General features: G+C 52.8%; 12 protein-coding genes, 1 long non-coding RNA gene and 17 other non-coding genes across 40 annotated transcripts in view; 24 read left to right on the top strand and 6 right to left on the bottom strand.

The window, feature by feature from the left end:
• Positions 1-9,101, top strand: part of PLXDC1 (plexin domain containing 1) — a gene marked incomplete at its 5' end in the record, with an annotated part of 17,365 nt that extends 8,264 nt beyond the window's left edge. Inside the window, 4 exon segments of the mRNA XM_076357072.1 lie at positions 860-992; positions 2,629-2,664; positions 3,824-3,984; positions 5,151-9,101. Coding sequence (XP_076213187.1) covers positions 860-992; positions 2,629-2,664; positions 3,824-3,984; positions 5,151-5,270 — 450 coding nt within the window. The 3' untranslated portion in view covers positions 5,271-9,101.
• A 13,021-nt stretch (positions 9,102-22,122) lies between these two features.
• On the top strand, positions 22,123-31,683 carry FBXO47 (F-box protein 47). The gene is made up of 10 exons (XM_076356858.1): positions 22,123-22,303; positions 22,727-22,897; positions 25,800-25,876; positions 26,435-26,512; positions 27,637-27,745; positions 28,657-28,833; positions 29,410-29,556; positions 30,175-30,317; positions 30,721-30,880; positions 31,565-31,683. The coding sequence occupies exons 1-10, from the start codon at positions 22,123-22,125 to the stop codon at positions 31,681-31,683; spliced, it is 1,362 nt and encodes a 453-aa protein (XP_076212973.1).
• Positions 31,684-35,566: 3,883 nt separating this feature from the next.
• On the bottom strand, positions 35,567-36,976 carry LOC143169401 (uncharacterized). The gene is made up of 2 exons (XR_012996890.1): positions 36,538-36,976; positions 35,567-35,965 (listed from the first exon to the last, which is right to left on the bottom strand). It is a non-coding gene; the product is annotated as an uncharacterized LOC143169401 (long non-coding RNA).
• Positions 36,977-38,948: 1,972 nt separating this feature from the next.
• On the bottom strand, positions 38,949-72,831 carry LASP1 (LIM and SH3 protein 1). The gene is made up of 7 exons (XM_076356736.1): positions 72,741-72,831; positions 67,547-67,641; positions 52,500-52,584; positions 45,163-45,270; positions 41,595-41,751; positions 41,355-41,449; positions 38,949-41,007 (listed from the first exon to the last, which is right to left on the bottom strand). Exons 1-7 carry the CDS (start codon positions 72,807-72,809, stop codon positions 40,834-40,836), a joined length of 783 nt encoding a protein of 260 aa, XP_076212851.1. The 5' UTR covers positions 72,810-72,831; the 3' UTR covers positions 38,949-40,833.
• Positions 72,832-73,246: 415 nt separating this feature from the next.
• On the top strand, positions 73,247-73,318 carry TRNAC-GCA (transfer RNA cysteine (anticodon GCA)). Its single transcript has one exon. It is a non-coding gene; the product is annotated as a tRNA-Cys (tRNA).
• A 2,233-nt stretch (positions 73,319-75,551) lies between these two features.
• TRNAC-GCA (transfer RNA cysteine (anticodon GCA)) lies at positions 75,552-75,623 on the top strand. Its single transcript has one exon. It is a non-coding gene; the product is annotated as a tRNA-Cys (tRNA).
• A 396-nt stretch (positions 75,624-76,019) lies between these two features.
• Positions 76,020-78,055, top strand: RPL23 (ribosomal protein L23). The gene is made up of 5 exons (XM_076356705.1): positions 76,020-76,082; positions 76,363-76,446; positions 76,765-76,893; positions 77,582-77,695; positions 77,924-78,055. Exons 1-5 carry the CDS (start codon positions 76,070-76,072, stop codon positions 78,004-78,006), a joined length of 423 nt encoding a protein of 140 aa, XP_076212820.1. The 5' UTR covers positions 76,020-76,069; the 3' UTR covers positions 78,007-78,055.
• On the top strand, positions 77,077-77,209 carry LOC143169600 (small nucleolar RNA SNORA21). The gene has a single exon (XR_012996905.1). It is a non-coding gene; the product is annotated as a small nucleolar RNA SNORA21 (small nucleolar RNA).
• A 2,266-nt stretch (positions 78,056-80,321) lies between the features above and the next one.
• Positions 80,322-80,393, top strand: TRNAC-GCA (transfer RNA cysteine (anticodon GCA)). The gene has a single exon. It is a non-coding gene; the product is annotated as a tRNA-Cys (tRNA).
• Positions 80,394-80,678: 285 nt separating this feature from the next.
• On the top strand, positions 80,679-80,750 carry TRNAC-GCA (transfer RNA cysteine (anticodon GCA)). The gene has a single exon. It is a non-coding gene; the product is annotated as a tRNA-Cys (tRNA).
• Positions 80,751-81,187: 437 nt separating this feature from the next.
• On the top strand, positions 81,188-81,259 carry TRNAC-GCA (transfer RNA cysteine (anticodon GCA)). Its single transcript has one exon. It is a non-coding gene; the product is annotated as a tRNA-Cys (tRNA).
• Positions 81,260-81,653: 394 nt separating this feature from the next.
• On the top strand, positions 81,654-81,725 carry TRNAC-GCA (transfer RNA cysteine (anticodon GCA)). Its single transcript has one exon. It is a non-coding gene; the product is annotated as a tRNA-Cys (tRNA).
• A 393-nt stretch (positions 81,726-82,118) lies between these two features.
• On the top strand, positions 82,119-82,190 carry TRNAC-GCA (transfer RNA cysteine (anticodon GCA)). The gene has a single exon. It is a non-coding gene; the product is annotated as a tRNA-Cys (tRNA).
• A 416-nt stretch (positions 82,191-82,606) lies between these two features.
• On the top strand, positions 82,607-82,678 carry TRNAC-GCA (transfer RNA cysteine (anticodon GCA)). Its single transcript has one exon. It is a non-coding gene; the product is annotated as a tRNA-Cys (tRNA).
• A 364-nt stretch (positions 82,679-83,042) lies between these two features.
• On the top strand, positions 83,043-83,114 carry TRNAC-GCA (transfer RNA cysteine (anticodon GCA)). Its single transcript has one exon. It is a non-coding gene; the product is annotated as a tRNA-Cys (tRNA).
• Positions 83,115-84,030: 916 nt separating this feature from the next.
• LOC143169369 (pre-mRNA-splicing factor CWC25 homolog) lies at positions 84,031-86,047 on the top strand. Of its 4 annotated transcripts, none has more exons than XR_012996883.1 (4): positions 84,031-84,107; positions 84,467-84,597; positions 84,838-85,517; positions 85,783-86,047. XR_012996883.1 is itself a non-coding variant. In XM_076356702.1 (3 exons), exons 1-3 carry the CDS (start codon positions 84,090-84,092, stop codon positions 85,922-85,924), a joined length of 291 nt encoding a protein of 96 aa, XP_076212817.1. In that variant the 5' UTR covers positions 84,031-84,089; the 3' UTR covers positions 85,925-86,047. The 4 variants fall into 4 exon arrangements, 1 of the variants encoding a protein (XP_076212817.1); XR_012996884.1 differs by having other exon boundaries at positions 85,421-85,517; XR_012996882.1 differs by having other exon boundaries at positions 84,467-85,517.
• A 604-nt stretch (positions 86,048-86,651) lies between these two features.
• Positions 86,652-86,723, top strand: TRNAC-GCA (transfer RNA cysteine (anticodon GCA)). Its single transcript has one exon. It is a non-coding gene; the product is annotated as a tRNA-Cys (tRNA).
• A 285-nt stretch (positions 86,724-87,008) lies between these two features.
• Positions 87,009-87,080, top strand: TRNAC-GCA (transfer RNA cysteine (anticodon GCA)). The gene has a single exon. It is a non-coding gene; the product is annotated as a tRNA-Cys (tRNA).
• A 437-nt stretch (positions 87,081-87,517) lies between these two features.
• On the top strand, positions 87,518-87,589 carry TRNAC-GCA (transfer RNA cysteine (anticodon GCA)). Its single transcript has one exon. It is a non-coding gene; the product is annotated as a tRNA-Cys (tRNA).
• A 393-nt stretch (positions 87,590-87,982) lies between these two features.
• Positions 87,983-88,054, top strand: TRNAC-GCA (transfer RNA cysteine (anticodon GCA)). The gene has a single exon. It is a non-coding gene; the product is annotated as a tRNA-Cys (tRNA).
• A 416-nt stretch (positions 88,055-88,470) lies between these two features.
• TRNAC-GCA (transfer RNA cysteine (anticodon GCA)) lies at positions 88,471-88,542 on the top strand. Its single transcript has one exon. It is a non-coding gene; the product is annotated as a tRNA-Cys (tRNA).
• A 364-nt stretch (positions 88,543-88,906) lies between these two features.
• On the top strand, positions 88,907-88,978 carry TRNAC-GCA (transfer RNA cysteine (anticodon GCA)). Its single transcript has one exon. It is a non-coding gene; the product is annotated as a tRNA-Cys (tRNA).
• A 916-nt stretch (positions 88,979-89,894) lies between these two features.
• CWC25 (CWC25 spliceosome associated protein) lies at positions 89,895-96,926 on the top strand. Of its 2 annotated transcripts, XM_076356700.1 has the most exons (10): positions 89,895-89,971; positions 90,331-90,503; positions 90,725-90,961; positions 91,682-91,751; positions 92,283-92,410; positions 92,654-92,723; positions 93,212-93,399; positions 93,964-94,050; positions 94,646-94,807; positions 96,081-96,926. In XM_076356700.1, the coding sequence occupies exons 1-10, from the start codon at positions 89,954-89,956 to the stop codon at positions 96,193-96,195; spliced, it is 1,248 nt and encodes a 415-aa protein (XP_076212815.1). In that variant the 5' UTR covers positions 89,895-89,953; the 3' UTR covers positions 96,196-96,926. The 2 variants fall into 2 exon arrangements, with proteins under 2 accessions (XP_076212815.1, XP_076212816.1); XM_076356701.1 differs by lacking the exons at positions 93,964-94,050; positions 94,646-94,807; positions 96,081-96,926 and adding an exon at positions 93,500-93,727.
• A 953-nt stretch (positions 96,927-97,879) lies between these two features.
• PIP4K2B (phosphatidylinositol-5-phosphate 4-kinase type 2 beta) lies at positions 97,880-122,934 on the top strand. Of its 2 annotated transcripts, XM_076356836.1 has the most exons (10): positions 97,880-98,071; positions 107,507-107,604; positions 109,253-109,349; positions 113,339-113,491; positions 114,269-114,415; positions 114,779-114,817; positions 116,193-116,306; positions 116,607-116,865; positions 117,260-117,363; positions 118,065-122,934. In XM_076356836.1, exons 1-10 carry the CDS (start codon positions 97,895-97,897, stop codon positions 118,143-118,145), a joined length of 1,269 nt encoding a protein of 422 aa, XP_076212951.1. In that variant the 5' UTR covers positions 97,880-97,894; the 3' UTR covers positions 118,146-122,934. The 2 variants fall into 2 exon arrangements, with proteins under 2 accessions (XP_076212951.1, XP_076212952.1); XM_076356837.1 differs by lacking the exon at positions 117,260-117,363.
• Positions 122,935-123,344: 410 nt separating this feature from the next.
• On the bottom strand, positions 123,345-126,228 carry PSMB3 (proteasome 20S subunit beta 3). The gene is made up of 6 exons (XM_076356838.1): positions 126,156-126,228; positions 125,531-125,715; positions 125,024-125,131; positions 124,466-124,643; positions 124,119-124,213; positions 123,345-123,470 (listed from the first exon to the last, which is right to left on the bottom strand). Exons 1-6 carry the CDS (start codon positions 126,156-126,158, stop codon positions 123,422-123,424), a joined length of 618 nt encoding a protein of 205 aa, XP_076212953.1. The 5' UTR covers positions 126,159-126,228; the 3' UTR covers positions 123,345-123,421.
• A 3,767-nt stretch (positions 126,229-129,995) lies between these two features.
• TRNAN-GUU (transfer RNA asparagine (anticodon GUU)) lies at positions 129,996-130,069 on the bottom strand. The gene has a single exon. It is a non-coding gene; the product is annotated as a tRNA-Asn (tRNA).
• A 1,515-nt stretch (positions 130,070-131,584) lies between these two features.
• Positions 131,585-141,893, top strand: PCGF2 (polycomb group ring finger 2). Of its 3 annotated transcripts, none has more exons than XM_076356878.1 (10): positions 131,585-131,638; positions 134,962-135,101; positions 135,403-135,499; positions 137,772-137,827; positions 138,419-138,469; positions 138,555-138,663; positions 139,264-139,312; positions 139,497-139,595; positions 139,982-140,062; positions 140,569-141,893. In XM_076356878.1, the coding sequence occupies exons 2-10, from the start codon at positions 134,990-134,992 to the stop codon at positions 140,905-140,907; spliced, it is 993 nt and encodes a 330-aa protein (XP_076212993.1). In that variant the 5' UTR covers positions 131,585-131,638; positions 134,962-134,989; the 3' UTR covers positions 140,908-141,893. The 3 variants fall into 3 exon arrangements, with proteins under 3 accessions (XP_076212993.1, XP_076212994.1, XP_076212995.1); XM_076356879.1 differs by having other exon boundaries at positions 139,500-139,595; XM_076356880.1 differs by lacking the exons at positions 131,585-131,638; positions 134,962-135,101; positions 135,403-135,499 and having other exon boundaries at positions 137,800-138,221.
• A 944-nt stretch (positions 141,894-142,837) lies between these two features.
• On the bottom strand, positions 142,838-144,108 carry CISD3 (CDGSH iron sulfur domain 3). The gene is made up of 2 exons (XM_076356839.1): positions 143,851-144,108; positions 142,838-143,529 (listed from the first exon to the last, which is right to left on the bottom strand). Exons 1-2 carry the CDS (start codon positions 144,106-144,108, stop codon positions 143,350-143,352), a joined length of 438 nt encoding a protein of 145 aa, XP_076212954.1. The 3' UTR covers positions 142,838-143,349.
• An 8,539-nt stretch (positions 144,109-152,647) lies between these two features.
• MLLT6 (MLLT6, PHD finger containing) lies at positions 152,648-197,730 on the bottom strand. Of its 4 annotated transcripts, none has more exons than XM_076356852.1 (20): positions 197,661-197,730; positions 193,348-193,427; positions 188,253-188,307; positions 186,559-186,668; positions 185,970-186,073; positions 185,163-185,256; positions 183,806-183,913; positions 174,503-174,601; positions 166,551-166,725; positions 165,150-165,740; positions 163,490-163,671; positions 162,620-162,737; positions 158,759-158,825; positions 158,232-158,374; positions 157,762-157,950; positions 157,473-157,561; positions 156,700-157,055; positions 156,459-156,567; positions 154,570-154,947; positions 152,648-153,735 (listed from the first exon to the last, which is right to left on the bottom strand). In XM_076356852.1, the coding sequence occupies exons 1-20, from the start codon at positions 197,725-197,727 to the stop codon at positions 153,691-153,693; spliced, it is 3,159 nt and encodes a 1,052-aa protein (XP_076212967.1). In that variant the 5' UTR covers positions 197,728-197,730; the 3' UTR covers positions 152,648-153,690. The 4 variants fall into 4 exon arrangements, with proteins under 4 accessions (XP_076212967.1, XP_076212966.1, XP_076212965.1 ...); XM_076356851.1 differs by lacking the exon at positions 197,661-197,730 and adding an exon at positions 196,942-197,050 and having other exon boundaries at positions 183,806-183,910; XM_076356850.1 differs by lacking the exon at positions 197,661-197,730 and adding an exon at positions 196,942-197,050.
• A 21,195-nt stretch (positions 197,731-218,925) lies between these two features.
• EPOP (elongin BC and polycomb repressive complex 2 associated protein) lies at positions 218,926-221,148 on the top strand. The gene has a single exon (XM_076356854.1). The coding sequence runs from the start codon at positions 218,926-218,928 to the stop codon at positions 221,146-221,148; it is 2,223 nt and encodes a 740-aa protein (XP_076212969.1).
• The last annotated feature ends 34,050 nt before the right edge of the window (positions 221,149-255,198 follow it).

The following is a 255,198-nucleotide window of genomic DNA, read 5'->3' on the forward strand; positions in this document are numbered from 1 at the left end:
AAAAACAATGGCCATATCCCAGCTCAAAATATTCACTCTCAGCTCCACTTGGCCCATGCTGTTCTGGAACAGACTGAATATCCCTTTAGATATCCCTTTTCCATTACGGCAGGACCGCTGATCCACTTAATAGAGGGTGTCTCTATTGGAATAGTTAAAAGATGGTCCATCTAATCCAGCGTTACCTGTCTTTGCCTTGCTGGTGTCTTGTTTCTGTGCTGGTCGGTGCTGGATGTTCAGTAAAGATGCGGAGACCTCCATAAATTACCAAGTGGTGCCATTTGAGTACACTGGGATATTTTTTTTCTTGACTTTCTGAAGCATGACACTCACTCTCGAGCATGAAGAAATTAGCCCTTGTGATTTTTTTTGTCCTTGTTAGCACAATTATCTCCACATTGGATGAACTAGTTTCTTTGTCTCAGAAAGATCAGCTCTAATGAAACATCTGTTTCTGCTTTGGGTTTTTTTGTTGGGTTTTTTTTTCCCCCCGCTGAAAACTCAGCTTTGTTCCCTGTTAACCAAGAGGGTTGAGCGAGGGAAAAGGAGGTCACAGGACCTATGTAAGGTCATTCAGTGATGCAAGGAGGTCAGACTGTAGGACCTTGCCAGATCATTGTCATTTGTCCTGCATAAGTGGTTCCCAAACTTTTCCTCCTCTTCTCCAACCTCCATGTCACCCCCCCCCCCCATACTTCTCCTGGCACTTCTGGACCATGTCCCCTGCTTCCACTCCAGTGTTTGAACCCCAAGGGCTCGGCAGCCCGAAGCCTGGGAAGCACAGTCCTCACCACTGGCTCCTTGGCACTCTTGCTGGAAGAGAGCTAGGAAAAGTAGCTGTTCTTCATTTTCTTTCCAGTCAGATGAGAAGACCTGCGAGGATTTGGAAGGCGACCACTATTCAGCACCTCCTGACAGCTCTTTCTCACCGCTGAATGAGGATGCCACCACCTCCGCGTCCTCGCTCTTCATTGACGGTCTCACTACAGAAGGTAGGGGCAGGTGGGGTGAGCAGCTGTGGCAGGGACACTCCGTCCTCGATGCTTATCCCTGGAGAGGTCTTTCACTCCGATGCCTCATAAAGCCCATTCATATCCAAGTAAATAAAATATCAAACCCATCTTTGAGGCACAAGGGCAGGGGTGAGTACAGGAGGCAGTGGAAAGGAGAAGGAGGGGCAGCCTAAGGGGTGAGACTCGGAGTGGTGTGGTAAGGGGAGAGATGAAACCCTCCGGTGGGAAGAGTTTTACAGTTGCATCGCAGCCTTTTTACGTGTTTGTGAAGGTCAACAAGCAACTAGTCCCTGGTGGACAGACTCCCCAGCTTCATAACAGCGGTTAATACTGTGTATAGGGGCTCATGCTTTTAATGTGCTTGGTCCTAGCTGGTGGCTCAGGGCTGCCAGTGCTCTCAGACTGGCAATAATACAGCGTAGGCTTGTGATTGGCCTCTGCTCGGGAATGGGGTTCGTTCCAGCATAGGAAAGCTCCACATAAGGACCTGAGTTTCCCTCGAGACAGCCATGTTCTAAAGCTTGATAATCCTATTAACACAGGGCTGGCTCCTCAGATCCTAGCGGCAGGTATCACTTCAATTTTGCTGCTTAATAGTCCCTAACGCAAACTGCTAATTAGAATAAATAGAAAGGAACATTAGTAATTGTCCTTCAGCAACGGGAAGGAGTTGGGGGGAGGAACGGAGCGCCTGGCTGACAGAGTTGACTTTGAAAGGAGCAATTAAAGGAAGGGGGAGTGTAGCACCACCACTGAGATTATTTTCCAACTCATCGCCAGTTCTTGGGAAAAGAACAAGAGGCTTTCTGTGACATAGTCAAGCATGAAGTTAATTTGTAATCTTGGAAGGAAACAAACAGCCAGCTGCATCAAGCAGCGAACTTTATCTGGAGAAGCACAGCAAAGGAACAAGCAAAAGAAAGGAGTGGACCCACCCCTCCGCATCCTCCCCAGCCAGCCCAGCTCGCTGGCTCTGCTCCTGGAGATGTTTGTGAACGTGTCTGATTCTCTGGTCGCATGTCAGCATTGCAGCTAGCAAACGTGTAAGCCAAGGATCAGGATTTCAGCTGGACTCGCGAGGGTGGTGATGTGGAGACCATCAAGACGTAAAGCCTGGTACAATATAGCCTGGTTCTTCCAGAATGAGGTGAAGAATGGAATTGGATTTGGGGCCCCCATGGAAGATATCTACAGCGTAACATCCCATTGATTTATTTGGGATGTATTAGCAGCGTATTGCTGCACGTGCCGTAGTCCGAACACAGACACCCACAGGGGCTGGGGCCCCATCCAGCATTCACTTATTGTTCTGCTTTGCACACTGAGCATATTTAAAGACTGGTTTCCTCAGATGTTTGTGCTCCAGGTGCCACCTTTGTGAAGGAAGACGACAAACCATAACCCACATGCTTTCACTACTGTTGTTTCCCGGGTGCCTTCCTCTTCCACCAAACTCAGAGGTTTAAAACTGTCACTGGCCACAGAAATGCTGTGCAAGGGGTGTGTTCTGTCAGCGGCCCCGTCACAGAGGGATGAAAGCGGGTGGGAAGCATGCAGAATACCGTAGAAGGCTCCTAACTTTGGGGTTTTTTTTGCCTTTGTTTTCTTCTTCTAGATGATACGAAGCTCAATCAGTACGGAGGAAGTGAAGGTAAGCCCTTCATCTTCTCTCTGCCTGCTCACGGTCGTTCCAAGTGAAAACATGTTACGCTGAAATCAAATGCACCGGGGAGCTGCGATCAGTCAGCAGGTTGGACAGGTGAAACTGAGATTGGAGGGGTGTAATCAAGATAAGACTCCTATTGTCCTTACCCTGACTAATACCATTTCAGGTAGTGAAAAGTGAGAGTCGGGACCAAACTGTTTTACCCTGATGCTGTTTGTCTACTTTTCCCACTTAGTCCTGCTGTGCAAACTAAGACGATGAGTTTTCTCTTCCCATGTAATTCCCTTTCTTTGCAGTTTTTGCATAGATATAAAGTCCTTCTTTCTCTTGAATTTCCCCAGCTGTGCCAAACAGCAGTGGGAAATCCAAATTTGAAAAGTGTCTTTAGCTCAGCTCTGCCTTTTTCATCTCTGTTCCCGTGAAGCCTTTCTCAGTCTGAGTTTGTTCGGCAGCCCCAAGGGCAGGGAACCGAACTGTGGCTGCTCTTACTAACTTCAGAGTATGGGAAGGATCCGAGCCCTCTTCACCTGATGTCAGGTTTGCTAGAACTGCGGTCTTATGCAAACTACAAGCCCATCCCTCTTGCCTGAAAGCAGCTCAGGGAAGTTAAGCTGGCTAAACTGGGTGCAGGACCAGTTCCTTTGCAGGCATGGGGCCTTTGAAATGCATGATCTTCCCAGTTTCAGCCAAATCGCTCCCCAAATGGCTGGTAATGTCACTGTTAATATGTGCCACATACACCCTCCGTAGTTCCGTGCAATTGCATATTCATAGCCGAGGACGGAGGGCAAGCTGCAGGGCTGCGAGTAAGACACACTGAGGACCCCACTCAGCATATGGCTAATGGCTTTCTATCAGAGTGAGCAGCCAATATATAAAGAATATGGATTGGAGGGGGGGTTTACTTGCGTGGTGGTGGTTTAATCTTCTTTCAAAGCAGCTACTGCTATCATCCAAAAGGAATGCTGGAGCTCAGACAACTCTCTGGTGCATCTTTCCCTCTTGTTGAGCCTGACAGTAGCAGGCTAAGTTGCTCAGTCGTACGTGCAGAGCTCTGGAAGGTCCTGCCTTCCTTTGCTTTTCTGTCCTTTCTTTTACCGAGGTCTCAGCACAGTTCAAGACTCAACTGAATCCTTTTTTGCAGGTGTGGGAAGCAGCCTTCCTTCCAAGAAAGCAGGCGCCCCGATTCACACAGGTACTATCGTGGGGATCGTTCTGGCTGTGTTGCTCATTGCAGCTATTATCCTTGCTGGAATTTACATCAACAGCCACCCCACCTCCAACGCTGCCCTCTTCTTCATTGAGGTGAGTGGAGAACCTTATCCCTGGCCGGTTTTCTCTTCCTCTGCTATCAACACAAATCCTAACCTTCTAGAGGAGAGCAGGGAGCAAAGAGAAGAGGAGAGAGGAACTTTGATAGAGTTCCTATCTGAGTTTCTTTTCATGGCCCTACAGTCACAGCTGATCTCCCAACCTCCAGTTGACGATGTTTTAAACTTAGGCTCTCTCCCTCCCACACTGTTTTATTTTGCTCCCTTTCACACATTGCCTTTTTTTCCCCATGCAACGTTAGGCTCTTCCACCTGCTTGCATGAGCAGTCGACACGCAGCCTGGTTGGAGGGCTCAGTAGGAGCTATGACATAATTGAGATCGCTGCCTTTTGAAGTGCCCAGCTGGATTTTGTTGACTAAAAATTGTCAGACTTTACTGATAGATGTCATGCCATCAGCTACTGTGTAAGCGGTGGTGTGAATGCTCTAAAAGGAAGATTTTAATTCTTGGAAAGATAGGGGGTCCAACAATCTCCATCTGCTGTTAAAAGCCAGAAGACCGCTTGGTGTAGGATCCCGAGGCAGTCAGAAGTGGGCTGAATCCTGGCATAGGAGCTGCTGCGGAGGGAGTGAGCAACATTTAGCCCTCAGCCTTTCCTTATCACTCGCTGGCTTTTTCCTAGCACGCTCTTCTTTCCTCCATCTGTCCTGTTTGCAGAGACAAGCTTCAGAGAATTGATCTACATGGCCTCTACCAGTTTAGTACCTGAGCACTTGGCAATGTTTGACCCATTTAGCTACACCCGGCTGAGAAGGGGCAATGCGGTTGTCCCTGTTTTGCAGATAGAGAGGAGACACAGGGCTGACGTGCATGTGGTCGCACGGGAAGCCCGTGGCCATCCTCGGCTGCACAGGCCCCCCTTGTTCTAAGGCTGATGTGAGATTTCACTTAAAATTTCCATTTCCTCCCCGCTCCCCATTTTAACCTTGTTAGTGGGTCAGCTCAGTGAGATCGATGCATTGTAATGAATTCTTTTAAGCATGAAGCGATTTTTTTAAATTTATTTTTATTAATAAAAAGTCAAACTTTCACAAAGACAGCATTGTTTTTGTTTCAGGACCGAGTTTCCGTTTTCCCTGCAGGCTTGGCGTGAAAGGCTCTGTCATAGCTTCTGATGGGTCTTTGTTTCTGTCCACAGCGAAGGCCACATCACTGGCCTGCCATGAAATTCCGAAATCACACCAACCATGCAACGTACTCGGAGGTGGAGCCGGCCAGCCAGGAGAAGGAGGGCTTTGTCGAAGCAGAACAGTGCTGAGCGCTTCCTCCCCCTGCATCTCGAACCTCCCATGTCTCAAGTGTTGGAGTCTTCTGTTATTCTATTGCAAAGTCTTTCCCCTCTTGGAAAAGAAACAGCAAGTAGAGGAAAAAGACCCAATGGAGCATTTGAAAAGAATGAGTCAGGGCGATGTGAGGCTGGGACTTGCCTGGATTTCCTCACGGGACAGCAGGGCCTGCAGCGTCAGCAGTCAGTTGCGACATTGGACTCCGCCTGCAGCCCGGCACCGAAGCCCTGGATGTGGCGGTAGAAAAAAAGTGCAGTCAAAGTTTTCGCTTGGCGTGGGTTTTTTGTTTCGTGGTTGGGTTTTTCCCCCCCTGCGTGTGGCTGACCTCTTCCCTCCTCCACCAGGAGGCTTAACAGGGGCAGCAAAGGGGGGGCAAATCTTGGTACAGGCGAAATACGTAGTTGCCTCAAGCAGCAGGCTCTTGGGGCCAGCAAAACAGTTGATTTTTGCTGCACGCTGGCTCTGCCTGCTCTCAGGAAAGTCGGGCTGGTTGCCTCTTCCCCTCTCCAGGGAGAGGCTGGGTGGTTGGGGGTAGGTGCTGTTGGTGGCCCAGGAGAGGTAAGGTTGGCTCTCCAGGGCTCACCTCCCCTCTTCCCCAGCTCTGTCCCTTTCTCCACTCTCCCCTTCGCCTTCTTTTGGGGCGGGCAACATTTAATTTTGCCTTCGTGGCCGAGAAGCCTTGTCCCCTTGTCTCTTCATCCTGCAGTTGGTCTTCCACCACCATGGCTTCAACTCCCTGCCCTCCCCTCCCTTCAAAGCAACAGCTTCCACCCCCTGCTCCAGAGAAAGGGAAACCTGATCTATTTTAAGGGCAGAACCCTGCGGAGGATTCACCTTCAGGATGTTTGTGAGCCAATGGCTCTGATGCACTTTTTGGCATCTAATTAGTTTGCTAAATTACTAACTATGACCCTTACCCCAAAGGAGACGGAGTGTGAAAAAAAAATCTTAGGTTCCTTCAGAATACATCCTTGTGGCGCGGCCACTAATCCAGCGGGAACAGAGTAGGTTCTGATGGAAGAGGATGGGGACAGAGCACTAGCAACAGCAGCGTCCTCCCACGGGCTGAATCCTGACATAAATCCAAGCTCACTCATGGGCATTTCACATAAATAAGGAGTGAAGGCGTACATGCCTTGATACCATTGAAAATCTAAAAATCACCTTGTTAACAGCATAGTTTTTAGAGCCTACTCAAGTCAGTGGAATTTTTTTCTGTTTTTTTATTTTATTATGTCTGTGATAGGCCCCTGGTCTGGATTTGTGCATCTATCGTGATTCCAGAATCTGACCCCAGCTAAGGGCTTCGACACTAGACCTCTCAGGGTTTTCTACTCCTTCTGTGCAATCAGAATTCAAGACTAATCTGCAGAAATACTCTACCTTACTTCCACAGACACCAGCTGCAGGATTGGGCCCTAAACTGAGGAAAGCTTGTATAAAAAAAGAGAGAGTCCAAAGTCCAGTGCAAGGTAAAGTTTCTTTCCCCCACCAAAAAATGTGGTGGTTGTGTGGGGCTTTTTTTCATTCTTTTTTTTTTTTTTTTTCCATTTTCTCTTGATCCTCAGTTATTTATTCTGATAATCATGTTTGGTGCATATTTTATCCACTGGCTGGTTCAGCTGTCACTGGTGGTGATTACTGCCAAAGGCAGGGTCTGTCTAATTAATGTTTTCCTTCTCATCTGCTGAATTTATATAGTCATTAAAGATAAATATGGATGCTTTGTGGCATTTAGACCCCAGATTATACTTTCTCATACATAGCCACTAGGGAGACTTTTGCTGCATCTTATTATGGCATAAAGGCACCAAAATGCTCAAACAGGGTAAGTCAGACTGAGTCGTGCCAAGTTGTTACGGCTCAGACAGTCTCTCTTTAGACATATTTTGAAGATAAACTTTATGCCCAAATAAAGCTTTCAACTGGAAGGTTGTTTTTTCCCCTGTTTCCCTGAAGTAGAAAGAATTCAAAGGGATGCTGTCATCTAGTTTTTGCCCAGGATCTGATCTCCTTTGAAATGGTTATGAGCTGGTAAGGAATTTTCTCTGGATTTAACTCTTTTCAAATAATGGCCTTGTTTTTACTGTTTTTCTTAATAACAGCAAGATTTGGGGTACTCCTCTTCCCCTACAACCCCTAGAAATGCTAGGTAACATCCAAGACTTCTAAAATGCTGCAAATTTAAAAGAAAACAGACTTCAAATAGAGTGCAATTGAGCTGTATAAATCACTGGTGCATTACTGCAGCCAGGATCTTAGAAGGATTCAGAAGAGGATCAGATACTCGGGTGGAGAATAACAACATCCAAGTGCCATAGCACAGAAACAGTTGGGATATGTAAAACACCTATACTTCAGGGCAGATGCCAAGTTCTGAGTGTCTGGAGTCAAAAAGGCTTTGGGGTTTGGGTTTTTTTTTCCCCTTTAAGGAAAGAGGAAAAACAGACCAGGCTATTCTGTATTCTGTAGCTGTGCAACACATGTTTGGTCTACCTTCTACTGAGGAATAGGGTTTGGGGTATCGTCAGGTAGAGCGTTAACAGCTCCAATTCATCATCTCTAAGACCTTGTGGTAGAGTAGATGGAGAAGTTACTGCCCATAGTCATGTGTGTGCTCTGAGCTGAAGGTTTGGATTCAACCAGCATCTCCCACTGCCTTGCCTGGAGAAGCAAGGCACTTACATGCTGTGTCTCAAGGAGGAGAAAAAAAATACTCTGTCCTACCTTTTGACATGAGGTCTAGCTCTGGGCACTTGAAGCTCACATCTGGGAAGCTCGCGAGTCAGCAGGGAGCAATCTTTTCTGAATATTTTTTGCACGTGGCTTTGTAGTGGAAGAGGTTGTCTATTGAATTCTGAAAAACCCAACGGTAATGTTGCTGATGCCTAGGAGAAAGAGAAAAATGCCTTTACCACCACCAAGTACCGCTCTAATGTTGAAGAGAATAGGAGAGTCTGGTGCAAGTATAATGCTGGCTGCACCAAACGCATCAGGATCAATACTCCTTTCCTACCTGTGTAACTCTGACTTCAAGATGCCGGTTAATCTTGCTAGTCTTGAGTGCCAAAGCAAGAACACGACGATGGCAACTATGACATCAAAAGGTTTTGATTTTGCTTTTAATCACGTGGCTTTTCTAGCCACATCATGAGTTTTCCTCTGGATTCTGATGAACCCAGCGTTTGGGCTTGCTTCAAAGCAGACTGCATAATGTACATGTGTATATTGACCTGTATATTTTATAGCTATAAAACGGGCTGGGGCTGTTAGCTGTGCTCAGTCCATCGCTCAGCTGGTTAAAAGAGGGTGCAAAAACACAAAGAACTGCTGCTGCTCCTCATCTGTCTTTCCAAGCACCGTGCCCTGGCAGTTTGTGGCAACTGCTGAGTGTGTCGTTCGGGAGTAAGGCAGCTGCCTGTCATCAGGCAGAAAATCACATCACGTATCTGCTCCTTGGCCACTCATCTGCGTTCAGCAGTTGGGAAAACACAGCACAGGGTTTCTCAGAGACCAGCGCGAGGTTGGTTCTGCTCCTATGAAAGTTGGGGGCTAACCCCCCCATTTTTGACATCAAGAACCCAGATCAAAAAATATTCTCTTAATAACTAAAGGCCTACTTTCCACATACTTGAATTTACAGCACAGTTGGACTATTTTGAGGGACTAAAGGCACTTTAACTGTCTTTTAATGCAATGTATTTACTATGGATTATCTGCATGGAATACAGTCTTAATATTAAAAAAAAACCCCCATCTTCCTTTTGGACTGCTTTGTTTTCAAAATAAAACATGCAAAGGATTATTGGTCATGTTATGTGAACTTCTAAGCAGGATGGGAATTATTTTCATCTTGTATTCTTTCAATTTACGCTATAAGAATACAAGGATTTTTTTAAGATGTCCTTTTCTGTCTTAGTAATAACACGTCATTATCAGGAGGCGTTCCCAGGACACGCCTAGGATAAAAACTAATGTAATTGAGGTTTGAATCAAGACTATAATTTTCTTCTAATTTTATTCTGCTCAGCTTATTTAGATTTTTTTTTTTTGCAGGCTTCTCAGCTTGACCAATGAGGTTTGCTTGGCCCATTTGACTTTTTGACAGTAGTCAGGTTCAGTGTTTTGATCTCTGCACTAGCACCACATTACTTCAAAAACGTAAATCACATTAAAGGTCATTATCTGAGACCTCAGGGAAGCACCTCCACGTTTAGGCTTCCTTCGCTATTGTACGTTAAAAGTATGAACAGATCGGCAGGATGCAGTAACTGAAAGGAGATGATGAACTGTAGGAAAAGGCCCACCTTGCAATTAACTATGGATATCAATAGATTAATTCCCGTGGGAGCTTTGATAGCACTGCTTCCATGTGTGTTACACCTCGGGTAGCCGGTAAGGGCATAGCCAGAACAAGGACTTGCCCGTAACCCTTTCCACGCACTTACCTTGCAAACTGCTGTGCCACGTAGAAACATCCAAGCCAGCACAGGCATTGGAGCAATTCAGTCCTGCTTCACATCGCCTACGAGAGGTTAAGCATGAGCCTCGTTAGAGACATACCGAGGTAGAAGGGCGTTTGCAGAGGCCGGACGGAGCTGTAGTTAAGGCACTGGGTTGTGGTTCAGGAGATGCAAGTCTACGACAGTAAAAGCAGCTCCTGGTATCTCAGCCGCTCGTCTGTAATATGTGAACAATAACACCGTGTTTTGCCTGTGGCTATTTAAATTGTAAACTCCCCAGCCTGGGGCTGTTTCATAGCATGTATGTGTACTGTTCTTGGCCTTGATCCTGCTCGAGGAGCTAAATGCGTAATTTTCTAAGCAAAACTTTGTCCCTGCTGCCCTTCTGAAGTGAATGTCACCATTTTTTGTACCTCCTGTCAGTGGCTCTGACCATGTTGCAATATTGGAAAAAGAAGTAATGTATCAGCTTCTTCTCATTTTCCCTTTCACCTTCTCAAGCCCCTCACACCCTGTTCATCCCCGTCTTCCCCAGGAGTCTCTTCCAGGTTGGGAGAAACTGTGCTAACACAATACAAGCAGCTATAAATTAATTTAGACATGATAAAAGAATTCTACTCTCCCAATGCCTTGTTCTATTTTTCTGAGCAGAGATGTAGCAGATATATAATTAGAATATATATATATTCTCTCTATTTTTATATACACACACACACAAGCAAATACTTTACAATGTGCAAATATGCAAAGTGTCAGCTCTCCTGAACAAATAGTTTTCATACTAAACAACATCCCAGAAACAGGGGGAAAAATACTTTAGCCATTGTGCAAATAAACAAGGGTTTATACCCTGGAAATGCAACTGCAACCTCAGGTACAACAGCATGCTGAACCATAATTAATAGCACTGAAAGCAAGCAGGGAGCAGATTGCTACAAAAGGGCCTGTGGGTGGTGGAATAAAATCTCAAATAGATGCACAGCTCTGAATCCGCATTTTACAAGTGCTGTGGAATTAAGCTTTGGTTACGACTGGGAGCAGGGAATTAGGGCTCCTCAAGTCCTCGCCTGGTTGTATATTAAATGTCTTTATGCCTTGGTTTGCCTCACCTAGAAAGGAAGGACGGGAATAATTTCCTTTCTCACAAACAAATTGTAAATTTGCTACCATTTGTAAGATACTTACGGATGCTCAGGGGAAAGGTCTTCTCAAGGCGGGGTGGAATTACTTGCTAAGGTGACTGCAAGCGTCATACACATACCCATCTCAGAAGCTGGTTTTTTATCTCTTAGGCTCACTAAAAGAATTTAGAAATCTTCTTGAGTCAGCTTTAGAGATGAGGAACGGGTGCTGCTGTAGTCAACCTGTCTGACCAGAATACGTAAAGCTCACGCTCGCCACGGCTGGGGAGTGGGGCAGCAGCGCTCGCCCAAAGTGGGGCTCATAGAAATCCTGGAACAGGTTTGGGGGAAGCCGTGAAGCTGATTAACACGCTGGGTTTTTTATTATCTTCGTGAGGCAATTTTATTAGTTTGCATAAAATACATTTCTGGCCCCTGGATGTGAAAAACAGATTTTTTTTTTGTTGTTGCGTTCAGCAAAGGGAAATGTATTTTCACACACACAAACACACCGTTCCCTAGCTGTGACATACCAGCTATTTGCCTTAGCGGCCGCTCATCCACCTCTCCCGGGAGGCTGCATCTGCCTCCCTGTCACCAGGGCTCCACGAAGAGCTAACCGCTGCCTTAAACATCTGCACAATCTGCGGACGAACCTGCTGGGGTGCTTGCCAGGACAAAATTCCGCTGGCGCCTGCAGCAAGGGCTATTGGCAATTCAGGCAGGTAGTTCCACAGAAAACTTACAGCGCAACTCTTTTCTCTTCATCCCTTAATCAGACCGAACTACAAAATTGGCTAATCCAAAGGCTGTGCTAAAGTTGCAGCGACGATGCCACCGCCGCCACCCCCCCCGTAGGCAGCTGCCTGCCTCCCCAACCCCTGCAGAGGTACTTTCCACCCTGCACGCTGGCACGCTTCTGCCAGCCGGGTTCCAAACGGCTCGAGCGGCGTTTCTGCCACCACAAATTGCTATCTTAAGCTCCGCGCTACTCTCCCAAATGGCAGATAGGGGAAGATTAGAGGGTGGCATCCCGTAGCGTGATAATTATCAGCACAGCTCCCAAAAGGGCTCAACTAACAGGCTGGATCTAAGGAAGCAGAAAACACCTGCACATTTCCATTCAGCTACCACGAGAGGATCTCTGCAATAACCTTCATCTCCTCCCACAATTTTCTCATTACAAAAGGATGAGGAAGAACCTGTGAGCCCAAATCACATACCGAAAATTTTCCTTAGGCTGGTGTTTATTTTTCTTTTCCTTTTTACACAACAAATCCTGATTGTTTAGCAAGTAGGTCAGAGCAGGCAGCAGTTTTCCTTTTTCGCAATTTGGCTGGTCCCCTCCGCAATTTGAACTAAAGTTATAAAAATTGACAGGTGGTTGTGTTACTTTTTTTAAAACCTGACAAAATCTTCAGCATGTGCTGGCAGAATGCATGTAAAGCCCTTTTCCTCGGCACAAAATACATAACTAATAAAATTTCAGGATTGCTGTGATAAAGAAAAAGAAAGGCCTTTTATATTTGGTTTGTTTTTTTTTTTTTAAAAGTACTGAAAAGAGCAGGTTTGCCATTCTTTTAAGAATAATAGTGGGCTTCATGCTCTGTGACAAGCCGCGTGCAAGTACCTACTGCCTTCCTGGTGCCTGCTCTTGCGGGTCATTTCGATGAGTCCGCTTTGCTGCAGAAGGATTTTTAACTCTGCCAGCCTACAGACCTACAGAATAATAAGAAAACCCACGGTGAGACTCTCCTAACCCCTTAACTCCTTCACCCCTTCCCCCATCGCTAGCTGACGGAGGTGGGGATAACTCGATGCACCCGACTGTCCACAAAGAAAGGAAGATCTATGATAGCTCCTGCTGTTGGCAAAGCAAGTAAGCGATGCCTGGAGGTGTCCGACAGCAATAGAGATGCACGAGTTTGTACGCGAATCTCCAAGAAACAGCCTGTGCCATGAGCTTTGGCACTGGGAACACGGGGCTGCTCAACACGCAGCAGTGAAGAGTAAGACAGAAGCTTGAAGCAATCACCAGGTTAATTTCTTTAACATTTATGCTATCCCTCGTTACTGCGCTTCCTTGAGATTTCCATGCCTCTATTGCAGGCCAGATGCTTTTCCCTCCCCAGACAGGACAGCCGCCTTGGCTTCTGCGGAGTTGCTCTGCAACTTTGAAGAGAATTTGCATCCCTACGGAAACAAGGTTTTTCTTGGTGTTTCTTCAAAGGAATAATAGGGCCTACCAATATTCTCTCAGCCTGAGAAAGCTGATAAGATCATAAAGCAGAGTGGTATTGGCTGCAATAACTTCCTATCTGTTATGAAGCTTCCCATGGCTCAAACGGGTAATTATCTCCATGTTGTGCTGACAGGTTCCCATCTGTTTAGGGCTGAACGTTGCATCTTAAAAAGAAGCAGAAAGGAATAGCACCAGTTACACTCTGACAGGTTCGCTCAGCTCTTCAGAAAACCAGAGGAACTTGATTTGAGATGCTAATGAATTCTTAGTAATCCACTTCTTTTTTCGTGCTGGTCTCTATTTCTCTGCAAAGCTGGAAGATGGAGAAAATCTGAAGACAGGAAAAATATAAGGAACGTTTATAAGGAAGGAGCAGATTGGAAAACCTAGAGGCCAGATCCTCAGCTAGGATTTGGCAACCGCAGAGGAACGACTCTGATGCGAGGTAAACCTTTAATATCTGATGAAGGATGAACAACATACACAGGGCACAAACCTGTACCAACTTTGCATCCACCTCTGCGTTCACCTCATCCACCCGCTTCCTTGCCTTGCCTCTTTCAGTCTTCCATTTTCTCCATCCAAACGTTTAGTACCATCACCTGAGGCAGGAAGCAAGAGCTAGGACTCTGGATTCCGCCTCCGGTATCTTCCAAACAACCTTGAAGAAGTCCCTCGGCTGCCCCTGCTTCAGCGTGTTTAGATAAGGCTTGCCCCCTCCACAGGGCACGTTACGCAGCTCTGTGATTTTATGCACGCAAAGCGTTTATAAATTCTTGGTTGAAAGGCACGGTAGAAGGACAGATTTGTCTCGGCCATGATCACTGTCCAAAATGAGAATGGAGGAGGCAAGGAGAAAATGGCAAATCCTGGCATTAAATCCGCTTCTGCCCCACATGCCTCAAACCAAGACACTTACGATCCTAAGATGAAGGAGGACGTCTGGAAATTCTGTGTATTAGTGAAGATCCTGCCATGGTTTTCTGCAGTCCTGAGTTTCAACAGGATGCCACTTCGGTTTGATGTTGCAGTGAGGACATGGATGATGCAGCATCACAGAACTGCAGTGAGGATCAGAGCAGCCAGGCCACGTATTAACCTCAGTCCTTCGGTGCATGGAATGTATTAAATAATTACCTCTTAATTTTTTCCCTGTTTACCTATTTTTTGTTAAATTTTCCATTATCTTTTTTTTTTTCCTTTTAATTCCTCCAGCTGCATCTCATCCATATCGCTGCACAGTTCCGCAAGCAAAATAACAATAAAACTGGACCTTGCGTTATCAAAATTCTGATCAGCTTCTCAGCAGATCAAACCGTTTCCGAGGTGTGGGCCAGGACGTCGGATGTATACATTCCTGCCCCTTCTTCGCCCTGTGCCATTCATCAGCCCTTCCACGCTCTGCCAGCAGTCCTTAAATAGAAACGCCAGCCAAGGAGGGCATGGTGATTTTATCCTGCAAATTCATTAAGAAGGATACAAAACAGTGCCTTAATTCGCTCCATATCCTCGCAGAAGGCATGGCGGAGCCTGCGCTGGATGAGTCAACAATCCCCCACTAATTGTATACTTTTATCATTTCGTAACAAGCCCTAAAGTGCTTTCTTCAAGTGTAAATGAAAGGCTGCATCTAAGCTCCTTAATAACATTTCAGAGTTTCAATGAAACCTCAGGAGAGAATAAACATTTGGCAAATGAGGAAAAATTTGATGTAAACAGAGTAAGTACTGAAGAAATTTTACTGCCTAAGACTGCATATGAAGCAACACAAAACTTGGAAGCGTTACGTCTTTCTTCTGCGGTTTATTATTATCATTACTATTATTTCCATTTTGTAATGTTTATAGCGCACTGGATGATGTTCTCATTGGTGCTGGTCCTAGTGGTGCAATTTTTCCAGCATTCTCTTTTGCCTCCCACCACATTTGGTGTTTTAACGCCCCAGCTCAATTCAAGAAACCGCAAGAGAATGCCAGCTCTCTGCCTGTTGCTCAATAGCTTTCTAGTTATTTACGTCTGGCCCTCGTGGTGGTAGGGAGTATCTGAAGACGTGAAGAATGCAGACTCTAAAATAAAGGTAAAAAGAACACCTTAAATAAGTAATATATAAGGCCAGTTCCCGGAGGCTGAACGTACTGGCTTGGCACACACCTCCTGCCCCCCGAGCTGAAAATGCAAAAGGCTCGCTTGAGCAGGACGGAGGGGGGCGAGACACAATCCCTCCCTTGCAAAAACAGATGCAATTTGTCCAGGCGTGACGGACCGCGGAGCCCCGTCCCTGACCCTGGAATCATTTGGGCTGGAAGGGGCCTCCAGGGGCTTCTCCAGCTCCCCACCCTGATGTACAAAAGCTTCCTCGCTTTTCTGTTAAGGTGTCCCTATCTAACCGCTCTTATTTCCGATTTGCGCCTAGCTCTACATTAAATACAGGTGCTGCTCCTATCACAGGGCTCTCCCATGTTTTTCCTGAAAATCATGCATGTGATTAATGAAATAATGACTGAAAACTCTGCTGTTTTAATAGCACGAAAGATTTAGATCTTGCCTACACGGCTGTTGCAGAGGAATTTAACGACATGCTTAAACACGGCTTCAGCGCGTTTACGGCTACCTCCTAGCTTCCTATGGCTTTTACATGCCGAACGTGCTTGGGCTCTTCGGAAAAATCTCGCTAGCAACTGCCTGCCGTCTAAACCCCAGATATTTGAAAAGCTGACTCCATCGCAGTCCCGCTCTTGTCATTGAAACGTTGCCACCGTTTCCGCCACCGACAGTAGCAGAGCACCAGCCGCACCGCTGATATTTTTACCAGTTACATGATGTTGCTCACACGTTCGGTGTAGGCAGGGCAAAGATAAATTAGGTACACAAGACAAGGCCACTCATGCATAGAATAAGCAGTTAGCACTCTAGCAGAACCATCACCATAGCTTATAAACAACTCAATTGTACTTTTTTTCTTATTAGCTTTCATCCTGTCATCTCAAAACAGTTAACAAACATTGACTAGATTACAGAGCCTCAAATGAAAAAAAAACCAAAAACCAGCCAACCAACAAAACCCTGTGACTCATTCAACCAATTTAAAACAAACACAGGATAATACTTTTACCCTCCAATGCAATTAAATTGCAGAACTCTGTGTCACTGTCGCTATCGTTAATTATGCCAATCACTATGTAGTTAGATGTATTTATGTAGGTCCACCACTGCATATTAAACACGGGAGCCTGGATGTAGCTTCAGACTCGGGGAACCCTTAAACCACTGTCAGGCTCCAGAAAGCTGTACCAGAAGAAGGATACTCCACACACACCCCATTTTATTATATTCTTCCCCCAAGCAACGGTAACTACCAGAAACATTGATATCAGCGTAAATGAACAAGTACAGCAGTCTGAAATTCCTTATTCTGGCACTCCCGAGATGCTTGTGGTGGAACACAGAGGTGCAAACCAGCAAAACGGCGATGGGGATGAGGAGAACGATACCTTACTGCGCGCAACAGAATTGCTGAAGGATTTACAGCGGCAGAATGCAATTGCATGAAGAGACATTCAGCCAGGCGCTGCTAGCTATCTCCCAGATGGAAAAAGAAACAGGGACAACGTCAAGTCTTTAGGCTCTACCTAGCTGGTGCTGTTCAACTGTATAGTCAGACTACGCAGAAATGCCTTGGAAGCACGTTATTTTTGCATACTAATTTACCTTTTCAGCAAAAATACTGCAATCGTGGTTACATCGTCATGGCATTCCCACTCTCACTGCCATTAATTTAAGCAGCAGTTATCAGACGATGCTATGTCGTTGCATTTGGGGTTGATTTTTGTTTCGTTTCTATTTCAGTTTCGCTAAGGAAAGTTCTTCCTTCAATGAAGTTCCAGGAAAAAACAAACAAACAAACAAACAAACAGTCTTTGGGGAAAAAAAAACCTACTGGGGAAAATCCTTTAAACCAGCTGCAGCCCTCTGCTGCCATCGTATGGGAACTGCCTTCGGAGCAGCAAGAAAACCTCTCCCGAGAGGTTCAGCCACTATCCCCAAGAGAACTAGTTATTTATAGCCAGCTACTTCGGAAGCAGAATTTGTGAAGAGAAATAGTTATTTTAAAAACCAGTTTGTTAGTGAATACGAACTGTTTACTGCTCTAACAAAGAATGGCAGCTTGCCGTGGTTTCCCCGAGATCGCAGCACCATGGAACAATACTGTTTTACAGTATAATGCGATAGCGTATAACGGCTGCACAGCAATTTGTAACTTGTTGCAGCACAGCCTCCGCTAACAATGTTTGCAGCTGGTGTTGTGCCACATTTTTTTACAACGCTACAGCTTTGCTCCAAGACATATGTTATGGCACGCCGACTTAGCGTTGCGACATCTTTCCACTGCAGCATAATTAATTTGTATGCGGGCTTCATGGTCCTGCGCAAGCTTGTCCCGCAGCATCGTGTTGCAAGAGCCGTGCAGAACTGCGCAGCGAGCTTCTGCTCTGACGTTAGCAAACGCGGGGGCCTGGCACCGTCGCTTGGGGTCATGTTTTTCCCCAGCAGATTGAAGACGGGGTTCGGTGGGCCCGGTCTCAGACAGGAACAACTTTGCAGGACGTGGGGGTTGCGCTACAACGCAGGCCGGTGGTGCACCGAGATTTGGTCATGGCAACAACCTACAGAGGAGACCTGCAGCTCCATGGGTGTCCTGATGCTCACAACCCGCAGCGATGCTCCTTGCTGCACCCCACACCAGGATGCGCGCACACAGGCCCCCGAGACCTGCAGCTCCATGGGTGTCCTGACGCTCGCAACCCGCAGCGATGCTCCTTGCTGCACCCCACACCAGGATGCGCGCACACAGGCCCCGCCGCGCCTCATGCTCCCACACCAGCCACCCGCCCCACGGCGGGGCACGGCCACCCTGGCCCCAGGACACCAAACCGCCCCTGGGAGCCCCGATATCCCACCTCGCCCAGCCAGGAGGCGGCGGGAGGCGGGTGCCGGCCCCCCCCCACCCCCGCACCGCCCGCCCCGGCGCCAGGGCCGCGCTGCCGCCTCCCGACGGAGCCACACGCTGAAATGGAGGCCCGACCGCCGGCGGCGTTAATTATTCATGAGGGGGCGGGACCACCCCGGGCTCGTGGCAGGACGGGACGCGCTTTCCGCACGGGCGGACGTTACGGGGAGGGGCGGGGAGCTGATTAAATATTCAACAGGAGGGCGGGGACAAGAGGGCGGGAAAGCCGTGCGCGAGGCCGGCCCGCCCTCCCTTCCCGCCCGCCCTCCCTTCCCGCCCGCCCCCCCCCCCCCCGCGCTGAAAGGGACAGCGGGCGAAAAGGCGGGAAAGTAATTACTACAAACAAATTAGCACAAAAAACACGGAAAAGGGCGGAATTATTAACAACACTAATGAAACACTACTGGAATAAAACACTTCTGTTGCCTGTAGTAGTTTCTTCCCTCCAACACGTATGTGGCCGCCATTGGCCCCCATGACAACCACCACCCTGAAACTGAACTGTTTTTTTCCGTGTTTGCAAACATTTCTGCTCCCGAGTAAAATACACACACACAGGTGTGCCTGCCTGTGTGCACCTGTCTGCGTTACTATGCCCAGACCCTGCTTTTAACCCCAGTAAGTAGTGACGTTTGACTGAAACCACGCTTTAAAAAAATTCATTTTAAATAATAATAATAAAAAAAAAAAATATTTTTTTTTTTCCCCTCAGGGACATGGGGTATGGTGCTCACCAGAGGCAGCAGGGCCTGCTCGCCCCACACACCCCCGTTCCTCTGCTGCTCCCCTCAGAGGCAGCCTGGCGGGCGCCCTGGCCGGGGGGTGTTTGTAGGGAGGGAACTTCCCTGAGGTAAAACACAGCTCATAAAGCATTGTCTGTAAGTAGGCATTGACTGCGAGACCTTCTCTATTAACTGCGCGTAGGTTTGGGGGCGCAGGCCCCCATTTTCAGCCCCTTAGCCCGAATTTTGGCGGGCTGCAGGGGAGAAGGGCCGTGGAGGGCGGAGGAGAAGGCAGCCTAGCCCATCGTTTGGCCTAAAGGTCTGTCGTAGCCCGGATAAATCTGACCCAAAAGCGCAGCTAAAAGGCCAAATTTAACCCATTCCCTCAAATACTGCAGCCTGAGGAGCAAACCCAGCCTGGGCTGAGGAAAAAAAGCAGGTGCTGGCGTTTCCCCTCCGACCGGACCCCGAAGGGACGAGCCCGAACCAGCCCTTCCTCACCACAAAAAAATCCCAGTCGCCATCAGCAGCAGGGTCCGGATTCCCTGAGCTGTGCTTTCTACTCACTGTTATTCACCAATTCAGATGCTTACGGGACTGGTTTGCACTACCAATCTGATGTAAAGCCTCTAGCATAAATAAAAATATGTTTTTTGTGAACTGTCGGTGTAGGCCAGGGGGTAACAAGTACTAACGTAACTCCATGGCTGCTGGGTTTGTCATCCCTCACTTGAACTCGTACGTTTCTATTTGCACTGACAAGGAAAAAGAGAAAATTGAAAAAAAAGAAACCAAACCACCCTATCGAGTTAATATTTGAAGCAATTCGTTTTATGCTCTTTGTGACGAGGCAGGGAAATGGAAATGTTCCAAACCAATCTCCAAAGTAAACAACCTTTTGCAATAAATGTTTGCCAAATGCTAACACTGGGCTCGGAGAAATACCAGGACAAAAGTGCATCCATTAGCAGGAGTTTAGCGACTGCTTAAGGACAAGAAACATTCTAGAGTGGGTTGAAAGTTGATGCTTTCTGCTTTGTAAACAAATTAGCTTATAGCAACAAATAAGATGACCCTTCTTGGCTAATATTATGAGTTTAGCTTGTTAAATATTTAACATTTACCTTTCAATTTTCCAGCCCGGATTAAGCAGTTCTCTAAACAAGTGGTATCCCAGCAGCAGATGGAGATGCACAGACCATTGCCCCGCTCTGGCTGAACTCCCTAAGAAATAAAAAACACGTTAAGTCAAAGAGGAAGCAAATGGGAGCTTTCAGTAAAGTCTCTAAGCTTTGGCTTTGAAACTCACTGCTTGTACTCATTTTTATTTACGTTAATTTTATCTAGCTCTGCTCTAAATTAAGATAGCGGTAGTCAATTCAACTTCAGTCAAGTTGAATAGAAACAGACTGGAATTGGCTGAGTACTTCTGAAAACCTCCCTTGTGGCAAAGTATTTTTTTCTTCCATATAACACAATTGCAGACCCAAGGTAAGATTTTCAAAAAAACACTTAAAGATGCCATAAATCCTTACAGTACAGTCCTGTTAAATACAGTAAAGGGAGTGGGGGAGGAAAAGAAAGTATCATAGGATTGCAACTTTATTTCTAAAGTACGAATCAGAAATACATATCAGATTTAGCCTGTCTTGAACAAAGTTTAGTGGTGCCCTGTTTATAAACAGGAGTGGAGCTGCTTTGTATATTGTACACAAGGAATTTAAGTTGTCTTGAATCCACAGTAGTGTGTATAAAATTTCCACTGACTTCAGACTTCGCTTTCTTTGCTTTTAGAAGATAAACATTTTTTCACATAACCGTATGTTTATCTATAAGTGGTTTCTCGGTTGTTCTTAAAGGTGTTACATCAATTTTCTGTCTCTTGCCTGAGCAGCGTAAAAGCCTAATGAAACACTAATTTTAGGAGCAGTTACATTTGCTCATGAGCCTTGTGAAAGTTTAAACTATAAGCTTCTTTAGCTGGCTAGAATTATACCATACCTAAATTAAAAATGCTTCCAGTGAAGTATAACTTCCTTAAATGTACAATGCAAACTCTATCCAGCACACAAGCACGAGTCAGCCAAACCCATTTGTAACACTTTTAATGAAATGCCCCATATTCTTTCAGTTGTCAGTACAAACAGTGCTTCCATTGTGGATGTGGTAATTTTGCTCGGTGGCATATTAGAGAGGTCTGGCTTGCGTGCTTTCGTAATAAATATGAAGGATGTTTGGAACTTGTTTTCTGTAATTTTTGTAAATTTTTAATCTTTGAAACAATGAGGTCTATTCTCTGAGTGTATTTCCCACTGATGGTAACTGGGATGTTGCACTGCAGCTTGGACGGGTTCCAGTTATGTTACTACCAGTGCTGCCAGCTCTTGTAATTATACTGCAGCACTCATTCTCTTTGGCAATTTCCCTGAAGCCTCAGCTGCTGGAATCAAGAAATAGTGTGAAAAATCTCAGTTAAAAAAAAATAACTTTAAGAGGTAGCGAGCCACTAACTCTCACTGTTGCCTGACAATGTGAAGTGTACCTATTCTAGAGACTCAGAAACCAGAAGGCAAATAAAACCCCCCATATTTATTGATCGTTTAAAGCTCATTACTTTTCAGACCCTCATGATTTTGGGAAAGCCCGGGTCACTGAATTTTTTCCACGTAGCAATTATTTATTGGTATATCACACATACAGTCATTATATGAAATTAAGCCATGTATCAACTTAAATGCTGCAGGAAAAAATGGTTTGAAGCATCACTTTGTTACTTTTAATCTTTCTTTTGGTCATACGCAAGCATGCGTATAAGTAGTTATCACTCTAAAGGAATCAAGTAACATGACAGTCATTTCAATAACATCCCTATAACTTTTTCATATTCTGTTGAATAATTAGTGTAACAAGGTAAAAGAATGTTAATTACTGTAGCTTGTACCGTACTTCCTCAAGAGTTTCCTTTTAGAACTATTTTCCTAACTTTCTGATGTCCCCCAGTGCTTTTCTCTTTTCCTCTTCTAAGATCAGCTGAATACTTCATTCTCTGAGACATGGAATTAGAAAATTATTTAGTACGTTGCATGTCATTGTACTAAATTCAAACAAAAATTTATCCTACGCATATGACAAGATTTTCACACTCCATCACTGTGCCTACAATGGAGTGATTTCCTCTTAGCCTAGTTTTGGGTATAGTATTTTCCTCTTCTGAAAATAGGACTTTCATGTTTTCTCTCCAGGTTAAATTTATGGGACTAACAGAACAATGACATCCACTGCAGGGACCAGCTACACCTTGATTCCTAACCAGAAATACAGACGCAGTAACCGTCGCTCCAGACAGCGCTGCAACACCTTGGACACAGATTCCCAATCTCTGTCAACACTTGGACATTTTAAAACACTTCCATTAGAGATCTTTCAAATGGTATTGAATTATCTTTCAGGTGAGAATCTGGTAAGAAAGGTGTTACTTCCAATATCTGAAAATTACCACAAAAGTTTTCCGTTTAGAAAAAGCCACTATTATTTAAAATGTTTTACCTTTTAGCAAGTTGAAGTAATTTTATGTGACTTATTCTCTGAATTTTCAACTTTTGTGTATGAAGAACCAAATGACCAAAATTTAAATGATAATTACAAACTATTTGAAGTGGTTTTTGCCTATTAAGTGTGAAAAGTATTCCTTAGATCTATCCATTTCTAATTATTACAGTTTGTTGGCAAAGGAGATAAACAGTAATTAAATTCTGTTTTATTTGTAAATCTTATTTCTTGGCCTATTTTTGAAGTAAGATAAAGTTATTGACTATGATCAGCATTTTTCTTGCAGTAAAGATTTACAAGTATACCGGCTTTTGCTTTTTCAGTGAAGGATATCAGCATGCTGAGCATGGTGTCGAAAACCATCAGCAACCGCCTTATTAATTACATCTCAACCCCATCAGGAAACCGAAGGCTCTTACTGCAAGACTTTCATAACCTTGAGCTACCTGGCAAGAGAGAAGTATCCTATATTTTAGAGCACTACAAATCTCTAGGTGATCCTTTAATGCAAATGGTAACAATTAGGGGAGAACCAAACTCATTTAAAAGGTTTCTTCTGTTATACGCATTGATCGGTAAAATGCTGAGGATATGGCCCAAATCATTTGCGCAGCTCCCTCTGAAAGTGAAGTTCCTCCCCATGCCAAATAGCCCACTCAAATACCATTAACTGGTGGGGGGAGGTGGGAGGAATTACCTGAAGTTATTCCAAAACCTCTTAGTTACGGAAAAAGTAATGTATGCTCTGCCTCCTCTATGTTTATTTTTTCATATTAAATGGCAAGCAGGGCTTGGGCAGAGGATCAGTTCTCAGTAGTAGGTGTTTCCAACTTTAGTTTGTTTGGACACCACCACTGGAAACTGCGGCAGAAACGGAGACTCCCAGGCCCCACGCTAGCCGAGGGAATTTGGCTGTTCAGACTGCCCTCATGTATCACTGTGGAGTAGCTCGCATTCCTCAGTCTGGGAAATGCAGCCGCAGTACTTAAACCCAGCCTAATTCTAAAGTGACCAACAACAGTTGCCATCAGAAAGCCTGCTTGATAGTCTACTTGCGATGTATTGCAGATCACGTTCCACTTCTTAGAAAAGAAGTATGCTCATCACAAAACTGTTATCACAGTTGTCAGTGACTAGCATTCTCCTTGGCAGCTTTGTATCAGAGTTCAAAGACTGAAATGGGCACGGAGAACACATTCTCCTCTCGCTCTCAGCTTAAGGGCAATGTGAAAATGTCTGCGCTTTTGCTGTCACGGTATACTGTGTGCTAACCAAATCCCTTCTGGGTGAAAAGATCCACTTGGTCTTTCTTTCAGCTGCTCAAACCTCTTTTGGCATAGCGTAATAGAAATCTAGATCAAAATGACATGGGTTCAACAGTAATCAGGAGTGCTGTACAGCCTCAAATTCAAAATTGTTTGCTTTTTAACTTTTCTGCTAATTTTTAAAACACATTGATTCTAATTCATTCAGCCTATCACTCAGAAATGAAGCATTCCTTCTCATGCGTCTTGAACACTGAAAATTTTCTTCACCCACCATCAGTGTTCTTCTATCAGAGAAGCAAATTAAATTAAATCCTAATTTGATCCATATCAATTTACTGTTACCTAGCAGATAAAAAGAATTGTTTATTTGACAGAAAAATAAAATGATGCCATGGTTAGATTCAGAATTATAAGTATGGTTTGAACTTAAGACATTAAATAAAGGCATACACAAGGTAAAGGAACACTGTTAAAGTCATTTAGACCAAAGACCTCCTATTGTAAGCAATCCATGTAGGTTTTGAGGTATCTTAAAATAATCTTAGTGTTTTATTTTTAAAATGAAGCCTGAAACCCTACAATTCTCAAAAAAAAAAAAAAAAAATCAAAATTAGTTTGGGCTTTGTAGTAACCACATACAAAATGGCAACTTGTTATTTAAATGTAGGGGCGAACTCATCGCCACAGTAGGCCTAGTAGTAAAAACGTGACATATTCAAAATATAAAGCTCATTGGCAATATCTGTGTCATCAGTGGAAAGCTCAAGAGAATGTTTTTGCTAAGAGGTCAGTTGCAAAATCAATATTTACTTTACAGCAGGAAAGACTGGACTCAATGGGAAAAATTCATTCCTGTTCAGAGAGCCTGAACAGGGTCTACGTATTACATAAATCTCATTTAAACTCAGAGCGGTCTGGTTCCGCTCAAGTCCATGGTAAAATCTTCCAGTACTTGTAACGGGGTCAGCGTTTCAGTCATTGCTTAAAATGGACTTGAGTTATAAATGATCGCGGCACTGTCCTTCCGCGCAGGGGGGGTTGCTGTACAAAACCGGGAGCAGCACCTTTTGCTCAACCCTTTTTACTCAGCGTAATTTTTCCCCGCACTGATGGCTGTATTCTGATTTGCAGCTACACTGTCGTAACAGTTTCAACTATTCTTCAGGGAGCTCTCTCCAAAGTCTGATCTAGTCAACAGAAAATTGACTTGACTGAGCTTTGGACCATGTCCTAGGCTGATGAATAAATTATGTCTGTCACGTAGGAATGCTAACACGCTTCTAAATAAGGAAGGAGTCCATTTAGAACCACAGTAAATGCATAAAGTGCTTTTTGACATTGGAGAAGTTATGTATTTTTTGGGAGACTGACAATTCAGGAAAAAAAAAGTTTACTTTTTTTAAAGTTAAATTAATCAAGATTTCTTGGTTAATTAACAAACAAGATATATATATTTTATTCTGGTAAAAGTTTTTGAAGAGCAAGCTGTTAATCCATTTTCTATCAGTAGTGTAGGAAAAAACCGCTGCTTAACAAACAGCTGTTCCACACTATAATGAACTCCAGACTTTGACATCCTAAACACATACCATTTCAGTCCTGTATAGGAAAATAATTTTACCTCTTAGTTATGTTTTACATTAACACAGTTTAGAATATTTTCTTTTTAGAGCATGTGGCTATCTTGAAAAAATTTTGGAAGCTCGGCTTTCTATGATGTAAGGGGAAAACCAGCGTTCCCCAGGGTACTGTTAAAAGAGGTGCAACAAGTAACATTTATTTCCAATATTTTTAACAGCTGCAATTCTAAAACCAATCTAGTAATTTTAATAGGGCTCCAACTGTGACTAACAGGGACTTTAAAACAACACAATAAACAAGTTATGGCATAGGAAGCCTACGTACTCCCTGACAACATTTCTTTAGTAAAAGATGTCCCCGCTACAAAAAGCATACACCCCTTCTCCAAAGCACAGATTCCTGTTTTGTGCTGCTCTTTTCGCCTTGCAGTGGCAGCTTTTTCTCACTAGTGCGTGCAGGCGCGTGACGTGAATGCTTAAGCTAATTCAGTAATGTATGTGCCATCTATGTACGCTGATGGTCCTGTATGTATTTGTTTTGTTCACAGGACTGTTACTTAAAAGATGCACGCTTCTATTGCCTACAAAAGACCGGCTAAAGTATACACACAAGATTCTCTCAGAAGTAAGTCCACATTTCTTTCACTAGTGTTTGGAGTTGTCCCTTGCACTTACAATACCATTTCTATAAGGCAATTGGTAGTTGAATTATGCCTTTTACTCTCCCTTTGCTGGAGTTTATTACTACTGTGTAATGAATTTATTGATTTGAAATCAGCCTCCTTTTAATAAAAACAGAAAAGCCTAAGCCAGCATATTGAACGCAAGGCTGTTCTACTGAGATTTCATATGCCAAGATCAGTGGTTTTCAACTTTTCTTCAGTTTGTGGACTACTAGAAATTTTGCAGTGGAAGAGCACGGCTCTTCATAGAAATTTCACTCTCCTGGAAACAGGGTTGCTCTTCTCAGCTTACTTTTGCACACCCATTTGACCACAGTTTTGAACGTAATGCTAAGCCATAACATAGGTACTATAACTTGTTTCCTTATACAATAAGGGAAGGGAGTCCTTCTGAATCTCTCTAATCAGTATTGATGTACACAAGTAGTACAGAGAATTTTCAATCACAGGAATTAGCTTATGGTCAGATAAGATAAATTACTAGTGTTTTCTACTTGCAGGTTTCCTGTTTTAAACTTAATGGTTGTCCAAGTCCTTTGCATTGTTTAGGATTACAGTGCTATGGGGTATTTTTACAGGTACAGTATCTTTATGGAGAGAAGGCAAGTATCCCAAATATAAAAGAAAATTAAGGCAGTTTTCTAAATTAATCTGTGTTTTTTCAAGGTATTGAGAAGTATAAGATGGTTTTGAGCCTTGGGGGGCAGGGAGGGAAGGCATTTATTCACACAGTTCTCTGAATTTCCTTTCTGGTTGTTAAAGCTGCTGATTTGACTCTTGAGAATTCCTTGGTCTGGATTTCCCTACCAACCAGTCTGGATTTTGATTAGCGATTTATTGTCTAAGAAGACATGGGAGAAGGGGAGCATTTTATTACACAGCTTCAAATTCACAAATCAAGAGCAGAGATGGTTTAGTTTAAAAGTAAATGGCTATACACATCATATACCAGAATATTTTTGTTAGCTTGTGGTAGCTTAAAATTAATAAAAAAAAAAAAAAATCAGTGTCAAATGAATTAGTTCAGCAATCCACAGCTTATTTACTGTAATGACTGCTGTGATTGCAAATATGCAGTAAAACGCTAAGGGTAGGACCTTTTTAACACTACTTGAGATGTTTGATTGCGAAGTGTTAGAACTGCCATAACGGAGGCTTTACTGGAGAGTAACTGTTTAAAAAAATACAGAAACAAATTCCCTCTGTGCATTTTGAGCACATTTTAAATGCATTTAAGTCTTAGAAACTTGGGCACACAGGTGCTGCATACGTATGCAGCATTAAAGTATTTGATAATACAAAAAAAAAAAAAGTTATTATCTGTCCGTGGTTGAGAGTTTCTTTGTGCTGGGACATTTGTCCTTGTAGCAAATACCTTTGTGTACTTTTCCACATAAGGTTCAAAAATAAGATCTTGGCCCTGAGTGTGGAACACCATTAGCAGCTTTTGATTCTGGGCTGCATTAAGCTTAAGTGCAACCTCTGCCATAACGTACAGCACCTCTGTAGCAGGTAATGGTTTCCCTACACTCATCAGGGAGATGCTGTGCAGGCACCACGCTCCAGGTATGACACCTCCCCTCTCTGTTCTTCTGATAAATTGCAGGACAGATTGCATTTATCTAACATGAGAAATGGCATTGTGATGTAAATCTGTGGCTCAATCTATTAATTTTTACCCCCTTTCTCTTGTAATCTTCAGATCCTAACAGCAGGCTGGGATGAACTAGAGTGTCACCGGGTTTTTAACTTCCTCTGTGAGCTGAGCAATTTACCCCGTAAAGTACAGACAGTTGTCAGCAGCAAACCAGGTAATCATCGAAGCAGACAGAAGTCCTATGAAATCAAAAAGCGCTATCATGGAGAAGTCAGAAAATGGATCTTGATTACTGCAAACAAAATGTGTCTAGAATTGGGAATGTTTTAGCTCAGCTAAGCCTTGTAGTACCAATCCTTTCCTGACTCTCATGTACACTCTCTTAGCTCCAGTATTACGCAGAAAGTGGGCATTCTAAAGCAAATACTTGGCCTTCATATAGATGAATACAGCTGTTTTTTCTTCACCAAAAGCAAAGATAAGTGCTTTTGTCTTTGACATATATCCTGTAGCGAAGAGAGTTGTCTTGAGAGGTGTTTAGGTTTTTTTAAATCATTCCATTATCAAACCAATGCATGAGTTATGTATATACGTAAACAGTAACATGGACTTGAATCTTTCCTGCTGTACACCAATGCCAGGGAAATCAATGGGAAAGGAACCAACATAGAAATAAAGTGATGCAGTAAAAAGTTAGGTTTAATATTTCTGAAACACAACACTGACGTCGTACATGCCTCTCAAGAAATTCTCGTGTTACCCCGCACAGAACTGGGTATTTTGTGGAACACTTTATACACAGCCATATACACACTTCCTCCTATTTCCACTTACTGATGCCAAAAAACAGAAACCAAAAAACATAGCTGAGAGCCGTTGAAGACATGCATGAGTTGCTGCAGAAAGGCACCAGAGGGTGCATCGATAGATTCTATGGCCTGAATTAGCGCAACGTATCCAAAAGAGCCAGGCTCAGGAAGTAACAGCTGAGAATTTAATTAAATCCCCCTAGATGTTCTTGGGCAGCTTTAAGAAAATCCTTCTTCCTCTTCCTATTAAAAAAACAAGTGATCATCTGTATTGTGCGAGGCTTAATGGATTTATATCTACATTCTTTTATCCCAGGAAGTGCCCGAAAGCTAGAGCTGCGGATAAGGTTATACTGTCGTAGCGTCTTGTTGAACCACTGGATTCATCGAAGTGATTCTGCATTTTGGTTGACTCGTATTTTAAAGCCGTGGCCCATGGTCAATCAAGCTCGCCTACTGTATATCATCTTTGGGCCAGTGTCCTCTCTCGATGGCGAGTAGTCTGGGGGCTTAATTTTCAAAGTTTGTTCCCTGAGAATGAGATTTCCTTGCAGGATGCAGCATTTCTGAAAACCAAGCTTTATGTAAATAAAATGTAATCGTATTGTGTAGAAAAAAATTATTCTGCTTAACCAGAACAATTTATGTATGTCACTAACATACATAAAATACATAATTGATATATATGTGTGTTTAAATATATATATATATATGGATGTGTATATATGTATAAAGTTACAATTCAAGTGAAGAAATTGCACCTCTGTTCCTCTATTCTCCCCTGCTTAGGGTAGAGTTAGCTCGAACACACCTCAAAGCAGCATCTGTTTCCCTGAAGAAAAGCATGCTTTCTCACTTAGTTATCAGACCCGGGTTTCTTTAAATCGCCCTTTGATTCATGCTGCAACTACCACTGTCCCTACTAAAATGACAGATGGAAAAAAATCTCACCGTCACAAAGACTGAGTTGTGTTACCTGAATTCCCCTCCTCTGACTCTGCTGTAAGGCCCCGTTTAGCACCTTCCTTGTTTAAAAAAAAATTACTTTGTCACTTAATATATTGCTCAGGACATGTGGTTTGGCAGAAAATGATAGAAGGACCAACAGATGAGACCAGTCTGAAAGGTCTAGCAGATGCAATTAAACTGCTGTATGATACAGAAGCTAGAGAATGGACAGCAGATGATGTTATCAGTCTTGTGGATGAGCTGTCAGGTGTGTTTTTGCCTTTATCATTAATCCATAGGATTATATACTCACGTCCTCCAAATCTGGCAATAAGCGTGTTTCAGACACAGAAGTGCCTTGGGAAACCGACTGCAATATTCCTTACAGTAGCTGTGGCGTAACTGGAAGAGTCATTACGCTTGGAAGCCAGGCAGTAGCTGGGTAGAGAGAGAGAAACCCAGCACTGCTTACAAATTCAGGCTGTCTTTCCCCATTGTGAAATATTTTAAGAATCCATGTAGACCTTTAAAATTCAAGTCTTGTCTAGCCATTATTAAGGAAACGTTGTCCACGCTGTGTAACCTGAAAACGTAATGTTTGCTCAAGCCAAAATTCTGCTGAACAATGTTAACGGCTACATTGAAAGTTAGTTTTGGGTGAGATTATATCACAGAAGCTATCGTGAAGAGCTCTAACTGTGTTGCTGGTAGGAATTGCTTATATGACTTCCTTACTGCAATTGTATTCCAGAGGGTATCCCCTCACAAATTCGGGTTAGCTGTCAAAGCCAACAACTCAAAAATCCACGTCTTCCAGAATAGTTTTTGCAGCACTCCTTTCTTTTTGTTCAAAGATCACTAAAATTCTCTCTATTTTATTACAAAGTTGTTCCCCGGGAGTGGCTCATGGAGAACAATGCTCGGCTTCTTATTCTGAGTGGAAACAACATTTGCTTCACTTTCATGGCCAGTAAAGCTGTGAATGGAAGAGCCGTCGAGTTAGCCAGACTCATGGTCTTCCTGGCTTTGGTGAGTACTACTGAACAGAGCAGGTTCGGGCCTTTTGTCTCTTTACCCCCGGATTTGCTTTCCCAGGCTTGAAAGCTGTTTCCCCATCTACTCCTACAAACCAGGAGTAAGTCCAGCAAGAGGCTTGGTAGTCTTCCACCCTCTGGTCCCTGTCCAGCACATCTCTGCAAGGCGGCAAGCCTATCCTTGAGGAGAAGTACCCCTAACAACGTTGAGAAATTCCTCTGTTAGCATGCCAACAATGAGAACAACCTCTGTGTCCTCCTAACAAACCCTAACTTTCCAGGCCACGGCTGCAACCGATCCATTAGAATCAATAGTTAATTCTAAGATTTAATCTTGCCTTTTACAGCGTCATACTCGTCATAAAAGGCGTATTTCTAATATTTCCTGTGTATGTCAGGTCTGTGAGAAGGACCTGTACTGCATGGACTGGGCAGTAAAAATGATGCAGAAGGTCTGCAAAGTTTTCAGCACTCCAGGGGAGAGAAACAACTTCCTGCAGTGTGTGGAGAACGCCTTTGCTCACATGATCATGGACATGCTACAGGCGGTACTGTCGGGTAAGCCTGCGGGTCTGCGAGCCGGGACGAGCTCTTTAATCAGGAGCTAGCACCGAGTGAGACAACACAGCCAGCGTGGCATCACAGCCTGTCCCTCTGCCCTCCCTCACCGGGCAGAACAATACTGGAGTGCCTGGAATTTTTTGATAACATAAAATAACGAATCAAGTGTCATAATTGGGAGACACATTTATTTTAACCGATCTCTCTTGTCTAAGACATTCCTAGGGCCATGGATGGTGAAACCAACAGTCTTTTAAAATACGTCCCACCAGAGCATTAGGCCTGAGGTCCTCGTGGGCTGCGTCTGAACGCAGGCTCTGAGCAGCTGCCAGCCAGCCCGTTCAACTCAACAAGCTGCAGTTGCTCCCTGTCCACAGCTTGTCAGCCTTGATAAAACCTCAAGACTGATTATGATGGCAAGCTCAGTTAGGACAGATTTTTGTCTTAACGCACAATTGTTCTTGTCCATCTTTGGACAAGCTGGTGAAGGAATTTTGGAGAGAGGCTCCTGTGTTATTTCACAGCTGTCCTACCATCAGGTGCAGTAGCTAATGCCTCATAAATCTAAGCAGAGGCTGCTGATCAAGCCTCTGCTGAAAACACTGAATGAGTAAGATTTATCTTCAAAGAAGTCATTTTGTTCCACTAATCATTTTAAAATGTTTCTCTTTGCCCTGGTAGGGGATCGCGATGAAGAGGACAGCAGCTTTTTGAACTTGTTTCACCTTGTAAACGCACAAGCAAACTTCCATAAAGAAATCCTGTACCTGACCATGAGAAGCAACAGCAATACCGTTTGATGCTCTGAATTTTACAGACTCTTGCCATACTCCTGCTGGATTTTTTTGTTTTTATTTTTAAACGTTTGCAAGGCAGTGTCCAATTATTTCTTAAATTTCCATTCCAGTAAGAGCTGGAGTAGCTGCGGGAGAAGCTAGTGACATACATGTCAGACCAGCTGAATGAGCTCATGGAACATATTCGGGGACCTCTAAGTGTTCGCAGCAGAGTTCTGCGTGTTTTGCTCCTCTGAGGCTGCGCTAAGACACACTGAGGAAGCAGGCTGGGGGCCTCTGGTTTGGGAACATAAACTGCATTCTTTTCCCACTGTGTATGTTTGCATACACAATAAAAATGACATGGTTTTCATATTTGATGTGCATACACAAATTGAAGAATGTTATCTTAGTTCAGAACCGAAAACATTTTCATCATTTAATTTTGTTTTCTCTTGGGAATCGGAGAAGAAAGAGACAGACATAATTAGAGAAGCACAGCTACATTTTTCCAGTTTGCCAGGGTCTCTCCGGCTCTTACATTCTGCGACAGAAGTGCTCCATAGGTTGTACGTTCAGTTCTAGCAGAAAGAGGCGATTCCTGAAAGCAGTTTAACCGCTTTGATCAAGCAAGGCAATTTCCCCCCCCCCAGACTACAGGTGCCTTGTAACCATCAAGCACAAGAAACTTCACATCCCTCTCCCTGCCTAGTGTAATAACTGAACTGTTAAAGTGTAGTTGCCTTTATAGGACTTAGCGAAGTTGAAGACACACGTTCAATGCACATAGGCTAAGATCGCTGTTTCGTTAAAGCGTATAGATGTTTGCTACTTAGAAAAGGTTTTGATTTTCTGCTATATTGCCTTCAAAACAAAAATATGTAACGCATAATAAAAAGCACTTACTTTACTGTGCGTTGCTTACAACATGGCTGTTTACTTCGTATTATTAAATAGCCGCCTTCTCCACCTGAATCACTTTCCAAAGGTTTCAGTGTTCCTTCAGGACCAGATTTTAGCTGCAGGGACCCATGTTTAGCTTTGAAAGCCACTCTTCAGCTGCTGGAAACTGCTAAATGGTACCAATTTATCTCAGCTGCCCCCAGTTGATTTCATCAGTAATGAGCTGACAGCAGCTCTGTAATGATTTGCTTGGAAGTTGCATGTTAAAAATTCTTGCGACATTTGTTGAATATACAATTACAGACAGGGTTTGACTACATTAAGGAGCGGAGACGGGATATAAATTTGCGGCGTGCCGGTAGATGGCAGAGGTGAAACCTTCCCTGAGAGGAGTGTCTGCTGGCGATTGCTTCTGACATCCCTTTTTTCTCGCCGTTTGAAGGTTATATTTAAGAGCACGTGGCAATACTACAATTGTGCTGCAACAACGTATTATTTCTGAAGTAAGCAAAATGCGAGACTCTTTGTCTGAAACCCAGTCAGTGGACTGAATGCCTCCAGACTGATCGCTAATGAACTCAAAATATGAGGGGAAAACAGACTTGCGGTGCGTACAGCGACAGGGAGACGCAGACAAGAAGCCACTGAGGCGGAATGCTACAGCCCAGATCGTTAGCCCTCCCGCCCTTTATAAGCGGGAGTCGCTACCGACAGATGATCTCCGCAGATGGAATTCAGAATAATGGAGTGGAGTCTTGAACCACCGCATCCTCTCGGTCCATTGTATTTCTTGTGCGTAAGGCTGCTTTGCCGTGCTGCGACACAAAGCACCACAGGGCTGGCGCAGGTTCTCTGCCAGAGCCTGTCTCGTCTCCCGGGACCGAGGACACAGCGGCAATAAATTAGAGCCCATCACAAGGGATGCCATTATGCGAGCGCAGCGATACAGGAAAAGTAAGTTCTTTGATTCACTGGCAGCAGTCGACAAAGATGAAATGTCAGCTCTGCCGGCACTAGCTTGCTCTCGCAGCAGATCCTCCAGGAATGCAGGTTTTATGCGGCTGCCAATTGTGAAATATTGATGGCATTATTAATTATTATTAACTGCTCTTTTTCTTACATACGCAATAGCTCAGCAAGTGTTTGGCCTTACTTTTCGCAGCGTTCATACGTACGCCAGCGTTTCCACCAGACGAGGATTTTCCTCCCCGAAGGATCAAAGCTCAAACCCACCGAAGCGGTACTTCCCAAACCAGTATTGTTCGCGCTGGAGAACGACACCAGCCTTGCAGCCTCGTTTGTCCAGTATCACCGTCTGATCGGCTCTCGCAATTAAACACCGCTGGGCTAATGGCGCCCAGGTGGGGAGCCCGCAGGCGGCACCGTGGGCCGGAGGAGCTGTGACCGTGATACTTGAGAAAATGGTGCTTTTTCTTCTGCTGCCAAATTTTTAACTGCTGCCCTGGGGAGTCGATAAAACCCTCCCAGGATGAGAAGCAAAATTCCCCCTGTGCCAGTGTAGCTCTTTTCAGAGCAGGGCTGCACCCTGACTGCAATCTGAGCTGCGGAGCACCGCATCCCACCTGCTAAAGAGCTATCCCTGTCCGCTGCGGCCGTTTGTCTGTCTGCAAACACCTCTCCCGCCTGGCGGTTTCAATCCCTTTGCAGTCCTCAGCTGCTGGGCTGGGTCGCTTCACCTTCCAGCGTGGAGCTGGCTGATTTGGGGCATGGAGGAAGGGATTGTTACGCATAGCTGGCGGGTTTGTAAGGCCCTCTGAGGGGAGAGGAGCGTTCGGAGTGGGAGAAAATTATTGTTCCTGGTTTCACACTCAGCTGAGTTTCCATTCCACGCATTCCTCGTTACTCACTCTCTCTTAATCACTGCAGATGTTGACATCAGATACAGACTCACGAAGCGGAGGTTATTGAGAACATGACTTATGCTTGAAGAAATTCCTCCCAGAATATTTCAAGTTTCTGACTTTCGACTATATTTGGTGGTGGAGCGAGGAGAAGCTTTTCCGCATCTCCAGGGCTCGGCGATGAGGGACCGCCCTGGGTAGCTCGGGCTGAGGCTGGTGCGCTGGGAACACACTTGGGAGCAAAGTCACCAACTTTGTGTTTCTCTCAGGAGTTTTACTAACAGGAAATTGCAGTGTCAAGTGTTCAGCTGGCAACACTAACCGCATCCAGCATTCCCAGACTCTGAAATCCCTCTTCTTTCTGTAAACACGGTCTTCTGAAACTCTTATCAACCAATTCCGGCGTACCCTGGCAGTGCCTGCACAGCCCCTACGCTCGCTGGAGCCTGTTCTCTCGCACCCACTCATGTGATGGTGCCATGGTTAACTAATGGGGCATGAGCTGGTTTTCCCATTACAGATATTCCAGGTGTTTATTGCTTACTGGAAAAAAAAAAATATTCCTGAAAGAGACCAAGCATATGAAAATTTTGTCTTCTAGGAGGATGAAACTTTCAGTTTGAAAACAGCATTGCATGTGACTGACAGTGTGAGGGCAGGGGTTGATGCAGGGCTTCATAAAAGGACAGGAAAAATTCTCCTGATGCCCCAAATACCTTCCCAGACCTCTCCAAGCTGGGAGAAATTAAGCTCTGAAATGTTCTTTCCATCCCACAGAAATTTCCATCATATTAAAAATGTTCCTTTTTCTATGCTGAGATGAATTGAGACCTCCCGGAGCTTCCCTGGACGCCGGAGAGGGGACCTGAGTGAGGGTGAGCCACAGCTCAGCTGCTCAGGCACCCTCCAAGCTGGGGAGAGCCTGGTTCGGACCCCACAGTGCCTGGAGCAGCAGCAGCCCCTCATGCCAGGGCACACAGGGGTGTCTCAGCATGGTTTGCCAATATCTCGTCCTTCTCGGGGCTCGCAGGGTGCCCTGCATCTCTCCCGCGGAAACAGGGTTTGCTCCCGGAGCCGTGTGTACCCCAGCCCTGCAGTCAATGTACAGGGATGCGTTTCGGCAGTCAACACCAGCAGACGTGTTCACTCTCCCGTGTCATTCCTCTTTATTTCATTTCCTTGAACATTTTTCATTAAAAATATAAGCGCTTTTCTAAAATTAAACCCAAATGACCGACCACGGAAGCGCTCATCCCAAGGGACTAAGCCACACAGGGGGGGGCAGGACCCTTCGCATCCCCCCGGCACGCCGCGTGCGTCACCGGGAACAACCCCCGTCTCGGCAGCGGGACGTCACCTCGCAGCCCTCTCCCCTGCCACCCCATTTCCCTCCTTCGCCCCGCTCGGCCGTGCCCGCTCAGCCCCCTCTGCAGCGCCGGCGCCGATTCCGCGTGGGTCCTTGCTCCGCCTTGGGCAGCTCTTTGCTCGCAGAGGGTTAACGCTTTTCCAGAAGGCTCCGAGGGAGACGGACCAGGCAGCGGCTGCGGAAGAGAAAGGAGATGCTTGTCTGAGCTGGGCCCGAGAGCTGCGGGAGACCCAGAGATGGTGACGGGTGGGAATGGCAGCGTGTGCGAGCACAGGCAGCGGCAGCAGCACCCCTTCGCCCTGCCTGGGGGGCAGAGGCGCTGGGACTCCCCCCTTTGCCTCCTTTAAAATGATGCAACCGGGATCACTTCTTGCTTCTCCCCTGAGCTGTTTTATTTCTCTCCCTCACGGGAACAAAAGCCACAAGTTTGTGCTGCAGAGAGCAGCTTTTCCAAAGGGGAAGGGGCTGATAAACCCGGCAGGGAGAAACCAGCAGCTGCACAATAGCCGGTGCACGTTTCAGCGGGCGAGATGGCCTGATTTATAAAATAAACCCCGGTGCCCTCCTTCCAGCCCTGAGCAGGAAACAGCTGCGCTGGTGCTGTCAGCTCGGCTGCCTCGGCCGGGCAGAGGGAGCAGCAGCCAAAGACAACAGCGTTGAAAACAAAACTATCCCCTCTCCCCCCCTCCACAGACACGTATCTTCCCAGAAATTAAAGCCTGGTGGGACGAGGAGCCGCCGGCTCACCTGGATGATGCTTTGATTGCAAGGCTGATGCTGAGCCGCATCTTCCCCAGCATCGCTCTAGAGCATGTAAATGATGTAGGAGAGGATCACCAGGCCGATGATGGCAAAAAACATCAGGATGAAAATATCCAGCATGGTGAGCGAGGAGCCGGTGGGGCAGGAGCTGCCGGGCTCCCCGTGGCGTGGAAAGGGGACGCTCGGCAGAGAGCCGCCGCTTGGCTCGCCAGCCCCCACCGGAGCACGGCTCGCTCTGCTCAGGATGGAGAGATGATGCCGGAGCTGACGGAGCTGCCTTCCAGCAAGCAGGCAGAAAATAAAGGGATAAACACCGGCGGTCAGATGGGGCTTCAGCCTCGCATGGGCGGAGGAGCGCTCGCTCAGCCCAGACCTGCGAGCGGGGCTCCCGGGAGGCACCATCTGCCTGCGGGAGCGTTGCTTTGCCCCTGCTTTTTCCTACCCAAACTGCTGCCCAGTTTATGGGGGTGCTTAACGTGATGCAACCCCCCGTTTGCAGCTGGGAAAGGGCCCATCCTACAGGGAAAACAGCAAAAATGAGCTTTGGACATTGCAAAGCCGTGTTGATCAGCCGGGACCGCTCTGAACTCTCACCTTTCGGAGTCTGGTACTCCTGGGGTACTGCAGCATCCTTTGCTTTCAGTGTCACGCCACCTGCTTCAGTACAGTTTAAAGCAATACAGTCTTAAGTGAGCAGCAGCAGCCATGGAGCCTTTCTGTTTTAGTATTTTTGGCTAGTGCTGTTGATGCAAATAACGTCCTTCTCCACACACCTTCAAGATTTTCTTTTCCCACTGCTAAGCACTGTAGTTGTTGAAAATCCCACCTTAGGAGGCTGTAGTGGCCAAGCTAAGCCGTCACCAGCTGCTCTCTGAGCATGAGGGCTGGCTGGGGGCTGGAGGACCCGGCTGTCGCAGGGCCGCGTTCCCAGAGAGGTCGGGCAAAGCCGGGACCTGGTGCCCGTGCTGCGCTGCCCACAGCAAAGGCTGACCATTTCCCTGGGTGGGTCTGGTCTCCGGAGCAGCCACCAGCACACCTGAACCCCAGCAGATCCCAGACCCACGCTGTAACCGGCGTTTGGCCTCTGACAGCAAGACCCCGAAGCAGGTCAGCAAGCGGGGAGGCATCGCCTTGCGCCCCGCTCTCTGCGAGGGTTTCTCCAACCTGGCTCATGGCTGAATTTCGAGGCTGATTTCCTGGGGATCCGTGGTACCCGGCAGCCGCAGCACATCGGCCGGACACGCTGCAGCAGGGCTCCGAACGCCTCAAGCGCGCCCCTTGGCTTCAAGCCATGCCAAAAGCAAGGGACGAGCCACAAAGCTGCATCCCAGGTCGGCTCCCAGGGATGCCGGCGTTTCCCACTCCCAGGGGAGCCAGGCAGAGATGAGGACCCCGGCTCCGGCAGCCTCCCCCAGCCCTGAAGATCCCCACCGTGTCCCAAGGGAGCAGGAAAATGGCCAGAAAAGCAACCGCAATCAAAGCCAGCACAATCGGCAGGTAAAAATTATATTTTTATTTTTAATTTGAGTAAACCGGGAAGAGAATCGGTCGGTTTGTTCCATTCGATGGTTCGGTTAAAAAGGCCAAATAGTTTTTTATTGGTGGGTGCTCAACCCGATGGGAAGGAGTATACAAGGACAAACCCCAATCAAGCGACGGATCCAGAAGAAAACACGTTCTAAGCTCAGCACTGAGACGCAACCGGGGAAGCTGGGATGGACGAGGTCTATTTTACACGTGATGAGAAGCAATTTAGGTTTTAATTTTTTTTTTTTTTACTATTTTATTTATTTATTTATTTTAAATACAGGTTTAGGTGCTTTTTCAGCTATGAAAAAAGGCAAAAAAGTGCATAAGTCAAGAGAAAAGGCAGAAATCAAGCAGTAAGAGATTTGTTTCCCATGGCAGGGGAGAAGGGGCAGGGCGTGGGAGGGGAGAATTAGGACAATGGTTTCAAGGTAGCATTAAAAAAAGGTTTGTATACGAAAACGTAATTGCCTGTGTTATTTGGTCCATTAAAAAACAGTTTATTCACATTGATACTCCCCCCCATTCCCAGACAAGAACGTGATTAAGAAGAGGATTAGCAAGGAGATGTGGACTCCCCCCCTGCCCAGCTGCCCCCTCTCCCCTGCTCTTGTGCTCGCTTGTTTTAGCACCAACTGGGATTCTCATCCCGTAAAGCCCATCCCGGCTGCTTCTGGGGTCCCGGTTTCACCCCGAGGGGATGACGGTGCCACGAGTCCCGGTCCCTCTCCCTGCTCCCATTGCAGCCGGCTGGGGAACGAGCCAGGAGCAAAACGCTCCCCTCTCCCCAGCTCACGTCCTCCCGGTGGGTCTCTGCCCTGCCACGACCCCGCTCCCCGCCAGAACAGCATTTGCTCCAGCAGCCCCAACCCCGGCACCGTCCACGAACCAGCCCTGCAGCCCCCGCGTGCTTTGAGAAAGGGGACTGCAAGCACGAGGCGGTGGGATCCTCTCCCCCCTCTGCGAGACTGTCCCCAAGGACGTGTCCCCAAGGACGTGTCCCCCAAGAGAGCCACAGAATGTCTCAACTCAGCCGCTTTGGTCCCTAGATTCCCTCTTTTCCTTTGGGAATAGCAAAGGTGGCAGCTTCCTCTTGGAAGCATCCTGGCCCCGCGGCGCAGCGCATCCCAAGCCCTGAGCAGCCCGGCAAGGGGACGGTCTCCTCTGGCTGCCCGGTCTCCATGGCCCGGGCTGAGCCGGGGCTGTGAGTGGGCACGGGGCAGCGGGAGCGCCGGAGGCAGTGCACGGGCATCACCACTGCCCCGATGCTCGGCTTCTCTGACCCGGGAGAAAAGCATCCTGCTCCTGCCCTCCCCGCACAGGCTTCCAGTTATACCTGCCCCTGTCCAGCTCCAGGACCTTCGGAGCCCAAAAGAGAAGGGGACAGGGACGTGCTTTGAGATTTTGGTCCGTGACGTGATCCCAAGTCAGCGGTGGCCCCAGAAGTTACCACCGCTGGGGACCCACGAGAGGTGCAGGGTGGCTCGGGGTGCCAAACCCCGGTCTCTGCCACTCAAGACCGAGCTACTGGAGGGGACAGTCACCCAGGACAGGCCCCAGCGTGGTGGCAGAGGGGGAGGATCTTTCACACGCGGCTCAGAAGAGGCACAGGGATGGGGGCTGATCCTGCCGGCTCCCCAGACCATCTACACAGCGGGTGAAGGGCTCAGGAGGGTCCCAAAAGCCCTGCAAGCAGCAAGAGAAAAGCAGGAAGATTCTGGGTGAATCCAGGGAGCGACCACTGCTAAGAGAGGAAGGGCTGCCCCGGCACACGGGGCCCAGGGGACCCCCAGACCCTGGCCCAAAAAGAGAAAGCCAGAGCTGCAGGGGGGGACGTGAGGGCTCGGTGTCACAGTGCTCCCCTCCAGCGCAGAGGAGCGGGGAGCCTGGCCCATCTCCAGCCCTCGAGTGGGAGCAGCAGCCTCCAGGCGAAGCAAGGCTGCGGCTACTCCTTTACCTGTGCCAGCACAGCCCCGGCTCGGCCCCAGAGGGATCAGGGAGGCAGAACAAAACAGCCAGAGCCCAAGGCAGAAGCAGCAAGAGCCGCTTCCAGGGCTGTCCAGAGCAGCCGCTCTGAAACCCAAGGAGAAAGAAAGATTTTGTTTAAGGATTTTAACTGCAAATATTTTTCTGTTCTGAGGACTGAAGGGAGCAAAGACTGAATGGAAACACTGCACGGAGGAGCTGGGAGAAACAACAGCACAAGCCCAGAGCAGTGCAGGGCGGAGGCTGCCAGCCCATCCCTCCCGTCAGCCCAGGGCAGCCCTGGGGACGAGCATCCCTCATCTCCTCCACGCAGACATTGCTGCTCCTCTGCCCGTCCCCACCAGAGGGGGGTGGAATATGGTCCTAACAGATGGTCTCCTCCTCCCTTTACCGGGTCCCAGCAACTCCGGCTGTTTCCTCCAGCCAGGGAATGCCGGAGCGCCTGGGAGGGCTAGAGAGGAGGGAGACCGAAGGAGAAGGAAAGCTGCGGCCATTTGCTCTCTAGAGCCCCCAACGTCCCTTGCAGACAGTCCCTCAGTCCCGACAGAGCTAGAAGAAAGCTAAGTTGGCAAGAGAAACCAGAGGCGGCTGCAGAAACACAGAGTAACCGAGACGTCAGGACACGGCTCCGGCAGGCGACGGCAGAGCACACGGGATAAGGGATGCTGGGGCAGAGAGAGAGACGTACACACACACACACACACACACGGGGGCCGGCGTGGGCTGGGGGCTCGGCTGTCAGCCACGCACCCCGTCCCCTCCCGTGGCTCAGATGGCCTCCACATAGTTGGCGGGGAGCATGCCCGTGTCGCCCGTGCGCTCCACCGTGCCGTACATCCATCCGTCATCGATCTGCTGCACGTTGATGATGGTGTCGCCGTCCTGGAAGGAGACCTCATCTTCGTCAGCCGCGTTGTAATCGTAGACGGCACGGAAACGCTTCTGTGGGGAGAGAGAGGTCAGCAGGCATGGACCCTGCCCGTGCCCTGCCCCAGATGGGCAGAGCTGCCACCCACAGGGGGGTCCCGGGGCAAGGAGCCCCGCCGAGCCCCACACAAGAGCCAGATCCAGGAGGTTTTCACCTGACACAGGGATGCTGGTGCCAGCGATAGCTGTGGCAAGCAGAAACCAGGCACCCAGCATTACACCCACCAGCCCCTTCAAAACTGCTCTTCCCTTACATGGTCTGCAGGAGTGGGGAGCAAGTGGAGCAAACCCTAACCCCCGGGGGGTGGAAACCGGGGGGCTGGTGTTGGGGTGGGCGCTGTGAGCCCTTGGGCTGTACTCACCCCCCCTCCAGAAGGAGCGTTGCGCTGTGTAGAGGCTGGTGCTGCGGGCTCCTTGTAGCCGTAGGACTGAGACGACGGCTGCTGCTGCTGGTAGACTGGGGGGGAAAGATGGGCCCGTTAGCCGGAGCTGGGACACGGGGGACACGCAAAGCCCCTCATAAAGAAGAGCCGGCTGCTGCCCCAGCAAGCGCAGGGCCATGCAACGGGGCAGGCTGCAATGCCCGCAGCCCCCCGGCTTACCTGGGTTGCTGGGTTGGACGTGATGAGACGGCTGATGCTGCTGCTCTGCGGGTCTCCGGTAATTGGTGCTCTCCTGGGAGTTCCTGCGCTCCAGCTCAGCACCCTCGCTGGGACTCGGGCCCATCCTGCTCCTCTCAAACTCTTCGTGGTATTTTATCTACAGCGACAGGAGAGGAAGGAGAGGTCAGAGCACAGCTGGGACAGCTCTGCAGCGCCAGCCACGAGGCTGAGCCCAGACCCCAGCAATGGCAGCAGCTCCTGCAGCCCTTCAGTGCCAGCAACGTCCTTCACCTCGTCCCAGCTCATTTCTTTTTGCCACCAAGAACGCAGCACTAGCCATCTCACAGCCTCCCCAGCAGTCCCAGGGGGCTTCTTCCCCACCCATCTCCCCAGGGACATTTGCTCAGACCCATTTGTGGCACAGAAAGGAGGAGGTTTAAGTGTCCTGTGGGTGGGATACGCAATTTTTTCAGGCATGGGTGAGATTCAAGACCAGGCTCCCAAGCCCACAGGCTGCAGGAGCACGGAGCAAAAGCACCTTTAGGAAGTCTCCCCTACACGTGCCAAGTTTGGTGTGCAACTCCCCAGCCCACGGCCAGGTACAGCGGGCGCCGTGGAGGTACCGCTCCAACATCTACCCCCAGATTTCTCTTTAACTGAAGCGTGAGAGGGCTTCGGGGTTTTTCATTGAAGGAGGCTCAAAGCAGATACCACCAAACACACCAGCTGCATCGGACCGAGCCTTCCCCTGCAGCCAGCACAGAGAGGGCCCCCGCCTCCAGCAGGCAGGAGGGAAGGGTTAACCCAACTGCCGGTGCGTGGGTGTAAAAATTAATAGCCACTTGTGTTAATGAATGCATTGCCATCGGAAAGCACCTGGAGCCCATTTGTCTGCTGGTTAAACAGTTATTTACTGAAGGGCACTACAGCAGGCTCCCTGCACAGGCAGGAGACAGGGCCTGGAGCAGAGCCGCCCCCCTGGGAAGGAGAACACCCCGAGGGGAGCACCCTGCTCCCCCGGCCACTGCAGGGAGCCCAAGCAGGGACGACCTCAGGACAGCATTTCCCGACGGTCAGAGGCTCAGGCTTTGCGCTCCATTGTGCATGTCCATGTGCAGGACCGTACCGGCATCCTCCACCGAGGGTGGTTTGGGGCACCTCTGTGCCGCGGAGGTGTTCACGCCCCAGCGAGCGCTGCCGTGCTGGGCAGTCCCCTTTGCTGCCCATGTGCCTGCCCAGCACACCCCTGGGAGTGAAACGCTGCCTGCTGAGCCAGGCTTTCTGCAGGGAATGGGTCTGTTTCTGCATCTTTATTAAGTGGGTCACTGCAACCACAGGCTGGCAGCCAGATTGCCCACGGGGAAGCTGCTGAAAACTGCTCCCGTGGCAGAGAGAGGGTGAAGGGGGCAGAGCAGAGGGACACAGGCTGGTCTCATCTCTCTGCTGTGTTATTTAATACCCCCAAACCTCCACAAATTCTCTCAAAAAAAAAAAGAGTGGTGCTTTCCGTAACAAAGACCGCAGCCCCACTCCATGGCAGGGAAGCTGTGCCCATCTCCTGCCAGCTCAGACCCCACTGAGAAGCTGCCCCCAGGGAAAATCTTCCAGCCAGGTCCGTTTCCCAAGCGGGAAGCCTTCCCCAGCCTTTGCTGTCCCGGGGTTTGGTGTGCAGATAACATCCCGCAGCTCCCCGAGGAGAGATCAGTACTTGCCAGAGAACTGCACAATGGGATCAGAAGAAGAGGGAATAAACAACCTCCTCCCGCCCTGCTGGGCATTCTCCTGTTTGTGTATGCGTGGGAGCTCCTGCGTGTGTGTGAGCTCCCACTGCGGGTGCAGGCACGGTCCTCCCTCTCCCTGCATTCCTGTAAGCCCAGACCCTCTTTCCCTGGACACCCCAGGGAAGCAGACAGCAGCTCCCAAGCCAGGGGCTTTGTCCCCGAGGTAGGGATGCTTAAGGGTGGAAAAGCTCTGGGACAGGCTTTTACCACGTCTCGCATCACCTCGGCTGTAGGGGCTCGGGCTCACACCCCTGCAGCACCCCAGAGCATCGGGTTTTTCTCCCCCCGGCACTGCCCAGGGCTCAGCCGGCGAGAGCAGCTCAGGGCACTGCAGAGCTCAGAGCTGGGAGAAGCTCACAGAAGCCGCCTGCCGAGTGGACGCCCAAGAGTTTTCTCATGCAAAGCTGCGCTCCAGGGGCGGGTTTACTGGTCAGGGAGAAATCAGCCTTCCCAGCCCTGCCGGGGTTTTCCAACAGCTCCTGGGCTGTTAGATAAGGAGCACTCATGACTTTCACTAGCGGCTAAAGGTTAATTAACTCCCTGCGTTCTGCTGAGGGCAGAGGCTACTGCGGGCTCCTGTGCCACGACGCCTGGGGGCGCAGGGTCGAGTTTGGGCAGGGGACAGATAGACCCCACGTCTGCCGCACCCAGTGCTGCAGCTATACGTGCAAGTGTGCATCCTCCTCCTTCACCATGGCAACACACAGACGTCCACGTCTGCCACGTACCGCACCACCAGCACCTGGACATGGACGGAGGCCGCTGGGTGAAGCACAAGCTGCCAGGCCAGCTGCCACTGAACTTGGACATGGTTTTAATGTAATTTTTGGAAATGGAAGAGCTGGGTCTCTTGCAGACACAGGACAGAGCTCCCCTTCCAGAAGGTCAAGGGAGGACAGAGATGCTGCTGTGCCCAGCCCCTAGGAACCCCTTCATCTCAGCATCGAGGCAGGAGGGAAGCTGTGCATGGCCAAGGGACCTTGAGGATCTCCCTGGAAGGCTGCTCTGGTGCAGCGGCCACCGCAAGATGTGGGCTGTAGATAAGGAAAGGGGATGACACTGCCTGTCCTACCCTCGGGGCTGGTGACAGCAGGTGGTGGGACCCTGGGGACTGCGCACAGCCTCGGCACAAACCAACAGCAGCAGCTGCAGCAAACACTCCCGACAGCCGGATGGCTGGAAAGGGCTTTGCAGGAGTCAGAGGAGGGGTCAAGGCAAGCGGAGCCTGGCAGAGGACAGTCACAGCTGCAAAGGGACAGGAGGAAGAGGTGTGCCTTTGGCCGGGGTTTCCACACACAAACACAAGCCAGAGAGCACAAGAGGGACTGGAGTCCCGCAGGGGGAGCAGCGTGGGGCTGGCGCCAGCAAGCCCGGACCCCACAGCACCACCCACGCTGTGGGTTATGGTGACAACCAGGGGCGGATGGGACTGCCCCGGTCCACATCTGCCCCCACCGAATGCCACTCTCTGCTGCTCCCCTCCTTGCTTCTCACAATCAACATGGACTTGAGCACCTCGGGAGAAGCAAAGGACTCCGATACCCCTCTGGATCCGGCTGCAGCATCTGCCAGCACGGAGGAGCCGGGAAAGGTGCAAGAGGGTCACAGGATGCCCAGGCAAACGGGTTGGAGAATTAACGCTGCCAGGCTTTCAAGATGCTGCAGCCTCACATGCCCGTTAGCAGCCGTCAGAGCACGGGTCCGCGCGGGCAGAGCCCCCCCCCCAGCCTCCTCCGGCGGGAGGAAGGTCACGACAATATCACACGCAGAGATTAGAAGCTACTCACGTTGCTGATCTGATCCTGAGTCTTTTTGATTCTCTGCAGCTCCGGGGTGTCAGCCACCACGCTGAAGCCTTTCCCCTTGTTCTTCTCAAACTCCTCCTTGTAGCGAATCTGGGTACAAGCAACAAAAACCAGATTTAGACTCATGTGCTTCATGAGATGCAGCAGCTTTCTAACAGGGCCTCTGCCTTGCTCGGGAGACCCCCCCCAGTGTATCCAGTAATAGCAAAATGGGGTATTGCCAAGAGCTGAAACACACAAACAGCTTCCTTTGCATCTGCTGATCTTGTTTCTCTTTCAGCAGGAGCTGGGTAACTCGGATTTACTTTGAATTTCCTGTGGGCTACCAGTGCGCCCAAGTCACGTAACACGGAGCAGCTGACCCATGGCAAGCTGCCTGCTTGAGAGCCCCGAGGATTTTATGAGCTACACCCGTACAAGAGCATTTCCACGTCAGGGGACATTTCGCCGCCTCTGGGAAGGAATATACCCAGGAAGACCATAACGAAACCAGAGGGTGGAGGGAGGAGGCTGGCAAAACTCAAGCATCCTCGTTTCTGTTTGCCAGACACTGATGCCCCATTTTCATGGGGGGGGGGAGAAGATGTGCAGAGAGACACCCTGACCTCCTCCATCCTCTCCGCGAGGATCTGGCCCTGCACCGATGGCTGTCAGGAGCTGCCTTTGCCCATTTGGGGAGGAAAGAGCCTTAAGGGGCTCTGTCTTGTTGCAGCCTACAAACGTGCAGGCAAAGCTGCCCTTCCCAGGGATTCACCTCCCCGGAGCTCGCCTTGTGCACTGCGGACAGTTGTATGTTGTCACTAAAATGAAAAGGTCACCACTGACTCTCACGCAAGGAGATTAAACCTCTGGGCCCCTGTGCAACCGGCACGGACAGACACAGCAGCCTGGCTCTGTGTGTGCAACGTGGGGCCGATGCTCACCCCCTCCGGCTGGTGGGAGGCTGCGGGCAGGGGACAGAGGTGCCGGCGGTGGGAGAAGCAGAGCAGGAGCCGCTTTTGATGGAGCGGGATGGGAGTGCAGCCGATGCATCGCTCCCTCCCGCTGCAGGAGCGGGGAAATGCTCACCCAAGCACAGGGGCCAGACACCGGCGTGTCTGGCCAGCACAGGCAGCTTCCCGTAACCCTTCCCGTCCCGCGGCCTGCCAGACAGATGGTCGGGAAGCCGGGCTGGCCCCGCAAAGAGCTTGCAGGATGAGGGTTGTGCTTGCAGATCGGCACCACACTCACGTGCCGTGCCAAGATAAAGCTCGGAGGCAGAGAACTGGCAGCACGGCAGGGGAGGTGGGATAAAGCTGATTTCTCCCCCAGCACACACTCCTACGGAGACGCTCCTTCAGACCTCACATATTTGCCTCCCATCCAGACAGCGCATCCAGCTGGGCCTGGAAACACCTTTCAGAAAAAGCTGCCAAACATTTTATAACATCTTCTGGAGAAGCCAAGACACACCTCTGCTGCCATCTGGGCTCTCCCATGGCCTTGCCTGGCTCCAGCGCGGGACCTGGCACAGCAGGCAGGGGCAGGCAGAATCTGATGTGCCCAGGTCAGACCCCTCCAGTGCTGGAGCCAGCCAGGGCTGCGGGCATGCAGCACATCACGGAGCAGGTCCTGCCCCCTCTCTGGTCCAGAACGACACAGGAAACAAGAGATTTCCAGGGGAAAATGAGACACGGCGGTTTCCATTTTGCACGGGATGCAGGCTCAGGCCAGCTCTGTGCATCCCACCCCCCAGCTGGCCCTGCCAGGAGGCTGTGCTGGCTCAGGGGCCACAGTGCCCGCGGCTGGAGCCGGAGGGGATGCCAGACACCAGCTCTGCAATGGGCACCGCCAGGCACACAGGAGCGCACCGCTGGCTGCGTGGGCTAGTGGCGCAGATACCCCAGAGCTCGGTGCTCTGCTTGCAAACACAACATTTCCTCTTCCTATCCTGCAAACCAGGAGAAATGCAAGCTTTGAAAGCATGTCAGAGCCCCTACCTCTTTTTCAGCCATGGGGCAGATAGTGATATCACAGAAACCCTTAGATGGTACGATCTCTGAGTCACGTTAGATTTCTAACCCTAATGCGGTATTAGAAAGCAAAGGCTTAATGAACCAGGCTGCAGAGTCCACCCTGGGAGGATATTAATACAACCAAGATGCCAAAGCACATCAGAGGAACACGAGAGACCCATTTCAAGGCAGAAGTCTCCTTTTGTTTGAAGCAATAAGAGAAAAAACTTTTGCTAGCTGGGTTAAAGAATATATCTTGAACATCACCGATTAGGAAGGAGCAGGCTCGATGTGTTAACCGTCGGGCATGAGGAACCAAAGGTTAACAGAGCTGTGACATAAAACCTATGACACACACCCGGACAGGGGATCAGGAGGGGGTGAGTCAGCCCCACGAGCTGCTCTGAAAAGCACCAGCCCCAGTTTGCTCAGCCGCAGCGACAGGCGGGCAGAGGGGTTGTGTTTGTCCTTTATCTGCTCCGTTTTCAATAAAGGCTGTTTTCCTTCAGAGCTCTGCAGCCTGGGCATGGGATGCTGGCCCCGCCATTGTGCTTGGAGATGCTGCTCGGAAGAAGAGGGTTTATCCCGCAGCCTCCTGCTCAGCCGGCCCCGAGGAGGGGGGCACCGGGTGCCAGCGCCGGCTGCAAATGCACAAGTTGACGAGCTTTAAAGAAATGCAGGCTAGAAAGTCACCAAGCAAGAAGCTAATCACAAGGCTAAGCAGTTCCTTTGACAAGTTCTGTATTTTTACCCTCCTAAATCCCGCCCCCCTCCATCTTCCTTGATTTTTTACCCCCTAACTTTCAGGGTACAGGAACCCGGCCCTAAAAAACTGCCGTACAGGGGTGCCTGACTGCAGGGGGGACCCCATCCAGGAGTTGTGGGGGAAGATGCTCGTGCCTGGGGGCAGATCTAACTCAAAACACATGTCCAAGGCTGGTGCTCCCAGCTAGCTGGGGTTCCCGCACCCCAGCATGCCTGGCCATGGAAATTGGAGCATGGCACGAGCGTCAGGGCGACGCTGGGAGGAAGCAGGGGAGGCCACCAGGCAGGCACTGTCCCCGTGCTCAGCACGGGGGAATTGCAACTTAACAGGATCCACGGCCCTTCCTGGCTTTGGCACAGGAGCGGCCGGGTCCTGCCGGGCTGCAGCCATCGCCAGGGCTGAGCGAGAAGGCCGGAAAGGAGGGAGGAAGCGTTCAGACAAGGCGCCTTTCAGCTTCTCCCTGCCCTTATATAGGCACCGGGTTGTGCAGGCAGGAGTCTGGCCGCAGCGCTGGGTGGGGAGAGGTGACCTGCGACCCCCCGCCACGGAGGAATCCCACTTGCAGCACAGGCTGCCCTCAGAGAGGCAGGAATCCTTGCTCCAGCCACGCTCCTGGGGTCCTGCTCCCTTTGCTCCCTCGGAAACTCGAGTGCAGGTGACCCTGGGTGATAAGGAGGGACAGAAACGCACGGTTCGGTACGTCCCGTCATGCTTTCACAGGGCACGTGAGCACCGCTGGGAACCAGCTCAGCGCTGTGCAAGGAGCTGCAGAGAGCCATCACTCCTGCCCCTCCCGCCATGCCTGCCAACCCACAGACCCGCTCCTGTTGCTCTGGCTTGTAGCTGCCTTTCATCCACACGCTGTATTAAAGAGCAGAGTCATGCAGACAGTGCCGTATTCACACCTCATCCTATAATAATAATAATAATAATAATAATAAAATGGGATCCACAATTAATTTCCCCAGAGGAATTGTTGCCTCCATGATAGGAAGGAGAGCGACAACGCGTGCATCTGTGCATTATCCGAAGGGAGCCGGAGAACGGCCCTTCACATATTATAAACCTTTGCAGGTCTCAGCTCAAGCACATTAAACCCTCCTTGTGCCCACGTCCTCGATGTCACCGACAGCAGCTCCCCGAGGTGACAGACGCAGGGCTGCAGGAGGGACAGGAGACAGGTACCTGCCTCCCACGCCACGGGAGCCTCCACCCTCCGGCAGGAAGGGCTGCACCCAAAAACACCCATTTTAAGAGTTTGAAAAAGGAGCCACAGGACGGGAACCTGCAATTTTCTTGCCGCACGTGGGCTGTAAGAGAAGGCTGCAGGCGTAAAAGCTGTCACTTTGGAGACTCATTTAGCCACACAAGACACCATTATCCAGCATCTACCAGTGACCGGAACAGAAGACGCCTTCTCAGCAGACACAAATAGTGGAGGCATCAGGATTGACATGAAACCGCTCCAGCCCCGCACGCAGCTGCCCCATCCCCACCTCCCCGCGCATGGCACGGCCGCCAGCAGCAGCTCCGGCGAACCACCGGCTTTTCCAGTCACACCGGGGTGGACAGGGAGTGTATTTTTGGTGGGAGAAAATATAGGATCAGCCTCCTCAGGGTCGCCTACAAGGACAGCAGCTCTCCAGCCCCACAGGAGCCCAGTTCCAGAGGAACGGGCAAAACTGCTGGGGAGCATGGCTCCCATTGCCCAGGAATGAACCTCCATCAGTTAGAAATCCCTTGCAGAGGACACGGACTCAGCGATCTCCCTTCTCCTATTGCAGCTTCCAGCTGCTCCCAGCCACAGCTTCTCCTGAGGGACACGCACTCGGGGAAGCCTCGCACCGAGGACCAAAGGTTCGGCCACAGCTGAGTTTGGCTGGCAAAGGCAAGCTTGAAGGCAAGATGCAACTGTTCACATAACCCTGATCTTACTCCACAAGGAATTTTACTACTAGACCCATGACACTGTCCCAGCAGCGTCAGCCAGGATGCACTTTTTAGGTGGCACCTGAACTGGCAAACTGTAGTGCAGAAGCCCTTTCTGCCAGGCTGTCATCACAGCACAGCGGAGCCAGCGAGCCCTTCGCCACAAGCCTTTCCCCGTCTCAGCTAACAGCTCCAGTTCATCCAGTTAATTTGCAAGACTGTGAACCCTGCTGCCTGCTCTGGAAGGGCTGAAGTGACCTATTCCCGTCCCCAGGGGTTTGCTCAGCTCCTGCAATTAGTAAGAAGGGACTGTCAATAAACCAGAGGGCTGCTAGTGTTTTAGCTAGAGTGCTTCAAGAAAAATCCAAATGTTTGGCGCTTGGAAAATAGGAGACTCCCTTTGTAGGCAGAACAAAGGCAGAGAGGAATTAAGATCTTATCTGAAGTGTGTTTAGTATCTATCCTCCCCAGGGCTCCTGGCGCTTCAGCCTGGCAGTATCCACCTGGTTCAGCTATGCCACCTCCCTCCCACTGCTCCTGCATCCCTCCCCGGCCCCTCTCCGCAGGGGCTCTGCCAGCACCCAAACAGCCAGCACCTCCCCAGCAGCCTCTTCTCCCTCCCGCTCAGAGAAGTCCTACTTTGCAGCTCATCCTGGTGTGAAACCAGCACTGAAAAGGTGGGGTGCTGGTGCCTGGCAGACTGGAAGACCCTGCCCCAGCCCCTCTTCTGCCCCAGCCCCTCTTCTGACGTGTTCACGTGCAACCAAGAGCGCAGAAAGCTCTTACAGCTCTGTGCTATCCCAGCTCCAGCCCCCAAAGTCCAGGAGACCACCAGGAGCTGGGCATGGCTGCTTCTCTCCCAGGGACAGAGGTCCTGCTGGCGTTTGAGTTGTAGTGACCAGCTTCTGGAGGTGCAGGCTCGATTGTATGAAGACACCCCCTTCCCCTGGAAGGCAGCTGGCTCTGCCTTCAGCCACCTCCCGCACACCACAAGGAGCTGAAAGTCCCAACCAGCTACAGAAAAGCCCAGGCAGCGGAGCACGCTCCCTCCCCAGGGTCTCCTTTAATAAGCAACAACTAATGAAGAGCCTGAATTCATTTTAAGAACAGCGCTGGAGACTCCAGACCGCTCGGTACAGCATTATCTCGATTGTTACCATGGAAAAGCAACTGTGTCCCCTTAACCATTCTATGAAACACAAAGCCAGCCCCAGGCTGAGCTCTAGCTCTAAGCTTGAGCCAAGCTGCGCTTGTGCAAGCCAGGGAGCTGTTGGGCAACTTGCTCTGAGGAAGAGACCTTACAAAAGGCGAGGTTTCAAAACTCGATGCTGCCTGCACAGGCACCACCAGCCCTGTCTGCTAACAGGTGAGGTCCTAAGGTTCCCCCTCCTCCGGCGGGATGCATTCCCAGGCAATCTGCTTTCCAGCTCCCGGCACTCTCAGGCTAATGGGAAGAGAAGGAGGGAAGGTCACAGTATCCTTCACAGCACAGCAGGGAGAGGAGCGCACTGATCCCGAAAAATGACTGCTCACCCTGAATACACCACTACGGCAAATCCTGTGCTGTCCTCCCTCTGCTCAGGACCAACACTGCTACAACGCTGAGCTGAGCCAACGTGCCTTGCTGACAACACTCCGGGCAGTCTTTTTGCCCCTTTTCAAAGGGAAAAAGAAATTAAATAGATTCCCAGAACAGTTGCCACATCCTGTGTTCTCCTGCGAGACGCTGACTCAAGCCAAAATTGCCTCTGGATGCATTTTCTTCCAGTGCAGAATACTCTGAGCACACGTCTGCAGTTCTGTGACATCGAAGCTCACGACAACGGTTCTCGGCATCGTCTCAGGACGCTTCAACACAGCCTCTCAGCAGAGCAAAGCCCCACAAAGAAGGGTCACCCACCAAAGCTGCCCGTTTCTGTGCTGTTTCTCCGCAAAATTGATGCTCACATTTCTGTTCTCAGTGTTTTAGAGTAAGAGAAGGAAACTAGGGATTGCTCCTTGGCCCACCCAAGGGACCAAGAGCCAAGCAGTTCCCACTGCATCATCAGGAGATACTGGTGCGAGAACCCAGCCCACAGCCGTGCGTCAAGGCTGGGGACTTTTGCTGATCCAGGGACGCCTTCAGGGAATAAAACAGGACACGTCTGGACAACACCCTTCTCAAACAGGCTCTTCTCTTCCCACTAGAGAAAGAAATCCTTATCTGTGCCAGTCGTTATCCCTTCTATCTGTTTATTTCTGCTTGCCAGAGCTTTCAAGCCCTACAAGGTTTGGGTTTACCTGAAATACTCGCCTAGAGAGTCAACGCCTGTCCAGATGAGACCGTTTGCCATTTCACCCGATTACGTTGCTGGATGGGAGCAGGGAAAAGATAAGCTGGTGCAAGGCATGGACTGGGAGCGGCGGACTGCCTGCTGGACCCCTCCCGCCTCCGGGAGGTCACAGCAGCCAGGGATGAAGGGAAGAGCAAACAGCTGAGACGGGCGAAAACCTCAGAGGAGGGACCCACGCCCCAAACCCGCCTCTCCCTCCTTTGTGCGAGGGCGTAGGAAAGCACCAGAGCACGGGAGAACGTAGGGCGATGGGGCAAAGTACGGCGGCCCCGGGGGAGGAGAGACCCGCGCGCTCACCTGGCTCTGAAGCTCGCTCTGCTGCTTTAGACGCAGGTTCTCAGGAGTGTCTGCCACCATAGTGAAGGACTGCTTCGGGTAGTGTCTGGGGAGAGAAGGGAGATCGTTAGTCACGGTGTTCCTACGGGCCACGACCACGCTTGCTGCCCTCTCCCACCCAACCCACGACCAGCAGCCCCCTGCAAGTACCAGGAGATCCAAGCGCTGCGGCCCCGCTCCAGAGCATCACGGCGAGCAGCAGCAGCACAACCAGGGCTGCAGACACGTCAAGGCGCAGGTTTAGCAGCAGCCATTTGGGATGACGGCATTTCTCACCGCGCACGCTCACCTGCGCCTGACACCTTCCCCAGCAGACACACATTTCTCACTGGGTTCTCTCCCAATCTCAATATATTAACTTCAGCTAAACTCCAGTTTTATCGAAAAAGAGGAATGGCAGGTTTTTTCCCCAGGGGACAAAGCCATTCAAGGTTTATGCCTGATTTCTGGAGAGACCTTAACGCATCTTCAATTTTTCATTAAACAGTCCTCAGGGTAACATTAGTCCAAGTAAATGCTGCCAACGCTCGGGTTTACGACTGTGCCCGTTTCACTGTTCCAGCTGTAGAGGGTCAGATGGGAGCAGGGTGGTTTTACTTGCTTATTTTACTGAAGTTTCAGCCACACAAGCCTCATGCTACGGTTTTCTGGTACTGCAGGGTATCACGACCCTGGCACAGACCACGTCAACGTAACCGTGCCCGTCTTGGGGCAGAGGCTGCACTACTTATCTGCACCAGTTCAACAAGTTTAGTGAATCCTCGGGACATGCCTGGAATGGGAGTGTGAAGCAGGAGACCTCTGTCATGGTCTGGCTACAAGCCAGCAGCTATTGTTCTGAAGTGCCATATAGCAGTTTCTGAAAGCGCATGCAGTCTTTGCTACGGACAACATAAACTAACAGCTAGAAGAACTCAGGTAGCGGCAGAAAGTAAATATCTAATCCTAAAGCTGGAGGCTGCTACAAGCCCCGTCCAAGCAGACGGGTGAACTTCACGTGGCCATTCCCACCTCCAGGAGACACGGAAAACGGCAAGAGGCAAACCGCTGCCCTAACAGGGGAGGTTCAGTGTGCCAGCACCTCCAGCTGGGCTTGACCAGACCCCGATGGCAGTTACCACTAGTCTCTCACGCTGCCAAGAAGCGGCGGGGTCAGTCCCAACGGCATGATGCTTTACCACTCAGGACCCAGTGCTGAGCCTTTACTTGGGGTCAGCTATGCCCTGCATCACAGAGGATGCTCTCGCCCATGGCCAGATCCAGTCCTGGCAGCCAGCCTCGCTGTATCTGGAGGGCTACAAGTGGTGCAGAGGAAACTGTTTGCAAGAGGAACGTTTCCAGACTGCTCAGCACTGGCCGCCGTGGAGGCAAAGCCCTCCGTGCAGGCAAAGCCCTCCGTGCACAACGCTCCCCAGGAAATGCCCAGAGAGGAAATCTGACACTGAACAGATGGTAACTGCTCCCATGGGATGGCAAAGAAACCGAAGACATTCCACGGCAGCACTTTGGGTTTATAATGCAGAGAGCAGAGAGCAAAAAGGGGAAAACTGCCTTTTGAAAGTGTCGGAGGTTTCTCTTTCACAAGAGTTAAAGCAGGACTCCCAAATTCAGTGGCAGAAAGATTGCAGGATTTTAGGAAAGTTTCTGCCTAGCACAGGAGAGCGGTTGGGCAGCAGAGACGGCACCATTACCACCCCTGGTTCACGCTGAACACGTGTGGCATCAGGGCAGCACGGCAGCGTGTCATGCTGCAGCACAGTTTCACTTTCAAATACACACAAGAACTTGGATAATTCTCTTGCAAAGCCAGGCAATCCGACTGTCCTCTCACTGTAGCAGCTCTCCAAAAAGGTGACCAGGGCTAAGCAGTCCCCTGAAAACCGCCTGCAGCTCCTCGCAGGGGACGACTGGGAGGTCTCACTCACTCTCGGGGATCCGAAGGCTTTGAGCACAATGCTGATCCCCGTTTCAGGGCTATAACTCAGACTGTGCAGCCTCCAGTTCCCCCATCTCCATCCATGTAGCCCAACCGGTGGCTGAACCAAGCTCTCACCTGAGGGCTACGCAGCAAACTATGGGATAGCTGCAGCTCCTGTCCCTTCGCAGACCACATGAAATGGGTCTTTGTGGGTCTTAAGAAGCCCCCGGGCTGTGCTTTGCGAGCTTGTTTGGTCCAGCATTAGCAATTATCTATTTACAGAATCAGTATTAGCACCTCTGCCGAAGGCTAATCAAAGTGTAGTCAAAGGAGGGTAAACGAGCAGAAAGCCAGCTGCATGTGGAGCAATCTGGTTGAAAGCTGCTGCCTTAGAGCAGTGCTACTGGAGCAGGACAGCAACAGATAGGCAACCACAGACCTGCAAGAACAGCACATACCTCAGTAAAGCAGCAACGCAGGAAACTAGAGAATAAAAATAGCTGCCTCAGCCTCACTGAAAAAATAAAGAGAACCCCCCCCACACACACAGAAACCAAACAATGCAGATGTGGTTTGCAAAAAGGGGAAAATACAACTCAGCAAGCAGCAGCTCGCTGCCTGCTCCCCTCCCCAGCCCTGCAGTGCACAGCATGGCAGGGGAACCTACCCTCCAGCCAGCTTCTCCCCTCCCCCCCCCCAAAACCCACCAAAACACCCCCAACACCACCACCTCCCTGCTCCCCGTCTTGTCCTGCTGGACATCACCTGCTGCCACAGCCCATCACCACCATCCCAGCTGCTTTAGGGGAGGTGGGAGTCAACACCAGGGTCCCGAGGGATGGGAAATACTCTGCCCATCTGAGGACAGCCGTCCCATGAGCATCTGATGAGCATCGGCCATGAGACCCCAGCCAGCCCTCATCCTTCCCCAGCACGCTGGGGAGCAGAGAGGACACAGCCATACCCACACCAAATAAGCCTTAATTAACCCTCCACAGCCCTCCCAAACATCCAGCAATAAGATCGAGAAAGACAAGAATCAGTTTTAGACAAACAACAGATCACCAACTGCTTGAAGGATATAGTTTAATCTCTGTTTAGATTCATCTGATTAGAGGGGATATAATACTGTGTGTTCAGGCTCCCTTCCCCACTACCTTCAGGCACTGGTACGTCAAGGCTTCACACTGGGATACAATATCAAGGCAGATATTTCACCAAGCTACCGCCTGCGGCTTGCTGCAGAGAAATTCCTGCATTGAGACTCCAATAATGATAAACTCTGATTCTCCAGGAGAGTCCTGAGCTCACCAGGAGCAACAGACACCGGGTAGACACCACACTGCAGAACGGGGCACGGGTTTGCCATTTATTTAAGCGTTCCGGACATTTTGGCCACAGTTCCTGATCTCCTGGCGGCCAGTGCCACTGGAGTCTGGATGTCTGGGTGGGTGCTATCCTGACCCACCTCTCTGCCGGACACTTCAGCAGCGGCAGCAGCCGAGCATTTGCCACAGAGCTGCACCGGCAAGTGACACTTTAGAAGCAGAAAAGCAGCATAAGAGACCTTGGGACCAAATCCACACCAGCTGCTGTCTGCTGCCAGCAGAGACGAACAGCCTGGGGGGCTGGCGAGGGAGGGGCTCGGTCTAAATTACATTGGCCCGGCTTGGCCTCTGGTTAGCAAAGATTGCTCCTGTAAAAGCTGCTGCAATCACACTAGTTGCTGGGTTAATGCATTCATACCTTGAAGAGACAACATGGAGAAAGCAGGCCCTTTTGTCATCGCAGAGGTGACAAAAACCCTTCTTAGTAGCCCATAAGCTTCGGTGGCCAAAGGAGGCTGCATTTAACAGCCCTCGCTCAAGGGGTGCTGCACCTCAGCCGCTCCCGGGGACGACTCCTTTCCCCTTCGGAAGGGGCAGCACGCGTTACAGCTACGGGGAGGTTGGTATCTGCCGGGCAGAGTCAGGAGCCAACACCATCAGCAGGAGATGGGCTTTTTCTTTTTTTTGTCCAACCCCAGGTGCCATTAGGCAGCTGCTAGGGGAGCTGGGGCTTAATTAACAGTAGTGCTAATCCAATAAGTGCACTACCTCAGCTTACAGGGGCACGAGAGGACAGTCCTGAGACTCGTCTCTTCTTGTACCCGAGTTACCGCTCACATCCTGGAGCCCCTTCCTGAGTTTCTTGGAAGTCACCGCCTGACTCATACCAAGGTCAGAGAAAACAAAGCCACCTTTTAAGTACAAACAGCTCAAAACCCAAATGCCCTCCCAGATCGCTAATTCTCCATTTGCGGATCAGGTCTGGAAGGCAACAGGCTATGCAGACCAGCCCCAGACCCGCCGTGAGGATGGGAACGGAGCTCTGTCCCAGTCCTACGAGGAATGCCAAGTGCCATCACCACTGCCCAGGGTCTTCGCAAATCCAGTCCCTGCTGCTCAGCAGCAGCTTTTACAGAGATCCCCAATTTTAACAGCCCCATCCCCTGAAGGGCACAGGGATGGAGGGCTGCAGGCAGCCCCCAGGCTGGCGGGAAAGCCGCACAGTGAGACATATGGCTCCCGTGAAGGGCAAATGCAATTTTTAAGTTGTATGCACCGCCAGCCAGAGCCGCATTTACGGCTCAGCCACGGCCCAGAAGCTCCCGTACTATCTGCTGGTGCTGCCAGCTGAAATCATCCCATTGCCATGGCAACTGCATCCCATGCCCTGGGCATGCTAATAACGCTTGGGAGAAGACGAGTCCCCAGCAGCAGCCTCCGGATGCAGGGAGGAGGGAAGCCCAGTCACTACGAGGGCTGGAAACAGAGAAATTCATCCCCGTGGAGCTCGGAAACTGAAAAGCCACGGTTGTAGGGGAGAAAAAAATATTCTGAAAGACAGCTAAGAGCCCTGCTTCTTGCATTTACAGGAACACCGTACCCACAGCGGGCTGTGCCCTGCTACAGCCAGTCTGGCGAGGGAGAGGAAGAGATAGCCATAGACCGCACAGACAGAGCTAGAATTAGGTTTCCACTCCTGTCAGATTTTGAGGAAACCTCCCAAGGATCTGGGGCAGCTTTTTACTCAGCCTGAAGCCCCTACAGACTGTTGTTAGCAGGCAGGAGCAATCAGTCCGTCTGCGCTAGGCGTAGGAAGAAAAGCACAAGTTGAGAGTCTTCCCCTAAGATTAGGCATCGCTTTTCTCCCCAGCCCGTGAGATCTGCCTGATAAAGAAAAGGCATTTCAGTCCTTGGGGAATTTAAGGCCGGGGGATCCTGATGCAGGAGTGACGACAGCCCCCCACTGCCAAAGCCAGCGCTTCCCCCTGCCCAGCCAGTACAGACACAGACGCCCGGATCCCCGCCACACACCAGAGAGAGAAAAACCATCTCCTATGCATGAGAATCAGCCACAGTAATAGTCAGCAATAAATTAAATCTTAATGAGAAAGCAGCGAGTGAATTGCCTCGGGTTGGGAGCATGGGAGGCAGCGTGTGCGTGGGAACAGGGCGTCTGCGGGATTTGCAGCGACGATGGGCTCGTCCCTCCTCGCGTGGGGTGGTCTCGTGGTGGAACAGACCCGGTTCTCCCCTTTCTCACAGTCAAAGCCGAGGAAGGAGCGGAGCTGTGGGTCCTCGCTGCCCTCCCCCAGCCGTCACCATAAATAGGTCTTGGCTGGGGAAGCCAGGAAGGGGGAAGGTGTTTATTGCTCAACCTGCCTCGCTCTTTCAGAAGAAGCGTGAGCAACACACGCCAAATCCACCCGTGCAATTACCGAACAGCCACCCTCACCAACAGGGATCAGAGCCGAAGTCTTCCAAAACTGGAACCAGCAGGGATTTCGGTGCCCACCACAGCAGCCTGCTGAGCCCAAAGTCTGCGTGGAGGAAGAGGCTTTCTGCCGGCAGCTGCAGAAGGGATCACACTGCAAGAGCTCCTCTGGCCACGGCCAGCAGGTCCCCTGCCAGTGTCACACTCGTGTACGCTCCCGTAACATGTGCACACCTGCCCTGACGCCCTTCACTCCCTCCCGCTGCTGCAGAAACACTTGTTTCCTAAGTTAGCGCAACAGGTGGAGAACCATGCCGGGAACAAAAGTCACATTAAGGGAAGATGAAGCCCTGAAGGGCCATTAGAAAAAACCCTCCAGGCTCCACAGGCTTCAGGCACAAGCGGCGGCGAAGACAAACGGGGGGAAGCCGCTTCAAACCATCCCTCTTCTGACAAACTGCAAGGAAATAATTAATCCCACGCACCCTTCAATGTGACATTTGTGTAAAGTCTGCTGCTAAGTAATAGCTATTCAGGCAAAACCAGTAACCTTTCAAGAACAGATGGGAACCAGGGAAAAAAAACACCCATGTGAGCTACCTGTAGGGAGGTGCCCCTGGTTCCTGCTTCTGGCTGATGCTACAACAGGATCCAAACACTTTGTTCCTGTTTCGGTAGGAGCATCATGGTGTTTTCCCTGCCTGAGGGTACAGGGATGCGGGAGGGTAAAGCAGGAAGGGAGCCAAGTTTCGGTGGGTCTTGGGGACCGCCTGGTGCCCCGTGGCTTTGGCGATGCTGTGGCAGTCGAGCCGGTGGCTGCGAAGCAGGAGGGGTGCAGAGCCCAGCAGGGTGAGCGCATGTCAAGCCCTCGGCATCCCCACAGCTGCTCCGTCAGCCAGGCAGACACGGATTATTTTAACGACTGATGGAGAGGAGCCTGCCGGTCTCAGGGGCAGAGCCGCCAGACGGATGGTGGATTGGCCTCACACTTCGGGGTCTCTCCTCGCAGACACTGCTGGCATCCATCCTCTGCCTGATTATAGTTTAACGAATGGGACACACGGGATCCCTCCCCCAGCTCGATCCCCCGCCGCGGGGGGCCGCTGTCAGATTAAGCGAAGCGGCACGCGAGTATGTGGGGCAGAGGGACACGTGACGGAGCGAAGGCTCGGTGCTTGGGGCGGTGCACGCCAGCATCGCATCCTTGCTCAGCGCTGGCAGAAAAATACCCCCTTTAATCCGCAGCTCCACAGGACCTCGGGTGATTACACCCATCAGGAGAGATGCTAAGAAAAGCCACCCCAGATTTCACACGCTGCAAAAGTAATTGAACAGCCAGCTAAGGAGGGGAGGAGCACAGTGATGGCAGCCAGCCCCACTTTCCAGAGGTCACCTGCCCTGTGCAGGCAGCCAGCCCCCAGCTTGGCATGGGGCATCTGCCCCCACAGAGACACAGTCCCAAACCATTTGCTTTCTGCATCACAGCAACACCTCCAGCCGGGCAGGTGCCATCCACAGAGGAGGCGGCTGCTCACCCCCCTCGAAAACCCACAAAAACCCAGTGCACACAGTTCCTCCTCCAAAAAGAGGAGCTTTATGGCCTGCAGCAAGACCCTGTGTATGAGCCCTTGGCAAGATACCCCAGCGAAGCTGTGCCGGTACAGCCACAGCCACCAGAGATGAGGCATTTTTTGTTGCATTGCTAAATCAGGTCAATCGAGTCTCCTCTGGCCAGATAGAGCCCGTCTGGCTCCCACATTGGGAGTTGTTTGAGTACGGCAACTCCGAGGCAGATGAAAGTTTACCCCGCTGTTAACAGCGAGTCACAGGGTTCCTGTGGGATAACGGTCCGTCTGCTCTGTGCATCTCACAGCCCTTCCCCGAGCAGCTCTGCCTTTTCCCCCCAGCATCACTACGGACACCCTCGCACAGCCACGGCAGAAAGAGCTCACCTGCTTCACTTGAGGAGCCACCATAGAGTAATAGCTGCGCAGCCAAAGGCAAGTCTAAGCTAGGAAGCTCCTTTGGCAGGGACATTGGAAAGCAAACACAGACCCCCTCCTCCCCGTACACCGACCAGAAACAGCCCCATACCAGCACCTTGGTCCCAGTTTCCTTGTGACCCGTAAGTCGATGACACCTGGGCAGTATTTTCACCTTCCCAGACCCAGAGCAGCAGCGTAAAGGGTTTGCCAGTGATCTCACCTCCAGATCAATGTGACTCTCCAAGCACTTGCACCCCATCACATCCCAGTCCTGCCCTAAAAGCAGCGTTTGCCCCCAAGAGCTGTCTTCCCAGGAAGCCAAGTTAAGCGGCAGCACTTGAACTTCTGCCTTTGGAGCTTCACGCAAGCTGGAAACAGAGTTAAACTTCTCCAGTAAAGAGACTGGTGGGACACATCTGTAAAAACCTCCTTTAAGTGCATCATGGCACCATCCAGCTGTTCCACAAAGAGCCAACTGATGCAGGTCTGTTAGCTACAGGACCCAGACTCGGCATCTTCAGCATGACTCAAACCCGTACCTGTTCCTCCAGGAAGGCTAGTTTACACCATAGATCATGTGCGAGATGACCCAGTGTTTAGAAGAGCCTCTCTAGCTCCAAGTATTGCTTGTATTCAATACAGGCTGCTTTACGCAAGTGCTTTTGGCGGACTTGTCCAGCACGCAGCAGCACATTTATTTATGGTGTATTTAGCACTGGATGCAAATACACCATCCCTTCCTCACCCACAAACCTGCACCTCCGAGAGGTGACAGTCACCTTTGTGCAGCTGTATCAGGGTTTCGGAAAAGAAGAGTTAAACAAAGGAAGTAATAGGCTCTGCTCTGCCAAAAGGCTCCCAAGCTCACATCCTGCCTTTCAAAGAGCTGCTGATTCTTGGGGACAAGCTTAAGAAAATAAACTGTTCTTTTTTTAATAATAAAAGCAGCACCACACCGCTTTGCGGAGGGCTTGCAAACATCCTACTATAAAAGAGCAGGCTGCAGAGAAAGACTTCAGTTCCTCCCAGCGTTTCTGGGGAGCGGCTGCCAAAATGGCTGGTCCAGCCCTCCACGTGTGCAGCTGCTGCCTTCTCCCAGCATCTGCTCTCAGCCCGCCCCAAAAACGGCTTTGCATAATGTAACTCAGAGCACAACTTTGCAGGATGCTGTTTCTCAAAGACCCTCCCGTTGCCCACCCAGTGTGCTGGTGCCAGGCTAGCACAGGGCTGGAGGAGGCAGGAGAAGCAAAACCCACCGCCACCAGCTCTTGCACGGCTGTCTCGCCATGGGACAGCAGCAGGGAGAGCAGGGTTTTGCTCAGCCAGCTCTGCTCTCCACGAGCGCAGGCAGCATCCATCTCACCCCCGTCCCCAAAGGCTCTGCCAGCGCTTACCAAGGGTGTTGCAGAGCAGCACGCTGCCTAAGTGAAAAACAGCCTGTTTTCACAAACCTGCTTTAATCCATAATGGAAAGATTTCAAGTGAATGCAGGAGAACAGGGGTTGCCAAGCTGTGAAGTCAGAAGTCACTTCTGGAAAGGGCTCTGCTTGTCACGCTGCTCCCCCCTCCCATCGCCGAGCCCCCAAAACAGAGCAGTGCCTGTCCCGTCCTCCCCCCACCGCTGTTTATGGGAACAGAGCAGGCATCACAACAGAGCTGGGTTTTTCCACAAGGTTTTTTTGGCCCCAGGCACGGATAAGCAAGTTTAGGAAAGTCAACATTCATCTGCAGCCTCCCCCCCCCCAGCAAGGTCAGCGCTGGGCAGCCCTTGCTGCAGACTCAGCCCAAACCCTGCGCTCCTGGCTCCAGGGACGCTGCGTGGCTGCTGCCCCCTCCCCTGGGCAGGGCTGCAGGCAGCTGCCAAGCCCTGGAGCTCTGCCTGAACCCACAAACCCACCCGTGCAGGGTGAGCTGCGCTGCTGCCCGCCAGCCCAGGGCGGGAGGAGCGGGGAAGCCGGCTCAGTTTTGCTGCACTCCATGCACAGCAGGACAGTGACAGCGGGAGGACCCTCACCCACCGATGCAGCACACCCTGACTACAGGGGACAGTGTTTCTTGGAGAACAAGCTCACTTACCATCTGCTTTGCTAGGATGAGATGGTTTAGAATTTAACAACAAGCAGGCACCAAACACCTGAAGCAGGAGCACACATTCTCTTCCTCCTAACTCCAGGAGCAGTTGGGAAACATCTACCAGGTGGGTGGAGAACACCTGGGGCTACTGGAAGGAGCAACATGGCAATGCAGGGTGAGCCCGGGAGGGAGAGGAGTAACCTGCAAACAGTCATGGTGAGATTTCCCCTCGCCCCCTCTCCCGAGGCTTCACCCACAAATGCTTTGGCTTCTGCACACCGGGGCATCACTGGTTTAAACTGATCTCCAGACACGGAGAGGAGGTAACAGCTGTGGATGGGCTGGAGGGAGGGTAGCAGAGCCCTAGAGAAGGATTTTGGATTTCCAGGAGGAATAGTGTCAGCTGTGAGAGGTCTGTGGTACACGGACAGCACTTGGAGTAAGTCATTCCCAAACACCTCAGAAGCCAGAGCCTCCACCCCAAAGAGGATTCGCTAACATTTGCAGCCTTCCAACCATTAATCATGGCATTACTCAGGAGAGCTTTCCCATATCCCCTCTCCCCCACAGAAGATGCATCAGTCAGCCCTTCCTCAGACACAGCAGAGGTGAAGCAGAAGTATGCTGTATCCCCCAGCTCCTCCAAGCCATGTGTTGGGGGTCCTCCCCTCCCACCCCCCAGCAGCATACGGGGAGGCCAGCTTTCACTTACGCCGAGACAAAAAGCAGAGTCTGTTCAGAGCTCCACGGCATGCAAAGTGTGCACACCGAGACAGAAAGGCAGTTCTTCTCATCCAGAAACTCAGCACAAATAAAGCATGGGATAAACACCCGGACTCTGTCCCAGCAACACAGTTGTTCCTCTTTCCCTTCCTGCCCCCCTCCGCCCCCAAAAACTTGGAAGATCACTTTATTAACATAGTAGGCTGCTACCAGATGGAGCAGAGAGGAATGCCAAGAACAGATCACTGGCTCCTTGTGAAGCCCAGAGCCGCTCGCTAACTTTTTCCAAGCAAGGAGTTAGCCCAGAGGTATCGGGCTCCTTGCTCTGCACGGAAAGGCAAGGATCTTAACAGTGAGAAATCTGCCAGGGAGGTTCTTCGGGTCATCACCAGGAATCAAAGGTTTTACAGCTCCCATTCAGAGTTGCTGTGGCCCGGTAACACCAGGTGCTAGGTCTAGGTAAGCCGGGCAGGGCAGCTGCCGGGCAGGGAGCCGCTTGCCCTGACTCAGCGAAGAGGAATGTCAGCCCCGAGATCCCGATCCCCCGGGGACACATCCAGCACACATGCCACGCCACTGCCACGCCGGGTGTGGTTTCTCTGCAAGGAAAGTCAACTCCTTGAAGGAAAGCTGAAGTCACACAAGTACGGCAGATGGAGGGAGCGGGGACCCTGCCGACACACCTACGTAAGATATTTTTGGCAGTCTCGCTTAGCCTTTAGCCCCTTTTTGAGGAGGAAAAAAATGCAGTTTAGCAAGGGGGATGTGGAGACGCAGCAGCACGGCGATTTCTTTGTGCTCTGCACCGGCCTGAGCCAGGACTACAGCGAAGGTGAGCAGAGGGGCTCGGCCGGCAGCACCACCTCCCTGCGCGCTGTTCAAACAAAGGATGCTGCACGTCAGGCCAGGCTGCCTCTCCTTGGAGGGGGAGGAGGGACCGCTGAGCAAGTAGGCCATTAACTTCCTGCCAGCCAGTCTGCAGCAGTAAGGAAATTAAAAAAAAAAAATCCAGCACTGTGGGGTGTGCAGGCAGCAGAGACAGCCCCTCTGATCAGCCATGTTCCAGCGGCAGGATGCCAGCGCAGGGGATGCACATGCAGCCAGAGCAGGGCTTTCCGAGCAGAGGTACATCCAACAGGGCAATTGCTTGTACGTCAGCAAGAATTCAAGCAAACCCACCGCACCGAGGTAAAGCCTAGCCTCGGATCTCGTCTAGGTGTCCTCAAGGGAGATGAGCAGAACAGCCAGGAGCCTCTTGCCCAGGATACCGCTCCTTCCCCCCACCTCCACACAGCTCCACACCCAGGCACACGCGAGCTCCTCTCTGCATTTCAAGCAGCAGCACTGCCCAGTGATGTCTCTGAAGATGCCGACTCCCCAGACCGAATACACAGCTTTGAACTCTCAGACAGGATTTTCAAGGCACAGATTTGTGCTGCACGCTGAGCCACCGCCGAGGCAAAGCGGAGCTGCCAGTCACCGGGGCTGTCTGGAAGGAGGGGACCAGAGCCCTGCTGCTGCAGGTACCGCCTCCATTTGGGACTCACAGCTAAGGGACACTGCCCCAATCCCCCCGCCTCAGCCCTGCCAGCTGCAGCACAGAGCTTTATTATCCCTTCAGCTCAACAAGTAAGAAATTAAAGCCTATATATAACAGATATTTGGGAGCAGCTGGTCCCCTTGAACTCACATGCAGTCTTGCCTGCCCTTTGCAGCCTGGCTCTCCCCCACCCTTCATTTGCAGAAGCCTCAAACTTCACCTGGATATTGCCCTTCCTCCACTTCTACCTCTTTTAGTTCAAAGTGCTCATGTAAAGAGATGAGCCCAGCCTTGAATGCTGCTTCCAGTGAACAACCAGTCAACCCAGTACCCAGCTGAAGTCAAAAGAGGAACGGTGAGGAGGGTGGAGACGGTCACGTCTGCCACCAAGCAAGTTCCCAACACTGAGGAGCATGGGAGGGCAGAGGGCAGAGTTAACCAGCCACCTTCTTGAAAGGCTTCACACAGATTTATTGCTGGGGTAATGTCAGATAGGGAGGAAGCCCAGCCCTCTTCCTCCTGCTCTCTTGAAGAAAGAAACTCAGGAATTTGGCAGAAGGCCACGGCTCAAACAGAGGAGACCCTGTGCTAAGGCATGTTCAGAAAAGCAGCCTCTTCCCTGCCAGGATAAACGTTGCTTTTCCACCCCCTTCTCCGGGGATAGAAGATGTTGCCCCTCAACTCCAACATCAGCAAAAGCTGTTTGGAAAGGGTGGGCTCCTTCTGGGCTGCCCTTGTGCCAGACACGCTCACCTTGCCTGGACATTTCTTCCTCCGCAGGATACTCCGGGGGCACCACACGCTCCAGCTACAGCAGCTGAGAAGGAACCAGACCCACGTCCTCTGGCTGGAGCTTCCCTTCACCCCACGTCTGGGCATTGCAATTGCAGCCGTCCAGCCGCCACCCCAGCGAACAAGGGGCTGGCAGCTGCCAGAGGCAAAGCCTCATGTGCCAGCAGCTTTCAGCTGCTCTCACTTCCCTTCGCTTTAAGGCATGGCCAGGCAAGGTAGGAAGAACAAAGCATTTAATGCAGGTTTCTGCGCACAACTCTGAACATCCAAGGCTACCCTGGGGTAGAGGCGAGACAGACGGCTGCCTCTTCTTCAGGGAGGCTGTTAAAGGGTTAAGACAGCAAGCCAGCATCAAAGGGAGCTCTCAGCAGAGGGGGTTGAGAAACTGAGATGGGTCGAGGTTGCGCAGACTCCTTGGAATCTCAGGAATTTCCCATTATTATCCCACTTCCCTTCCAGCAGCCTGGAGGGAGAGAGCGCAAGAACAGGACCCCAGGCCCATCCCTACGGCCAGAGGCAGAAGCACTAGGGACAGGCATGCCCCAGCACTGCACGCCAGGCAAGGCGCTCTGCCAGAGCCGGTATCAGGGCACCCACCATCCAGAGAAGAAAGCTTTGGTTCAAGACACTAAGAAGAGCTCAGGGGCCTCATCTCCTGCAGCTCTCTGCAGATGAAGGTCTCAAGCTCACAGATCCCAGGCTGGCTGGACCACCATCACAGTAAGTTGAGATACCTGTACAGTCCAATAACAAGCATCCCTCTAATCAACAGTTCACCCTGCCTCGGACCAGAGGTTCCTCCCTCATACTACTCCAGTAGTCCAGAAAGTTCCCAGTTCCACCTCAGAAGCTGGAGCTCTAATAGTGCTGGTGGCCCCCATACAACTAGATAACCAAGAGTTATTTGCTGCTATTCACACGATTGCCACCCTGCATTTCAGGTGAGGTCCCAAGACACAACCATTACCAGCCAAGACTTGAATGCTGCAAGTCTCATCCCACTTCAACAGAAGCCTTGATTGCGACTTGTCCAAGGTCATCATCAACACCTGGTATCAGCAATAACCAACCTACGGAAGAGCTACAGAAGTGGGAAGTTTTTGCTAATGCACCACATGGCTGATGGTCTTACCGCTTCTCCTTTCTACTCGTCTTAGACATTAACAGGGTAATATCCATCTTACAAGGATGTTGTCAGGATTAACATTTTTAAATTACTCTGTGAATGGACCATGCTATACAAGTGCTAAGTAGTATTATGTTATCTAATTTTCCTTCTAAGAACTGTTAATGTATAAGCAGCAGCTACAGAAATCTTATTGCAAAGCTGCTTTATAGACATCAAGAAACACATCAGGTACGTAGAGTTCAGTGCTTCCCTGTGGGCTGAGTAGGGACTAGAGCTCATTATGCAACAGCAGATCCCAGAAAGCTGTGCACGATTAAGGGTCCTTCTTGATAAGCAAAAAAAAAAGAGGGGGCCAGTGAACACCCACCACTCAGAAGCAGCTTGAAAGGTCCAGGAAAGCGAATTGAGGTGTGGTACAGGCAGCTGCTCCTGTTGTACCCTGCTCTGCCTCCATCTCCCCCACACTGCTCAGGAGAAGGATCTTGCATTCAAGCTGTATTTACCTTCAGATGCATTTACCTTCACAACATCCAGGGCAAATGCCAGTAGATTAGGGTGAATGCCCTTGGCCATGAGCCCATCAGCCCAGCAGAGCACAGGCTGCAGTGACACCCATGTCCCACGCTGTTTCACACACCCCATTTCCCCTGCACAGAAGGGCATTTCTCCTCTCCCCAGACACCTGTATTCAGTTGGGCTGGTATAAACACCTTTTTATTTTCCCTTTAAGGGGATACAGATTAAGATCAGCTCCATGTAAATGCCTGCCTGTATTTGAGTTTTATTCACCTTTTGTCTGCCCAAGCTGGAACTGGAGAGCAGCCATCAGCTGGCATTTAAGCCTGGAAAACACTGTTTTAATTACCAGCATTAATTGGCCTGTGTGACCCCTTCAGCCACGGCTTGACACGCGCTCCCAGAAAATGCTGCAGGGAAAGACAGTTTCTGCAGAGGTCAGGCTTCCCCACAACTCTCATTTCATGGTGTGAGGACCGGTGCTTAAGAGGGAGCAGGGTCCAGCAAATGCTACAGCATCTCCCAGGCCCAACGCTTTCTCGATGGCAACAAGAGCAGGTAGCAGAGACTTACGCGTTGCAATATGGCTTCTTTTCGTAGCCCTTGTAGTTTTTCATGTTTAGGGTCATCTTGCAGGTCTCGCAGTGGAAACATGCTTTGTGCCAGAACTGGAAACAGAGACAAGAGAATCATTAACACAAGTGACTTGCAAAACAGGGCCACTTCCCACTAGAATTGCACAACTCAAACTCAGCAGCTCCTCCAGCCTAGAGATGTCAGTGATAACACCCACGACCCCTGCAAAACCTAGAGGACAGACAATATTCTTACTAGTTTAGGACACAAGTAAATCCCCCCTGACCCTCCCAATGCACCTTATCTCAAGAAAGCAGCAATATTTGCTACTTGCAAATGTTATAGTAGCATCTTGCTTCCTTATCTCCAGACCAGGAATTCATTTGGCTTGGCCAAATACAGGATAGGAGAAGCCTCCTACTACGAAAGAGGCACAACAAGCCCCTGTGAGCAGGGAGACTGTCAGCAGAGTTAACAGCTGTGGTTTGCAGGCTTCAAAGTTGCTGCTTTAGGTTTTTTTGCTGATGTTAGCCAAGAGATAGCCAGAAGAGCAGGTCAGGTGAGGCTGCACACAGACAACGAGCCAAGGAAAAGAAGACAGAGAAGAAAAGGTTCTCGTGAGAAGCAGACAGTCCAATACAGACAGCTCAAAGGTCCTCACCACCCTTCTGCCTGCAATTTAGGTGCCTAATCCCCAACCCCACAAACTCTACGGCCCCAGAGGATGCAGGATCACCCCAAGCCCCCCTCAGCCCCCCTCTCCCCACAGTGGGGCTGTCAAGAGCTATGACTGCTCTTGCCGGTGCTGCATCCTAACACAGGGCAGGGCTGGGGACAGCAACAAGGAAGAGGAGCTGCTAGCCTGACATTTTGGTGAAGGCAGTTTTTGCATCCTCTCCCCAACAGCTCTTGCACCAGTAGCCTCAGGCTGACCTCACACCCCACCTGAGGTCTGCCACCTGAACGCAGCTGTACAGCAGCGCAGCTCTCCTTTCAACCAGCGAGGCACGCTCAGAGCCAGGGCTAAAGACATACTCCCTGAAATTCAGATCATGACCCTACGTTATGGGTTTCAACACCTAATGAACTCTGAAGAAGTGTTTTAAGCTTTTAGGGCTACTCTTGAAGGAATTATTTCCACTTGGCATTTAACTGGCCCGAGTGGCTTTCTAGGCTGGAAGGAGCCCGAGGAGAACAGCTCAGAGCTGCTACCAAGCAATTCTGCAATTCTACCCCATGACGCCCTGCCAGTCACCAACTGACCAGACTTTGTGCTTCCTCTGACAGCCATCAGGACTTGAGGGGTCTGGTGTGACTTCCCAGGGAAGAAAGGAAAGCGCACAGGCAGGAGCCGAGCCGGAGCAGCGCAACAAGGAAAGCACAGCCCAAAGCAATGTCTTTACTCACTGGAGGTAAGGCAGCCCTGCCCTAGGGTTGCCCTCCCTCCTCGGCTAACCCCCCTCCTTCAGCAAGGCCCCCCTGCACAGCACACAAACCGCCCAGCATCACCCTGCAAAATCCGGGAAAGAACAAGCGGAAAGCCACATTAGCAGCTCATCCTACCAAGCAGATTACAGTCAACAAGCCTGCAGTGTGACACCCAGGACTTGGAGCCAGGCACACATTTACTATGCAGTGAGCAAACCCAGGGAGAACAGCTGGCGGTTGTTGCTATGATTTCCACCCTTAAGCTTTTAAAAAGTCATTTCCACCACTGCAACTGCTGGCTCGGTCTGTGTTCTTCCAAGGAGACGGCAAGAGCCAAGCCTAAGCCCTTGTGCCACCTACCCGCAGGTGCCACACCCCAGTGCGCAAACACCTCCGCGGCTCTACGAGCCTGTGACTCATCCCAGAAGGACAATTTGCCTCCTTTCAGTTGCTCACAGCAACATATTTGTTCTTTTCCTCTAGTTACACGAGTTCCTCCAGAGCTTGCCGCTAACAGTGAGAGGGGGCTTCTTGCTGCACCACGCGCTGCTCTGTACCAACACCCTCGTTCACATCCAGCCTGCACAGGATTATTTTCCCTCCCTCCCAGCTCTCGGGCTCTTTAAGGACAGACAGATCAACAGCCGAGTCCTGAGTTCTTCAGGCATCTTGAAAGTTACACAGCCTTTTGGTTGAGCTACTGCCACATTAGAGGTAATTAACAGACCTCTCCAGCTTGTCAGCCATTCATAGTGCTGTAATAGCTGTGCATAAATACCAGAGATGCCACTATAAATATGCAGAGATGAACTGACAGCCAACATGACTTCAGAGCCTCTTCCTCCGAGGAATACCCAGGCTCCCAAGAGCCAAGGAGTATCTGGCAAGGCCAGCTGTCCCCCCGCCCGCGGCAGCCTCCACAATAAGCACAGCAGAAGCAATGCACTCAGGCGGCCTTTACCCCCAGCCAGAGAGCAATTAATGCATATTCTTGCCTCAGTTTGCATTAGGCATTGTTCAGCAGAGGTGTTTCTGTCCTGTGGCTCTTACAAAGGAGACTCTGCAGCCTGAGCAGGCAGCCGAGCCACCCAGAGAGCGCTACCCCTATCTCTAAGTCTTGCTGCCCCCAAACTTTGTCTTACCACTGACAGTATTAATGCTGGATCCACAAATCTAAGCCAGCACTAAAAGGAGGGCTGCAACACAGAACTGACACAGGGGAACAGCAATTATGTAGGCTTCCAGTAACGCTACCGCTCACCCTCCAGCACGGCTGCAGAGAAAGAGGACAAGTTTCAAATAGGTTTTTAGAGAAGCATTAACGCCTGTGCTTTCCAATTCCAAGTTTGAAGTGCTCCGAACATCTGGAGGCGATCCCAGGTACAACTGCCCGGCGCAGCTCGCCCCACGTCCCAGCAGGCCGTGCTCTACGAGAAGCACGCTGGCTGCGGTCCAGGCAGGCTGCTCTTGGAGGGACAGAGCCCTTTAAGCAACTTTGCCACTCGCAGCAGACTAGATCTGGGGACAGAGCTCACAGCCACAGTACGTGTTGGTGTATCCATTTATAGCTCATGCTGCAGCCGCACAACATCCCTCCACCAAGCAAAGCCATTGCTCCACACCTGGGAACAAGCATCACTTGAGACTCAAGGGTTAGAGGACAACATATAAAGAGAGTCTCCTCGGGCCGAAGGCAAACCCTTGATCTGGTTTAGTGCACTGTAACAGCTAACTCTAACTTCTACTCATTTTAGAAAAAGTCATCCGACATCAGCTTTACACAGGTTCAGCAGTTGCAGCTGCAACCACCAAACCCTGCAACGCCCGCTCCAGCGATGGGCGGCACAGGAGATGTCACTTCCACAGCGGAAGCCAGCCACATCACCCAGCACCTTATCCGGAGAGCTGGCGGGGAGGCGTGGGGGAAGGGAACAACACCCACTTCCCCAAGCCAGAGCAGGGCATTTGCCTTTCACAAGGTGACGATGTGAAAAGTCAAGAGGCAGAACTCGCAGGCGGAGTTTCACCCAAGTCGGAGCTGTCAGCAGGCAGTCTCACTTCTCTAGCTGCTGCGCTGCATTTGTAAAGCCTGATGAAGCAGCAAGTTTTCCTCATTTGCCGCAAATTCTCAGACGGGAAACAGATTTCACTACCAGGAGAAAACCAAGCACATCTGCTTGTCAACACACCAGCACAGGCACCGAAAGCTTAAAGGCAGCGACACGCACGCTTCTCCCAGAAGCCCTTCGTTATCGCTGCCTGCGGTTCAACTTCAGCCCTAGCAGCGCTTATGCAAACACCACCAGAGCTGCCCTTTCAACTTTGCCCGGGGTAGAGCGAGAACAGGGGGACAGCCACTCTAGCACCGCGCTCATCCTGTGCTTTTACGGGAAGTGGGTCGGCTCTTCCAGCCACCGCCTCACCAGCCAGAAACCCCAGGAAAAATTAACACGGGGAGTTAGCGGGGGGGGGGGAAGCCATTTGGTTCGGGGTGTGCTGTATTGCAAGGCTGACCATGCAATGATTTGTAGCGAGAGAAAGCTAATGAGACCCCTAGAAGTACAAGACGACGGCTGCAGCCTCCTGCCTGCTCCCAAACAGCTAGAATCCGCGGTCTCAGGATGCACATCAGTCGTGCCCTCACAGCCACACACAATTGCCAGCTCAGAAGCAGCACAAACCCCAGACGCTGGCTGCGCAGGAGGAAGCAAGGGGTCGTCGTCCCCCCCTTCCCTTCCAATTATCCACAATTTGGATACCCCGCAGCTACTGGAGGCCAGCGCAGGCTCCAGAAGACAGAGCCACTTCACTGCTCCGGACAGCCAGGAGGGTCCCTGGGACACAGGGCTGATAGTTCAGCTTCAAGCCATTCCCAGCTTAAGGAAGAAACATCATCTGTTAAAAATGCAAGCAACAGGGTCTGCTGAAGCTCAGGAATGCCGCTGCCGAGATCCACGCATTCTTCGAGTTACTTTTTTTAGTCCCTAAACTGGTCGTCCCAGAAGCCCAGAAGAGGAGGGGGAGGAAGGGGGCGCAGCTCTCCGGGAGGGGTTAGTTCAGAGGCAAATCCCACGGGAGCCGTGCAGCACCGGGGAGGGGGACACCACCATCGCCGCCTTCACCAGACCTCGCCTCCAGCGCCGGCGGGGACAGGAGCTTTATTTTCGATGGGAAAACACTCAAAAAGAGACACTCAAAGCCCTTGCGCACCACGTTAAGGCGGGCAGCCGAAACTATAAAGACTGAATTCTGGAACAGAGAAGTATCAATTGGGATGGAAGATGGGGGAAAACAAAAAAAAAAAAAACCTCGGCTAATGCAAACCAGATGAGGTTCCCGGCTTCGGGGGAAGCGTTAACTGTTGCTTTCCATCGGCCTCCGCAGGCGCCCGGCTGCAGCTCCCCGCGGCGCTGGGGCCGCCGCCGCCGCCTTTTAATTATATATAAGGAAAAAGCCCCGGTCGCTGCCGGCGACCGCCCGGGCAAAGAGCGTCCCGTCCACGTCCCCCGGCGCGGTACGAGGAAGTGCCACCTCCGGTAGCCCGAGGCTGAAGGGAGCGCGGGTCCCGACCCCGCGGGACAGCCGGCTCCCGCGGCGGGGGCGACCACCCCCCCCCCCCGGACCCTGAGATAGGGGCGGGCAGCGTGGAGATACCCCACGGCGCCGGGGGGGGGGGGGTAAGAACCATCCCACCCAGGGGCAGCCCCCCCACGGGAGACCCTCCCAGACCCCCACCGCCCCCTCCCACGGGCGCGGCGCTCACCTTATCCAGGCAGTTCACTTTCTCCGTGGGGTAGACGATCTTGCCGCAGCGGGCGCAGTTGGGGTTCATAGCTGGGGTTCGGGGTGGGAGGGTGGTGGTGGTGGGGGGGGATCTCGTCCGCTCCCGCCCGGCTCCGCCGCCGCTTCTGGGCCGCCGCCCGCTCCGCCGCGACCCTAAATAGGCGGGGGGGGGGGGGGGGGGGGGAAGGGGAGGGGCGCCGGGGGCACGCGCGCGGGGGCGTGGCGCCCGCCCACGCGCGCGTGCACGCACACGTACGCCCGCCGCGCAAACCGCGGCGTGGGCGGGCGCGCTCGTACCCGTTTACTTCCCCGCGCTTGGCGCGCGCGGCCGGTGTGTCCGTCCGTGTCCCCCCCCCCCCCCCCGTTCCACGCGCGGACGCCGCGTCCGCGGCGTCCGCGCGTGGAACGGGGGGGGGGGGGGGGAAGAACCGGCCGCGCGCGCGTGGGGCCGCAGTAAGCGAGCGCCCGGCGAGCGGCGCGGTAGCTGGGGGTATAGCTCAGTGGTAGAGCATTTGACTGCAGATCAAGAGGTCCCTGGTTCAAATCCGGGTGCCCCCTTGGGGTTGAGTTTTTCGTTCGTGGGTTTGGGTTGGTTTGGGTTGGTTTTTTTTTTTTTTTTTGGTCCCCCCGGTCCGTCCGTCCCCCCACACGCGTGATTCTACCTCGAGCCGGAAAACGCCGTGACAGTCGCGTTCCCCCCCCCCCCCGCGCTGGAGAGCGGTGCCGGCGTCGGCGAGCACTCTCCCTGCGGGCTCCAGCGCCGGGTCGCCTCGAGGTGCAAAGCAGGGCTGCGAGAAATAACGACTCGTTTTTTAAAGATCCACGAGGGCAGGTCAGAGACCCGCGTGGGCGAGAGGGAGCACCCTCATCTCCGGGTCTGCGCCTGGCACGCGGTTACCGAATCCAATTCCCGACCGGATTTGAATTTTTGGCGTAATTTTACTGAAACGCATCGACACGAACGCGAGCAGAAGCGTCTCGACCTCTGCAAGGCCGGCCCCAGCCCCGCGGGGTAACGCCGGCCCCGGTTCGTGCGGGTTCTTCCTGCGTGTGTTCCACAGGGACGTGCGGCAAGTCAGGTGGGCAGCATCCACTCCGGTCGATTCGGGTTATTACATTACAAAAGCCTCAGTAAGAACATTAATTCAATTTCTGTCAGGAGATAACGACACCTTAATTCCCCTTCCCGGAGCCTGTTAGAAAAGAACAAGCCTCGGCAATCGCTATTTGCAGGCAGGCTTTAATAAAGCACACCCACATCAAACGAGGCCGCGCTCGGCTCTCTTCCCCCTTATTCTTTTCAGGATGCGGCTTAAAACTGGCTTCCTTCGTTTTAAAAGCAGCTTATCTGATCCTCTCACAAAGGCGCCCACTCCTTCCCTTTCTGATCACCTCGCCCAACACTTCCCAGCCCCCCGAAACCAGCCTCCCACCCTTTCCTGGCCCATCGTAGCTTAAAATAAGACGCGCTTTTCTGCTTATCCAGCTCTTTGGGATGCTGTGGGTGGTTTTTCCTCTCTTGGCTCAGGAGATGCTGCTGGGCGAGGGAGGCTCTCCGCCACCCAGACGTTTTGGGTGCACACCACCGGTCCAGCCTCACGCCTGCACCCAGCGAAGCTGCTGCTGCTTCCCGGGGGGCGGCCGAGGGCATCGCTCCGCCGAGGCCCCTCTCCAGCCGCAGTTTTTCTTTCTCTTTTTTTCTTTTCACCAGCTGCATCACGTCTGGTGTCTGAAGCATCCAGCCCCTCGACGGGGTTGACGCTGCAGCACGGCCTGTGCTTTCCTCCTGGGGACTTCGCACGGGCGACGGGTGCGAGCCGATATCCTGGGACCCCGCTGGAAGAGATGTGCCGGGTAGCGCTGCGTTGTGATGCATTTACATTGTTAAGCCAGACAATGCTTCAGTACTTGTCTCCCGTTAGCTACGAACCGCACGTTTACCGTTAGCGGTTGATTTTAGAGCTGTGAAATGACAGGATACTTCTTTGCTTTCTGAAATTATTCTCTTAAACATAGATTTCCCGTTATTTGCTTTCAAGCTGTCAGGATGACTTTCTTAGCCTGACACAGAGCGCCCAGAGGACCAGGTAGATGAAATATTACAAGCGGCATCGCTTGCGCTTTCCTCCTGAAATTAGATTTAGGCAATCCCCGAGTAAATAAAAAATCATTTATTGCCACTAGGCAGAAGTCTCTTTCACTTTGTGGTTAAATTACCCTGGAATTTGCCGAGTCACTAGAGCTGAAAAATTCACATAGAGGCAAAACCCAGACAAGGGCAATTCCTTCTGATAATACACAGAAAAATTCATTCCTTGACTTGCTGTCAGGAGCACGGCGAGAGAGGCGGCACGCTGCGGCCACCCTCCTGCTACAGCTGCTCCCAGCGGGAGCCGGGAGCCGGGGGCATAAATCGGCTGCCTGCAAGTGTTTGTCACCAGCTTGGAAGACAACTAATGGCAGCTCTTGCTCCTGCCTTTCTGCTAACGCTCTTGGTCCCCAAACCTCCGCGTGTGGCTCCTCGCCAGCCTGGGCTTTGCCGGTCCCCAAAGCGCCCATCGAGGAGGGGGTCACCGAACCCTCCTGCTCGGCGGCTCCGGGCGAACGTCCCCCGCCGCCGCCGTGGTGCGAGGGGCACCGGGGAGGGGTGGATGTGTGTGGGGGTGGGGGGGTCGTGCCCACCGCTCTCTCCCCGGGCGCTCTCAGCAGGACGGGCCGGGGGGGTCCCGCTGCCGCAGCGGCCCGGCGGCGGCGCGGGGAAGGCGGCGGCGGAGCGGAGCAGCGGCCGGGCGGGGGTATAGCTCAGTGGCAGAGCATTTGACTGCAGATCAAGAGGTCCCCGGTTCAAATCCGGGTGCCCCCTGGTTTTTTTTTTTAATTTTTTCCCCTCTCCCTTCTCCTCTCTCTCCTTCCCCGAAACCAAAAATCTAAAAAGAAGGATTTTCGCCCCAAATTCTTTCCGGCGGGGAGGGGTCCGAAGGCCTTCCCCGTTGCCCGTGACCCCGGCGCACCCCAGGGTCCGGTCCGAGCCAGCCCGTAGCCCACGTGGGGAGCGGGGAGCGCAGCCCCGCGGGGGCCGCCGGGCCGCGCCTGCGCCCGTCCCCTCCCGGTGCTCCCGGTACCGGGGGGGGTGCCGCTCCCCGCCGCCTCTAGGGGGCGCCGCGGGCCCCGCCGCCAGCGCCGCGTGACTTCCCCCGCCGCCACGTGAGGCGGGCCGGCCGCGCCACGTGACGTCCGGCGGAGCGGGAGGGGCCGGGCGGCCCCATATCCCGGCGTGCCCCGCGCGCCCCCGCCTCTTCCGGCGCCAAGATGTCGAAGCGAGGTGAGGCGGGGGGCGGCGGCACCGGCACCATCCGGTTCCATCCGTCGTCCCGCGGGGTCTCCGGGGCGGGCGGGGGGCGCCCGGGTCGCTGCTCGGGCGGGGTTTGGCGGAGCTGGGGCCCGGGAAGCGGCGTCCGGCCCCGGCCGGGAGCGGAGGCCGCGGCCGGTGTCGCTAACCCCCCACCCGGGGAGGTGCGGGCCGGGCAGGGCCGGCTCCCCCCTTGCCCGGAGCCCGTTTGCGCTCCGTTCGCCGAGGCCTTAATCTTCTTCTCGACCCGCAGGACGCGGCGGTTCCTCCGGTGCGAAGTTCCGCATCTCCCTCGGTCTCCCGGTGGGAGCCGTGATCAACTGCGCGGATAACACAGGTGAGGGCGGCCGCCGCGGCGGCTCTGCCTCCGCCCGCGTCCGGGGGCTTGAGCCGGGGGAGTCCGGCGGGGAAGGAGGGGCCCGTGGTAACGCAGAGGGCAACCAGCTGGTGGACGAGTTGGTAAAAAACCAGTTTTCCTTCCGAAAAGCTCTCGCTGGGGCTGCGCTTGCGGCTCAGCGGGATGTCGTGGACGGAGACGGCAGAAGCATCGCTTGTGGGTGAAGCGGCAGCCCGTGCCGTTCGCTTCAGTCGGTGATTTGACGAGCGGAACCGTCTTCCCGGACGGCCCCGTTAATGCCGGCGCTTCTCTCCGCAGGTGCCAAGAACCTGTACATCATCTCCGTGAAGGGGATCAAGGGGCGCCTGAACAGGCTGCCGGCGGCCGGCGTGGGCGACATGGTGATGGCTACTGTCAAGAAGGGCAAGCCGGAGCTGAGGAAGAAGGGTGAGCGCGGAGAGGAGCGGCGAGTCCCGCTGCGCCGAGGGGCAGCCCCTGCCGAGAGCCTGCCTGCGCCGTAGCGTCCCTCCTTCGAGGGGTGCGGAGGCAGGCCGCTCGTCGGAGGGGAGGACAGTTCCTCCCTCCAACCGACGCAGGAGGCTGGCCCCAAATGTCTGGAGCGTCGCCTCCGCCCTTCTGAAAAGCACTTGCTGGGTCTGTGCGCAGTGGCTCAGCGAGTTGTCGTGGAAGGGCAGAGCAAAAGCATCGCTTTTGGGTGAAGTGGCAGCCTGTGCTGTTTATTTCAATCGGTGGTGTGACATCCTGCCTTGGAAAAGAAGGTTTGCTGCTGCCCTGGAGGGGAAGGGAGGCGTTCTTGCTGAATATTGTCTGTGAATTGGTGGCGTATTTAGAAATAAAGGTGGGGAAGCGGAAAAACACTGAGTTGTCCAAGCGTAGACGCAGCCGTGAGAGTTACACGGCCGGTTTTCACTGTACTATTGACTATAAACTGCAGCTTCTCTTAGTGAAGCGCCGCAAACATGAGATGCAAAAAAAAAAAAACCCCCACCAAACCACCCCAAACCCGCGCATTGAGTTAGATGCTGCAGCGGAACAGTTCCGCTGGGGCCTCCGACGCTGGGCTGTGCGCTTACCGCGATGGTTGCGATACCGAGCTGCTCGTTTCTCTTTGCAGTCCACCCAGCAGTGGTCATTCGGCAGCGGAAATCGTACAGGAGAAAAGACGGGGTGTTCCTCTATTTTGAAGACAACGCGGGAGTGATAGTAAATAATAAAGGTGAAATGAAAGGTAGGGACGAGAATCCTGTTGCGCTGGGCGAAAGGGGAACGCGGAGCGGGGCGGTGGGTCGGCTCTGCCGGTTGGAGGGCCGTGCCCTCCTGGGCAAGGGGACCCGGGTTCTCCTCAGAGCGAGGAGAGCGCGGTCGGGCTGAGCTGGTGTCTGTGTAAAGCGGTGCCCTGCACCGTCTGCGCCTACTCGGTCCTCTTAACGCGCCGCCGTCTTTTTCTCTTTTCCAGGCTCTGCGATCACAGGCCCTGTGGCTAAGGAGTGTGCAGATCTGTGGCCCAGGATAGCCTCCAACGCGGGAAGCATTGCGTGAACGCGTTCGTCTTCGCAGAGATAAAAATAAAAGCCCTTGTACCAAATAAGTAGTGTCTTTTCTTGCCAAAGCGCTCTCCTCTGCCGGGCGGGACAATGTTATAATGAGGGGGTTAGTTCTGGGAAACCTTTTTACGCAACTCCTTGTGTTGGACGTCTGCTTCGGCAGGAAAACGGGATTTGGAGTTTGGATATCCAATGACAAGTCTCTTTTTCAGGCAGGTTCCTGTCTTACTGGAAAACACCTGGAAGGGGGTTGCACTGGAATGACTTAAATTTTGGCAATACTGGCTGAACTGATCCGATTTAGGTATGCACGGATAGAAACTGGGACGTGTCTGGAAGCCCTTCTACAAGGAACCTTCGTACAGGGGCGCTCAGAATTGTAGGTCTGGCATTTTCTTCCAGAACGGGCAATTTAACTGCTTAGAGATACTGGTCTGATTCGGGGGGGGGGGAATACTGCCCGAAACCGATGTGTACTGCGAGCTGCAGAGTTCATTCCGGACAGCGAGCTCTGAAGAATGTTTTTTAGACCTTGCTGAAGACGTGCGAGGATGCGTGAAGCCCGCTGCTGCTGGCTGAGGTCGTGGCTGAAGCACGTGCCTCTAAACCCTCCCCCAGTGGTGAAGCGGGCCCCGAGATCACAGACTGTTAATTGCAGATAGAAGGGGTGATCTGAACTTTGAAGACCAGCTGAAAGGCTTCCAAGACCAGAGTCGGAAGGTATGTCTGTGCAAAAGCTCCTTACGCTATGTGAAGTCGCTTGTGATTTTCCTGGTGTTCCTCTGCCCGAAGCAGAGGAATGCATTCGGATGTGAACTGCAGGTCAGCTTGTTTTCTGGCCCTCCCGAGCAAGGGCCACTGGAGGGGCAGGGAGGCTGCCTTGTACCTGGGCTCGCAAGTGAAAATAGGGGTGACTCTGTCCTGGAGATCGTGGCCCTGGTGCCCGGTAACCCAGACTGACCGGAGCATGCGCGCTGCTGCGGGCCACAGGGCAGGTGATAGGGTGCTGCTCCCCGCCCTGAGCTGCGGCTCGTACCTCAGGCAGCCCCTGGTGTGGTTGGGCTTGCCTCCATCTGCCCTGGCGCTTACCTCTTCTCACAGCACGCTTCACTTCTCCCGCAGAGACCTCCGAGATACTGTTGTGCTACTCCTAATGTTTTCAGGGGAGGAAGGAGGGGGGTGAAGGGAGAAAAGCCTCAGATTTTTGTAGCGCAAACAGGTAATGATGGACAAGAGCACCAGGGTCTTGCAGTGGTTTGTAAAGTGGTGGCGTTTTTAAGCAGCTCTTTGGCCCAACCAACGTGAATCTGCAAAATGTCCTGGCCTAAAAATTTCTGTTTCTCAGCCGTTCCTGCCGGATGATCGGGAGCTGCGCGCTGGCAGCAGCTGGGGAGGGGAAACTTGGGAAAGGACTTGCACGGACTGAGGGCAGCTCTCTCCTCTACAGGCCCTTCCGCGGAGCAGGCGAGCGGTCGTGGCTTCTTCCCAGCAGACCTGGAACCCCCGGAAGGGTACAACGGGCGCTCTGGCCGTCAGCGCAGCGCTCCAAGCCGGCGGCTGAAGTCGATCCCTTTCTTCCCGAGCGGTGACCACCTTTCCGGTCCACCGGTGACGAAGGAGCTGTTCCTCGGACCTGGGGAGAGATGCAGAGACCTGCTTACGAGTAAGAAACCACCGCTGAAATAAAGGTGTTCTCCCTCGATCTATTTTAACAGCTCGTGCTGGCTTTTTGACTTGTGAAGCCTTTTTCTGAGGCGGGGCACGGCACGACAGCTGGACAAAACGCTCTGGGTGTTTGTCTTCCCTTGTCCCCTGCCCCTGGGCAGCCAGTTGGGGAAGACAGAGAGGCTGCGGGCAGCGTGGTGGGGTGTTGTGGCAGGTAATTCCTCTGCGAGGCTGGCGTGCTCTCCGATGGCAGGGCGCGCCCCGAGACCAAAGAGAGGTGCAGCCGAGCGCCTTCGTCGGTGTTTGGAAGTCAGCGTTTCGAAGGGTTCTTTTTTTCTTCTGGACGATGGGACGTTTTTGAGAGAGAGAACTGGGAATTCATTAGCTCGGCCCCCAGGAGCCTGTGTGGGGCTCTCGCAAGTGTGGCGAGAGTCCTGGGGAGGGGTTAAGGTAAACTGAGGGGCGATGGGAGGGGTTAAGGTAAACTGAGGGGCGATGGGAGGGGTTAAGGTAAACTGAGGGGCGATGGGAGGTCTGTTGTGTGTGGGAGGCAGCGCTGCAGGTGCAGTGAGTGCAGGCAGTGGAATGCAGCAGAGCCGCCTCCTCGCTCCCACAAGGAGCCGTCCCTGGCACCCATGCACAGGCGGGGGTATAGCTCAGGGGCAGAGCATTTGACTGCAGATCAAGAGGTCCCCGGTTCAAATCCGGGTGCCCCCTCCCTTTTCCTCCTTTTTATCCAGAAAACCTTGGTTTGGGGCTCTTTATTTCAACGCCTTTCCCACAAACTGCCTGCAGGCTGCGTCCCCGGGTTGATCAGGTGCTGGGCAGAGGCGGAGGAGCAGATTCCCACGAGAGAAGAGGACTGTCAGCGGGGTGTTTGTGCGGAGAGAGACGAGCGTTTCAGGAGAAGCTGCTTTTTGTCCCGGGATTCATTTGCGGAGCTTTGCTGTGCTGGAGATGAACAGGGAGATTCCCGCTGGGCAGGGGCAGGGCAGGTGCCGTGGGGGTATAGCTCAGTGGCAGAGCATTTGACTGCAGATCAAGAGGTCCCCGGTTCAAATCCGGGTGCCCCCTCCCAGCCCACCTTTTCTTGGGATTTCGGGGGCGTTTGTTTGCTGGAGGGCTAACTGGTAGGATCAGCTCGGCTTCCCCTCCCAAGAATTCTTTTTCACGTTACGGTCGGAGCTAGAAAGCGTGGGGAGAATGCCCAAGACTCTCGGGCAGTTGCCGTGTCAAGTTCCAGTCTCCTCGGAGAACAGACTGCAGCTAGGAGAGGAAAGAGAGGGAGCGATGGAGAGCAGCTGGGCCAAGGTCGCCTGGTAAATGACGAGCGGAGACGGCCTCCGTCTCCCGTGTTGGAGCGCGGCGACTCACTGTCCTTGCTGCTGTCGCACTTTGGTCTTGCAACTTCTGCAGCAGGATTTCATTCCCATGGAGCAGAGGGGTCAAAGATTGGGCAAGAACACACTTTAAAATGTCGTTTTGTTGGTGAGTTGCCAGGTGTGCGCGCAGGGGGTATAGCTCAGTGGCAGAGCATTTGACTGCAGATCAAGAGGTCCCTGGTTCAACTCCAGGTGCCCCCTCCTTTCTTCTCCCTCAACCTTCCTTTTGCCAAAATTTGGCACAGAAAGAGGATGGAGAGGTCTCCTTGGGTCTTGTGAGCTTGTGCTGTGCAGTGAGGGCTGCTTTCTGAGCTCCGTTATTCGAGGTACCGAGGCCCCGAGTATCGGGGGAACTGCAGGGGTTGTGCACCGTGTGAGTAACTGCTCCCTGTCTGGGTGTACTTGTCTCTGCTCTTGATTCTCTGCAGTAATCGTATCTATCATAATTCATTCTACTTAACTCCCGGTACAGCCCTCGGCAGGCACGTTAAGGTGCACGGGGGGCTGTCAAGTAAAGGAATCTAACCGGCAGACATGGAAGCTTGGCTCTCTGTAGGAACGCTTTTAAAACCTCCTTGTGAGGGTGCTGTGCCTGGGGGGTATAGCTCAGTGGCAGAGCATTTGACTGCAGATCAAGAGGTCCCTGGTTCAACTCCAGGTGCCCCCTCCTTTCTTCTCCCTCAACCTTCCTTTTGCCAAATTTGGCACAGAAAGAGGATGGAGAGGTCTCCTTGGGTCTTGTGAGCTTGTGCTGTGCAGTGAGGGCTGCTTTCTGAGCTCTGTTATTCGAGGTACCGAGGCCCCGAGTATCGGGGGAACTGCAGGGGTTGTGCACCGTGTGAGTAACTGCTCCCTGTCTGGGTGTATTTCTCCGAGTTCTTAACTCTCTGCAGTAATTGTATTTATCATAATACATTCTATTTAACTCCCGGTACAGCCCTCGGCAGGCACGTTAAGGTGCACGGGGGGCTGTCAAGTAAAGGAATCTAACCGGCGGACATGGAAGCTTGTCTCTCTGTAGGAACGCTTTTAAAACCTCCTTGTGAGGGTGCTGTGCCCGGGGGGTATAGCTCAGTGGCAGAGCATTTGACTGCAGATCAAGAGGTCCCTGGTTCAACTCCAGGTGCCCCCTTTGGGTTGCGCTTTTTCCAGGGAAGAGGAGGAGCATTCCTCACTTTTAGGTCCGCTGTGCTTGTGCTGTGCACAGAAGGCAGGTCTCTGAACTTGAGTATTCAAGATACTAAACGCTTCTGTGAAAATCAATACCCGTGTCGGTGACGAAGCAGAGGCATAATGGTCGTTGCCTGGCCATGGCAGTAGTTGTTCTGACCCGTGAGGAAGCTGCTGGGGATCCAGTTGGCGTGCGTAATTAGACCCTGTCTGGGTGTCTTTGTCTCCAGATTGTCTGCAGGAACTTTCTGTGCGCAATTTTCCTTGTACATGAGCACGCAACAGAGGGTGCTGTCATAGAGCACGATCTAGCCAGCGCACGTAAAAACTGAGCTACGTATCAAGATTTTTATTGCTCCTTGTACGAGTGCAAACCCAGGGGGTATAGCTCAGTGGCAGAGCATTTGACTGCAGATCAAGAGGTCCCTGGTTCAACTCCAGGTGCCCCCTCCTTTCTTCTCCCTCAACCTTCCTTTTGCCAAAATTTGGCACAGAAAGAGGATGGAGAGGTCTCCTTGGGTCTTGTGAGCTTGTGCTGTGCAGTGAGGGCTGCTTTCTGAGCTCCGTTATTCGAGGTACCGAGGCCCCGAGTATCGGGGGAACTGCAGGGGTTGTGCACCGTGTGAGTAACTGCTCCCTGCCTGCGTGTACTTGTCTCTGCTCTTGATTCTCTGCAGTAGTTCTCTGACAGCCTCCGGCAGGCACGTTAAGGTGCGCAGGGGGCTGTCAAGTAAGAGAGTCTGACCAGCGGGCATAGGAACTTGGCTCTCTGTAGAAACGTTTTTAAAATCTCCTTGTGACAGGGGTGAACCCAGGGGGTATAGCTCAGTGGCAGAGCATTTGACTGCAGATCAAGAGGTCCCTGGTTCAACTCCAGGTGCCCCCTCCTTAGCTGCTTTTTCACCCTTTCTTCTTCCAGAATCTCCACGCAGACAGACTACGGAGGGACTCTCTTACCCCTCCGAGGTCTTGGAAATCACGTGGAGATCTTTTGCCAAGCACGAAACCGGGCTTTGACATTTCCTGCAGTACACACAAACGAGCCGGCTCACCGGAGCTGCTACTGGTCTAGTTTTTCCTGTTTGAGTAATTGCCATTAATTTAAGGTGTATGACGTCGCTCGGGAAGAGGGGATCGCTGCCGGCGTGTTTTCTGAAGGGGGCCGGGGCTGTGACGTTCAAAGCAGCCTGCGGTCGGGGTGCTGAGGTGACGGGTATCGCTGCCCGGGGCTCGAACTCTGCGCCCCCGCACCCGCAGTCGGACGCCCTACCCCTGAGCTGCGCCCGCGGGGCGGGGCGGCCGTTTGGCGGGAAGCGATGGCTCGGGGGCAACGCGCCGGCTTGCGGACCGCCGGGTCACCGGTTCTAACCCCCGCCCCGGGCCGCCGCCGGAGCCAGCCGAGCCCGGCAGAGCTGCCGCTCGGCGACACCCGAGCTGCAGTTACACCCCCCGGGGGCACCGGCCGCTCACGTGCGAAACGAACGAAACCAACGCCCGGGCCCGGGCCCCGCCGCACCGGGCCCTCTCCTGACGGGACCGGCGGCGCTGCCCGCGCCGCCCCCGCAGGGACAGGGCAGCCCCGCGCCGCTCACGCTGCTCCTCCGCCTGCGCCGCTCACGCGGGCGCTTTCGGTCTTTCCCTCTTCCCTACCGAGCGGCAGCCGGAGGCGCCGCGGGGCCGCCCGCGCCCTGCCCTCCTCCGCCGCCCGCCATCTTGCCGGCTCTCCTCAGCGCCCGCGGCGGAAGTGACGGCTCTGAGCCGCGCCGCGCGGCACCGGCGGCGACGCGGCGCGTCTTGATGAGGCGCGCCCAGGCCCGGTAGCTGCGGGGGGAAGCGCGCGCTCGCTCGCCCGACCGCCGCCATGGGGGGCGGCGACCTGGTGAGGAGGGGACCGGGGCCGGGGCCGGGGCCGGGGCCGGGGGGATCCGAGAGGGGCCGAGAGTCTCCGCCGGGGCTGCGGGTGCCGGCCTGGGCTCGGGCTCGCTGGCAGGCGGGCAACGGGCGCGGGGGTTCGCCGGGGCCCGCGGCCTTTCGCCGCCCCCGGCAGCGGGGCCGCCGGTCCGAGCGGGTCTCGTTGGGGTGGGAAGGAGCGCGTCCCGTTCTCCGGGCCGCGGGCTAGCGCGGCTCTGAGCGGGCCCTTCCCCGTGGCCGCCGGCGAGGGCAGGCCGGTGGGGACCCGCGGGCGGGGCTCGGCGGCCCTTTGTTAACGGTGCCGGTCCGGTCTCCGCCCTCCCGCAGAACCTGAAGAGGAGCTGGCACCCCCAGGCCCTGCGCAATGCGGAGAAGGTGCGGAAAGCCGAGCGCAAGAAGATGGAGGAGCGAGCGCGTGAGGAGACGCGGCGATGCGCTGAGGACACGGGCGCCCTCCGGTGAGGGGGTGCGGGGGCTCCCGGCGCCCCCGAGGCGGGCGGTTATCTTCCCGACGGTGTTGCTTTATTCTGTCCGGAGGAGGCTGTGCGTAGGGAAGCTTTCTTTAAACTTGCTTGGGGCTTTGTTTGTAACTGTCGCGGCTCTAATAACGGACCGTGGACTGTCATTAGCCGGGCAGTCGCACGATCCCGCTGATGCAGAAGAGGCTTCTAATTGAATTCTTCCTCTCTCTCATTAAGGTAAAGATCGGCTGCGTTCTTCTGTAGCTGTGACGCGTAACCTCATGTTTAAAAACCAAACCAACCAGTTCTCTTGCCAGGCAGGGGTTGAGCTGAACGTCTCTGATGCTGAAATGTTTCCATTTATGTGGAAATGCGTCTTTGATGTCTCTCACCTTCATCGGCTGGTGCCTCCGACTCCGTAACACGTTAGAAGTCTGTGACAGAAAATAAAACGCTCTTGTTTGCGATAGGAAAAGAGAAGCTGGAGCGGATGCACCAGGGATTATAAAGTGTCGCTGTCCTGCAAGATGTAACGATTCCTGTCTCCACATCTTCTTCGCTGCCTCCTTTCCTGCTGCTGGAGATGCCTGTAGGGAAGCAGGATCTGGGCACTCGAGTAATGGAGAACCAGCTTTCAGGCTTGTTTCTCTGTACAGCCCCGTTTCTAATCGCTTGAGAATGCAAGAGTTTGCAACGGGCACAGAAATGTGCCTCTCCTCCGAAACACGCCCTAGTCCTCCAGCTCCCGCACGGTTTCTCCTGGCCCCGTCGCTGAAGCCTGTTTCAGTCCTGGATTTTTTTTGTTCTTCCTCTCTTGCAGCAGTGCGGTCGCACACGCAGGGAGGGCTGGATAGTGGATTCACTCCACAGCCGTGAGGCGGGACAGAGGTACCTGAACAGGGCTTTGGGAGGTGCAGGTACGTGTCCTTCTCACAGCTCGTCAGATGGGGCTGTCTGGAGTCAAATGCTTTGCTTGAGAAACGGTCGCATAAAAATGAACCCGGATGGTTTTAAGCAGCTCTTTGGCCCAACCAACGTGAATCTGCCAAATGTCCTGGCCTAAAAATTTCTGTTTCTCAGCCGTTCCTGCCGGATGATCGGGAGCTGCGCGCTGGCAGCAGCTGGGGAGGGGAAACTTGGGAAAGGACTTGCACGGACTGAGGGCAGCTCTCTCCTCTACAGGCCCTTCCGCGGAGCAGGCGAGCGGTCGTGGCTTCTTCCCAGCAGACCTGGAACCCCCGGAAGGGTACAACGGGCGCTCTGGCCGTCAGCGCAGCGCTCCAAGCCGGCGGCTGAAGTCGATCCCTTTCTTCCTGAGCGGTGACCACCTTTCCGGTCCACCGGTGACGAAGGAGCTGTTCCTTGGACCTGGGGAGAGATGCAGAGACCTGCTTACGAGTAAGAAACCACCGCTGAAATAAAGGTGTTCTCCCTCGATCTATTTTAACAGCTCGTGCTGGCTTTTTGACTTGTGAAGCCTTTTTCTGAGGCGGGGCACGGCACGACAGCTGGACGAAACGCTCTGGGTGTTTGTCTTCCCTTGTCCCCTGCCCCTGGGCAGCCAGTTGGGGAAGACAGAGAGGCTGCGGGCAGCGTGGTGGGGTGTTGTGGCAGGTAATTCCTCTGCGAGGCTGGCGTGCTCTCCGATGGCAGGGCGCGCCCCGAGACCAAAGAGAGGTGCAGCCGAGCGCCTTCGTCGGTGTTTGGAAGTCAGCGTTTCGAAGGGTTCTTTTTTTCTTCTGGACGATGGGACGTTTTTGAGAGAGAGAACTGGGAATTCATTAGCTCGGCCCCCAGGAGCCTGTGTGGGGCTCTCGCAAGTGTGGCGAGAGTCCTGGGGAGGGGTTAAGGTAAACTGAGGGGTTAAGGTAAACTGAGGGGTTAAGGTAAACTGAGGGGCGATGGGAGGGGTTAAGGTAAACTGAGGGGTGATGGGAGGTCTGTTGTGTGTGGGAGGCAGTGCTGCAGGTGCAGTGAGTGCAGGCAGTGGAATGCAGCAGAGCCGCCTCCTCACTCCCACAAGGAGCCGTCCCTGGCACCCGTGCACAGGCGGGGGTATAGCTCAGGGGCAGAGCATTTGACTGCAGATCAAGAGGTCCCCGGTTCAAATCCGGGTGCCCCCTCCCTTTTCCTCCTTTTTATCCAGAAAACCTTGGTTTAGGGCTCTTTATTTCAACGCCTTTCCCACAAACTGCCTGCAGGCTGCGTCCCCGGGTTGATCGGGTGCTGGGCAGAGGTGGAGGAGCAGATTCCCACGAGAGAAGAGGACTGTCAGCGGGGTGTTTGTGCGGAGAGAGACGAGCGTTTCAGGAGAAGCTGCTTTTTGTCCCGGGATTCGTTTGCGGAGCTTTGCTGTGCTGGAGATGAACAGGGAGATTCCCGCTGGGCAGGGGCAGGGCAGGTGCCGTGGGGGTATAGCTCAGTGGCAGAGCATTTGACTGCAGATCAAGAGGTCCCCGGTTCAAATCCGGGTGCCCCCTCCCAGCCCACCTTTTCTTGGGATTTCGGGGGCGTTTGTTTGCTGGAGGGCTAACTGGTAGGATCAGCTCGGCTTCCCCTCCCAAGAATTCTTTTTCACGTTACGGTCGGAGCTAGAAAGCGTGGGGAGAATGCCCAAGACTCTCGGGCAGTTGCCGTGTCAAGTTCCAGTCTCCTCGGAGAACAGACTGCAGCTAGGAGAGGAAAGAGAGGGAGCGATGGAGAGCAGCTGGGCCAAGGTCGCCTGGTAAATGACGAGCGGAGACGGCCTCCGTCTCCCGTGTTGGAGCGCGGCGACTCACTGTCCTTGCTACTGTCGCACTTTGGTCTTGCAACTTCTGCAGCAGGATTTGATTCCCATGGAGCAGAGGGGTCGAAGATTGGGCAAGAACACACTTTAAAATGTCGTTTTGTTGGTGAGTTGCCAGGTGTGCGCGCAGGGGGTATAGCTCAGTGGCAGAGCATTTGACTGCAGATCAAGAGGTCCCTGGTTCAACTCCAGGTGCCCCCTCCTTTCTTCTCCCTCAACCTTCCTTTTGCCAAAATTTGGCACAGAAAGAGGATGGAGAGGTCTCCTTGGGTCTTGTGAGCTTGTGCTGTGCAGTGAGGGCTGCTTTCTGAGCTCCGTTATTCGAGGTACCGAGGCCCCGAGTATCGGGGAACTGCAGGGGTTGTGCACCGTGTGAGTAACTGCTCCCTGTCTGGGTGTACTTGTCTCTGCTCTTGATTCTCTGCAGTAATCGTATCTATCATAATTCATTCTACTTAACTCCCGGTACAGCCCTCGGCAGGCACGTTAAGGTGCACGGGGGGCTGTCAAGTAAAGGAATCTAACCGGCAGACATGGAAGCTTGGCTCTCTGTAGGAACGCTTTTAAAACCTCCTTGTGAGGGTGCTGTGCCCGGGGGGTATAGCTCAGTGGCAGAGCATTTGACTGCAGATCAAGAGGTCCCTGGTTCAACTCCAGGTGCCCCCTTTGGGTTGCGCTTTTTCCAGGGAAGAGGAGGAGCATTCCTCACTTTTAGGTCCGCTGTGCTTGTGCTGTGCACAGAAGGCAGGTCTCTGAACTTGAGTATTCAAGATACTAAACGCTTCTGTGAAAATCAATACCCGTGTCGGTGACGAAGCAGAGGCATAATGGTCGTTGCCTGGCCATGGCAGTAGTTGTTCTGACCCGTGAGGAAGCTGCTGGGGATCCAGTTGGCGTGCGTAATTAGACCCTGTCTGGGTGTCTTTGTCTCCAGATTGTCTGCAGGAACTTTCTGTGCGCAATTTTCCTTGTACATGAGCACGCAACAGAGGGTGCTGTCATAGAGCACGATCTAGCCAGCGCACGTAAAAACTGAGCTACGTATCAAGATTTTTATTGCTCCTTGTACGAGTGCAAACCCAGGGGGTATAGCTCAGTGGCAGAGCATTTGACTGCAGATCAAGAGGTCCCTGGTTCAACTCCAGGTGCCCCCTCCTTTCTTCTCCCTCAACCTTCCTTTTGCCAAAATTTGGCACAGAAAGAGGATGGAGAGGTCTCCTTGGGTCTTGTGAGCTTGTGCTGTGCAGTGAGGGCTGCTTTCTGAGCTCTGTTATTCGAGGTACCGAGGCCCCGAGTATCGGGGGAACTGCAGGGGTTGTGCACCGTGTGAGTAACTGCTCCCTGCCTGCGTGTACTTGTCTCTGCTCTTGATTCTCTGCAGTAGTTCTCTGACAGCCTCCGGCAGGCACGTTAAGGTGCGCAGGGGGCTGTCAGGTAAGAGAGTCTGACCAGCGGGCATAGGAACTTGGCTCTCTGTAGAAACGTTTTTAAAATCTCCTTGTGACAGGGGTGAACCCGGGGGGTATAGCTCAGTGGCAGAGCATTTGACTGCAGATCAAGAGGTCCCTGGTTCAACTCCAGGTGCCCCCTCCTTAGCTGCTTTTTCACCCTTTCTTCTTCCAGAATCTCCACGCAGACAGACTACGGAGGGACTCTCTTACCCCTCCGAGGTCTTGGAAATCACGTGGAGATCTTTTGCCAAGCACGAAACCGGGCTTTGACATTTCCTGCAGTACACGCAAACGAGCCGGCTCACCGGAGCTGCTACTGGTCTAGTTTTTCCTGTTTGAGTAATTGCCATTAATTTAAGGTGTATGACGTCGCTCGGGAAGAGGGGATCGCTGCCGGCGTGTTTTCTGAAGGGGGCCGGGGCTGTGACATACAAAGCAGCCTGCGGTCGGGGTGCTGAGGTGACGGGTATCGCTGCCCGGGGCTCGAACTCTGCGCCCCTGCACCCGCAGTCGGACGCCCTACCCCTGAGCTGCGCCCGCGGGGCGGGGCGGCCGTTTGGCGGGAAGCGATGGCTCGGGGGCAACGCGCCGGCTTGCGGACCGCCGGGTCACCGGTTCTAACCCCCGCCCCGGGCCGCCGCCGGAGCCAGCCGAGCCCGGCAGAGCTGCCGCTCGGCGACACCCGAGCTGCAGTTACACCCCCCGGGGGCACCGGCCGCTCACGTGCGAAACGAACGAAACCAACGCCCGGGCCCGGGCCCCGCCGCACCGGGCCCTCTCCTGACGGGACCGGCGGCGCTGCCCGCGCCGCCCCCGCAGGGACAGGGCAGCTCCGCGCCGCTCACGCTGCTCCTCCGCCTGCGCCGCTCACGCGGGCGCTTTCGGTCTTTCCCTCTTCCCTACCGAGCGGCAGCCGGAGGCGCCGCGGGGCCGCCCGCGCCCTGCCCTCCTCCGCCGCCCGCCATCTTGCCGGCTCCCCTCAGCGCCCGCGGCGGAAGTGACGGCTCTGAGCCGCGCCGCGCGGCACCGGCGGCGACGCGGCGCGTCTTGATGAGGCGCGCCCAGGCCCGGTAGCTGCGGGGGGAAGCGCGCGCTCGCTCGCCCGACCGCCGCCATGGGGGGCGGCGACCTGGTGAGGAGGGGACCGGGGCCGGGGCCGGGGCCGGGGCCGGGGGGATCCGAGAGGGGCCGAGAGTCTCCGCCGGGGCTGCGGGTGCCGGCCTGGGCTCGGGCTCGCTGGCAGGCGGGCAACGGGCGCGGGGGTTGGCCGGGGCCCGCGGCCTTTCGCCGCCCCCGGCAGCGGGGCCGCCGGTCCGAGCGGGTCTCGTTGGGGTGGGAAGGAGCGCGTCCCGTTCTCCGGGCCGCGGGCTAGCGCGGCTCTGAGCGGGCCCTTCCCCGTGGCCGCCGGCGAGGGCAGGCCGGTGGGGACCCGCGGGCGGGGCTCGGCGGCCCTTTGTTAACGGTGCCGGTCCGGTCTCCGCCCTCCCGCAGAACCTGAAGAAGAGCTGGCACCCCCAGACCCTGCGCAATGTGGAGAAGGTGTGGAAAGCCGAACAGAAGCATGAGGCCGAGCGGAAGAAGATCGAGGAGCTGCAGCGGGAGCTGCAGGAGGAGCGAGCGCGTGAGGAGATGCAGCGATACGCTGAGGACATGGGTACCGTCAGGTGAGGTGGTGCCCTCCAGACCGGTGGTTACCAGCCCTTGCAATCCTCTGGAGGCGAGCGCTGTCTGGTGCGGTGGTACGGGTGCTCTCGGTGCCCCTGAGAGAGCCATGGGTTTAATGGTTCGGGTGATAAATGTTTAGATTCACCTTCGTAAGCCTGTGCCTTAAAATGTAACTTTAGAACTGTGAGGAGGATAAATAAGATGGTCTTGTTTGCAATAGGAAAAGAGAAGAGAAATTGGAGTGGATGTACCAGGGTCCTGGAGGCATGGTGAACAGAGAGGAATATCTTATGGGTCGCCCTGTGGACAAATACGTCTTTGAGAAGACAGAAGACAAGGATGCAGGCTGTTCCAATGAGACAGGACTTCTCCCAGGCTCCATTTTCGCCAAGACGGGTGCCAATTCTGTCCTAGATATGGCAAACAAAATCCGGGAGGATCCACTTTTCATGATAAGGTACCAGAGGTGGAGCTAAAAGCAGTAGCAGATGAGGCAAAGCATCAGTATTAGCAACTCCCTAAGAGCTGTCTTATTTGTCTTTGTAAAGACTGCTGTTGTGTCTGTTCCTCAAAGCTACGTCCTGCCTGTTTGTGAGCTCTAGGCTGTAGGTGGCAGTCCTGGCCGCGGAGAGGTCACCGGCCACTTACTTACATGACTAGTAGGGTTTTGGTTGTGTAGACAGACCAACATAATGTCAAATAACGTATTTGGGTCATTTTGCTGCCTTTGGATGATTTTGCTGACTTGATTTAGAATCTAAGATTTTTGTGATCTGAACGAGCTGATGATCGTCACGTAGATCATCTAGCTGTACGTTGGTAAATACATGTAAATGCAAAGATTCTTATTCCACATTGATCGTCTCTACCGGCTTAGCTCACCCTTTTACGTGTGTGTGGATGTATCTGGTCTGCTCTGAGAGTTCAGGCGTTTATTAGCGTTGTAGGCAGATCGATGGCAACACAGCAAATTTTTGTTTACCCTGCTAGTTGCACTCTTAAGTGGAGAAGAAAAGGGCAGACTCCTCCTTTGTTGGATCTATTTTGCTGAATGTACAAAACTTGCCTGTTTTCCTGCTTTATATGTTTTTAGAGCTTGCGCTTGATTGGTGTCTTTCATGAAAATGTCATGTTTTCAGTTGTTTGAAAATACAAACTTTTTTTTTTCCTGCTTTAGAAAGAGGGAGGAGGAAAAGAAGAGAGAAGTTCTGAATAATCCTGTTAAAATGAAGAAAATCAAAGAGTTGGTAGGTGTATCTCAGTACTCCTTTACAGACTCAAAGCACAGAATACACTGAACCAGGGAGAGGATCATAGGTCAGAATCAGCATCGTTTAGGATCAGGACCTGAGTTCCATTTCCTTACTCTTCACAGAAAACCAGAATAAATTCAGCTTTCTATAATCCTGATATAATAGGATAAGGTTCTGTATCAGTCTCTCAGCAGGAATTAATTTCTCTTCCTTTCAAGTTCAGTGTTACTTTACTCTTCTTGATCTTCTGGTGTGCTTTTTTTTTTTTTTTTTTAAATAAGTGATTAATTGTTGATTTAGTACTACAGAGTGATTGCAGACAGGATTTAACATGTGCTAATACCAAACTGACACTAGGGAAGACTCCATTAAGCTCTTTAGTTTTGAGAGAGGACCTTGTTAAATGGTTTAGGTTTTGTTCCAGGAGCCTTTCCACAGAGAACTCTGTTACTTTGCCTTGTGATACTGACTGCCCAAGCGTAGAGGCAGCGATTGTTACTAATGAAATGGTGTCTTGCTTTATAGCTGCAAAACAGTTTAGATAAAAAAGAGAAAAAGAAGAAGAAAGAGAAGAAGAAGAAGCACAAGAAACATCGACATCGCAGTTCTAGCAGTGAAAGTGACAGCAGTGATGAGGAGCGAGGCAAAAATAAGTATGTTTTGAGGTTTTGTAGTAAAAATACCGTGTTTCCTGGTTAATTTGTTTTTCATGTCTTTTTCTAATCCTCTCTGAGTTTTATCTTTCTAATTGATGCTCTTAATTTGCCTAAATGTTTCTTTATGTTACTTCATTGTTTTTACATCGTTAAATTATTTTAATGACATTTTAATGTTAAAAAAGTATTGTGTTCTTGAATTTCACCTGCTTCAAAAGTACTATTCTGTTTTCTTTTTAGGCCTCAGAAGAGGATGAACAGTTCCTCCTGGAAACCTGCTCCTTCCAAAGTCCCAGGATATGGCTTACAAGTAAGTTTGTGTGTTTCGCACAGCTCTTTCAGTAGCAAGTGCCCTGAGTTAGGGAAGAGCAAGAGTTTTGGCAGTGTGTTGCAAGACTGCTTCACCGGCTAGGAGAGGATTATGAGGGGGACATGATATAATAAAGTTCATGTTCAATTCGGAGCCATCTAAGCCTTGAAAGTAAAGTTGTTCAGATCCTGGTAGGACTTTTGTCTGCTCTGAATTCAAGTTAAGTTTTATTCAGTTTCTCTTCAGAGTCACACATCTGTTTAAATACTCTGCTTGAATGCCTCGGCAGTGTAGTTTGCTGAACATGATACAGAAATAATCTTTTTAGACGCAGGTGTTAATAAGAACCTAGGAAGTGGGATAAGTAAACGCAAACCACAGTGTACGCTCCTTCCTGCACTTAGCCTAGCCTGAGGTCTCCTCTGTGGCCTTCCATTGTTGTTGTGCTCTTACAAGAGGCTCTCCTGAAAGACGCTTTTGAATTCCAGGTTAGAGACTCTGACCAGAGCCACAGGTCTCGGAGCTCTCCAGCTGCCAGCCAGGAGAGGGCCCACAAGCACCGGGATCGCTCCAGGTCCAGGAGCCCATCCCGCTCTCCTCAGAGACGCTCTAGCAAGAAGAATTCAGAACAATCTGGATGCAGGGGGTCAAGATCTCCTTCTAGACACAGTAAACAGTGAGTGTGGCTAACCTGGATAACGTAAACCTAGGGGTGCTGGTGGGGGAGCTCTCTGGAATCAAAATCCCTCTTATGCAGTCTCCTTCTACCACTTTAGTGTTCTGGCCACATTATTGCTCGGTTCTGGGTGTAGAGGCAGGAGCTGTGCAAGAGTGCAGAAGCACTCAGGTGAGCTCCTGGAGGGGACATGCTGTCTGCAATTGCACTCTCCGTTTGGGACACCCTCTTTCTAGGTACGCTCTCTAGGTATCGCTTGTGACTGTACCTTTAATAGGTATTTATAACTGTTGAATTATCTTTGCTAAAGGTAAATAAAATCTGATAAAATCAGGTACCGGGTGTTTATTGTTTGCTGATGAAATAATTGAAACTGAGTAAAAATAGATGGAAATTTACAGTATATTAAGAGTCATTAGAATTTGTTTTCAAAGTGGACAGGTGACAGCCCTGCAGTTATGGGAGGCGTCTTGGTTTCAGAATGTGTACAAAAAATCCGGGGAAAGTTTAGAGGTGTGATAATGTATGCTCATCTGTCCTAATAAGGGTGTTTCTGGGTTACAGACATAGCAATCGGGAGGAGAAAGGGAGAGCTAGAAGCCCTTCCCCTAAAAAGAGCTATCGACGACAGCATACTGCGGGTTACACAAGGTAAGCAAGGTCTCGTCCCTGTGCTTTTGGATGGAAGTTGCCCTGGTGATTGTGAAGCAGCTGGGTGTAATCTGTGAACCAAATTTTATTTTGTTAACTAAAGTAGATTGGATCGAATGTCCGGAAAGTTGGACAGAGAGTCCTGAAGTGCTCGGTTTGGTGCTCTTGAGCTTGGCTGTTAGTTAAGACGTCGGACAGCTTCCCAAACCAATCCACATGGCTGCTGGTTCTCCATGTGTCTCGCATCACTGTGCAAGGCAGTAATGTGAAGTCAGTCTTTGTCCCATGGACTGTTAATTCGAAGCATTCTGTTTCACTGTCATCAGGAAAATATGACCTTGGCAGCATCATCTTACCAGTCAATTAAAAACAAGAAGGCTGAAAAGAGGGAGAAAACAGACTCTTGCTAGGGGCGTGGTAAAGCAGAATATTTAGACGTGTCCTTACAAGCTTTGCTGATTGGCTGCCAAAGAAAAAAAACATGTTGAACACCCCTAATTTGGGGGATTGTAAATCATCTTAAAGAATGGAAAGCAAGAGGGGGGTGGGGCCCAGCATGCCGTTGATGCTATTGTGGTGTTCTCTACACAAATAGGAAGATCTCTCCAGAGGAACTAGAGCGTAAACGCCAGGAGATGATGGAAAATGCCAAGTGGCGGGAAGAGGAGAGAGCAAACAACCTCAGGAAACACCGAAAGGAGGAGGAGCTGGAGCGAGAACTGGAGAAACTCGACTCCCGAGATGGGAAGTTCTTCAAGTGAGTGTCTTTCGTTATCTGCTTTTTCATTCAAGGGAAATATAGGCCACAGCTTCTGAGGAGCGCGTGATGGCCTCATCCTTTGAGGTGTTTCAGATTATGGTATAGGATCCATCTCTACTGTGTTTTACAGTAGAACTGGTGACATCTACTGTTCCCAAATTCTCTTCTTAACCCAAAAGGTAGCTATTTCTATGATGGCCTTGGTAGTCAGTCTCGGAAACCGGTAACCGGTTATTTTTTGCCATCCTGTGGAAATGCCTAGTAGTGTTTTACATGCAGATATTAAAAAGTTCTCTGGTTTTAGGAGCTTGCAACAGTTTTAGGCCTGCAAGTCCACTGGGAGCCTGTGTGCCAAGAGCTTGTGGGACTGAAACCTGTGCTCAACAAGAAATAAGACCGTCTCTAAACACAGGCGGTAACTCGCAGTCCCTTGCGCACGTGGCAGGCAAAGGAAACTGGAGTGGCACAAGGCCTTCCAGAAAGTGCAGTGGTGTGTAAGAAAGATCCTATGGCAGCGTGATGTATTTTGGAGTTGCTGCAGCATAGTATTCTCCAGGCTCTACAAATTAATCGGAGGAGAACGTATACTTAATTCCAGAAGCTGCCCAGAGCTGGGATCACATAAGGGTGGCTTAAAATTGCAATAGATTTTCTCCATGAGCAAAATCTCTTGTGGAGAGAGATTTTTGTGTGTTTCCCTGTGCAGAAGCAACTGGCTGAGCTAACAAACTTTGTGTTTATTGGCATGTTGTTTGAAGAGGGAGGTGGGCACGAGGAGATCATTCAGAAAAGCACAGCGGTGTGATCTGAAGTAGTAAAAGAGAGCGAGTGGTCACAAGGATCCCTTCTCTCTCCCGTAGCTAACGCAGTCATTTACAGCATGAGCTCTGGCATTCAGGCTCCCGGAGGACCGCTGCCCTCAGTTCAGGAACGCATTGCTTTTCCCTCGTTTGCTTCGCAGAAAGCAACCGAGTCCCCTGTGACGGATGCATTTGTAATTAACGGTTAGTTATATTTGGAAGACGGAGGAGATTTGAGAGCTACTGAAAATATATTTCTGAGCACTGACATTAAATAAGGCATTGAATCTGTTACAAGCCAAACTAAAAGCTGTTCAGTTCTTTCCGTGCAGATTTTAATAGGAAATAATCTGCTGTTTTCTATGTTAGATTACTTTAGGTAGATGACTTGGGGATGGTGAATCCTGCTAGAAATGGTGTAATGTTTGGAAAGAGATTCTAATATCTTTCTCTGGTTCAACTTCCTGCAGTCGCTTAAAACTAGAGAGCGCCTCTACTTCCACCCTGGAAGATCGGGTGAAACGCAATATCCACTCCCTTCAGAGGACTCCCGCTGCCTTGGAAAAAAACTTTATGCAGAGATGAAACTTGTTCTTCCTCTGCTCCTGTGCAGAAGTTAAACGGACACTCATTCCCGAAGGTGAGAGACCTCCAGCACAGACTCACTGCTCTCTACAGGAACAGTTACCATCTCCCAAAGAGGCGCTGGGTTGCCGTGCTGCAGCCCGCGGCGTCTTCTGGACTGCTGGCGTCGTGAAGACATTTGTAATGAGTATGACCTTGCAAGCCAACCTTTGCTGGAGAACTCGTGAGCCTTTGTATTCTGTTTTTAACGTATTGCCAGATCTTTTTCCTTCTCTCCCCACCTTGACTGGTATCATTTTTGTATATCGTTATTACCAGATTATGCCAGGTGGTAACTGCTTTCTACATTGGGCAGATTGTCCGAGCTCTTTATATGACACAGCAAAAGCCCTATTTTTGTTAGTCCTTAAAAATCAGAGCGGAGCAAATTCGCAAGTTGAGGTAATGTCATGGAATTTGAGAAAGCCGCATGAGTAACGGACAAAATCCTGTTCAATACCTGTCGCCGCTTCAGGTGTGGGTTTGGAGCGCGATGGTAGGCGAGTCTGCAAAATATCCGTAGCCGCTGTTTAATTGCTCACAGATTTGAATGGTGTTTGACCCAAAGGGAGCTGCTTCGAAGGGAAAGGAGGTGAGCAGAGCATAGCTGATACAGCAGACATTTCTCTGGGATTTTGTAATGTAAGTAATGTGTATATGTACAGCAGCGTAGATCTCTTTTTTTTTTTTTTAAAAAAAAAAAAAAATGAAGGAACTTGACTGTCATTTTTAACTGTTCTTTGTGGCTTTTGGGGGTGGGAGGGGCAGGGGTAAACCTCGCTGTCAAAGGGAAGGTTCGGTGAGGGCCCGGGAGGCGGTGACTGGCTGTAGCAGCCCCTTTTCGGGTTTGTCCGAGCGCCGGACTCGCTCCAGCCCGCAGGGCCCGGCCCCGGGGCCGCCGGTCCCCGGGCCGCCTCCGGGAGGGGTCCCCGCGCGGCCCCGGCCCCTCTCCTCGCCCTTTAAACGGCGGCCCGTGTGACGTGTGTAGCCGCCCATTCATAATTCCAGGCGCCTTGCTGCTTATTGGCCCGTTCAGAACGGGGCGTGGCCGGGGCGGGTACGTCACGCCAACTGGGCGAGACCATCTCCTGGAAGAGGAGGGGGGGAAGGACGCTTTCTTTCCCCTCTCCCTTTTCCTCCGGCAGCCCTTTCCGTTGTTCCTTCTCTCAGCCCCAGCCGTGCTGCGGTTCGTCCCCTTCCTGCCGCAGGTTGAGTCCGGGAGAGCCAGCGGCCGGCGCCGCGCTCCCCCTCCTCGGCAACCGAGGCTCCCCCTCCTCGGCGACGATATGGTACCTCCCGCTCCCCACCTCCTCAGCCCTCCGCCATCTTGGCGCCTCCTCAGAGCGGGGCCGGAGCGGGTTCGGCCGGCCGCGGCGGCTCCTCCTCAGCGGTGGAGCGAACCACCGCGGGGGCGGGGTGGGGGGGGGGCAGGGGGAGGCGGGGACGGAACCACTGCGGCAGCGACGGGGGGGACGGCGAGGGGGAAGCTAACGGGCCGGGCCGGACCAACGGGCAGGGGCTGACGGGGGCGGGCGGTACCACTGGGGGAGGGGGGGGCGTGTGCCGGGCCGGGCGGAACCATGCGGAGGCGCTGGTAGTGGGGAGCCCGGGGGAGGGGGTTCGGTCCGGCTCCCGGTGCCGCTGCCGGTCCGGGTCCGCCATGGCCTCGAACTGCGCGGGGGGCTCGTCGGCGGGGGGCGTCGGGGTGGCGCTGGGTTCGGCCCTCAGCGCCAGCAAGACCAAGACCAAGAAGAAACACTTCGTGTGCCAGAAGGTGAAGCTGTTCCGGGCCTCGGAGCCGCTGCTCAGCGTCCTCATGTGGGGGGCCAACCACACGGTGAGCGCGGCCCGCAGCGGGCCCTCCCCGCCCCCTCAGCCGCGGCCCTCCTCCCCCGGGTCGGGGCCCTCCCCAGCCCCTCGGGACCGGGCCCTCATCCCCCTCATACCGGGCCTTTCCCCTCAGCGAGGGCCCTCGCCCCCCCCCCCCCCCCCCCCGGATCGAGCCCTTCCCCCCTCTCCCTCAGGCAGGGCCTTTTCCCGCCCCCCTCAGGCCAGGGCCCTCGCTCCCCGGATCGGGCTCTGTCCCCTACACCCACTTACCCCCTAAATCGCAGCCTTCCTTCCCCCTGGCATCCGTTCCCTAATCCGGGTCCTTCCCTGGATTCCCACTCCCAGGGCACCCCGGTGTCAGGACCGCTCGTCCTCCTGGCGTGGTGGATGCCCGCCCTGTGAGGAAGGGTCTTTGTGGGGTCTGCTCCTTCCCGCCTGCATCCCTGTCCCTTTTGGTGCCTTTCTCCTGGGGTTGGGGCTGCTTCCCCAGAGCATCCCTGTCTCCGGGCAGTTTGGGGTCCCCCCCCCCCGGATCAGGGTGTCCCTCCCAGACATCGCCTTCCTCATGCCTGGGGTGGCTTTAGACTTCCCTGCTGCTAGACGCTTCTCTTTGCCAGAGCGTGGCTGCCCCCTCACACCCACCCGTCTGCCTGTGTCCTCTTCCCCAACACCCTCCCCTCTCTTTCCGAGGACTGGGGAGGGGGAGCGATGCCATTTTGGTTTGCGTCCCTTTGTGTAGGGTGCTGTTGGCCTGGCACACCTCTTTGGGACCGGAGGCCCTGAGGACGCTCATTCGACACCCACAGCGCTGTCCCCTGTCACCAACCCCTGGCTTTCTCACTCAGGGAAATCCCTGTGGCCCCGTAATGGTGAGGGGACTCCCACGTGTCACGACCCAGAGGCCCCACGCACACAGTGACAATCCTGTTCCTCAGTTGGCTGTTTGAGGAGAATTACACGTATCTCTCTTCTCCATCCCAAAATATAAAATGGTCTTTTGGGCCCCATCTGTCCAACCTTGTCTCCCTCTGACTTTAGGCTTCAGCTACCAGAACTCAGGCCATGTATGTTCCCCGGCCTCCCTGGGTTGGCACGAGTCTTAGGAAGGAGCTGGGAGAGGGTCCCTTGGAAACGTCAGTGAAAGCTCAGCTCTTTCATCCACCTCCTTTGGAGGTTCCTAAGACCATCTTTGTATTTTTCTCTGGAAACTTCTCCCTCATCTGTGATGGCAGGCACAAATCTCGTACTGGAATTGATTTGCCACTGCTCTCTGGATGCTGTTCTGGGAGAATATTCAGGTGGTCAAAGAATTCAGAAACGTCATCCCTTCCTAAATTAATATGCTTTCAGGGCTCAGACACCTATTTCTCCCGTGGATTAATGGATGTTTTCTAGAGAGTGAAAGGGATTTAGGTTTAATTTTTGCAGAAACGAAATAACGCACACAAAAAATTAGAATTGTATTTCTAGCTTGTCTGATGATAGAGTGAAAGCTTCTAAATGTAGTTCAACACAGCACTGTCTTTCTGAGTCAAAGGACGTTCCGAGTGCTTGCTGCTCAGAGCCTTGCCCAGGAAGCAGGATAATGAATTTAATCAGGCTTTGATCAGTGGTACTATTAGGAGCCCTGAAGAAATGGAAATTGGTGGTATTCTTCTGAGTTTCATTTGTGGCCTCTTGGGGACAGTTGTTGCTTGGTGGCAATTAGCCTTTTTTTTGTAGCTGTCTGGGTACTAGGAATCTGGCAACTTTTGTAGGCACTGGATCAGGACAATGTAACTTTTGGAGCACTTGGCTGTGAAATATTTAGGCAAAGGGAGGAAGGCAAGCTGACAGTTCTGTATGAACACTAAGCTAGTAATGAGATTATATTGGATGCACATTATGAAGAAATTGCTGCCAGAAAGGAGGACGGTGTCCTGAGGGGCTGGGAAGGGGTTTAGAAAATTTCAGCTGTGACCTCCTCACCCTTGGACAGGCATCCAGGATTTCCCACAAATTCTTGCTAGTTCATTTTCCTCCACCTGTACGCCACCGATCTCAGTCTGCGTTTGGGTGAGCCTTGTGAGTGCCTAAGAGGGTTGGTGGCTGGTGTGGCCGTGCTGCGGAGCAGGCTGCGAGCTGAGGTGGCTTTGTTTACTCAACACATGAGCAGCTGCTCGTCCTGGTCTGCGTTTGGGAGATGATGTTGGTGCCCTGGTTATGTGGGAAGTAGAATTGCTTATGTGCTTCCAGCAGATGGGTCTGGACAGTTTAGAAATATTTTCAGGAGTATCTCTGGACCTTGTTAGAAATCTTTTGGGGAGTTGTTTAATGTTTGGCTTCTGAACCACGGTTTTACAAGGAGGGATGAATCCCGTGTCTGTGGAGCCCTGCCTTGGGATCCCTGCAGTAGGAGGGGGAAAAAAACTGCTATCAGCACAAACCACGAGGCTGTGCCAGGAAGATTCTGTCAAAAATACTTGCATTAGAGATGAACTTTTTCGTGGACAAATCAAACAACCAACCATTTTATGCAATCCACCATTTCTGTTGACTGAAGAAATTCCCTTGGGTCCATTAACCGAGTCTGGCAACAGTTCGGCCCTGCCTTGTGTTTAAACAAGCTTGTTAGCAGCTGGTGTGAATACAGGCAGTGATGGGCCTGGAGAGGATCAGGAGCAATGATGTTAGCACACCAAGAACAGGAACTGGTTTCTGGAACACCAGTTCTAAGCATTTCTGTTTAAATAGCAAGCTGGGTCTTGGCTGTCCTGGTGGTCCCCAGCCAGCATTTAAACCGAGTGAATCGGGATCGGGGTGGGGCTGTGGCTGGTGTAAGCAGGGCCAAACGTGGGTGGTATTAGCCCGACAGCTAAATTTTGAACTAGAAAACCATGGAGGGGAGAACTCGTGCAGATAGGAGAAGAAAGTGGAATCACAGAGGCTCACCCTTGATTTCTGAGTTTTCTGTAAGGCAATGTGAAATTCAGCAAACGTGGAGATGGTTCCTGGGAAAGCTTTGCTTGCGACTGCTGTTGTCATGGCATTGGAAGAGGGGACGCAGCTCCTCGGTGTTGGTTATGTGCGTGTTGCTCCATGCACGTTCTCCGTGCCCTGGCTGGAGTTTTCCGTGCATGGGAGCTCGCCAGCAGCGGAGGGAAAGTTGTGATGGTTCTGGAAGGGAGAAGCCATCTCGCACTGAACAGCAAGATGAACATGCCAGTGTTGTGTGATGCTCTGGAAACCATAGAAACGGTTGTAAGGTGCTGATTATACAAGGCACTGGGATCCCAGTGAGTTCGGGGGTTGTTGGAGAGGTGACTCTTGTTTCTGTTTGTTAAATGAACAGTCAAGTTCATACGGGCCGTGATGATGCTTCTCTAGGTGGCAGTTCGTCAACTGGAAACGATCCCTGGAGCTCTGTGGATGTTGGCAGGGGCAGGGGGTAGGCATAAACAAATCCCATTTTTGTTGAAATGGGTAGATCTCTTCTGTTAGCTGTGTGGATCTTGCCCGAGGCAGCCTCCTGCGCTCCAGAGGCTCCGATACTGGCTGAAGCACCAGCCGATCTCCTAGGACCTTTAGGAGTGGTGCCAGCCGGTACAAAACACAGCTATTTAGTATTCAAGTGAAATAACAAAATTGGGATTTGCAGCACGCTTCTCCCTTCTCTGCAGTGTTGTTTTTGGTGTTGCCATGTTAATTCTAGCCAGAGCAGCATCTGCCACATATCAAATGTTGAAGTCCTATAAATTGGTACTGGCACAGGGTAAACAGCATGTATTTGTCCTTTCCAACACTTGCTGTCTGCTGTGGCTCTAATTGACCTCTGGAGAGTGCAGCATATGGCGATGGCCATGGTAGCCCATGTTAATGATTGAGGCTGGTGGCTCTGAACCTTCTTATCCCGGGACCTCTTGTTAAAATAGAGATTCCAGGAGCCCTTTTCCTTCCTGGGGTATGGAGAGAAAAGAAGATTTTCCTGGGTGGTTCAGGGAGGAAAATGGGGCTCAGTTGCCTGCTCTGCCACTGACTCCTGTGGCCGTGGGTAGGTTGTTTAACCTTTCCATTCCTCAGCTCTTATTTGAACCAAGGGAAGCGATAGCTCTGCCTACCTGCAAGTGGACTGGGAGGACGGATGCTTTCCGGTGGTCCTGAGGCCATGCTGACGCGATGGGTGACAGGCTGCCCTGCGTTGGCGGGGCAGCAGGGTAGTGGTGACTGATTCCTCTGCCTGTGACGCAGCGTTGTGCTGCAGCTCCATCAGGACGCGGGAGTGCTTTCCAGCAGGCTCCAAAGTACTTTGTTCAGGAAGAGGTGGGTTCGCTGTCACTAGGGGATGCTTTTTTTTTTCCTCTTAAAGCATGCTGGTGTCCCTAGAGCGCCAATAGAAATTATTGACTACAAGATTCATGCTTCCATAGCATTGCATGGGGGTTTTGTGAGCTTGGATACTGATCAATCATGCTCTAATTCATGGAAAACTATTTTTTTCTTAAACCGTTGCCCAGTTGCTGTACTGTGTTAAGCAGTGGCGAAGTTTTGCTGCAGATGTGGGCTTGCCTCCATGCTAGTTAAAGTGATTTTGCTATGTGTCTTTTACCTACTTCCCTGGAGTATTATAAAGTTTAACTAATGCTCACAAAGTACTTTGCGATGCCTGATCGAAAGGCTTTGAGAGGAACAAAGTATTTTTATTTTCCTGAGCAAATTCCTGTTGTAAAGAATCCTGGAGAGTAGACTCACACACTCCATCATCTGGATCTTGTTAGTAAACAAATTGCATTTTCCCATCAATTTACTAATGGTAATTGCCACTTTGAGGCTACAGTCAGGTTTTGAAACAAAATTGTGCCTGGCCCATTCGTTCTAACAGCTGTCCCTGAATGACACAGAATATTGATGTGTCTTTTATTGAAAAAGGAATTGGCTTTGGTGGGGAAGACAAATTATCAACTACAGATAAACCCAGAATCGTACTGACTGGTGTTGCTCAGAAATTCAAGTGACCAGGAAATACAAGCTGAACAGACAGAGGCGAGGTGGTATTTTTCCAGCCCTGTAAGGCCAGGGGTGGCTGTAGACTTCTCAGCGGTGTAGGCAAAAATGAATTCTGCTGACTGAGGATGAAGGGCCTGGCCACTCCTGCGGGGGGAAGGGGAGAGCTGCTGGCTGGGAAGATGGAGAAACAGCGGAGCTGAGCTTGCTGTTCCTCTGGCTGCTGGGCAAATAGAGGAGGAGGGTGGCAGTTGCAGCTTTGGAGAGATGAAGGTGGTCTCTCCACCACCTACTGCTGTTGCCCCAAGCCCTGGTCCCTCCTTCAGTGGCATCAGGCTGCCCTTCCCTCCAGGGCTCTGGCTGGGATCGTGGCTGTTTTGACACACCGGGCAATCTGCTGCCTTACCTCGCTCCTTGCTGGGGTGACCTCCAGACACACCGGGCTGTTTGCCTTGCTTGGGAAATTGCTCCTTTGTTCTCAGAATATGGTGAAACCAGCAGAGAAATGTGAAGCATCTCATTCTTAGTGCCCCTGCTGTTGCCTAGTGAAGATGTCAATTGGTTTGTCTAAAATGTGCCTTGGTTTTAAATCCTCTGAGCTCCACTGAGATCCTCCGAGCCTGGTGCGTGTCTGAGTCTTTTGTGAGGCTGACGGGCATGTGCCATTCACACTGTCACTGGCCTGGGGAGGGGCAGGACCAGTGTCTTATGTCTTCCTGCAAAATGCAGGTGGCAGTGGCATAATGCACTTCTTAATGGTGCTTTCAGACTGGGCTGGTCCCTGTCAGGTTGTCTGTGTTTTCTACCCAGTGCAGGAATAGAAAACTCCTGGGATAAGAGGACTGTGCAAAAATCTGGGCTTATTTTCAAGAGGATTCAAAGGCAGATTAGGTCTAAAAAGCTGGATGACTTACAGAAAAACAGCACCATGCTGGGTCTGGAGACGGATCCCTGCTCTGAAGAGCTTGTGCTCTAAATTAGCCATTCTTAACTTTTTCCACTTTGGGGACCTCTAAAGCCTTTGACATGGAGATGTGGAAATACCCCAGGCACAGACTGCTGTGCAGCACAGGACCTGCTCTTTGCAGTTGCCGTGCTTCTCAAAATAGCCCGTGACCCCTGCGGTGAGGGACCAAGGTGTGTGACTGCGGTGCTGTCTGCTGCTGCACCTCTGCTCTCTGCAGCTGCCTCTTCCAAAACAAAGAACCAAGCCCAAGATCTCGCTGTCCATCTTGTGGCCAGCACCAGCCCCAGAGATCTCCAAAGCTCCAGGCACAGGCAAACTTTCTACAGCTGGGTGACATCTTTTTGTGGGAGACAGGCAGGTCAGACCCGTGGGAACAGGCTCCCCAGGAGCCAGGCACCTCATTGCTATGCACCTTGCTGTGACCTTGCCTTCTGTAGCATAAATACACAGAGACACACACTCTGCTATATATAATCTCCTGCTACACGCCTCTCCCTGGGGAGAAGGCGAGAGAGCAAACATGTGCCAGGCGTTAGTCACGTTGCTCTCGGAGGCTGTTCAGATTCCACCATGATAAGCACAGGAGAGGATCCCTATAGAGCAGTGCTGTCCGTTGCTTTCGTTTGGGCAAGGTCTTCTAGTGTTTCACTTGGCACCCGTGCTGCAGGACCTGGCCCGATTAGCCTTAGGAAGGGGCACTGGACGCCGAGGATTGTAGCACGAGAAGAGAGAGTTTGGGATATCCCTTTTCCGAGGCAGTGTGGGGGCTTTTCATTCCTCTCCCTTTGGGATCCTGAGGAAAGTGTCAAGCATGGGAGTTGCTGTGGGAGCAGACAGTGCATGTCCCTCTTGCTTAAAAAACAAACAAAACAACAGCAGCAACAAAACAAACAAACAAAAAACCCCTAACCAAACCCCTGTTAGCTTTCCGACTGGTGTCAGGAACAAAGGCCCGGTAGCCATCTGACCAAGAGCTGCCTTGTGCGGTGGAGGGCAGGCTGTCAGTGCTGGGACTAGAAATGGCCAGTTCAGTTCTTTGGCAGCGATTCTAGTCCCCAGCACAAATCCCTTCCTTCTCCCCATCTTCTCCAGAGCCGGAATCCCGAAGCATCCAGAAAGCTCTGCTGTACGCAGCTGGAAGGGGGGAAAGGCTTCTGCAGCGGGGATTTTTTTGGCTGTTGTCAGGCTGCTCTATCTTGGGAGGAGCGGGGGCATCTTTTAAATGAGACGAGGTACCCTGGCGCACCATTTCTGCCAGTCAGGAGACTTGCAACAGGTACAACGTTTGCTTTGAGGTTTCTGCTTTGGCAGAAATGAGGACATCCAGAGACGTCTTGACATCTCACTTTGCTAACATTTGTGTCTGAATTTCCGGCAGGGAGGAGACAATCTCCAAATCACTGTTCCCTCTCAGTCGTCAGCACCCTTCCTCCGCTCTGGAACAAGCTGATAATAGCTTGTTTGTGCCTTACCCACCGCCGGGAAGAGGGCTGAGAACAGGCGTGTCTAAGGAGCTGTGCTGTCGGGCTTCCCCTCCTGTTAGATAGCAATAATTAGTGGCTGGAGGCAGCGCCTCCTTCTTGATACAGAATTAGCTGTTTTCTCTCCCCCCTCTCTTCACCCTGAGGGGAAATCACTGCATGGGGCTCCCTGATACAGCTCCCTGCAGTAGCTGGGAGCTGGACACCAGTATCTGGGAGATCCCTTCCTCACCTGCGGTCCTCTTGCCTTTCCTCTCTTCTAGCTGTGGCTCGAGGAGTGGCTCAGTGCAGGATTGAGCCTTTAGCTTAAGCCGGGGGATATTGACCTCCCTACTCCATTGTGATTACAAATGATGGGAGGCATATGACATTATTTATTCATTCATCTGTGCAGCATTCTCCATACATCCCAAAGCGCTTTATGGGAGTGCTTAATGCTCCTCGGTGCTGCTATAAAGTAAATTCTGGGCAGGGCTTTGAAGAGCACCATCTCTGCTCTTAACGGAGCCAGTTTACTTTCCGCTTATCTGTTGTGTGGGATGATTGCTCTCTGAAAATAGTCGTCTTTTCTCTTTGCAGTCTGACGTTTGTTAAATCCGGTCTGTTTTTTCATTGGTAATGATGGAGAAAGGATGTGAAAAATACGTACCTCATCAAAGGCTTGCTCATATAATTAGACAGCTCACTGCACATCTCCAGAGCTGGAACCTACTTGGTCCTTGCAGAGTTGAACTGTGCCGCAGATCCCGCTGCAGAATCCCTCACGCCTCCTTTTATCTCTGCCTCCTTGGAGGAGATGTGGCAGCAGCTATTCGGACGGTGTTGTGTGTCCTGTTGCACACAAGGAGCGGGGAATCCCAGAACTGGAGTCCATTTCCTTAGGCTGACGGCTTGGACCCTGTTCCCAGTCAGCAGGGGAATGCTGCGTGCTTTCCAAGTGTGCTGGAAGTCGCTTGACCTGCCTAAGGTTTTGGCGTTGGGAACAGACCCCAGGCCTGACTCCTAGCCAAACCCTGCTGTTGCCAGTGTTGTCTGCTTCTCTCCAGCATTACCTGCTTGGCACAGTAATTATGAGAATGGAGTTGTAATAAAACTGCTTCCTAAATCCAGCATGTTAATAGCAGCTCAATTAGATGGGACTCCTGTGATTCCTGTGAAGTCCATGTGAATGAATGACACTGGGGCCGTCCTCAGAAAAGGCAGCTCAGAAACTTGCTGCCTCTTGACCTGCTCTTGAACGCTGGCACATCCTTGTCAGTGCATGGGCTTGTCTGGAGCAGGGTAGCCAGATATAGTCCAGAGGTGGATTTTTTTTTTTTTTTTTTACTATTGATGTTTTCGCTGCTGGGTGCTGTAGCATGAGCCTGTCTGTACAGTAGTAGCTGAACGTTCAGTCTTCTGCATCCCTGTATTCCTGTGGCTGCCGCACATGACTAAGGAGCAAAAACAATCTAGTGGAGTGACTCATCCCTTTAGAGAAGGTGGGATAAGAGCAACAAGAGACAGCGAGCGTAGAAACAGCATCCACAGGGGAGCTGTGCTGTGCTGCACCAAAGCTACCCAGAGTCTGTTCTCTGGCCACGTGGAAGACTTTGGTCATCCGCGATTTGTAACAGTGAGAACTAGTTAAGAAATTGGCTGATGCAACATTTCCTAAATAAAGGCAAATGTGATTTATCTAAAACATAAAATCTGCTATTTCTTGGTCTGTAGGTTTGTCTCAATTCTAAGCTGTATCTTGGATGATCAGTGGCAGGTGAACAGATGAAAGAGCCGAGGCTGGCTGGGGAACTACTCACCACATGATTGAATGAGATGCTTCTCATTCTCACTGTGGCTTGTAACCACGGTGTTCTCCAGGTTGCTTCAGCACAGCAAGTTGCTCTGAAAGTCTAAGGGGTTATATTGCTTCAAAACCAGCTTCTGGGGTATTTGGCATCCCCGTAAGTCCATTGACAGTAACTGCAGGGCAGTGGAACTTGGGTTTTGAGTCTCTGTTTCCTTTCTCTTTTAGATCAACGAACTCAGCAATGTTCCCGTCCCCGTCATGTTAATGCCCGATGACTTTAAAGCCTACAGTAAGATTAAGGTGGACAATCATCTATTCAACAAGTAAGTAGGTGCTTCCCAACTTGTTTGCCTCTGTAATTAGAGCTCTTTGCTGTGGGGGAAACTGGCATGTTGAAGGTCTTTTAGTTTGTTCCCTGTTGTAATGCCAAGAGGGTCTGGCATGGCTGGACACATGCCACAAGTCTGTGCCCTGCCCAGACCACTCAACAGGATGTGGTGGTGGGGCAGTCTGTCACTGAGATGCTGTCTTGTGGTTTGGTTTATATCCTTTGAGTGATGAGAAGTCTGGTAAGGCCAGGCTCAGAAGTGACACTACTTAAAAACAAAGCTAGTTACACATAGATACTCACTGGACAGGGTAGAAGACAATTAATACTTCAGAGTTCACAAAGAATAACTTGTCCAAAGTCCTAGGACTGGAGTTTGCTGCACATCTTGGTTATGCACAAAACCGATGCAGGACTGTCTCTTGACCCCTGTTGTGCCCTGTCTGGGTGTCCTGTCCTGACCAGCAGAACCCAAATCCCAAGACCATGGAGGAGAGGGCAGGAGTTTGCTCTCCGTGACCTGCTGGCTTCCCTGTCTCTTTGGAACTGTTCACAGGAGACAGCCATGAAGCTGCATTATACCCCTGGCCCATGGGGTTTATATAGAGTTACCCCCTTCCCCTTTTCCCAAAAGATCAATTTTTGGAAGCCCTTTTAAAGCCATGGTCGTGACTGGTGCTCAGAGCTGTGTTCTCCACTCGGGCTCTGTGTGTGCGCAGGTCTGCAGCGCTCCCTGATTAATGCTTCATTTTCACTAAGTTTCACAGGGATCAGCTTTTGAGAGTGGGAGTGTGATTCAAAAGTTTGTCTTCTCTGGCACCTACAATTTGCAGTATCTGCTTTTCCCTCTTCTCCTACATAGATTTTAGTTTCCCACGTATTGGTGCAAAGGATTCTCATTGAGAATGAGCTGACAAAATCTCCCACTGTGCCCAAGCAGGACCATCCTCTCTGCCTCTTCCCACTGGGCAGAATAAGAGCTCTGGTAGGGAGTAGATGCGGCATCCCTCAGCAACAGGGGATGTTGTCTGTTGTCTGCTGTACTGTGTTCTGGGGAGGCCCCGTTCCCGGCTGGCGAGGCCTGGCAGCAAAGCTCAGTCTGTAATGGTTGGGATTGGTCTGGAACATGCCAGACTGGAGCTGATTCACCCCCTCTCCTTTGCGTTCTGGGTGAGATGGTTTGTCTTGTGTTGACCTTTCTTTTGACGCACGAGTGATCTGATCTGATCTGAAATCAGAGCCCCCCCCCTTTCCTCCAGCTTTTCATCTTAAACAGTAACAGTGTGTTGCAGGGCAGCTGTGTTACTGAACGGAACAAAGCAACAAAGGAGGAGGAAAGAGAGAAATTATTCTGTCAAATCTGTGCTTGTGACAGGGGAGATTGTTCTGTAAGACAGACATCCTCATCCAAAGAGCCTGTTAGCCAAAAGCTGGATCCTGCAAGCATTTCTATGAACGGATGACTTTTGTAGGCATCCAAAGAAACAAGCTACCCTAATGAGGGTAAATACTTGCAGAGTAGGGCCCTTGTAGGTAGGAGGGGGCTTGGATATCCTGGGGGTTAGCAGTGAAGTGGGAGAAGAATTGAGTTTGATTTCACAAGCTGATCATTGCACAAGAATATCTTTTCTGCTTTGCCCTAGGGAAAACTTGCCAAGTCGCTTTAAATTTAAGGAGTATTGTCCACTGGTGTTCCGAAACCTCCGAGAAAGATTTGGGATTGACGATCAAGACTACCAGGTACCGTGTCTTTTCTCCCCGCCCTCCTAACGTCTTTCCCTAGGACAGAATAACCAAGCTGGCAGAGAAACTATGATATCAGCATTCTTGTGTGGTCAGTTTTTATGGGCTTATAATCATGGTTTGAATGGTTTTACCATCACCCTAAGGGCCCCCAGCAGTAGATCTTGCTGTGCCAGGCCCTGGGCAATTGCAGAACGAAAAGATGGTCCCTGCTCCAGAGCACTTGCAGTCTAGGTATAAAATAAAAGGCAGCAGATGGTTGCAGACAGGCGGGAGCTTGAGGATAACAATGATCTAGTGCAGAACATCTGCAAGGAAAATGAGTCTGTCGTGTTTTTACAGATTCGGGTGCCACTTTAACCAAGTACGTGTGCCAAGCATTGGTGCTGTTGAATTGGGTTTATCAAGGTGGCTGCTGCTTTGGGACGTGTCCCCTAAGGCCAGAGGCTCAGACTTGCCTTGGAGGGGGAGACACATTTTCTTGTATTAATACCGCTGGGCTTAAATCCAGTGAAAGAGAGATGTCGCAACTCTCGCTGCTTACAGCAGGGCCAGCCTTCCACACACAGCTCTTAGTCTTACGCACACGGGAGATGTGTAGTAGCAGGCTGCTTGGAGACCTCTTAAATGAGGGAAAAGCCAGCGCAGAAAAAGAGGGTGGCTTTGATAGCTGCGTGGCCTTTAGCAGGCTGAGTGTTAGGTAATTAAACCCAGTATCTCTGGCACTCCACTGCAGTTGATAAAGGCTGGCAATGCGCCAGCACTGACTGGTCGAGGGCTTCAACTAAAATACTCGCTGGAATCCGCCAGCCCACAGCGGCACGTTAGCGCTGGCGCGGTGGGTGAGCGGTGCAAGCTTCTTGCTCTCTCCCTTCTTTGCTTCACGTACAAGTCCAGCCATGCTCCCTGCTGCCTGTGTTGTGGGGAGAGGAGATGGGAGCAGAGCTGTTCCTGCTAATCCTACCAAACTGCTTCCTTCTGGTAGTGTGTGTGTGCCCCTGTCCGCATACATCTGCGTATACGCCCTTCCCAAGCTTGTCAAAACTCTCTGTGATTATATCTAGATTATTGCCTGATCTCCCCCTGTTTCAAGGTTAATATAATGAAGAAATCTGTTTTCTTACTCCAGCTGCGTGGCTTATTGCACTGGTGAGACACTACATCTACTTGATCCTGTTTCTGGTCTCATGTGGTACGGGGCAAGGAGCAGATGTGTAGCACCTGCATCCCATCCTCTGCCCCTTGTTCCCAGACCGAGGGGGGAGCATGCTGGTCCCCCTGTGAGAAGGGGTGACCTCTGAGGATACCGGGAACAGTGTTTGAGGCTTTGTGTAACTGTGTCTCAGTTGCCTCTCTCCTGGCTGTCAGGGCCCATCCTACTCTGCTGCCTGTTCTCAGGCACGCTGGGCACTCCGAGGGTGTTTGCTCAAAGTGAGACACGTTTTTCGAGCAGAACTGACAGTCATCTTTGCTTTTCTTCTGCAAGGGGCCGGCCATCCCCAGGAGGAATAGTAAATGCTGGCTGCTGCCTTGTCGCAGCTCTGGTCTGGATGACTGCCCATCTGCTGACGGAGATAGAGCTGAGCCCAGCGTTAGGAGGCAGGTGCCGTTCTTTGTGCCTGTGTGTGCTCAGTGCCTTGTAATTACCTGAGAGCCATGAGTTGCGCACACAGATCTCTTCTGCTTGTGATGGAAGATCTCTTTTATCTTCAGGACACGGCTGCTCAGTCAATGCTTTTCTTGAGCACATGCCTGTTAGATTATTAATTCTATTTCTTCCCTCCTACCGTCAGGCCTGTTCTCTAGGCAGTGATGGCGTTTTGCCAGGAGAAGCAGTACCATTGCCTCCTGGTCTGTTGACAGTAGTTCATGCCAGGCTGTGTATGGCTCTTGAGGAGGCTGCTTGGCCAGCAACACCCTGCCCCTGAGGCTGGCTGTACCAGGGAATTACTTTGTGTGCTGGCTTCCTCCGTACCCTTCAACGTACTTGCATGCAGTGAAGTCATTAGCTCCTAATTATTTTTTCTCCCGGTCCATCCGCTATAGTATATTTTAGAAATTTTTTTCTCAGTTTCTTTTAAGAAATGATCAGCACCATGTGAAGTAACTTACATAGAAGCGCCCGCAATCTTGTTGGTTCTTAATACCTGGTTTATCATTTATGTTTTACCTGCTGCTCTGAAGGATTACTTCTGCCATCTCTGGGGTAGAGCAGTTTGGCTCTTTAAAAGTGTCCAGCTAGAACAGAAAGCAGAAGACATTCACTGAGCTAAATTCAGGTGGGTAAAATGTGATGGCTTGAGTGGGAATCGAGCCAGGATGATAAATATAACACCCGAACTGTGGAAGAGGTGGGAGTGACAGGAAGGGAACAAAGTAAACCTTGGCTATGAATTTGGTAATGTCTATATGTGGTCATGATTTCTGCTTCCCATCTTCTGTAGAAGAAAAGCTCTGTGGTTTTGAGGTGAGGGGTGATTAAACTGTGTAGCACACTCATTTGCAAATGTCAGCAAGAAGCAAGGGGGTTTTTTTGTTTGCCTTTATTTTCCTGACAGCTTCTAAAGCCGTTGGCAGGAGTAGAGTTTTTCCCCTGCTTCATTAAAGTTTTAAAAGCTTTAAATGCTTCATTCTGAAAGGAAACCTCTCGGCTCACTTGCAGCGTGACAATGGTAAATCCCTCTTTCGCAGCAGGCTCTGCTTGCCTGCGTGTCCGCGTCTGCAGAAGAGCAGGCTCCCTCTGCTGTCTGCTCTTCAGGGAGCTGAGGGAAGGAGAGAACAGTGTAACTAGCAGCTAAAAAAGTACATCATGAAATGCATTGTCCAGCCCTGAGATCCTGAAAGCCACATCTACCTTGAGCTAAAGACCACTACCCAGGTGTCAGTACCACTGTGTTTCAGAGCACAACTGTCCCCATATGCTTGCGCCAGTGGCAAGGAAACGCTAGTGGGTGCCTATGCTGTTGGTTGACAAAATGGCTTCTGAACAGACACTGGTGACTGGGGTGGTGGAGTTGGAAGGCAATTGCTGAGAAGTCATGGAGGAAACAAGCAGGAGGCTGGTGACCTGCTTGGGTTAGTCTGGAAGGTGTGAAGAGAAGTGGCTCTTAGTGCGATGGGGCTCACAGTAAGTCCCCCTACCTGGGGAGAAGGATCAGAACAAAGAGCTCATGTTGTGGCTCCAGGAACGTGGTAGATACTTGCTCTGCAGTTTGCTTGGGATTTTCCAATTGTGCTGCAAGTATGAAAAGAAGCTGCAATGTTTCGTTGCTAAGGGTGGAGACAGGGATGTAAAGACAGATGCTGCTGGTTGTCGGAAGAACAACCAAGCTATTTATACTCACAATCTTTTTTGTCCAGTTGTAAGAATAGCAGAGGCTGAGGGTGGCTTTTGGTTTCAGGGTGACCTGTAAAGAATTCCCAAACAATGAGACTTCTGCCAGTTTAGACTGCCTTTTGGTGGAAAAGAAGGCAGGCCATTTCATTCATTTTGTTCTGTTTTTCCTTAAATATTGGAAATATCCTGACAGTTCTTAGATTTCCAGGAGGAAATGCTAAGAAGTCTTAGCCTTAATATGCCTCCTTAATAACTCATTAGTAAAAGACATTTTCAAAAACGCATGCCAGGTGTTGGAGTAAAACAGGTAAACAAATAGAAGGCCCAGATGAAAGCTCTAAACTCCGTGTCCAGACTTCTAAACAATTGGGTTAACCTCGGTAGTGCTGAACGCTCAAGGATGCTTGCTTATTAATGGTCACGACTGGGAGTGTGTTTGCAGGTGTGCTCTGAAGCTTGGCGAGGACACTGTCACAGTTACGAAGGTGGAGCACAAAGTCTCTGGGATGTCTGTTGTTCCAAAGCCAGGTTGTGGAGCTGGCCCCGGTCACCCATGTCTCATCTGCTTTCCAAGACTGCTCTTCTTTCTTCCCCAGGGAGGTGGCAGCTCCTGCCCCTCCTTCCCACTTTTTTGTTCTGGTTCCTTCAGAACTCGGTGACACGAAGCGCCCCAGTGAACAGTGACAGCCAGGGCCGATGTGGGGCCCGGTTCCTCACCACCTACGACAGGAGGTTTGTCATTAAGGCGGTGTCGAGCGAAGATGTAGCAGAGATGCACAACATCTTAAAGAAGTACCATCAGGTACGGTGAGTCTGGAACCCTGGGAGGGGGAGGGCATGGCAAACACGTTGGGGAGCACCTTGTGATTTGCTGGGGAACTGGAGCTTGCATTCACAGTTTCCAGCCTGGCAGAGCTTGCAAATAGCTTTTGCAGAAGAAAACAGTGTTCCTTAGCATCCGAGAGCCAATTATGGCACAGCTGCCTGTTTCTTCACAGTGCTGAGCCCCTTCACAGCTCACCCTGTTCCTTACATCAATGAATTATGGATTGTTGGTACCTGAGATCTGTAAACATGCTCCTAATTCAATCCTTTGAATTAGACTTGCCAGAGGGACCAGGGAGGAGACAGTTACATGCAGCAGGGAAGGGGGGGCAAAGTGGGACAGCTGGAAATGTTCTGCCCTGGTCCACGTTCTCTGCCAGTCCATCTGCTCTTTGCTTTCAGATACACTCACGTAACCACAAGAAGTGAAGTTAGCCAGTGCCAACAACAGACTCGCCCCGCTGAGACTGGGTGACAGACATGCACACCTAGCCTGTTACAGCAGGCTGGACATGCACGCACAATGGGATGCTGTGTCTCAGCTCAGGGCTGGAAGATTCTTACAATGTCCTAACTCGCTTTTCTTGAGACCCTAGGAGCCATTTGCAAGCCTTCTTTCCTTTCACATCGGTGTCAGATGGCTGGAACTGGAGGCTTCGCTATCAGCTTCTTGCTGAGCTTGTGTTCTGTCGGAGGTCGGTTTTGTGTGACAGTACCGTCTTTTTCTGCCCTTCCCTTCCCCGCTCTCCTGCAGTTCATAGTGGAGTGTCACGGGAACACCCTCCTGCCCCAGTTCCTTGGCATGTACCGGCTCACCGTGGACGGAGTGGAAACCTACATGGTGGTTACCAGAAACGTATTTAGTCACAGGCTGACTGTGCACCGGAAATATGACCTGAAGGTCAGTGTTTGGAGGGCAGTCATGGAGCTGAGAGCTCCTTTTCCAGGAGGGTGGGAGTTGGTCTTTGTCACACCTACTTGACAAGGTCCCGGGCTTTGCTTTTTGTTCAGGGGATTAGGTTTTGGGGGTTCTGGATGGGGCTTCGCTTGAGGCCCAAATGTTGTACCATTCCCCCATCACAAGTGGCCTACACTACATCAGGGAGATCTGTAAGTCTATCTCAGGCATGAAAAAGGGGTTGAGCACTGATTTTTAAAGATACTTTCATTATTTTTCTGCATGGAGGAATTAAATGGTGTCAATGAATTCTTCGGGAATATGACACGTAGTGCAGCAATGCTCTTTTCTTTATTCTTTTATCAGGGCTCAACAGTATCCAGGGAAGCAAGCGATAAAGAGAAGGTATGGACCATTCCTGGCCAGCCTTTCCTTCCTCCTGGTGGTTGGAAGCAGATGGGATCCAACTGACTTCCCTTTTCCAAAGGGGTATTGAGCAGGGGATATTAAATGGGCCCTGAGTGATAACTTGTTTCTGTCCCACCTTTCAGGCTGTGCCCAGTAACTGCTCAGGAAGAGATGGTGCAGATCTGGTGCTGCCCTGCCCTGCTCTGTTATGTTGACACTACCAGGAGTGGGGGGAACTTCCTGGGGGACAATCCCACAAGTACCAAAACCCACATTAGTGCAATGGTGTCTTTATGGAAGGATTTCTTCATAGCGCTCCCTGTGTACCAAACTGAGTCAGGTCAGCAGTTAGCTTTTGCAACAGATGCTTTTATAAACCAGACCAGCTCCTCTCAGATTCTTGGCATATCTCAGCATGTTTTTAAGTTTGGTTTCTGGTGCCTTTAGGGGAACTTATGACTAAGAATCCTGCCCCTGCAAAACTTTGGCTGTGATGCTGCCATGAAAAGTCCTGCTGAAATCACAGCAGTAACTCATGGTACTACATGTTTTGCACATGCACATGGGATTTTCAGGTTTGGGACCACAGAGAAAGTCTACTCCAGCCTGCCCTAAAATGAGATCTCTGGCATGAGCCAAGGAACTCCCATTTATACTGAATGTTCTGGCGTCAAGGCACGGCTTCATCGTGCCCAAGTGTCCCCAGCTTGCTGGCTGTTTACTGTCTGGTTTTTCTGCTTATGCAGTTTGTCTCAGACGATTCATAGTGGATCTATATAAAGCCACCACGTGCTCATATGTCATTCTAAGAACAAAATAATTTAATTCCCAGTTGCACAAAGGGGTTGTATATTCTTCCATATCCCTGAGAAATCCTCAGGGCCTGCTGCAAGCAGATTCCTCAAAAAGCAGTGGTTTTAATTTTTTCCTCAAGTATTTAGGGAGAGAAGCATTTTTCTTCAAGCCCTCACCCCTTCCCCCCAGTCTGAAGCCAACAAAATGCATTTCTTTTCTATTCTGGGAGCTGGTTGGACCGTTGCTGGCTGGAGCCCAGCTGTCAAGCTTTCGGCCTGCAGCACATCTTTCCGGCAGTCTTTAAAGTTGAGTGGCTCTCTGTGTCTCCCTTCAGTTTCCCCCTAGGTACAGCTCAGCACATGGATTCATTGAGAAATACTGTGCTCTGCCTGATGCCATTTTCATACTTAGTGGACAGGATGAGCCACTTCACCTTATGGACAGGCAAAAGGTCCTGGTGCAACCGCACACTCGATCAGAGTCTCTGTGCAATCACCATATTGCTAATGGATCAGTGTACCAGCCCTCCCCCAAGAAGTAGGGGTTTGGAAAATTTGACACAGGCTTTTTGTTGCAGGCCAAGGATCTACCAACGTTCAAGGACAACGACTTCTTGAATGAGGGTCAGAAGCTGCATGTTGGAGAAGAGAGTAAAAAGAACTTCCTTGAAAAGCTGAAGCGGGACGTGGAGGTAGAGTTTCCTGGGGGACAGCTTTTACTGCCTCCCATAACTGTATCCTCACTGTGGCCTCTGGCTCAAGGGGTGCAGCAGTGACTGAAAAGCAAGTCATTCCTGGATCAGTCAAGCAATTACAGTCAGGGTTATGCTGTTAGCAGTGGACATATGAGCTCATGTGTAGATTCTCTGGAGTCTAGTAAAGGTTTAGCTCTCACTACAGCCCTTTCTATTCAGGGAGATACTGGCAGGGTAGGACTGAGGATTTCTGATCCCACGTGGATGCTCTTGTTCTCACTCATCTCTTTCTCCCAGTTTTTAGCTCAGCTGAAGATTATGGACTACAGCTTGCTGGTTGGGATCCATGATGTTGACCGAGCAGAGCAGGAAGAGATGGAAGTGGAGGATCGGGCAGAGGATGAGGAGTGTGAGAACGATGGTCTCGGAGGCAACCCCATTTCCTCCTACGGCACACCCCCTGACAGCCCTGGCAATCTCCTCAACTACCCTCGCTTCTTTGGGCCTGGAGAGTTCGATCCTTCTGTCGACGTCTACGCCATGAAAAGCCACGAAAGTGAGTATCATGGAATGTTGTCCTGAAGAAGGTCTGGAGGGCAGAGCTGTCCTGTGGTCTGGCTGGGCTAAATGGAGTGGGAGGACTGTCCACAGGGGGAGAGAGAGAGGCCCTGCCAAGTCTCTCTCCTTTGCTGTGCAGTCCCTTGTTGTGGATGGTGTGAGTTGGAATGGGTAGAAGTGATGCTTGGAGAGTAGTGGCATGTTCAGAGAGCATGTGGGCCTCTGGTGTGCTGTTTCCAGTCATTCTTCTCTGCCCTTCTACAGCCTCCAGCTGCCTTGCTTTCTCTGCTAGTTGCATCAGAACAGATCTGCCATATATTTCTTAAGGAGGGGGGTGCAGCTGGGCTTTGCTCACAGCTCAGGGTGTGCTAGCAACTCTCTTGCCTTGCTAGGTGCCCCCAAGAAGGAAGTGTACTTCATGGCCATTATAGACATTCTTACGCCATATGATGCGAAGAAGAAAGCTGCACATGCTGCCAAAACAGTGAAACATGGGGTAAGCAGCCTGCCACCCGCAGGGAGGATGGGCTTTGGGGCTTCTGCTTTGCCTGCATGCCTGCGTGTGTGTGTGTGATGTCTCCTGACACTGATTTTTCTACCAGTATGGAAATTCTCCAGTGATCCCGTGCCCAAGAACAGCTCTTCCCTCACTTACTGTCTCCTCAGACTGTCTTGGAAAGGTTTTCCCTCTGGTTGGTTGGAGATGACTTGCATTTACGTCCCAGTTTGGGAGGTGCTCCATTTCCCTGGTGTGGCACCAACAGCCTCACAGAGCAGGAATGGACGGGCTGCAGGGAGACATACTACCCTGCTCCCTTCCTGGGGCCAGTCCTGTTCCCTGGCAGCAATCCTGAACTTCCCAAAAGGGCTTGAAAAAAGCCCAGGTTGGCGGGACATGGAGTTTTTCATGCTCCTTCCAAATCTCCTCTAAACCAAAGCAAATTCAATGCTTTGACTCAGTGGTCTGTCTGCAGAAGATCCAGCTGGAGCTAAAAATCAGTTGCCTTGGGGATCTCTCTAGACTTCTCTGGATGTTTTTTCCTAGAACTTGCAAGTTTTTATGGGTCTTTCCCGGCAGAGACAGGCTGGGCTGACATGATCGTTCCCTGCTGTCCTCCCTCCTCCACCCTTTGCAGTGCTGCAGGGTCTGCTCTTCGAGGAGGGTGTTGTGACTTCTCTCTCCTCTCTGCCTTGCAGGCTGGGGCAGAGATCTCCACCGTGAATCCAGAGCAGTACTCTAAACGCTTCAACGAATTTATCTCCAATATCCTGACATAGTCGTCTTCAGCCTTCAGCGAGAAATGAAGAGAAGAGGGGCTACTTCCAAACAGAGAATGCAGCCTGTGACACTAAAACAGACACTGTAGCAGCATGTGGGGTGTGCATGTGTGTGTGCGTGTGTGTGTGCGTGCAAGAGTGAGTGTGTGGCACTGTGTGACTTAAGAGAGAACTAATTCTAGGTGCACCCTCCAACAGTCCACTTGACCCAGGTGGAAAAGTGGATTTTTATGTTACAGAAGTGCCCAGACATAGATTTGAGGGCTTTTTAAAACAAGAAAAGTGCATTGTTTCAGCACTGCTCTTTCTAATGACATTTTCTCCTCTCTGATCAAGAGAATCCCATAGGGATATGGTATGTGGCACTGTATAAAAGGGGTCGCTGTAGATCACGTTCAGTGGGAGTGAAGCAGTGCCTGATTCCACAAACTACTACTTTTTTTTTATTGGACTGTCTTTACCAGAAAGACATACAAGCCCTTTTATTTCCCTCTTGGTAGGAATTGGAAGGAAAATAGCTCACCATTTCAAGGACGGAAAATATTACTCTGATAAGGAGGAGTCGCTGAACTTTAGGTAAATTCAGACTGGGACACTTTATATTTTTTGGTTAATTTAAGTAACAAAAACTTTTTTTGTAACTGCACTTGATTTACAAGAAAGACGAGGGAAATGAACATCTACCAAAGATGATCGCTTAAAAAGGTGTAACCCCTAGAACGTAAAAAAAACAAAACAAAACAAACCAGTGTGAGAAGTAGTAGAGGCATTGAACAACCTCAGATAATAATGTGCTCGGACCCGTTGTGCTTTAAATTGGCCAGCTATGAAGATTTCATAAAAGGAAAAAAAAAAGACATTTTGTACCTGTAGATACGGGATAGTATTTGACTATCTGGAACGTTTCCCTGTCGCACCTCAGTCAGGAATTGCCGTGTCTCTTAGATTACAGCTTCACATCGCAGTTCTGCCAGTGTTAATCTAGCTAATGTTCAGTCTTCCTTACTTGCCCGATCTGCAACAGGTACTTGAATTTGTTTCCTGACAGAGGTTCTTTGGTTAGTTGGTTTATTTTTTAAATGGCAATTTGACTTGCACACGAAGGAATTGGACTCGCTACCAGTGGGGAGTGCTGGGAGCTGTGACTGTGGAGCAAGTTCCACTGCTCAAGAGGACTCGGGACTTGAGCTGTGATTGTTTTTACTCTCCTCTGCTCCATACCCCTCTCTAGAGCGACAGTCAAGGAGTGGAAATGTTTGAACACTTGCGCCAGATTTTCCCCCCCCCCCAAGGAATCGGAACTGATTTGCGTGACTGAATAACGTCCTGTTTTGTCTCCAGAATGCTTGTAATATTTTTCACAGCCAAGCTTGTCAGACTTGCTTTGGGTTTTGTTAGCTCTGCTGCACAACAGTTACAGGTCTTTTGGTTCTTTTTTTAATTTTCTTCTTTTTAAGCAGGATTTAGCGTTTTGAACAAACCTCTTGCAGTTGAAACATGTCGCTTATCTGCCTTGAAACTGTTTTCACATATGCCTTTGTTTCGGGAATAAGCTGTTTTGAATGTCTGTCCTGTGCTGTAACGCGTGCTACAGTTTGCTGTGTGGAATTTGGTCCTTTTGAGAGATAACTGGTGCTCATCACATCCTGGTAATTTCCCTAGACTAACGCTAGCTCTGGTCTGGATTCTGAGTGTGGGCTTGGGTTTTTTTATGTTCATACCCACATTCATGATGTGAATCCCCCAGGTCTCGACTTTGAAGGGGACAAAAGGGGGCTAAAGTTTCAGCCCATGAGAGTGCACTGTAAATAGAGTCTTTAAGAAATCAAAAATTAATATTAGGGGTCATAATGGGATATGAATCTTTTTATTCATTCATGGGTCATTCCCTTTGACATGGGACAAATTTCTTCTGCCACTGTAGTCCAGTCCCTATTCTGTGCGATGTGGGGGCTAACACACCGTTGTCTGGGAGGCTGGATAGTCTCATGTCTTAAGGTGTGTAGCTGGAAAAGCCACAAAACAAATGCAGCTATGAGAATACTTTAAAAAAGGGAGGACTTAGGGGGCATCATCAGCTTAGTTTTGTGGGCATTATATTGGTTGCTTTTCTCTTAAACAATAAGCACTTAAGTTTACTATCAATTAGAAATTAAATACCAATCACTTTTTATTCTTGACAGTTTTAAAAATCTGCATTGAATCTGCAACTTTGGCCTGGTAAGTCTGCCGTTCTCCTTTTGGGAAGCCAGCTTGTACCTTTTAAACTGTTGATCTTTAAATCGTGTATTAAAAAAAAAAAGAGAAAAAGGGGGCAGGAAGAGAGAAGGAAATTAGTGAACTGCAGACATCCTGCAATGAGACACTACAAAACAAACAACCCAAAGAAAGTAGAAGAATGAAGCTTGCATAACTAGGAGCAACAGTCTCATTCACTGAATTTCATAAACGGGAACGAAATTAAAATGCAGTTAGTTCCTGCAGCAATCTTTACAGAAGTCATGATACTAAGGGCTTAAGAGCAGTTAACTGTATTTTCTTATTCCACTCCAAAGAAACTCCTGCTAGAATTAAATTGGCTGTCTCTGGCTCAAGTGATATGAAAAGCCCCATAAACTCTATTCACTTTAGCACTTCCCCAATTCTGGCACCTCTGTCAAGTTGCCATACTGTGTGTACTAAAGTAATGAAATGCAATTTTCTCACTTAATGATGTATTACCCAGGTATGTAACTTTGTTTAACATAAGCATTTTGTATATTGTTTACATTTTGAGAGGTAGCATTACGTTAAAAATGCTAATTTTTGTTTCTAGACAGTATTTTTATTACCAGAATAAGAAGTGAAGCTGCAAATATTTGATTTGTTTTTAAAAGGGACTTTTTCTTTTGTTTTTGTTGTTTTGGTTTGGTTTTTTTAAATCTTGTTTTAGGTCACTTTTTTTAACTCAAGTATTTAAAAGGAAAACCCAGCCCTTTCAATTCTGGTTTTACAACTGCTTGTGCTAGTTTATCGTCTGTTTCTGGTGTGAATTTAGTTCTAGTTTGCTGAATGTAGATATTTCTGTCTGTAGCATGTACCCTGCGGAACACTTTACACTGAAGTGCATTTGACTGAAAACCGCCCTTGGCTGAAAGAGTTGCAGTAGGTAGGCAGATCACTCGGATCCTGGTCAGAGTGCAGGATTTCTCAAGAAATTGCAGTGCAATTCTTTGGTCAACCGGAGTTTCAAAACGAAGAAAAATTTAGTGTGCAGTGTCCCTCTCCAGTGCCCGAAGGCAGGGTGAGTTTGTGTGAGAAGCGAGCTGCAGGATCTGTGTTCCTGTGGGTACCGAGGGTCTCTCTCTTTCTGAACACGGGCCTAATCTGTCAAAATTTAAGAACTAAAAACTGCTTTGAACCTAGAATTTACATCTTCCCCGTTGAGATAGCTCCTACAGCGTAAATAAGAGTGGGAGAGGGAAGGCAGAGTGCGGAGTCACAGTTTGGGTGCTGTTCTGCTCCAATAGTGCAATAAAAAACACTCGAGAACCTGTTGGGTCACCCTTTAATAGGAACCACATGTTCCAGAGGTGCCAGGCGGCACCCGCCCTTTGGTGTCAGTGCTAGGAAGAGGGCCTGGTGTTTGCTGTATGTTAAGAAGAATGTCAGCAGGAGTTCACTTCTCACAGCAAGGAGGGGCGGTGGGATCCTTCCCTCTGGTCTTGTACACACCTCTGGTTGACCTGGTTTTAATTATGAAAGCCGTGATCGTGAAATTCATCACAGGGAGAACTTCTGGGGTAGTAGGTGACTCCAGATTCCCTGCATAAATGAGGCTGCGCTCCCACTGATAGTTGGATTATCAGCAGCAGCGAGAACACTAAAACACTCGATTCTTTCCTTTTCTGGGAGGAAACTCCTGCTTTCCCCTCCGGAGCGCTGCCGCAGCTACCGTCAGTGGGGACGGCAGCTGGGGACTCGCCTCTTAGCCCAAGAAAGGCACAAAGCGAGGTTGTATTGTAGTTACGGGCCGTGTTTGGTAGGGGTTGTGTCTTAGCCTCCACGGACGGATGCCTCCCAGTCCTGTGACTACTATGCAGTCTTTATAGGTGCCTCCCTTTGAGCTGCACCGAGGTCAAAGCGTTTAACCTCGAGGTGGTACAAACCTTGCAGAAGTCAGCGTGTGTGTCCTAAACTTGGTTTGCAACACTGCGTAACCGATCTGAGACAGATCGTCCTTACAGTCGCTCCAAAACCGAAACGGCTATCCTCTCCCCGTCTGTGTCTTAATGCCCCATTTCAGGTTTGCCTGTCAACTCCCCCTACTTCTGCAGAGCCATTCTCCGGTATCCGTATTAGCCACTACTGATTTTCCTTGCTCTTTGAAACGAATTCTTGTGTAATAGCGATGGCAAAGCTCGGGGAACCAACTGCTGGTCATCCGTCATTTTTAGTGGTTTCAGTTTTTACCACTCACAAGTTGCGCAGGTCTTTCGTTTAGCTGCACAATGCTAAATGCAGCTGGATTGAGTTGTGTCAAGTGAGCGTATTACACACAGGTCACAAGGGTGGGCAGGGCTAATCAGTGCAACTGAAAAAATGTGAATAAATTAAGTTTAATCTAAAACTAAAAAAAAAAAAAAGGCATTCTAGGGTTTTTCACTGCTGTTTTTTAAATAGGAATTTTAAGTCCTCTGTGCTTGTCTGTTTGCTAGGAGCAGTTTGAGACACTGTTACTGTTTTGAAATGCATGCATGTTACAAGATGAGTCTCCAACCAGAGAAAAATAAAATTAAAACTTTGTGTACATCTGTTCCTCACTGCTGTCCTCTTTAAAGTGCTCTAATCATCAACTGTTACTCCATGAGGTACGTGGTCATTTTAAGTCCTAGATTAACCACAACTGGAAAAGACTTGTTGTATGTGCCTGTAAAACGGGGTTTTTAAGTAAGAACTGATTTTACCAAGTACCGAGTCCTGGATATCAGAAGAAATTAAGATTTGACAGGAGAAGTTAATACTGCCGTGGTGTCTGAAGGAGATGCTGCTGACTCCCTAGGGCGCAGCTGAAGCTCAGTCACTCACACATACGGGTGTACTGAGGGAGATTAGTATAGGTGGCTCAGAGAGAGAAAGGTAAGCTCTGCTACCAAGCTCCTTTTGATAGCTTTAGAGATGAGAACTTAATCCTAGCGTTCAGACTCAAGAAAAGGAAAGTTCAATACAATAGAGAGTTTTATTTAAAAAAGTTCCAAGCAGACTGGGATGGGAAGCACATGAGCAGATGCGCTGGGCTAGTCCATGCGAGCTTTCAGGGTCCTGGTGGTGATCTTGTCTTTTTCACTAGAGGGGGAAAGAGAGAAGACTATTAGTAAATCTGCGTTTAATACCTACGTGCAGATTGTCCCTTCGTTAGGAAGTTGCAGCGCGCATAGGTAGTTTTCTTTGCTGGTGCAGGCAGGAGCATCTGAACTTGAAGGCGGCCATTCCGGCTGAGTAAACCCCATCCTCCCGCCGCTTCACCCCAGGGGAGCTCCAGTAGGTTCAGTAAGCAGCAGTGCCTGGGATACTGCACGGAAACAGCACCGCGAGCAAAGTAAGCCGCTTCAGAAGTCAGTCTGACTGCAGAGTCTGGAAGTTAACGTCACACCCGGCTGTGGCAAAAAGCATCCTCTTGGCCAGTGCTTACCCGTATGTGAGGAGTCACGCTCCTAAATACCGATGGGAATGCAGCTAGGGAATCCCTATGCAGCAAGAGTCTTAACTCTAGGATTAATTTTCCATGGCTCCTGCAGTTCTAGCAACCGCTACGAACTGCACCAGAGAGCAGCCATGAGAAAGAAAACACTTAAAATGGACAAAACATTACTAAGGATACTGCTGGAAGGGAGCAGGATTAGGGATACCCTGGAAGCCGATGCCTTAACTGACTTTAACACACAGCTTGTTAAATTCTACCTCTGTTCTGTAGGGGAAGAGAGCAGCACTTACATTATGTGTACTACCACGCCCATTCCAGATATGGCATCTCTGTCCACTGCATTCAACATGGCCTGCGAGATTGTTTCGAAGAGGTGATCGGGTTCCTGAGGAACAGAAGCTATTTTAGTTGGTGTAAAAATTGAATGTTGAGTCATCGGATTTTGTTCAAAACCCAAAGTATCATCCAAGATGCTGCAAGATCTTTCCTGCAAGCTACAGCCTCTTTGTTCTCCTGAGCCCCTTCAGGAAGTACCGAAGGACAGAGCTTTTCATCCAACCCGCGTATCTCAGGTTCTCCAGTTAACAGCAGGAGGCCGAATCCAAGAATCGGAGCTGAGCCCAGCCACCTCACTCACCATGTCAGGCTCCCAGAGGGACTCGCACATGCCGTACATCTGCTCGGAGCAGGTGCCGCTGACCACAAAGTCATTGGTTATCATCGGGCAGCCGATCAGGTCTAGAGAGCAGATGAAAGGTTCGTGTGTTATGGGGTCCAGCCCGGCAATGACTGGTTCTGTGTAGTAAGGTCCAAACCTGTGAAGAACAACATGGCATAGAGTAGTCCAACCACCTCAACGCAGTACAACATCCCACGTAAATATCCATACAAGGAAAACATCCCACGGATGCTTTTGGTGGAGGACCTTTCAGGTCAACCTAGAAGCACCCTGCAATGGTTTCAGCGTGGCAAACAGGACAAACTTGTACTGCTACAGGATTATTTTAACAATACTCGATGTTCTTTTGCAAGGAGGTTGAAGATAACGTCACTAGATTAAAGTCTCCTTTTGCCATACCACAAGTAGTCTTTACAGGAGCCCTCCTCGGCCTCCCACCTCTCTAGAATCAGATCAACTCCAACAACCACAGCCTTCACTGACAGGTAAACAGCGACTCTGTTGTTTGACAGTTACCGTCTCTCGTAGAGCAGATTGGAAACCATGCTCATAAAAGTCTGAGGTTTGATCTGCCTGCCTTCCTTCAGCTCGTAGAGATTCAGCCTGAACTTCAGTCTCTGGGCACTGCAAGAGATGAGAATCAGCATTAAATAATCTGCATTAAAGCAGAAGCAGGTTCCTTTTTCTTTCATCTTCACCCAGGCCTGAACTGTTCTACTGCACACTGACAGATACCAGCTCCTGACGCGTGCCTGCGGCAGGTAGGTACTCCAGATGCAGCTCCTTTTATACCTGAAGTTATTAAGTCTTAGTAGCGATGTGATCTTAAATCACGTGCAGCTTTATTTTAAAAAGGGAGAAGGGAGACCAAGAAAAGGAATGCTGGCACCCAGCTATTACACCCTCCCCCCCAAATAAACAAAGACATTTATGCTCAGCGTAAGCTGCCACTTAGTTTTTATTGTAAATAAAACCGTACAGGCTCAGTACGGGAACACAGGGGCGGGCGGCAGTCTCACTTACACAGTCTGCACGTCCGTGGCCAGTCCTGCCAATCCAATATACAGTCTTTCTCCCATAGGGAAAATCTTCTGGAAGTCTGTGGTCACCACCTGCGCTTGAATCCCAAACCGCCGGTCCGCAGCAATGGCCACGCAGTTCTTCCCCTTCATGGCCATGACGGCCCCGCCGTTATAGGACATAATAGACTGGAAGAGAAAAGGTCAGCGGGTAGCGCCGGGGCTGCGGGCAGCGGCTCGGGGTGCGCCTCCCGCGCCGGTTCCTTGGTGAGGCTGAAGGGGCCTCCTGCACCTCGGGTACCCCCCTCCGCCCGGCCTGGCCCTGCGGCCCCAGCCCAGCGCCGCCAGCCGCCGCCGCCCCGGGGGCAGCGGGGGGAAGCCATCGCCGCTCTCCCTCGCGGTTTCGGCTTCGATTTTTCCACCGCTGGGGGCCACCCCACAGCGGGCTGCTCACGGCCGCTGCTTCGCGCCACCCGCGGCCCCCGGCCCTGAGGGAAGGCCCGCGGGGATACGCCGCCGCGGCGACGGGGAAGGCCTCCAGCCCACCCGCCTCCCCCGCGCCGTCCGGGCACCCGCGGGCCTCGTCCCGCCGGGCCCAGCTCCTCCCCCGGCCCGGTCCCGGCGCTCACCATGGCGGCGGCTGCACAGACACCCCCGGCCTCCGCGCCGCTGCTCCGGTCCCACCGCACACGACCCCGCCGCGCCGCTGCTCCCGCCTCCCGCCTCTTCCCATTGGCGGCCGCCGCGGCCTCCCGGCGAGCCGCCGCTCGCTATTGGCGGTTCGGCACGCCGCGGGGCGGAGCTGGTTGGTTGCGGCGGCGGTGAGGGAGGGGGAGAAAAATGAAGAGTCATAGTGAGCGGGGCATGCCGGGACGGCGGAGGACTGCGCGGGCGGGGCGCGGGGCGGGGCGGGTGCGCAGCTGGAGGGGGGCTCGCACAGCTGGATCCATCGGGGTGCGCAGCTGGAGGGGGGCTCGCACAGCTGGATCCATCGGGGTGCGCAGCTGGAGGGGGCTCCCACAGCTGGATCCATCGGGGTGCGCAGCTGGATCCATCGGAGTGCGCAGCTGGAGGGGGGGCTCCCGCAGCTGGATCCATCGGGGTGCGCAGCTGGAGGGGGGGCTCCCGCAGCTGGATCCATCGGGGTGCGCAGCTGGAGGGGGCTCGCGCAGCTGGATCCATCGGGGTGCGCAGCTGGAGGGGGGCTCGCACAGCTGGATCCATCGGGGTGCGCAGCTGGATCCATCGGGGTGTGCAGCTGGAGGGGTGGCTCCCGCAGCTGGATCCATCGGGGTGCGCAGCTGGAGGGGGCTCGCGCAGCTGGATCCATCGGGGTGCGCAGCTGGAGGGGGGCTCGCACAGCTGGATCCATCGGGGTGCGCAGCTGGAGGGGGGCTCGCACAGCTGGATCCATCGGGGTGCGCAGCTGGATCCATCGGGGTGTGCAGCTGGATCCATCGGGGTGCGCAGCTGGAGGGGGGGCTCCCGCAGCTGGATCCATCGGGGTGCGCAGCTGGAGGGGGGGCTCCCACAGCTGGATCCATCGGGGTGCGCAGCTGGAGGGGGCTCCCACAGCTGGATCCATCGGGGTGCGCAGCTGGAGGGGGCTCCCACAGCTGGATCCATCGGGGTGCGCAGCTGGAGGGGGCTCCTACAGCTGGATCCATCGGGGTGCGCAGCTGGAGGGGGCTTCCACAGCTGGATCCATCGGGGTGCGCAGCTGGAGGGGGCTTCCACAGCTGGATCCATCGGGGTGCGCAGCTGGAGGGGGCTCCCACAGCTGGATCCATCGGGGTGCGCAGCTGGAGGGGGCTCGCGCAGCTGGATCCATCGGGGTGCGCAGCTGGAGGGGGGCTCGCACAGCTGGATCCATCGGGGTGCGCAGCTGGAGGGGGGCTCGCACAGCTGGATCCATCGGGGTGCGCAGCTGGAGGGGGGCTCGCACAGCTGGATCCATCGGGGTGCGCAGCTGGATCCATCGGGGTGTGCAGCTGGATCCATCGGGGTGCGCAGCTGGAGGGGGGGCTCCCGCAGCTGGATCCATCGGGGTGCGCAGCTGGAGGGGGGGCTCCCGCAGCTGGATCCATCGGGGTGCGCAGCTGGAGGGGGCTCCCACAGCTGGATCCATCGGGGTGCGCAGCTGGAGGGGGCTCCTACAGCTGGATCCATCGGGGTGCGCAGCTGGAGGGGGCTTCCACAGCTGGATCCATCGGGGTGCGCAGCTGGAGGGGGCTTCCACAGCTGGATCCATCGGGGTGCGCAGCTGGAGGGGGCTCCCACAGCTGGATCCATCGGGGTGCGCAGCTGGAGGGGGCTCGCGCAGCTGGATCCATCGGGGTGCGCAGCTGGAGGGGGCTCGCGCAGCTGGATCCATCGGGGTGCACAGCTGGAGGGGGGCTCGCACAGCTGGATCCATCGGGGTGCGCAGCTGGAGGGGGGCTCGCACAGCTGGATCCATCGGGGTGCGCAGCTGGATCCATCGGGGTGCGCAGCTGGAGGGGGGGCTCCCGCAGCTGGATCCATCGGGGTGCGCAGCTGGATGTGCATGCAGGGGCACGGCGCAGCTGGAGGGACATGCAGGGCGTGGCACAGCTGGATATGCCCGTGGGGCTGTGGCACAGCTGGAGGGACATGCAGGGGCACTGCAGAGGTGGCGGGCGGGTACGGCCATCCCATCACTCGGTGGCGCTGGGGGGGCCCCGAGGCCGTGACCCTCGTGCCCCTTCCCTGCGTGCCCGTGGCGAGGCCGGGATCGCCGCAGGGTGGCCGGGCTGGGACCTGCCCAGGGGTATCTCCCCCCAGCTCGGCCCCACGCAGCCCTGGCACCTCCCGTCGTGCACTGGGAAAAGTTGGCCAAACCTGGCTGAATTTAACCAGAAACTCCAGGAAACCCAGCCCGCACCGCTCCACCACGCAGAGCCCCGGTGCGCGTCAGGCCTCGCGCACCCACCGTCCGCTTTTGCACCACGGGGGCCCAGGGGCAAAACCCTAAACTCGCCCCGTGGGGCCAGGGATGGCAGGTCTCCTCAGAGGGGAAAAATAAAAAAAATCTCTTTGGAAAGCGCTGGCACAATGAAGTCACTCTGTAAAGTCGCTCTGTAAAGCAGCGAGTCACGGCACATCCTGGGGAGGGGAGGGGGCCTGGCAAGTGGCTGCAAGGGTGTTTTTTATTCAGAGAGCGATTGAAAGGGGGATTTGCGCTCTGCGGAGCATTGGATTTCCTTCCCCATCCCCGCTCGCCAGCTCTCCCCTCTCCTGAAGGAGACAGGATTAAATGTTTAATTTAGGGGAGTGATGTTGTGCCAAGGGGAAAGAGATCCATCTGTTTGGAAACGCTCTCAAATGCACAACAGATCAGCCCGCCTGGTTTCAATGAAAACCTCTGGCCCGTGCAGGGGCTGTTCATCCGCCCCGGGACCGAGCCCCGGAGGCGCAGCCCGTCCCGTGGCAGTTGTATTTTTAAAGTGTTTTCCGTTGTAAAAGGTTTCTTCCAGGAATGAAGTCAGAGGCCGCATTCTGTCTGGTGGGAACACCCCACGCGCCGGGGAGAGAAGGAGCAGCGGGGCCAGATGGGAATAGCTCCACAGGCAGATTTCGGCAGCGCTGGCTGTCTCGGGCGGCAGCAGGGAGGTGATCCCTGCTGGGCACCGCTTCTCTCCGCTTTCCTGTCGGGCTCGTGCTCTCGGATCGGGAAGGCAGCAGCAATCCCGGTCCTTGACCCGGAGACCCCCCGGCCCAGAGAGCTCCGGCGCTTCCCCAGCCACAGGACCGCTGGGCTCGGCCGTGGGAGCATTTTGTGGCTCTTGGGCTTTTGAAACAACAGGGATCTTCCTGGGATGGCTTTATGCCCTGCATTAAAACATTAACTTCGTTATTTCTGGTATGAAAATAAAATCAGGGCAAGCGGGGACCATAAATAGATTTTACAAGATTTTGTAAGTGAGGGGAACTTCAGCAATGCAGATTTTGGACCCCCTTCAGCTTATTTTTAAGGCAAAATATGGACTCTGGATGGAAATGGGCTTTCAAGTCTCTGCTCCGTTTTTAATGTCCCGACATGTCCTTTTGTTTATGGAAGAAACGGCGGTGTGGAGGGGACCACAGGCTGTGCAGAAATGTTTTTGTTCACACCGGGGGCTGGTTTCCCCCTTGCCCAGCGCCTTGGAGAGAGCTGTGCACCCCACAGGGAGCACCGGGGCCACATCCTGCCCGTTCGCACCTTCTCCCCATCCAGCTCAGCCCAGTCCTGAGTGGGAGGACCACCCCGAGGGAGCAGGGAAAGCCCCACCAAGCCCCTGCGCAGCTCTTTGCACAGTGAAAAACCACCCTGCCCGTCCCACGGGGGCCGGGGCCCAGCCACCTCCGCCTGCCGCCCCCTCGCCGTGTCCATCCTCGGCCGCTCCCTCGGACTGGCCCTGGAAAAATGGGAGGGAAAAAAAAAAGGAAAACCTCAGCTAAAAGAGTACGGCCGTCCCTGGGTGGGCTCGAACCACCAACCTTTCGGTTAACAGCCGAACGCGCTAACCGATTGCGCCACAGAGACCGCGCTGGAAGCAGCCGCCGCGGCCGCCGCACTCAGGCGGAGCATCCCCGGGAGCTCCCGCTGCGCTGCGCCCACCGGCACCGGCACCCCGCGACAGCGGCACCGGGCACCGGCACCGGGACACCGGGCGGGGCGGGGAACTAACCACACGGCCGCAACCGTGTGGCCCGAGGGGAAACGCGCGTGGGCGCTGCGCGCCGCCGAGTAGCCGGTACACCGGGTGTACGGAAGCGCCCTCGGTCGCACCGAGCCCGGGCCGGACCCACGCAGGAGCCGCGGACACGCGAGGGGCAGCGGGGCCGTCTGGCGCTTTCCGCCGCGCTGGAGCGGGGCTGCGGGGCGTTGGGAGCGAGCGGCCGCCGACACGCGTGGGCGACCCGGCTGCCCGCACCCCTCGAAATCCCCCGTGAGCTCCTCGCAAGGTGCCCCCTTCCCTCCGCGCGGGGCCGGGCCCGCCGTGACGGACCACGCCCGGCCGCGGGACCGGCCCCGCGGGGGAAAACGGCGCCGTGAGCCCGCCCGCTCTGCTCCCCTTCCTTCCCTTTTTTCCCTTTTTATTTCTTTCCCGCTTTTTCCCTTTTCCCCCCCTCTCCTTCCCTTTTTTCCTGCCTTTTTTCTTTTCTTCCCTCCTTTCTTCTTTCCTTCCTTTTTTCCTTTCCTCCTATTCCTTTTTTTTTTTCTTCCCCCCTTTTCCATTTTCCCCTTTCTTTCTCTAATTTCCCTCTATTTTTCTTCCCTTCCTTTTTTTTCCCCCTTCCCTTTGCTTTCCCCTCCCGCCGCGGGTCCCGCGGGCCCTGCCGAGCACCGGCAGACACCGGACCCCCGCCCGAGGGTCCCGGGGAAGGTCCCGCGGGGCCCGGGATGCCCCGCGTCGCCTCACCGGGTGGGAATTCCCCCCCATTCCAAATTTCCCAGGCCGAAAATGGCTCCAGCCCTGGTCGGGGGGGGGGGTCCCGGGGCACCACCCGAGCAGCGCCGCGACGACGGGGGGAACACGGGGACCCGTTAGCGGGGAGCGGAGCGGGGCTGCCGCCGGGCACCGCCGCCCCGGCTCGGATTTTGGGCCCATTCCAGCGGCTTTTAGGGCGCTCTCCTTTCCTCCCCGAGCACACCGGGGGGGGTGGCGGCGGGTGGGGGGGGCTTTAGCAGCGGGGCCCTCCGCAAGCACCGGGGCACCGTCGCGGCGGTGTCCCCCGGGGCGGCTCCGGGGCGGGGGGGGGGGGGGGGGGGGAGGCCGTGCCCCGGCGGGGCGGGGCGGCGGGGGGGGCCCCCCCCAATCTCGGCCCCTCGCTCCCCTCCTCCGCAACACCCCAAAGGAATGAGGTCACGTGAGGCGGGGCGGGGCCTGGCGGCGGCTGGAGGAGGGAAAAAAATAAAAAAAAAAAAGGAGGAAAAAAAAAAAAGGAGGAGGAAGGAGGGGAAAAAAAAAAAAGAAAAGAAAAAAAAAAAAAACCCCGAGCGAGAGAAAAAAGGGCCCCGGCCGCTGCGCCGCCGCCGCGCCGAGCCGAGCCGCGCCGACCGGCGGGAGCGGAGGGGCGGCCGCGGGGCCGCCGCTGCCGCCGCCACCAGGTAGGGACGCGGCCCCCCCCCCCCCCGCCGCCGCCGCCGCCGGGCCCCGCCGCCGGCCCCCCCCGCGCCCTTTTCTCTCCGCGTTCAAGATGGCCGATGGCCGCCGCCTCCCCCCGCTTTGTGCCGCGGCCCCGCTCCTGCCCGGGGGGGCCGTGACTCCCCCCCCCCACGGCGAGCACCGGCGAGGGGCTACGGAACCCTGACAGCCCCGGCTCCCGCCGCCCCCCGCCCGGGCCCGGCGCGGCGTGGAGCGGGGCAGTGCGGCACGGCCGGGGGGGGGGGCCGCGGCGGGAGCCCCCCCCGGGGCGGGCGGAGGGGCCGGGCCGGGCCCCGGGGCGGGCTGTCAGCCGGCTCCGAGTACAAAGGGCTGCGGGGCACCGGGGGTTCACCGGGGCTGCCCCACCCCCGGCCCCAAATCGTGTCCGTCCCCCCCAAAAATGAAGCGGGAGCTGCCCGCGGCGCCGGGACGGGCCTGCCCGCCGGGCTGCAGCCGGCCCCCCCCCCCCCCCCGGGGCACAGCGCGGGGTCACGCGTGTCCGTGCCCACCGCGTGTCCGTGCCCGCGCGCCTGTGCCAGGCGGGTGTCACGCAGCGCGCGCTGCCGCGCGGACACGTCCCGCCGCGGGGACGGGGGGGGTGTGTGTGTCCTTGTGCGTACACGGGTGTGTGGACACGCGTGTCCGTGCCCTCCCCGCGGTGCTTCCTCCCCCCCCCTCCCCCCTCCCGCTGTTTCGCTCCTCGGCAGCGGCCGGTGCCCGCGTCCCGCACCCCGGGAGGGGCGGGGGGTCCCGTCGGGGCGGCGGGCGCCGTCGGGGGGCGCGGGTTCACGCTCCGGCGCCTTTTTGTCGTGTTCGCGGTGCGTGGGAGCCCGTGGCCGCCGTGCGAGCGAGCGGGCAGTGCCGGGGAGAGCCGTCCCGGTTTATTTCCCGGCCCCCGGGCTCGCCGCCGCCGGTGGGTCCCACGGGGAGGGGGCAGCCGGTCGGGTCCAAGTTACCGGTGACTTTGAAACGTCCTTCCCCACCCGTGCCTGGTCCGGGGGGATTTTGGGGAGGGGGGGGGGCACCGTGCCGGGCCACCGCTCAGGGAGACAAAAGACCCCGAAAGTCGGGGCCGGGGGTGCGGGGGAGCAGGCGGCGGGACCCGCTCCGGCGGCGGGGCCGGGGCAGCGGGAGCCGCTGGCGGGACGGGGCGGCCCCGAGGGCTCCGGCGGGGCCGGTGCTGCGGCCGGCTCCGGGGCGGGCCGGGGCCCGGGGGGGGGTCCGGGGCTTTGTTCGCCCCCGCGGCAGGAAATCGCGGTTGTTATCACCCGGTTTATTAGAACCGGTTTGCGCCGGTGGCTCAGGCTCCCCCCTCCCGCGGAGACCCGGGCCGCCATTGGCGGCTGCGAGCACCAAAAGCAGCAAAATCCACCCAAAATGCAGCCGTGGGTCCTGCGGCCCAGCGTGGGCAGCCGGTGCCCGGAGGACCTGCCCGGTCCCCCGGTGGGGGTCGGTGCGGGAGCCTGGGGCTGGGGACCGCGGCCCCCCCAGGTATTCTCCTGGCCGGGGGGAGCCTGGCAGTGGCCCCCAGCACCTGTGGGCTGCGGAGGGCTGAGGGCACCTGCTCGGGGACAGCAAGGTGCAGGGCACCCCGGGGTGCCCGCCCGGGGGATGCCCAGGGGTGAGAGCTGAGGCTGGGGCGGGCAGGGGCTTCCCAAACACCCTGGCGCCCCCCCGACCCCCTCTCTGCAAGGAGACCCTGGGGCTCGGCTTGGCCCCTGCCCCTCCAGCACAGGGGTGTCCTCGAGGTCCCCATCCCCGTGGTGTCCCCGTCCCTGCAGCATCTCCGTCCCTGTCCCCGTGGTGTCCCCATCCCTGCACACCTGCCTCTGGGGACTCCACGGCGGCTGAGCGAGATGAGAGACCCAGACTGGAGCCCGGGAGAAGCACCGCAGGGAGCGAGCGGGAGCGTGAGGCGGCTTCCCCAGGGCAGGCACCTGGCACGGACCCGGTGTTGTACAAGCACACCTGCACGCACCGCTCCACGCACAGCCCCGAGCACACACCCCTGCACACACGCGCAGAAAAACACAGCCTTGCACACACAGCCCTGTGCACACCCACCTGCCGTGGGCACCCCTGCACACACACACAGCCTTGCATACACAGCCCTGTGCACGCACACGCACGTGCACCCCGTTTGCTCCCCGGCTGCGGGGTTCACCCTGTTCCTCGCCCGGTTGCGGTGCCCTCACCGCAGCCGTTGTGCCTTCGGTGGTTGTCTCTGCCGTTGTCTGGTTGACGGCTGTCAGGGGTCTGCAAAAAGGCCTGGCCCCGTGTCAGGCGGCCGGTGACACCGCTCCACGCCTGGCCCTGTGTGGGCACCTGTACCGCAGGGGTGCAGGTGTGTGCGTGTCTGCCTCTGCCTGTGTGCATGTAGGGGGTATGTGCATGTACATGTAGTATGTGTGTACACACACGTGTGAGTGTCTCCCTGGGTGTGGGTGCGTACGGGTGTTGCTGTCGGCGCAACCCTGGCGCTGCCATCGCGCCCACACTCATTTACACAAACCCAGGGTTTCTTCTCCCTCTCCCCCTCGCCTCGGATGGTTGTAATAATATTCTGGCTCCTCTCCAAGTATCGGGGTTGTCATGGAAACAATAAAACTGCAGCGATTTCAGGCCCCGGCTCTGCGTCTCCCATTGTAAACGTGGAAGTGCTGGAACGGGCAGGCAGCAATTCCCCGGCGTCTGCGCCCTGCGCTGGGGGACGCTGCCCGTGCCCCGTGTGCACACCCGGACGGGCACACCCATCCACGCAGGTGCTGCCGGTGCTCCTGGCCGTGGGCAGGTGGCCAACACCAGACTCGGGAGTTTCTACAGAGACCGCGAGGCGATGGCTGAAAATGCCTTTTCCATGAAAAAAACAAAAATACACTCCGTGCGTGTGTGTGTGTGCGTGCGCGCACATCGTGCCCGGGGAGCTGCAGGCGAGGGGCTGGCTAACAGGGGTGATTTGACCCCTCTCAGAGGCATCTCGGCATGGTGGGGACCCATTTGGGGACCCCCAGGAAGATGCAAACATGAGGCAGAGGGAGCTGGGCAGTGCCCAGGGCCGGGGGCTGCATGGGGAGGTGTGTGGGTGCTGCTTGCGCACCCCCGGGACTGGCAGGGTGCGGGGCTGGGGCTGCCCCAGTGCTCCCGGGGCTGAGCGTGGCACATCAGGGGGAGAACCAGGCACCCCCACCCTGCCCTGGATTTGTTCGTTAAAGGGTGAAGTGGGTCCCGCAGGTCCCGTCCTTGCACGAAGTGGCCGTTAAGGGTGGCCCCGGGTGTTTCCCTGCAGGGAGGATCTGCCGCGGCGCTGCTCCAAAATGCACAGGACCACCAGGATAAAGATCACCGAGCTCAACCCCCACCTGATGTGCGCCTTGTGCGGCGGCTACTTCATAGACGCCACCACCATCGTGGAGTGTCTGCACTCCTGTGAGTGTCCTGGGCCCCTGGCTGGGGCCATGCTGCAGCCGGGGGTGCCCCGAGCCCCGGGAAGGGTGGCTGTGCCGCACCGAGACCCTCCCGCAGCGCCCAAACCCATCCTGCGTCAGGTGTTGCTACCGCATGGAGCTGCGGGGTCGGTCCCATGCCGCGTAGACAGGGCTGGACCAAGGCGGGCGAGCAGGGGTCCCTGCCCCGAGCCGGTGCAGGGGTGCGGGGTGCTTTGCCGGGCTGGCACAGGGGCTCTGCCCCCTCGTCCGTCCGTCTGCTCACGCTGAGTCTCTCCCCACAGTCTGCAAAACCTGCATCGTTCGCTACCTGGAGACGAACAAGTACTGCCCCATGTGTGATGTCCAAGTGCACAAAACCAGACCCCTCCTCAGCATCAGGTGAGCTTCAGGGCCTCCCCGCACGCCGTGCCCCTGCGTGGCACCGAGCCCTGGCCCTGTGTCGGTGCAGCCTGTGCCTGCTCTGGGGTGCAGCCCGGAGCACCCTGGGATGGGGAGTGGGGCTCTGCAGCCAGCAGCGTGGTGGTGCAGCCGAGCAGGGACCATTGCATCTCTTGCAGCATGAAACCTCTCTGCTCCTGACCCTGCACCCTGCAGCAGTGGGGATTTGGGGTGCTCTCCGGGTGGAAGAGGAACAGGGATGGTGGGAAATGCCACCATGGAGGGGACAGGACCCAGGGACGTCTCCTCTGTGGCAGCAGGAGGAGGCTGGGGCGGGTGCCAGCTGGAGCAGGGGCTGCCCTGCGCCTGTCCCTGCGCATCCCGGACCACAGACATCCATCCGTCTGTCCCCGCAGTCCCACCAGGCGCAGTTTAACCTGGGACCACCTGCGCTTTCTAACTCCCTGCTCTGTCCCCCATGGGGACGGTGCCATGTCCCTTGGGGGATGCTGGGATGGCAGTGCCGGGGTGGGCTCGCAGCGGCGCAGGTGAAAGGGTGCCTGGCTGCGATGGTGGTGGCTTCGCGCCGGCTCTGCCCCGGCCCCGCGTCTGGCTGGGGAAAGCCAGACACGTCCCGTCAGTTGTGGAATTGGCTCTGCAGGTGGTTGGCATAGAAACCATGAAAGGCTGCAATACATCACTCGGCTTTTTTTTTTTCCCTCCTTTTTCTTAGCCTCTTCCATGTAAATCCGTTTCTGTAGTAACACTTTTTCTGCCCTTTTTTTTTTTTTTTCTGGTTCACTATGAAATATTTACACTCCGGCTCCCACGGCTCCCTCGCCGAAACATGCCTGCCTGCGTGCAGAGACGGATACACAGCCGCCCGCGCCGCAGACGGGCACCGCGTACGCAAACAGTGCTGCGCCGGCGGCCCCGAGCCCCGGCTGTCGTGGCGGCGTGGTGCCTTCGCGTCCCGTTTGGTCCCGGCGGGGGAAATATGGGGCACACGTGGGCAGAGGTGCTGCTGCAGGTGACAGGGGCCTGATCCAGATGTGGTGCCATAGAAAACTCTCTGCACCGACAAGGGGCTTGCTTTCCCCTTTGCTTCCCAAACCGGTGCCGCGGCAGCGCCGAAACACCCGCGCCCCGTCGTGGTGCTGTGCGGTGCCGAGGGTGCTGCGCACGCGTGGCCACCGCATCCCCCGTGGCACCCCGGCCCCCACCCAGCGCCACCGTGCTGGGCTGAATGGGGTTGACTCATGCAAGAGCAGCGACCGGCTGGTAATTAAGCTGCCAGTCAAGCGGCTGAGGTTGCTTTTTCATTAGCTTGCTGTAAATTATAAAGCAAATTCTCTGGGTATGTATTATAAATAAAATCACAGCAGGGCCTCATGAACCAGAGTGACATCACCGAGGAATTAGGGATGAAAGACATGGCTAGGCTAAAAATAATATAGGGTACGGTCATTTGTTTTTCTTTTAAATAAAGGCCTTATTATTAAAATGGAAATAATTGCAGATATAATTTACTTTTCACCAGTCCCACTGCTCTTGCTTTGTTTCTGAGATTGTTTTTTATTCGGCTGAGCTGCTGCTTTTAAATTGTGCCCGCGGGGTCCCAAGCCTTCCAGCAAAATCCCGTTCCCGGCTCTGTGCTGAGGATGGGACTTGAGCTTCCCCAGTTCCTCGAGTGCTTTAGAAGATCCTACCTTGGGATGTTCACATCTTAGGGAATCCGCTTTGCTTTCCTGTATAACAGCCTGACAGCGGACGCCGTCCTGCCATCCTTACAACAGAGGGAAATCAAAGCCTGAGCCCTGAACTGCAGCCGAGTTAAAAAATAAGATTAGATGCAAATTAAAACTTGCAGAAACATTTGCTGATCTTAGGTAATTTTTTTTGTAAGTTCTCAGTGTGTTTTTGTAATCGTTTTGACTACTGAAACGGATCCTGGCCCCAAAATCCTGCTGTCATCATCCCTAGCAATTACAAGGATTTTTGAAATGGTTTTCTTTCTTTTTCCAGAGTTAACCCTTTGCGGTGAGCGCGAGGGTGGACGGCTGTCCCTGCGAGACGGGGTTGTGGCATCGCCATGGGATGGGGAGCTGGGGCTTTGTGCTGGGGGTTTCCCGGGAGGGAGATGGGGAGAGGCGGCGTTCGGGCTGGCCGGGGCACGCGTGGTGCAGGGCAGCTTTCGGCAGCCCCGGGAAGCCAGCCGCTCCCATCCAGCTGATTTCTCTCTCTTTTTTTCCTATTTCTTTTTTTCCCCCAGGTCGGACAAAACCCTACAGGACATAGTGTACAAACTGGTCCCGGGGCTTTTCAAAGGTACAGCCATGGACAGTTCTAACTGTGTGGGTTTGGGGTTGTTTGTAACTCACTCCCACCCACCAGTGAAACTGGTCCCCCGGATTTCGCGCTGCCCGCGCACGCCCCTGCCCGTGTAACGGGGACTGCAGGAAAATGCATGGTGTGAACGGACAGGGATGGGTCCGTCCGGATAGTGCCCATCCCACGCTCCGGCAGCCCGGGGGCTGCTGCTGGGGGGAACCACGGAAAGCAAAGCTGGGAGCAGGAGCCGCGGATTTGCTCTCCAAGTGCCTGCCCGTCCTCGGGGGAAAAAGTGTGGGGGTCTGCAGGTGTGGAAAGACTGAGGACAGTCGAGCCGCCATAAAGGCATTCTCACAGCAGCGGATTTGCAGCCGCTCCGAGGGTTTTACTGGTACGACTTGATTGCTCCTGCTAAAGCAACTGCTCTCCTACGGGTCCGTCTGCACCAGGCAGCTCGTGCTTGAGCTGCCGGCGGGGAGCAGGCGCTCGGCAATCCGGGGCTTCTTCTTGCTCCCCTCTCTTTCCACCCATCTCCCCCTTGGTGTGATTTTTTTTTCCCCCTCACCTTCCTCTTCCCTTCTCCCGCAGATGAGATGAAAAGGCGGCGCGACTTCTACGCAGCCTACCCCATGGCAGAGGGTGAGTGTCAGCCCCGGGGACCCCCCCCTCGCCCCGGCTGTGCCCCCCACAACAGCTCAGCCTCTCCCTCCCTCTGCTCCCGCAGTTCCCAACGGGTCCAATGAAGATCGCGGGGAAGTCTCCGAGCAGGACAAGGGGAACCTGACAGACGACGAGATCGTCAGCCTGTCCATAGAGTTCTATGAAGGGTCCAGGTATCGTTTTCTGGCTGCTGCTAAGCCTCTGCCTGGGTTTGAGGGTTGAGAATAAACTCTCACCCTCTCTTCCCACTCGAGAGATGGAGCTGAGATGCCAGGTGGTGATGGCTGACGCAGCCCCTCCTCGGGGCTCAGCGTCTCCCGGGGTGCTTGAATGGACAGAGGAGCACCCAAAACCCATCTGCCCGGGTCCCCCATCCTGCATCCTCTGTGGGTGCTTGCTATGGCAGCGGGGTCCCGGCATCGCTGCTCCCTGGGCAGGCAGGGGAAGGCTCCTTCCCAGGCAGCAGAGCCCAAGGCCTGCCGCGTCCCCGGTGCCGGTGGTGGCCTCCGAGGGTGTCACCGGCATCCGGAGCAGCGGTTCAGAGGGAGGCAGGGAAGGCGGCAGCCTGGGCAGTGGTTGCAGTGCGCTGGATCGGAAACGCAGCAACTTGGGCATGTATGTGGTCAGGGGTGGTGAAGCCAGAGCTTGGCTGAAGGTCACTGGATGTTTCCCCTTGTAGCCCCTCCGTGGACAGTCCTTCTGGCGGGTTATTTTTTCTCTCCGCCTTTTATTCCTCCACAAACTTTGTCCTGTGTTTGCTTTTCTCCCCCCAGAGAGGAGAAGAAAGGGACCGTCGAGAACGGGGACCTGGAGAAGGAGAAGGTGAGTGTGGTGGGACCGTGGCACGGAGAGCTCCGTGTCTAGCTGCCTCCCGGGCTTTTGGGGTGTGGGGGGGACAGGAGGGCACCCCAGACCGCCTGCTGAAGGAGGTGGGGACTGCCCATTAATTGCACGGCGGACTCTCAGCAACGCCTCTCCCCCTGGCTCCCTCCTGCTGCGTCCCCAGAAGAACGGGGTGCGGTTCCTGCGCTGTCCCGCCGCGATGACCGTCATGCACCTGGCCAAGTTCCTCCGCAACAAGATGGATGTTCCCAGCAAGTACAAGGTGAGTGTGTGCCCGGGGTCCCATCACTGCCCGGCTTTTGGTGCGCTCCGGTGGGCTTGGAGGGGCCGATGCCATTTTGGCTGTCCTGTGTTGCGTCCCCTGCTGCAGATACGCTGTGCTTTGCCAGCTCCCAAATACCGCGGCAGCCCGGGCTTTGCATCAGCGGGTGGGCGCTGGGGCAGGATCCGTCCCTTATGGCGCGTTGCATGTAAACTGTGAACTTAACTCCGGCTTCTGGCAAGGGCAGTGCCGGGAGCCCCGGCAGCCCCCGGCTCTGGGAGAGGCACTCGGGGACGGCAAAGCTGCGCTGCCCCGTGAGCGGCTCCGGGGGGGCTGGCGGTGCCTCTGCCCCCGTGCCGGGGGACTGACGCTGTCCCCTGCGCCAGGTGGAAGTTCTCTATGAAGATGAGCCCCTGAAGGAGTATTACACCCTGATGGACATCGCCTACATCTATCCCTGGAGGAGGGTAAGCGGAGCTGCCTCCTTCCCTGCCGGGGGCACCGGTGCTGGGGCTTGTCTTGGAGAAAAGCTCGGAAAAGCAGTCCTCGTGTCCAGTCCTTTAGGGGAAGGCTGAAGGCATTAAAAAGCTTAAAAATTGAAGAACTTAAAAATTGAAGAACTTAAAAATTGAAGAACTTAAAAATTGAAGAACTTAAAAATTGAAAGTATTAGTTGAAAAGCTTAGAAATTGGAGAGCTTAAAAATTGGAGAGCTTAAAAATTGGAGCACTTCAGCAAATAAACCCCAGCCGCCCCCTCCTTATAAAGGTGTTTGCTCCAGGTGTGATTTTTAGGAGGCCGGGGGGCTGCCACGTGCTTTTCTCCCCCTTTCTCCAGGGCAGGCGGGAGGGCTGGTGGCCGGCACCGGGCCACGCTGCCAGCGTGGGCGGCCGGTGAGGGGGTGCACGCTGGGGCTGCCGCGGGGTGCCGCGGGGTGCCGGGTGCCATGCGTCTGCCCCTCTCCCGCTTGCAGAACGGGCCCCTGCCGCTGAAATACCGCGTCCAACCCGCCTGCAAGCGGCTCAAGCTGTCCCAGCCGGCCACCTCCGAGTGCATCAACACCAGCGGCGCCTCCGAGTGCGAGTCGGTCAGCGACAAAGCCCACAGCCCCGCCACGCTGCCCGCCACCTCCTCCTCCCTGCCCAGCCCCGGCACCCCGTCCCACGGCTCGCCCAGCTCCACCGCCGGCAGCGGCCCTGCCAGCACCGGCACCGCGCTCAACGGCACCTCGAACTGCCACCCGCTGCCGCCCGCCGCCAGCCGGTGCCGCAAAACGACTGTCAATGGCAGCACGGCCTCCGCCTTGACCTAAACAACGACAAAACAGGGACTCCTGGCTGGGTTTTATATATATATTATATATATATACATATATAAATATATATGTGTACATAGGGAGAAAAAAAATTATACATACTTATTTTCTATTGATTGACCAGATTAATTTAAAATGCAAATAAGACACATAAATGTGGTTGAATATTTTTAAATGATTTTTTTTTTTTTTTAATTTTAACTTATGTAAGCTGCATGCCGGAGCTGGGAGCCACGCAGGCGCTGCCGCCTTCCTTGCTCGTTTTCTCTAACGCTTTTCACTCTCCTCCCCATCCCTCTTCCCTCGCGCCTGCTCGGAGCAAGACGGGGCCGTGAGCGGGGACTCCCGGCTGCACAGGTAAGGGCCAAGCACAGGTAAGGGCCAAGCACAGAAGCCAAAAACTGCCCCCCCCCAGCCCTGCCGTGCCCTGGGGGTTTTTTTTTGCTTTTTTTTGTGTTTATTTGGGTTTTTTTGGCACCGGGTTTGATAACGTGGTGCCTGTGGCCTGCGGGGACCAGTAGTCCATTTGTTGGCATCGGGCATCGCTCGCTGGCATTGCCCCCCCAGCTTTGCCTTGCTGTGCATGTTTCTGTTTCTTTTTTTGCTTTCCCTGGGTGGTCTCTGGACGGTGTTTCAGGCTCTGATCTAGCAAAGCCTCACACAGATGCTTTTTCCTTTATGCACAGTAAGTAGGTTCTTTTCCCTCCCCACCCCCAACTTAAAAAACCTCTGCTTGCACCTTGGCGGCGAAGGGCCAGCCGTACCGGGGGTAGGAGCACAAGCCCCGCTGAATATTGGTTTTTCCTTTCCAAGGGAGCTGCCACCTCCCCGGGGCAGACGGGCAGTGCTGGGTGCCAACGGCTCCGGGCACCGCCGGGAAATTTTGGCTGGGGGCATCTAAACCGTTGGGGGCTGCTTTGGCAGTGCTGGGCGAGTCTGCGTGGGACCCAGGGGCTTCAAATGCCGCTGCCCTGCCTGAGCGCATGGTGGGTGCAGCACCCGGTCGGGGGGGGGGGGGGGGGCAGGACCCCCACGCTGCCGGCTCCCCGCTCACTTCCATGGCTTCAACGCCACATTTCAGAGCGTTTATTTTTGGCCCCCCCCGCCCCGTCCTTCCCACCCTCTCCTCCTGCCCCCACATTGGGTTTTTAAAAAAATAAAATAAAAAAATAAGACTACAGTGCCTTTAGCCAGGAGGCTTCGGTGAGGGGCGAGCGTGGGAAGGTGCTGCCGTGTTTCGAGCGTGAGCGGAGCGGCACCGGCGTCGCCGGCTGCCCGCGCGCTCCAGGGAAGGGACCAACTTTCTACATTGACAAAAAAAAGCACACGAGCCCCGGGGAGCACAGACCCCGGGGGGTTTCTCTCCATCCCTTGCTGGGGAGGGGGATGATTGACAAAAAAAATAAGCAAGTGCCTGCAGCGCCCGGACGGCACCCCAGGGCCAGGCAGCGGCTGCGGCCGCCCGCGACGGCACAGTGAGAACCAAAGGAAAGCGGCACGGGAATTGTATGAACAGCCCGACTCCAAAGGTCAGGAAACATGGGATGTTGTTACTGTATTTTTTTTTTTTTTAATTATTTTTCTTGAAGTACTGCACCCCCATCACACACTCGACAGCGGCACCTTTGCTATAGCACAGCCCCGGGCTCCGCTGCCCTCCGGGCACTCGGGATGGGGCCCGGGAAGGGTCCCTGCGGGGCCCCTTTTCTCTCTTCCCCATCCCTGGGCTGGGGCTGGACGAGGGGCTCGAAGCGTGTCGGGGGGCTCCATTTGTCTCGACTTTGACACCCCTTTTCTCCTTGTAAATAGGCCAAAATGGACTGAGGGAGGCAGCTGAAGTGCCTCGGTCTGGGGTTTGTGTGGGGCTCTTGGGGGGGGTTGTTTTGTTTTCTGTTTTTTCCTATATGGTACAAACCAAATTGCTCTGTATGTTTGCATCCTGTACGATGTTTTAATGTCTTGTAATATATTCTGATATTCATATATCGTTATTGGTTAAACATTTGTATAACTATACAGCTTTGTAAATGTAATAAATGCTGCAGACTGTCATTCCCTTCATCTGCGTGTACGGATGCAGCTGCCCAGGTCCCTCCGTCCCGCATCCCGATGGGCACCCGCAGCTCTGGCAATGCAAAACCACTCTTGAAAGTCCCACTGTGCAGTGGATTACCTTTTTCCCCAGCCACTGCTGAGCCTTCGTTATCCCTGGCAGGGCCCCAGTGGGGCAGAAGGCAAAATTGCTGCCCCCGTGGTGGGGTGAGGCTGGTTTTCTGCAGCTGGTGGCAGCCCTCAGGGCTCGGTAATTACGGTTAATTGGGGTGAGAGCTGGGCATCTCCTCCCCGCTCCCTCCCATACCCGAGAGGGCTGCACATCCCTGTGGTCCCGAGCTCCCGTGGGCTCCTCCGTGACCTCCATCCCTGCGGGGTGCAGCCGTGTCAGGGCTGCGCGGAGAGCTGGGCGCTCTGCACGGCCTCCTCCTTGTGGGTGCCGTCGCAGTAGGGGGGGGAGCGGGTGCGCTTGCACCCGCAGAGCCAGGCCATCTTGTCCTCCTCCGGGGTGAAGCGCAGCGGGGAGATCCCCGGGGTCACTTTCTTGTGGGTGCCGTCACAGAAGGGCTGCAAAGCAAACGGGGAGGAGGTGAAGGTGGGGATTTGGGGGTGCCTGGCTGGCCCGGGGGCTGTGCTGTTGTCCCCCTGCTCTGGGCACAAAGCGGGGGGACCGCGACCCCTCCATCCCCCCCCCCAGCTGCGCTCCACCCGCCCTGTCCATGGCCCAGCGCATCCCCCAGGAATCGGGGTGCTGCGGGAGCACCCGGGAGGGCGACGGCACCTCCGCCGCCCAGAGCCCCCCCCCCCGGACCGGGGGTTCCCCGGCCCCGTCCGCGTCCCCGCGCATCCCGGCTGGGGGAGCCGGAGCCCCCCGGTCCCCGGCCCGACCTGGCTCCTGCTGTGCCCGCAGGCGCACCAGGCGTACTTCTTCCCCGCCTTCAGCTCCACCGGGAACGGCTGCTTGGCGGCGATCACCGGCTGCGGGGGGGCCGAGCACCGTCGCACCTGGGGGACGGAGGAGAGCGAAGGGATGTGCAAAACCCCCGGGGGGTCCCGGCACCGGCGGACACCCCCCGCCCCCCGCCGCCCGCCGCCCGCCGCGGCTCTCATCAGTGTCACAAGCGCAGCCGGTCTCAGCGGCAGCATGGCCCAGCGCACCGCCCGCCGCCGGGTCACCTTCCCCGGGAGCGGCGGCTCCTCCTCCCGGCCCCGCCGGAAGAGCCGGGGCGGGCGGGCCCGGCGGGAGCTCGGCTGCTCGCTGCAGAAAGGTTCCCCCTTGCACGGATGCTCGCACGGATCCTTGCAGCCTCCCTCCCCCGTCCCCCCCCGTCCCCCCCCGTCCCCCCGGCGCCTTGCACGGCTGCCCCCTTGCACCGCCCCCCCCCCCGCCCCCGGCGTGCCCGGTCCCGGTGCGCGGCCCCTTGCACCGCCCCGATCAAGCCGGGCTCGGGGCGTGCAGAGCCCTTTGGTGCCGCCCCCCCCCCCCCCCGCCGTCTCGCTCCCCCGCGGGGTTTGGGGGGGGGGGGTTTCGCCCCGGCCCCCCACTCCACCGCCCCGCGGAGCTGCGGGCAGGGGCGGGTGTCCCTCTGCTCGCCAAATGCGGGCTCCGGCACTTCCCTGGAAATTAATCTTTTAAGCATCAAAGGTTTGGACTCCCCCCACCCCCCCTTTCTTTTTTTAAACATTTCACTACTGGGAAAAATTAACTTTTTTGACAGCTGAAATGATTTAGCTCCGCAGATGGCCACACGCCGGAGGGGGAGCGCTCCACGGCGAGCCGGCCTCACGGGCAGGATCCCACCCGGCCTGGGGGGTCACGGCCCCTGGTCACCCCCTGTCCTGCGTGGGGGATGCCCACGGTCAGCTCCCACCGGCCCAGCTTCCCGGTGCAACGGGAGCAAGGGTCTGATCCAGGCGCCGAGTGCATCGCCCTGTAGAGGTGCTAAGCCCAATGTCCAACCCAAGGCCATTTTATCTTCCTTTCTCAAGTGCCCCCCCAGCCCCGAGGGCTCTTCCCCAGCGCTGCCGTCACCAGGGCAGGGGTAGGAAAACTCCCCTCCGGGCAGCAACTCCCAAACCTCGAGCCCCGGGTTCGGTGCCTCAGCTTACAGCGTTACTTGGAGACATCCAAACATCCACCTCTGCACATTTTTAACTGAGGAGGTTGTAAATTCTCCGTTTAATGTCGCTCCGCAGCCCAGCTGCAGGCCATGGCTTGGGCTTTCCGGATTACCGGTGGTCTGCAAGTCGTTTGGGAGCTGCTGCGCTCGAGTAACCCCGTTCCTCTGTGGCGCACGGAGCACTGCTGAGCGTCGCGCCTGTCCAGAAACACCGAGAAAACGAGCAGACGCGGAAGCGGATCTTTTTAACCTACTTTTTATTTTTTTGAAAACTTTCTTTTAGTAAAAAGTACAAGGACCATGACAATTTCTCAGTCATACAAATACATTAATGATACAAAGATGTTATTTGCATTATACACAACAGAGAGAAAAATGAGGCTCGCTGACTTCTGCTGAAGGCAGAAGAAGGGTAAACAGGAGCAGGTTTCTGTCTAGGAGATCCTGCTGCCCTTAGAACCTGAATTGGTTTTTGTCCGTAGGAAGAAATTAAAATGGAAAGCGTCCTCCCCTTGAGCCTCCCGCAGCGAGCGCGGAAGATGCTGACACATGGCAGTTGTACAAATATGTAAGAAAGTACGTACATTCCTGGCTACAAATCTGCCCATGAAGTTTTCAAATAAAAACCTTTTCTTAGGAAAAAACCAAAACCACCATACAAATATTTGCTTATATGTTTATGTTCTTGTATTTGCAACTCGCCGCTTCTTTCCCCGCTCTCTTTTCATGCTCATCCCTTTTCCACGGGCCTCTTTGGCCCACTCGAGACCGGCTCCGCCGTGGGGAGCCCTCCTAACTCTGAGGATGTGCTTAAATCCCTCTGAAATCCAGGCTGTGTGCTGTGTGCGTCCATCCTGAACAGGGATGGACCTCCGCATCTTCTCTGCTTTCCTAAGCAGTAGGACCAAACAGCTACCAAGGGGCGGGAACGTCCCAGGCCGTGGTTACGCAGGGACCTGTCTGCGGCCGATCATTTAGTTTGATCCCCCCCCGTAACCTGCATCACAGACCCTGCTGCTCACTGCGGCTTTTAGGTCTGCAAATACTACCTGATTAAACCGTCTTGCAGAGGTTACATCCGCGGATGGCCGTCAGCGGAGGCTCCCTACAGCCCAGGCAGGTGCTAAAACTTTGCATTTGCCGCTTAAATTAAAAATACAAACCAGGCCCTGGAGGGGTTTTCTGCACTTTACCCTTCAGCTGCGATGTCACACGCAATTTGGAGCACAGTCACAGATCGGCGCTGCTGGGCAGGATACCGATGACTTTTCAAAGTTAAAACGATAATCGTTAACTAAACAGAGTCTTTCCATTTTCCTACTTTTTAAACATCAGTAGCACAAACCAATTTCTTAAAGTTCTGATAATTTTTGAAATATCAATTAAAAAACCCCGCATAAATCGTCCCCCGCTCCATCAGGCCAGACGTTACTCCAGTTTGAGCAGTGGGTCTGCGGCAGGGAGCTGCAAGGGGGGAGCCCGTCCAGGCAGAGCGGCTCCACCTCATACACCAGGGAGGGAAGGGATAAATGGGGGGGGGTGATTCAGCCGAGCCCGAACCAAACCCTCTCGCTCAGCACAACCTCGCCAAAGGTCCCGCCAGCAAAAAATCCTTTCCTTGGATGCTCCCACCCACCTACCCTCCGTCCGTCCCCCGCAGCTCCCACCGCAGCGATGCCCCAGGTCTGGTGTCCTGAGGCAGGCAGCAGTGGGTTGGGAGGGGATTTTCTGTGCTGAGGGTCCTCACACAAAACCCACGGAGCTAAAGGAAAAGGCTCCAGCTGCCCTCGCTGCCCCACACAGCAGCAATTGCCCTGACGGGCACGGAGAGTCACAGCCGGAGCTGGGCTGTGCCCTTTACGCGCTGCTATAAAGACCAGAAGGATCGGCAGCTGCACAAACTTACAAGCTCTTGGGCTACCTCTGCATCCCATGGTCCCAAGAAGCTTCCCTGCGGGATTGAAGCCGCATGGGACACCCAGGAGCCCACGCTTCCCGCTGGTGGGTACCGCAGAGCCGGGGTCCCTTTTCTGGGCAGAGGGGAGGGAAAAGCAAAGCGCAGGAGACCTGCCTCCTAAGCAAATTCCTCCTCTCTGTGCCTCTGCTTCCCCGTCTGGAAAATGGGAGAATAGAGGACACCTCTGAATTGCAGTTTCAGACCTGCTGCTGCAAAATTACTATTAAAATTATTGCTACTTCACCCTTTCCTGCAAAGGTGACATCCACAGCCTTTATGACAACTCCATTTCTTAGACTAAATGCACAAAGAAGAGGCACCAGGGACCCATTCAACTCCCTGCCTCAAGGCTTTTTTGATCACAGGCACTTGATTATTTTTACTTATGTGGGTTTAAGAAACCGCACAGCACAGCATATACCAAGGGCAATGGTAAATAACGGAGCAGCATGAGCTGCCAGCTCTGACAGACTGGCTGGGCTGGAAGAAAGCCCTTGAAAAACCACTTTGGGCGCAGGGCTGCCTGCTCGGCCCCGTCCGGGCTGGAACCTGACAGATGATGCAGGTGTCCTTAATGGCAAACACAAAGCAGAGCAAAGCCCTTATCACCATCTGGATGGGGAGACGCGTGCACCGGAGAGGGGTGTGCAAACAAACCAGGCTTTAACTTGAAAGGTTTTTGGAGCGACTGGCACTGCTGCTGTGTACAGCTGGCCCCTGGTGCAAGCCGTGGCTACGCTGTCCTTCAGAGAGGTCTCGGGGACAGGCAGGACACTTTAGACCAAGGGATGGACTTGCACTGAACAGAGACGCCCCCGGGCAGATGGCCCTTTCTCCAGCTCTCCTCCGCAGCAGGAAAGTTTCTGTGTCCTAGAGCCAATCCGCCGGTCACGCCAAACAACTGCAGCCTGTTCAGAGCTCCCGAGGGACCCGCTCCACCACCGCAGCGGGCTGGATCCCCGCTTGCTTCAGACATGGTCACCTCTCGCCCTGCCAACTAGCCTGAACATTTCACCCCGAAGAGTATGACACCATCTGCTTGGTATGTCTCCTCTGGAGTCTTCTACTGAGCACATGAGAAGACCTCATCTACATCTATGTTGTCTTTGGTACAGAGCCAAGGGGCTCAAGCCATCTGCATCCATGCAGTCTGCAGGGACAGTGCTGGAGTCTGAACCAGCCCTGTCCCGCTGGGGCAGCCAGCTCGCGGCTAGAGCACGTGTGCCAGCGTGAAAGCAGAGAGAAAATGAGGGGTTTGCAGAGTGCAGCGGGTGCCAGGGCTGAGGGAGCCCCCGTTCAGACAAGAGCTATGTCCAGGTGACACTGGTGACCGGTTGGGAGACCTGGAGCGGAGCACGTAGGATCTAAGGCTCGTGGAAGAGAGGGGCTCTGCGTAGCACTGCTTGGACAGCTGCGTTTCACGCACCTGCTATAGACACGTTTCTCCCATTATCCTGGTCCAAGAAGATGCCATGACCTGCTCGTTGGGCACAAAACCACTGAACATTGCTCAGCACCTTCCTCTCCTGCCTCTCCAGTCCCCATCCGTGCAAAACAGGAACAGAAATGCTACCAAGAGCCAAGCAGTGGAAAGAGGAGAACCATGCCAGGAACAAGCCAACGTAACTCTGCGGAAACATTCAGCTTCTTTTTCATATTTCAGGGCTCCAAGAAACACAGCAGAACTGGATCTATGACCCTGGTGCTCCACAGGCATCCCCTGCTTCTCCCTCCCAGCCTGCACCCCAGCACTAACCACTAACAGGCACAGAAGAGGCTTTGCAGCTACCAGCTACTGCAGAGAGCAACCGAGTCCTCAGAACCAGACACCAAACCTCCTTTTCCCTTCAAAAAAAACCAGCTGAAAGTTTCCTACAACGACCCAGAGCATTTGATGGCCCAACTCTGCAAGACCAGCCTTTGCATGCCAAACTCTGCTTCCTCTGGATGACGCTTTGAATGACCAAAACCACTCTTTAAAGATAAAACCATCAACTCCCCTGTCTCCAGGGGAGTCTGCGCTCCCTTCCTGACAGCTCTTGGGCTGTCTGAAGAAACCTGGGCAAATTCTTTGGCCTGCAATTTCCCCCGCCCAGGTGGCAACGCTGACTGCTGGTCAATAAGGGAGAGAAAAGCACTGCAGAAGAATCAGCTGCTGGGGAGAACTTGTCCCGGGCCTTTTAAAGGAGCCCTGTGGACCCAGGAGGCAAGCAGGGTCCACCTTGCTGATGGGACGTGGGCGCATGCGGCTGGGGAAAAACAAAAGGACAATAAAACCAGCTTCTGATTTAAAAGCAGAAGGAGAAGGCAGAACCACGGAGCCTGTGGGCTACGAGACAGAACAGCATGCAGTTTTGAAGCATGACCCATTCAAGTGCCAAGCCAGATCTAAGAGCCGAGCACTGGAGAGCGGGAGCTGGTTTTCTCAAGAGCAGGACATCTCTCCAAACCGTATTTTGAAGAGACCTCATCACCCAGCTATGCAGGGCTGTTTGGGGGAAAACCAGAAGAAAGCAGAAACAGCACGAGCCCTTCCCTTTGGTGCTTAGGAGAAACAAACTCTTGGGAGAGGGGAAGACCGAGGAGCCAGCTGGGAAGCCTACAAGGTCAGCGAGTTTGGTTTCGGGCATCTCTACTGATTAGCACGGGCTACCGCTGGTCTTTTGGGGGGGACTTTTTTGCTAAGGAACGACCACCAACTGCTCCTCCCTCGCCCCGGACTCCCTTCGCTCCCGAGGTGCAAAGCCAGGAAGGAGCCAGGCTGAGAACCCTCCCCGGGCCTCGCTCCTGCCTCCTCGAGAGCTTGGCTTGCTCGGGACGGTGCCAAGTGTGCATCTGTGCGCGCCGCCGACAACGGGACCTCAGCACATACACAGGAAGTTAATCACACAGACCCTATTCCCATTGCAATTTCGAAACCCTAGCTGTATTAAAAAAGTCTTTGATATTAATATTAATATTATTTATTATAATAAAGAACAGTCAAGCAGCGTGAAAAAAATATATCTTAGCTACATTACCTTAAATTGCCAAAAATATACACATTTTTCTCTTTTATTTAATAAAAAAAAAATCAAAACAAAAAAAGACACATGCAACATACTAAATGAGACATCAGCATCAAAACGGGTAAAGAAACGTACCCCAGTGCAACTGAAACACAGATAATCTTTAGCTTTTATTTTTTCTTTCCCCTGCTCTCCCTCTTTTTCACAGAGATACAAATGTTTAATGTCGACCTTCCAGCAGTGCCCCCTTCTTCTCCCCTCAATCTGCCAAAGGGACCTTTGGCTCTGGGACAGGCTGAGGCGATTAGCCAAGGAGCACACTTCAAAGGGACCGGGCGCCTTTGGAAGATGTCAGAGAAACGTGTAAGTGCTATATGTCTCTTCCCCCACTCGTCCTCTCCAGCCTTGTCCCTCCCTGCTCCAGAGAGCCCCGGGGAGCAGAGAGCCTTCATACTCAAACTACCGCCACCAGCAAAAATCACCGGCATGGCCAGCAGAGAGGGGGGGAACCAGGGATGCCGCGTAGCTCAGCCCTCCCTGCTTTTAACAGCGATCCTGCCTACAAAACCAATTCCTTGAATTGGGTCCTTTTATTTCCAACCTCTTCTGATGCGTGGGCTCCCAAATATCTTCCCAGTAGCGGTGCGGAGCCCCGTACAGCACATTTCAGCCTCCTGACCGCAAGCTCACCATTAAATACCTCTCACCGACCTCCTGCAAGTTCTCGGTTGTTGCCCAGGGATTTGGGCACCGAACGACTGACCAGAACAAGGTTTTTGTTTGTCCTGGGAGACCATGAGTGTCGTACCACGGCTCGCTACACAAGGGATAGATGCTAACCAGCCTTCCCTCCTTCCCATCCCCTCTCTTCCTGGTCCTGGCTTGTTTCTAATTCAAAGGTGTGAAACGTGGTTAAATTTTGGAAGAATTTGACCAGGTCTGGGCACGATGTCAGGCCCTCGTGGTTACAGATTGGTCTGAAGGCCGTGCTGATGACCGTGCTGATGGTCAGCATGACAGCAAAACAGGTGGCAATGCAAATTTGGGACCTTAGAGTAAAAAAAAAGTAAAAAACAACATAAAAAAAAAATCAAACCCCAGACAAATGCAGCTGGGCAAGCAGCTGGCAGAGACCACATTTGCACATTTAACAGCCAGTTTTACCCCTAGCACTTCTGTCCATCGTCTTGCTGACCCAAACCAGCACTAAGGAATGTCTGTGCCCAAATCCCCAAGGTCCTGTTGCTTGCCAAAGGTTGGCAGGCGCAGCCTTCACACGTACGCAGCCGTCACACGCACAAACAGGGCACTTCAGGGCTGAACTGAGCATGGCAGCCCTGAAATAGCCATTTTGCGTGTTGCTTCCAAGCCCAAGACTCCTCACGCATGGAGAGGGCAGCAAGGCAGGACCCCCGCTGCAGAAACGGATCCCGCACCGAGCAGAGGGTCTCTGTGCCGGGGTGGTTTGGGTGGCACCTCTGCTAGCAGAGGGGAGGGGAACACCACAGCTCGGCGGGGGGGGGTGGGGGGTGGGGGGTGGGGGGAGGCGGAGAAAAAGAAATTTTAAAAAGTGCAAGCACACAATTGTGCCAGAGCGATTTCAGGGACAGGGAGCCAAAATTAGAGTCAAACCATTTGCAACTGCAAGATCTCGTTCACATTTTGTAAGTACCAGGCGGATGGAAGGTGGCACAGCTCAGCCCGTGACTTACTCGGGAGGTGGCGGGGGACAGGGAATGTGTCGGCAAGAGCCACGGTTCAGTGCTTCTCTCTAGGTCTGTGCTGCAGAGACTGCAAGGAAGGGAGACTTCCCCCCCCCCCCCCCGCATTTTCACTTTTAGCTGCCATCTCCATCTTTCCAATAGCTTCTTAACCTTGTTAAAACATTAGCTTTTCTTAATTAAAAAAATTATATATATATAATATATATATATCTCTGAGCAGACAGCAGTGTTCTGCCCAGTTCACAGAACTGGAGGCTGAGATCAGAAAGGTATTTTCTCTCCTTTTAGCCTTATTCAACCGTTGTGGTGACAATCTTCCAAACAAACAAACAAACAAACAAAAAAAGAAATAAAATAAAATAAAAAGGAAGAAAGATATTTAGCAGATGAGTTTTGCCTATAACAAGCCTTTCTAGTACTATCAGCACAGACCCACTGCTGACGAATTTGAATAGTGCAAACTAGTTAGGGGCAGTGGGAATGTGCTGAAAAATATCCATTAAGGTCTGACAACTTTTTTTTTTAAGACCCTCAGAGTTTCTATTAGCTGGAGTCTTCCCGCCTGCCCCCAGGAGACCTGGATTTAACCAGGGGATGAGGAAAAGAAGGGGCATTTGTACGTTTGACGTAGATGTTCCCCTTCCCCCAGAGCTGCCCCACCTGTCCTTCAATCAATCCATCGCATCCAAGCTCAGAGGAAGCCGATTTCTTTGCTGAGGTTCCAGGCTGCAAGACGGAGTTAAGGTCGAAAGGTGGAGAACAATGAAGGGTCCGATGTCCTAGCTCAGGAGACTGGTAATTGTCCCATTGCTTGGAGATCCCTTTTCTGAAGTGCCCAAGACCAGTGGAAGAACGTGTTTTTGCCAGACTGGAGTGATTTGTGGCGGGTAAGAAAGGACAGGTACCGGATTTGGGACTCTCTCTTCCCCACACACATTTCTATCTCCCAGCTTAGGCCTGGGAAACAACTGCCAGGTTCAAATGCACCTTCTGAAGTTGGCTACGACAGGGGTAATACTGGCTACAGCCCCTTTTTGCAAGCTGAAATTTTAGCCTTTGGAAATCTTGGAAGGAAAGAGTGAGAGACGGCACAAGGAGCAGGAGTGTGCTTTTCACGTGAAAAGTACAGCACCGAACCGACAGCAGCTGGTAGAGCAGATGTGGCAACGTCCTTTGAAGAAGTAGGTGCCTTTCACCTCCTCCCCAAGCACCAGTCCTTACCCATCGCTCCACCGCTCGTGTCTTTTCAGGCTGGGTTTGGATCCAGCTGAGGTGCTGGGGCTTCGTATGACGGCTATAGAGAGAAGAGCATCCCAAGAGCCCAGCAGATGAAAAGCAGGTGAGAAATCTCAGCTACAGAACTTCTTCTTAACCTCCCCATCTGGGCGAAGCAGACCACATAGGCACTGCCACCAGGTCCCACTTCCCCAGCTGTGTCACATCCAGCGCTGCCTCCGCGGGCACTGCCAGATTCCTCTGCACTGTGCAGAAAGGAGTCCTCAGCAGAGGGGCCTCCCTCCACCAAGGTCTTGGCCAAGGATGCTCGATGGTTTCTAGTGCCTTGGCCTGGGGGCTACACACACACGTGAACATACGCTTGCACTCACGGCAGGGAGGAGACTGGCAGGCATCTGGCGTTAACTTTCTCCTCCACTCTGCGTGGAAACACACCTTCACTTTGAGCATGTGTGGCATGGACCAGGGCGGCAGGCAGCCCCCCACCTTCGCTCCTCCCGATACCAGGGCTTGGTCAGAGACGTACTTCTTCCAAAGCACCTCTTGGCATTGCCCAGCGGCAGGAAATGCTTCTCGGAAGCCTTGTGCTCATTGCTCTAACAGTATCAAAGTTGACTGTGGAAAGCCACATTCCCCTGGCTGAGAGGAGTTGGCTGCTGGTTTGTTCAGGGTGAGGGGGGAGCTTAGCCCTTGTCCTGGGTAAGAGGAGCTCCCTTTTCATTCATGCTCTTTAAAAAACAAACAGAAAAAGAGACGCAGAGGAGACAGGTATCAGTACTGGGCGGGCAGCAACACGAGGGGGCAGAAGCAGAGCGCCCTGCTGTGCTGCGGACCTGGCCCTGCTCACCGCGACCTCTCAGGCTCCTCCGAGATCAACGGAGACACGGGAGCCCCAGGTTTCCCCTCTGCCCAGTTCAGGCTGAACTGGCCCCTCAACCCTGGCCTTTGGCTCCTAAATGTCTCCAACCAGGGCTGGACCTTCTGGGTACAGGTATAGGCCAGGGGGAGGATGGAGGAGATGAAAGTATCACACCATCAGTCCCTAGACACTGGTGTTCCAGTACAAGGCTGCTTTACAGAGAGGCTGTAAACCTCTTCGCAACCTCTCCTCTTGGGTGCAAGATTCCTTCTAAACCCTGGTTTCAACATGCAGCCACCTTTGTATTTCATCACGAGGCTCCAATAGGGCCAGCACTGCCAGGGGCACATTGTCCCATCCAAGTCTTAGGGTTAACGGAGACAAATCTACGGCCTGTCTCTGCCTTGCTTCTGCAGCAGGTCTGGTGTGTGTCTGCACACACACATGGAAGGGCACCTTGGGAGCCTCTGGGCCTACCCACGACCTTGTCTGGGCCCTACAGAAGTCCTTGGAGGTAGGATCAGGACGTGACACTGGCTAGTCAGGGATGCAGCAAAGCCAGTGGAGCAGTCTGGCTCTGTTGCCTAAGCGATGCCCTTGCTCCCCCAAGTTAACTGTAGCGCAGACTGTCTCTCCCCGGGTCTGTACAGCACCTAGCACCACGAGCTCAGTGGGGTTAGGGTAGTGCTAGCAGCATACGCACCGTTCCTTTCGGGGTGTTGCCATCAGCCTGCAGGTTGAGAAACGGGTTAGTCTGTGCTGTAAGGACGGGTGGGATGCCTGTCCCCGAAGCCAGGAGGCTGTTCCCAGGAGTGCTGAGCGGTGGGGTGGCCTGGGTGGCCATGAGGGCATTGCTAGGGTTGAGCTGCTGCGGGGAGAGGGAGGCCAGGAGAGAGCTGCTGCTGGGGGGCGGCTGAGGGGCCGAGGTCATCAGGGCGCTGGTGCTGGAGTGCAGGGGGGCGGAGGTGGCTGCCAGGAGGCTGGTCATGGACAGCTGGGACGAGCTTGTCATCTGCAGCCGCTGCAGCTCCCTCTTCTGCTGAATTTGCTGCATCATCTGGAACACCAGGGCCTGCTGCTCCTGCAGGGAAGGGTGAGGAAGAAAAGTCAAAGGAGGGACAAAGGGGTCATGAGGAGGTGACACCTAATACAACGGAGCCAGGAGCCACATCGGCACACTCCATCCCAGGCAATGCTACTGGGGACAGGCAGAAAGTCCCCTTGATCATGTCTCTATAGGTAGAGAGAGGAACAGTCCGTCTTGTGTTCATTAATAGCCTGTGCTTATGACCTTTCCAACCCCATTGTTTCCTGAAGCGTACGATTAGCCAACTCTCCCTAAGACACCTGCAGGCACACAAATCAGCTCTTTCCAATCAATCGACCCACGGATTTTAAGTCTGTGGCATTCACTATCCTGAATTTCTAGATTGGCTGCTAATTTTCTTCCCCAGCCCATCCCGCTTCACAGCTCAGCCCTGACCCACAGGGTCGGTGTAGGTGAGCCGGACCCAGGGGGGATGAGGGCCACGGCTCACCTGCACCCAGAGGGACGGCCTCGAATCCAACCAAACTGCGGAAATCACTATAGCAACCATCGACCAATGCGGCAGGCTGAGAGCTGACATTGTTCCTGTACCCACAGAGATGCAGCTGATGACACGGTGACATCAGCTGCTGTAAAGAGAAGCCCTTTGAAATTTGCTTTTCCCAGGTTATAAATAGCCTGACCCAGAAATCTATCCAAAGCAACGGGCCAAGTTCATGGGAGATATAAATGAGCACAGCTTCATTGACAGAACTGGTAGCGCTCCTGTGCAACTCCACCGCAGGGGAGGGACACCACAGAGGTTTCTGCAGGGCAAGTGAATGCTGTTCTTACACACCCAGGGACTTGTTTACCATCTATCTGTGCAGCCATTCCCACAACAGCCTGGGACGGGGCTGCTGTTTTACCCAAGAGGATGCAGGCAGAGAGCCAAGATCCTCAGAACAGCTGCCTGATCCTTTTTCTGACCCCGAAGTCCTCAGCCACCTACACAGTCCCCCTGGCATCTCCAGTTCTCCATGTCAGTGTGCCCAGACACGGCTCACCTGCCTCAGGTCTAAGCAATTTCATGCTTGTTGCTTTCTAAACTCAAGTGGTGTCCTCAAGCGAGTTCCTCTTCTCCTGTGGGCCTTAGCACATCTGCAAGCCCAGAGACCAGTGTGCTCGTGGCAGCAGGAGCAGACACGATTTGCATTCAAAGATGGCTGGAGGAGGTAACAGCACTCCTGATTTTACGGTGGCTTAGCATTGTTACCATGTTCTCACACCCTCAGGACATGGGAAACCCAGATTAAATTTTTTCCTTTGTACAAAAAAGTTCAAATCCCCATCTCCCTCCCTCCAGGAGGTGCCACACCTTCCTGCCTAAAGCTTTTCTCCTCACTCCACCCACAGCAGCCCGGAGCCAAGTAAAAGGCACATGACTCTTGCAGCCTGTGGGCAGGGGGTTCACGTGAAGGAGGGAGCCCTAAGTTTTGCTCTCTGCTCCGAGGCTTTCCCATTAAACAGCTCATCAGATAAAAGGTGCCAGCAGGCACACTTACTGGATTAAGCGGCTGGGAAGTCAGGAGCTGCTGAAGCTGCTGGAGCTGTTGTTCGTGTTGGTGCAAGATGTGCCGCTGCTGCTCTGTCAGGGGACTCAGGCTGGGCATGCTGCAAGGGGAGCAGGGCAGGGAATGTCAGTGCAGCCCGTCTTGGTCCTGCACACATAGGGCCTCCCTCCCTCCCGGTGCTAAGCTTCTGCTGGAGAGGGCAGGGCTGTCCCCGCGAGCTCCCCATCCTCACCTGCTCAGGCTGGTGGAGAGCTGCAAGGTCGGAGGCCCGCTCGCCTGCGTCAGCGCGCTCGGAGGCTGGGCGGCCTGAGCTCCGTTCAGATTCCCCAGGATCCCGTTGATGGGCATCTGCTGGCCTCCTGCCAGGGTCCCCATCAGGCCGTCCACCATGGGCACCGTGGAGAGGCTGTGGCTGGCAGTGGTGCCTCCCCCCAGCCCGCTGCCTGCCACCCTGGCCAGGCCATTCACCTGCTGCACCCCGGGCAGGGGTAGCGAGGCAGGACTCTGCTGCAGCATGGGCAGGGGCGGAGGAGTGCTGTGGAAGGACAGGGAAGAGCTGCTCCTGCTGGGGCAACCTGAATGAGGGTCCTGGGGGAGAAACGGACATAAGAGCATCGGACTGGGGCAGCTTGTGAAAGGTCAGCTCAGCTCCAAGGGTGCTTTGGGCAGGGGCTGGAGGTGGGAAGGGGGGCTGTGAGTGAAAGTGCAGGTGTATGCTCAGAGGGGTCCCAGAACTCAGACATGCTTTGCTGGATCTCTAGAAGTGCGGCCAGAATAATCTAGAAGCATTCTCACCTCACGCTCCCAGCCTCAGCTACTCTACTCAGACCCTCAGCACTGAGATGAACTGAAGAACGGGCACTCCAGAGAAAGAAACCTGATTTCTGGGCCTGGACTACAAGGCTTTATGAGCTGGATATCAAGTCAGAGTACTGGGACTGCACTGCTCTGTTCCCTCCCCAAGTCCCTTCCCCAGCTGGCTGGCGGATGCGGTGGCCAGTGTACCTCAGAGGAAGTGGAGAGCGAGTTCTCGATCCCAAAGCTGTTCTTGCACGGGGGGCTCTTGCTGATGCTCAAGGAATCGTTGTTGCAGACTGTATGGAGGAAAGAAGTGACAATGCAGAGTCAGGGGTGGAGCATGACGTTGCCACAGCAGTAGCGAGAGACGGTGCATACTGCCAGTGGTTACAGAGAGATAAATGGGTCAGATCCTCCCCACTGTGACCCCCTCCTGCCCAGCCCAGGGCACCACTATGAAAGGGCATAGGGTGATGCATCCCACCAGTCCCCTCACCGTTAGGAGGCAGGATGTACTGGGTCTGGCTGCCTGGGCCATTGCTGCTGGTCACCACGGGGAAAGGGACGGAGAGCTGGACATTGAGGAGCTGCAAACGCTCCTTCTTGGCCGTCAGCGTCATGATCTGCTCCTGGAGCCGCTGGTTCTCCTTCTGCAGCGAGTGCAGCGCTTTGAGCATTTCTACAACTGCAGGGAACGGAAGGGGGGAAGGGGGACAGGGTCAGGGGAGAGAATGGGGGACGGAGGAAAGAGGAGAAGGGGATCCACAGGAGGTACCACAATTAGACCACACTGGGGGAGGAGACTGGCCCTAGATCACAGTCCCACTGCCAGCTACTCCCCCATGGCACAGACTAGTGCTTTGTCCCCCACCCGGCTCCTTTGCCTGTGGGCAAAATCCCAGCTGGCTCCCACACAAACATGCACAAGGACCTCTCCTCCCACAGCCCATACCCTGAGTGACTCACTGTTTACGCCGGCTTCGCCATTGCCCTGCTTCTCCAGGAGCTGCTCGATGTTTGGGGTAGCCTGGGGAACATTCTCCAGCTGCCCACTGCTGCTGCAGGACACTGTCTGGTCAAAGAGTGTCGGCAGGCTGCTGATGGGGGACCTGGGAAAGGGTTGGGGAGATATCAGAGATGCTTCCCTAGCCTGCACCTGCACTCCTCTGCTCCCTTTTCCCCACATCTCCTCTGCCTCACACTGGGAGTGGCTGCATCCCTCCCAGCCTCAGTCTCCTCTGCTCCACTTCAGGAGAGCCCTCCGTTCCTGTTAGCCCTGGCTCATATGGCAAAAGCAAACCTGCCTCCTTCCCTCCCATCCCATCCCACTCCCAGCCCCAAAGAAGAGGGAAGGAGCTGCCTCTACTTTCCCCAGTCCCTTTCCCTTCCCTTGCTGTGTCATCCCACGGCTTCCCGGGGTACCGCCGTGCCCACGCGGATGCGGAGGCACCCCCGTGCCTGGCGGCAGGGGAGGACTCCTGAAGGACACTCACATGGAAGAGAGACTCTCCTGGGGCGACGTCCCTCGGCAGCCAAAACTGCAGTCTTCCAGGTCAGGCTCTGGGTGGGGAGAGACACAGAGAGGCACAGTGTTCATAGGCGTCCAGCCCTCGCAGGTGCCCGGGTTTGTCACCCGAGGGCGGCGAGCGCCGGTCCCCGCTAGATGGGAGCACCGAGCAGCGCAGGGCACCGTCATTGCATAACGGCTCCGTCCGCATGCGCCTCCGCCCGCCGTGGGAGGGGCTGCGTGTCATTGCGTGTCACCCCGGGAGCGGGGGTGTGTGTGTGTGTGTGTCACCCTGGGAAGGTCACCGACGCGACCCCCTTCCTAATGGCAGGGGCCAAATTTGCCGGGCGGCGCCAGCGCCGGGGGCCGCAAGCGGCTTGCGGGGAGCTGGGCAGCGCAGGAGCCGGCCTCTGCCCCAGCCCGGCTCCCTCCCCAGCCGCGGAAGCCGGAGGGATGGGCAGAAAGCAGCTTTTCCTTTAGCTGTAAAGCTGCGGGGGGGGGGGGGGGGGGGAAGACCCTTGCTTTGCTGAGCCTGCGAGGATAAATCAATCCTGTGCAAAGCCCCACTCAGCTCTCCTAAGTGCCACCGCAGCCCTGTACCTCCAGGATCCTTTCCCGAAACCCAGCTTGGGTCCTCCAAAGTTTCCAGATGCTCAGCTCCTTTCTAAAGAGCTGAAATAAGTGCTTCGGTGTCCAGAAGCTACCCCTATACCCATCCCTCTGTCCCAGGGAGCTGGGACACCACAGTGCTGGGGATGGAGCCGCTGTGCATGTGCACATGTGCAGGATATTTCCCATCCAAAGAGTAATTGAGAAGTGAAGTATATTTATCTGCCATTTGCTTTCCATCCCCAGAGCCTGCCAGCCCGTAAACACACATTTCCCCTCGCTCCGGGACGTGTCAGATGTTGTGAGTACAGCCTGCACCAGCTGGCTGACTTGCCCCTCCTCTTCTTCACACAATAAGAGACATTTCTTACGTGCAAGAACCCGGGAAGTCTCCTGCAGGGAACACTGTGATTTACAGTGTAATGCCCTGAGCAGGGCATTAGTTATTGGCAGTATTTTCTACTGCTGAGAACAAGGAAACGCAGCTGTTTTTCAGCAGCTCTTACAGACAGGTATGAGTGGGATCCTCACTCCTTCATCCCCATGGGAATGTCTTCCTGGCCACCAGTTATAACTGGTCCAGCCTTCTGGGGAGAAGCCACTGCTTTCTGGAGGTGACCAGCAGTTGCCAGTCAACAGTAGTCTCCCAGTATAAGACATCATGTGGAGACAACTCTTGATTTTGGGGACACCACAAGGCATGAAATCTTCCTAAGTTCTCCAACCCAGGATCAGCTACCAGAAGGCTGGGAACAGTCAGACTACAGCAGAGCTTCTCAGTATTGTTTCCATCCAAGGACCACCTAAACCCTTTGAAAAATATCCACAGCCCGCCATGTGCAGCTTTGCCGCAACGGTTTTAACTTGCAACCAAATAAACATTCCACTAAGCTCTGACTGCCTGCTTGTTACTGTCACGTTGTTTGCTTGCAGCCCAGGGAGGTTGCACGCATATATATATATATACACACACACACACATATATATACATGATTCTGGTTTTCTGAAACAGTACCAGGCTCCATATTCAATTATCTCCTGGCCAACACCACCCTGTTGTCTACAGAACGGGGAGATGACCGAGTTATCACACAGAGACAGCACTTTCCAAGGCAGCAAGTATGAAAAAGAGCCTTGAAGACAACTAGAGAAGATAAATACATTTGGCCTGTCATCATAATGAGGCACGATCCAGGACAAGCCGTGGGAGGAAGAACTAGACAGTAACTAAGCGAGTGGGAAGATAAGAATCAGACTTTTTGTACTGCCAAAGGCACCCTGGTATCAACCTGCATCAGTGATAACAGTTTCTCAGTTCCCCCATCTGTAAGACAATGTAACACCATTTCCCTACATCACATTAAAATTGTGAAGAGCTCAAATATTACTGCAACGAAAGCTACATCTCCACGGGATCTGTCTACACAGACACTCTCAGGAAAGGTAATCTGAATTAAAGACAAGGCAGGATTACTTAAAACTTCACAACCACCCTGTTAATGATTTGGGATTAAAGCAGTCACCACACTGTTAAGTGAACACGACCCCACACAGAAGGCTTAATGCATGTTAATTAATCGCCCTGGGATAAAAAGTGAATTTGGCTTAACACCCTCTGGGTCGCTAGCTCCAGCAGGAGGAGATAGTGATGGACAAACCTTAAACGTGACAAAACCCAGGAGCTGTTCTGAAGGCTGCCTGGAACTGGAAGAAACACGTCCTGAAGCTTGTAAGATCCCAGTCAAACAAAAAGAGCAATCTTGGAAATGGAAACTAAGGATCAGGCTTTTTTGAGCACTTTGTATGTTGGATTTTGCCTACATGATTCATTCATTAGTAGCCGCAGGGCTGGAACAGAACGCAGACTGCCGAGCCTCCGTGTTGTGCCTGAACCACAGGGCTATTCCTGACAGTTGACTCGCTTCCTCCTCCTATCAGCACCTTGCCAAAATTACAGCAAAGGGGAAGCGGCAGCGGGTCACCTCTCTCTTGTCAACCGCAGTGAGGGAAAGAATAACTCTTTGAATCATCCCATTCTTTCCTTAATTCCAGGTGACTGAATCACTCCTGACTCACAGCTCCCATGCAATGGCCCTGACTCCCACTGGGGTCAGCTGCGCAGCTACCTTCCCGCTGCTCTCAAGCAGATGCAAGCTGCCGGCAGGGGCATACAGACAAAATGCTGCCAGTGACACACGGAGAGACAGACAGGCACCTTCCATGGGCTTGCAAAGGTCGTAAGTAAGCATACGTGTTCATTCATGCTTTACATGCAGGCATGCACACTTGTTAAGGCAAATAAGGGCACACTGGTGTCAGATTATCCAGAGAATTCAGAGCTACCTCTAATGAGGACTGTGCGCTTTAAAGTGCTTGTCACTCAGTGTGACAGTGGGCAGAGTTTTACCTCCCAGGAGTTCAGCATCCAGCATGCTGAGCTGCCAGCGTTTCTGGGCTAGGGGAGCATGAGACAGTTGCGCCGCTAACTGCAACATCTGAAAATCAGGAGGGTGCTTTTGTTTAACTACTGGTGCAAAACAAAAATCAGACCCACTCTGTTTTGGGAAAAAAGAAATCTTACGATGCTTCAAGTCTCCTGCTTATTAACCAGGCAATTTTCCAAGAAAAATGAATTTGCCTTGGTGGGAAAAAATGAGCAGTTGTAAGTAATTCAGTGTTGGCACGTTCAAGTTTGGAAGTTGAAAACAGTGGATTTTGTTGCATTCATGACAAAGCCAAAGGGGAAGGGCAGAAAGTAATTCAAAACAGAAATGGAAGATGAAAATTAAGAGTGTGAGATTATCTCTCATTAAAAAAAAACAAAACCCAGAAAAACAGAACTCCAACAAAAACTTTTAACTTATTTTGAGCAAGCAAAAGCTGACAGTAGTTTTCACTAGGTTTGCACAGCTTTAGTGTGTAAAAAGACAACAAATTTCTATAGGGAAGGACTTACATTCTTGCACTTTTCTAGCATATGTCCAGGGACACATACTATCCAGTGGACACGCCAGCAGATATGCTTTTACAGGACTGCAGGCCAGCACTTAAGGCAAACACAAGCACCCCCTGCCCTGGGGAAAAAGCCACTGTCCCTCTCTCCTAGCCCCTGGCTCTCACACGCATGGGATGGGAGCAAGCAGGGAGGGCAGCTGGAGAACTATGGATGCAGTTGTCTCGACTCTTCCAGGGAGACCCCTTTGGAAGTCCAAACTCACATACCTTCTGATTCACGTACCTGCCCGGCTGCTTTCCGACTGATTTAAGAGTGGGTTGATTGATAGCCCAGATGCGAGGGGGCTCCCAAAAATATGTGAGGAAGGGAGACTAAATGTTGAACCTGCCAGTGAGAACACCTACATGGCAAAACAAGGAGGGAGAGAGAGAGAAATGACTTCTCAAAAATGCAAGAGGAAAATAACTTCATTATTCCATCTCCTCCTGACTCTTGAACCCAGCTTGCTCATGAGAGAGAGTGTTAAAAATATCTCCTTGGAAGCCTCGCTAGACTGTCAAAATCTTCCCAGACCCATCTCAGAGCCAAGAGGTCTGAATGAGCCATGTTAACACTGAGGCTGTAAAACTAACTCTCTCCTCCCTGTAAAACACCTCTCACAGTGAGCTCCCGACAAAGGACAAGGCTCTGTCTCCTGGCACATGCACAGCCCACCCAGCTGGGACGTGTGAGCCCTCCCACCAAGTTATCTGTGCTGCAGAATGAAGGTAGGGCTGGCACTGGTGGCAGGATCCAGCTGAGCAGCAGGGGACGAGCAGCACGGGACACAGCACGCACCAACAGGCCTCTGCTACCTGAGCGCTGTCTGTGCTCCCTTACAGTCAATGCAAAGCAATGCGTCCTTTTAGGTTGCAATTCCTCCCACCCCAAAACAGGCTGCGTGGGCTGTAACACAAAACTGCCTACATCTTTCTACCGACTCTAAGGGAAGCTGCAGTTGGCAGATCCCCTCCAAACTGAAGGAAGAGTAGCTGCTCCCAAGTGGAAAAAGCAACTCCTCTGTGCCCACAAACTGGCCCTGCTCTGCCACTGACTGCTCTGTCCAACGCTCTCCTGAACTACAGTCCCCTCTCCTGGTCCTGATGTTCTTACCTGCGTGGTGGAGACCGAGGAGGAGGAAGCTGGGATGGTGCTAGCAAAGGGAGACCGGTTGAGCTGTGGGAGAGACGACGTACCCTGGTGTGCCAGCAGGCTGGAGGAGAGGGGTGTACTGCACACAGCTCGGAGCACTCCGCCCCCGTGGGAAATAGGGTCCTTGTTACTGGTGTAGATCCCTGCAAGGGGAGGAGACATGTTAGAGAGCCACGCTCCCTTTCGATGGCCTGGAAGCAGCTGGTTTTCTGCAGGGCTTGATCTCAGAAAGGGAAGGTGGCACCAATGCACAAGACCAAGTGTAACATGCACTTCAGCATCTCATGGCCTGGCATGCAGCAAGGGTGGTCACAGCCCACAATCCTTCTATCAAAAGGTATCACAAACTTTTCCAGCCTTGCCCCTGCCCCCCTCTTGTTTGTTCCTCGCGCCCCGATACAATCCGACAGAGAAATCACAGCATAAAGTGACTCACCAAAGGCACAAGTCAGTGGCAGAAGGGGGTAGTGGACTCAGAGAGTCCCACTCTCTGCTGCTCGTGCTAGTCAAGAGACCACACTCTTGCTGAGCTAACCTGTTCCCTTCCGTGATGCCCAGGGACCACAGTGGGGCACGGACAGATGAATGAGGAAGAAAGGGTAAGGAGAGAGCTGCTGCTGAGGGAGGGGACCCATCTGACTTCCCCTTGGCTCAGGCATGCGGCAGAGGCAGTGCCCAAAGCCGGGTTCTTCAGAGCCCTGCCAACATCTCTCCGCAAGAGAAGAATGGGAGAACAAGCAGGCAGGAGAGCAGGGCCTGGCAGCCTCCTCCTCTTTGAAACATCCCTTTGTTGTTCCAGGGGGGAAGCAAAAAAAATTGGCCTAAGGTTATGATTATGGAAGTTGCATCAATTCTTGCAGCTCCTCTCCTCTCTCAGGCAGTGCAGACAAATGGGCCAGGACTCCCAGGCGCGCACAACAAAATTATACCTCCCTGCCTTGCAATCTGACCTAAATCAGAGCATCCGAGAACAACCCACAATAGACCTATGACAAATTCTGCTGCCAGAACAGTGTCAAACCTCAGCCCTGAGCAGCAGGCCCCTCCTCTGCCTGCTGCCTTAACCCCTTCCTGCCACGTGTCCTGGCTGTCCTCATCCCTGCCAGGCCAGGGAAGGGGACTCAGGCTGGGAACAGCTGTAAGCCTCTCAGCAGAGTGAATGGTGTGCCAGTCTCCCAACCCTACATGGATGTGGTAAGACCAGGATGAGAGGTTTTGCTTTTAGAAGAGGGGTTAAACTCGAACCACTTATGAGAGTCCCTCATTTGGGGTCAGATTGTGGTTGTTCCGGTTCGGCCTGTGAATATCCCTCTCTATCGCTTTGGAAATTAAACTCTGGCTAGCTGAGGTTTTCCAGCACTTGAGCAAAAAGGGTTTGAAATGCCCCCCAGCTCAGATCGGCAGCCCAGCTCCAATGATAGAGAAGCTGACCCAGAGGAGATTCTAGGATGAAGGCCAAGATGGAAAGGGGAGACCCAGATGTGGATTTTTATAGCTCCTGGGACTGAATTAAAAGGACTGGACTCTGTGCAGACAGGTCCAGACACCAGCCAAATGTGATGAAAAAGACAGCAGGGCTGGGAGGAACTGTGCACACCTGGAGCCCTAAGGGAGAACATACCTGAACCCAGCAGCGGGGACTCCATGCTGAGGCTGGGCAGATTCCCCGTGTGGCTGAAGGACCGTGAAGAGTTGCCGATGCTGGAGCTAACAAGAGAGCCCCCGGAGAAGGGTGACGAGGAAGTAGACGTGGACCCAGCCAGCTGGGCGCCCAAAATCTCTTTGCTTTTGCCCCCTTTCGGCCTGCCAGGCCCATGTTTGTTCTTCTTGCTACCCTTGTGCTTCTTTTCCTTCAGCACCTCTCCCTCCTCCATACTGAGGGATGGCATGCGCTTGTGGCTGCTGCTGCTACCGCTGGCCCCGCTGCTCCCCACCGAAGGGCCGCTGACAGGGTTCGAGGCTTTGTAGTCCACAGGGGAAGCATCACGGCCTCTCTGCTGGCTCACCGCGGAGGTGGAGAAGCGCATGATAGACCCAAAGCCTGAGAAGATCACCTTCTGCTCAAAGATGTCCCCCTTCTGGCCTTCATACAGAGGGGAGCAGTGGGAAGAAGAGGAGGAAGAGACAGGCTTCCGGTACTTCTCCTCGTCCTGCTCAAGCTTGGGGAACGTCACAAAGTCCTGGGAGCACTGCAAGTTGCTGCAGGAGGTACCTGGGGGAAGCACAGGGGAAGCAGCTATAGGAAGGCTCGTGGTGGCAGTAACTCAGCCCGTAAGGCAATGAGAGCACAGTCACAATGCAGGTCCTCTGGCACAGGCTAGTTACTGAGCTGAAGGACACCTTTGTCACCTTCCAGCCCTGCTCCCCCGCCCCCGTTGCTTTGATGCTCTCTAGCAAGCACGAGAGGTGCACACCAGCAGCTTCATCCCATCCAAACGTGCACGTGTCTGCTCCCCCAGGCCCTGCATCACCACTGTGCCTCCAGCCCCGATTAGGGTCCCAGGAGATGAAACATGCTAGCCATTACGGCAACAGCTCAAAAAAGAACTGAGCAAGGTCAGAGCAGATGGGAGCCCTGCAAGGCTTTGACTCAAAGCTCAGGGGAGCCTGGATATCAGGTTTTGGCTCAGGTCTCTCCACTAGTACTCCTTAAAACACTGCTGCAGACAGTACCACCTACAGAGGAGTGGGCAGGTGCTGCCCATATTGCCTGTGCACAGTATCCCTTCCCTCCTCCCTCCACTCAGACATCTGGATCTGTTTTTCCTTGTAGTGCAACAGGCCTGCACAGGAGGGGAGCTGTAACGCTCATCTGACTCACTTCTTCCCTCTGTGCATGGAGTTAGTAGCAATAAGACTTTTCCCTTTCTCTTCAAGGGGTTAAAGAAATAGCCATCAGCAAAGTTTCACAGCACTAGCTGGCGAGCGGGTATCTTTACAGATACAGAGATATCAAAGAGGAGCAAAGCAAAACGTCACCCCCATTCTCCCCCTCCTCTCTTGCTTCTCCTTCACCCCTTACCTGCAGGCTGGAAGGTCCCACTGGAGGAAGCTGAGCTGAAGCCAACCGAGCTTTTCCCGCTTCCCGTCTTTTTCCCCTTGTGGCTGCTGCCATGGCTTGAGGACTTCTTGCCTTTCACCTCTGACCTGCCGACCTCCGAGGTCTCTTTGCTCCCCTCATGGTGGCTGGTGGAGCCCTGGCAGCAGCAAACACAGAGGTGACTCACTCAGGCCAGATGTGGCCACAGCAGGGGCTCTTTTTACCAATTTCCCCTTAAGAGAAGTAATTGCCCCCTCTGCCCACAAAGTGACGGTCAGGTCATGTTACTCAGGAGAGAAAAGCAACATTCCCCTCTACTGCTGCTTGGTGGCACCAGGCTTTATACTCCTAGGGATTACGCTCATCCCATCTAACTGCAGGAAATTAAACAGGGCACTGACAATCAGGGCACAGACATCAGAGATTCCCCCGCATCGTCAGCAAAGGGGAGTACCTCAGAGGGTTATTCAGCCCAAATAAAATCTGAATTTGGCTGTGATTCAAGCATATATTTCAGCTGCATCTCTCAGGTGTGCTATCCTCAGCAAGGCCATTCCACCCAGGGGAACTTGCTCATCCTTGTGCTGTGATGGGAGTTTCCCTGGGTTCTCTAAAGCATCCACTGAAGCACCTCCACTGCCAGCCCAGGGCTTTCCAAATCTACTGCAGTAAATATTTCACAGTGACATTGTTAGAGCAGCATCAGAGCATGCAGCAATAGATGCTATCCAAACCCCATATAAGCCTGCAGGAGACATGGAAGCAAGGGGGATGAACGGGCTGGCCAGATGCTAGGAAATTCAGGAGCTTGGGATGAGAGAGAGAAGTGTGGGAGCTTAGCAGGGGGAGAGTGGAATGAACTGAAAACCAGATCCCCCAGGGCACCCACGCTAGGATATGAAACCTTCATCTTCAAGTCACTTCAAAACCAAACTAGCAGTGTTCAAAGATCACTTCTTGCAAGACATTACTGCAACCAATCAATATTATAGATATAGTTCTAATGTGATGGCTACAGCCGAAAATGTAACACCTGTACATTAGTGCAAACACCTTTTATTTCTTACTGAGCAGATACAGGGAAGACACAGAGAAGCACAATACCTTTCTTACATTCCACTATCCCTGACTCCAGATGACCTCTTCTTGGGGAGAGCTAAAGAAAAAAGGGCTTGTAATGCAGACTCATGAATGCCCAGATAAAAATCTTTCCCCATTCCTCCCACATGGTTTAATCACTCTGCACAAGGCAACAGCTGGCAGCCTAACACACACCAGATGTGCTGGGAATATGAAAGACAGGAGGAAGGGAGTGGTGGAAATTAGGGGGGAGAGGAGGGGGAATCTGTATTTTCTCATCACAGACTCCTGGATGTAGGAGATTAAGCCTTCTTGATTTATGAGCTCAGAGGGAGCATGAAAATCTTTCCGACTTTCCACATCTGCCTGGGGAGGGAAAGGATAGCAGTGTCTGGGGGCTATGGGAAGTCCTGAGACTGCTCACGAAGTTGCAGGAACGAGATGGCTCACGTCTCAGCAGAAATGCAAAGCCCCGAATTTTCCCCCCATAAATTCACCTCTTTGGAGCTCCGCACAAGGTGCACGAGGCCACAGAAGGGCAGGGGGAAACCACATGAGAAGACATGTTCTAAATCCAGAGTGTCAGGAAGGGAGTGCAGGGCAAGTTAATGAATTAGTGCAGGGTGGAAGGGGGAAATCTGAGCTGGGAAATAAATCTTAATTGCAAAATTAAAGGCAAAAAACCCAAAGAGGGTAAGAGAGGCTGAGCTGGCTCAGCTGAAGACGGTGAATGGACACTCACCTGTAGGGCTGATCTGACCTCACAGACCTCCCTGAGAGACTCCCAGAGATTTCACGGGCAGGATTTTCCCACCTCCTGCCAAACGCTATCCTAGATATTGTTTGCCAAACAGGTCACAGCAGACAGATCTGTATGATACTACCATAAGCCCTCCTCACCACAAAGGGCCCTTCTCTAGCAGCCATTCCAGAGAGCCTGAATTTGGGGCAAGGACCCAAGTGTTGCAGCCAAGGAGCAAAGAGAGGGAAACTGAAACCACACTAAATCACTTCCCCTCTCTGTGCCTCTGTTTCTTTCCCACTTTGCTCCGTGGAGCCTGCAAGCTCTGTGTGGCAGCGGAGCCTTCCAGGAGACACACGTGGACTGCCAAGCACAACACGGCCTTGATCTGAAGGGGAGGGGTCTGCTACCATAATGCCAATATTAATAACAGTAACGAGGGCTGCAGTCCCATCGCCTCCCTAACGAAGGAGATTCTCCAGCTCAGGGCTGCTGCCTAGAGGGAGCAGGACTGGAGAAACCTGCGTGCCTGCTGCTTGCCTTGTGCGTAAACAGAGGTCTCAAACTCTGGATCATCGGCTTTTCTCCAGCATGGAAATCTGTGTGTGTGCAGAAACACCAATGTTTTGTGTGCTGCAAACAGGTGTGTGGGGGAGGGCATGCTGCAGAGGGAAAAAAAAGGGAAGCACTGAGGAAGTGAGAGCTCTCTTTCAAAATGAGGCAGCAGCTACATTTTGAAGGTCTATTTAAAGCAACCAAGTGAAAAATATCACCAGAATAAACCTGCTGCCCCAGCTGGAGGTGACAGTCCGATGGGGAAACTCCTGCCTCAACCCAGGAGCCGGGAGAAGTGAGACGAAGTCGCAAGGGCACCCAAGCACAGGCATGCACACACCTCCTCCCCCCCGGCACTCGCTGTCCCCCGAGGGGCTGTACCTGTTTCCTGGCCTCTCTGTGACACTGTGCAGCACCCAAGCTCTTCATTCATTAATTTATTTATGGGAAATCAGAAGAGCATCTCTTTGCCTCCTGATTGGCGGGACGAGCTCCTAGAGGGAACCACTGACGAAATACAGAAGGGGTGGGGGAGGCTGGCGCCGCGTCGGAAACACAGAGCAGCTTTGCCCTGGATTAAACTACTGGTGAGGGGAAGCAGGGAGGACACGAACGAGGAACAATGCGACAAGAGCAGGAGCTCCTCCAGCCCACGCACTGTGGGGCGATGTGCTGAAGCAGCCACCCAGGCAGGCTGTAAGCATCAGCTGCCTTTCCCTCTGGATCACTAGGTAGAGGTCAGACGAGTCTCCATCAGGGGCTCTGGGCCAAAGCGCTTGTACAAGCTACGGCACTCGCAACCTTTACCATGTCCTTCCCCTCAACCTCGAGATCAGCCAGCACTGTGCTGCTGTTCTTCATAGGCGGGGATAGGAGACATAGATGGGCTGAAGATCGTATTTTTAAGACCCTGATGTCACTGGCAAATTCCCACTCACGTCAGGACCAGGGATGCTAAAAGGCTCAGGGATTCTTACTGCAAATATCCATGCTGAGACATGCTTTGATTAGCAGGGGCAATCATCAGCCTTCCCCCACAAACCCTTACCCCATCCCAGCAACTGTGAATTTGCCTGAGCCAGGCACAGGGCAGAAGTTCCCAGGATCTGTCAGCTCCAGGCCAGTCCTGGGTAGATGCTGAGAGCTCAAGTAACAGTGGGAAACCTGGAAAGTCTCCCTGCCTCGGGTGGCATCTGCAATCACGTGCTCTTCGCCCTGCTGTGCTCCCTCTCCAGCACCTGACCGGGAGAGGGTGGGTGCAGGGAGGCCTTGGCATCCACGGCTTAGATTACAAAACCCAGAGCAAGCCAGATGTTGCAGCCCAAAACACATAGCATGTGTGAGTGTGTGTCAACAAGTGATCATGATGTCTGCAGCTGGCAGAAGAAGGCAGCTGGGGTGGCTTGCAATCCTGCAGATTTACTGCAAGTGCAACAGAGAGCGGCAGGACGGCTCCCCAGGGGCATGTGCAGGGGGAGGGGAGAGGCACGCTGCTTGCTGTTCGGCTGCTCACTAACCCCGATCCCGGCACCAGCTACACGGAGAGATCCTGAGTACAGAAACTGCCTCCTGAATTTGTCTGGCGGTGTGTGACTACAGAGAGGGAGCAGCCTTGGCTGCCAAGACTTACTGGTGAGACTCATTGCTCCTCCCCTGGCGAGAAACCCTCCTCTGTCCCAGGCCCGCTCCAGGAATGCCATCTTTCCAACACGCTGTTACTAGTTGGCAGCTTTTTGGCATTTTTGGATAGACCACATGAAATAGCCAGAAACGATTATAGCTAGAAACTACTACCCAGAGGGGATGTTTTTTGCCTCCTTCCCACTCCCCAAAAAGTCTGGAGGAGCTCCAAGTAGCCAGCATGACAATGAATGAGAGCCTATATCCAGCACAAATCCACTCTCTACAATCCCCCCCCAATCCATCCAAAAGCCCTAGCCCTGGAGCACCACTGGGGGATTTTCAGCAGGCCAGCTGCTCTGCGTGCTCTCTGGAAGGGACACTCCTGTGCCCCGTGAGCAAGGTCTCCTGCCCCTCTTTGAGAGCGATGAAAATTGCATCGCCCAAAGACACTTTTCAGAGGCAGGAGGAGAGCTCGGAAGAGGTGTTACAAAGAGTCATTTGCATGCTGTGAATTCACACCCTAGTTTCACTTTCCGGTGTAGATGAGAGCTGAGGCCAACATTGTGTTTTCAGTATATTCATCCGCCGAACCAGAGTGAGGCAGTCAGAGCTTGTCACTGCACAGACAGGACACGGGGGCCTGGTAGAGTCCAAGTGTCAGATATTAATGGTATTTAGATTCCTAGAAGACGCAGGGAAGCACTCAGTGAGATGTTCAAAAATCTGGCAGAAGTCAGAGGTCTAGCACAATTGATTTCAAGAGGAAGACTGAAACCACATCAAAGGATCTTCTTCATAACTAAATGGTTCAAGAGGGGAGCACAGGGTGGACGACATATTAGGTGAAAATTGGAACTGAAAAATAAATCTGGATTGCAAAATTAAAGAAAAATGTGAACCCAGAGGCCAGGCTACCCAAGGGAACAAGGAAGTGGGATATACCTCTGTTCCGCCAAAGCAACGAAACATAGTTCCACTGCTGTCAGCCTAACCTGAAGTAGCTTGAAAAGTCCTACTGATTTTCTATATAGCTCTGAAAATCCATTATTAAAGGGTTACTGAAAGTTTCAAAGGCCTTTGGTAGCAACATCAGATGCTGGGGCTGAGATGTCTGTTGCCCCAGGCCCCTTTTAGGCTGAGCAAACTGGAAGCAGATTGGAGCGTGGCTTCAGGTGCTAGTAACACCTCTCCATGGCCTGGTGGCTGGTGCCACACTACAGTCTGCCTGCAGTCCCGGTGCCCAAGGAGCAAGCGGTGCCAGGGCCCTCCTGCTCCTCATTGCTGGCTCCAAAACACTGGTGACGCTCAGTGCCTTCAGTCCAACCCCTGCTCCAGCACAGCCTGCGCACCAGGACGGGAGCCTGGGACTCACTGTATGTGGTGCCACTTTGGCTACGGTGTGAGCAGCATGGCGAGCTGGCAGCATGGGTCTGGCGCGGACATCAAGGGCTGCACCAGCCTCCCATGGCTCTGCATGGCTGCTCTGGGCCAGCATCCTTCTCCCAGGAGCCTGGACAGGACCATCTGCCCTCACTGCTGCAGGTCATTGAGATCTGCTCTCACCCAGCTGCTCCCCACGAAAGGCTGGGGGCTGTGTCACCTACAGGGATTATCCCTGGGGAGTTTATGCTCTGGTTCATTGGGTGACTTGGAGAAGACCATGGAGGCGATAAATTATTTGCCCAAGATCATGCAAGTGGCAAGGAGAGGAAGAGACCCCAGCCCTCTTCAGACTCTAACCATGGCAGAGCAGGGACTAGCAATGCTCTTCTGCATAGTCACACCATGAACGTCAGCTTTTGGTTTGCTGCATCTACCCTACCCACTCCCCAGAACACTCTACTGGGATGAGCTGTACTAATCTAAGACCCAGAAAGGACAAAGATGGTTTTGGCTTCCAAGAGGAAACCTGTTTGGACATGCTACATTAGTGTGTCTCAAGGTTTTACACTAGTCTAACCTGTGCAACGTTACACTGGTGCAACTATCCAGAAAGCCTCATACAACCACCACCTGAGGGGTTTGTGCAGGGTTGTAGCAGGCTGCTGAGCAGCTCTTACATTTGATCTGGAGCGAGTACTTTTGGTAACAGAGTTTGAACAATACTTTGAGATCTATGCACAAAAAAAGCAAGGGAAATACACTCTCTGTTATGAGCATTAATAATAACTCCCTAGGGAAACACTAAAACCCTGTCACTCAAGTACAGCTACAGTAATTAGGATCTCCTGAATTTTAGCTTACAAAGACTTGAAAGCTGCCTGTAAAACTGAATTGCACCCGTCCCTCCTTATTTATAAAGGTCTGGCAGGGCTTTGGAGGAGACAGTGGGTAATTGTCTAACAACCGCTCTAGCTGGCCAAGAGTCAGGTTTTGGATTTCAGTTCAGCTTGAAAATAATCTTCTTAGGCCATCAGTTCCTGACAGCTCTGTTAGCTGGGCGAATCTGCTGCTCCCAAAAGCCAGAGCTGAGCTTCCCTAACATGAGCACAGGTAAATCAAGAGCGATTGCAGCTCAGAGGCTGTTCCTCCACTCTGTCCTGCTGTAACTTTCTGCTTCTCCCAGCCTGAGAACCATGAGACCAGCTTTGCTGTTTCAGCTCTGACCTACATCTACTCCCTGCTTCCAGGCTCAGCCTCACACAGAACATAGAAAATCCTCTTCAGTCCTAACCCAAACCTAAACCCTGTGCTGACTGGCAGGAGCTTTTGCTCTTCCAGACTGCCCTTGCAGTGCTTGTCACATATGCAGACGCTGCTAGCCTGTGAATTTTCATTTTCACAAGGCAGTCCTGCCACGTAAAGGACACCCAAGCCTTTCCAAGTAGCATTTCTGTGCACAAAAGGACATTCCTGGGACATGTTGTTTATTTGTTCTAGCAGGAGCTTGGCCCTAGTCCTACTCTCACTTACACCAGAACAGCCCTGCTAAGGAGTTGCATTAGTTTACATTCCCACTACGGAGAGGAGAGTACAACTCCAAAGGTCCCGGCGCTGGAGAAACCTCACTTGTTCCCTGACCCTGAACAACTGCAAACTTGGCCTTCACCTTGTTGCATGCAAGCTTGAGGCAAGTTCCACTGTGTCTATTCTGCATTACTGGAGTTTGGGGCTAGCATGAATTACAGAAAGCTCAGGGCTATCCTGATTTACAGCCAGGTGCAAGAGTCCATGTCAGCAGCACGATTTCAGCAGTGAATAGCAGAAACACACTGACATCCTGACTGTGCCCCACCAGCCCCACAAGCCCTGGGCACTGAGAAGACAAACCCACACAAGCGACATCTTCCCAGCAGGAGCTGGACTGCCTCTACACCTCAGGAGCAAAATAGGCCACCACACTGTGCCTCTCTGCCTGAATTTTCCTGAAATTGAGGAACTAAATAGAAACCAACCTCCCATTGTCTCACACAGAAAAGCCACCTCTATTATGCACTTTGAAGATCTTATGTGCTTCTAAGATTGTCTGTTTTTTTTTCCCCTCAGCTACATCAGTTTGTCTAATAAAGGATAACACCTCCTCCCAAAAGCCTTGCCTTGCTTATCCACCTGCCTGAGCTGTTTACAATGTGGCAGCAGAAAAGGCCAAAGCATGGATATTTATCTGTTCCGCGAGAGCTTCAAATCTGAACATCTGCTGCAGAACAGGCTGGCACTTACAGCTCAATCACTTGGGAGTTTAGCTCCATGATTGTGTCGTCAGTGCTGACAGAAATCAAGACAGCTGCCGTGTTAAATTCCCAAGGTGGGCGTCGAGGTGGGGAGTCAGGCAGAGAGCGAGAATCAGGAATCAGAACAAATGGACAAAAGCCCTTTCTCTGCTCTTCTGCCCTGTCCTCCCCACTTCCTAGGAAAGCCAGTGTTGGTGCTTTCCCCCTGCCCTCCCTCCCTCCCCACTCTGCATTCACACACTCACATCCTGTGGGTTTGGTACCTTCTCTGCAGCGACGGGCACCGAGGATGGGGTAAGGCTGGTGGGAGACTCTGGACGTTTTTTGTGCTTCTGTTTAGGTCTTTCTTTGTCCTTCCGACTCTGCAAAAGAAATCAGAGAGTACTGGAGGGCTAACTTTTCCTCTGCTGAGAATAGCAGTTGTAAGGGAAAAGAAAGGAGGGTGTGAAGGGGTGGATTTACAACCATACATTCATATTCCTCTTTCCTTCTCCACCCATCGACACGAGCCCAATACCCCTTCCCCCACATCCCAGCTTCTGGCTGGGAGTGTCCCACTATCTCTACCCCAGCTGCAGCCAACATCTGGAGTGTAGAATATCAACAGAAGCCCCCAAATCAGTTTATTGTAAGATGATAGGGAAGGACTTAACAAGCTCTGGCTGATTTCAAGAAACCTGAGCTTTCCTCTTGCTATTTCCCCAAAGGGACTCTGTGCCCCCTTACCCTCGCTCTCTACCTTCTTCAAGGGTTTCTCAGATCCACCCTGTATAGACAATGGGAGAATCTGGATTTCAGCACGTGTTGCCCATGCACAGGTAAAGAGATCAGTCAGTGGAGATCTCAGAACCTAGGCTTGAACCTAACCTAGAGATCCCCCACATCTGCTCTCCCAACAGAGACAGCTGGTCTGGGTCCATCTCTGCTAACAGGAAACAGACTATTTAGTTTGATTTCTTCATCCTGTTTTTTCTCGCACTAAAACCCCAGAAAAATGGGATTCTTCAAATTGCAAAGCAAGGAAAAACCATGGCGTGAGAAACACTGAGTCCCTGCCCGCCCTGATTTTATATTCTCTTGAGGAACGGACTGTAACCGAGGAGGTTATTCTCATATAGTGCTATCTGGACATTTATGCTAAAACTGAGATGTTTTCAGTGAAAGGACTGACAACGTAGGCCTGTGTGACCTCAAGTCAGTGAGGCTTGAGGATGCCCAGGCCAGCTGGCATACAGGATGGAGGGATAGAAGAGCATGCTCCATCACACACTCCTGCTTCCTCCCTGTCTTCCTCAGCTGCACACTCCCGTGGGAACACACTCAGCTGACTACAGGAGCTTTTCTGTGCTACTGATGTCAGCTAAAGACATGGACTTCTTTACGGAAGCTGCAGAAACTTTTGTGCTGAGTTCCGAACTTCCCAGTGTGGTCACTGGTGCATGGACCAAGAGACCTGCTGTCAGACAAACACCTGCATGAGATGCAGGGCTTAGAAAAATCCATCCTCTTGTCTCCGAGACCTTTTTGTGGGAAAGGATGCCTATTCTGGTACAACTCCCTCACATGGGCATTTTATTCTAGAAGCTGAAGTCCTCAGTCTGGACCGAAGGTGCATTCGGAACAGAAGAGTCACATCGAAATTCATTGACTCTCCAGAAAGATGCTGATTGTTTCCTCATGCAGGCAAAGCCCTGAGGCTACAGCTGCCAGCACATGCCAAAGATGGGATGCTGTCAGGGGAAGATGCAATTGCAGCAAATACATGAGTTCCACTGTGTGTTTTTGGGAGGGAGAGAGAGAGAGGAATAATTAGCTTAGGAAACAATACACTAAATGGGAAAAAGAAAGGGGGCTGGAGGAGGGAGAGGGAGGAGGAAATGGCTGGAGAAGGCAGGCATGAAGTGAAGCAGAGGTGAAGCAAAAGTGCTCTAGAAATCAGCACCTTCCAGTGTGGGTTTGGCTGAATTTTCAATGCACTCGAAAAGGAGACCCATGCTGCAGCCACCAGTGACCCTGCCAGTGTAAGCCTGCCACGACCCCATGGAAGCTTTCACTGGGATGAGCTGGTGAAAAAAGGAGGCAAATCCAGCCTAGAGCTTCACTGCACTTGCCGAGTACCCAACCAACGCTGCCAATATCTATCATTTTATCACAAGACTCCTGGCGTTTGGCATATCTGTTAAAGCCCCTGTTCCTAGAGCTACAGTATTTTACAAGAATCTCTGTTTTCTTTTCTTCCCTTTCTTTAATACACATTTCCAGCTTTGGCAGCGAACAAGGAAAGCTTGAAAATGTGATTTCTACAGACTAAGTGCCGAAAGACAAAATTAAATCTTTACTAAATCTCATAATGTTTTAAATACGTGGGGGCTTCTCATGCTATAAACTCTAAGTCTCATGGGTCTTCTAGGACAGGAAGATGGGGAAACTGTGGCCCAGTTAGTCAAGCAGCTTGTCACAGACCATGTGCACATCAGTGTTCATTATTCCAGTAGTAGTAACAATTTGCACTCACTTAATAGCACACAGCAGAGAGTTTCAATGAGCTGAAGAGAGGTTTTTAATATCTACATCTCATTTTACAAATGGGGAAACCAGGGCACATGGGATGAGAGCACTTGCTAAGATTTCACAGAAAGTCATTCAAAAATTCAGAAAGAAAAGTCAGTGATTCCCCACCCCACCTGGACACACACTCACCTACTTGCAGATGCTGCCAGTGCCACTCACGGAAGCCAGAAATGGAAAACGGGAGCCAGACACCTCATTACAATACATTTTGCCAACTAACTGCACAAGCCCTGGTCCTTAAACTTTCTGAATACCATAAAGCTTATTCTCTCATTTTCAGACCCCGAATCCCAAATGCATTTCAGTCGTGAAGTTGCAACAGGAGGGAATAAGATACAATGCTGCAAATGCCAGTGAGATAGCACTGTAATGATTTAATTTCATGTATTGTGGTCAAGATGAGACAAGGCAGAGCCAAGCCATTTTGGCTAATGACAATGAACCTACACACCTACATACACACGAGCACACGCATGGGGAAAAGCAGAAATGCCCTGACTGTCACCACAGTGAACCATATACCTCCCACAGTTTCATTGTGATGGCAACCACCAAACTCACATCCTCCAGCTTCAAAATCCTGGCTGTCTCCTTTCTGAAAAATCTCCCTTCGCTGTCTGCAGCGCAGAGTCTACAACAGCTAATTGAGCAGTCCCCTGGTTATATGTAGGAGTGCGTACATATGTACATATTCAGCAAGAACCCAGCCTGCACAATAGGGACCAGATTTCTGGAATGCCTCAGCTCCCATTTAGATGCTTGAATAAATGGTCAGGTTTTCCAAAAAGCTAAACGCTGGGTGTTGAGCTCTTTTGAAGGTCTGGCCCCAACTACATGTGCTGAGCAACTGCACTCAAAACTATTTAGAAAATCTGTCCCACAGAGACCAGTCTTCGTGCTCTGCTCAAAGGACTGCATTGAAACCAGAACCACCGCAGCGGAGCTCAACGGCACTTCTGCTGGGTGTCCCTGCACGCAGCCCCAGGCCATGTCCACAGGCACACCTTGCTCCTCCATCACGCTTACCAAGCACTTCTCCCTCTCCCACACCCCCTCCTCTCCAGGCTCTCTGTGCCCCTCCTGCTCTGGCAGAGCAGAAACCCACAGGACCGGGTACCCAGGAGCTCTCCTGGCTGCAGCCAGCAGCCCTAAAGCTTTGCAGAGTTGGGGTGCCCACTGCCTTGGCACACCCAGTAGCACCCATCTCCCACCCTCCAGCTACTCTCTAATACCTTTGGGTACTCAGAAGGGCAACACGATCTGACACCTTCTTCAATATTACTGGAGAAATGCAGTACTCTGTGTTAAATGGGCAGGACAATTAACTCCGTTACCCCACAGACATTTTGCAGACGGGCCAGGCTGCCCCCAGACCAGGGCACTGGTGAGAAGGTTATTTCGGCTGCCTGCAGAGGCCACGGCACTGAGACAGTCAGGGTGCTCAGTCACTCCTGGCTATCTTGCCTGCGTTGACAGGCCCTCAGACAACCCAGAGTGTTCCCCAGCTTGCACCAGAGGCTTTTAAACATGTGGGTTCTCTCCAGGAACCGGCAGGCTCCAAATGCTTCCTGCAAGAGCCGCAGGGCGCAAAGGGAGGGGAGGGCAAGGGGACAGGGGGGAAGCAGCACTCTCCCCTGCCTCGCAAGTGCCCTCTCCCCACCTGGCTTTTCTGTGTCCAGCACTTCATCTCCCTGGCACACAGGCACTCTCCTCTCCAAACCCTCCTTCCAGGAAACTTCGCAGACAACACAGGCACTGCCAACAGCCCAGCCTGCCCACAGAGACCTGCCTGGCTGTGCCAGGAAGCAGAAGTCAGGAAAGGAGGAGGAGGAGGAGGGAGGGAGGATGCACTGCGAGAGCAGGAAACCTTTCAACACCCCCATCCCATCTTTCCAAGCAAAAGCCGAGCCCTACCTTGCAGCCACTCGGCGCTCCCTGCAGCAGACTGGCTGGCTGGGCAAGCTGTGGTCTGCAGGGAATGTGAACCTGCTCCCAGCAACAAACTTCATGGAAAACAAACTCTCCCCATGCAGGACTGAGCAGCTGGGGCTTGGCATGTGGGCATGGAGCAGGCCAGGCCTGCGGTGGGGGGAGCGCGGCTGCATCGGGGGCGTGCCGGCGACACAATCTCCCTTCGAGCTCCTCAGCACAGGAGGAACGAAACAGGATCTCTCGCTGCCAAAAAGGGTTGTACACAGCTCCTCTTGCTCCCCCCACTGCCGTCTCCCCTTCCCTGAGCCCCCTCTTCTAATCTGCTGGACACCAGCAACTGGATCATTAAAAGTAGATTGGGCAGGGGAAGGAGGGAGGGAAGAGCTGGGAAGAGCCAAGCGGGCTCTGCTGCTCCCTCCCTCTTTCCCAGGCTCTCTGAACTCCCTCACCCAGAGGAGGAGGCCTGGCTCTGGGCTGCAGCCATGGCAGCCGCAGCGAGGAGGAAGGCAGCACAGGGCAGAGGGACACTAAGCCCCTGCCTCCAACCTCGCTTGCACCGGGGCCGTGCTGGGGATTTCGAGGGTTTGCCTTGAGACATGCTCTGAGTGCATGAGAGTTTTTACAAAAGGCCGCACGGCCAGCCCTTGCTGGGCTTTGTGTGCTCTCAAATTATTGCTGCACCCCCTGCTAATGGAAGGATTTGCTGGGGGCAGTTAAACACCCACATAACAAGAGGTCACAGAAAGCCGGTCAAGGATGCTATAAAACAAGGCTTCTATAGCTAGATCAGAGTAGATTTAGATTCAGTACTCCTTCCCAAAAAACCTGTGCTGGTCTTGCAAGCAGCCACCTGCATCCCACTTGAAAAAAATGTCCACTTTGCCCTTTGGTGCCTGTGTGGACACAAAACTCCAAGAGGCCGATCTCCGTCACCAACTCAAATGCAAACACAAAACCCCTCACAGACCCACTGGGTTTAGATTTCAGCCCAGTACAACTTCTCCAGTGTGCTAAATCTGCCAGGCCAGATCCTTGGCTCGTTTCCTCCACTGGCATCAGGTCTAGACAGAGAGGCAATAGCAGCGGGGAGGCAGGCTCTGCCGTGCATCTGCTCAGACCCCGTGGGACCAGGGGCTCGTGCACCGCTCTGGCTGGTGCTAAAGGGATAAGGGGGTCAGGACAGAGACAGTCCCTGTACCCCCATAAAGTCCCCCCCGCCGTGACTAGGGAAGCAGTTCAGGAGCTAAAGGTGGATTATGATTGTGGACAACTGGCTCCGTACCCAGACCTGAGGAACAACCGCAGGTGGGCTTATTTGCTCCAAGTACCTGCCTCTCTTTCCTGTGTCACTGGGCAGGGACCGTTGCTCTCATAACAATGTCCCGTATCCAGATTAAAAGTCCCCTGACTTTGCTTATGAACCCATAAGGTGTTCCAGGTGTTTACTAAGAATAACACTGGACAAGCGTCTCCCTCCATGGGGTATATGCCTAAAAATGTTGTAGCGCATGTCCTCCCGTCTGCTCCTGGTGTGACAAATTTCATTCCACAGAGCATGGTAATTTTTTTCTATGCGTTTCAAGCAGACAATATAGGTGACAGAACATCTGTACTTCATTCAATCCCTGTGCGTCATCCAGCATTTTCTTGGTATTTAGCTATTGTTTTCTTTCTTTCTTTCTTCTTTCTTTTTTTTAAACAACAAACCCTCCAAAGGCTCCCACAGGGCAGAGCACACACATTGCAATACCAACCCCAAAGAAATAAATGGGGCTGGTTTTGCTAAGGCCTGGTATGTTCTGAGGAAAACCCAAAGCCTGGAGCTTTCCCATTTTCAGGACAGCACAGAAGGAAATGCTTGGGCTGGTATCATTTGTGCCTGCAAGAGGCGGGGGATGCCAACACTGGCTTGCAGTCCCACATCACAATTGTCCCTTGTTCTGCAGAGAACAAGACTCTTCACAAATGCTTAACGGTTTTACAGCAGGGCTTAGGAGTCCAAATCCCAAGTCTTTGCTGTCTTACTGAAGCCACTGGGTTAAATCCTGTGCCCCTCACTTAGTCATTAACTCAGCCAGAGTTTTCCTCCGTAAAGCCTAAGTAAACAGCCACAGCCCTGCACTGGAAGGGAGCTGTCAGGCACTTGAGCTCCTTCTGGAGCGGAGAGCCATGAGCACCTGCAGCCCAGGGACTCAGACACACACTTTGGTCTGCCGCTGAGTGATCAGCTCCCCTGCAACGCCTCCAGCTCCGGGAGGACGGGACCAGCCGGCCGCACAGCTGGACAGGCTCAAGAAAAAGCTGTTCTACTTCAGGTCAGCACAGCAGCACGCCCAGTTCCCCTGAAACATGTGCAATTAGATCATGCACAGCTAGTCACGTACTCCAAAACCATGTGGGAACTAATGGTTCAACCCCCTCTTTGTGTACCCCTTCGAAAGGTCTCTGTTCCCACACCGCCTCGCACCCAGTCCTTCCTCCCTGCACTTCATAACCACTCCCAGACCTGTAAACTACCCAACACCCCTGGAAGCCGAGAGTGCCTTCCTTACCCTGTCCATCTCAGCTGCTTTGCACACCTCGTCCCCCTTTCCGTGCTGACTCCCCCTCTCTAAGTGGAAGGAGTTACGATTTTGCACTTGCACTGCGGCCCTGCCAAGCGATCCTGGCCCTGGAAGGGGCCTCCATCGGATCTGCTGCTCGCAAACCCAATGAGCCATCAGGAGGGGAGAGTGGTGAGGCAGCAGCGAGATGGAGTCTCTGCACGTTTCTGAGGAACCCAGAGGCTAACAATAGTGGCAAGCGCCACTGAGAAGCCTATAAATAAATCCGTATTACTCCTGTTTTCGCTCTCCCCCTGGCGCTGACCTGCTTTCTAACCAAAGCTGGGAAGAAGCACCTCCCCTGCTCCTACCTGCCAGGCACGTGACTGTGCTCCCACCCCTGCCACCAGAAGCTGTGCAAATATAGAAACCCTCGTACAGTCCCCAGCCTTGGACTTGCACAGTCTGTCAGTTATAATTACAGCTGAGCTCTCCAAAGCTGCCGTCAATCACCCCGATCCTGCCCTCTCCCCCACCCCCTCTGCCTGCTTGTTGGCTAAAAATAGCACGTTCCAGTACAGCCGTTCACCTTGTGCCAAGCGCTCGCTCCCCGTCCATGGCACAGATGCTCTTTCTCCCTCCCGCCTCCTCCCCTCCTCGCAGCAGCTGAACACACAAGAGGAGTAAATACTCCCCATACGCTTTAGCCTCGTCGGCAGTAGGAAGTCTACTGACTTGGTGTCGGCAGCAGGGTAGGCACCACTTTGTAAGCGAGGTTTGCCTTGTTTGCTCATGTATCAGGTACGGTTTGGGCAAGCTTCCCAAACACGTAATGGACATGGTGGGCAGCGTTTCAAACTGGATATTGCGGGATAACCTCTGTAAATAAAGAAGGAGATGGCTTTCCTGCCCACAGAATTTATAGACTCTCAGCTGGGCGTGCCAGGAGGGTGTCAGTCAGTATTAACTGATGGCCGTACTGCTTTTGAAAGCCTGGATGCCCTTGTCCCCTGGAGACTGGGCTGAGATCCATCAGACTTAGGCCACATAACCCACTGGAGTGTCATCGGGCTGTTTCTGGATGTGGGTCACTATCATTACCATTCAAAATCATTTACGCATTGTGAGGGTGCCTACTGCAACAGACAAAAACAAACAAGAAGAGGTAAACAGCCAGACACCTATGGCAAGACTTAAAAGATTCGCACTGCGATTTGCAGGGGTATCACCAACTGTGTTTATACAACAAGGTAAATTTGGCTTTTGACTATAGCGGAGTATATCCAGAGGTTGCTTGGTAGAGTAATTCTGGATTTCTGCTAACAAAAACCAGGATATGGCCCATAAAGTATTAAAAACTATCTGACCATACTGACAGTATCCCTGTATAAGTTATTTCTGCTTCAGACCCTACTCCACTGCTGTGTATAGACAGGGTGCAAAGGAGGGTAGCAGTACTACGTTGCGGATTCTTGATATTGCAAAAGCTGCATCAAGAGGTAGGGAAGATTTCTTATTCTGCTGCCACCTGCCTTAGAACTTGAATCCTCAAAAAAATGCGCCTCCCGCGTTTTAGGGCTATTTACTGTTATAAATAACAAATACCTCTCAAGCCTCTGGCCTCCTCATTTCTCTTGGTACAGACCCTTCCACGCTGGAACCTGCACCCCTGTCAGAACCCAGGAGTCTGCTGGTATTCTGCCTTAGACGTTCACTGCTGCTTTTCCTTGAAATACGAGCATTTGTCACGTGAGTCAGTTGGTTAATTATGAACCTTGGTGTGCTGTTAACATGTCCTGTACCACTGCAGCAGTTTTGACAAGTACATCTTAACCAGCAGAGTTAAATAAATAACTATCGTACCAGTCAGATCTGGCATGCAACCGTCTTCTAAATAATTGTTTAACGAAGACAAGCTATTTTCACAGGTAGACTTGAGGCAGGTGGAATCCCTGTGACTGCCTAATCTAACTAACAAAATACTACCTAGTTTATACTGATTATTGTTCTTGCCTACAATTAATCTGCTGGCCACAATGCAGATTACTAATCAGTATCTTTTTGTCCTTTAAAACCTGGACTCTGGGATCTGAAGACAACGACCTCCAATTTTCTGTTCTCGAGCTGCTGCATTTAAAACCACAGCTCAAACTACTTCCACACAGATCAACTCAGTAGCTGGAAATCATAGCACAACGTCATCCTCAAAGCAGACTTGCCACAAGACAGAAAGGGGAAAGTTGCACGTTTCATAGGCATGTTCTGCCAGGACCCCTCTGGCATAATCTGAACATGCAAACTTCGCCTCGCATTCCCCGTGGCTGCGCTGCTCTATTTGCATACACATTTCTAGAGGCTTGTTTAAAAACGCAGCCACTATTCAGATCTCTGACTGTGAAACTCTTTACAGTCAGGGCTCACCTGAGGAGCCATCGGTGCTCTTGGCACACTCTTCCCCTTCTCACCTCCACCCCACATGACTCTGCCTCTCTGGATTGAAAAACTCTGTGCAGTTCTTACCTTCTTTGGCCTTTCGTGGTGGGATACATGCTTCTCTTGAGCAGGGGATGTGGATCGACTCCTTCTTCCAGCAATGAAGGAGCTACCTCCAGAGTGACGTGAGGTCTTCTGAGGTAAGTGGGGAAGGGGAGAGGAGGTGGAGAACACGAGCAAAAAGAGAGAGAGAGCAAACAGTGTTATAGAGTCCAGCTTTCACTGTTACAGTGAGCAATGTTACAGTAAATGGCTTGTCTACCACATGCAGGACCAAATCCTATTTGTACCAGATGCCCAGTCTGGTTCCTAACGCAAGGACCACAGTGGATACCCTATTAGTAGGCTTACAAACAGCATGTAGATCTAACTCCCCAGATCTTTGGTTCTTGGCGGCCCATGCACGCTGACACTTGTAAGAAGACAGGCACAGCTGCTAAGAGACCATTCCGTAAACAACAAGATAAATGGTAGCAGCAATGTTGCTTAGACAAGCCAGTCCTCCTGAACAGCAGTGTCCAGCTTTCAGTCTCGAGTGGGGCGTGGGGGGTGTGTGTGGAAGGATGCCCTGTTCTCAGACTCCAGGCACTAGCAGAAGTCCTGCTATCTATCTCAGCGTCAGTAAACTTGATACAGAGCTACACTTGTGTCAGATACTGAGGGTACCTGAAGGGCAGGGAAGGTGTCCTCCAGTTTGACTTTGAGGGGAAGCTCAAGACATCAGTCACTGTATGTGACAGCACTGATAAGCAGGAAGGAAAGTGGGAAAGGCCAGCAACAAAGGAGCCACTGAGACATAAAGCTGTAGCGAGAGGATCAAGTTTCCTTTTTGCTGGAGGGGGGAGAGCAGGTGTCTGCTAATTATGCAGAACAGGAAAAGGGTTCCTCTCTTTCCTCTCGGTACTGTAATTAATAGGGGGAAGTCCTTTGCCCCAAATATCCCTCAAACAGTGAATGACTCCATGTCTCTTCTGGGCTGTCTCTGTCCTCAGGCAGAAGTTCTGGCTGTTCTGTGTTACACCCTTCTGCCCAGGGTGCCTGAGCTATACCCCTAACTCCCTGGAGCATCAAACGTCATGGCTGCTCTCCTTTCTTGGGACTTATCTTTCAGCCATACAAAGTGGGTCAGGGAAGCCAAAACAGATGGGAAGAATTCAACCCCTAGTTTTGAAAATGGGTTTTTAAGATGCTATAGAAATGCAAAATATAAATTAATCTTTATTCCTAAGTGACTCTGACTGAATGGCTGAAAAGGGAAGCAGGCTGCAGACCTTGTTTATGTGTTCTTGGCATTTTTACTGCTCTGAGCAAAGACACAATCTAGGATGAAGACGATGCCTTATATGTGACAAAAAAACTCCATTGCAGGGATGAAGAAACTCACCATTTTATTGAAGTGGTACTTGCAGTAGCCACAATATTTGACGTTGTCGACTTCTAGGACTTCCTCTTCACATAAGAGGCCAGCCATCTGGGCACTGAAATACATGCAAATAGGAGGAGGATAAAGCAAATTGTACAACCAGACCACATATCCCATCAAAGGGCAAAGAACAGTTCAGGATACTCAGGCACGGTCTTGGAGTTTCCTGTTCTGCTTGGCAAATGGTATGCAAGGAGGGGGAAAAATATGAATTAAAAATAGTCTGAACTTTAAGATCTTCAAAATTGTCAGTACTTTTCTACCAGATTGTCTTGCAATTTTTGTTTTTCTTAAGGGAGGCATGGGAGACCGGTAACAATCCCAACAAAATATGTATCATGAGCAAGGAATCCATGTAAAGCTGGGAATCTCCCTGTTCTGCTGATAGACAATGTTGTTTTCAGGCTGCGAGGGTACATGAGGATATCAGCCCTTGAAATCACATCATCTAGATGATACTCCTGCATGTGCTCTGCTGGAGAAGGAACATTCCTGGGTTGTGACTCATCTCTTCTCTTCTTGGATTCCACACAGTCTTAGGGAAATCCCCAGCCCTCATTCTCAGCAGGGAAGGCTCACTGGTGAAACCTCAGCCTTCCTGGGGAAGTTCCCCTCTCAAACTGAGCAAGGACGAGATACCCCTCGCACAAAATAAACCCAGGCTGATCAGCCCAACTCCCCACATCACCCATTTGGTGCGGCCTCAAAGCCATAGCAGCAAAACCAATAGCTGGGGCTATTTTTGGGGTGATGCTGTGGGGAACTCACCAGGTGACATGGAAAGCTTGCCGGCAGCCGTGTCGGTTACAGGCCATGCATGCTCCAGAGGCTGCTTTGCTCTCCCTGCCCTGCTCTTCACAAATGTAGCAGGTCTGCAAAAAAAAAAAAAAGGAAAAGTGCTCAACTCAAAGAGGCAGACAGTGCCTTCACTCTCACTGTTCACCAGGAGAACACAAGAGTGAACACCAGGAGTTCACTTCAAGAACTCACAACTCTGTGTCCAGTCATCTCCCTCCTATGACAACAGCTCTGGGTTATTTCTCAGTGGCATGCACAAAACTCACGCATCTTCTTTTTCTCCCCAAGTAACAACTGTGTCAGATCAAAATGTGGAGTAACCAACATGCAACTCCAAGGCGGAGATTGTTCAAGATGCAGGGAGTAGGGGAAGAGAGAAATGGAAGACCAAAAAGTTATTTGCAGGAATGGGGATTTACTTTGTTAGTTATTTTTAAAGGAATCCGAGTACCTGGAATTTAAAATAAATTGAACAGGAGATGTGGCAGAATAAGACGACCCCAAAAAGCCAAGGTGGGGCAAGTACACTTGGGGCAGCAGGAGAAAGAGATGGCCTTACCTTGTTGAAGCGGTCGTGGGGTACATACTGCAGGACAATTGGCTCCATGGTGAGCACGTTGGCAAACTGCACCTCTGGGATGTACAGAGCACAGACGACATGGGCCCACCCTGGGGAAGCAAACAAGACAGAGAGCGGAGATTCACATGGGGCAACCCAGAAGAGTCTTAAACTCAGACAGGGCTGCAGACAAGCATGGGAGGGAGAGAAGGAAGAGAGCCAACTTAAGTTAGATGTTAGATTTGAAATTCTGCTTGTTGTAACTTGGTTAGGAATCAAATCCTTTGTGGGTGAAAGACAGACGGATACCACCTCCAGATTAAATAAGAAAGCAGAGATTTCTTTGGGAAAAGAAATGTACAACGCTCATCGTTCTTAAAAGCACCCCCTTAGGACTTGAGACCTGGAGTTGAAGACCTAACCAAACCCAGGAAAAGCATCCAAGCAGTAAATGATGCTGATGGGACAGGTTTGACGTGCAGTCCCATGCCACTGGAAACAAAGCTCCCTTTATTGGCTGTTATCAACGGCTAAAGAAGGCTCTTTTTCAGCAAGCCAAGTTAGATTAAAATCTAAATCCACCAAGACACTTCCCAAATCAGATGTGTAAGTTGAAATTCCATCTGGTCAGGACAGAACTGAGAAAGTTTGAAAGTCAGGAGCCTTTGGGGGCTGATCGATACCGGTATGGCTACTGCACTGGGAGGATTTAGCTAGAATTAGGATGGATTCACCCGGGCAGGCGGAACCAAACTCCATGACTGCAGAATCATACAGCACTGTAAGTACTTGGGCTACATAATTCTGTACAGTGCCATGGCTGTAATACTTCTTGTGCCTGTCTACACAGACCTGACCAAACCATGTAATAACATGTTTGGAAGAAGATGCTATGTTATTATAAAGCAATCCCCCAACACGATACTTGTGCTATTGCACTAAGGCTCTTGGCACTTATGACCAGCTCTAGCAGATGCTTCTACAAAATATCCCGGACTTAGCGCTCCTTCTCTAAATATGGGATCTATCAGAATAAAGACCTCCTTGCCTAATTTAACTCTTTGTGTATTAAGGTAAGTGGCAGGCAGGTACAGAAGCCTTTCTGAAAAATAAGATTTTGAGAAAAATTAAGTTTGATCTATACAGCCAGTAGCATCAATAGCTGCAAGCTCTGACAACTGAAATCAGACTCGGCAGTACTTCACAGCACCAGAGGCTGAGAAGCATCAACGATGAGCAGATAAGTCCTGCAGAAAAAAACATCTTTACTGCATCCTGGTCCCTGCTCTCAGATGGGGACTCAAGGCTGAGGCTCTGTTAACCTGAGGATCACACTGCTGCTGTGCAAGCGTGCAGCAAATAACTCTGCAACTTCCACTTTTCTGTAAACAATGCCAGATCGTGCACTGATTCCTGCGAGGTTAAACTCAAGAAACTGCACATTTCAGGGGCTGTGCTTCGATGCCAGCCAGAGGTCAGGCAGGTTCCCCCCCAGGGAAAGGTCTTCTCGCCGTGGAGGCTTCAGAAAGCGAAGTTTTGTAAGAAAAAAGGCAGAGTGTTTTCATTCCTCCGGAGCCTCCAGCCTTCCCTTTCTGGTGACGTAGGCTCAGAAATGAATTATTTTGTGCCTGGGACAGCTGCTGAGTCCCCGGAGGCTCCGCACGACATACCCGGCTCTGCGCAGAGGTACTCACCTCCATTGTCGGTCCGTTTCAGGGCTCCATCTTTGTGGGGACACAGTTCACATCTCTTGAAATTAAGCAGAAACAACAAGTTTAATCTAACTCCCAGGAGCGCGGGGCCAGAAAAGAGATGATTCATTTACAACATGGTTATGAAAGATGGGGCTGCTTTCAAAGAGAGGAAGTGGAAGAAGGGCTGAGAGTGGTTTGGGTGCAAAAAGATACTCTGACACAGCTCGATATCATCCTGTCTGATGGGGACGTATTTAAAGCCTCAGCCCAAGAGCCACAGGGCTACAAGCGAACCTTGACTTTCACGGGGCTTTTTAAAAAAAAAGTTTTAGTCTTTGCGGTTGGGGAGCAAAACTGAAAACCATGACTCAGAGAGCAGAAGGCAAATAAAAAGTTATTATCTGTCTTTACCTCTTTCCTTCCTTCCTTCTCTCTTTCTCTTGTGATATTTTTTCCAGTCTCATGAGAGGTGGGCGAGGCTGTCGTGACATTTTTGCTGGCGGGATGTGGGGGGCCACGGCAAGCCCGGCCCCAATGGCTGGGACTGGCGGGTGGGCAGCCTGCTTCCCCCCAAACCAAGCCCTGGGGAGGGCTGAGGTGGGACAGGGAGGGTGTGAGGGGAGCGTCAGCACCGGAGAGTCCTTACCACCCGCGAGGGTGGAGGAAGCTCCCTCAGCGCTGCCATGCTGGGTGGGAGGCTGCAGGCCCGGCGCCATGACAGGCTGTGAGAGACGGGAGCAACTCTGCGCCCCTCTCCATGCCCAGTCACTAATGGTTGCTTTTGGGGAAAACCGTGAGGGGCAGACATGCCATCTCCTCCACTGGCGGCCAGCAGCCACGGCGCGGCTGGAGATGAGCCCCCTCCACTCGGGAGACGGCCCCTCACGCCAGGCCCCCAGGACAGGGAGGCCTCCAAGGCCAGCAGCGGTCCCAAACCCACCGAAGGGTCTCCCTCATGGCCAGGGTGGGGACAGGCCACGCACACCCGGCGAGGGGACGGGGAGGGTTCAGCTAGGCGGGATGGCGAGAGCCGGGGAAACTCAGCACCACGGCCCTTGGGGCCATTCCTCACCTCACAGCGGACGGCCAGGCCCTGCACTCGTTTTTCCTCCCTCACTAATTTCAGCCTTGCCTGGCCGACATTGGCCTCCACGTCGGCTGATCACTACATGAGGGCTCTCCCCCGGCCATAATGCCCTTTTGAAGCATTGGGGGGAGGTGGGGCGGTTTCGGGGCACGTTGCCACGCATGGGGGAACACGCTCCCGGCCCTGAGGGCTCCTCCCAGGCTGAGCCACCCGAAAACGGTTGCTGTCTTCTCATGGCATCACTCAGGGAAAATTCCTAAGTGCTTTTTGCTTTGTTTGACTTTAAAAAAAGGCCTGAAAACCTGCAAGGCGCAACCCTTTTCCTTCCCTAGTGGAAACGTCCGATTTGTTAAAAAAACAAAACAAAACAAAACAACCCCCAAAAACGTTTTTCTGTGAAAAAATGTGCTTCATCAGAAATTTTTGAAATGAGGTGCCTGGTGTCAAAGCGAGATGGCAGGCTGTGCCGCTATGAGTGTGCGGGACCTGGCGCTCTCGCCTGCCTGCGCCTCGCTGTGATTGCTCGGCTCTGGCGAACGTAACGGGGCAGGTGCTCCACGCCCCAAAAAACACCCATGTATTGAGCAGTAACTGGCCGCGAGCAAAAGCCTCTGCCACCGAGCAGTCCCCGAGGACCTTCCACAAAGGTGGTTTTCCTCAAGCAAGTTCAAGATTTCCTCTGCTGAAGTTTTACCTCCCGGACAGATGGGCACAATAAATAGGACTGCAATGCTATGGGCAGCAGGGAGGCTCAGCCTGATCCTTCAGCGCTTTCGTGGGAGTCAAGCGTGCGGGGCTGTCAAACAGGCTACCTTCGGCAAGCACAAAATCCCTGTGATAATGTATAAATAAGAGATGAGGGGACAAAGACCAGTGCCGTCGTCGGCAGCCCGTCTCCAGCAACTTAGTTTGAAATACGGATGGATGACCACAGGAGGTGTTTCTCACTGCTCCTGGTTAGGTCCGGGCTGCCAGAGGGCTGGAGAGCTGCTCTCACAATTACTATGGAAAGCCTGGCAGAGCCAAGACAGAAAAAGAAGTGGGTTAACTGAGACACTGTAATAAGAAATTTGCAATTGAAAAGGCCCCTCCGCTCTTCCCTCCACCCCTCAGATCAAAGCGGCTCTCCCACCATGCGATTAGCAAAGCTCTGATTGTAACAAGAGGGGTTAACAGCTCCATCGGCCCCACACAAGACTTTTAATAGCCCTGCCTCGAAATGACAGCTAAAGCCTTCACATGATCCCTCACATGAGTGCCCTCTGGCCATTGCAGCTCACCGGGCTTCCTAGACAATTTGATTACAAAGTGGATGGGCTTTCACTTGCTTACTGTAAGCACAATAGCATCCACAGCATCCTTTAGGGACCTGAGCATCTGAGGAGGGGTTATGAGCAGGGATTAGCGGTACCTCTTCCTTTTATTCAACCTGCATAGGCCAAGGCAGTCTCTGGGGTTTTTATTTCAACTCTGGGAAAAGAGCAGAGCTTGGTTGATTTAAACCAGGTTGTGATGGATAAGGTTAGAGCTCCTGACCCCCTGGGGCTTCTAACTCCGGGATCTACCACCAAGCGACTACACCTGCTGACTGAAGTTAGGGCTCCTGAGCTCTCTTTCCAAAGCTGAAGAGGGGATGGAGTCCATCTCTCCAAAGGAGCGATACAGAAATCAGGAGACCTGTGTTTTAAAAATCTCACTAAGGAGTGCAATATTCTCCATGCCTCCGTATCTCATTTTCAAAGCAAAAGTATCAATATTTAGCCAATAAACATGTTTGTTATGGACAAAGCTTGTAAACTGCTTTAAGATTCTTCTGTGAAGGCAGATGTGGGAAGAAAAACATTGTTGTTTTTCAAAGGAGTTTGCCACACAGTCATTATGAAAGAAATACGAATATCAATTCACCCTGCTGCTGTTGTCAGTGTATTTAGCGCTCAAATAGCAACATCTCTCGTTCAAGATCCTCAAGGCAGCGTCTGCAGGCTGATAACGCCCCTACGACAGCTGGAGAAGGCCAGGCACGGAGAGGCGCAGTGCAACCCCGGGGCAGTGGAAGAGCCACACCCTCCAGCCGCGCTGGACCACGCAGCACAAATTCAAAGTGTTTTAGTAACAGAGCCACGCACAGATCTTGTAAGACCTGACTCACTTCCCTTACTCCGATCACGCTGTTCTCTACATCAAAGAACTAGATTCTTTTTAAGTATTTACTCATCTGCGTGTCTGTTGCTATGACTGCTGGTGTTTAACTGAAAAGGTGAGGGATTTAGATAGGAAGTCATCCCCAGCTCTGCTTAGGAAGGAAGATTATCACTGTTCAGTTATTATAGTAGCAGGGCTGAATGCCACAGGACTGAATGGCATGACTGAAGCCCACCACGCATTGTCTAACAGATTTCACCGAGGACGAGTTAAATAAGGAGCCACCTGCGGGGGTATTGTTTTCTTGATACCTTGGAGGCAGTTTGAAGTGTATAATGTGCAAGTGAAGAGTTACAGTCCTTGCAATGAGCACAGGTGAGGAGGACTTGTGTGTACATGTGTTACTACAGCTTACATCGAATCGTAGCTAACGCCGAAGAGCTTCTCTCTGCCTGCACGGTTGGGAGAGCGGGGGGAAGGAGGCCCATGAAATCCAAATTCCTTTCTTTGCTATGAAACTATCTGCAGGATGTAAAACCATTCAGAGACACATTTGATCTTCTTTACTGCAGCGCACATAAAAGCAGCATCTTACAATGGGAAAAGAGCTCAGGTCTGAAAGTCTGGTCTTGTTTACACTCCCACTTCCAATGAGGAATGAGTTAATGCAATGTAGAAAGCATGGTACAGATACCTAATTCCCTCATTCGCTCATCTCTGCCAAGTTCTTCGCCCATCTGTGAAACAGATTAAACTTTTGTACTGCACCAAGCAGAGAGCCCAGCTGAGATGGAGCATGCTATTTGCTCAGGCCTAAACAGATCCGCAGATTCAGAGGTCACCTACATCAGCTTCGCTAGGTGCGCACTTTAGAAAGATTTAGCTAAACCGGTTCAGAAGGCAGCGCAGGCATTAAAAAATGTTGTTTGTGCTGAGTGAGGCCTTCTGTATTTAAGGAAAGCCAAAGTTTAATTTAAATCCATCTTTAAGAGAGCGAAGCGGGGAAGCTATCTTGGATTTACTGTATGGCAAAAGCAGCATCCATAGCATAACTAACATGTTAATAAAGATCTACACCCCGGCGCCTCAGCAGTTGGTTGGTGGAGCCGTATCTGATAAGGGCTCGCATGGGAAGTTGCTGCAGAGTAGCTGGTGTGCTATAAACTCACAGCCTAGTTTACTGAACAAGTAGCTCTGCCACGCAGACAGACCTAAGAGGCAGCCCTGGCCTGATTGTTTCCACCTTCCTGCCTCACCGGGAAATGCCAGAATTAGTTAAGAACATTTGTAAAGTGTTCTGTACTGCTCAGTTGCTACTGAGACAGAAACTGAACCCTGATCCAGCTTCCTGTCATTTCCTCTGCTGTTTTACAAACTCGGAAGACTTTATGCAGGAGGCTGTTGCCGCAAGATATGAATGACAATCCATCCTGTCAGTCAGTATGATAACTCTGACAGTATAGCAGCATCTCAGGTGATGCCAACTTCCCCCCACTCCAAAACTTCCCGAGGAGTTGAATAGAAAAAACAGCAGGGAAACCACCTTTTAGAAGAATGCCATTATTTTTTTAGAAGATTGAGGTCCCTAGACTCAAAAATCCTGTCATTGATAACTTGCTTAAAAGCACCTCTGGCAGCATCTTCATCAAAATGGCTAATAGCATTGTATAAAATTCTTTGATACAATTATTTCTATTGTATAAGCAAGATATAGCCGGTTACAGGCAGAGCTGGGACTGCAATCACAGTAGTGCTGAAATGCCAGGCTCTACCGCTTTTGCCAGGGGACCACACTGCTTCCAGCAGAGACACGAAGGGCATCGAACGAACCTATTTAGTGTAAGTACAAGTGTGCTTCGTACTCACCACCCTGGCGGCTCTCTCTTGAGATTCACATTTCCGACAGAACCAGGGTCCGGTAGGAACCTGGACAATTCCATAGCAAGCTGGAAAAAAAGCAAAGAGAGTTCATTAGACCATCTTTAAATCGACTGTTTAATTTCTCAGGTGTATATAAAAGTTTGCCAGAGCTGTTATCGGTCAGAGATGGGTGACAAAACCAAAAGCTACATCTCCAGAGCATTTTATTCCCTTTCTAGTTTCAATATCCAGCAGCAGCAGACAGCCTTTTGCAAGAGGTCCAGTGTTACACATTTATTCAAGTTTTCAAATAAGCTCATGCCCAGTATAAAAAATTCCTATGAAAATCTGGCCTAAGTGGGAATGGAGTGCTTCATAAACTGTGTCTAATTCTGGTCTAGCAAACACAACTGGAGTGGTTTCTTACCCCTTAACTTTTCAAGTGATCTAAATATAAAATTATGAAATGGATGGCTGTGAGGCACCTTAACCATAATTAGGACTAAGATAAAAATCTCAGCATCATGAAGGAAATAATCTCAGTGAGACTTCAGACAGACACCAAGCGAAACTCCCATTTACCCTGCACGCCCTCAAGTCTGTAAGTCACATCCAGCGGCAGCCTTTCGCAGCACGCTTCCAAGATCACTGAATTCAGGCTTTTTATGACTACTCCTGGGAACAGGTTCCATGTTAATACAAGTCTCCAGCTGACAACCCAACAAAACTGCTGTTTTCATCCAGCTACGCCATGCGTCCCTGTTGCCTTCCGCATCACTACTGATGCTCTCAGGGTCTCCCTCTGCAAGCTGCAGCTCCCGCTTCCTTAAAATTAGCTCCCGTCTCTGATGGGGCAATGCTGCTTGAAGACTGTTCACCTTCTTTGGCGATCTTCTCCCTCTAACCGCCCAAGGATGGTCTTTCTGAGTCCCAAAGGGAGCGTTTCTGACCCTGAAAGGGCTCTTAGCCACCACACAGGTGGGTTTAAAGCAACAGAGGCTGGTAAAGACAGCGGTAAGAAGTAAGGCTATGCATCTCAGACAAGGGTATAGGAGTCTCCTAGGAAAGAACAAATTATATCTTCCTTATTCCACCTTCAAATGCGAGCTGGTGGTTGGAATGGAATCCCAGTCACTTGAGACATTTGAAACTAGGTTGGACAAAGCATCTGAAAATATCCTGCTGGAAGCAATCCTGTGACGTTCCCTGGGGGATGGACCAGGCACGACCCGCAATAGGTTCTCTCCATCTCTCTAATGCCTATTATTCCACATCAGCCAGAAAAACGAATGCAATTGTAGAGTTAAACCGAAAGAGCTGAGTGCAAGATGAGCCAAGGCATACACATAAGAAAATAGAAACTACATGAAAGCAATGACAGAGGAGCCTGCCTTGGGTCCATCTTTAGCAGTGGGCTTAGGGCCAAAAGCAAGCACTCAGCTGCAGCCAGTGCGAGCTTCTGTGCCCACTGCTTCAAAAAGGAAGAAAACAAGGAAGAAAACAAGGAACAACGCAGAACATAAGTAAGGCAGAGTTGAAAATATGATTCGTAAATGTTCTTAACTATCTTATTAGAGTCTTCATTTCCAGTCAGATGTTTTTGTTAACATTTTTGATTTTTTACTGGAAAGATAAGATTTCTAACCATTGTCACAGAAATGGAACTGGTATTTTTAAGAATCAGCCCTAATGTGTAGCTATAATACAAGCTTAAAAAAAATACAGGGTTCTTTATTTAACTGTACAATCATTTCAGAAGGTAACTTTGGTTTTGCAGACATTCAAGCAGTACAAAGAGATACCAAACCCAGTGTGTGATTGCACGGAATGAGACTAGATGACCCAGATGATCCCCTACAGTGGTTTGTTTCTATTTAAGAAATAAAAGCCTACCAAAACACCACACTACTACTAGGTTTATGAGCAGGCTTTAAAAAGAGGGTTGAAGAACATCCGCTACACACTGCTACACTCCTTATGAATTATTATATCCTGAAGGACTCTTACAAGACCTAAACAGACAGTTGTTTCCCAGACGCACAAGCGGTGCCCTCTCTGAGACTTTTCTAACATGTTCCAACTCTACCAAAACAACGCTACGTGCCCGCTTCCCCCGCTGCCGCAGCAAACACATCCCATCTCCGTACCTGTGCAGGGCTAGAAACAGGCACCCTAAAAGAATAAAAGGATTGCACATTTGCAGCTGTTCTTGCCAGCAAACAAAAGTGTTTATACTAATCTTGGGAGTGGGCATAAGGATGCCAGTGCCCTTTATCTCCCTCCAAAAAAGAGAGCGATGAAGAAACCTATTCTCTAGCATGTGGTTTGATAAATAATGGGAAGAATGGAGGACTTACATCAGCAAAATTAAAACAGAAAGAAGTGCCCTTCCAGAGAGACCCTCGTCCTGCCGGGTCACTCGGAGGCACCCTGGAGAGGCTGCCTGCTGACAGGAGACACCCAAGCATCGCCTCTGAATGAAGATAAATCCCCGGCGAGCTTCACTTCCTCATTTTAACTCCCCTTTAGTTACCTGGTTGTAAGCGACTTCTTACTAAAGCCGTGAGCATGGATACACCAAACGTATGAAAAGCAAAAGAAAGCCCAACCTACAGACCCAGAGACCTGCGCCTGACAGGCGGGCAGAGGCAGAGCAGGACACATTCGCAGCTGGAGACAGGAGCGTGCATCAAGACACCGAGGGAGAGATTATACAGGAAGAGGCTGGAGATGTGCTGGTAGATGGATAGGATAATAATAGATGGAAAAACAGACATGCCAGATGAGACCAGAAACCTTCGTGTTATTCAAAACAAACCAACCAGGATAATCACCGTGCCTTTCTGCTGGATCTGAACGAAAGCAAATACCTTTTTTTTTTTAATTTTTTTTTTTTTTTTTGTTCGGAGACCTGAGGACAAACTTTCCAGTCCGATACCATGCGTTAGGGGCGTGCTCCAAGTCATTTAAAATGCAAATAGTCCATATCTCTGGGAGGAGAAGGGCTGCCTTCCTCCCTGCCCTTGGAGGAGGCAGCTCCGGGCCCCGCGGCCGCCCCCGGGGGGTAACCCGGGGCCACGTACGGCAACGGGCCGAGGCGAGGGCACCGGACCCCCGGGGGCGGCCGCGGCTCTTCCCAGCCCGGCGCTGCCCTCCTCCCGGCCCGGGGCTCGGCAGCCCGCCCTTCCCGGGGCACCGGGGGGGACCCGGCTCCGCCGCCCCGAGCGACCCCCCCCCCGCCCCGCGGAAGGAAGCGGCCGTCGGTCCTTGCCGGCTCCCGGTAACGAGCACCCCCCGAGCCCCGGGAGGTGCGTGCCCCCCCCCCCCCCCGGGGCGCAGCTGATGGCCAACTCCGCTTCCCCCCTCGCCCCCGGCACACCGCGCTCCCCCCCCCCCGGCTCCTCCGCCGAGCCAGGCCAGCGGCGACACCGTTATTTTGAACAATAGGGATAAAACAAAGCCCCCCCCCCCCCCCCCCGCCGCCGTCCCCGCACCCCCCCCGGCCTCCCCGGGGCGCCCGGCGGGGGAGGCGGCGCCGGCGGCTGCGCCCCGGCCCCGCGCTGCCCCGGTGCTGGCGGCGGGGCCGGGCCGGTGCCTTACCTTGGTGCACCGCCACATTGCAGCCGTGCCCGTCGCAGTACACCAGCGGGTTCTCCGCCCAGCCCCGCTCATCAGAACAGACACAGCAGCCTCCCACCATCTCCTTCATACTTCCATGAGGGTTTCCTTCCCCCCCCGCCTCCCTCTACGCACACACTCCTCCTCCTCCTCCTCCTCCTCCTCCTCCTCCTCCCTCCTCCTCCTCCTCTCCTCCTCCGCGCTCCCCCCTCCCCGCTCGCAGCCTGCCTTTCACACGGCCGCCCCGCGAGGGGCGCGGGGTGCCCGACCCCCCGTGGCGGCGGCGCGGCGGCGCGGAGCCGGGCGGTGCTCGGGGGGGGACCCGGGGGCGGCGCGCCCCCGCCCCGCGCCCGCCCGCGCCCCGCACGCTCGCCCCGCGCCCATGCACACGCACGGACACACCACACACGCACACACACGCACACACACACACGCACACACACACACAACCCCCCCGCCTATGCAATCATGGCTGCGCCGCCCGCATGCTCCTGTAAAATTTGAGGTTCAGGGATTGCAGGCTGGCTGGGTCGGGTGTATTTCTCTGCGTGCCTCTGTGCGTGTGAGATCAATTATTTTTTTTTTAACACCCCCCCCCCCCCCCTCCGGCCGCTTTCTGTCGCTTCTTTCTTTATGTTTTTGTTCGCCGCACCCCCCCACCCCCCCCGCCCCCCCGCCCCGCCGCCCTCTCCCGAGCAAACCGAGCAGGAATCCGAGTGTGCACCCGTGTGTGCAAACCGCTGGATGCGTGCCCGAGCCAGTCAACATGGATCGCTCCGGAGTGATGAGTTGGGACCGTTCCGCAAATCCTATTATCTCCGCAATTCCTCTCTGACAGATCGGGGCTCCGCGAGCGCCACCGCCTGTCCTGCTCTCGGAGGCTCCTTCTGGAGGAGTTTTTAACCCGTTGGCACCTGTTTTGTTATCTTTGCAAGGAGGGAGAAAAATGCCCCCTTGGAGGCTTATGCCCAGCAGGACAAGCGTCAGAAATCAGCTGGAAAGTAGTAAAAAGAAATAATCCTAAAGTATAGTGGGTAACGCTGCGTGGGATTGCACCTGCAGGTCCCCTAAGTCCACACAGTATCATGAGAGCCCTGGTATATCATGAGAAACAGCCCTTGCCTTGGACACATCATCCAGAACAGAGAAGGAGAAATGAGGAAAACCCAAGCAGAGAGCACAAAAATAATTAAATCTTAGAAAAGAGGCCTAGGAGGAACCCAAAGAATTCATGTAACGCGTTCCTACGGCCCCAGCTCTGCCTGAAATCACCTGCCTGCACACAGAGCAGCTCCGAGGGAACGGAGCCCAGCTCTCATGATCTCTCGCGTAGGTCCTTACCCAGCGACCACGCTGACCTCGTGAAAAAAAGGAAGTGCCTGATGCCAGACTGGGCAGAGAAACAGTAGAAAACCCAACAGTGAACAATTTTTTGCCTGCACTGATAAAGAAAAATATGTCCTCTCAAGTTGCTTTACTGTTACGGTAGGGCTTTTTGTAGGGCTGATGGAGGAACGGTTACAGCAACTTCAATAAGAAGGGGCATATAAAGGTGCCTGATTCGCATTACTACTTTTCAATTCTGTTCCTGTGAATCCTTGGTGTTTTAAAAACAGAAGTGTTGTAAATTAGATCAAAAGGAGATTATTGTACCTTGCTTAGGAAATGTATGGGGTCCATGGAATCACTGAGCTACCTGAAATCTTCTTTCCCTAGTCTTTGTGGGTTGTGAGCGCTGAAGAGAGATGGTCGTGGTAGTGAAGGAAACATCAAGACAAAAAAATCAAAAGCTGTTCTCTCTGCTTCCAGGAGGAGGCACTTAAAACTGTTTTCAGACGCTGGCATGTATGTGAGTAGCCAGGAGGTCGTATCTTTACTCAAAAGTCAGTCTTCAAAGCCATCGATGCTTCTGCAGGTGCCCTCCCTGGAACACAACCTCAGCAGTTCTGTTCTCCTGCCTGCAAGCGCAGCGCTGCAGTGGCTCCACGGGAACTATTCCTGATTTACAGCAGCTTGAATAAGACCAGAAACGGTGTCAATGCCTCTTAGACTGGCGACCCTCTTCTTGCTCAAACTGTTTCCCTTGCGACGGGTAGTCTTTGAAAGGTCGGCATATCCCATCATATAGTTTCTTTAAAAAAAAAAAATCTTCTCATCGGAGAGCAGAGAGGAAACCCATTCCAACAGCCCTAATAATCACCAGTTTAGCATCCTTTATATTGCACCTGTTCAAGCGTTACATCAAGGGGCTGGAAGGCAGACGGCTCCCTGAGAAGCTGCCTGCTGGGTTGCTGTCTTCCTTTTATTGCATTCCTTTGAGAGTCACAGGGGCAGACAATACGTTCACCGCATTGCTGGAAATTCACTCAGCCTTAGCTCACTTTTCTGGGAGGGTTTCCCCTCCTCTCCCCCTCTTTTTTTTCTTTTATCTATTGTGTTATGAACTTGTTTAAAAGAAAAGGGGGAAAATCTGGCTGGTTGCCTTTGTAACCTGAAGGAGATCCTTGCGGTTTGAGATTGTCTTAGACGACAGGACAAAATGCTAAACATCCGCCATCCCCTGACGGTCTTGGTTCCACTTGGCCATGCTAGCAGACACTTGGACTTGAACTGCAAATTTGCCTTTAGGGGATTAAGTTCCAATTTACATAACTAATCCCTGCGGTGAGGAAAGGCTAGGCCAGAGAGGAAAGGGCACGACGGTTTCTTGAGAAAAATTTGGGGGAAAGTTACGACTGTGAAAACTGAGACATGGAGATACTTAATTTATATTGTTCATTTGTTATTTTATCAGTCAGTGTTTTCAAAATGTGGCTGTATGTAGGAAGCAGGCAAAATTAAAGTGATATGTACTGACTCATGGGAACCATTATCCCTGTGGGTCTCAGTCATAACTGCAGACCTAAGTTACAGAAGTTGTTACTAAACTTAGTCGCTTACTACTATGTCTAGAAAACTGTGGATAAGGGAACTGGCTTCTCCACAGGCTCATACATCATGAACCGAGCTGTTGGCCTTATCTCTGTGTGCAGAGTCTTTGTTACAGATGATCTTTCATTTTCAGGGGGATCCTTTGCATTTACTTGATTAGTATTTAAAAATAACGTAAACTTAGTTATCATCTAAGTGCCTGACATGGAAATTCTTGAGATACAATAAATAAAATACTCTTACTAGGGTGTAAGGCCATATCATTGCATTTTCCAGATTATTCATACTTCACCTATTTTATCTACAAAATACATGCATCCTATGTTAAAGAAAAGAACAAAAAAAACACAAGAAAATTTATCTTTCTTATGATAACTCCACGTGCTCTTAGGAAATTTAAAGACCGATCTATATTAGAGAAGCGCTTATGGCCTAGCTTACGCAAAGGGTCGACGCAAGGAAACACTGGGATGTACATACTTAATGGCTCGCAGTGATAGATTGCCTCTCTGCACGCTATCCCAGCCTTTTCCAACAGCTTCTCCCGGGAACGCAGACTCTTCCTGCCTTCATTTATGGGGAAACCGTCACTTGAGATTATCATGAGTAAGGACTGTAATTTAGCTGGGTCCAAGCAGGGCTAAAACTTGCCTATTTGTGGACAGGCAAATCTACGCCCCCGTTTAACGAACCTGTTTGCTCTACCAGATTTTATCTTATTCCTCTTGGGCAGGTTGGAGGAAGAGGGAATTGTGCAGATAAGAGCAGCAATCCTCACTAGGCAGCCAAATTCCTTCGAGTCGCTAGCAAGAACCGCTACTTTAAAGTGTAAATCTCTCAGTTGGAACTGCGGGATCAGTTCCACAGATAGCAGCAGCAAAGTCTTATCCTCTGTTAGCAGCAGCCACCAGGGAGAACATGACATAATCGGAGAACTCTCCAAACCATATCTCTTTTAGAAAGTTGTTTTCTCATTTTAGACCAAACTTTTCATCCTTCTCACCGATGCATATGCGTTTAGCTTCTTCATCCTTCTGTAAATGCCTACTAGCACAGCGAGAAGACTACACACATTATTTATACACACTATTTAAACAAAATAATTCAGTTCGGCTTTCTTTAAAGCTTTGCGTGTGATGTTTTTCTCTGTATCCTTTGTTTTGGACACCACAGTGTCTCAAAACATTGGGAAAGATTATGCTAGTTGTCAAATTTCAAGGCCAACAAGTGTCCCTCTTCGGAGAGGTAAATAGTCTATGGCAGAGAATTCCTCTGCAAATCTGGAAAGATGGGCTCCAGCTCTGCCACCGACCTGTTACAAGACTTTAGGTAGATTATTTTGTGTTTCCCTTCTTCTCTGTTTGGATTATTAGACCTTTGAGGAGGGAATGCCATCTTATCACACCTTCTGCGCTATTCCAGGATCAGTAGGGTCTTGATGGTACTCAGAGCCTCTGCATGTTCCGCCGTCATAAGCAATAGTAATTGTAATAGGAACAAAAACGAGAAGGATGGTAATGATAGTGACAAGCCATCAGACGTGATTCAGTGGTACACACAAAACTTCTCCCAAATTTATTTCTTGCCTCTCCCACATGTAATGCTGCTAACCGGATAGTTCTGGAGTTTTGCTACCTTTGCGGTGGGTTTATAAAGGACATAAACTTTTTCCCTTTCTCTCCACCAAAAATAGATTTTATTATCTAGCAACAAAAGGTCCGTATTCACAGGCCGGTAGGGACAAGGGGTCAATATCTTGATACTTCTCTACACCACAGACGGGGAAATCTCAATTGCAATCAGTCAGCACTGTGGTGCACATTTTCCTACAGTATATAGGGCCTCTTAAGTCTCTTTTCCCATCGTCGGGCAAGGAAAAATCCCACTGAGGTCTGCAAAGGTTTCTCGTACCCTGCAGGACTGAAAGCTGGGAGTCTGGACCGCGACTTGCAAAGGCAAAGTCTCTGTTTAAACAGGAGCTTCAGCTGCCTCCGCAGCGTGTCGTTCCCAAGGGAGAGAAAGTGAGACCTTTGCCCCTGCTCTTCCCTAACCACACCTACCAAAAAACCCCACGCTTTTCATCTCTGTTCTGCCCTGCTCATATCCTCACAAAAAGCATTTCATCGAGGTATCTTTTCTCAAGAAACAACTCTGTTTAGTGGAGATATTTGTGAAAGAAAAAGAAACAGTCAGCTTGCGGAACAGATTGTTGAATTGGCGCTTGCAGTTTATTAGATGGGTTACTTTGTGCTTGCTCCGTTATGGGCTAAATTCTGCGTTTCTACCGTATGAACATCCACGGAAAGATTCAGAGAGTAAAGAAAGCCAAGTGCCAAACACGCACTCCCAGCTTTGCTTCGTCAGTAACTTTCTAGCCTGGAACAAGTCATTTCCTCCCTTTGTGCCTCATTTTCCCTCTTTGTCTGACCAATTCCCTACTGCAGAGCACTTTTGGGTTGTTTGTCTGAAAAAGCACTATATAAGTGCAAGTTATTATTCATTAAACAATGTCATTAAGGACTTTGAAAGGAAACAATGATGTCATTAACAACTTTGAAAGGAAATAGTGCCATTAATGACTTATAAAGGAAAAAAGTAACAATCGAAATCTCTTCTATGCCTGTCTTTTTTTTTTTTCTCTAGCAGCTTAAATCAAACGTGACAGTGGATCATATTTGTCTTCATGGTTTTGATGCATTCAAAACGGTAAAATTGATTAATATAGTAGGTCATTGTACAGGAAGATGACAAATTTGCTTTTGGTACTAAATTACTCTTTTATGAGTGGAAATATTTTGAATCGCTCTCTGTTAGAATCGCTCTCTTTTCGCCCTAAAAGCCGAAACTCCCACGCTTTCGTGACATACCCGTATTTATGACCGCTTTCCAGCCCACTTACCTTACTGTCCGCTCCCACCAGGGTGATGGGGATTCCTATGGGTCATGTATTTAAAGTGGTTTAGCTGTTTATTCACTTCTTCCTGCAAAAGAGAGAATGTGCCACAGACCGTGTAGTTGAGGAACACATCTCTAAAACAAGTCCAGTTTAACAAACCGAATGGGATAGTCATAAAATCACATAAACATTGCTTTGAAAGGAACTTCAAGAGACCAATTAGGCTAATACCCTACGGGAAGGCAGAACCAAGGACTTATTAGTGTAGTATTATTATTATTATTATTATTATTATTATTATTATTATTATTATTATTATTTACATTAGGCAGTGAAAGTACACAACAATTACCAGAGAAATAAGCCATGTGGTCTATGTCCAGAAACCAAGAGTATTTTTAAGGAGCTTTCAAGTTCATTCTTAGGAACCTAAACAGATGCTCTGGCTTTAAAACCAAAACAAGCTTTGGAGCTGCTCCCATCTCTCAGTGTGCCCAAACCTCTGCTGATGCATGCGGAGCAGGACCAAGGCTTTTGAGAGCATTTAAACTCTCCCGGGGTGCTTTGGGATGGCAGAGTGTTAGGTACTTCATAGATTCAGGCCCTGATTCTTCAGCCTAGGTCTGGACGTGAAAGGGGGGATTAATAATCACAGACAGATCTTTTTCTAATGGGAGTTAGGCACCTGTTTCCCTTTGTGCCTTTGGACTTTTTCTTCACATTCCTGCGTTTTTAGCGCCTTCAAAAAATACTTGGCAGTAATTGAAGCTTTGCCTATACCCACCAGTTGCTCTCATTTAATTGGTTTACAAACCAGTTTAATTAAACGTTCTGTTCTGACGCCCTTGTATTGGTTCAGAGCATTGCATCAGCTTAGCTTGCAATTGTATGTTCAGTTCTTGGCTACGCTATCGGAAACTGCCTTTAAGACAGGAAACCTGAGGTAAAAGCCTGAAGGTAACAGCTCTGCAGCGACTGCGCAAAACCGAGTCGTTGTTCCAGGCCGAAGCTGTCTTCCCAGGGCTGAAACTACCCCGAGCTGGGCAGGCCCCACGGCGTGGCAAGGCGTGGGGCAGCCGGTGGGTAAAGGCCACCATCCCTCACCGCCCCGCTGCCAAGCTGACAAAGGTCCAGGGTGCTAAACCTGCACAGGGTCAGGCTTCCTCCCAAATTACCTATACGTACTCTTTTATATATATGTTTATAATGACTTCTCAGGCTGGTTTCCAGTGTGCAAAAGAATCCATTACAGAGCTCTGCAGAAAAAGTCGTGCACGGAGCTGCGCAAGCTCTGCTGCTGCTGCACACCTTTCACCCTAGAGCACCCAGGGCTGGGGAGGGGTGTCAGCTCTCACCCAAATCCCCCCCGCTCCCTAAGATTTCTGAAAAAAACCCAACCAACCAAACAAAAAAACCCCATCTTTACCGGCAGCCCAGGGGGTGTGCTGGGTGCTGCAGGCCCGGGGGGGCTGCCGGGACCCCCGGTGCGGCTGCCGGGGCTTGGCGGCGGAGCTGCCCGGTGGCCGGTGCCCGGCTCCGGGGATCCAACCCGGACCATTGCCGGGGGCTGCGGGGCAGGGAACCGCCGGGGCTGAGAAAGCCCCGTGAATATTGACAGGAAACGATCGGCGGCTTTTTTGGTTGCGAGCTGCAGCGCTGAGGTTCAGGCAACGACATCCTGCCCCCGCGCAGCGCCGGGGCCCCGGGCGGGCAGGCTGCGGGGGCGGCGCGGCGCTCCCGGGGGCCGGGCAGGAAGCGGGGGCCGGGGGGGGGGGAGCCGAGAGCAGCCCCCGGCCGGGACCGGGCGGCCCTGAGCACAGGGCGGCCTCGTGCCGCCCCTCGCCCACCCTACAGACGGCAGAGGCGATGTACCTCCCCGGAGCACGTCTGCCCCTCCATCCCTCCCTGCACCCATCCCTGCATCCCTCCCTCCCTCCCTCCACATCCACCCGCCATCTACCTGCTGAGAGCGGCCCTGCCGAAAGGACTTGGGGGTACTGGTGGATGAAAAGCCGGACATGAGCCAGCCGTGTGCGCTCGCAGCCCAGAAGGCCAACCCTATCCTGGGCTGCATCCAAAGCAGCATGGCCAGCAGGGCGAGGGAGGGGATTCTGCCCCCCTACCCTGCTCTGGTGAGACCCCACCTGGGGGACTGCGTCCAGCTCTGGAGCCCTCAGCATGAGAAAGACACGGACCTGTTGGAGCGGGTCCAGAGGAGGGACACGAAAATGCTCAGGGGGATGGAACAGCTCTGCTGTGAAGAAAGGCTGAGAGAGTTGGGGTTGTTCAGCCTGGAGAAGAGAAGGCTTCGGGGAGACCTTATTGCAGCCTTTCAATACATAAAGGGCCTATAAGAAAGATGGGGACAGGCTTTATAGCAGGGCCTGTTGCAACAGGACAAGGGGGAATGGCTTTAAACTAAAGGGGGGTAGATTTAGACTAGATATAAGGAAGACATTTTTTACGCTGAGGGTGGTGAAACACTGGCCCAGGTTGCCCAGAGAGGTGGTGGATGCCCCATCCCTGGAACCATCCAAGGTCAGGTTGGACAGGGCTCTGAGCAACCTGATCTAGTTGAAGATGTCCCTGCCCACGGCAGGGGCGTTGGACTAGATGACCTTTAAAGGTCCCTTCCAACCCAAACCATTCTATGATCCTATGATCTCTCCATGCTCAAAACTACAAAACCTACAACACCCTTTGAGCTTCCTGCCGAAAGCCCCACAGGGCCGGTGGGGCTGGGGACAGTGGGTGCCCGGTATGGCACAGGGTGGCTGCAGGCTGCACTTCACACATTCATCAAGCAGTGAGTAGCTCTGGTTCTTAGTAAGAGCTGCAAGGACAGAAAAGAAAACATAATCAAACCTTTAGCCCTTCGTCACTGCTCTTGGGAGATTTGCATGGACCGTTCTGAGATGCCTGTTTACTATAAATGTCCTAATTATTTGTCAGAGGAAGCGACTGTTTCCTTTACTGATAATTTTGGTGATTTATCATGGACTCTGCCAACCCACCTTGCTGTTAGGATCATCCTTTTAATCATGTGTCTATTTAGTGACTTACAGAATGGGTTAGATCTTCTTGCACGCCCTATTACTCATCAGAAATTTTGAGGCTGTAACCTGTTACTTAGTCACTGGTGAGTCATAGCTTGTTCCCTGGAAAATAAAAGATGGCCAAATTCTGACATCCTTGAGGCTTAGCCCCAAAATAGTGTGTAAAGTCACTGGCACCACTTCTGTGGGATGCTTCCCAGTGAGAGCTAAGGGATCAAAATTAGGCTGATGGTTTCAGCCTAATTCATGAGTAATATTTGGAATAAATCAGTTTAGCCGTGATTCATATCTATCTATCTTGATGCTCAAATACTTTTGCCCTTAACCCGAGAGACCCAGGAATGGGAATAATTTCTAAAACTCTCAAAAATCGGTACATAAAGCTCTCTGAGGGCAAGGCCATCCCAGGGTGCCTGGGAGCAAGTCTGTAGATGGATGGTGGTGTGCTGACTGGACTATGCTGAGGAATTTCACAGGTGCAAAACCTATTCGGGTGCGCTAAGTCCAGCTTTAATTAAGATTTACATTAATTTAATTCAATCTGGTTATTTGTTAAATTAAAATAATCTATCATAAGGGCAGCACAAAGTAATAATGGGTCTGCATGAGAGGTTTGCACAAACACAGTAGTATATTTAGAGTAATTTCCTAATATAGACAAACCCACTCTGTTCTCTTTCTTTCTTTCGCTCTGTTTTGGCTCGTTGACAGTGGGATTACAAAAATAGTGAGAAGACCTGAAATTGAAAATGAGACTCGGTTTACAGAACTGTGTCACTTAGGGAGGCAGAAAGAGTTGGGCTAATGTGATTTTTTTTTTCTGTCAGCTCTGACGTGGCAGGTTTTAGTGGTGCTTTTCCCTACAGGCCCCTTTCTGTGACGGGTCGTTATATCGGGGTGGGCGCGTTTTCCCCTGCATGGCTTTAACCACATCTACCCGACCCAGCGGGTGTATTTCCAGGTCCCTGCCCTGAATTTTGCTGCCCACTTCAGTCAAATAACCTCCCAACGACCTGTGTAAAGGCAGGCTCCTTGCTGTGTGCCCTGCCGTGCAGGAGGCAGCAACACATCTCCGCATGAAGTGCGCTGGGAAAGCGGATTTTCCCTCCGCTGCTGCTCTCTCCCGTGCGAGGAGTTTCTGTTTCTGCCGGGCAAACCGGCAGCTTTGCTGCTGAAGCCGGTGGAGGAGAAGAACCCCCCCGGGGGGGTGGGGGGTGTCTGTACCAGCCCCACGGGGTCCCAAGAGCCTGAGGCCGCCGGAACGTGATGCTCAGGGCCGGGGGGCCGAGCAGATGCCCGGGGGGATCGGGGAGGGGGGGGGAATCGCGGCGCTGCCGGGTGGGTGCAGGCAGCGGCACTGGGCCGGGACTGGCCCGGCGAGCCCGGGGAAGCCGCCGGCTGCTCGTGGGAAGGCAGCCGGGGACCTCTGCTGGGCGAAGCCTAAAAATGCCCTTTTTTCCCCAAAACGCGTTCCCTGCGGCCAGGCTGGCGGTGGGAGACCTCCGGAGGGCGCCAGCATCTTGCCTTTCCCCGCCGGGCCGAGCCCCCCCCCCCCCCCCCCCCAACCCCGGCTGCCCCGCGGGGGGGCTGAGCCCGGGGCCGGCCGAGCCCCAGCCCCCCAAACCCGCATCCTCCGGCCGCGCCGCCGGGGCAGCGGGCAGGGACGGGGCCTAGCCCCGGGCGGCCCTGAGCGGAGAGGCGGGGGCTCATGGCTGGGGTCCGCTGTAGGGGAAGTGTCGGTTTTTCCGGGGGTGTGAAACCTTTCAGAAATGGGAATGACCGCAAGAGACTGAATTGTTCCTCTACTATTTCTCCATCCATCCATCCATCCATCCATCCTCTGCCCGGGTCCCCTGTCTGCCCGATCCCGTCCCCGCTCTCCCCTGCCCCATCCCGGTCTCTCTCTCCATCCCGGCAGCCGAAGCTGAGCGGAGCTTTCCCCGGGAGTGTCCGGGTTTAGCGGAGAAAAACTGCGCTGGGACCTTGCTCTTCCTCAGGAAGAGGCTCGGAGCTGAGGCTCCCGGGGGGTACGAGTCCTTCCAGCCCAGATCCACCCGGAATGGGGGTGCAAGTGGGTGCCCGGGCTCCGGTGCGGGCACGGCCGCGTCCCACGGGGGAACGGAACTCCCGGAGCCCGGCAGCGGCGTGGAAACAAACCGGCGGCACCGCAACCTCCCACCCCAGAGCAACCGCATCCCCGCCGGGGCAGCCGCGGGCACAGACCCTCCCCGGAGAAGGGGCAGCCGAGAGGCTCCTCTGATTTATTTTATTTTTTTTTTTTAGTGCGTCGCCGGAGGCAAAGGGGAAAGTCGCCGGCGAGGCCGAGCTCGGGAGCCGGTGCCGAGAGGTGCGGGCGTGGGAAGGGGCTGGCCCCGGGGGGGAGATGGCAGCGGCGGGCGGCAGAGGGGCGCTGGGATGAAGGGATGGAGCCAGGGGACGGCGACCGCCGCTGTCACCGCTTTTTCATGCTCTGCTCGGGCAGGAGGGGGCTGCGGCACCCAGAGCCCCGCGGCCGGCACCCTCCTGCCAGGGTACTTAGAGCAACCGGGGTGGGGGGGCGGTGGGGGGGCCGTGGTTTTATGGGTCCCTTCTGACAAACACCGAAGACAAAGTTCGGTGGAAGGAGGCGGAATAGCCGAGGCAGAGCCGGATCCTGGCACGCCTCGGCCACAGCAGCACCCCCGGCCGCCGGGCACCCCAGGCTGATGCCGGGCAGCCCCCCCCCTTCCCCCCCCGCCTTGCTCCCCCGCCTCCAGCTCTCAGCCCCCGCCGCGATACCCACCGACCCAGCCGCTGCCCCGCTCATCCCGCGCAGCTCGGTAGCGATCGCCGGCTCACCCCGGCCGGGCACCGCTGGGACGGAGCCGGTGCCGCCGCTTGCCCCCGGTGTCCCCCCCCGTCCCGGTGTCCGCTCCCTCGGGGACCTCGATTTTTTAGATGATAACTCGCGAGTGGTCCCGAAGCCGCTCCCCAAAGGCATCTCTTTGTCTCATCTCTATTTGGGGACGGGACAACCCCCCCGCCGCCCCAGAGGCAAAGGCGGCTGCAGGGGCTGCCGGGGGGGGGGACGACGGGGGACGGGGACAGCCACGAGCTCCCCCGTCCCTCCCCCACGGAGCGGGACACTTCTGCCAGGCGATTCCTAGAAAGTGGAGCCGAAGCTGAAATGTCCATTTTGGAGTAAAACTCAAATATTTTCTATTTTCTTGTTTCCCAGCTCGGCGCCTTCCACTCCCTTTAGGTCTTAGCGTCTCCGAAACCGAGAACCGTTTGGCAGCTGGGAGATACCACGGTGTTAAAGAAATAATAATAAAATCAAATAAAGACAAACAGATGCAACCTCCTCCCCCACGCACGGGGTTAACGTGCGGAAAGTGCTCGAGAACAATTCTCAACCCTTCGATAACTTTTTATCACAAATTCCAGGGTTTAACTCAGCTCGATAGCGGGTAGAGCAGCTCCTGCCCGGGTCGTGCTGGACATGGAGACCCCGCACCTCTGTCTGTCTGTCCGTGTGTCCGTGCGCGCACAGACCTGTGCGTGCCATGCACCAGGACGTGCAAGGACACACAGCCACTTCGGTCCAGGGCTCCTTGTGCCCCACGAGCGTTTGACGGGACTCTGTACTCCCGTATGCCAGGTTTTGTGCAAAGCTCTCCCGTAACCCAGGATTTAAATCACAACGCAGGCTATTTAAACACGCACACAGAGTACATCCTCCAGAGCTGCTCTTTCTTGCCTTTCGGTGCACGGGCACCGCGACTGCAAGAGCTTTTTCTCTTCGGAGCCGCAGAGCTCTGGTGTGTTATCCCCCGCACCCACCGCCGGGGAGGTGTTCGGGGTGTGCACACAAACGTACGTGTTCTGTCGTGCAGCAGAACAAACATCTCGGCCGGGTCGAGCCGAAACCCTGGCGAAACCCTGGGGATCTGCCCGGACGGCGAGAGATTTTATTATTATTGTTGCTCTTGCCAGAAACCAGCAAACTTTACAATCCAGATGTTTTGAGAGTGTCAGAACAACTTGCTGCTGCTGCCGCTGTTGTTTTTATGGTGAAATCAAAAGCAATCGCCGTGGTTTATAATCTGAGAGCATCCAGCCTCGCAAAGAATGCAGGTTGCTCTTTGCTTTATACCTATCTAACCCAGATGCTCCGGGTATCTCCCACTGTTGACAGCCGTTTTCTTCAAAGGCTTGTCTTCAGCGATCCATCAATTAGGATAAAAAATGAGCTCTCATTCTCCTGCATTTGTTTTGGGAAGAGGGAAATTATTTAAACAACTGTATCTCCATTAAATGAGGGAGTGAGGGTGGAGAGCAGATCCCCTTACTTTCTGAAATTGAGCGAAATGCTGCTTCACAAAACATACGCTTTCTGGGCCGCATACCATCTCTCACCTCTCACAAATAATTCCTAGCTCGCCCACAAACCCTGTACAGTAACGAAGCAGAGGAGCCGCATTTCAGGGGCAGGAGGAGATGTCTTTCCCCTTCATTTCCTCACTTAGTGGGTAAAAAGACACAGGGTGAATATTAATGCTGATAGCCACTCCAACCTTTTTTTATTCCATTCGCCCCTGCCGGTTACATTTTTAAAGGCCTTGCTTCCTCCCACGGTACGAGCGCCAGACCTCGGCACGAAACGAGGGTACGGCTTCCCATTTCAGCAGGACGCAGACACCCGCACGCAGGGATGCTCGTAGGGAGGGAAGGGAAAACAGCTGGGATGCGACCGGGCCTTTCCGCGGGGTTTCTCTGTTTTCCTCCCTAAAGGAGGCTGCCATTTCAAACTTGAGCAAATTCGGTAACTTTTCAAAATCGAGCAATACTTACTGAACGTCACCCAGGCAGCGAGGAAGCTCAGCAGAGCGAGTGTCAGCCTTTCTCCTTTTATTGTCGCCAATTAGGCATGTGTTGGTATAAAAAGGGCTCCAACGCTTCCAGCGTTCCCCACCCAGAAGGTAGCTGCGATCCTTTAGGACACGTTCCTTTAAACAGCCCCTTTGCCTTTTTTTTATTTACAATAAACACATTTTTGTTAATGAAACCCTCGCCCACTTTGCAATCTCCCCCTCCCTTCCCCAAACCCCATAAAGCTCCCACTTTGCATATCTGAGCCCTGTTCTGTTGGGCTGGGTCCTTCGGGGGTCCCAGGGTCAGGCTGGGGGCAGCAGGGTCATTGTATAGCCATCATGGGTCAATAAGCAACTGGTCAGGCTCTCAATCCACATCAGGCCTTGAAGAGGACTGGGAAATGGGAGAATCCATTCATAATAATAATAAACTTGTCAATCAATAACAGGCAGGAGAAATACTTTGTAAAAGGTAAAAAAAAAAAAAAAAAAAAAGGTTTTTTCCTTTTAAAGTTTGACAACACGAAACTTTACACAGTTTAAAAATGCTCCGAGGGTGTTTGTCTGTCGCGGAGGAATTTTAAATCATAATTGCTTTAAATATAACACTTAAAAGTTAAGGAATAAGCGTTGTAGGTATGAGTGCAATTTAAATAAGAATTGATAAACGTTTCCCAAAGAATATAAAATGCTCCTTGAGGGAAAAGGCAATATCCAAGACCATTCTCTGTCATATAAAAAGACTGAAATATTGTGGCTTTCTCACATCGCCTTTAATTTCTACTGATACCAGCGCTTATTGAAGAGCAAGGAAGAGTTTTGGTTTAGGCTTATCTTAGCAACAAAAATATTTTCCAGCATTCTTTTAATTCTAAACTGAACTAGCAAACAAAATCCTGCGTTAGTAGTAAATCAATGGGTTAGACATAATAAGAGACTTTCCCTGGTTTAGCTGGGCTAGATTTAAAGGGGGGAAAAAAAAACCCCACGAATTAAGATTTCTTCAGCTGAAATTTGTTAAAGGGAAAATGCTCTGGGCTTATCATTTACTAATCTGCAAATTTTTTTATTAGTAGTTGTTCCCGTATAAAAGGGGCAGGAGCCTGGATTAAGCAAGAAGAGGGAAAACAACCAAATCACAATGTAATATGGGAAACATCAAAAGGCGACAGAAGAATAATGCAAATTCTCTGCTGGCTTTAAGATCGAGGCATGAACTCTTCCATCTACAAACTCGTTTTTCCTCTTTCTTAGAAGTCTGATGTTTTTTGGGTTTTGTTTTAAAGACACACACTTCTCTCTATCGCCACAAAAATAATCTTTTAAATAATCGGGGGAAAAATTAGGCTCGTTGAAGACAGCAGGAAAATGGAGGTTCTCCCCTTCCAGCCTCCCATCGCATCCCTCGAAGTTGCCGGGTTCACCAGGACCCTCCTCCAAGCCTCTTCGCAAGGATTTCTCCAGGAGAAGAAACCCTCTTGGAAGTATTTAACTGTATTTGCTTAGGAAAACAAACAAACATTTTTTTTCCCCCATCGTCAGTGTTTATTACTGTATAATTTCCTTCAGCTGCTCTCTAGAAAATGTGGTTTCTTTGTTAGAGGATGGTGAAAGGCTGTCTATTAAGAAAGACAGAAATAAAGCAGAAAGTTTGAACGAGCGACCTTGGGATGTTTGAAGTCAGGGGAAGGATGGGCGCGTTTTTAATTCCCTGAACTGGGACCCTCCTCCCACGCCAGTAAAACCGCGCAAAGGAGCTCCGGAGCAAACACAACTCAGCTGATTAAAAAATAACGACTCGTTCCTCCATCCCTTCAGGATCTGCTCCCCGGGACCTGCCCCGGCTTTGCCTTAAATCTCTCGGTTTTACTCCAAAAGCAAGGCTCGAAACCTTTTAAACGTGGTCTGAGCGGCACCATTTGGTCTGATGCAATCTATTGCTCTTCCTAGGCCTCTCCTGGAGTTTAAACCCCGCAGTTTTCATCAGATTGTACATTTTCGATTTTTTTGTTTGTTTGTTTGTTTTTTTGGGGTTTTTTTGGCGTTTCCCCCCCCAAAACCCCGTGTCCTTTTACGGCGAGGAAAAGGGAACAACAGCAGCAGCAGGGACGGCCCCAGCCCGCAGCCCCGCAAGCCGAGCCCGTTTTCAAACCAAACCCACTTTTCTGCCTTTGTATTTTGAAACAAAAGAGAGGGGAGCGGGATTTGCATCTTTAGAAATTGTCACTAAACACTGCTTTTGTTCCCGCTGGGGTAGTACCTACAGAAAAAAAATCCGAAAAGACCCAAACGCCTACGAATAACGGCGTCGCAGCGCAGATTCCCCGCAAACCGCCCCGGCCCGCTGCAGGCAGACGCCCGGCCCCGCACCGCTACACACCCCGCTGTTCTCCTCGGCCACTGGTTTCCCAGAAACCTCCTATGAACGTGAAAATTAATAAGGAGGTGAATTCAAATGTTATGTTAGGAATAGCAGGATTTATTGAAACAGCATGGATTAGCGATGCAACGTGCTCGAAGTTTAGCTGGAGAATGAATTGGCGTTTTTCGGTGGGTTCATTGAATATTATTCGCAAACTGCTCATGGAGAAGAAAGGAGGGAAATCCTGAAAAATAAGAGAGAAAGCCTGAAAAATAAGAGGGAAATCCTGAAATATAAGAGGGAAATCCTGAAAAATAAGCCTGTCCCATGTGAACGAGAGGGAATATCTCTGTCCCCGAGTGCATCTAAGAGCATTTTACCAATCCCTGGCTGCCGGCAGCATAAAGGTGGGTCCTGGAGCAGGGAGAGCAGTTACGAAGCCGCCCGCCACCCCGAAGTGAAGGAGGCATTTTTTTCCTCCGGGCTGGCCCTGGCCCTGGCCCGTCCGTCCGTCTGTCCTGCAGGCCGGGCCGGTGGGGTTTGGGTCTGCTTCTCCAGCTCCCTCCCGGAGCCTGTAAAATGTACCAGAGACGTTTAAAAAGCCAGTGCACCAAGTGATTTGTAGAAATATTTTCATCCCGGACGGCTTAAGTGCCTGTCAGGAGTAACTGCCTCTGACCAAAATATTAGGGGTTTTAACCAGCGCCTGGTGCTGGGCTGCTTGCAGCTCCCCCAGGCGCGGTGGGCTGCCTGCAGGTCTTTTACAAACTGTTAGAAATTAAAAACAAACAAACAAAAAATTCAGAATTCCAATATTTTCCTTGAAAACACCCCTCGTATCTGAGCCAAAGGGCTTCTCCATCCCCCCAGAGGGCCCGAGTCTCCCGGTGGGAGCACTAGGCCCACCCTGCCCCAGCAAGCAGTGGGAGGGTGGGAAATTGCAGCCTCTCCACGGAGGTTCCTGGGTGGGAACTGCCGTGGGAGCATTTACTGAGGGGTATCTGCTCTGGACAGGGGCACGGCCAGGCTGTCCCTTGCTGTCCCTCCGCAGGGAGGGATCTTGGCATTGGTTTTGCTGCCTGATAACGTGGGATTTGTTCCTCACCGGAAAAGAAAGAAAACAAACCGAATCCTTGCAATTGAAATAATTCAGTTGGGCCAATATTAATTTCTAATCATTTTTTTCGTGGTAAATCTGATGTATCCGCCCCAAGTGCCGGCTGCTCGGTGGACGCCTCCCTGCTCGCTCCCTGCTCGTTCCCTGCTCGCTCCCTGCCCTCTCCCACCGGCAGCATCTCTCCCGTTTTCCCGCTGGCACCTGCTTTTTCGCAGGGATCCCCCCCCCCCCCCCCCCGCTCTCTGCGAAGGATGTTGAACTTGGGAGAGCCACAAGCGAGAGCTGAGCTGTCAGAGCAAAACCACCACCCCCCCCCGCGCTGAGAGACCTCGCATACACCGTGCACAACCCACGCAGAGGAGCCCCAGCCCCTAAAGCTTCTTCCTACACGGCTCCACCCAAACCTGTTGGGGGTTTTCAGGGTTTTTTTCTTTTTTTGTTCTTTTTCTTTTCCTCCCCCACGCTTCAGTGCCCTTGCACCGGGTCAAATAGAAAATGAGGCACCGAGAAACCAACGTGGAAACCCCACGGGAAACCCCAGCCGGAGCCTGCGGGATCCGCGCTGCCGCGCGGCCGCGCTGCACTCCGCGGCCGCGGGAGGGGTTTGCAGCGGCTCCTGCTCTATCTCTGCCCGAAAGCCCCGGCAGCCCCGGGAGGGAGGCGCGGAGTCGACCCCGGCCGGCTCAGGACGGACGCCCCCGTCCCGCCCGGAGCCCGCGGAGGCCGCGGACGCGCGTGGATCCCCCTCCTCCTCCCCCGCAGCGCCTCGCCTGCACCCGTGGGCGCCCCGCCGTGTGCGTGGGCGCTTCCGCGTCAGGCAGAAGCGCACCTTCTCTAAAACTGAGCCCACTCGGGGAGGTGCGTGGGGATTAGTTTACCGCAGTAAGCTAACCTGAGGAGCCCCCCCCCCCCCCCTTTTAGTTCGCTCCCAAGTGCCCCCGCCCCCCCCCTTCCTCCGCCGCCCCAGCGAGGGGAGAGGGGTGGGAGCGGGGGGTGGGGTGGTGTCCTGCGCCTCCGGGATCCCCTGGAAATGGGAATATCGGGATATCCCCATAACCTGGTAACTTTTATTGCTTCCTGCGGTAACAACCAGCCCTGACAGGTACGAGGGAGAAATCTCCCGGGGATGCCTCACGGGTGAGGATTACCGCGAGGACCCCCGGGTTATTGTCCTCTCCTCCCGGGGGGATTGGAAAGCCCCCTCCGGCCTCGGGAGCAGTAGCTGAGCCGAGAAGCAAATATACAAATAAATACGCAAATATACAACTAAATACACAAATATACACGCTGCCAGGTCTCCTGGCTGCGCCCATTTTCCGAAGCAGCATCGCTGGGGATGGGCGCAGCCCCGCTCCCCCCCCCAGCACGGCCCCGGCACAGCCCCCCTCGTCCCCAGCCCTCGCGTGGGACCCACGGAGCAGCCCATTCCGTGGCCACTTCCATATCAGGCCTGCAGCCGCCCTGACAATAAACATAAAGAAGTGGAACAGCCACCGTGCACCTAATAACGACCAGCTCGTCTATACATTTAGACGAGGTCTAATGTTTGGGGCGGTGAAGGTGCCACAGAAAGGGACACTCGGCTCAGCGCCCCGCCTGCAGTGGGGGACCCGCGGCGTTAGCAGCAGGGACGCCTATAGCAGAAACACAGGGCACCTATGGTGCTCCTAAACCGCGTTTGCTTATGAACCGCCACCCTGGCCGCGAGTCCCCTGCCCACCACTCTGTGTGTGTGTGAGTGTGTGTGTGCGCGTGTGTGTGTGTACACACACGGATTTGCAAAGTAGCTGCATGTCCCACGTCGAGCTGTCTGTGTCCGTATAGAGACGTCAACGCGCACACACACACACACATTCCGTATTGAACTTTATCCATAGCCAAAATATTGTCTATTTGTGTTCCTATTGACAGAGGTTTCCTGGGAAATGACGTTTCCATACATTCGCCTGTGCGCGGCTTCTGAGCCCTGTTTCCTCCTGGCCGGCGATCAGGGGGCTCCGGGTCCTCTCTAAAGCCCCACAAGCGATCGGGAACAGTTTATTGCGCTGCTCGAACTTGTATTTTCTTTACAAGACCCCCTCATAAACCCCCCCCCGGCTGCATCAGCCACGCCGGACAGGGATATTCCCTGCCAGCTCCTTCCCTCCACCCCACGCTTCCCTCCTCCAGTCTGGCACGGAGCGAAGCTCAGCCTATAGGTAAAATGGCTCTGGCTTTCTGTGGAAAGAAAAACACCCAGGGTCTCCCTTGTATTTGCGAGGGGAGATCCGGGCTGGCTGCAGGCAGGACTTTCTGAGGTCCCTCGCAGCCAGCCACGCCGACAGCCACCGCAGCGAGCTGCAGTATCCCCTAACCGGCCACTTTCCGTCCATCGCGATGCAAACTCTTCCCCCTCCCCTCTGCCCAAACAAAGAGGAATTCGGTGTTTGTGTTGGCCGGCAGACCTTTACTCACAGGAAACTCTTGCCTGTGGAAAACGAGGGTGAAATGTGGTGGTTTAACGCAGCCAGAGCTGGAAAACGGGGTATTTTCTTCCCGCAGCAAGGCCACGCGTGGGGGAGGGGGGGGGGAGTGTGCGCCCATGGGTGCTGGGGAGGGGGAAAACCCTGGCAGTGATTCCTCCCCTGGCAGAATCGAGACTGGCATCGGGAGGCTCCCCTCTCGTCAGCCGGCGAGAAGGTAAATGCGAATCAGGTGATCTCCGCTCCCAAATTAAAGGCGATGTAGGAGTTATTTTAAATTTTTTTTACACGCATACTCAGGAATGCGCTTCCTCCTCCTCCTCCTCCTCCGGGATTGTTTCTAAATCGGGATCATTTGTGGTTGATTGTACATATAGTTTAACAAATTATTATTATCAAATTACTCAGATTTTGCCATTTGAACCACAAAAAAAGCAGAGGAAAACTAAAAGCAACTTTTCATGTGGGAGACAGACGAAGCTTGAAAGGGATCAGCGTGCGCTGCAGAGCTGCAGCTTCCCTTCCCCCAGAAAGGTTTCCGAGGTAACTGTTTCCCCAAAATTAGCCTCCTGAGCAGAGAGTTAAAATCCCTCGGTCCAGCCTCCGCGGCTCCACTCACTTCGCTCAAGTAGCTTCAGGTTTAGAAAGAAATAGAGGGGACGGGACAATGGGGCTCCGGGCTGGGTAAGGGCTTGGGGCTTTTTATTTTTTACCCTCCCCCCCCCCCCCCCTTGGAGACAGAAATCTGCAGCCCTGCTTTTGGGAAAACATCGCCTGGTTTGTAAGGCAGGAGCGAGCTACCAAACGCCGAAAAAATCCTGGGACTTAAAGTTTGAAATAAAGTTAAGCAGCGCAAAGGCATGCAAAAGAATTTCCTTTTTTTCTTTTTCCTTTTTTCTTTTTCTTTTTTTTTTCTTTTTTAAAGAAAGAGTTTGGAAGAAAAAGATGCGAAGTGAATAAAGAACGTGTGTGAGTAAAAAGGAATATAAATATCTTTGCATTGCTTTTATTTGCACATATTGCCGATGTTATTGTTGATACCGCGCTCCAGCCCGTGCTCATTCCAGCTAATAAATACAGTAATTGGCAATTAATAAGCGTTCCACTCCGGCTTGAAGGATGAATTGTTGCGGAGTCAATCGTTTTGAACAACTCGCTTAGAGTAATATCTTTCACGCTTTATTAAATATATACGTACACACACCCACCCCAGAGGAATCCGGGCAGATTTGGGAAGGCGCAGCGACCTCTCTTAAAACAACCCTCCGCGGAGAAAAAAAAAAAAAAGCAGCTAAACCGCGGAAACAAAGCGGAGGCACCCGCGCTACCATCACCCCGAAAATGCAGCGTAATTGGTAATATTTATTTTTTTTTTTTAAGGAAAAAAAAAAAAACAAACCCAAACCAAACAAAACCACCCCAAGGCTGCCTCTATTGTGTGCGCCCGGGTCTCGGGGCGGTGAAGCCGCGGGCACGCCCGGGAGCCGCGCTGCGCGGTGCTGCGCGGAGCTGCGCGGCCCGCCCAGGGGTTTATGAGGTTTTGCGCGGGGGTGTGCGTGTGAAATGTTGGGGTTTTATGACATCACAGGGCTGGAGTGCCCAATCAGCTGGCGGGTGGCGGGGACGGCTCGGTGGGGTGTTCCCTAGAATATACCGTACGCGGCGGCGGGGCCGCGAGTGCGGAGCCCGGGGAAGGTGGGAGCCGCACGGAGCCCCGGGGCTCCCCCGCCTCCCAGACCCCCCCCTCCGCTACCATTTTTCCGTGTCGTGTGTCCCCCCCCCCGTCGGTAGCTTTGTTTGTTTAAGCATCTCAGTGGCTTTTGCCCAGCAAAGGGGGGGGTCTGTGCTTGTTGATTCCCTCCCCCCCAACTCCCCCCCCCCCCCCCCCCGAGAGATTATTTTTGAAGTGAAAGGTGGGGTGCGCGGCCGCGGGGTGGGAGCCGGCCGGGGGGAGCCTGGAGGATGCAAGATGTTTGACTTCTTTATTTTTCCTTCTTTTTTTTTTGCTGGGGAGGGGGAAGACGAGGAGTCAAGCCCCGGTACAGGCGGAGGAACTGGGTGTTTGGAAGATGTTGCAAACCATTGACGGGAGCGTTTGAAAGGGAGATCGACTGCTTTGGCTTTTTTTTTTTTTTTTTTTTTCCTTTTGCCTTTTTTTTTTTTCCCTCCCCTCCCCCCTCCCCCACCTCTCCGGAGGGGTAGGGATGTGTGTGATCAGGGAGTGGAAACAAATATGTCCTTATTTTCAATGCCCCCTTTGAAAGAGACAAAGTAAATGCTCCTTGCAAAATGTTCCTGACCTGCGAAGGGACCTTCGGAATTGTTCCAGCCACCATGGATTACAATGGGGAAGCCAGGCCGGGGGACTTTCATGCCGGCTATCAAGAAATCGAAGGGATAAACTTGGGATACTTACAGATCAATGGCACCCAGATGTTTGCTTTGGCCCAGGTCCTCAGCGACCTGTTTAAGGATATCCCCAGGACCACCATCAGCAAGAAGATGGAAACCTTAAAGATCAAGAGCCGACGCTGCGATCTCAAAGAGCTCCGGACCCTCAAAGCCATCAACTCCGTGCCCACCCGCGCGGTGAAATGCTCGCTCATCTCCAAGGCGGACCTGGAGGCTCTCTGCACCTCCTGCAAGAGCCTCAGCCCCCGGAGGAGGAAGAGGAAAAGGAAGAGCAAGAGGAGGGAGCAGCTGCTGCTGCCGGACCCGGGGGAGCTCTTCCCCTGCCCCCGGCCCCAGCTGCTGCCGACCTGCAGAGCCGGCGGCTGCTGCGCGCCCGCGGCCCCCGGCCGCCCCAAGCTGCCCCCCCCCTTCCCCAAGCCGCGCTCGGCGCCGGCCGCGCTGCTGCCGCAGCCCTTCCACAGGGCCTTCCCCGCCTTCGAGAAGCCCCCCCGGGGCCGGAGGGGCTGCGGGCTGGCGGGACGGGGGGGGCTCTTCGCCGGCGTCCTGGCCGGGTACCCCCGCGACCTGGCGCTGCTGCACCCCGCGGCCGCGCACCCCGCCGCGCAGGCGGCCGCGCTCGCCCAGCCGGGCCGGCGCAAGCGGGGTCCCTGCTGTGCCAAGGGGCTCTTCCCGGCGGAGAAGGGGCCCGCGGCCGCCAGGAAAAGCCGCTCCTCCGTCTTCCCCGGCTCCAAGCGGCAGGGCACCTCCGCCGGCTACTCCAGCGACTCGGACTCCAGCCTGGACTTCGGTGGGTCCAGCCCCGCCACCTCCAGCGACTCGTCGGAGGAGGAGGAGGAAGAGGAGGAGGAGGAGGAGGAAGGGGACACCTCGTGCAGCAGCGAGGAAGGCAGCTCCTCGGAGTCGGAGAGCAGCTCGCTCTGCAGCGGGGACTCGGTGCAGAGCACCCGGTACAGGCAGGCGGCTCTGCCCCGCTTCCAGCCGCAGCCCCCCCGGGAGCCCCTCGGCGAGGAGCGCCCCGCCGAGCCCCCCCCGAGCGTGGGCAAAGCCCTGCGCCCCGACCCCAACCTCCTCTTCCTCTCGCAGCAGCTCTGGGCCAGGACTTTGCGAGCATCAACTTTGGAAAGTTTGAGCCCGGCTCCAGCCCTGGGCTCGGGGGCCCAGCCGCTGCCGGAGCTGTACGCAAAGCAGGAGGCCTCCCCTTCCTCCTCCTCCTCCTCCTCCTCCTCCTTCTCCTCCTCCTCCTCCTCCTCCTCCCCCCCTCCCTCCCCGAGCAGCACCCCTGGGGGGGATCCGCAACAAAAGGAGGGAGGCTTTGGGGACGCGGAGCCCTGCGCCAAAGGGAAGGATTTGCACAAAGATGCCTCGAACAATAGAGCCTCGTTAGGCCCCAGTGACCAGGCAGAGAGGCAAAGCGGAGCTTTAGCCGGGCGAGCGCCTTCCCAAGAGCCGGCCCCGGGCTCGGCCCCGCAGTCCCCGGCTCAGGAGCTGGCGGGGAGCCTCGGCCCGGCGCCCCCCGGGGAGACGGGGGAGCCCCGGCGGGAGCACTTTGACCGGCTGATCCGGCAATCCAAGCTGTGGTGTTACGCCAAAGGGTTCAACCTGGACGGGAAAAGTTTGCGCCACGGAGGGAGGACGGAGCCCTGTAAAGCTGCAGAGCTCAAATCCCCCGGCTCCAAAAGAGCAGAGAGCCCCAGCACCTTGTCAAACAAAGCTTTGAAAGGCAATGGCTCGGAAAGGAATGCCAAGCGCAGACGCCTTGCCAGAGGCGCTGAGGCAGAAAGGCAACAGAGCTCCTCTAAAGGGAGGCCACAAAAGACTCAAAGGAGGAATGCCAAAAAGGGAAACACTCATTGCAAACGCCTCGGCAGCGCCGGGCCAACCCCGCCTCGGAATTCCTTCAGCCTCATGGGCAACTTCCCCTGTATTCCCTCCCTGGTCGTGGGGGAAGATGGGGACCTGTGTCCTGCCTCCTCCCTGGGGGTCAAAAACTCCTGGGCCCTCTCCAAAACTCACCCGCTGTGGAGCTGGCACCTGGGGGGCAACGCCATCCCGGTGCCCCCCAGCCTCAAATTCCGGGGCTATAGCTTGGAGGATCTCTAAGGACAGCGGACGGCCCGGAGGAAAGGTTTACGTGCAACAGATGAGAGCTGCAGGGTGGGCGGGAGGGGGCCCGGGGGGGGGGGGGGGGCGGCCGGGCCGGGCCGGGGTGCCCCGGGGACCGGGAGAGGGGGGGGGGGAGCGGACCCCTCCGTCCCGCCGAGCCCCGGGGCCGCCGGAGCCGGGGGTTCCCGGGCGGGGAGGTGGATGCCCGGAGGAGCCGTGCGGAGTCCGGGGGGGTGCGGGAGCGTTTCGGGGTGGGGGGTGGGGGGTGCGAGTGAGTGTGTGCACAGCTTCGGCTGGGGGGAGGACGGGGGATTTCCCCGCTCTGGCCGGGGGCGGGGGGGAGGATTTTGTTTGTCCGTATATGTGCCAGGGTCCGGTGTGGGTTTCGCGATGAGTTTTAAGGACGAAGCTAAAACACGCGATCAAACGCGAGGGGCGGCGGGCGGACGCCTTCCCCCCCCCCCCCCCCCCCCGCCCCGCTGCGAAACGCGATGGGTTATTCCCAGCAAAGGGATTTGGGATGAACCGCGCAGCTCGGAGGGGAGGGAAGGGGCCCCCGCCGCCGAGCAGAGCTCGCCCCGGCCCGGCCGGCAGCGCCCCGACCCCCGCTCCCGCCGCCCCTTCTCCCCCCCCGCCCCATGTACCAAAAACCGGAGGAAAGAATAGATCTAATTTCTCCCTTCTCCTCCATAAATGCATTGGATTAAACTAATAATAATCACACGCAGAGAGAAATAATGATGTCATGCAGCACAAACACTCCTTTTCGGGCCGAGTCGATCCCGGCGAAATTGGGAGCAGCTATTCCAAATAACTATATTAATCACAATGTAATGTTTTCTGTCTACTTAAGAGACAGGAAGAAAACACCAACTTTAAAAAGACCAGGAAATTCTGTTTGCTAAAAGAAAACAGGAGGCTTTGAGGGGAAGTTATTTGAAACTGCTGCATGTATATTAAAAAAAAAAAAAAAGAAAAGAAAAAGTGAGTTGTTTGCTGGATAATAACCCTAACTCCGATAGCCTCAAGGTAGCAGGCCTGTAAAAGCTTTACGGGCACAAGAAATAGGATCCAGGAGCATTAGCAATAGAGTACAGATGGACAATTTGATCTCTCCCGAGCTCCGGAGTGGAATGCGGGGAAGAATGCGGAGGGAATGCCTCTCTCCTCTGCAGAGGAAATCATATCCCAGTTTAACTTTTCTTGCAAACCAGTGGCTTTGTAACTGGCTCTTTTGACTATTTCTGATGTGATTTCCACCCCGCTTTGGCATCAAAGCCCGACGGGCTCTCTGAAGTCCGCTCTGTTTTGGAAACGTTAGGCAAATCAAAGCTGATGTGGGTATTTTTTTTATTTTGGGGGGTGCGTGTGTTTCTTTTTCTCCCCCTTCTTTGCAACAGAAAAATCTTTGCAGCCCACGGCCGGGGATCACGCAGTGCCCGCTCGGGGATTTCTATTTTCCCTCCACAGTCCTCCAAAAATTGGTTCCCCCCCTCCCCCCCCAAAAAAAATCCCTTCGCGGCGTCCTTAGCTTCCCGTGGAAAGGGAAGGGAAAGGAGAATCATCATCGCAGAATTCAAAAGAAAATATTCAGATCCGGCAGGGCCCGTTTTGATTTTTTTTTTTTTTTTGGTTTAAATCCATCAGTGGGTAAAAAAAAAAAAAAAAAAGACATTTTTAAGGTCAAGCGTATTTTGTATCTATTAAGCGCTGTTTTTCTTGGAGATGGTGAATTGTTGCTAAAAGCGATGTTTGTTTTACTTGGGTTTTTAGCGGTTTTTTTGCTTAACTGCGTTTTTTTGTTTACTTCACCCCCCCTCCCGTTCCTCCCATGCTGAGCAAAAGAGGGGGATTTCTTCTGTCTCCGAAATATTCAGGTTTTATAGCCGTAGCCGTGGACGGTTACAAAAAACCCCAAAACCCAACAAACCAAACCAAACCAAACCCCAAACCCTGCGAGTGTGGAGGAGAGAGAAAAGCCGATTTCGGGGAGTTTGCCTCCGCATCGCTGTCTGGGGGCGCGCACGCAGGAATCACGCGAATGGGTTTTTTTCTGCCCCGCATGTCCCCCGCACCCCCCCCTGCTCCCCCCGGGGGGGGACCCGCAGGGCAGAGCCGGGGAGAGGGAAGGGGACACGCGGGGGGGGGGGGGGGGGAGGAACGCGCCCCTTTTCCGTGTAATTGCGGAGCGCGATCGCTCGCTCTCTGCCCGCGACTCCCCCAAATCCGGATCGGGTTAAAAATGTATTTTCTAGGAAAAACAAAATTTAAAATAAACTGCGGGCGGGCCGGTGGGACGGAGCGGTGCCGCGGCAGGGAGCCCCGGCCGCACAAAGCGGGCGGCCGCGCTCCGCGCCCGCGGAGACCGGGCAGAAAAAAAACAACCCCGAGATCCGCGCTGGGAATGAATGCTAAAAATATAGAGAGATATAGATATAAAAAAAAAGCGAAAGCGGCAAACCCCAGACTCCGCAGCTCCGTCTGCCGCGGGCAGCAACAGCCAAATAACTCAGGAATATTTTCTAAGGGATATAATCACCTCGGAAAGGGCGGGCGGGGGGGGCGGGGGGGCGGGCGCCTACGCGTGTGCAGGTCCGCGGATATTTATCTCTGTGTATATATGCATTTGTACATGTGGGTGTACGGCAAACGCAGCTGTTAATACGCGACGTGTGTGCACACACGCAGACGTTATACGCCCGTGCGTATTTATCTGCTCGCGCACACGCGTATGCGCGTGTGGACGTGTAGGTATCTGTATATAGCGCAAGGGGGTTGTAGCAGGGCTGTGAATACAATACAAAATACCTCAAAACTTTCCACGCAAACACACCTTGAACGGCTCCTCAAGCAGCAGAACCATCCCGTGCACAGCAAAAAAAAAAAAAAAAAAAAAAAAAAAGTAATGATAAAAAAAAAATCCCCCCGTTTGTTTCTAAACACGTTTCAAGGAAATGAAGCGATTCAAAAAAAAAAAAAAAAGTAATGTTCCCAGCAATCCCCCAGTAAGAGGTTGGAGAGGGGGGTGGCGATGCATCGAAAGTAAATCGAAAAAAAATAAAAATAAAAAAAAAAAAAGGAAAACCCAAACTGATATCGGAAATAGCCTTTTTTGGACTTAAAAAATGAACAAACCCAAGCGGTAGTTGGTTGGAAGAAGCAAATACCTCTGCGGGACACAATGAGCCGGGAGGAGGGAGCGGTTCGAGTGATACAAACTAGTTCTGGTTTTGAGCAAAAGATCAACTCCCATCGCCAGGACAGCAAAAAGGATATAAAGGCACCTTCATAATGACATTAGTGACGTTGCTTTATTTCCAAACGGGTGCAAAAGAAGCAAAACCTGATTTTTTTTCTTCCATGAAATGTTTGTCTAGGTAGGAGAAAACCGAAAGTATCTTGTAAAAAAAAAAAAAAAGAAAAGAAAAGGAAAACTTTTATGAAAGGGTGCTGCTTTAAAAAACGCAGCCTGCTTTAGACTCAGGAAAAATCTCAGCTTGGATACGGTGTGGTGCTTCGTAATCACGGTTTGTAAGGGTTTATTTTGGGGCTGGGGGTTTCAGGGACCTTTGCTCTCTCTTTGCGTTGCTGGATTAAAAATTCCCATCCAGTGGGTTTAAAAATGTCGGTCACTTCATGGGTGCTTCTCTGCTGGACCCCCGGATCCAGGGATGCTTCTTCCCAGGGATAATTTATTTTTGGGGGGTGCTGTGGATGGGGAGGGGAGTTATTTCCCCGGGCTGGGCACATCCAGCGGCCGATGCTGCCTTTCCCCCACGCCCTGGCCTAAAACACGCATTTAAAAATAACCACCCAGGGGAGGAAAGAGCCTTTTCCAGCCATGTATTGGGTTTTCTGTTTAGATTTACTGTACCTTTATTTATTTGAAGTTGTTGTAAGTATATGATGATGAAAGTGTTAATTCCTGCGTGCAATATGGAATCTAGGCTGAGAAATAAATACGTTTTTTTTTTTTTACAGAACTGGCTGATATTCGGCCCTTTTTGTGGGTGTGTGCCGGGGGGGGGGTGGGTTGGTCGGTGTGCACCCCTGTGTGGGGGAGCTGTGGGTGCTCTCAGGGGTGCTCGCTTTGAGGAGGGGGGGGTGTCATATATTTGTACACCCAGGGCGTGGGCGTGTGCACCCATGGAGGTTGCGCGTGTGCCTGCGCGCCACGGAGGGAGCGTGTATCAGCCTGTGCCGCTGGCCTGCGCACAGCTGTGGCCGTGTGGCCGTGCACATCTGGCCGCGCGTGTTTATTTACGTGGTTCGGGAAGCACGCTCCTCCGCTCGCACCCACCCGCAGGCCTGGCACCCTCCTGCGCGCTGGGCCCGCGTGGGACGCGTGCGCCCGTTCCGTGCGTGTTTGCGTGCGGGAGCGTGTCCCCGCGGGTTTGCGGCCGCGTCCTCGGCTCCGCGTGGCTACAGCCCTCCGTGCCGTGCGGCTGTGCGAAGCGACACGTGTGTGCCCGTCGCATGTGTGAGCGTGCGGCTGGGTATGCACGCGTGTGCTCGGCTGCTTTGGGGGGGGCGGGGGTGTGAGTGTTTCTGTGGACAAATTTCGCCCAAATGAAACCTTTTTCCTCAACATTTAATCGGAAATCAATAGCTCCTTCCCTCTAATTTGTAGGCCGGAGACTGTTCCCCAAACATGTGTTTCTATTTTGAGGGCCTCAGGAGGTAGTGCCCCTTACGGAAGGAGCACTTCAGATATATTTTTAAATCTCTACCAAAGGAAAACACGGCCAAAGACTGGAAGATCCCGTCGGAGCAGCATCGGTAGAGCCAGGTCCAAACACAAACCCCAACGTAGATCAGAACAAGCGACCCGAAGACTGGGAGCGGTTTTTATCTGTGCAATGCGCTGAAAGGGGCCCGAAGTCTGTTATTTCGGATACGAGTTGGGAAGGTTGAAATTCTGACCTGGGAAGCATTTACCCGGCTCTTCCACAGCCAGAAAGATGATCTCTCCAAACCGAGAAAAATGGAAAGAGAAACGAAACGCACCCCCAGTCAGGACCTCATTAGTTGTGATTAATAACTAGGTATTATTCGATTGCCACAAAATCATCTGATGACCTCGCTTTTGCAGGAGGCCAGGTAGAAACCCCCTCCGCCCTTAAAAAAAAAATATCACTGAAATCCAAATTACACACAAATATCGATCCGCAAATCAGGAACGCGGCACTTCAAACTTATTTGCAGCTTTCCCCCCCCCCCCCCCCCCCCTCCTTTCTGGCAGGGAGGAAAGGAATCCAAGTCAGAATGACTCCCATGTAAAAACATTTAAAATTTCGAGAGGCAAAGCCTGGGAGCCCGAGCAGGAGGCGGCGACCCCGGCGAGACCGCGCCGGGTCTAATCGCAGCCAAATGACCCTGCTATTATTATTATTATCTTTTAAAGAAGGTAATTTAATAATGACGTTAATTATCTGCAGGGACCAGCACGGGTCCTGCCGGGGAGGGGGCTCCGAGCCTCCCCAAAGCCCGTAGATTTGCGGCTGGTTCATGCCTAAAAGCTCCGGGGGGGGGGGGGGAATCTGCAGCCCCGGAGCAAGGTGTGGGGGGAGCCGGGGGAAGCCGCTGCATTTATTTAGTTTAGTGTCAGGGTGTTAATGATAAATTAGATAGCAGAGGAGGGGCTCAGTAAAACAGCAAGCTGTGAGAAAAAAAGCGGCGTAACCCCCTCCCCGGGCAGACCGGGCTGGGGGCAGGGAGGGAGCGGGGGGGCGAAGCGGGGAGGGGGGTGAGGGATTAAGTGTCACTAAAGGCCTTTCATTTACCATGTTTACATGTAGTCAATAGAAGAGAATGGACAAGGGTTTATTGTGAGTTATGAGGCTCTTTCTAACTCCCATGTTATCAATATCTCCCTCTTAAAAAAAAAAAGAGGCCAAAAAAACCAAACAGCAAAAAAAAAGGGCAAAAAATCAGTTTGCTTTTTTTAAAAAAAAAAAACCAACAACAACAAACAAACCAAAACAAACCCGAAATTATCCGGCAACCTTTCTGGAAGGTGGGAGCCCGGCCCTCCCGGCCAGCCCACAAAGCGCTCCGAGGATCCTTCAGCTGTTCCATATAAATCTACGGGCTCAATAGGTGGAGTTTATGCTTTTAGCAATTGAAAGAAATTACCCTAAATGAGGCCATATGGGAAACTGTGCTCATCCTCCACCTCCCCCCTCCCCAAAACCGGGGGAGGATTTCGCCTGTCCTTTGTCAGGGAGGGAAAAAAAAAAAAAAAAAAAAGAAAAAAAAAAAAAGAAAAAAGAAAAAAGAAAAAGACGAGGTTCTGGGGCCGGGGCAGCCTCCCTGCGCGGGGCCGGAGAGCGGCTCCGGCCCTCTCCCCTTCCCGGGCCGGGGAGGGGGGCGAGGAAAGTGCCGGTAAATCCTGGCTCCGGCCCGGCTCGCAACAGCCTTGCCCGGCAAACAGCACGGACCCAGGCCGGGCTGGTGAGGGGGGGGGGGTCCCCAAAGCGCTGGGGTGACCCCCGGGGGTCTCTTCCCTCGGGGGGGGGGGGGTGCTCCTCCAGGAGAGGTTTGGAGGTCCCAGAAGGTGGGGGGGGGGGTGTGTGGTGGTGGTGGTGGGGGGAGCAGGGCAGTGTTGGCCCTCTGACTCATTTCTCCCCCATTTCACCCCAATTGTCCTGCAGCACGCCCGGATCCGCTCCCTCTCCCCGGGAGGATCCGGCCCCTCTGCACGCTGGGGCCCTGCACGCTCGGGGTGTTTACCTTAAATTCCATTTTTTCCTACGGTTTTACACACTGGGCTCATCCAGCCTTTTAATCAGCTGGAAATACCAGCAACCGCCGGGGCGACTGCTTGTAATTAACCGCTCCTTACAGTGGTTAAACCCCCCCGGATAACCGAAGACGTTGCAGAGGAAACTCGGGATCCTGCATGCAAGCGGCACGTCCTAAAAAAGAAGTGACCCATCGGGATGTGCTCGGAAACCAATCCTCCCCGAGCAGCGCGCTGGGTCCGAAGCATCGAGGCCCACGTTTTGCTGTCTGTGGTTTCTAACGCGGTGAAAAGCCCTCCTTGACTCGCAGTGAAGGTCTAAGCTGAGGGTTATTTTCGAACTGTTGTTTAACTTCTCGTCAGAGATGACTTTGGGGGGGGGGAAAAAAAAGGATATAACAAAAATGCTACCGTTAGGCTTCTAATTTTATATTCTTAGCTGTAACTAATTTTATATATCCTTAGCATCTCATTTGCAGATGCAGGGGTTACTTTTCCCAGTGCTGCATGAACGGAAACGCCGGTGACAAGGGAGAAAGGTGACTCCAAAGCTGCCGAGGTCTGGATTTCGGGAGCAGGAAACTCAAAGTGCGTGTGGGACCAGCTCGTCCCCTGAAAGCCGGTGGGAGCGTGGGGAGGCCGGCAGGTCCCGGCGAGGCCAGAGATGCGGGGTGCTGCCATCTCCCCTCCCCAGCCCTTCACCAACTGCTTCCAGGCTGGAAAACCCTGAGCCAAGGTGGTTTTCTGGGAAACAGGGTTATTCTGAGTTGCGGGTGCCGGGGATTTGTCCCCTCTGCTGCCGTTCTCCCTGACGGACCGCTGCGCGGATACTCCCCGTTGGTTCCCAACAGCAGAAATACAAAAATACACGTGGAAGTGAATAAACTCCAAGGGGGCAGGGAGGGCCTGGGGGGAGCGGGGAGGTTTTGGGGGCGCGGGCGTGTGATGGGGCTCCTTCTGCCCCGCTCCGGGTCCCTCTGGGTGCCTGCAGGACCAGAGGTGCCCTGCAAAAAGGGAGCCTCCCTTCCCTCCCTTCCACCCTGCAAATAACTCCCATTCTTTACTTGCACGTTTGTATTATTTTTCCTGCTATTCCCATTTTTCCCTGCATTTATCCAGGTGGGATTCCCTGCCCTGAAAGGTGCCCCAAGGGAAATATTCGTTCGTGAAAGCTTCTCGCACACCCAAATCGACCCAGGGACACCGTGTGTCACTTGAGGGTGGCTGTTGGGCACCCGTCATGTGTCCTGAGTGGGGACAGGGCCTGGCAGAGCTGTGGGGTGAGGGGGCAGGATGACGCCACGACACCCCCATTTCCTTCCTTATTTCCTTTTTTTTTAGGACCGAGAAGAGGAAACGGCACCGAGGGAGCTGGGGAAGGAGGAGGCGACCAGGGAGCGCTGGCGGGCGAGCAGCATCCTCGGGGGAGCAAGGCCGGGCAGGATGCGGCCCTGGGCTGGCTGGAAGGGGGGTGTCACCTGGCCGGCCCCCCTTCCGTGGGGCTCCCTAACGAGGGGGGGGGCTGCAGGGCCGGCTGTTGGCCCGGCCGAGGGGGCTCCCCGGGTGTCAGCTTTCGCTATCTCACCCTAAAATCTCGGCAGCCTGAACTCTGTGAACCCGGGATGGGACCAGCTGTGCTCCCCCCAGCTGTGCTCCCCCCAGCTGTGGCCCATCCAGCTGTGCCGGCCCGGGGGGGGGGCTGGGGGAGAAGCCCCTCTCAGTTGGTAATGGGCTGCTCAGCAATGCCCTCCCCTGCCAGTCCCGCCTGCGGTGCGGGATGGGGGGCACGGTGGGGTGCAGGCGTAGGGGCTGCACGCCTGGATGTGACCCCCAGGGTGCGTGGCTGGGGTGTGAGCACACGGGATGAGGGTCCCTGGGGTGCAGGACCCTGGGGTGCAGGTCAGGGTGCGTGGCTGGGGTGTGAGCACACGGGATGAGGGTCCCTGGGGTGCAGGACCCTGGGGTGCAGGTCAGGGTGCATGGCTGGGGTGGGAGCACACGGGATGAGGGTCCCTGGGGTGCAGGACCCCGGGGTGCAGGTCGGGACCCCAAAGGGGTGGTTTCAGTGCACCGCCACGATTTGCAATATTGTATGTTTGGTTTTTAATCACGCGATTACAGGGGAGGTTTGCGTCTGTTTTGCGCTCTGGTTCCCATTATTTTCATTATTAGTCCTTACTGCTCCTACAGTTGTAACGATCGTTTCAGCACTTATTCTTTCAAGAAAAGCGCTGGTACGGAGTCTTTGTAAAATACTTCCGTGGAGGAGAAAAAAAAAATCCGTTAATAGCAGTTTGTGACAGAAAATCGTTTGGGCTATGCTGTCAGCATGCCTACTAATACCTGAATAATTAATGTCATACTTTTTTTCCCCTCTTCAAATATTAACATGTTTAGAGTCCTTGTCAAAATTGAACACCCCTCCTTGAAATTAATTGCCAGTAAAGATAAGGAGAGGTACCTGCTTTTCAAAACAGATTTTTTTTTTTTTTTTTTTTTTTTAAATGTGAGAAAAATCTAGACAGGAAAAAAAGTATCGGGGAGCCCGTGGTGTGTTTTCCACGTTACAAACTTTTTGTAGGTAGTAACGTGTGCAGCTGCATTCGTCTGTGTTTTATGGGTGTTCACGTACGTATGCACACATGTGCTCAGCTACTCGCATGCAGCACGTATGTCCACGTGTGCATATGTATAATTTAATGTGCTGTCACAGAGACCTGTGATCTCTTTCGGGATGAGTGAGGGGTACCGGGGCCGTGGGGGGAGCAGCTCCCCCGGGCAGGCGGCAGTAGGACCCTCCCGGTGTCCCCCCGAGAGCAAGGGGGTTGCAACCCCCCCGGTGCTGATCCGACCCCGCTGATGGCTTTTCTTCTCGAGGAGCCTTTTGGAATAATTAAATAACATGGCAACTGGAGGAGAGGAGAGGCTTTTAGGGGGAGGGGGGGCTGCTCCTGGGAAACCCCCGTGCATCTGGAGGCAAACCCTGGCTTGTGCTCCGGAGATCGGGGGAGAAACGCAGGGTCAGCCGGATTGGAGCTGCCGTCCAGGAAAATCGAATGACGCCACCCCCCCTATCCTCCCGGTATATATATTTATAACATCCCAAGGGTGTAGCTCTGTCTCTCTTGGTTTAAAACAAAACCAGACAGAGTCTTGAGGGTCAAAAGGGAGGTGGGGGAGGGCTTTTCTCTACCTACCCCCAGACAAAGATCCCTTTGAATCTAATCAAGCAGAAAAGAAACCCCTTTCCTGTGTGTTTTTGTACGAGGGGAGAGGGGTTAGGGCTGCCCTGGAAGGTAAAAGGAGATCCCATTTTTCCTTTCAACAATGAGATCTTTATAAACCCCACCCCAACCCCAGCAGTGGAAGGACGTTGCTGCGTTTTCCCAGTGGACAAGGCAAAGGTGGGGGTCGGGGCGATGCCCCGGCCAGGAGGGGACATCGGGGGGATGTGCTGGGGGACGGCAGGCAGAGGGGTGAGACGATGTTTGCAGTGAGGGTGGGGATGCAATTTGGTGGCTTATTTTCTGTGAGGGGGAGGGTTTCCAGTGCTCCCACCCTTCTTCACCGCCCTCGGAGGGTGCCCGGCAAGGCACGGACCCGCCGGCAAAGAGCGGTGACCTCCCATTGCAGCCCTTGCACGTCGCTCTAACGACCCGATTTCCTGCAGGACATCGTTCCTGCAGCGGGTCTGATCCTGTCTCCATCCAGATCAACTGGAAAACTTCGCCAAGGCCCTGTTTCCTACTGTCCGTCACCTGCCAAAGCCCAGCCGAGGGGCCCAAAGACCCTGCTTGTGCTGGAGGATTTTTCCTTCAGTGTAAAACGCTCCCTGGGTGGAGGGATGGGCCACCGGGCACCTGGGGGGTGACCACAGTCCTGGGGCATCCATGTCCCCTCTGCAAAAAAACCCCCAATTTATCACTGTACACGCACCTACCCCCGGGTCCCCGAGGGCGCAGCGGTGGCAGGAGCCCTGTCGCTTCCTTCCTCCCTGATGAGCCCCACTTTGCAGCACAGACAAGGCCTCAGATGCTGCCTTTTACATCCTTTTAACTAATACCACATGACAGTGATTTAAGCTAATCAGTACAACCTCCCCGTGTCAATGCAAGAATCCTCATAACCTCGGTGTTTACATTAAGTACAGCAGTGTTTCAGCTATAAAAGCACTTTCAAACTGACATTAACTGCAGTGTAACGATGTTAGATTGACTGGAGTTGGGTCAAATGCCTACCAAAAGCCTGCTAGAAAGAAGCTGCCGTCGAATTTATTGCGAAAGCATTAGCGTGGAGTTGTCCTTGTGAGGCTGGACTTCTCCCGGACCCACGTAGGCTGTTTTGCATTTTACGCACCGATGTTTTGTACTGGTCCCTCTCGCCAATTTGCAGTAGCCCCGCCGTGCTTTGCCGGGCTGGGCTGTGAGCTGGGGGAAGCTCGCAGCAGACCCCTGCCTTGTAGCACCTTTTTACTGCTTTCGGTTGCAAACACGGTCACCCACGAGGTGCTGGAGGCGGTTGGAGAATTGCTTGGCTCCTCTTCCCTGCCTCGCTGGCAGAGTTTGCCGTCGCCACCACTCTGCCGGCAAAAGGGGCCGTGTCGGAGCAAAGCAGCCGGGTTAGTTCAAGGCAAAGCCGCTGCTCAGGGTGACGGAGGGGCTGGAGGAGCTCGTGCGAGGGGTGCTGGGTCTGGGTCCCACGCAGCCGTCGGTGGGGACACCTGGCTGCAGGCTCAGCCCAGCCCAGCGGCACGTGGGACCAGGGTGCAAACCCCAACGCCGGCCACGGTCACAGCCTGCGGGGCTGCTCCCAAGCCAAATTTCCCTTTGCCACAGCCCTGTGTGGGAGTGGGAGCTACAGCGCAGGGGAGAAACCCCCTGGGACCGGGAGGCCGCTGCGAGGTTCCTCCTACTGAGAGACTTTCAGCCGCCGGGAAGTGGAATAAACTGCAGCGCTTTGATTTCTGCCTCTGCAAGTCCACACCAGTGTTTGCATCACTTCAGCTGTTTTGGTGGAAAACTTATTGTTGAAATAATTAAACCAATACAAAAATGATGCTTATAAAACGCTTTGGATGCACAAGGTTTGTTTTTTTGAGAGGGTGGTGCAGCTCTTCTCCAGGGCTGTGCAGCTGGGTCTGAAGATGCAGATACCCCACATGGGTTGGATTTGTAGCACTCTCTCAGTGGCTTTTGGACACATCCAGTTCCCCAGATCACGGGCAGGGACAGGTTTCGTGGCCATTTGCTTCGGATGCAACCTCTGCCCCGATGGAGGGAGCCCCAAACTGCTTCTGCACCTTATCCCGGAGGTCCCTGGCTCCCCCTTTCCTTCCCTTCCCCACACTCCCCCTTCCCTCTCTATCTTACTCCATGCCTTTTCCTTCTCTGCATTTGCTTCTCCTCAGGGGATGGCCAGTGCCCTGCTTTCACCCCGATCACATCTGAGTGCTGTTGTGTTTAAAAATAAAACAAACAAGCTATTAAATGAAAAAGCTATAAAAACAAATAAATAAGCTATTATTACTATTTCCCAATCCCCCAAAGCCCCAGTCCTGCAGTCATACCCCCTGTTTTCTGGCAACCACCAAGGCGGACGGAGTCGGAGCACGAAGTCCCTTCCCCGTCCCACGTGCAATCTGGGGACTTTAGCGGGGACTGTATATCTGAGCACACACACACGTACGCGCAGGTTTATATGTATAGAGAGATATATATGTATCTCCTGCAACTCCGCTTAATCCATCTGCTCATGTAGCAGCGGTTTTTTATTTGACTGCTATTTATACTTTCCCATAGACTTCAAAGCCAGGAGGGACCATGGCTGTCATTCTCCGTGGCAGCCCTCGCCGTACGAGTACCGACTGCCTCACGGTTTTCCGTGTTTCTTGGCTAGCAACATTTCCCTGGGAGAGGGAAGAGAGGTCCCCCAGCACCTCTCCTTTCCAGATGGGTCCACCCCACACGGTGATCTCGGAGATGAAGGGGTCTGAGCGTGAGCTCCCCAATGCCCATGTTGACTTTTCCTCCTCACTTTGCCAGGTTTCTGGCCCAAAGACGTTCACCCTATTCCCTGGGTGCTACCTACCATGCTACGAGCTGCACGCTACGAGCGCCCAGACCCACAGGGTGTTTTCAGCAGGCCAGCCAGTCTTTTACTGTATGCAAAAGCATTCCCTGTTGTGTCTCACCCCTTTCCCAAGCACGTGCACAGGTACTCGTGGGGTCCCCGCGGGTGCAGGTGAAACACCAGCTCCAGCAAGCGGAGGTGAGAGCGGTTGCTCCGGGGTCTCTTGGAGGGGGGAGGCAGCAGGCAGAGCTGCCCCTCCAGGCCTTCTGCGTGACCTTGAGCATGTCTTTATTTTCCACTTTACCCTTTGCTCTCAGGTGTTTTCAGCCTGCCCACCGCCCTCCCCACCCACGAACCGTTTCCAAGGACCCCACGCAATGCAATTAAACCGGCTGGTAATGGACTCGTTTCCTCCGTCGCCCTCCACGGCTGCCTTAGGAGCAGCCACAAACCCATGGGGTACACAAACCGCCGGGTGCCGATACCCTTGCTGCATCGGCTCCTGTTTAACCCCGCAGCACCAGCACAGCTCTCAGCAGAGGCTGCACAGCAATAACCTCCCGGGGGGGGGGGGGGCGGGAGGAAGGCCTCATCCCAGTGGGGGGGGAAATTTTTAGCATGGGAGGAACCTAATTAAAGAGTTTTCAGTATTTTCCCTGAGCTGCTGCAGCTGGTGCTTGCGAGCCCTGCCCACACGGTGGCAATATCTGCCCGGCAAGTGCAGGCAGGGCCGCGCTGCCGGTGATGCTGCTGCTCCCGGGGTCTGCCCGCACAGGTAGGGTGCGTTGGTGCCCAGAAATGGTGGTTGGGGGGGGGGGGGGGGGGGGGGGGGGGTTTGGCTCGCTTTCTCCCTTGTGCTTTGCCTGAGAGGCGTTGGTGTTGCAGTGCTGAATGGAGGTGGGCTGGGCAGGGTCCTGCTTTCTCCCCGCATAGGGCAGCGTGCGGGGTCACGGAGCTGGAGATGAGGGTATCAGGGGCTTTTTGGTCCCAGGGGAGGTGGCGGCTGTGCCCCCTGGCAGCAAGGGCCACGGTGGCGGAGCAGGAGGTCAGGGCTGCTGCAGAAGGAAGGTCTCTCTCCTGCCCTGTTCCCCATCCCGGAGCTGGGTGGAGGGCTGGGAAGCTGCTGCCTCCGCTCCTGCTGCCGGACCCTGCTCCATGGCTGAGATCAGCCTTGGGGTTGGGGTCCAGCTGGGACCTGCCCTGGCTGGTCATTACCAGGGTGCTTTCTGGAGGTGGGCAGCTCTTCTGCTACAAGGACTGAGATTTCAAAGTGTTTTCCCCTTCCCTGTTGGGATGAAAAGCCTTTTTTTTTTTTTTTTTTTTTTTTTGTTAAAGCCAGTGGAAAATCCACAGAGCTATCTGGTTACTGAAGCATTTTTCTTCCTACCACTTCAAAACATTGACTTGATCTCTCTTAACATTCTTTCCCTATAAATTAAATTGTGAAATAGAATGTATTATAGTTTAAAGGAAGTAAAATTCCAACACGTTTCTCCTCGGTCCTTTTCCTTTAACTGGAAAACTTCTCCACACCAATTATTTCAGGCAAACGAGTTCAATCTCAACCAGTTGGAATTTTCTATGAAAAATATTTAATCAAAACATTCCCAAACAGCCCTACTGTTAGCAGCTAACAGATGCGCTCGCGTTCATTAGCCCGAATGCTCACGAGGAGCTGAGCGGCAGCCTTGGGCTGAGTGTGCTTCCCCGCTCCAAGCCTGAGTGGCCGTGGCTCGGCATGTACGGATTTCGGCAGGTCCTGGTCTCGTGGGCGAGTACTGGGGAAGGGCAGCTCCAATGCATGTTTCTGGTGTAGGAAATACTGTTGTAAAGGCGAAGGGGATGGTCTGTGCCGTTACCACCCGGCTGTGCCGGCTCTCTGTCTCCCAGCCCCTTCCCTGCTCCTATCCTGGTGGTGTGTCTGGGAAAGGGAGGGTTTTTGGAGCAGGAGGGCTCAGGGTTGCAGCCACTGTGTTGTTTCATCGTACGCAATATATCGTGGCTGGACTCGGTGTGTTGTGCTGGGTCCTTGGGGGTGGGCGCTCATATTTGTGTGTGGGGGGGTGCTGGGGGTGAGCACTACATCCGCGCAGCCGGAGGTGGGCCTGCCCTGCACGGAGGGACGGGATGGGCAAAAGGAGGGTGGCGGCACCCAGCTCACAGGAGGGGAATTGAGGTCCTGGGGTGTCTCCTAAGGTTAGGGAGTGAGTGATGGGGCTGGCACCCATCTCCAGCCCATCACCTCTAACAGAGGAGACCACCCTGCGATTCAGGGGCAGCACCCCAATGTGCCTTAGCTCAGGAGCACTTCATGAACCCAGCAAAGCTGCTCTTCCAGGATGGCTGATCTGGGGGTGTGGGAGGGTCCGGGTCCCCCTTTGCCCTCTGCAGCCCCTCCAGATCTGCTGATATTCTCCCTTTTCTCCGCCCTCATAAGGCTCCTGAGACAAAAGCCATATCAACCACTTTTATTTCAAAACATAAAATAAAATTAACTAGGAGGAGAGGGGGGAGCGGGGAGCGAGCTCTTCTAAAGAGCACCAAATTGTGTTGCTATAGAAACGGGAGGAGAAGCCCAGTAGCTGATGCTCTCCTGGGGCTCGGGGGCCGGCTGTACCAGCCGCGATGTTTTCTCATCTCTCATTCTTTCTTCTTTTTTTTCCTGTTGCCCCCCCCACCCCCCCTTTTTGAAATTTGTCTTAGTGACTTAGCACTGGCCAGCAGCCCTGGCTGCCAGCTCAGGGGACTGTGCCCTCTATTTGCCCGTAGGGCTGCAGGCGGGGAGGCTTCCTGCACGTGTTGCCCTCTGCCAATGCCTGTCTCGTGCCTGCCTGGAGGTCGTGGGAGCCGTTTGGTTTCCAGAGCTGAATTTGGGGAATGCAGGAGCTCGGGGAAACACCCCCACACCCCGCTTCTGGCTCTGCCTCCTTGCAGCAGCTCTGCTCTTTAGCACTGTTGCAGCTTTTGAAATCAAAATGTGCTTTTAAAAAACCAAACCCCCAAACCTCTCTCTACGTGGAGTGATGGTTTCAGGCTTTCTGCAGACTCAGGTGTGTGTTGAGCATGTTTAACTGGGGATACTGCTGCTTCACTGGAGCTCCCATGTTTTGGGCGAGGCTGGGTGGCTCTGCCTGTAGGTGTAACTCCAGGACCAGACTGGTGAGTGCCCGTGGCTGTCTGCAGACACGTGCAATTCTAGTATCTTTGGCAAACCCAACTTTCAGCATTTTTCAGCTAGCTGAGCATCCTTGGAGATGCAGCCTTTCCTCTGTCAGCTTCCATTTTGTTATCTGCAAAATGTTTTGAGGCACTTGTGGCTATCGACCCTCCTGCAAGCCTGCTGCTCCCAGCAGCTTGCTCTCCTGGTGCTGGTGCTGTAACTCCCTGGTTTTGGGAGTTGCCAGAAGCATTTGGCATCTCACTGGGAGCAAGGAGGAAGGCTGTTTGGACAACCATGTTCTCACTGAGCTTTGTTTTTCTCCAATTTCCCAAGTCTTGTCCTCCCTGACAGGAGGCTGGTGTGAAGGGGAATTGCTGATGCTGCTGTGGGCTGAGTCCCCTGAGGTCTCCTCTTTCTGCCTGGTGTGTGTGTCCTTGGCCTTTCGGACACCCCAAAACTGGGTCAGAGAGACTCTGGGGAGAGGACGAAGCTGTTGCTGGACATGTGGCTCGTGGCAGGGTTAAAGATGCAGGCGTTGCTGCCTTGTCACAGCAGCCTGTAGCACAGGGACCTGTTGTTACCTGCTGATCTGGACAGGTGAGAATCTGCCACCCATCACCCCCCCGTCATCTCTCTGCTTGTATAATTCACATCCTTAAAGGCATTTCAGTCAAAGTAGGAGGAATTGCAAGCTCTTGACTTCAGGGAACCAATTCAATCAATTTCAAATTGATTGAAATCTCTGCAAGGCCAATTTACCCACTGATGACTCCAAAATCAAATCACTTCAGCCCACGTTGGAACTTGAAAGGGTGCATGGATGCAGAGGTGCCCACCTGGGTACCAGGGAGGGTCCCCCCCCGTGCTGCGGCTGCTGCCGTCTGCCCCAGGCAGCTGCGTTGCGCTGGGTCTGGAAATAGTTGGCGAAGTATTTAGGGGAGGGCAAAAGTGCTATGGAAAGTAATATTTAATTAGCCCCAAGAGGAGCATTAATTGGCAGTCTTAATTTGAAGTCTTGCCAGAGTCTGTTGTATTCCTACACTGTTTAGCATAAAATGGGTCTAGAAGCTAATTTGTAGGTCACGGTGATTTGATCACATATGTAGGGCTGCAATACCCAAGACTGGGCAGCCGAGGGGAGGGGGGCAATGGGCTAGGGGTCGGGTACCGTATGCCACCTGCCCCATGAGCTTCCCTTCCCCAGCCCTTGTCCCCTTCCCTCCTTTAAAATAGTGATAATGCCATCACCCTGCTCCTGGCTTTGCTCCTGAGGGTTTGTGAGATGCACCGAGCTTTCTGGATGAGTGGGGGCTGTGTTCATTGCATTCCCTTTCTCCAGGCTCGCTGAACTGCTCCGGACCCCAGCCTGGGCTGGATGTTTCATGTCCTCCTGGCTATACCCCAAGTTATAACTGGGGAGGAAAAGGCTGGGGCTGGTGAGTTGTGTACTCCTCTAACACTGCTTACTGCCCAAAGTCATGCAAGGGTCATCCTGGGCAGTGTTACCGCCCCCTGCCATATATCCATCTCAAGCAACTATCGATGAATTTGTATTTGGAGCGACCTGGCAGGGAAAGGCCATTTTTCTTTGCTACAGAGGTGAAACCCCAAGGCTTAGAGATGCTGAATAACTCACCGGGGAGCAGCAAAGCCTGCGCCGCCCCTTGTGCCTTGTCCCCATCCCTGGGCAGGGAGAGCTGGTTCCAGTAAGCTGTGGGATTCAAAACCAGCATGGCCGGTGGGGGCTGTCAGCTCGCGGCCAAGGGAAGCTGATGCTGCTTGAGGAAGCAGCGTGATGGGGATCTGCACCCCATCTTCCTCCTCTCCATCCTCCTGCAGCCGGTTTCTATAGTGACCGGGGACCTGCCTTTCCCTGTGGCCCTGCCTGCACCTGATTCTCATTCACAGCATCACCCTCCAGAGGCTGTGGGACCGAAGCAGCAGCAGCCCCACATCCTGGGAGTGTGTGTGGGTGCCAAAGGGTTTGCATGCTGCTTGGCAGAAGCACTCAAGTGTGCTTGCATGCTTCGGTTTGGTGTGCACATGCTGCTCCCTGCAGCGACACTTGTGTGTAAGTATATGTGTACCCCCAGTCCTGCAGGCTTCTGAAATAGGCAGAAGCTGGTGAGGCCTGTAAAGGTCCTGGGTAGGTTTGTCTTTTGCCCTGGATCTGGAATCCCACCTGGTCTGAGGTGAGACCAGTGTCTCCTTATAGAGGCTGGAGGTGCTCGGAAAAAAACACAACCACTTGTGTTAGGGCAGGGACACGCAGGAGCCTCCATGGCCAGAATGAAGGTTACCGCTAGATGCTGGTTTTTATCTCCCATCTCAGACCCACGAGGAGGTCGGTGTGCCAGCCTGGGACAAGAGAGGTACCCGAGTCAGTGGTCTCTTGCTAGCTCTACCAGGGGACTTGCTGCTGGGCTGCAGGTAAGTCACCGTCCCCCTTCCCTCCCAGGCTCCCTGGGTGTCTCATCAGGCTCCAGACTCGTTAGCAGGTCTCCCAGGAAGCTGTGCCCAACCTCTCCCGTGTCTGGATAGCTGTCTCCAGGGAACGCCGCAGATTTATTGTATGACGGCATCGGCAAGGCGCTGAGCCCGTCAGCACGGTCCCCGCCGCTGGCCAGGCGAGAGGGGCCGGCTGCAGCCCCGCTGTCTGCAGCCTGGCCATAAACCACTCCAAAATGTCCAAACAAACAGCCAACCTGGACCCCGCGCAGATACATCCCGTGCTGCCCCGGCGTGGGGAGTGTGCCCCCCCCCCCCCGGGGAGGGTCAGGGAGCCCTTCCCTCAGCCCTGCATGAGATAACGCTCCCAGATAGAGTTATGCACCCGATCAGCAAACAGCTGACAAGTGGCTCAGTGGGGAGTAAAGGTTACAGGAGGTAGGAGATGGGTCTGGCTCACTTGTTCGGTTTATGCTAAACAGCTGACACAAAGAAAGAGCTTGTCTTTGAAGGGGAAGGGAAATCCTGTCGCTGTTAGCACGACTTGATGCTCTAAACTGCAAATCAGTCCTGCTAGTTTCCAAGCAGCCTCTTCCCGCATGCGGGTACATCTCCTGGGATAGACAGAGCTCGTCTGTAGCTCTAGATACTCCTGGCATGCTGGGGCAGAGCTCAGCAATGGCATTATTCAAGCAGTGGGAACCAAACGCTCCCAAAATGTGCTAAAGAGTGGTCGGGCAAAAAAAATCTTGCCTTATACTGTTTTTCCCCCCCCTCTGCCTGAAGTACTTTGCTAATCTAATGGTCCTTTCCTCCAGGAGGGCTCCTTTGCCTCTGCACTTCGCTGCCCAAGGATCTTGCCTTTGCTTGAGGGTTTCTCCTCCCAGACACCTTTGCAGGGAGTCAGTGCCCCGTCACGTGGGGTGACCGGTGGCTCGTTGAGCCAATCAATCCTGCATCTTTGCGCCTGGGTTGGTGGGTCTTCACCTCTGCACGGCTCTGCGCACCGGCCTCGTTAGCTTTGCTAATGACAGCACTTTTCTGATGATAGATGTGCTTGTTTTCTTAGGGAAATGCTTTCTCCTTAAATGCATACAGCCTTTGGTGACAGAGCTAACAAGGAATCGCAGAAAGGGAGAGCTGGAGGGGACCTTAAAAGGTAATTTAATTTATCCCCTGCCCCAAGGCAGGATCAACTATTCCTATATAATTTCTGACAGATATTTGTCTGGCTTGTTCTTAAAAGCCTTCAGTGATGGAGATCCCACTGCCTTCCTGGGCTGCCTGTCGCAGGGCTCTAGTAGTCCTTATTATTAGAAAGTTTTTCTTACCATCTAGTCAGAATGTCCCTTGCTGCAGTTTAAGCCCATTATTTCTTGTCCTTTCCGCAGCAGACACAAAGAACAGATTATTCCTGTCCTCTGCTGCTGCCCTTTATGTCTTTGAGGCCTTTCATCGTGTCTTCCTTGGTCTCTTCTTGTTCAGACTAAACAAACCCCGGTGTCATCAGCCTCCCCGCTGCCTCCCCACCTTCGATGGGTGCCAGCGCTGTGGGATGGGGTTTGCTCAGGCAGCTTGACTGGGTGAAGCTGCAACAGCATCCGCTCCAAGCCAGGGAGAGGCTGCTTGCAAGCAGAGTTTGGTTTTGGGTTGGTTTTTTTTTTTTTGCTGGAGGCTGTGACCGCTGCTGTAACCTGCCTGGCTTCCTGCAGGGTCACCTGGGAGGTTTGGGGAGGTGGCGGTGCCTTCGTGCAATAGCTGTGGAAACTGCAGAGATGCTGGAGGTAGGGCTGGTCTCTGCTGCAAACAGATGTGCCACATCTGCCTGTAACCAGGCTCAGGAGTCACCGGCGAAGATGCCGGTCCTGTGTGCTGAAGGACCCGTGGTGTCCTCATGCGGATGTGCCATGCTGGTGTGTCTTGTAGTGGCTCCTGGCAGAGGATAACCCAGTGAGGCGAGCAGGGTTTGCCAGTTTGGTTGCTGCCACCCTAATGCCTCCCATCCCCTGGGACTGAGCCCTGTGGCACATCCGATGCTCGTTAGGGATGGACGTGTCCCATGGGGACAGAAAAAGCACCTCCCCTGCTGCCAAACCTGGTGGGGTCCCGGGCTGCCTCCCCACTCTGCAGCCCTGGCACATTGTGGCTCCTGCCCCTCTCCCAAAAAAGCAGCTGCTCAAAGCCTCACCGGAGAGTGGGTCCTGCCCAGCCAGGCGTGCGTTTTGCCTGGTGTCTTGGCTGCGCACTCAGCCTGATGTCAGCCTCAGAAAACCTGCGAAAAACAGCTGCCTTGTTCCCCATCAGCTTTATCCAGGGTTTCTCCATTCCCAGCAACTCCTCCACCCCAATTGCCCATTTCCCCCCATCTTCTGAGCTCCTTTCTGCCTGCTTTTTACTGTCCCGTCGCATCTCTCCGCTGCCTGCGGCTGGGCTGTGGCTTCCCTGGAGCCACCCAGCTCCCGCTGCCCTCCTTCCCAATGCTGACCCCTTGGTCTGCTCTTCGTTAGGCTGCAGCTCCGATTTGCATGTTTAATATCTAATCGCAAACCAGCTTGACAGATCTCTTCTCTCCCATCACCGGTTTGTAGTGTAATGACTGTTTTGTTTCTGACTGTCAGCTTTGCAGGAGGCAGTTTGCTGATAATTTGGGAGAAGAAATTTGGAGTTTTTCCACACCCACCCCTCTATTCTTCTAGGTCTCTTAAACATTTGTATAAAGCGTGTGTTTTTCGGGCATAGTAATTATTGATATTTAAGAGGGTTGGCATCCCCACCCCTTCTCCCTGCATCCCTGTGGTGATGAGGTTGGTTTACTGGGATTTGGGATCTTTATACCCTGTACTTCAGGCATTTTATCAAAGCATCAGGTGGAGGGATGAGAACTCCTGGTTATTCTGCAGTTTGGCCCATTGATGGGAAAAATCACTTAGGAATGCACCGTGGCTTAGGAGATGCCAGGAGTCCTGGCACCAGCGGAGATGAAGGCCGGCTCATTCATGTGGGTTGCGCAGTTATTTCCTTGGCTCCACATGCAGGTGGGGAAGATCCTGGTTTCGAGCCATCCGGGTGTAACAGCAGTTCGTACTGGCTCTTCTTTGGCTCATGTGATCCACCGCTATTTTGTGGTCCGACATTATGGTTCACCAAGGTTTTCATTAGGGAAATCAATGAGCCGTATCATCCTGGTGCTGTCTTGGTCACTGAAAAAGCATAAATAATGCTGAGGCCCGTTGTGTCTCCAGGGCAACAGGAGCAATCATCAAACAGGTCTGGTTTCTGTGCAGAATACCCTAAATCTGTCATTCCGGCGAGTTCTGGGCTCAATAAACGCCATCTCTCTACTTCTTCGCAGACCTTGGTTGGCGTGATCGTTAACACCACTCAGTGCAATCCTGGCTGGGCTGGGAGGGCAGCGTTGATCCAGCCTTGCCCTGGGGTCTGCGAGCGTGTTCATGGCTTCTTTGGCTCTGGGGGGAAATCCTCAGGCTTTGCCAGCTAAATGTTTAGGCAGTAACTTCTGTTGTGTGTAGCCGCTCTATATAGCGAATGGGTTTAATTTTTCCTTCCATTGAGCCTGAAAAAATACTTGGCAGGCTCCTTGGCTGTAACGAGGTCTGCGGTTACCTCCGGATCTGGGCTCGCTGGCGGCAGCTATTAGCACCTTTGACAGCGGCGTGGAGCGGCTTTGCACCTGGGTGCGCTGGGGGGATGCTCACCTTGCAGGGCCTGATGGATATCGAGACGCAGATGGGTTGTGGAGCTGAAGGGCGCTGCCGAGCAGCGTGGTGGGCTCGGGCAGGCTTGGCCCCCAGCCCCGACCTCCTCTCCTGCCTGTGGGCACCGTCGTGGGGCCCCTCACTCAGTGCACGGTGCCCCTGGCCCCGCTTCTCCCCTCCTGCCTCCAACCCTGCTGACAGGCTCTTTTTTCTTTCTTTTTTTTTTTTCCCCCCAAGATTCACACAAATTGTTTTTCTGTTACAAAATTGCCAGCAATTCCACTCAGCGTGAACTCGGTAGCGAGGCATCTTGGGATTCCTCCCCCTGCCTCCTCCCTCCTCTCCTGCCATCTCCAGCTGCCCGCTCTCCCTCGGGAGCTGTTTTCATCTCACTTTCTTCCCTGACTGGCAACGTTTGCGAAAGGGAAGGCACCTATGTGTGAGAGCAAGGATCGCTCCGGCTCCTTCCCTTCTCCTTGGCTAACGACAGCCTTCAGCCCTGCGGGATGATGGACGAGGGAGGAGCAACCAGCCACCCAGGTTGCTGTCTGCGGTGCCTTGTGTGGGTGAGGTTGTCGCCCCAAAACCTGAACATGGGTGTGCAAACCTCCTGCAGCGAGACAGGCTTTCCACGCTACCTCCTGCATGCCCGGCGGGCATCCCCTGCACTCGCACGGCCAGGCTCTGGGTGAAGGCTCTTCCATCCCAGGAATATGATTTATTTGCTGCGTCTTCTGGACTCAAGTGGTATTGAACGGGCTTATTGGAGAGCTGGTTTCCAGACAGGTTGAATTAGGGGTGGGAGCATGTAAGCACATTTGGTTTTTTTTTTTCTTTCATCTCCTTCTTGCTCTGAGCTTTTTGGGGACAACTTGTCAGGTCCTGGTGTCAGAGACTGACGTTGTGAATGGAGCCAGACAGAACCTGCCCAACTGTGAGGGTCTGGCAGGTCCTGGTTTCTCCCCTCCCTGCCCTGTGCATTGCACGCTGCTCTGGTCTGCAGAACCCCTTGGTGTCCAGCTCTGGATGGTCACGATGCTCCTCAGCCCTTGTCCCCAGCAGCTTCTGCTGCTCCTGAGCAGACTGGGCTGTGGCTGCCAGAGCTCACGCAGACTGTACTGAATGGACATGTCTTAGGATGATGAGGCTATCCAATTTACTCTGCAAATTGGTACCCAGCTTTCATAAGAACACTAAAAAAAGTCCCGCAAAGCACAACAGCTTGTGATAGCCTCCCCGCCACCCACCTTCCCTTAGAGGCAGGCAAGTATGGATCGCCCAAAAATAGAGATGAAGAGTCCCGGAGGAAGCATATGGCAGATGGGACTGGATCCCCGGCTATCGGGTTTTCTGTCCGTGCTTTAACTGTATGATCATCCTCTCTCCTTAGCTTTAAAGTATTGTGCTATTCCCTGTACCAAGGGGATAGACTCTGGCTGTTGGGTTAATGCCTGTGAGGGCTTCTTAGGACTGTGAGGACTTAGTGATATGGAAGGCAGATTAGGGAGGTTTCCCCAACATTCTAAAGCTGTGATGCCTTTTGAAGTCTCCTTAAAGCAGAAGCCACATGAGGAGCAGGTGGGATTAGCTGGAGGAAACCAGAAGAGAAAGCGTATTGCTGCACCAGAGCATCCCTGGATTTCAAACGGCAAGTGGCACTTTAACATTCCTGTCCTGCGGTAAAGATCTCCTAATAAAGCACTTGGTGCATCAGTCTGGGTGATTTCCTCCCATTGCTTATGGGTCATGGAAACTGGGCCAGGCGCTGCCTGGGAGCACGGCTGGGGGATGCCCCCTGTGCCGCACGGCCACTGCGGGCTCCTTGGCAGAGCCACGAGCCTTCACGGGGCACCAGCGTGCCAGAAACACCGGGGGCTTTGCTGGTCCCCCATCTCCTCTTTTTATTTCTTGTTTTCCTTTGTTCGTCAGCTGCTGGAAGGTGTCTGATGGCTTTGCCTCCTGGCCAGGGGTAGGTTAAGGGGTAAGAGCTGCGTTTCCTGGCTGCCTTCTGCTAGCCCCCGTGAACTGGAAGTCAAATTTCTTTTGCAGCTCTGAACTGAGTGCCTGGCTATGCAAGCACAGCCTGCTGTCTTCAGGGTAACTTTGTGCTGCGGCTGGGCTGTAATCTCTCGAGACAGCTGTTGCTTTTGGGATCCAGGTTGTTTCTGCGATGCCTTGTGCTGTGTCAGTATAGCAACAAAACACGTAAATCAAAGCTCTGGGGGTTCTCCTGAGCTCTCGCAATGGACCTGGTGCCCACTGGTAGCATCATGCACCTTGTAACCCCAGGCAGGGCTCAATGCTAAAGAAAGCAGCACCTCCCACCCCGGGAATCACAGTTGGCTCCTGCACGTGGCCCCTCATGTACGTTATCTGCCTCTTGCAAACACTGGGGATGTTAAGCCTGGGCAAACCCGGGGAAGGGGGCTCTCACTCTGGTGCTGTGCATACAGCTGTGGAGCAGGTAGGACCAATGTGAGTTGGCTGTGGCAGATGTTCTTGCTAGATAGAAGAAAGCACAGGCTGCCTCCATCCCCGGCTTTGCTATTGCAGGAAACAAACTTTCATTTAAGTAGTGACTGCAGCCAGGATTTAATTAGCTCCGGCTGGCAAGCCCAACCCTGATAAGATCACATTGAAGGGAAATGTGATTGGTGTTTCTATCCTAAATAGCATCATATCAGGAAGCCCTTTGGGGCTTAGACGCATGCAGGGAGTGGGCAGGGTCAGGAGTGTGCGAGTGCCTGTGCTCCTGCCCCCCTGCGGCATTCCCACACTTCTTTGGGGTGGGTTTTGGTTTAGTTTTCTAGCTCTGCTCCTTCACAGCTGATGCTCCTCAGGCTCTGAGCTCTGGCAGGAGGGGGGAGTGAGCCCTTCCCTCTGTGCCGGCTGTGCCCTCCTGGTCATGGTCCAAGCCAAGCCTGAGTCCTGTCGCATCGGTCCCGCTGCTGGGTGAGCTGAGCTCGCCCGTCCTCTGCAGCTCCTCTGCATCACGCATTTGACTCCTATTTTGTTTCCCCGCCAGCTCGTGGGGCTGAACATCATCTTCGCAGCCTCTTAAATACCTGCAGCCAGGCAGGCTCCAGGCTCCACTCTGTCGGCCCGTGTTTGCTAATTCCCAGGGACTGCAGAGGCTCTTATCCCTGTCGGAGCTATGGATATGCCCTTTCCAGCTGCTATCCTGGGGATCAGCCTGTCTCTGATTTAAAGGTACAGTCTGCTGGCAGCTGCTGCTGCATTTCAGGAAAACAAGGGAGGAAAAAGTCTATCGGAGCTGGCTTCCTCAGGGCTCACCAGCTCCTTGCAAATTCCTCTTAAAATGGTTTCACCATTCAGGTGGCTTTGCCTGCCTTGCTGTCCTCTTACAAATTCAAAGGAGTTTCTCTCTAGCTGAAGGAGACCAGGGCAAGGAAGCTGGGAAGGAGGGTATTTTACTGTATAAATCAAATGGAGAAAGTACCATGAGCACAGGAAGGTGCTGCCGCCTTTGTAGGGAAGAGGAGAGATGCAGTCATCTGGCTTTAGCTTTTCAGGAAAAGATTTTTTCCCATCCTGTGTGTTTTTGACTCTCCAAAAGTTTTCCTCATTTGTACTGGGATGAACCCAAGTTTTCTAGAAATCTTTGCCAAAAACCTTCTTTTTGTATGGCAGGAGAGATAATCAACCACATTTGTATTGCCAAGTCCAGATCAGTGAGTCAGTGGGAAGCAAGAAGAAAACCTCATGCAATGCTCCTGTTGCTTATTGATTGCCGTGGAGCGTGTCATCCCAAACTGCCGCCCATCGCCTCGCCCTCCCGGGGCGAGAGCACAGCACAGCGCTGGGGGAAAACGGACTTCAGGCATGCTTCGGTATTGACCGGCCGTGTCGCTTTGGGCAGGATCGACCTGTCTCCGTTAACCCATACGCAAAAGGCAGATCCCTGTAACCTCCTTGACGCTTTGTGCTTTGCATTTGCAGGGTGTTGCTGGAAATGGCACCGGGTCCCTGACCCCCAGCTGGGGACACCCCCGGGACCCTGAGCTCTGCAGTGGGGCATGCTTGAGCTGCTGGCATTGGGGACCTCGTCCTCCAGGTTTGGAGAAACACGTCTTTCTCATCTAGCAAGCCACTGATGTGTCTCCTATCCCTTCTGACCCAGATTTCTGGTTCCTTCTGCTACAGAAATAGCCTTCGAACTCTCTCTTTTTAGACATTTCCACCTTCTGAGCTTTCCCAGTGTGGCCGCCCTGTGCGGTGTGTGATTCACAGGCTCCCCCTGCATCCTTCCACACAGGGCAGCCTCTCCTCACAAATGAGCTGGTGCCGTGGATGTCATGGGCAGCCCAAGGACCCTCTCGCTTGAAGCAGAGAAAATTCTGCTTCAGGAGAGCAAGGACCTGGAGAAATCCAAGTTATTGCTGCCTCTGATGCGATTCTTTCTCCATCGCATGCTTTTACTTCGGGGCACTGGGAGGAGCACCCAGGGTCTGCGAGCTCTCACTACGTCTCTGCTAATGACTCAGGATTGCCTCTGTGCTGTCTCCTGGTGGCTGTCTAGCCATCAGCTCAAGCACAGCCATGGTAAATAATATTTAATCCCTGCCTCCGAATCCTCTACCCTACTCTTTTTCCTTTCTTTTCTGGTTGCTGCAGACAGCGCTGCTCTGCTGCTCTGCTCAGGCTGTGGCATTTACCCGCGAGCGAGGTGTTAGCCATGACTCAGCTCTCTCCTTGCGTCTCCCCTTCCACAGTGTCTTAATCTTAAGGTCCCCCCCCTTTTTTTTTTTTTGGCACAGAATATTACCCAAACTTGATTCTTCCCAGTCCCCTCTAAAGCCCATCACTGGGATCTCCTCCGCTTCTGTCTCCAGCAGTGCAGGGCTGCTCTTGACCTTGACAAACACCATTTTGCCCCAGGCACGCCCACATTGGACGCTGCTGCAGAGGGAGGTGGCTCTTCAGGCCTGATGGTTTTGCTGCGTTGCTCTGCTCTTTGCTCTTCTCTGCTGCCTTTCCTCCTCCCAGCACAAAAAGAAAAAATAAATCAGCTGCTGCTTTTTGCTCTCATGGCTTTCTAGGACCTCTCCCTGCTTGCCCCAGCGTGTCTCCTTCCTTTTTAACTGTCAGTGTCTGCCTGTGATCAGCCCGTGATAACTCGTCTCTCTTGTCCCATCGCTGAACTTCCCAGCAAACACCTTGGCTTTTTCCTGAGCTGCCCCGAGGCTTTGGAGAAACCCCCGCAGCAGGAGGGAGCCTTCTGCGGGCTTCCCCAATGGTTCCTGTTTCCCACAACCTTCACTAAACCCTGGTGACTAGTAAGATACTGGTGAACTAAAGTAATTTCCATTGTCCGTACTAATGTGTCCTTCTTGCTGTCCTCGCAGGGTCAAGGCTCGTGCGTGGCTCTGCCAGCAGGTCCCAGGCATGGGGAAGTCCCGCACTGTCACCGGGGCAGGTTTTCCAGCCTGCACTGACCTCTTGGCTGCTGCTACATCCCCAACATTGTCTTGAGGCTGTGGCCAGCTTGGTACAGGGGGCTTTGGGTTTTTTTTTCCTCTCTCTGTTTGATGGAAGACCCTGCTACTGCCTCCTAAGCTGCATCTGCAAGGGGGTCTGCTAGAGGCAGGGCTGGTGGTATCCTGAGCGATAAAGGAAAGGGCAGATCGAGTCAGCCGAGCCTGGTGAGCCCTGAGCCTGTCCTCCCCCCAGGCCACCATGGCCAGGGGTCAGTGCAGGATTCCTTGCCTGGTTAGTGGAAATATCGGTCATCTCTGCAATCAGCAAAGCCAGCTGATTAAGTCTCTTAAAGCGGCAGGAAGAAATCAAACCTCATAAAGCATCTGGCTTTTCTTCCCCTGTGTAGGGTGGCTGCTGGGATGGCTCTGCAGGAAAGGGGGAGGCTCAGATGTCTCTTGCGAGGATGCAGAGTTGTCTGTCCTGTACCTAGGTCTGTCCTGTGGCCATGGGCTGCTGTGCCACCAAGGAGCAGCGCTGCTGGGGCTCTGTCCCCATTTAACGGCCAGACTCTGTGGACAGCCCTCGGCGTGGCCAAAGGTCCCATGGAGCTGTGCCGAGGAGGGCAGGCGGTTTTGCGAGGCTTTAGGGAGCAAAGGGTCCACGCACAGCAGAGAAAGATGCCAAATCTGGGGTGAAGAGGGAGGAGACCTGACTCTCAACCTCTTTTCCGCCCCTTTCCTTTTCTTATTCATCCTCTTCGCTCCATCCCCTTCCTGCTCAGATGTCCATACATTATGCATCAACAATTCTTTGCCCACACAGCACTTGCGGAGAGAAACCTGGCTACCGGCTGATGAAAGATAGCACCTCCTCTTTAACGCTAGCCCGGGAAGCTGGCCGCAACCTGCAAAAATTTGGCGTAATTCACAGCACATCCCACCCTCCTCCTCACAGCCTGCCTGTCAAACCCATGGGGGAGAGGGCAGCCCCAGCACCCCGGCTGAGCTGGAGAGACTGGGCTGGGGATTAGAAGTGGGGGTCCAGCCCTGGGTTCCCCTGTGTGACCTTGCCCAGGTTCCCTGCTATAAAATTTGGGCAATTATAGGTCACCCTTCCTTGCACGGGTGGCAGGAGGCAGGTCTCCTCACAGACGGTTTGCAGTGTGTCTGGTACATGGGTGCCTCGTTCAGCCCCAAAATGTGCTGGCTGCGGAGCACGATTACAAGTCATGGTCACATCTGTCCTCAGTTGCCATGGACTTTTCTTCCCGATGCCCAGAAGAAAGCAGTGGATAATGGCAGCAACAGGGAGCTGCTGGAGCACGTCACCCCAGGAACCTTGTGCCTGCACGGCCTCTGCCATCCGGCATCCCAGAGCACGTGAGATGCAGCATCCCCTCCATGACCCAGGTCCAGCTCCCAGCGGCTTCGCTCCAGCCGCCGGCTGACTTTAATAGTGTGACAGGGCTGGGTATTTATATACAGCGGTCGTTATACCTGGGTCAATCCCTGTGGATTCAGACACGCAATCCAGATGTGCAGCAATAGGTATAGCTGTATAATGACACCCGTGTGCTGCTGCGGGTGAGCCTCGACCCTAGCGTGACTGTGGGTGGGCGAGGATCTGGCTCAGACCTTGGGATTTGGGTTTCTACATTAGGGCTGAAATTTTTTTCCTTTCCTAAGAAACAAGCCGAGGGTCCAAACTCCCTGACTAAGGCACCTCTTCTCTTTCAGGATTTAAATTTCTACAGTTTCAAACCCTTCCCCTTCAAGCCGCTGTGGTTGAAGGTTGTCACCTCCTTCTACCACCCGCCTCCATGGAGGATGGGGTGGTCGCCTCCCTCTGCATGCCTGGATTTGCTGGGGGATGAGGATCGCTCGGTCTTCAGAGCTTGCTGAGCACGTGAGCTTTGCAGACTGGTTCCCGGTGGAAATCAGGTGCGGACAGGCTCTGAGAGGGACTGTCGGCTTCCTTGCGCGCTCCAGATGGGAAGGGACACGGAGGCAGCAAAGGGTCCCTTTCTGAGACAATAAAATCTATTTGCTGGTGGTGGCTTTGCTTATAAACATCTGCCAATACATGTATTATTTAACTGTTATTAAGCCCTTGCCAGTCACTGTGAAATTGGGCAGCCAGCTCTTCCTGGTTTTATCCTTATGTGGGGCAGGCTGGGGAATTTATTCAGGTTCTGCAATGTTTCCCCTCTTCTAGATATCTTTTTCTTGCTTGTGCAACTCATTTCTGGAGTGCTCCAGCCTCTTCCCTGAAGTCCCGGAGGGAGATTTCCATGGGCTGAGGCAGTTGGGGCAGAGCAGGGACCCTGGGCTGGCTCCAGCATTGGAGGGACCTGGCAAAGCCCCTTCCCCTGCTCTGTGCCTGTTTTCCTGGGTTTACATTTGGGAGAGGAATAATATGGAACTTATTTAGAGGCTGTAGCATTATAGGTGCAGTTCTGCTATTCTTTGCCCATAACGGGGCTGCTCAGGAGTGGGAAATCTGGGCGCTGCAGGTAGGACCCTGTGGAGAGTGGTTTTTTAGGAGGAAAGGGGCTGGATGGTGGCAATACAAATGGTGCTTGAAGGGAACATAAAGGCTTTCTTAAGCTTTCCAGGTGGATTTTGGAAGAAGATGGAATATGTCTGGAGGGGGGAATGGAAAGGGCGCATCCCCAAGCCCGCGTGTGGCGGGATGAAGATGCGAGAGCTTGTGCGTGACTGGGTGCATTATAAATGGAAACGTGTGGCTGTGTGGCCAGCGTGGGCGAGCGGCTGGGCACGCGGGTGAATGTGAGCCTGTGCCGAGGGGGACAGATGTGTGTGGGATGGCTCCGTGTGAAGCTATATTAAAAATATGAGCAAGGCAGACTCTGGTGCTTCAGATGCTCAGGCTTTGCTTCAAAGTCTCCCAGGCGAGGCGGTGAGGGGAGAGGGACGGTGCCAGAGGGCAGGGCTGAGCCTGAGATCTCAAACTGATTTCATTTCTGCCCCCCTCCTGCTTTTGGGATGGGTCAGCAGGGATTGCACATGGGATGGACAGGCTTTCACCCACCGAACATGTGTGTACAGAGCCTGGACATGTCCCTGCTTACTGCTGTGGTTTTTTGGACTGAGCTGCCACACACGCAGCAGTCAGAGCCACTGGTAATGTGGGGGACAACCTCAGAGCAACCCCCCCCCAGGCTGGCAAGGGCTCAGGGTACCCGGGTGATGCTCGTATCAATGCTCCCATTTACAGCCTCTTCCAGGCACTCGGTTCCTCCCCTTGGGTGGAGCTGGTGGGTTTTGAGGATGGGGCACAGACAAGCTGGGGCTCATTTTTTTTGCCAAGACCACGCTGGGGGGGCAGGTTTGGCTTTGCCTGCTGTGAAGCACCCTGTTAATGGGGGATGTGACTCCTCAGTGAAGTGCGTGGCAGAGTCAGACCGGTAAGAGGAAAACCCTTTTTGATGGCCGCATAGATTGGGAACTCATTGTTGGGAGAGTTTGCTGAGACCAAGAGGAGGGATATCGCAGGGCTAATAAGAGCATCCTATTAGCATCATGCTATTAAACTTCTGGGGCACTGGATCCTCAGGGGTTGTCTGATCTGGCCTGGGTGAGGGGGAGGCTGTGGTGCTGACCCCCACCCATCTGTGGGTGGCATTTGTGGCCCTTTGCAGGGGCCAGGTGGCAGGAGCTCCTGCTCCCCAAAACCTTTCCCGCCTGCTGGAGGTGTGAGCTGCCCTGGCCAGCTTGGGCTGTTCAGCAGAGGAGAGAGGATGAGGATGGCTTGGTTCGTGGGGAGGGCTAATTAAAGGCAAGGAGCACCCAAATCTCATCCTGTGGCGGGTGCTTCAAAGGACTTTTTAGGACAAGTCAGACAAAAAAAGAAACGTATGATAAATAATTGAGAGCTGAGGTTCAGCTTTCATGTTCCTCCCATCCAGCCCAGCGGCAAAGGGACCCTGAGCCCCTTCTGCAGGGCTGGGGGGGTTCGGAGTGGGAGGGTGAAACGGCGACCGTGCTTCTGCGAGGCTGCAGCTGAGCTGGGGAGAATGGGAGAAGGTTTAGGAGCCTCTTTTCTTCCTTTTCCCTCTTTTATTGGAAAGGAAAAAGGCTGCAGGTCTCTGCAGCGGGGTTGGTGTTGAGGGTGTTTTGGGGAGAGCCAGCCCCTGTGGGATCCCATTCCCACAGCTCTCGCGTGGATCTGGGATGTTGGCTCTTTTGCTGAAGTGCCAGCTCCTGGCGTCGTGTGGTTATATGTGATATCTGCTTCCCTTTTCAAATTAAATTCCTCTCTCTTGTGGCTGCAGGACCTTCCCTCTCCCTTCCCCTTTTGCAAAGCCTCAGAAAGCAGAAATAAATAGACTTGTGCTCTTGTCGGCTTTCTTCCAAGAAACCTTGGATGTTTTCAGGTCACTCCCGTGATTTCGGGAGAGGGTTGGCTTGTGTCCCCTGCCCACGGTGTTGGCTGCCGTAGGGGAGCCCCCGGGGGCCGTGACCGCCCCGTCCTGCCCTGCCGGCCCCTGCAAAGGCACTCGGGGGGGGGGGGGTGTCAACCCAGCCTCCTTGCCGGGACCGGTCTCTCCTGCACGTGTTTTTAATGGGTTTTTGAAAACAGGAGATTGCCTCGTGGTATCTTGCGTGCAAGGTTATTGGAAGGAGACCAGCAAAAGGTCTATAACCTCTCTGCTGATGAGGATGAAGTGCTTGTTTAATACATTTTAGCTTTCAAATATTTCTCCTTAATGTGTTTTTGAAATGACTGGAGCTCTGAAGGGAATTTGTAACTTGTTAGAAAATAGATGTGCCGATTAGACTGCATTTCAGCTCATTTAGAGACATTTCACCACCTCACTTGGATCTGCCGTGATCAAAACCCCTGCCTTTCCGCAAGCTGCGAAGTTGGGGAACTGTCAGCCGGCATCACCCCATGGTGCAGCCCCGTCCCCGGTGCCAGGGCTGAGTGTGCTGGTGCCGGTGCCGAACGCGCGGGGCTTTGTTGGAGGCGGAGGTAAGCTGTCACAGCATTGCTGGGTTTGTATCAGGTTGTCTTGGCCCTTCCCGGTGGCTCAGTTTTATGTCCATCCCAGATACCCCAAAATGTCTCTAATCTGCTCCTTGGTGGCCTGGGTGGCTCCCACAGCCGGGAGGGAGCGGTTTACACCTCTCTTCTTGAATTTCCCACCTGGTGCTCCGTACAAATGAAATCTCCCCCTGGGTTCACAGCAGGCAGCGGCACGGGGGTCTGCCGTGGGAAACCCCAGAGCCTGTGGGGAGGGCAGGATCTGTCCCATGCAGGTTATCTCACTTGGTTTGGGAGGTGCCTGGGTGTGGGATGGCCCCATGGGGCGGCCACGGTCCCCTCCGGCATGGGATGGTTCAGACTTTCCCGGTAGCATCTCTTAGAGAGCAGCAGATTAGGATTTGATCTTAGAGAGACTTTTAATGCCGGGTGGAACTTTAGCTCCTCTAATCTGCCTACCAGCGAGAGACAGACCAGAGGATTTCACTCCGTGTTATAAACACTTCACCTCTTATTACATCTCTGAAGCACTCCCAGGTCTAACAGCAACTCTTTCCATTCCCATTTTTCATTCATCTTTTTTCTTCCTCTATCTCATCCCCGCCAGCAGGCAGAGCTCCCCTTCTCCCCCTCTCCCACTGCAGCAAGATGCAGTTGCAGGGGTGCGAGGTGGCGATGGCGTGCCTTGTGAGATGATGGGGCTGCCTGGGAGCACGGGACGAGCCTGCTGCGGTTCATCACCGAGCAGGGACAGGCAGCACGTTGCAGCGGGCCCTGTCCCTGTGCACAGCCCGTGCCAGCCCTGGGATGCCCCGGCCCCCCCGGCTGTGTATACTGGGGCGTCCTGCTGTCAGGAGCATGTCAGCCCCGTCAAGATGCACTTCGCTGGCGCTGGAAAAGGCTTTCGCCCCACGGATGTTCTCTAATGGAGCCAGCGTTGCCACGCTCCCCCGTGCCGCTGGGCAGCGGCTCTCCAGCTAATGCAGTGCTGCGGGGAGCGTGGGGGCTGCGGGGGGTCGGGGTTAGCTGATGTCTCCTCCACCTCCCCTTCCCCGCCATGGGACCAGCACTGGTGCGGAGGGAAGGGGAGGAAGCCTGTAAGCCCTTCTCGCTGGTCCCGGGAAATTGTGCAAAACAAAGCGCCTGCTTATTTATTTTTTCCGGCCCTCTCTCTCCCTGGTGGAGCTCAGGTTTGTTTCTCTTGGCAAGGAGGTGCCAACTGGGGTGAGGTGCCAGCGGGGCACCTTCGTGTACCTGTCACACTGTGGGGGCTGCTCTCCCCCCTGGACCACGAGCGCTCAGAGCCCGTGGCCGGGACCCCACCAAGGTGGGCACCGCCAGGCGGGGACCCCGATGCCATCGGCGCTCTGCTACAGAGGCTCTTCGGCTGCTTGTGCAGGGCATTTGCAGCTGCCAAATGATGGACAAGCCACGTTGCTGCGTTAGCTGGGAGCTGCCAGTCCCAC

Source organism: Aptenodytes patagonicus, chromosome 20, assembly GCF_965638725.1.
Source record: "Aptenodytes patagonicus chromosome 20, bAptPat1.pri.cur, whole genome shotgun sequence".
NCBI lineage: Eukaryota > Metazoa > Chordata > Aves > Sphenisciformes > Spheniscidae > Aptenodytes > Aptenodytes patagonicus.

What these genes read in the sequence shown, in the direction of transcription:
- FBXO47 (XM_076356858.1), top strand. Translation starts at nt 22,123, where the DNA reads ATGACATCCACTGCAGGGACCAGCTACACCTTGATTCCTAACCAGAAA. An exon ending in GGTATTGAATTATCTTTCAG is followed by an intron (nt 22,304 to 22,726) that starts GTGAGAATCTGG and finishes TTGCTTTTTCAG; the next exon opens with TGAAGGATATCAGCATGCTG. An exon ending in GCTATGGGGTATTTTTACAG is followed by an intron (nt 26,513 to 27,636) that starts GTACAGTATCTT and finishes TGTAATCTTCAG; the next exon opens with ATCCTAACAGCAGGCTGGGA.
- RPL23 (XM_076356705.1), top strand. An exon ending in CAACTGCGCGGATAACACAG is followed by an intron (nt 76,447 to 76,764) that starts GTGAGGGCGGCC and finishes TTCTCTCCGCAG; the next exon opens with GTGCCAAGAACCTGTACATC. An exon ending in GCCGGAGCTGAGGAAGAAGG is followed by an intron (nt 76,894 to 77,581) that starts GTGAGCGCGGAG and finishes TTCTCTTTGCAG; the next exon opens with TCCACCCAGCAGTGGTCATT.
- EPOP (XM_076356854.1), top strand. Translation starts at nt 218,926, where the DNA reads ATGTTCCTGACCTGCGAAGGGACCTTCGGAATTGTTCCAGCCACCATG.
- MLLT6 (XM_076356850.1), bottom strand. Translation starts at nt 197,050, where the DNA reads ATGAAGGAGATGGTGGGAGGCTGCTGTGTCTGTTCTGATGAGCGGGGC. An exon ending in GAAACGGACCGACAATGGAG is followed by an intron (nt 186,669 to 188,252) that starts GTGAGTACCTCT and finishes TTGCTTCCCCAG; the next exon opens with GGTGGGCCCATGTCGTCTGT. An exon ending in CTCTCCACCAGCCTGAGCAG is followed by an intron (nt 156,568 to 156,699) that starts GTGAGGATGGGG and finishes CTCCCCTTGCAG; the next exon opens with CATGCCCAGCCTGAGTCCCC.
- CISD3 (XM_076356839.1), bottom strand. Translation starts at nt 144,108, where the DNA reads ATGCTGCCGCTGAGACCGGCTGCGCTTGTGACACTGATGAGAGCCGCG. An exon ending in GCGGGCACAGCAGGAGCCAG is followed by an intron (nt 143,530 to 143,850) that starts GTCGGGCCGGGG and finishes TTTGCTTTGCAG; the next exon opens with CCCTTCTGTGACGGCACCCA.
- LOC143169369 (XM_076356702.1), top strand. An exon ending in GAGGACACGGGCGCCCTCCG is followed by an intron (nt 84,598 to 85,782) that starts GTGAGGGGGTGC and finishes TCTCCTCTACAG; the next exon opens with GCCCTTCCGCGGAGCAGGCG.
- PSMB3 (XM_076356838.1), bottom strand. An exon ending in GCCACGGACGTGCAGACTGT is followed by an intron (nt 125,132 to 125,530) that starts GTAAGTGAGACT and finishes CATCTCTTGCAG; the next exon opens with TGCCCAGAGACTGAAGTTCA. An exon ending in CCCTCTGGGAGCCTGACATG is followed by an intron (nt 124,214 to 124,465) that starts GTGAGTGAGGTG and finishes TCTGTTCCTCAG; the next exon opens with GAACCCGATCACCTCTTCGA.
- PIP4K2B (XM_076356836.1), top strand. Translation starts at nt 97,895, where the DNA reads ATGGCCTCGAACTGCGCGGGGGGCTCGTCGGCGGGGGGCGTCGGGGTG. An exon ending in GACAATCATCTATTCAACAA is followed by an intron (nt 107,605 to 109,252) that starts GTAAGTAGGTGC and finishes GCTTTGCCCTAG; the next exon opens with GGAAAACTTGCCAAGTCGCT. An exon ending in CGCCATGAAAAGCCACGAAA is followed by an intron (nt 116,866 to 117,259) that starts GTGAGTATCATG and finishes TTGCCTTGCTAG; the next exon opens with GTGCCCCCAAGAAGGAAGTG.
- PCGF2 (XM_076356878.1), top strand. Translation starts at nt 134,990, where the DNA reads ATGCACAGGACCACCAGGATAAAGATCACCGAGCTCAACCCCCACCTG. An exon ending in AGACCCCTCCTCAGCATCAG is followed by an intron (nt 135,500 to 137,771) that starts GTGAGCTTCAGG and finishes TTTTTCCCCCAG; the next exon opens with GTCGGACAAAACCCTACAGG. An exon ending in GGGACCTGGAGAAGGAGAAG is followed by an intron (nt 139,313 to 139,496) that starts GTGAGTGTGGTG and finishes CTGCGTCCCCAG; the next exon opens with AAGAACGGGGTGCGGTTCCT.
- LASP1 (XM_076356736.1), bottom strand. Translation starts at nt 72,809, where the DNA reads ATGAACCCCAACTGCGCCCGCTGCGGCAAGATCGTCTACCCCACGGAG. An exon ending in AAGTGAACTGCCTGGATAAG is followed by an intron (nt 67,642 to 72,740) that starts GTGAGCGCCGCG and finishes CTCTGTTTCCAG; the next exon opens with TTCTGGCACAAAGCATGTTT. An exon ending in AGAGCGAGCTTCAGAGCCAG is followed by an intron (nt 45,271 to 52,499) that starts GTGAGCGCGCGG and finishes GCTTGTACCCAG; the next exon opens with ATTCGCTACAAGGAGGAGTT.
- CWC25 (XM_076356700.1), top strand. An exon ending in GAGGAGCGAGGCAAAAATAA is followed by an intron (nt 92,411 to 92,653) that starts GTATGTTTTGAG and finishes TTTTCTTTTTAG; the next exon opens with GCCTCAGAAGAGGATGAACA. An exon ending in CCTTCTAGACACAGTAAACA is followed by an intron (nt 93,400 to 93,963) that starts GTGAGTGTGGCT and finishes TCTGGGTTACAG; the next exon opens with ACATAGCAATCGGGAGGAGA.